The 235,187-nt window shown below is 39.9% G+C and overlaps 1 protein-coding gene and 1 pseudogene across 16 annotated transcripts; both read left to right on the top strand.

Moving 5' to 3' along the window:
• The first annotated feature begins 16,692 nt into the window (after positions 1-16,692).
• OSBPL6 (oxysterol binding protein like 6) lies at positions 16,693-230,948 on the top strand. 16 transcript variants are annotated; one of them, XM_060621939.3, is made up of 28 exons: positions 16,694-16,875; positions 112,441-112,633; positions 118,621-118,751; positions 137,743-137,961; positions 158,654-158,746; positions 166,281-166,403; positions 168,978-169,031; positions 170,329-170,442; positions 170,559-170,729; positions 173,783-173,915; positions 181,016-181,119; positions 181,695-181,787; positions 186,741-186,815; positions 192,352-192,517; positions 196,039-196,172; positions 197,021-197,044; positions 205,656-205,763; positions 207,723-207,860; positions 216,976-217,063; positions 217,558-217,811; positions 218,559-218,696; positions 219,061-219,124; positions 221,158-221,236; positions 223,076-223,220; positions 225,943-226,087; positions 227,492-227,618; positions 228,807-228,929; positions 230,009-230,948. In XM_060621939.3, the coding sequence occupies exons 4-28, from the start codon at positions 137,860-137,862 to the stop codon at positions 230,115-230,117; spliced, it is 2,904 nt and encodes a 967-aa protein (XP_060477922.2). In that variant the 5' UTR covers positions 16,694-16,875; positions 112,441-112,633; positions 118,621-118,751; positions 137,743-137,859; the 3' UTR covers positions 230,118-230,948. The 16 variants fall into 16 exon arrangements, with proteins under 16 accessions (XP_078307260.2, XP_060477925.2, XP_060477922.2 ...); XM_078451134.2 differs by lacking the exon at positions 118,621-118,751 and having other exon boundaries at positions 16,693-16,875; positions 158,654-158,701; XM_060621942.3 differs by lacking the exon at positions 118,621-118,751 and having other exon boundaries at positions 16,693-16,875; positions 207,762-207,860.
• LOC132673920 (small nucleolar RNA U3) lies at positions 130,250-130,354 on the top strand (annotated as a pseudogene).
• Positions 230,949-235,187: the final 4,239 nt, after the last annotated feature.

Raw genomic sequence — 235,187 nt, 5'->3', positions numbered from 1 at the left:
AATAAATAATAAACGTTAAAAAAATAAAAATAATTTTTGCATATATGCACTAGTTTTACTATTTTTAAATTTCCAAAATTATTGATTTTTGACTTCTCTATCAGCCTTTCTCTTTCCTTAACATTAATTTGTGGTTAATTTGCTAACTTATTAATTGATATATTTTTATTCTTTCTTCTTTGTTAATGGATGTATTTTACAACTATTAAGTTACCTTTTTGTACTGCTTTACCTGTGTCTCATTGGTTCTGATTTAGCTTTTCATTGTTGTTTTTCCTACATAGGATCCAAATTGAGTTTGAATTTCATTAGCACCCAAGAGCCAAGAGCACTCCTTCTTTTCAAGTTTCTACATAGTAGTAGTGGTAGAAGTTTGTGGAATCTGGGTTTGCTATTAATTTTTATTCTTACTGCATTGCTATCAATCAACGGTGTCCAACTTTTTCCTTTCTGTAATTTATTGAGATTTTCATTATGGATTAATACAGTCAATTTTTATAAACTTCCTACGGACACTTGAGGATATGTTTTCTGTTTAACCATAAGGACTATCTCATGATATTATTTGTGTGCAATAATTTTACTTATTTTTTTGTCTTCTTCATCTGTTGTGGACTGAAGTGATTAATTTCCCACCACTAATGTGTTTTCATTTCTTATCGTATCACCTTCTTTTTTTGCGTTTTAAATGCTAATGCTATTTTACTTGATAATAGATATAAATTATTCATTTTTTTCCTATGAACTGTACCCTGGAATGTTCTAAAAGGCTGTACTTTTTTCATCTGATAGTTTTTGGCCTGAATCCAGCCTTTTCTGGTATAAGATCACCATCTCTGTTTCTTTTTGTTTGCATTTGCCTAATTTACTTTGCCTCATCCTTTTATTTTTACCCTTACTAAATCACTTTGTTTTATGTATCTCTCTAGATTCAGCACTGAATTTGATTTGTGATACAGTCAAAATGTACTTTTCTTTTAATAGGTGAGTTTAGCCCATTTATATTCATTGATTTAACAAATATGTTTGGGCTCACTTTTTTGTTTTTATTTTTAAGTAATCTCTACACCCAAAGTGGGCCATGAACTTAAAACCCTGAGATCAAGAATCACATGCTTTACTGAATAAGCCAGCCAGGCGCCCCTAGTCTCAATTTTTTAATGTTATTTTTGTAATTGCTTTTTCATATTTAAAAAAATAAGTCACTAGCAGTCACTTTTCTATGATTTTTTTCCTTATGTATTTCTTCTGCTAAATAGGAAGACTTGTATCATTCTAGTTTTTACTTTTACAATTACAACTCTATATAATGTCCCAATCCTTTGTTTATTGGTATCTCTACTATTTTCCTACCATAAGCATGGATTAAATGAATATTTTCTCTTCCACCCCCTACTTCTTCTCTACTACACAATTTTATATTGTATTTATCCATTGACTTTGAGCGATTAAAGATAAGGAAATCAGCATATTTACATGCACTTTACTTTTTCTTTTCCCCTTGTGACTTTTGTTAGTTTTTCATTTTTGCATTGTCAAGCACGTAAGATTTGTATTTCGTTCTGTTGCCCTAATCCCCATACTGTTTTACTCTTAGATAAATATATTCATTGCTCCCTGCCAGTCCTCTGTAGTAAGTAGTCTCTTAGATCATCTTTTGTTTCACCCGTGTTTGTCACATGATAGAATCATTAGGTAGCACTCAAGGGAATAATATGCATGGTCAAAACTTTGTTTTATACTTTCAAACTTGAGCAACAGTCAGATAACATCTTTGGATGCTGATTTTTGGAACTTTTTCCTTTGATGGTTTTCTAACATTGAATATTGTGATGTAGAAGTCTGAACCTAGCTTTATATTTTCCTTTTCCTTGAAATTTAGTAACTTTAATATGCTCTATCTGTTCTGGGGGAGTTTCTCCTAGGATATATCGAGTCTTTCAAGATGTAAGTTCAAGTATTCTTTTATTTTAGGAAAAAGTTCTATAGTTACATCTATAAGTATGATTTTATTATCTTTGTTTTCCTACACTTCAATTATGCAATTGGTTCACCTTTGCTTGCCTTTTATATCTAAAATTGCTTTCTAATCCTTTAAAAATGCTTTAAATTTCCATTTCACTTTGCTTACTATTTCATTTCCACTCAGTTATGTCCTTTCCTGTCTTTTCAGCAGGCCCTATTTGCCCATGTATTCCTTCCCATTTTCTCTCATTTGTTTTCTTTTTTTTTTTTTTTTTTAATTTTTTAATGGTTATTTATTTTTGAGAGAAGGGAGTGGGGCAGAGAAAGAGGGAGACACAGAATCCAAAGCAGGCTCCGGGCTCTGAGCTGTCAGCGCAGAGCCCGATGTGGGGCCCAAATCCACAAACCATGAGATCATGACCTGAGCCAAAGTCAGATGCTTAACTAACTGAGCCACCCAGGTGCTCCTGCTCTCATTTTTCTGATGGTTACATTTTTTTTTCCTCTACTCTTCCTTGAGCTCTATCAGCTCACATCTCATTTCTTTCTGTTGTGTTAACATCTGCTCCATGAGCTCTTGTATCTCTTCTTTATGCCTTTTCCTCATAAAGGAGATTCATTCATTCTGTTCTAAAGATTCATGGTAAAATATTTGATCATAATTTTCAGCTGTTTTATGGAAACATTTTTCTGACAAGTGTACTTTATTGACCCTTTGTTTTCTCTTTTCTTTGTGTAGCATCTTGTATAGATACTGTGCATATTCCATTTTGATTACTTATCTCTGAAGCAGCTGAGTTTTTCTATGCTACCACTATACCTGCAAGAAAGACCAGCACCAGTCATAGGCTAGCTGAAATGTTTTTATAACCTTGATTGTGTGTACTTTTGTTTAGCTTTACTTCTCTTTAGCCAATGGTGACAGGCAATGAATTTTCACAATGCATTTTTCTTTCTCCTGCTCTGCCAAAGAGAAATACTGCTTGCTGCAAATATAGCCTGTCTCTATATTTCCTCATTTAGATCTTCTTCTCCTGCTTCTCAGAACCAAACCAGGGCTAGGGTACTCTCATGGCCAGCATGTGGACCTTGTCTCTAGTGTTATAAACAAGGGATTTCAGTTTTGGAAATAAAGGTGTACCTGTCACCTTTAAGAAACATTCTTTTTTGTCTCTAAGATTCACATCCATAGACCCTCTCACCACTTTTGCCAAGTGTACACTCCTGGCATGATCTCTCCTGCTTTGGAGGAACCATTCTACTTGTTCTATAGTTTGGGATTTTGGCTGTTTCCTTCGTATAATGGGATATATAGCTTGTTTGTTTGTTTGTTTGTTTCTTTCTTTCTTTCTTTCTTTCTTTCTTCCTTCCTGCTTTTGTATGGTTACCAATGAGAGAAAAGAGAAATGACAACATCACATGGTATTTTTTAATTTTTTTTTAAAGTTTATTTATTTATTGAAGAGAGAGAGTGTGTGTGGACAAGCAGGAGAGGAGCAGAGAGAGGGAGAGAGAGAGAATCCCAAGCAGACTCCACACTCTGCACTGAGCCCAACGCAGGGCTTGATCTCAGGATTGTGAGATCATGACCTTAGCTGAAATCAAGAGTGTCGGACGCTTAACTGACTGAGCCATCCAGGCGCCCTACACTGACATTTTAGATACATTTTGAAGGTAAAAACAACAGGACTTCATGATTGATTAGATAGGAGGAATGAGATTTCTGACTTGGGCAACTAAGTGGAATGTGGTGTCATTTGCTGGGATAGGAAACCCTAGAGCTTTGGTAGTACAAAAATCATTGAGTTAAGTTTGAAATACCAGGAAACATTAAATGGAGATGTGAAGTCAGAAGTTGGAAAACAATGTCTATAGCTCAGAGAAGTTTGGACTGGAGGGATTACCTAAGAGAAGAGAAGCACCTGTGGCCCTGGATGAAAGCATAGAGAACACCATCATTTGGAAGTCAGTAAAAAAAGGAGCCATGAAGAAATTGAGAGAAGTGGGTCAAAAGGATAGAAGGGAAATCTCTCAGAAATCAAGAAAGAAGACTGAATGCTTCAAGAAAGAAGAAGTGAACTTGTCAAATGCAGCTAAAAGGCCAAATAAGATGTAGATAGAAATGTGCGCATTGGATTTGGCTACATTGAGGTCACTAAAAACAACCTATAGTACTTAATAAGAGCAGTCTTTGTGGACTATAGGGCAGAATCCAGATAGAAGCCTGTGGAGAAAATAGGAAATTTAGCTATGAAAGGAAACAGAAAAGCATACAGTATCTGGAGAGGTGATCAAATCAAGAGATGCTTTTCAGAATGGACAACACTAGAGCATGTTTATATATTATTGAAAATGATCCCAGAGAGAGGGAGTGGTTGATAACCCAAGGAGCAAAGTCCTTGAGGTGGCTAGGGCACCTGGGATTCAAAGCACAGGTGGCATTGGCCTCTGATAGGAGGGGGAATCCTGGATTGTAGATGGGTAAAGTTGGAAAACAAGAAGTTCCTGTTTGATGGCTTCTATTTTCCTCAACAAAGAATGAAGCAAGATTATCAATTGAGAGTTTTGACATGGTATGAGGTAGCACATTTAACGATGGAGAAGAAAGCATGAAATAGTATTTTTGAGAGCCAAAAACAAAACCAAAAACTCCAGGGATAGTGGTATGGTATGATGGCTGTGTTGTATGAAGGACACTTTTGAGGACTAAGATTCCCAAGGTAAAGTTGAAGCCGATGTATAATTTTCTCCATCAACATTTAGCTGCTCAGGTACAGAACTAGAGAAGGTCGGGTAATTGAGTTCTTCCCGGGCTGGAATTTACCCAATCAGGGAAAGCAGCACAGGAATTGGAGATATTTTATTGCAGAATTATCAAGGTGAACCCTGGAACATAAACTGGACAAAAAGGAGATGAAGAACCAGAGGGCACTGAAGGATAGTGAGAAAGTGAGTGCTGGATGGGCAGAATTGGTAGCTTGTTATTGTTTTGGCTTTGTTGGAGAGGCATCTTCCATGTTTGGAGAGGCAGTTAGGAGCACATTTCTTTCTTTCTTGTCTTAATCAAATTCTGCTTATCTCCCTGTGGCACCTAGACCGATGTGAACTGAACTTTGCATCTTTGCTTCACCACAGGCCTAAAGTAGTTTTGCTAAAGTCTACCTATAGTTGAGTGTAGAGGACTGGAAGATACATGAACATCCAAAATATGTTATGAAGCATGGTATGTCACGAGGTGAGGCGGGGAGACTTCAAAACTGATCGTGTGTATGTGTTTGTGTGTGTTTCTTGATTTCATTATTCAAGAAAAGAAAAAAAAAACACCACCCTGCTTCTTACAATGAATCAAGTTCTGGGTCCTTCATCATGACCAGTCTACTTCTGGAACAGATTTGTGTCTGGCTTATTCTGCAATAGGTTTAAAAAAAAAATGCCCAGGAGATCAAATGGTTCACGGCAGCCAAAAGTGCAGCTAGTGATAGTCAATCCTCAAAAGAATCAATTGCCCACACAGAAACCTTTGCAAGGATGAATGAGTTGACCAAATCTGACATATCTGAACTACATGACATAGGGAATATATCGTTAAAGGTAACATAAACTAAGTAAAATAATTAAAGCTAGGTAACATTAAATGTAGGCCTATCTGCTTTATAAGATTTCTTTATATTTTTTGTCTGCTTTCTTCTTAGCTTCAATGTTCATAAAGACCTCTCAGCTGATCTCTTTGCCGTCCTAGAACACGCTCTGATATTGCATATCGTTTTTCTCTATACACAATTTTGCTATGTAATTAAGCACAGTTCTAGGTAATCAAAAATAAAAAACATGTACTGGGGTTTCAGATATTAATTTATAATTCTCACTGAAAAACTTGCTAGATCTCTTAGCCAGATATGGCTACTAAGACAATCCTATCTGTTTTGGTCTAGTCTAATCTCTTTTTCCTGATTCTGCCAGTTTTCTCCCTGTTTCACCTAAATCAGCCTGTGTTGAGCCTCCACTTTGTAACATCAGGCTATTTATTTTTACTCTCCATTTATGCACCTTAAAATTCACTTTAAGCATAAATTTTCTTTCCTATCCATTGATTGTTAAATAGGTAGTTCTTCCTTCCAAAAATGCTCAAAATGTCCCAAAACTTGTTATGTAGTAAATGAAAGAAGCTTCCATTTTTGTTATTGAGCCCTGCAGTTTTTATCTTATTCCTGAGTGCTTCATTTTCTGCCCAGAATTGTGGTAACAGGAAAAATGTTTTAAATTTTATTCCTTTTTAGTGGCAAGAATATCTTCTGGATCAGTGCCATCCTATAGAATTTGCCATGGTGAGGGAAATGTTCTCTTCTGTGCTGCTGGCCAATAGAGCTACGAGCCACGTGTGGCTACTGAGCATTGAAAAGTGACTAGTGCAATTGTGGAACTCAATTTTAAATTTTATTTAATTTTAACTAATATTAATTACAATTTAAATAGGTACGTGTGACTAGTGGCTACTCTGTTGATCAGTGCAGTTCTAAATTATATTCCACTTTAAAAGTAGATTCTAACTGGTCAGAAAAGAGAGGGCTATTATCCTTTTTTTGTAATAATGTTAAATGTCCTCCCTGGGCTGCTGCAGTAATTCTGAGTATTTCTCTTTCAACTATTTTAAGCCAAAGGCTCATGCGGGCTACACTAATGTTATGCTGATGCCTGCACATTGTTCTGTGGTCAATATACCCTCCTGGGTGGCTGATAATGGATGAGTTCATTGCCCATTGCCGTGTATTTGGGGAAAGGAGAAAGGTCTCTTCTGAGTTCTTCAGCTATAGAGTTGATCACTGAAGTTTATCTATCAAACAAAGATATCCTGACAATGAATTTCACAAGAGATTTTTCTTTCCAACTGAAAACAGAGCCTGTGTGACAGGTTCCAAAGAAATCCATGACCATGCACCTGGGTATTTGATGCACATCCCCGGGACAGGACTAAATGGATGATGACATTATTCCTGGGGAGTTTAGGAAGACGAGGTGATAGGCAGACGCCCCCAACAAAGACAGGCAGGGAGCCCTTAGGGAAACAGACCGTGAGAGCTACCTGGGAAATTGTAACCTGCGGGTGTTAAAATGCAGTTAAGTAACTGAGGACCAGAAACCTTATTCTGGAAGCAAGGCCATATTTAAGTTTTTTGTATTTTTCTACAACTATTTCCATTCCCCTTGCCCTTACTCTTTAGTGAAGATATTTTGGAAATGTCAGCATGTGCCAGCTCTGCTAAGTGGAACCAAATGAGAGAACTTTGCGTTTGGACCGAAATTCCTTGGAGTCAAGTGTGGATAGGTCAAGGGAATTGGAATGAGAAAACCCAGGGAAGGTGAGTCTTGGAGAGACATATCCAGGACCCTTCCCTATATTGACACTTATTTCTGGACCTCTTCTTTAAGAAAAGCCTGGAGGGTAGGATACATGGTTTTGCTCACCTACATATATTTAGTCTTCAGATGTCAAAGGTACACCTCCCTAAAGGGAAATTGGCCTTCATTTGTTTAGTTTGTGAGTTAGATTTTGGGGGTTGGGGGGTGGTTTGGAATCAGTATTTTATGAATTACTTGTGGCAATTTCCTCTCGGTATCTTATATTGAAGAATTTGACTATCACTGTTTATCAATATCTCCAAATCAATATAAAGCAATAGTTTCTTTGTTTTGCAAGTTGAGATATATAGAGTACCTTGAATATTTTTACGGTTCTGTAATGATGGAGTGGAGTTTAATAATAAAGTGGGAGGACTGTGAGATTCTACAGCTATGAGGCATCAGGTTTAAGAATTTTTCTTCCCAGGAAATACTGAAATTAAAATGGAATTCTAAGTACAGACCAGATCTGTCCTTGTGAAAGCTGACCAAGACATTGCTCTGGGCCCCGTGATTTAGAGGTCCGTTCTGGTCCTCCTCTGAGCCAGGTGTCTCCCCTTCAGTCATGAGACGCACAGGACCCAGGTGGCATGCCCACCGGAGCCCTTGCCCCTCTTCTCTACCGCACTCAGGACAATCAGGACCCTGTGCCAAAGGGCAACTGTTTGAGGGAAGTATAAACAGACCTTAGGTGTAGGGGCTGGATCGTCCTCCTGTGTGAGCACAAAGATCCTTCCAGGATGCATTAGATAGAGCTGGGGGTGGGGAGAGAAAAGGTGCAAGACACAGGCAGGAGCCAGGGGCGTACTTTCCTGAACCGCTAAGTCATCTGGTTAGAACTACAGGGAGTTTAAAAATTCTGAATACCTTCCAGGTCATTACAAAGGTATCATTGGTAAGGTAGGAGAATAGAATGTATTTTATTAAACTGTTTGATTTATAACTTTTGAATATTTAGGTATACTGGGATGTGGGTCTCCATTTGTATACGCGCTTAGGTCTCCGAGGCAGCATAACTTGTCAGGGAGTGGGAAAATGTTTGAGGCCAACAACAGAGTTCTAGAACTCCCATTAATGAGTGTGACCATGGAGTGTCACATTCCAGTGTCTGTTTCCTCTTATGTCAAATGGATATCTTACCTGCATGTTTCACAAAGTGAGCACATAATGAAATGAGAAAATGAACTTGAAATGCTATATCTAAATAATGCCACATGTAATCTGTGGAGCAATGCATATTGCTGCTGCTTTTGGTATTACCCACACACCTAACACGACTACATAACCTCTTTTTTCTATGCTGCATATCAGGCAAGAAATACTTACAACTCATGAACTCGTCTGATATTATGGTACAGTCTTAAGAGATGTATCAACCTAAACATATCTTGATAACCAGCTTTGAGAGTGTAAACCAAGGGCCATATAATGCTTTTATGTGCCATTTACTCTAGTGATTCCCAACCACTTTCAGTGCCAATATTCAATATTAAAAGCAAACGAACAAAAAAATCTGTGGACTCGTTCATGAGAGTATCAGCTGAGGAAAAACATCATAGGCAAAACCTACTATGAACTTAGTCATACTTTTAACTAAATTGTTTTTTTATTAATCTCAACACCATAGGTCATATTGTGTGTAAGACAATGATTCTGTTTAGGGACAGTACCTTATGTGTGTAAAGATTCTCAGGCTGTGCACTGATGAATCAAAGGCCTGCCAGTGCTTGTCAGCAGACAGGTGATTTAAAGTACACGTGTTGGGCATAAGTTTATCACTGAATACGTGATTAACTGAATTAAGTTAGTGGAATGTATATTAATCATCCATGATATACAAGGCTTTGGACAAAAAGCTGCCCTCATGAAGCTTATAATCAAGTAGAGGTAACAAAGTCTAAAGCCGAGAAGAACAACAGAACATAGGGAGAATACAGGAAGCAGTTCTGTGGAGATGAATGGTCACATTCAAACCTGGCCGGGATTAGGAAAAGTCTTATGAAGATCATGACACTTGTGTTTCATCTCCAAGGCAGGATGGGCTTTCAGGAAGCAGAGATAACCCAAATATTTGTGCAGAACTTTCTATACAGGATGTACTTTACATATTACTGTGACAGCTCTCACCACAGAGTTACTAGGTTTGGAAATTTTTTTCATCTCTTTTATAAAGGAAGAACGTGGGGCTGAAACAGAGCTTCAGAAACGTGTTCAAAGTCAAACAGCAAGGAAAGGTTGAGACTGGGTTTAGAAGCTCAGCCTTTCTGACTTTGCTCTTTTGAGCCCCACATCTGGCTCTCTGCTATCCAGGCACAGCCCGCTTCAGATCCTCTGTCCCCCTCTCTCTCTGCCCCATCCTTGCACACTTTCTCTCTCTCTCTCAAAAATAAATAAACATTAAAAAAGAGTTTTTAAAACAAACTTTATATCACAACTGTATCACAAGCCGCAAACATAAAATAACTCTAAAAATAAATACAGTGAAGACCAACAAATAAAACATCATTAAGTTCCAGAACCATGCTACTAGAATCAAAGGCCCCAAGCCTTGGGATCTGCTTCCTTTTTGTTAAAATAAGAGATTTGCAAGGATTAAACAGAGCTATTAAAAACATATAAGCACCAAATTAAGCCTTGCTTCTTGAGATCAACCTGCCCCCCTCAACAAAAAAGAAAGAAAAAAGAGAAAGCAAGAAAGCAAGAGAGCAAAAAAAGGAAAGGAAAGGGAAGGAAGGGAAGAGAAGGGAAAGCAAGAGAAAGCGAAGGAAGGAAGGAAGGAAGGAAGGAAGGAAGGAAGGAAGGAAAAAGAAAGAAGGAAAGAAGAAAGGAAGGAAAGGAGAGAGAAAAAGTTATTTTCTTGCTCTGTGATTCAGTGTCTTTACATGTGTGTCTGAGAATCAGCGAAATCATCTCACCACACCTTTGGTATCTGCCTCCTTCTTTGTAGTAGTAGGAGTTCTAGAGGTAAACATACAGCAATAACCCTTTTAGGGAATTGGAAGAAAGATATCAAGTGCCTCAGATTAGCAGCACCCATCACTATGTTAATTATCCTTAGAGAACTTTCAGCTCCCTTAGCATCCTTGCCCATTAGGAAGGTTGGGTTCTTGCTCTCTTAGCCCTCCTGGAAAGCAGGTAGGCCTGTGCAAATAATAATAAGGGTATTTTAAGGATCTAGTTCCCCCAAAAGGCCTGAGGGCTGAGAAATTATGTTCTGGGTCTGAGTTTGCTTACATGAAAGTCTTGTTTTCCAATTAAGCCCTGGGACATGAAGCAGTGGGATAAGAAACACAAAGTGTGTTCCATTTTGCTAATTTCATCCTACAATTTTGGGGGGAAACTTCATTTTCAATTTTATGCTCCTAAGGGGTTTGTTGTGTGTATGTCCAAACAGTCCACTTTTCCATGTAGATGAATCTCACCTTTGCATGTATGGGTTTGTGTGTGTTTTATGCAAACCCAAATCATGGAGCACTGTTGTGTTGCTGATACCATTATCTAATGGTATTAGCGCTTGTAATGGTCCCTCTCAGGCATTAGGATCTTTGCCCGTGATTAGCACTCCCCAATATTTAAAGGCCGCAGGGCCCTATGTTTGCTCCCCACAACCTCACCAAGTGAATAGTATAATAAAATAAGCCTCATTCATAACTCATGCAAAAATCCTGTTGGCTCTACCTTTTTATTTTATTTATTTATTTATTTATTTATTTATTTATTTATTTGAGAGAGAGACATACAGAGCATGAGCAGGGGAGGGACAAAGAGAGGGAGACACAGAACCCGAAGCAGCTCTAGGCTCTGAGCTGTCAGCACAGAACCTGATGTGGGGCTCAAACTCGCAGATCAGAAGATCATGACCTGAGCTGAAGTCAGACGCTTAACCCACTGAGCCACCCAGGTGCCCCAGTTGGCTCTACCTTTAAAACGCATGATGAATTTGACCACTTCTTACCACTCCCCTCTACCACTTGGCCTTGAGCTACTGTTGTCCCCCACCAGAGGGACAGCTTCCACCTTTGCCCCTCTAAGAGCCTATCCACAGCACAGCAGCCAGAGCTCTTTTAAAACATTAGCCACATCATTTGACTCCACTGCACAGGTCTGTGATCAATGCCCATCTCCCTTAGAAGAAAATTCAAAGTCCTCACTATGGCCTGCAGGTTCCAAGTGATTGGGCCCCGTTACCTCTCTCTTTTCACACTGTCTCCGGCTCTCATTCTATTCCAGGCACTCTGGCCTCCTTGCCCTTCCTGGAACACATCAGGCATGCTTACTCCATTGGCTTTGCAGTGGCTGATCACTGACTGGAGTGGGAACTTCCCATTCCCATACATCTGCCTGACTGACTTCCTCACCTCCTTCAAGTCTTTGGTCAAGTGCACCTTCTCAGTGAAGAGCACTTTATATAATATTGCAACATGGCAGGCCACCTCCATTCCTCTTAAAATTTTTAAAATTTTTACATTTTTTTATTTTTGAGAAACAGAGTGACACAAAGTGTGAGCAGGGTAGGGGCAGAGAGAGAAGGAGACACAGAATCCGAAGCAGGCTCCAGGCTCTGAGCAAGTGGTCAGCACAGAGCCTGATGTGGGGCTCGAATCCACGAACTATGCGATCATGACCTGAGCCGAAGTCAGAGGCTCAACCGACTGAGCCACCCAGGCGCCCCTCCATTCCTCTTAATGTGCTCGACTTTTATGCTTCTCTGCATTACTTAGGCTTTCTAACATGCTGTATAATTCACTTATCTTTAGGTCTATTGTTTATTGTCTGTCTCTCTCTGCTGGAACGTAAGCTCTATGAAAGTAGGCTCTGTTTTGCTTACTCATATCTCAAGCACCCAGAATTATGCCTAACACATAGTAGATACTTCATAAGCATGTATTGAATTAAATGAATAAAATAGGTATCAAAAACCCCAAGCCCCCTACAACCAATTAGCCTAACAAAATCCCAATTCTTTCCATCTTTTAGACACCCTGATATGCGCTCTGAATGAAAGGTTCACTCTGAAGTGGATGCGACAACATTCTCTGGGCTATATCAACAAGTCATCTGGGCCGATCCTGACAGTGTGGGAATGAAGGATATAGGACCAAATGGGGTTCGGGACGTGGAGGTTTGGCTTCTGACCTTGACAGATATTTACCCAGAGGTTCTTGATGACAATATTCTTGGTAAGAAAAGTTCCAACAGCATCGGTGATGAAGAAATTGGGGGGAAAAGTGTATGCACACGTTCAAAGGCAATGCCAAGAGTGACAAAACAGGCTGAAGGTAAGGGTATGTGAAGGCCCCTCACACTTAAAACTAACATTGTACCCTTCCTGCAAGAACTCATTGCTACAAAGAGTTTCCCTTTTGATTTTCTTACTGTGTTCCTTTGATCTTATAAAATGGTAAATTTATTTTTTTTAAAAAATTGACTTTACAAAGAGTGAGTTACAAAAAGCAATGCTCATCTTTATGTTCACAAAGTGAGAAACTCAGGTAGGATGCTTCCATAGCTGGGGGAAGATACTGGTCAGAATTTTCCAGCTGAGATTTGGTTTATTGTTTTCCACTCAAGGAGCCAAAATGATGTCTCAAACAAAGGTTAAAAAAAAAAAAAGCCACCGTTCATTCCAGTTTATGAGAATGATTCACCAAAGTAGGTGAATTTAGTAACACTTAAAATATTTTCAAGGCTGAACACTGTCAATGAACAAATACAAAGCAAAATTATGAATAGTTTTGCTGTTCGTATAGGATGCCGCTGGAGTACTTCCTCAGATCTTTGCCTCACATTTCCAGGTTTCTCAGCTACTTGGCCTGCCTCAATTGCCCACAGGTGACTGACCCAGTGCAAACCTCCTGGGGCAGATGAGCCACACGCTTAAGCCTCTGGCAGACAGGGTTCAATCAGGGAAGCAGAAGCACGATAAGTATGTTGAATAGGGGCTTTCCTGTAGCAATTAGACCTCCACATTTGTGAGAGGAGCTGGGGAAGGAAGAGTCTGGAAAAGGGTTGCCAAAAGATCAGGGACTAGCCCTCACAGAGGTGAAGCAGTCTGAATTTTCAGGGGAATGTGGAAGCACATCCACCTGCTTCAGTGAGGCCACCAGGAGGGTTGGTGTAGAAGTCCACAGAAGGTTGTGGCCTTTGTGGACACTACCTCTGGAAGAGTCTATAAAGAGCCTGTTAGCCCAGCTGTGGTCATACTTATTCTGCAGAGGAGAACACAGAGCCTGGAAGAGTGAGAAGGAAGGAGAACCCTCTTGCATGTGGATATTTGTCTCATATCTAACCAATGACAACTTTCAGAGTGTAATTGGGCTGCTTCACTTTGGCCTCCCAAGTCTCCGGCAACTTCAGCTTTTATCCATCTGGACACACGTAGACCTGGAACATACAGAAAAGAGGATTCTGGGAAACACAACTTCCAGCATAACCAAATTGTCTGTGGAACAATTCAGCACAGATCCCGTAGCATGGTTCCAGAGCGTGGATTTGTTTTTCAAGTAGCTGCCAGAGGAAAGAGATGATTCAACCTGAAAGCTGGGTAGTTAACAACCAGTGGGATAAATTTTGACCAATGGGAAATAGGAGATGAGAGGGAGCTTACAGGCCAATTTCTTCTTTGGTTCTCACTTTGATAGGCTGTTCCTATTCACAGTGGCCCACTTCACGTGGCCCAGCAACTGTGCTTTTTCAGGTTCATGAAGAATGGCCCAGGTTTGGAACATATCATGTATTTGCTTCCCATTCTTCCCTGGTGCATATCCTCTTTTCCTTGCTCTTGATGCCCAGGGGTTGCATCTTTCAAAGAAGCATTAGCACTTCACCCTTCTTAAGAAACCCCAGCTAAGGGGTGCCTGGGTGGCTCAGTCAGTTGAGCATGGACTTCGGCTCAGGTCGTGATCTTGCGGTCCGTGAGTTCGAGCCCCACGTCAGGCTCTGTGCTGACAGCTCAGAGCCCGGAGCCTGTTTCAGATTCTGTGTGTCCCCTCTCTCTCTGACCCTCCCCCGTTCAAGCTCTGTCTCTCTCTGTCTCAAAAATAAATAAACGTTAAAAAAAAATGTTAAAAAAAAAACCCCAGCTAAAATAGTGCCCATAGAAAAACTGTAATGACGGGTGCCCGGGTGGCTCAGTCAGTTAAGTGTCTGACTCTTGGTTTTCAGCTCAGGTCATGATCTCACGGTTCGAGAGTTTGAGCTCTGTGTTGGGCTCCATGTGACAATGGGGAGCCTGCTTGGGATTCCCTCTCTCTCTCTCTCAAAATAAATAAATAAACTTAAAAACATTAAAAACTGTAATGAAAATGAAGTGCTGAGAGCTGTATGTATTGATGGTGGGGACTATGATTCATATGAAGCTCAGTTCATTTGTATGTGATGAAATTATAGCATTAATATTATTAGTATTTTAAGAAGATCATTAACTTCCTTCACTGAAAACGCCCATGCACGAATAAAAGGAATGAATCAGGGAGCAGAGATCCTTTTAGTCAACATAAGACTCATGACCTGAACTCTTAGCAAGAATATACACTTCATGAAAACATTGCTCTCTGGCAACTGCTGAGGTAGCTCTAAAAGTGGTGAAAAGCCTGTTATTCATATTCCTATATCTATGCCAGTCTGAGTTTTCAAACTATTGTGATGCAGAGTGGAGAAGCTGCCTCCAGAGCAATGGCGGCTCTCTTTAACCTGCCCGTTGCCAAGGGTGTAGTGCCATCACATCTTATTTGATCATTAACGAGACAGGTAGGAGACCTTTTCCTGATACTTCCACCTATTTTTAAAATAGCAAAACACACAGAGATGCTATGGACTAGAGTGAAAAGTGTGCAAGCATTCTTAAGATAAAAGGAGTTTCCGTTGTGGTAGCTCCTCTCCCCCACCCCAGCAGTTCATGGTTCTCTGCTACTAGGAGTGAAAACCGTGGAGAAGCACTTCTTTAGGTTAAGGACACTGCGTGGGTTCTCTCTCACCTCCTCCCACACTTGTGCATTTTCTTGTATGGGGTTTGACTTTTCCCTTCTTTGTAGCCGGAGTGGTTTCCGTAGTTCTGTCAGTGGAACCCCCGTGGAAGGAGTAAGGAGGTGGTGGTGATTCCGAGAGGGTCAGGGATCCAGTCGCTCGTTCCCTGGAGGAGAGTGTCTTCACAGGGGAGGAGTTAAAGCGAAACTGCCATGTGTCACAGAGTCCAGCGCCTAGTATTTTATAACAGGACAGTATGAGAACAGTGAAACGCCGTCACTGAGTTGCCTCTGTGGGCAGCAATGTCTTCAATTTTTGAAGCCTGCCCCCTCCCGGTCCCCCTTCCAATCTGGACGCCTAGATAGCCCATAGAGCACTCCAGTGCTGTTTCTGTCATAATTCCTATTAGGCTCAATCAGTGTTGTCTGGATTCATACCCACCCCCTCACCCCCGCCCCCCAAGATGGTGATGACAGAAATGTCTTGGAATACTTTTGTCATTTCCTCGGTCATCCATTTACAGAAGAAACGTCTGTGCAAATATTTAAATTACCCTGTCCTTGGAGCAAATTCGCCTCCCGATTAATGTACCCTAGGGCACAGACTAGGAAGGGTCTAAAGGTGGAAGAGCTCAAGAGAGTGGGTAAGCGTCGTCGTACGGTGGGGCTTTAGGCAACGGATATATACGTTTTCACCGAACCCAAGTGTTTCTCTGGGCCTGGGAAGTTTGGCTCCGCAGTGTCAGGGACCCGGCGGTGGGGAAGTCGGGGCGGGCAGGCACACACAGTCCTGTGTGTTTATTGACCAGCCTGAACATCCGCCGGAGACCCCGGCTGGACAGCGCCTCCGGGGAGGCCGCCGGGCTGCTGTCTCCTTCTGATCGGCTCTCCCCAGGAGCTCGGAGCGGCTGCGCTCCAGGCCCCCAGCGCCGGGGCCCTTCGGGGTCAGCCCTAGAGAACCGCGGCCGGCCCGCCTCCGCTGGCCTGGGCAGGCGGGGACGCTTCTGTGGCCACAGAAGCGCCTCTCAGGCCCGGAGATTCCCGGCCAGGGTCTCCGCGGCGGTTATCTCTGGACCCCAGGGGTCCCCAGGGGGCCGGGCCGGGGGGGGGGGGGGTGGGGGGAGGCCAGACAGTGGGATCCCGCGCGTCGGAAGCTCGGCGAGCCCGGCCGGGAGCTCAGCGGGCGGCGCGGAGAAGGGGGCCGGCGGGGCGGGCGCGCGGCGGGAGAGCCCGCCGCCCGCGGGGCCGCTCCGGCCTGGGCGGCTAGCGGGAGCCGGGGGCGGGGAGCCGGGAGCGCCGCCCCGCCAGCGCGCCCCGCCCGTGGGAGAGGAGGGGCTGCGGCGCGGCGGACCACTGGAGGCGCAGCACCGCCGCCACCGCCGCTGTCGGTGCTGGAGTCCGCGGCTCCGCGCAGGCGGCGCCCGCGCCTCCGCTCCCCGGCCAGCCCGCGCGCTCGTCCGCCCGCCCGCCCGCCCGCCTGCCGGAGCCGCCTCCCGCCGCCGCCGCCGCTGCCGCCGCAGACTCGGCGGCGCCGCTGCTTGCCCTCCAGGTACGTGTCCTGGCGCAGGGGGACCCCGGGAGCCGCCACAGCGGTGCCCGCACCGCGGCCCGGGGGCATTGTGCGCGTCCGGAGGGCCGAGGACTCGGAGGGACGCGCGGCTGGGCACCCGGGCTTTGGGCCCTCGAGGCGTCGTCGCCCCCTGGGGGTTTCCCCGGCCGGCCGGTGGGCCCGGGCGGCGGGGGCGGCGATGCCTGTCCGGCCCTACGGCCAAGGTGGGAGGGGGTGTCTGGGTCAAGGTCCCCGTTCGCCGCCCTCCCTTCCCCCTCGTGGTTGGGGAATTCCGGCCGCCGGGCTCTCACGCCCGCATTCCTCCGCGCTGCCCGGCGCCCCCGCTCCCCCTCGGCTGCCGGGGATTGAAGCTGGGGCCGGGAGAAGGACTGATGTAATTGTCAGCGGAGAACCGAACCCGCGCGGTGAGAGCGCCGGCGCCCGCGCCTGCTCCAGCTAACGCCTACGCCGCACCTCCCAGCGAATCCGGGCAGCCGAGAGGAGCGGCTGGGGAAGTTGTGCATTGGGTTTTATTGTGCGCGTGCACTGCGGACTGCCCTCGCGGGGCACCCCTGTCCACCCGCTGCTGGCTCCCCTGCAGCCTTCCCTGCAGCCTTGGTCCACACCTCCAGCCAGGGCCGAGACTGCCTTCCCTGGTTCAGACCGGGACAACGTTTGCATTGCAGTTAAGACGTGCTTCCCCTGCATCGAGCCGGGAGCTGCCCGCAGATCGTGTCGCCGGGGATGCTGGGGGAGGAGGGGTAGGGAGACCTGGGGAGGAAGCCGGGAAGAAGTAATGACACCAGCAGATTTTTCAAAAAGCCTCTACTGTTGTAGACACATTTGCGTGACACCTTTGAAGATGGTTTTGAAAGTTATGACCAGATCCTGATTTTGTGGCAATTCTGTGATATACCTGAACGGTAGCTTAAACATACAGACCTAAAGCTGGGGAAAGCATTACATAATGGACATGAAGCAAATGACACGAAACTAAGTGAACCCACTGGGTTGCCAGATTATTTCTTTCTCCAAGACGCAAAGTCCTATAGGTTGTTTCCTCCATATGAATTTTCTTTTTTTAAATCGCTGGACTAGTTTTGGCAAATTGTTATATTCACTTTTGTTTTGTCTTGTTTTGTTTTTCCTAAACAACAAAATCATTTTTCTTGGACATCTTTTCTTAATTAAAAAATAAATTGCCTGCCAGCGGCTAGTTGTAGATCACAGAGCTGATTAGTAAATGCAGTCTTTCTTCAAAGGTGAAATTTAAAAACATCCCGTCTTCATATCATTAACTTTGTTTTTCTCTTGGTTGTGATTTTTCCTCCCTCCTCCCCTCCCATTTGTTTTTTGGAAGCATTTCTACAGTTTTGGGTACTGCAGGCTCACAGTGTTGATAGTCCTCACCAAAGCTACAGCATTGCAGATACAAAGACTAATAATAAATGAAACGGGAGACCTCGCAGTAACTCAGAGTGAGCAGAGTTCCCAAGGTCGGAGGGAAGCTGCAGTGTAGCTCCCCTCTAATCACCTATGGAGACTCTGCATAGTCCTCCTTGAGTTAGAAGGAAGGCCCTGATTGGTGGAATAGTATTCCAGTTATTCTTTTACCCCGGGATTTCCTGTGTTTCCCCCTAAGAAGTAATTTTTTTTTCCCCTCAGAGTGGAAACAAAATATTTTCTAATGAAAATCTTTGCTTTTAGAAAACCTAAAAATCCAGTTTTTGCCCATATTTTCAGCTTTGATGTTGATTGGCTCAGTTGTGCATTCAGTGGCTGGATTCCTCTTGGGATGTCTCAGTTTCAAATCATGGTGGTTCATCAGATGTCTCTTGGTATAGTGTCCTGTGATTCTGCCGAACTTTTGCAGGATCTCATAAGTTTTCTTGTCCCTGGATTGCTTTAACCTTATGTTACCTTACTCCAAGAAGAAAGGTGAAGTCCTTCTAAGATGAAATATGTGTGGTTGGAGATCTGTAGTACCATTGCAGAAATAGAATTAGGTTAATGCATAAGTAGGTAAAAGTTTTATGTGACTTTATTCATGAATCTACTGGATGAGGGAGAAGATTTAAATTTCATTAAAATGCCTTGTTTAGGTAGCATTCAGTAATCATTCAATGGATAATAACTTATTGAGCATCTACCTGTTCAAGACATTGGTGTAGGCACTGTGGGAAATACACATGAGAAGTAAAGATGACTCTGCCTTCAAGAATTTGTAGACTAGTTTGGGCAGATAAGTCATGAATTCTCAAAAGAGAGATTTTTTTTAACTGCAAAGGTTAAGTAATAATTATAATACTTTTTTTTTTATTTTGTTTTTAATCTTCCAAAAAAGGTCTCATACTACCCATTGACTTCTGGGAATTTTTTTCCATTGAACATATTGTCACCAAGATTCATCCATGTTGTATACAGCTGTAGTTCATTCACTTTCATTGCTGCACATTATTCCATTATGTGTCTATAGTAATGTTTCCCTGTTCTGCCAATGGCCTTTTTTTGTTTCTACTTAAAAAAAAAATTGCTAGGTGTGCTGCTCTGATCATTCATGTTTCCTGGGGCACAGTGCAAGTGTTTCTTTTGGGTAAATACCACCGTACAGAATTGCTGATTTGTAGGACGTGTGAGTTCAACTTACTAGACATTGCCAAATTATTTCCCAAAATTGTTATACTAATTTACACAAGCCAGGGAAATAAGCAAACACAAATCATCAAATAAAAACAAGCATTTATATATGTGTATGTGTTGAAATGCATGTTAGTTACTTAGTTTGTTTGTTTTAAAGCAAGAGCATGATAAACTTAAAACCTAGGATAGCAGTTGTCTTCTGGGAGGACCAGGCAGATGTCATGAGGAGGAACACACAGATGGATATAAGTTATTGGTAATGATCTAGTAGTTAGAGTTGGTGGTAAGTTCTTAAGTGATCATTATATTTAAAAAAAAAAGGGGGGGTCATGCATAGATCAGTAATAGCTTAAAATTCTAAGGAAAAAGAAAATAAGGACAATATAGAGTTAACACAAGGCAGAACAGGCTACTGTACTAAAAGACCCACAAGATGTCAGCTGAGGGACAAGGAAGCAGTCCCTGTGCATAGGCATGTATTGCATAGAGTTCACAGCAGAGGCTTACAGGGAAGATGAGCAGGAAGTGGCCTTGCTGAGAAGAGGAACTTCAGCCATCTTGGACAGAGGAAATGAACACAAGTGGAAACAGCCATGGGAAATTTTCCAACAGTGAACCACTCAAAGAGTTTATTAAAAAGTCTGGAAAACTGATAGATTGGGAGGTGGGGGTGGGAGGGGGAGAGATTCAGGCAGGATACTGGCTAGGAATACCTGGCTGATTGAGATGAGAGTTCTCCACTTGGCGAGAACTAAAAGGAAAGAATGGATTTTAAAAGACACTGGGAGGAGAATCCAAGACTTAAGATCCTAAATAAGAAGAGGAGGAAGGAGTCAAAGATGTTTCACTATAATTAAAAGAAATAGAGAAGTTGTGGTAGGAGATTTTAATAGGATTTAGACGTGTCAAGTGTGGGGTAATAGATATTCAAGCTCATGTTTGAAAATTTGGGCATGGAGCTGGTGGGCAGTTAGGACACTCACAGCGAAGAATGGGATTTTCTAATGATGTATCTGTTGCACGTGGAAGATTATCTGAGAGGGAAGAGTACATAAAATTCATCTGTGTAATTTTTTATTTACTTGTGTAAAGGAGGTTATGGATTAATGGTTTAAGGTGTGAAGAAGATGTTTTGGCATTGGCAGTGAGTAGGGTTCATGGAATTGAGAGTGTACTGGCATCACAACCACAAGGGTTGAAATCAAATCTTTCTGGACAGTTTACTAGTTGTATGTAATTTGGGGGGAAAAACCCCTCTGATCTTCAGTTATGGCACATCTAAAATGAAGATACTAATGGCCACTTCCCATGGGTGCAGGGAACAAGATGTGATTGAGGGACTAGAGTCTTTAGGGCTAATGTTTGCTTTCATGCTGTTTGCCATCTAATGTTGGAAAGTAATGGCGCATGCGTTTATATTCTCTGATATATACTCCATTGAAAAAGATAAAGGGTTTCAATCTTTTAGGTTCTCTTCATTATAATAAAGAGTTGCTTGTGCCCTCCTGTGGGGACAGGATAAGGCTTTTTATTTCTAGGGCTATTCTGGGATAATATATAGTGTCACTTTGATTGAATACCATTTTAGCTGGCATTTTAATTTGTCAATATTATGATAGGTATTCAGCATTTTCTCATCATATTTTAAAATTCCTTTTCTGATTTTACATATATTTCTTGATGTCTTCTCATCCTCTCTAATGTTATTTTCTCACTGATTTCGCACCAGCTGATACAATGATTAGTGGCTGTATAGTTTTCTCCAAGGCAATCTAGTCCTCAATTGCCTTTCCTTGGCATAGTGATTTGGAGAACATCTTGACATCTTGGTTGTGGTTCCAACAGCAGTTGAATGGAAATGTGGCAGTATCTTAAAGAAAAAAAGAAAAAGGAAAAGATAGACCTTCCAAAGGAAAAAGGTTGTTGCTTACCATTATAGTCAGAAATTATCTAAAAGCTCCTACGAGAGTAAAGGACTCTCTCTCTACTCTCTCATGTGAATGATTAGTCACATTCCTTGCTTCAGCTACACCTTCCCCACATCGCCTCAATAGATATAAATATTTAATGATTTGAAAACCAGGGTGGACTTAGTAGCTTTGGTCAAAACAATGAGCTAAAATTAATTGTAGGGATAACTGACATGATACACATCTCAGTTAGTGAAATTGGCATGGTTTCTGGCATGGTTCTGAGTTTCCAAGAACTTTGGAGGCAGTTTTGCATCCATCCATTCAGTTACCAAACCCTGAGCTGATCACTTTCACAGAGAAGTGACCAGAGTCTGTGGGTCTTATGTGAAGGTGACATGGGCCATCAAGTGCCTTTCTTCTTCATTCACGTAGCCTTTACTGAGCACCTACTATGTACCAGACACCATATTAAGTGTTGGGTCGTAAACCTTTCTGCCCTCAGGGACCTACCCAAAACAGAATCTACCAAAAACAAGTCACTATTGAATATGTATGCATGTGTGTGGGGTGGATCTGGCTTTGGTTTTAGAATTTGCATGAAGTATCTATTTTTTCTTTTGTTCCTTAAACTTTTTCCAGATTTATGTTTAGACCTCCTTGAATTGAGAGTGCTATGGGGAAAAAAAATGCAGCGCCTGCAAAGAACAGTTACTTTAAATGTACTTCTGTTTTATCGGCTTTTTAAAGCAGAAGGTTTTAAACTCATTGTAAGTCCTTTTGTCATGGACACTTAAATGTTGTCAAACAGGACAAAGGGATCAGGAAAGGGAGAGCTGGGTGAGTGAAGTCAGATTTGTAACGAATGGAGTGTGTCCTAGTGCTGAATTGGTTTTTAAAGGGAAAAATAGAAAATAGACAAATATGAATGTCTATTAAAAGATCCAACATAGTATTATAGGGAATTGAATATACTGAATCATGGTGGTCTCAAGATGATGTTCCTGTTGAGTTATATGAACTCTTTCTCTTTGAGTTTATGTTCGCTTACTTGGTACAGTAGTGTAGTTTTTTTTTTTTTTTTTAATTTTTTTTTTAACGTTTATTTATTTTTGAGATGGAGAGAGACAGAGCATGAACAGGGGAGGGGCAGAGAGAGAGGGAGACACAGGATCTGAAACAGGCTCCAGGCTCTGAGCTGTCAGCACAGAACCCGATGCGGGATTCGAACTCACGGTCCGTGAGATCATGACCTGAGCCGAAGTCGGACACCAACCGACCGAGCCACCCAGGCGCCCCAGTAGTGTAGTTTTTAAAATCAGTCCTTTTTTTTTTTTTTTGAAAGTTTATCTCTGTTTCTTAGTAATCTCTAACCCCAACCTGGGGCTTGAACTCATGACCCTGAGATCAAGAGTCACATGCTCTTTTGACTGAGCCAGCCAGGTGCCCCTTAGTATAGTTTTTATACTAGAATAAATTATAATGTAAATGTTAAATATCTGTAAACTGTAAGGATTACATTAACGAAAGGAAGCAGAACAATCCGATGACTCTTTCTGCTACTGCTTTGGCAGTTTATGAAAGTAAAACCTACCCTTTGTGATGGTATTCCATCTAACAAGGCCAGTGTCTCCAAATCTGCAGTAAGCTGTCAAACAGCAGAGCTAGAGAGGAGGCCAAGCCAAGTAGCTGAATATCCAGGACTATCTAAGGGAAAATTGGGTTAGAGAGAGTGTTAAGTAGGTGACTAAGTTCTTAAACTTCAAATAAGTTTAAATAAGTAAATATGTAAACAAGTTTACGTAAAAGTAAGTTTAAATAAGTACCTTAAAAATTTTTTTTAATGTTTATATTTATTTTTGACAGAGAGAGAGAGAGAGAGAGAGAGACAGAGCATGAGCAGGAGAGGGGCAGAGAGAGAGAGGGAGACGCAGAATCCGAAGCAGGCTCCAGGCTCTGAGCTGTCAGCACAAAGCCCGACACAGGGCTCAAACCCACAGACCACGTGATCATGACCCAAGCCAAAGTCGGACGCTCAACTGACTGAGCCACCCAGGCGCCCCTAAATAAGTACCTTTAAATGAGATACTGGCAGATTGTACTTTGAATGTGTTTCACCAGTGTTGACGCTAGGTGCAAAAAATTCATGATTAATACACCAAGAATTATCTTCTGCTTTAGAGACGATGGATTATATTTTTCTCTACTCAAGAAAACCTATATATGAATTTATACAATATATGAAGAAAATACTCAGGCACTAGAAATACTTATCTTTGCTTGATGTGTTGCTGCTTGAATGACCTTCATATTGATTCATAAGATGTTAGAGCTGAAAGAGGTTTAAGAGATCTTCTACTCTGGGGGCACCTGGGTGGCTCAGGTGGTTGAGTGTTCAACTTTGGCTCACGTCATGATCTCACAGTTTGTGAGTTCAAGCCCTGCAATGGGCTCACTGCTGTCAGCACAGAGCCTGCTTCAGGTCTTCTGTCCCCCTCTCTTCCCCTTCCCTGTTTGTGCTCTCTCTCAAAAATAAATAAATCTTAAAACAAACAAAAAACATCTTCTTTTCCAGCCTCTCCTGTTTTCCAGGTGGATAACCTGAGGCTTAGAGATTTGCCCAGTGAGGTGCAAGCCCCGTGTGCAAATATAGCTAGAAAATAATGTGCCAAAGAATTTGCTTCTGTTGGGGATAACAGGAAATAATGCTCTTCCCTAAATTATGGGTAAATGAATGAGAAAATGAACCGATAGCAACCTCTCCAGTGGAATTTTAATCCTCTTTTGCATCATTCTCCTTCTTGAATGTCTGGTATAGAAAGTGAAATCATACATATATCCATTTTTAATTTTGGGGGGGGTGGGTTTAGAAAAAAGACTTTGTTCTGAGGGTATGATGAGAAGAATGAACACTACAAATATCATTATTCAAAAATTTTGGCTGTTTGCTATTTTGATACTCATAGCTTTGTCTTTTAACTCCATGGACAGGAAAGGATAGAGAAAAATTAAATTATCCAGTGCTGTGTACTTTTCTATCTCTTTTCCTTTGTCATTCTCTTTCCATATGCTAATATAAGAGACAATCAACGTGTGGAGGGAATGGAGTCAGGAATAGAACATTAACTTCTACTTTTTGATCTTGCATCATATCGAGGCAGTTCTCACCAAAGATCTTGAGACAGACCTACCCACCTTTTGAAAAGAGTGTGGAAGTAGAAGGGAGAACAACAGCAGTGTATTTTTAGAACCTTTTTTTTTTTTCAAAAGTCAAACCTAAAATAAACCTGGCCTCAATTTTTAGCCATAGGTTTATTTTACATCTCCTATACGGTACCTAAGTTTTATCCTAATTTGAACAAGTTACTTTGATTTTTTGTATATTATACAATGTTGCTATAAGTAACAAACTATTATCAATGACTAAAGTTTCAAGAATAAAGTATCTAAAGGAACGCTAAAAATTAAAAAAAATTGTTTCATGTCATTTCTGGAGATGAAGTCTGATTTTTTTTATTTTAAATTAAGATAACATTTTTGCTTTCTGTTTATCTGTAGCAGCTAGACAATCTTTTGCATATTCGCACCCCATCAGGCAACAATCTGAGCAGTTTTTGTTGTATAATTTTCCTAGAATAGAAAAAGCAGCACAGTTTGAATGGCATGTTGATTATGAAAAGACATTAATGAAATTCTTTTTGATCTCTGTAAACTTCAAATGGAAGCAAGAACTATAAAAAGAGTGTGAGCTCCAAGGTAGGCCAAGCAAATGTAGGGTTCACGTGAAACTCGGTGAAGAAAGTGAGAGAGCAGCAAGCAAGGTCTGAAAGAGCTCAGAGTGATGGAGGAGGAAGGTCAGGGAGAGAAGGACATGGGTATTCTATCCCAGCTTGTCTTATAGTCTCATTTCAGTCCCAGCTGATGGAAATCAGATACAAGGGAAGATATCTGCCTCTACACTTAACAAAAAAATCAACTTCGAACTATCTTGAAGAATGCAGAATAAGTAAGATAAATGGTGATAAATTAAATTCCATTTAAGGAAAAATATTATCTGTACAGAGAGAAGATAAACATGACCACATGAGAAAGAAACTGTATCATGTCACAGACAAGGCTTAATTCCTCAATATCCAAAGAGCTCCTATAGATCAACAAGAAAAATAACTGTTAATCTAACAGGAAAGGGGGCAAAGGAACAAACAAATAGTTCACAGAAAAGGAATTACGAATGGTGCTTAAAAAGATGAAATTAACTCATGATAAGAGAAATGCAATTTTAAACTATTTAACCTATTAAGTTGGCAAAGATCTTTGATGTTTATTAATCCCTTATGGTGGCAAGGCTTTAGGGAAGCTGAAAGGCTCATATGCTGTTGATAGGGGTACAAAATGGTACAGCATCTGTGGATACCAAAATTAAAAACTCACCTACCTTCTCATCCTGGAAAATCTAAGAAATTTTTTTTTGTTCTTTTTTTATTTTATATTTTTAATTTATTTTTATTTTTTAAGCATTTATTTTTTTATTTTATTTTTTAAATTTACATCCAAGTTAGTTAGCATATAGTGCAACAATGATTTCAGGAGTAGATTCCTTAATGCCCCTACCCATTTAGCCCATCCCCCCTCCCACAACCCCTCCAGTAACCCTGTTTGTTCTCCATATTTAAGAGTCTTTTATGTTTTGTCCTCCTCCCTGTTTTTATATTATTTTTGCTTCCCTTCCCTTGTGTTCATCTGTTCTGTGTCTTAAAGTCCTCATAGGAGTGAAGTCATATGATATTTGTCTTTCTCTGACTGACTAATAAGAAATTTTTCTATAGTTCTACTTGTACATCCGAAACAAATTTGCACAAAGATGTCCATTGCAACATTGTCTGTAATGGCAAAAGACTTAGAGAAAGCTAAATATCTATTCATATGGGATTGGTTAAAAAATTATGAGCAGAAACAAAACTAAGTAGCTGTTAAAAAGAGTGAGATTATTTTATATTTGCTGATATGGAATGATCTCTAAGATATAATAAGGGAACAAATCAAGGTACAGAGTGGTATATGGCCATTGGTATTAAATATGAGTTTATAAATATGTGTTTATGTGTAAAGACTATGTCTAGGGCACCGGGGTGACTCAGTTGATTAAGCGTCTGACTTTGGCTCAGGTCCTGATCTCACAGCTTGTGAGTTCAAGCCCCACGTCGGTCTCTGTGCTGACAGCTCAGAGCCTGGAGCCTGCTTCGGATTCTGTGTCTCCCTCTCCCTGCCCCTTCCCTGCTTGCACTCTGTCTCTCAAAAGTGAATAAATGTTAAATTTTTTTTTTTTTTGAAAAAGACTGTCTCTGGAAGATGACACAAGGAATTGCTGACAGTGATTGACTCTGGGGAAGAAAATTGGACGGTTGGGTGGGGATGGAAGGACACTTACTTAGGACACTTATTTAGTATATCCCTTACTTTTGAATTTTTAAGCATATGAACATATTATCTATTCAAACCAAGTTAATTTTAATATTTCTTTAAGAGGTGCAAACTTCAGTTATAAGATATTTCAGTCATGGGGATGCAATGTACAGCATAGGGAATATAGTTACTAATATTGTAACAGCTTTGTATGGTGACAGAAGGTAACTAGACTAATAAGTGGGATCATTTCATAATGTATAAAAATGTCAGATCATATGATGTACACTTAAAATGAATAGTATATTGTCTGTCCGTTATATTTCAATAAAAAAAGTCTTGAGGATCAGTTGTACTGATCAAGAATGTTGAGTAGTTATAACCAATAGCATTGCTTTGGAAATGTGGGGCCCATTCTGGACTGAATGAAAATGGTAGTTGCCGTGAAGACTCACCCTTACTACTACTCTGACAGGCTACAGTCCAAAGAGGAGGGAAATCACAAGTTGCCCTTTGGGACAGAGTTGTCATGCATCGGTTTGCTTGGTGTCCCTGGTCTTGCCACTGGGCTCCCAGCTAACTGTTCTCACTGGGAGGGAGACCCAAGGAACACTGATTAGGAACAGGGTGCAGATGAGAGTTCAGAGAGAGGAGACATTGAAGAAGATGGTGGCAGAAACCTGAGGCGGCAAGAATGCAGACATGGTGATGGTATTAATTGGTACTCTGACTCCCTCAGAGGTGGTTTACAGTGGTAGTACAGAGAAAAATGTTACGTTATGGGTTGCAGCCATTTTTCCTGAGGTGTGATGCGGTGTCTAGGAATATGCGTTTTTATTTTTTTAAGTTTATTTATTTGAGAGAAAGGGAAAAAGGGGGGAGGGGCAGACAGAGGGAGAGAGAGAATCTCACGCAGACTCTGCACTGTCAGTGTGGAGTCTGATGCAAGACTTGAACCCACGAACTGTGAGATCATGACCTGAGCCGAAACCAAGAGTCGGACGCTCACCCGATCGAGCCACCCAGGCGCCCCAGAATATGCATTTTTTTAAAGTGCCCTTGGTTTTGGGAGCTCGTTCTAAGAATCGCTGGTCTCTTCCACCCTCCTTGTTGTATAGATAAGACTCTCCCCTTCATACCTTGAAATACCCATTCCTCGGAATATTTTTATAACTTCTAAAACCTTTTCTGGTGCTCTACTGTTAAACACATGCTTTCTTCAGTGGGATTGTTTCATCATGCCTTTGCCATCTTAGAGCCCACAAAGCGATGCTGAATATTGAGGTAGAGATTAGTAAGATGGAGAAAGCCAAGGTAGCAACTGAATAGTTAGTGGGTCATAGCTTTGGGAGGAACAATAATATGCCGATATGAATTTAATAAGCAATGATATGAATAGTTATGAGTTATACTAAAGGAAAGGAAAACTTTGGTGATGATCGTAGGAATCATGTTGCAAAATACTTTTTCTAAAAATTGTTACAATCCTTTTTAATTATCATTATTATGGTTCGTTGAAAATTAGTTTGTTAAGTAAGTAGAAAATCCTGATTTCTAATCAACGTGGGGTAAAGCAGCCCTCAGTCCCCTAGGTCAGCCCATTTCTGGCAGTTGCAAGGATGCTGCCCTTCCCTCTCCCCACCCAGTGGCATTTTGTCTCTTCTCAGCTTCCGTCACCGGCTCTTGCCCTTGCCACAGGCAGGTCTCTCTCTCCCATCACTTCCTTCTTGCCCCTTCTTACCTTCTCATTCCTGAAACCCCACAGCAGTCACTGTCCCCTACAACTCAGAGGCTCCTTCTCGTTCCTGTTCCACCATGGGTCTTCCCTTTGGCCGCCCCTTGCGGATTTTGTCCTCCCAAGTAAAACAGGAGCTTCTTTTTTAGGGCCAGTTTATACTTGCTGAGAGTGTGGGAGGTGAATGATCATTTGGCGTTCTTTAATCCTGTCATCTTTCTCAAGGTCATCAATTTATTTAACAGAATATTTCTTGATCACCTACTGTGTGCCAGGCTCTGCTTTGAAGTCAGAAAAGGCCTCTTCGCTCATGAGGCTGATGTTCTAATGAAGGAAGGCAGTCAGTAAAAGTAACTGAAAAATAAAAGACAGTCATTTGCCGTTTTAGATACCATTGAGAACTGTAAGGACAAGGAAAGTGATTGATGGGTCAGAGAGCAGTTAATAATGGTGGTGGGTATATTAGTTTCCTAGCCCTGCCGTAATAAAGCACCAGGAACTGGGTGGCTTAAAACAATAGAAATGTACTTTCTCAGTGCTAGATGCTAGAAGTCCAAAATCAAGATGTGTCTCTCCTTGTCTCCTCTACCTTCTGGTGACCCCAGGCGTTCCTTGACTTGCTGTGGCATAACTCAGTCTCTGCTTACCTTCTTCCCATGGCCTTCTCTGTGTTTGTGTGTCTCCTCTTTGAATAAGGACACTGGTCATGATGGATTAAGAGCTAATCCTACTCCAGTATGACCTCATCTTAACTACTTACATTGCAACAATTTTATTTCTGAATGAGGTCACATTCTGAGGTATGGGGGGGGGGTTAGGAATTTGGCGTATCTTTTGGGGGGATACAATTCAATCCATAACAATGACTTATTTGGGTGAACTGTCCAGGCAGAAGGCCTTGCTAGGTGGAGACATTTGAGCTGGACTTGAAGGATGGGAAAGAGCAGGTTGTGAACAAATCTGGGTCCAGATCCTTTCCTGCCAGAGGGAACAGCAAGTGTGAGGACCCGGGGAATGAGCTTGTCGGAGTCTAGGCTGCATACTTTAGGTGTTACACTCTTTAAAAGGGTAAAAAGAGTGTCTGGTTTTGGCAGGCTACTTTTTTTAAAGTTTTGTTTGTTTGTTTGTTTTTGAGAGAAAGAGAGCACCCTGGGGATAGGCAGAGACAGAGGGAGAGAGAATCCCCAGCAGGTTCCGTGCTGTCAGTGGATGCAGAGCTGAACCCACAAACCATGAAATCATGACCTGAGCCGAAATCAAGAGTCAGGCGTTTAACCAACAGCCACCCAGGTGCCCCTTGGCAGGTTACTTTTATGATTAGTCAATAGGATTTTACTTTTGAACACTCTTGGATGTTTTTTACTTTTGGTGAGGCAAAGACTGAAACAATTTTTCTTTAAAAATTAACTGCTGAGAAATCAGACCTACAAGCAGTGGCTTATGTTATTTTAAGAATTTTGTTCATTAAAAGTTTGTTTTGCATTTTAATAATAGAATTCTCTACTATTTTTGGATTTATTAACCTAAAAGCTTTAAGTATAACATCTGGGAATTAAGCAGACTTTGTAGTAATGGAGATTATTTTCTAGAGGTAAATTAATTAGGGCTAAGTATAGCCTTTAAAAATCTAACATCATATATTAAATTGTCATTTTCAACAAGATTATAGCATTATTATAGTTGTCCTCTGTGACACTAATGCTAAGAACCATTAGTGTGATTTATGTTACATATTCATGAAAATTCTTAGTTTTCTTGAATTTAAAAATGGATTCAGAATACAGAAAAATCTATATGAAAATATAAATTTCCCAGGATACTCAAGAATATTCCGTGTTAGATTGGTAACATTCAGAAGTTAAGATGAGGTAACTTAAAATATTGCACTATTTAATGTAAAATTGGTACTATGATACTTGCATTAGTGTATTATATATGCATACTTTAGCCAGAACTTTGATGTGGTTAATACAGATATATTTGTTTATATTATAGAAAAAAATATGTTACTTATGAATAGCAAGCTTCTGTAAAAGTTCTAGATGGGTTCAAAAATGCTTATGTAAAATTAGATTGTTCTAGAGAGTGGCTGTTTAGGTAAGGCTTAGTGTTATAAGCACAGACTGGGGCCAAGGCTGCCTGGGTTCAAATCCTGGCTTGGCTTTGTCCAGTTGTGTGACTTTGAATAAAGTCGATTGGCTCTTCTTTGCTTTAGTTTCCTAAAATGGAAAATATAAAAATAGTGCCTAACACAGAGGATTGTTAGGAGGATAGAATGCGTGAATGCATATACATTTCTAAGAACAGGGTACATAGTAAGTGCTACGTAACACCATGTTAATGGAAAATTAACTACATTATTCATTAGTTAGATACTTACTATGTAAAATGTAAATATAGTCATAATGTCTTTTATGCCTTGTTACAGATCAAAAGCTAATTTGAGAGAGATAAGAAAATTGCCAACAGTATTTCTAAGGCTCTGTTTTAATGTTATTAATCTGTTAAAAGTGTTTTATATGCTTACCCACGTAGTTACTGATAAAAACGACTATGTTCAAGAGGTTTTGTTAGGTCTAAAGGGAGAAATAAAGATGATTTAGCTGTCAATCCTGCTTTGAAGAACCTGCCCTTCCAATATGGGAGATAAGATATAACTTAGTATAATATCAAATGTAATGAGGTTAAGTGTCACACCGAGAATGTGATTTAGTGCTGTGTGGTATCCCAGGAGGTTTTGTGGTTAAGAGGGGCATGGATAAAAGTTTAGGAACAGATGACATTTTTAGAGAGTGGGAAGACCAGAAGGAGAAGTCTGGGGTAGAGGAGGAACAGATAGATGGATAGGCGAAAGACTGAGAGTCATGTCCCTGAGTCAAGACAGGGAAGAACTTTTAGGAAGAGAAATGGGCTATCACAAATATAACAGAAGACTCACAGAGAAGGAGGTTTAAAGAAAGGGCATGAAAAGCATTCCCTCCTCATCCTTCCTGGGGTCAGAGAGATTTGGTTGGGGATTTATTGACTTTTCTTGACAAAATAGCATATAATAGAATTTCTGGGACATGACATTAAACCAAAAGAAGCACCAAGTCAGATTAGATACATTTATTTATATTGATGTGATTCATATATAGTAAAATTTCTAGTTTGTTTGTTTGTTTGTTTGTTTCTTTCTTTCTTTCTTATTCTCTAATTCTCTAAAGGGCACTTTTAAGACTAGCTACCATTTGTTTAGCATTTTTTGTCTGGCAAGCATTCTCCTAAACATTTGAGATGATTATCCTCTTGTTTAAAGCCTTGCAGATGCTCTTGCAGTAGCTATTGTTACTTCCATCTTATGGATGAGGAAGCTGTGGTCCAGACAGGAGGTAACCAACTCACAGTCCACCTGCAGAAAGTGACCAAGGTAGAGTCAGACCTCTCTGGCTCTGAAGCTTGGGCTCTTAACCAATTTTAAATAATAATTGTTCAGTAGCTTCAAGGTGTTTTAGATGCAGAACTGTGAAGACCCAACTTTTACTGATGACCACAGTGACCTTGTTGCTGTTCTTTTAATAAACCTGGATTAGTCCCACTCCGTGGCCTTGGCACTTGTTCTTTTTCTTCCTTTAGAGCACCTTTCCCCCCTGGACTCCTCCTCACCTCTCCCATGTCAGCTCGAATATCAGAGAGGCCCTCCCCAGCACTCCGCTGATGTCTGTTTATCACGCCCCCGTGCATCCCAGTCTGAGAACATCTTCCTTATATGTTTATTTGGTGTTTTTTTTTTTTTTTTGTCTCCTAACTTTCATTGTCTAGCTTAGTTATTGCTGTATTCCCAGAACCTAGTTCATGATGGGTGTTTAATATTTGTGGGATGAATGAGTACATGATAGCTCAAAGATACAGGATTTTATGTCATTCGTGAGATTCTGCAGGTTTGTGGAGATGTTAGAAATGTCAGTTTATGTCAGTGATTGTTCCTTTTCTATTTAACATGTCTTTTTTCAATAACTTTGAATTAAAAACTAGGTGACATTTTAAAGGAAAGTACTAAAACTTTCTGCCATATTTAAAGTGATGCAAGCTCATTGTAGAAAATTTTGCAAATACAGAAAAACATATTTAAAAATCACCTTTAAGACTGTTTCTAATGGCACCCGGGTAGCTCAGTTGGTTGAGCATCTGACTTTGGCTCAGGTCATGATCTCACAGTTCATGAGTTTGAGCCCCGTGTTAGACTCTGTGCTGCCAGCTCAGAGCCTGGAGCCTGCTTTGGATTCTGTGTCTCCTTCTCTCTCTGCGCCTCCGCTGCTCACACTCTGTCTCTTTCCCTCTCTCTCAAAAATAAATAAACATTAAAATTTTTTTAAAAATACCGTTTCTGGGGGCACCTGGGTGGCTCAGTCGGTTAAGCGTCTGACTTCGGTTCAGGTCATGATCTCACAGTTAGTGAGTTCAAGCCCCGCACCAGGCTCTGTGCTGACAACTTAGAGCCTGGAGCAGGCTTCGGATTCTGTGTGTGTCTCTCTCTCTGCCCCTCCCCCGCTCTCTCTCTCCTTCAAAAATAAGTAAAAACATTAAAAATTTTTTTTTTTAAATATCATTTCTGGAAACAAAATTTTAATGTTTGGATATATGTTTTTACTTCTTTACAGATTGCTTTCTTTAACTCAGCAATGAATCATGATTATTTATCATCTCCATTCTTCTAAACTTAATTTTAAAAATAGACTTTACTTTTCTATAACAGAACAGTTTTGGGTTTAGAAACTTTTCTAAATAGAACAGTTTTGGGTTGACAGCAAAGCTGAGCACAAAGCATAGAGATTTCCCATATACCCCCTACCCCAAATAAGCCAAGCCTCCACTATCAACACCCTGTACCAGAGTGGTACATTTGTTAAAATGGATGAATCTACACTGACACATCATCGTCACCCAAAGTCCAGTTTTCAGTAAGGTTCATTCTTCGTGCTGTATATTCTGTGGATTTGGACAAATGTATAGTGACATGTATTCACCATTATAGTTTCATACAGAGTAGTTTTACTGCCCCCAAGTCCTCTGTTCCACCTATTCATCCTTCCTCCTAACAACCCATAGCAACTTCTAATCCTTTCACTGTTTCGATAACTAAACTTAAAAATTTTTTTGTTTATTTATTCACTTTGAAAGAAGGGGAGAAGGGACAGAGAAGGAGAGAGAGAATCCCAAGCAGGCTCTGCGCTGTCAGCACAGAGCCTGATGTGGGGCTGGAACCCACAAACAGTGAGATCATGACCTGAGCCAAAATCAAGAGTTGGATACTCTAGCTGAATGCCAGGAGCCCCTGGCTAAACTTAATTTTTAACACGTGCAGAATATTCCGTTTTATGCACGTGCCATGTTTTACTTATTCTAGTTGGGACAGCCAGGTGGTTTTTCTGCATTATAAATAACCTGATGAATGGCCTTGTACATAGATTTTTGTTTACAACTCTATTCCCTAAAATGGCCATATTGAGGATAAAAGGATGTGAACACTTTAAGGCCTTTGTTACATGTCCTCTAATAGCCCAGTCCTTCAGACACTTTTTAAAATCATTTTTCACTCCGGCTAAGAATGTATGAAAGGGCTTAGTAGGAAGAATTGTCCTATTAGCTGTGAAAACATAGACACAATAATAATAGCTGATGTTATGCAGTTCACTAGGTGCTAGCCTTTGTTTTAAGTGCTTTTCTTGAATTAACTATTAAATCCTCACAACAATGCTACTGGTTAGTATTATTATTAGCTCCATTTTAAAGATGAGAAAACTAATGCACAAAGGGGTTAAGTAACTTGCCGAAATGTTTTTCTTCACTGTAATGTAGGCCCTAAATCTCAGGTTATTGTGTCCAGTGTTCTGTGCTTTTCTGGCCCATAGTACACACTCTCCAAATGTCACCGAAGTATTCAGGATGGGAGTAGTAGCATCACAGACATATGAGAGCTGAAATGATCATAGTGAATTTAATTGGCTCTTGTTTTTCAGTTAATGGATAGTTACTCAACTAGAAATTTCCTTCAGATTTCGAACTTGTCTAACTCACTCAGCATTTAGTACAACATTGATGTTAAGTAACTATTATTTAATGACAGTTTATAATTTTTTAAAACTTTCTGAAAAGAGACTGGATGTAGCATATGTCCCTTGGTTGCTTTGCAGTCTTAACTCTGGCTTTGCTATTTTCAGTATATAAGTAAATGCTATCTGGCAAATAGTAAAATATGACTAGAATTACTATTTTTTGACCAAAATTATTAATCCCAATTGGTAATTAAAAGAAGGATAGGCAAAACCCTCACTTAAAAAAATTTTTTTTAAATGTTTATTTATTTTTGAGAGAGAGACAGAGTGTGAGCAGGGGAGGCGCAGAGAGAGAGGAGACACAGAATCCAAAGCAGGCTCCAGGCTCTGAGCTGTCAGCACAGAGCCTGACACAGGGCTCGAGCTCACGGACCGCGAGATCGTGACCTGAGCTGAAGTTGGACGCTCAACTGACTGAACCACCCAGGCGCCCCCAAACCCTCACTTTTCTTAAAGCACATGAGAGTTGCCATGTGACAGCATGTAAAGGCAGCATTTTAATTTTTAAAATCACGGTGGAAATGCTGCGTGAAATAAAAGAAAGATTCTTTTCCCTCCTTTCCACTGTTCTTCCTTGACCATTACCCCTTCCACACATTTCATATTTCTGTTGATTTGGTCCTGAGGATGCTTGATATTTGCTATATTTGCTGCTGAGTGCTTTTCAGGGTCTTTTTAGAAGAAGGCAGACTGGTTTATTGCCTAGGTTTGGGGCTGTATCCTATGGTTTCCTGGCTCACTGAGATATTGAGTCTTCAACCTTTCACTGCCTTTCAGTGAGTGCTGAGATGTCATGGGGAGCCTCAGTGGGACTGATAACCATTAAGGGTTTTTTTTAATTTTCACTTGGTAAATCCCCAAAACTAATGCTATTAAAGAGCTTTTCATAGAAACAGAAAGCTCCGTCTATTCATCTTTTTAGCTCCCATGTCACATAGCTTTGTACATAGTGGGCATTCAGTAAGTGTTGTTGAATATATAATTTTTGTTAATTGGTTCATATAAAATTATACTGTACATTGTTTGCTATTAGAAACACTAATTATGGGTTTATTCAATTTGTATTTATACTCTGATCTTTGAGAGCATTGAAGAAAAAGCTTCTAGAGTTTTTCCTTTAAACTTTAAAGGAAAACACGTATTTGGATAAAAAAGTGCCATACTTCTATTCTCAAATGTCCATTTATAGGGTAGCCAGCTGACAATTATTTGCTTCTCTGTGTAAGAAATATATAAGAAAATACTTTGAGAAAAATTCCTAATTGTTCTTTGTAAGCAGGCCACATATGTGAAGTGACAGGTTTAGGGATAATAGTTTTCAAAGCCAACAATAAAGTAAACAAAGGTTAGCATGCATTTCTTTCAGTTGAAGATGCTAGAGCTTTTTAATTGCTTCCTTTTGGTTTAAAACAGTCCATTTCACATTTCTTTGCAAAGCAGTAATGTATGAGTTAAATGAAAGTAAAGTTCTGTTTCTTGAGACACTTTAAAAAGCTATCCACAAATCTTTTTCCTTTCTCCTCTTCTGGCATAGATATGATGACTGTGTTTACAACAGGAAATTAGCAATCTCTTTTTGAGGGTGGTGATAGAACATTGACTTTGACAAGTTAGTTCACATCTGCCTCCAAGTTTTAGTTTAAAAATGCAACTTGGATGATAATATTGCATGTAAAAGTACTTTGTACCAGGATGTGTTGTGGGGAGAGGGAGTTACTTGGTAATTTTGTGTGGTTTTCCATGATTCCTTTGACTTTTCTTTCTAAAATGGATGGATTTTCTTTAGGAATTCCAGAAAACTTTTAGAAGAATGTTCCTAAAATTGTATGCCTCACATACATTATTATTTTTTGAGGATTAAAGTTAAATTCATCTCTCTGATTTGAAGATACTTAAGAGTCACGGTTAGTACTCTGTCTAAAGAAAATATTGATAGCAGTGTTGGGAGTTGGCAGGTGGTGGACAGCTGATTTTCATAAAATCAGAATGACAACTTGAGAGGGAAAGAATGACCATGCTTCAGAATAATGTTTTTGGGGGACTACTTTGAGACTCTTTTGTGACAGATGCCCAAAGTATCTATCATTATATTTTCTTGTTGTCTAAATACCTAATATTTAACTAGGACATTAGCCTATCCAGCATTATCCAAATCGTAGAAAGGACCTTAGAAACTTCTGGTCTACCTCTCTCATTTTGTAGATGAGGAAACTGAGGTTCTGAGAGGTTCAGTGAAGTGTCCAAGCCAGTGTCAGTCTTACACTTATCATCAGACATCTGGCTATTTTATCCAGACCTGGTGCAGGGCAGACATTAGGGATGGTTTGCAAATATGTATACATGTGGAGAAAGTGCTGATGGGACGAGTGGTATTCTTTTTCATCCTGAGAAGTCTGTCCGCTGATTAGGATTCATGGTTCTTCATCATCAGATATGAAGCTTTAAAATCAAGTCACATGGTAGGCATGCGTAGATCAATGGGTTTCCTATAGTTCTGGGGGCTGGAAGTCTGAGGCCAGGGTTCCAGCATATTCAGTTCTGGTGAGGTTTTTTTTCTGGGTTGTAGACATCTCATATCCTTACATGGCAGAAAGAGTTGTGGTTTTCCTCATGTTTCTTGTGCTTGGGGTGCATTGAGCTTCTTGGATCTGTGGGGTTTTAGCTTTCAAGAAGGTTTGACAAATTTACCCCATTATTTCTTCAAAGCTTTTTTTCTAGCTTTTCTTTACTCTCCTTTCCTGTGGGAGTCTGTATTTACCTGCATATTGGACTGCTTCAAGTTGTCTTACAGCTCACTGATGCTCTGTTCATTTTAAAAATTCTCTTTTCTCTCTGTTTCACTTTGGATAGTTACTATTGCTCTGTCTTCAAGTTTAGTAATCTTTTCTTTGGTGATGTCTAAAATATTGATCCCATTGAGTGTATTTTTCATCTCAGACCTTGTAGTTTTCATCTCTAGAATTGATAGTTGGGTCTTTTGAAATATCTTCCATATCTCTATTTAACTTTTTGAACATACAGAATACAATTATAGCTGTTTAATGTCCTTGTCTGTTAATTCTAATATTTGTATCAACTCTGGGTTGAGATTGATTGATTTATGTCCTTATTATGAGTCATATTTTCCTGCTTCTTTGTGTCCCTGATGATTTTTCATTGGATGTCGTATATTGTGAATTTTGTCTTGTTAGTGCTGAATCTTTTTGAATTCCTATGAATATTCTTCAACTTTGTTCTGTGATGCAGTTAATTTACTTGGAAATGGCTTGATTTTTTTAGGTCTTATTTTAAGATTTGTTAGGTAGGTCTAGAACAGTGCTTAATTTAGGGCTAATTATTCCCCAGAACTGGGTAAGATCCTTCTGTGTACTTTGTCTAGTGTCCCCTGAATTATAAGATTTTCTAGTGTGGCATGTGGGAGCAGGCATTGTTCTTGATTTGGTGTGAGTGCAAGCATAGCACTATAACCTCTAATCCTTTTTGATGTTTTTTTTTCCTTCAAACCTCCTTAATTTCTTTACACCCATGAGCAAGACTCAGCTGAATTCTCGAGGAGAATTCTCTGCATATCTCCATAGGTCTCTCTGTGAAGCTTTCTCCTTTTCTTTGAACCATAGCTGCTTGGTCTTCTGGACTTTCAACTCAGCAAGTCTGCTTGTACAATCTTAGGACTCACCTCACTTTCCCATCTTCCAGAGATCACTGTTCTTGTTGCTCGATGGTGTCTTGAAAACCATTTCTTCATATGTTTTGCCCACTTTTTGATTGTTTCAAATAGAAAGGCAAATTTGGTCCTTGTTATTTCATCTTGGCCAGCAGTGGAAGTTCCCCTGGGTCTTTGGAAAGTCAGGAGGCAGAGAGAGGGATGAAATAGAGACCTTGAGAGGTTGTAGTAAAGGTTCACATAGACGCTGTGGTGAATGGGAAAGCATAGCTGAGGTGGTAAGAGTTTGTTCAGCAATGTTCAGAAGCTCTGTTGATTGGCTACTGGCTTGATTGACTGATTGATTGATTATTCTTCTTTAGTCACTGTTTATGTGTTTGTTTGTTTAGTGCCTGCTTTGTGCCAAGGCCCTGATATACATTATTTCTCATTTATGCAATAGGCCTGAAAGGTGTTCTTATTGATAATCCTTCACCCCACTCTGCCTTCTTCCCACCCTCAGTCCCAGCTCTTCTCAATATCAGAGATGAGGAAATAGAAAGCTGAAGTGACTGCCAAAGTCCCACAGCTCATAAATTGTATAATCAACTTTCAAACCCTGTTCCTTGTAGCTTCCAAACTAATTGGTCCATACTACTTTCTCCTTGCCAACAGTGAGATTTGTGTTAAGGGAGTGTTTGGAGAACTGAGCATGCTGAAAAGGAAGAGGTTGCAGGAATAGCTCCTGACTAACTAGATCAGGAAAGGAGAGTGTCAAAGATGAAGGCTGATGGTTGGGAAGAAGAACAGTTTCAGAGTCCGTAAGGTCTCTGTGGTATTGACAATGGCTGCGATGACCTAAAGGAATAAGGGAGCATGTGGTTAGCCCTGGATGATGGCCATGAAAGTGATATGGAAGGAAGAAGTCCCCAGAATTGTACCTGATCTTCTATAGTTCCAGATCTCCAACAACAGTTCCAGATAGATTGTAGATCTGAAAAAGGTAAAACAACCATGCTCCTAGAAAAGAAATAAGAAAAGTTTTTTTAAAAGACATAAAAGTACTCATCATAAGGGAAAGCATTGTTAAATTTGACCGTAGTACAGTTATTTTATAAAAAATGCTGGCAGAGAGCAAAAGAGCAAGCAACAGGGTAGAAGATATTTCCATTATGTATTTTCAAATCATTTTTAAGTCAGTCACTTGGACAAATGGGAAGACAAAGGTGGTCATTTATTGAAACACTCAAATGTTTTATTCTATCAGAAATTCATTCACAAACACAATGGCTTTGTATATTTCCAGAATTGTTTGTCTAATCCTCTTAAGAGCATTATGCCACTAAGCACAACTAAGTGTTTGATCAGTTTTAATTAGAATGATCATTTGTCACACTTTAGAAGCCTTTGGCTCTTGGCTATAGAAGTATCAGAGAATGGGCAAAGAAATATTAATTCTGCGATCATTTAAAGTTATATTTAAAACTGTTAAAACTAGTTACAATTGAATCAATATGGAACCTTCAACTATTCTAGTTTGTTCAGTGTGCTGATTAATCAGATTATGCATCTAATTTTCCACAGTAATTTGTTGTTAATATGTGAAGGCCATGTGGCTAAGATTTATCTTATTGGCTATTTTGAGGAAGTTACCATCTAATTTTTGTCTTGTATGAAGGCCTAGAGTGTTTTCCAATAGGTATGATGTAATAAAAAAAAAAAAGTCCTTTTTGGGTTCTTGAATGGGTGAAAAGCTATTGTATATTATGTCAACAGAGAAAAATCAAGAACTCCCAGATTAAGTGAGAACTCAGGGACTATAAGACTGAGACTGAGTCCACAAGCCGCATGTGAAGACAGTGTCACTACTTGATAGTTTCCTTCCATAGACAGCAGACCAGTGGGACAAAATATCAGAGCATAAAACCATGAGGCCAAAGGTAGTTCGCCCTGTATACCAAGTGATATTACTATTTCTTAAGGTTTTTAAGGTGAAGAGGGAGAAAATTTGATCCATGTTGAATCACTTAAAAAGGATTTAATTCAGTTACCAAAGGCTTTTTTAACATCTTCACCAACTTTCCTTTATAGGAGTTGGGTTGTTTCTTTTTTTTGATGAAAAAAAAATGGTATAACTAGTGGGTCCCTGCATATAAAGGTGTGGGCCCCTGTGTGTGCTGGCATAGCGTGGTGGTAGCTTAGTTTCCTATGGCTGCTATAAAAAATTACCACCAACTTGGTGGCTTAAAACAATACATATTTGTTCTCTCGTAGTTCTGTAGTCCAGAAGTCCAAAATCAGTTTCGCTGGGCTAAAATCATGGGGTTGGTAAGGCCACTCTCCCTGCAGAGGGACGAGGAGAGAATCCCTTCCTTGCCTCTTCCAGCTTCCGCACTACCAGCATTCTTTGGTGTTTCTTAGCTTGTGGCCACATCTTCCTAAATCTCTGTCTCATCTTTACATCACCCTTTCCTCTGTCTCTGTCTTCTCCTTTTATGTCTTTCAAAACTCCCTCTGCCTCTCTCTTCTAAGTATACCTGTAATTGCATTTAGAGCCCACCCAGGTAATCCAGGATAAGCACTTCTTCTCCGTATCCTTAACTTAACCATATATTTTTTTCCCATATGAGATAATATTCTCTTTGGCCCTATAAGGTAACATTTATAAGTTCTGGGGATTAGAAAGTGAACATATCTTTGGGAAGCCATTTTATAGCCTGCCACAGTTGGTTTTTCCAGCTGTGAGTGCACCTGCCACCAGGAGATGCCTGCAGAGGTACATTAGCAAACATCTGGATACCGTGAGAATGCAAGGGAAGTCACCTGTGAGAACCCCAGGTGTGCTGGGCTGGAGTCATTGCTCCTGGGTGTGTTTGAGGAGAGGAAGAGATGGAGACGGAGTGAATATTTATTTGGAAAGAATCTTCAGGGGAAGATATCAAATGTTCAGGGAACTTTCTAAAGCTATGTAGTAACTTCTTTAAGACAGTCTAATTTAAGAGGTAATGACTTTCAGCTGATATTGAGAGTACTTTTTCTTTCTCAACTGTTTGATGATTAACAAATATCAACCAAGATATGGAGACTGGGTTTAGAGAACTTGTATTGATGAGTAGCTAGGTTTTATCAGAAACAAAGCGTTATCCAATAGAGTACTTTCACCGTTATTGCTCAGTTTGGTCTTAAACCTTTTTTAAAAATTATTGACATGCACTTAAAAAAATGTGCAGGCTTAGGGGCGCCTGGTTGGCTCAGTCAGTTAAGAGTCTGGCTTTGGTTCAGGTCATGATCTCGCAGTTCCTGAGTTTGAACCCTGAGTCGGGCTCTGTGCTGACAGCTCAGAGCCTGGAGCCTGCTTCAGATTGTGTCTCCCTCTCTCTCTGCCTCTCCCCCTGCTCCCACTCTGTCTATGTCTCTGTCTCTGTCTCTCTCAGAAATGAATAAACTTTAAAAACGTTTTTTTTTTAATGTGCAGGCTTTGTTCTAGGCACTTTTTTACATTTATTAATTTACATGTATCATATTTTATTTATTTTTATTTTCATTTTTAAAATTCATAATAACCCTAGGAAATCAATAACTATTATCCCTGTTTTACAGACTGATGTGTAAAGAAACTGAGGCTCTGAAAAGTTAAGTAACTTGTTCATGGTCACATAGTGAGTAATGGATTACTAGTATTTGAATTCGGAATCTATAATCTTAACTACGTGCCAGAGGTTGGCGAGATTTTTTAAAAAGGGCCAGATGGTAATTATTTTAGGCTTTGCTAGCCATAAAATCTCTGTTGCAGCTATTCAGCTCTGCTGTTGTAGTAGTAAAGCAGCCATAGATAATATGTAAATGAATGGATATAGCTGTGTTCCAATAAAACTTTATTCACAAAACTAGTCAGTGGGCCAGTTGTGACCTGTGCTCCATAGTTTCAGCCTGTGCACTGTGCTGTACAAAGATGTTTTTTGTTTAGTGTTTTAATTTTGTATTTTCAAATAACTCTAGACTTACAGAAAAGTTACAAATGTACAGCAAGCTTTCCTGGTCGACCAGGAAAGTTCCTCCTAAAGTCAGCATCTTACATCACTATAGCACATAGATGAAAATAACATTGCTACAGTGCTACTAACCAAACTATTGGAATTTCACCATTTAAAAAATGTGCTCCTATCCCAAAGGCAACTCCGTTCCCCAAGGATGGGTCCTTCCCCCACTCCCCAGGAACGACATCTGGGCAACAGCCATTAAGCTGCATTAGTAAAGATGCTCCAGGAGTGTGGTCCGGCCAAGGCTCTTTCCAGCTCTAAATACTAGTGATGCCACGATCTTCTCGTGCTGTAGACTAAACCACAACCTCTAAACTCCACGTGGTATTGCTCTACCCAGAAGTTACGTTTTCCTTGAGTGCTCTGTCCTGGCCAGAGATAACCTCTTGAATCAGGAGATTAATATGGTTCTTCAGGAAAGGACCTAGGTGAACTGGGGTTATTACCACAGAAAGTGACCTTGGTTCACCGAGTTTGCCTCTGTTTTGAAGGGGCTTGGTTCAGAGTGACTTGTTAATTTACTCTTTAACTTCCTTGTGTGGTGATGGGTAAGTACACTCCATACATTTGACACAAATGTGCACGGGGTAGACTTAGCCCTTCCTCCAGTACTGAGTGTGAAGGCAAGCCTTGATGTAAATTACTCTTTACCCTCCTTACCCAAGAAACCCTCTAACTTCTAGGAGGAAAGGTCAGAAATGCTTTATCTTTGGTTTTATGAATCCCACTTTTGGTGCAGCTTGAGAGGCTGCAGACTGGGCTGCCAGAAAAGCTCATAGCCTAGTCTGGTAGTCATGTGGAGAATTTGGAAAACCTGTATCCATATTGGATTGTGTTTTAATGGATAGTGTTAGAAGGATCCTAACAAAAACACCTGTTATTTAAGTTCCTGAAGATCTAGTTGTTCAGAATCCCCAGTGATTCTGAAATGATTAAGAAATTTATCTTAACCTCCTCAGGTCACATTGTAGGGGCCGGTATAGCTGTGGAATTTTCTTAAGAACTCAAACTTTTAAAAACACCCATGTAGGTAAAGTTGGGAGGAAAGCAGATAAAAATAATAAAATTTATTTTTTTATATTCATTAATAAATGCTATTGTGCCTGGGAATGATCAATCATAACATGTCAGGGTTTTTGTTTTGTTTTGTTTTGCTCTTTGTCATTTATTGTGTTATTTATATTTCCAAAAAGCTAAATAAATATCATTTTTATTTAAATAAATAAATAAATAAATAAATAAATAAATAAAGTGATCATTTTTCTGTTCAGAGATCCAACCTGGGATCCTCTCACATGGCATTTGTTATTATGCCTCCTCCAGTCTGTGACAGCTTCTTTGTCTTTCCCTATCTCTGATTACCTTGACACTTTTGAAGAGTACTGCTCAGATATTTTGTAGGATACCCTCCAATTAAGGATGGTCTGAATTTTTCTGAAGATTATAATGAGGTTATGAATATTTGGCAAGAATACTATAGAGGTGATATTATGCCTTTCTCCGAGCGTGATATCAGGAGATGCTTGATGTCAGTATGTCTTATTATAGGTAATGTTGACCTTGATCACTGGATTAAAGTTGTATCTGCTGGGTTTCTCTGCTACAAAGTTGCTATTTTTCCCTTTGTGATTCATAAGTAGCTTGGGAGAGATAGTTTGAGAGTAGGCACATATCCTGTTTCTCTTTAACCTTTTTCACACTAATTTTAGTATCCATCAGTGGGTCTTGACTATAATAGTTATTACTGAGGTGTTCCCCTAATGTTGAGAAATGTCTCCCTTCTGTGAAAAAGAGTTGTCCCTTCTCCCTCATTTAAGTATTTATGTCAGTATAGACTCTTGGATATTTACTTGATTGTACAGGTTATAAATTTTTTTTTTAACATTTTATTTATTTTTGAGACAGGGAGAGACAGAGCATGAACAGGGGAGGGTCAGAGAGAGGGAGGCACAGAATCTGAAACAGGCTCCAGACTCTGAGCCATCAGCACAGAGCCCGATGAGGGGCTCGAACTCACAGACCGCGAGATCATGACCTGAGCCGAAGTTGGCCGCCTAACCGACTGAGCCACCCAGGGGCCCCGTTGATTGTACAGGTTATAATTCAGTTCTAACATTATTTACTTTGTTTCTCAAATTGTTGAAACTTTGGCCACTGGGAGCTCTTCTCCTTTTTGAGCACTGCCTTATAGTTTAACCGAAAATAACAATAGTTTTCTTTTCTCCTCCATCCTGTTGCCTCCTCCTCGGAAACAATCACCGCCACCCCGTTTAGTTAATTATTTTGATATTACTCCCCATATCTCTAAGTCAAATATATTACTAATTTATTATTTTCTCATTGTAGGAATTACATATTAATTTCTTACTATGGAACATTTGTATTAACTTTTTCCTAACACCTTTTGCCCACAACCAATTTCCTATGGTCCACCGTTTCAGTAGAGTTATATTTTAGTTAGATCAGTATTCAGTATTTATGTTACTATGACTATGAAAACACACTTCACTGCTGAGCCATGGAGTAGACCATGATTACTTTTCTCCTACAAAATTTTTGTTTTGCTTTAGTTGATAATTATGGTTTTTGTGCTTTGCTTAGTCTTCTATGTATCTATTATGAATTTAACCCCAGGTTGTCATCAGTTGTCAAGGCTTTGCTTCTCAAATTGTCATTCTTGACCCACAGGCTTGGCATCACCTGGGAGCAGATTAGAAATGCAGAAACTCAGGCTGAACCTGACCATCTGTATTAGAATCCCCATTTTAACGAGATCCCTTCCCACATTAAACCGTAAGAAATCTGTTATACATTTCCTCTAAAGATATTTATTTAAATCGCCACAGCTTTCTGGTTTTTACTTGCCTAGCTGGGCTGCCTTCTATACTCAGCAGGACGCATCTGTCGTCCCATTTTTCTCTTTAGTGTTTTCCAGGGACTCCCCTGAACCTCTCTCTTTCTCTCCCTCTCTCTCTCCCTCCCTCCCTTCCCCTCTGCCCTCCCTCCCTCCATCTTTTTTGACCTCCTCCAAAGATTTAATACATACAATATGAAGAACTGTTTCTAACAATGTGAAGATACTCAAGTCTAGTGCTAAAAGGATACATATTTCTTACGTATATTGTGCAGGTAAATTCTTAGTATATTTGTCTGCTTGTTTTTCATCTCTAACAGAATTATGTTAAAGCCTCCCACTGTAATTATGTATTTGTCAATTTCTCCTTCTAGTTCTATCAGTTTTGCTTTATAAATTTTATTTATTTATTTTTAATTTATTTTTAATGTTTATTTATTTTTGATAGAGAGAGACAGAGCATGAGTGGGAGAGGGGCAGAGAGAGAGAGAGCGATACACAGAATCCGGAGCAGGCTCCAGACTCCGAGCTGTCAGCACAGAGCCTGACACGGGGCTCAAACTCACAGACTACAAGATCATAACCTGAGCCAAAGTTGGACACTCAACCGACTGAGCCACCCAGGTGCCCCATTGCTTTATAAATTTAAAGCACTATTATTGGGTACATACAGTTTATGATTGTGCTGTTTTTATGATGGATTGACCCCTTTATCAGCAAGAGATACCTTAAAAAAACCATTAATGACTTTGCCTGTAGGTCTATTTTGTGTGATACTATTCTAGCTAAACCATTTTTTTTAATCCAGACTTTTGTGTTCAACTTTTCTGTGTTTAAATTGTATTTTTTGTAAGCAGCATAAAGTTAGGTTTCTTTTCCATTCTGAAAATCTTTGTCTATTAGTTTGAATGTTTAATCCATTTACATTTTAAGTGATTACTGATATATTTGGAATTATGTCTATTTTTATGTCTTTTTTTCCTCTCTAGCCTCCTTTGCATTAATCCAGTATTTTTTTACTGTTCCATTCCCCACTCCCCTCCATTTCTTTTTGATGTAGCATACCCTTCATTAGCTTCCTGAGGCAAAGTTTTGATACTTTAAATGTCTGTAAATATTTTTACACTATTCTCATTCTTTATTGCTGGTTTGACTGGACATAGAATTCTAGGTTGGAAATAATTTCTTTTCAGAATATTCCGAACCTTGGGAGATTATCCTAAGTCCCTTAGGTTCAAATGTTTCTGTTAAGAAGACAAAAGCTATTCTAAAACCTTATTTCTAAAAATCTAATCCCACTTTACTTTCTGTCTGGCAGTTAGTAGTATTTTCTTTTTATGAATCCATTTTTTTCTGAGTATTTGGTGGGCTAGTTCATTCTGGAAAGCTCAGGTCCTTACATCTGAAACATCCTTAGTTCTGTTGATGATTTTCTTCCCTCATTTTTCTCTATTCTCTCTCTCTCTCTCTTTTTGGAATTCTTTTTATTTGAGTATTGAGCTTATAGAAATCACTGGTTCTCTAATTTTCTTATCTTTTCTCATATTTCTTCATTTTTAATCTTTGTGCCCTAGCTTCTGGAGGATTCCCAAAGCCTTATTTTTTAGCCCTTCTGTTGAATTTTTTATATCTTGATTTCTTTTTTTCCTTAACCATACCTTTCTTGTTTTGTGAATATAATATCTTCTCTTACCCCCTAAGGATGTTTCCTTTTCCTTGTACAACCTCTAATTCCTTCATATTGCTTCCCTTATGCTTGCTTGTTGGTATGCCTTTCATGTTAGAGCTTTCCCTTAAATATCTGGTGATGCTTGATTATTTACTCTTATTTAATAACGAGTCCCCAGGGAGCTGATTTGGAAGCTCCCAGAACTCAAGTGTGGCTTCTAAAGTGAGGGCTTCAGACAGAACCAGTTCAATTTCTTGAGGAAGCATGCCCCGTAACATAGCAATATCTTTAGGTTTTTCCTGTTGGTCAGAACAGATGTTATAGAGAACAATCTCCCAAGGTTCTACTTGAAAGCCTTGGCCTGGCTGCCGTTTCTTCTTTTGTACTAAATAACTTAAGTGGCTTTTTATTTTTATTTATTTATTTATTTATTTAATGTTTTTAAAAAAATTTATTTATTTTCGACAGAGAGAGAGAGAGAGAGAGAGAGAGAGAGAAAGAGCATGAGCGGGGGAGGGGCAGAGAGAGAGGGAGACACAGAATCCGAAGCAGGCTCCAGGCTCCAAGCTGTGAGCACAGAGCCTGACATGGGGCTCAGACTCACAGACTACGAGATCATGACCTGAGCTGAAGTCGGACGCTCAACCAATTGAGCCACCCATGTGCCCCTTAAATGGCTTTTTAAGACATAATACCTCCAGCCTCTTTTGTCCCTTTCCATATTATTGCTCTATATAAATATAACACTGTATTAACAAGTAAAAACTATAATAAATTTAAAAATAAAAAGAGTAGAGACACCTGGGTACTTACTCGGTTAAGCATCCAACTTCAGCTCAGGTCATGATCTCATGGTTCATGGGTTTGAGCCCTGTGTTAGGCTCTGTGCTGACAGCTCACCACCTGAAGCCTGCTTCAGATTCTGTGTCTTCCTCTCTCTCTGCCTCTTCCCTCCTCATGCTGTCTCTCTGTCTCTCAAAAAATAAATAAACATTAAAAAAATTATTTTTAAATAAAAATAAAAAAAGTCAACAAAGCCTTTCAAAACCTTCTCCTAAAATTAGGACAGACTAGTATTTTACCGTTAGATGATTCAACCTAAGGATATTATTTGATGGCCATCTTTTGAATATTATGGCTTGATAGATTTTCAAATTTGGATATCAATTTAGAAGACCGATGTAGGGTTTAGAAGTCTAATGTAGGGGCATCTGGGTGGTGCAGTTGGGTAAGCATCCAACTCTTGATTTCGGCTCAGGTCATGATCTCATGGTTCATGAGATCGAGCCCCACGTTGGACTCCACACTGACAGCAGGGAGTCTGTGTGGGATTCTCTCTCTCCCTCTTTCTCTGTCCCTCTTCCTCTCTCTCTCTCTCTCTCTCTCTCTCTCTCTCAAATAAACAAACATTGAAAAAAAAAAGACTAAGGGCACCTGGGTGGCTCAGTTGGTTAAGCATCCGACTCTTTTATTTTTTTAATTTTTTTAACGTTTTATTTATTTTTGAGACAAGGAGAGACAGAGCATGAACAGGGGAGGGTCAGAGAGAGGGTGACACAGAATCTGAAACAGGCTCCAGGCTCTGAGCTGTCAGTACAGAGCCCGATGCGGGGCTCAAACTCACGGACCATAAAATCATGACCTGAGCCGAAGTCGGCCACTTAACTGACTGAGCCACCCAGGCGCCCCAGCATCCGACTCTTGATTTTGGCTCAGGTCATGATCTTACAGGGTTCGTGGGATTGAGCCCCATGTCAGGCTCTGTACTGACAGCATGGAGCCTGCTTGGGATTCTCTCTCTCCCTGTCTCTCTCTGCTTCTCCCCCACTCACACACACACTCTCTCTCAAAATAAATAAATAAACATTAAAAAAATTTTTTAAGTTGAAACAAGACTAATGTATATACAATATGCCTTATGTACACTGGACATAGAAATGACCACTCTCCGGGGATAGAGCAGAGGCTAGGATAGGGAGTGGAGTGAAGACCGTTATCTGGAGCCAAGCTGCCAAGTCTAAATGGGGTGTGACTATATGGATAGACCAAGATACAAAGTCCAGGAAGTTCTGAACCTAGTAAATCCTAGGAAGGTTGGACAGAGGAACTGCCTATGTACAAATTGGGGAGTAGCTGCATAGCTTTTTATATGGCTTCAGAGACTTTGGCTAGCAGTATGTCCTGAAAGCCCAAGGGTCTGCAGTCTTTGATTAATATCTGACCTTACTTAGGACCCACCTTTAGGTTGTCCCTGACTCCAAAACTACCTTTCCCCTCAGGGCTCCTGCCAGAACATGGTTGCTTCCAGCACCTGCTACTTAACCTCCCGTCCACAGCCTGATGTCATTTTGGTAGGGAATCCCTAACCCTCCTCTATCCCTACAGCCCTGCCAGGGCTTGAGTCTTTGCCTTAGCCTACTCTCAACTACCTCCCACATCCTTATCTTTGGATTCAGTGTGTTACATGCAGCGACTGGCCCTGACTCCCAGCTGCTGCTCTGCATTACCATTCTGCCCAGCTTCCCAGTTTGGAACCAGATGGATTCTTTTCCTGTGGCTCTTGGTCCATTCTGGGACTGCTGCAGAGGAAATATCCATTCTTGAATACTAAATTGTGCTCAATGTATTTTCTTCACAAAAGCGTTGTTATAAATGGTGGGTAGGAACTCTAGTTATACACTGTTATGGTTAGCACATGGCCTGGGCTCTACCATTTATAACACATTTTTTAAGGAAAAATATGTTTCAAGTTTTAGGTAATAGACTTGAAAAACCAACTTTTTGGCACAAGTCCTATTGATAAATTGGGGACTGCCTTATAACAACGTGCAAAGGAGGAAAAATGTTGTTATCAAATATTCATTAAGTTCCCGCTTGTGCATCATGCTGTTGTGACTGCCGGATCTATGGGCCTCTGCTGGGCCTGTTTTTATAAGCTATAATAAGGCCGCCTTACAAATTGCCCTCTGAACCTCAGCACATTGTAGAGCTTTCTCTGACACATCTTGTGTCGTACTAATGGGAAGGATTAAGGCAAGAAGCGTTCCTAGTCTGAATATGTGCAGTTTTAATTTAAATGCGGTCTTTCCTAGAGCCTAAGTTCTTTTAGTCACTGAGCCTGCACTAATTTGTGTTATTCTTTTGGGCGCTGGGGCACTCTTAGAACTTTTTTAAATTAGTACTTCCTATCGGCTCAGTGTTTTCTTTCAAGTGAGACACTCTTAGAATAATGTGACACAAAGCGATTTTCAAAAGATTAAAGCCGTGTGTTCTAATGTGAGCCTTACAACTAATTGCCTGAACTAATTATACATAAAGGGCCAAGCCATTAGTGTTAATAAGAAGTGACTTTGGAAAGTACAGTTTGACCCAAGGACTGAATAACTATTGCAAACAGTAATCAGTGAGGTGGTATCCAATGAATAAAACACCTTTAGCTGGAAATTATTCATGTCCATTCCAATTGGGTTTTTCTTAAGTTGTAACTCTTACACTTCGTTATTTCCTTGTCAGTGCAAGTGGGTACTCTTCTGAGCATGGAGGCTGAACTAAAATAGCTCACAGAGAAGTCTTCGTATAAATAAATGTGTACTCTGTGAATATAGATCTTCTTGATATCTCCTCTTCAGGCTCTTTTTCCCCACCCACTTGAAATGTCTGTGCTCCCAGGGCTCTATCCTGGGTCTTCTTCCCACCCTATGCTCCTTCCCTGTTTGACCTCATCGTGTTCTGACTCTGTGCTAGCAAATTCCCCATATAAATATGGGGAATCTAGACCAGGTATCTTATGGATTCCAGATGCAGATTTTCATGGGAGTATCTTGTAGGAATTGCAAAACTGCAAGCCCAAAATAGAACCGCGATCTCCTCTCCCAAATCCGCCCTCTCCCCCCATCCTGCCCCCTCAACTTAGGAAGTGATCCAACACAACTCCATGTTTTGTTGATTCTCTTTCAACCATTTTTGTCTTTCCCCATCACCCTGCCCTTGTCCATGCCCCCATTTTCTCCTTCCTGCACTGTGGCAAAAGCCTTGTAACTGGTCTCCTCAAATGCAGTTTGCCTCCTTCCAAAGTATACACAGCTGCTAGCAAAGTATTAAGGCCCAAATCTGATCATGTTGTTATCTGCTTGAAAGTGTGAAGTGATTACCCATTGCTGAAGGTCAACGTGTTTCACTAGTGTGGTCGTTTGATCTTGTACGCTCTTCACCCCGAATTCACAGCAGCTCAGAGTTGCTGGCCATCTTTCAGGTGCTTGAATTCATTCAGAACCTTCCCTGTGCAAGGCCTTTGTATTCATGGCTCCCTCGGCCTCAGACGCTCTTCCTCTTGTGCTCTGCCTGGTTACTGCCTACTTGCCCTTCTAGTCTTAGCCTCAGTATAATTCCTCAGTGACGATGTTCCCCAAAGCCCTCCCCAGTTGGTTAGATTCCCCTGTTTAAATATGCCAACAGCATCCTGTATTTGCTAGCACTCATCATAATTAAATGAGTATTTGTATAATTACTATTTTGATGCCTGATTATCCTACTAGCCTGTAAACTCCCTGAGAGCAGGGACCATGCCTGTCTGGCTCACCATTCTCTCCCCAGTGCCTTTCATAACAAATATTTGCCAAATGAATGTATAATGAATGCAGTTGGACAGAAGCCGTGGCATATGTTATATGTATTTGTACTTATGTTTGAATATGGGGTATCTGATGTTCTAGGACTCAAACACTTCCCACTCCATAATGAGCAATACTGTGAAAGCCTTATTTAGATCTTGTTAACCGTTCAGCTGTTGCATGCTCTTTCCCCTTTTATTCTGGGAGTAGACCGTATCGGTCAGGGTTCTGCCAGAAAAATAGAACCGGTAGGAGAGAAAGGATTTATTGCAGGAATAGGCTAATGTGATTGAGGGGGCTTTGAGGCAAGTATGGAATCCGTAGGGCAGGAGGTCAGGAAAGGCAGGCTGGAACTCATGGACATGGAGGGCAAGGCTGCTGTTCTAGGTGGGAGTTCTTCTTCAGGGAACCCTCAGTTCCACTTTTCAGGACTTTTAATGGATTGAAGCAGGCCCACCCAGATTATCTAGGCTCATCTCCCATACTTAAAGTCAACTGATTATGTTCTTCAATTACATCTACAAAATGCCTTCATAGCAACAACCTAGATTAGTGTTTGTTTCAAAACTGGAGACTATAGCCTGTATCTCAGCTGACACACAAAGTTGACCATCAAATGTTCTGAGGCAAAACACCAGTTTAAAAACAAAATGAACCTTCTGAAAACAACTTGGCATTCCTGGAATTGCGAATGGTAATTAAATACTTATTCGGTGGGCTTATCAAGTATGGAAATAATGGCTGTTTTAAGGAGATTTTTGCCTATTCTGCTGAAGTATGCCCAGTAACCTAATTACTCTGCTGTTCAAAATAGATGTGTGACTACTTCAAACGTGAATCAGTAATAAAATCCTAGGAAAATGGGCTTTTATGTGTAGTGCTTTTAATAAGTGGACAACAATGTCTTCCATGGGTGCCTTTTCATTTATTAACAGAGCAAACGTTTGCTGAACACAGAGTTGGGCAGCAGAGATACAAGACAAGGCAGAATACCACCCTCTACTTTGAGGCCTTGCAATGGACAAATAAGTCAACAAGTAGACAGATAGTTAAATCATTGCAGGCCTGGAGTGTAGTGTGGTTGTAGTATAGAATGTGAGGGGGGTATGGTCTGGTGGCAGAGCATGAAGTACCCCGAGCACCAAGCTTGGGGATCCAGCTATTCTTCAATGAGAGAAGAGGTTCTCTCTGTTGGGGAGTGCCATGTTTATATCACCTAGGACGAGGAATCTGAGGTGGAAGGTGAAGTGAGGGGGGAGAGAGAGTGCTAACAGCGGGGGTACTAGAGGCTGGATTCTAGCACTAGCAGAGTTTATCCGTTGAGGAAGAGGGAAAATTTGAAGATGAAACTTGGAGGCTTATCGCTTCTAAGATGGGGACCGTCCAAGACCGGTAATGGAGGTGGTGGTGTCGGAGGAGGAATGGATGTTTAGTTCTGAGGCAGGTAGAAGGACAAAACTAACACGATTTACCGAGCATCTATGCTGGGTCTGGTGCATTGACACACATCATCTCATGTCAGTGGAGATACTGGTGTGACTTTTAGCCATATGAGATCACTTACGAAGTATCCTGAACCAAGGGAGAAGTTTGAGGAAGACGCTTAGTATTGAAGATTGTGTTTTAGGTGTTCAGTCTTTTTATAAAGGATGATATAGGTGCTTCATTTTGAAAATTACCCAACATTTGATTCTAAAAGGATATAATTAGAAATGAATGTCAGCTGGTAGCTATTGAGAAAGAAAAAAAAGGCTAACATCTGTGAGTGATTTCTGTGTGTTGTCTTACAATTCCCAAAGCAAATTGAAAAAGCAGAGTTTTTTGGCTTGAACATGCATCTTGGTACATGAAATTGTATTCACTAGATCTGCTTTCCAAAGAGACAAGTGCAAGGGGCTATCAGTGATCTAATCTGGGAAAATGGCAGCATCCAAATAAATAATGATAGTGTGTTATAAACCATTAGATGAAATAAGATTCAGTGCATCTATATTGATTAATAAATAAATGGGAGGAGGGGAGAGAAACCTCTTCCTTACAGGAGAATGCCAACAAATACATGTAGAAAGAGGGAAAAAAATAGAAAAATCACCATTTGGGAAACATTACAGTGATGGTTGACGACGACAGGAGTTGTCCATGGGTGGGTGGATGTTTGATGAAGAACAGGGTGTTGGCATGGGCTTATGGTATTTTTCCACCAAACACTCCTAATTACAAAGAAGGCAATGGTGACTCTATGGGGAAGACTGGCAGATACAAACTTGCCCAGGTGATCAAGGTTAGCACCATCAGTGATGGGACAATCTGGCTTCCTGGGCCTCCTGGTGTGATGTGCTAAGAAGAGCCTCGCATCATTTTGGGGGTTGTCTTGCTACGAGTACATGGCCTGAATGTGGTCATGAGGAAACATCAGATGGACCCAAATTAGGGTGATCCAGGTCACCTGAGGGAGGAAAAGGTTTTGGCTCTTTAAAATTGTCAAGGATGAGAGAGGCAGGTGAAGACTGAGGAACCATTCCAGACTGAAAGAGACCTATGATCGTTCCGTAAAGTGTCCTTGTTTGGAGCAACACATACTGGGGTATATGGGAGTGAAGGGACTCCACGGTCACTCTGGTTCAGTGAAGTAACCACGGTTACTCTGGTTCAGAAAAATACTGAACAATTGGGTGTCTAGGTCAAGGGGAACCAGGAGTTCTTCGTGTTGTTCCTGCAGCTTTTTTGTGTGCTTGAAATTATTTTAAAGTAGATTATTTTTGATGGGTATTGAGGAGGGCACCTTTTGGGATGAGCACTGGGAGTTGTATGGAAACCAATTTGACAATAAATTTCATATATTGAAAAAAAATAAAATAAAATATATTATTTTTAAGAGTTATGAAACTCAAGGGAGGACCAAGGGGCTGTTTTAGACTGAAGGAGACTGAGAGACATGGTAAATACAATGAGTGATCTAGATTGGATCCTTTTGCTGCAAAGGAAATCATCGGGGTAGTTGGCAAAAATTTCAGGAGGGTTTTTAGGTGAAAGGTTGTGCATTCTCTGTACTGTTCTGGCAGTTTATCTGTAAGTTTCAAATTGTTTTGAAATAAAGTCTTTTAAAAGTGCAAGAAGGGCTTTTCTGAAACTCAAACTAACTTTGATTTCCTTTTTCTTTGATCAGAATAGGATAGGATTTATTCCTGCCTGTCAGAGGCCAGACTGTGCTTTTAATGACAAGATTAAAGAATGTTAAAGATGTTAAGAGTAGGAGAGTGAAGGATCTGTAGACAAGTCAGCCTCTTGATTCTTTGTCCTCAAATGTAAATCCAGGATAACAGTACCTGCATGGCCTGTCATGCAGGGTGGGTCCTCCTGAGGGCAAAATGAGACAAACATATAAACATTAAAAAGAGAGAATACTAATGAAATATAATCTCTTGGTGACCAAATGGTGTGTAGAGAGATGTGTGTTTTTTTTTTTCTGATACTTTAATACTACTAATAGAAGTATTCTGGTTTGGTAATAGGGATGCCTTTCCCTGCATTTCTCTTTTTCCTCATTTGGTTCTCATATATCCCCACACTTACCTGGTGTCTCCTTATTCATGCTTCTCTTTCAGCTTCCTCTTTTACTGGCTTTTCTTTCCTCTCCTACAAATTCGTTGGCTTGTGTTTTTTTATTCTTTTTGCCTCTCATTCTCCTCTCCCTCTTTTGTAGTCTCATTTCCCTGCCCACTCCCTTGACTTGCTTCTCTTTTTGTTGTGGCCTCATGAATTCTAGATACAATGTTTCCATTTGCCTTTATTCAAGAGGAAGGCCCATCTGAATTAGATTCCTAGCAACAGAGATTGGTAACAGGTGAAGTTTTGTTAGTAGCTACTATTTACTGAATGTATACTATGGGCTGAGAATTGTTGGTTACATTATCTTATAGTCACAATCCTCACAACACCATTTTAGAGTAGGTGTTTTTATTATGCCCATTTTACGGAATAGGAAACTGAAGCACAGATGTTGAGCAACTTACCCAAAATAAAAAATAGTAAGTGGCAAAGCTAAGCTTAAAAACACAAGTGAATTTCAAAACTCATGGTGCTTCACACCCACAGTATAGCCCAAGGATATTAGTTCCATACCTTTTGGGTTCTACAGGTAGTGCCTTTGGGGTCAAGGATGACATTTAGATGAGTATCAAAATGGAGCCAGGGATAACCATCTTGTATTGTTTACAGTAGTGGTGAGGAGAGGCGAAGCTCAGTTGTAGGTCAGCATCTGAATGGCTGGTTCTTGGCAAGTCATTGTTTATAATCAGTGCAGGTTGCTGCTGAAAGCAATCCCCTTGGACCCCTTTCCAGAACGGTTCTCCTTTTGGAATGTAACGGGAACTAATTACGTGCTATTAAATCCAGGACCCATTTCATATTCGGAGGTTCCAGTGGTAAGCCTCACATGTCAGAAGCAATTAGTGACATTGTGACATGTCATCTTCACTAGACTGGACTTGGATCGTTTTCAATAACCGTCACCACGGTGCCATCTGAGGAATGCTGCTTCAAGACAACACATTTTGGGCATTCGCCTAACTGGTGTTCTGGAGACTTGAGAAATGTGAGAATACCGTTCATTCTGACAGTTTTCAGATTTTGAGTGCCCAGGAAAGGGGCTAGAGGTACTGGGCAGGGGGCAGGGCCATGCTGCACGGTCTGCGAGCTGGTCTTGGGGGCCCTGCTCTCACGCGGTTCTGGTGGAATGACTGCTGTGCACCGACAGCACCTGGGCACCCACATAACCAAACGCCAGGATGTGAAAACAGGCTTGGCTGAGGCATGAGAAGCTGAGTGCTGGTGTGCTAATTCACGACCTTGGATTAATGGGAAGTATATCGTCCACCATTTTTTTAAGCTAAAAAATGAACAGACTTCTAACTGGAATTTGAAATTCTTGCTTATAAAATATATCTTGTAGGTATCAGGTCCCAATTCTACTTTATAGAGAAGAATGCGAAAGACAAATGTATTTTTCCTTTGGAAATACGTAGCAAAAGTGTCATCGGTGGAGCTGTGTATACAGCTTGCTTTGTAGTTCTGCCTACGTTGCTGACATTAGGATTATCTCCTGAGTGGGATCTTCCTGTTGATTTTGGATTTTTACCATGTTGCTGAGACACTGCATGGGAAAATGCAGTGACTGGATTTTTTTGCTAGAGTGTAGTGGGGCTGTGAAAGCATCTGGAAAAAAATTGCCCTCTTGGGATAACTGGACTGTGTCCATTAAGTCAGGTTCTGCCCCAGAATGCCCAGAATGTTATAGGCTTAGCTCACAGGTGATTGACTCTTCAGCGCACTGAGGCTGCCCGAAGACTCTCTGTGGTAAAGAACCTCTTTGTTTCCCCCTCCATTCTGGGGCTTGGCTATTTCAACTAGATTATTCATATCGACTGTAAATTTTAACCATGGCAAAAAGGTCTCTGGAAACCCAACTGGGCAAACTTAGAGGTGGCCCCTTAGCATATGCCTTAAAAAAAAAAAAAAAAAAAAAGTACAGAGGAAGAAAAGAAAGAAGAAATATAAAGCTGAATAAAAATAACTTGAGGGGCATTGACTAAATTTGGGTGGGCATGATGTTGTCTATTATTTGAGTGTAGGGTGGAAACATCACTAGGAAACCTGATAAACACACGATACTGCATAAAGGGATGTATTGTAAAGTAAGCATACTTTAAGAAATAAAGCCCTATAATAAATGAATGTGTCATTATTGAGTGAAATGGAAATAAAACACCCTGCAAGGGAAGATGAAGCTATGAATGTGATTTTTGGGAAATATACGTTAAGTTCTAAAATTATTTGGTCCTAAATCTATTTAAGGTGTGTGTGTGTGTGTGTGTGTGTGTGTGTGTGTGTGTGTGTTATGCGTGATAAATTTTTCACTTGTGTTCCCAAGTAGTAAACTTCTACTAAATATCCTCGCCATGATATTAACTGACCTTCAGTTTTGAATAAAAATAACAAGCGGACTGGACTGTCCATCAGTCAAGTACCGTCTGTTCTTAACAGAGATGTGGATTGAGTTTACTAAGGTGTGGCTTTGAATAGTAACTGATACTCAGAGGATAATTGGGTCAGTCAAACAGCCAAGTTTTGGGGGGCTTGGGGGCTGGTTTCACAGTTGAATATACATGAAGTAGCATGCTGTAGATCCTTTTATTTGGCTGACCAGGTATAAATGAATGGATTTTACTTTCCTGAGTTGACATTGTCAAGTGACCCCTCACAGACACAGTATTTAAATCATCCCCACTGGAGTAAACCACCACAGAGCTCTATATTTGAAGAAGTGCACATTCTTATATACCATATTCTTGTACTGTTGGCTTTTCTCTTTCTTTGTGTGCATTGGGAATAGAGTGGAAAGAGGGAAGGAAGGCCTCTGCTAAAGAAATCACCCTTATGGAGTCTATGGCCAGAGATGGCTTGCAGCAGGTTTCTGTCCAGCCTTGGGAAGTTCTGATTCTGTGATTGTGTCAGAAGCAGCCCTAGGCCACAGCTTTCCTGGGTAACCAGCTTGGCTTCCAGGAATTGATGCTGGTGATGCCATTTTAATCTCTTGTGCATCTATCTCCCTAAAATCCATAGTTGTTTAAGGACCTTCTATATTCTAATTTGTAGAGACTCAGTTATTGCAGAGATGTTTAATAATCTTGGCCTAACACAAAAGTTTGTTGACAAAATAAAACTTTTGGTATGCATGGAAATTAATTACAATTCCTTTTAACATTTCAAAACTAAATGTTGCTTTGGGAAGTAGTATTTGTTCATGGCAGAAAAAAATTAAAGTAGAGCCTCCCCTAAGAAATAAAAATCACCCATAGCCCATTATCCAAAAATAAATAGCACTTGGTGTCAAATACCCAGATTTTCTTCCCTAGGACTTATATTCCTATAAATAACATATATATAAATGTATATTAAATATTATATTAATATTATAATATTAATATAGTAATATTATATTAATTATATATTATATATAATAATATATACTATAATATTAATATATAATATATTTTAAATATATATTAAATATTATATATAAATATATATTAAATGTATACATATTCCTATAAATAACATATGTTCTATATGTTCTATATATATATATATATATATATATATTTTTTTTTTTTTTACCAAAATGGAAACATGCTACTTTATAAATCTCTCCCTTTCCTTACCTTTCCCCCAACCAAAAAAAAAATTTTTTTTTGAGCCATTTTTGGCTACTATATATTTACGTCATCATTTAGAATGGCTGTAGAGATTTGCTAGACATGTAGGTTGTATCCTGATTTTTTGCGAGGCAAAAAATAATAAGCAATACTTTGATGAGCATCTTTGTACACATGATTGGGCACTTGCTTGATTATGTATTAAGGTAAGTGTTTAAATGTAGTAGAATGTATTAGATCAAAGCAGAACATATGTTGAAAGCTTGTGAGACTTGTTGCTATGTTACTTTCCCCAAAGTTTATTCTGATTCCTTATCAGTTCGTTATGTTAAAAGTGGTTTCTCATTGTTTTGAATTGTAGCTTTTCAGGCTGAGCATTTCTCTGTCATGTGCTGGCCACTTAAATTTCCTGGTAAATTGGCTAGTTTGCATTCTTTTCCCATTTTTCTGTAGAGGTGTTTCTGTTTTGGCTTATTGTTTTGTGAGAGCATTTTATGGCTTAAGGACATGGATTTCTTCTCTGCTTTGTATGCTTTTGCCCAGTAGATTGGAATTTTTATTCAGATTTAATCAAAGGTAAATTAATGAATTTAGTGGGTATGAGCATATTTCTCAATATTGAGTCTTGCTATTTGAGAATAATATCTCACACACTTCTCATGTAAGGACATTATAAGGACTAAACATATGGAGTGACATTTTCCCAGGCCTTTCAGTTTGTTGCCTTGCTTCAGAGTAGAATGCTTTTAAATTATTTGAGAAACTGAGTAGCTTAAGTGTTTTTACCAGCTAAGTGATTGGATTCCATCTGGTTGGTTTTTGAAGTATTCTTTTTAATGATTTTAGCACACTCACCTATTGTTATTCCTTTTCAAAGCTAGTATCTTTGGCTCTTTGAAATAGATTGTTCACATGGGTCTTTATGGCTTTGGGAGTCTGACAATTTTATGATTATGCAAATGTTATTGAGCTCATCTTGATGGATGTTCCCTGAGCCCTTGGCTGATTGCACAGAGACTGCGCCTTTAACTGTCACAGGGTTGGCTAGTGTGACCTTCACATCAGGCTGCGTAAAACATGCTTGCCAGGCATCCTAGGACAATTTGGAGTGGTTGCCTGGGCAACCTCACTTGCTTCTAATCAAATGCCCAAAGGATAACCCAAGTCCCAGTGGGAATGCCTCATCTGAAGAGAGGAACTCTGTCCTTAGCAGTGGAAGTGCATTTGTCAATTTTAGGGCACTTTGCTAATGTTGCGGAGAGACGAGGTTATGCCATGATCTGACAATGAACTTGGGGGAGGGAGAGGATGAAGGAAAAGTGCACCAACAGAACAGGGATAGAGGAGAAGTTCACATGGAAGTAAGTGGTAGAAATCAAAATAATAAATGCCAACATAAAAACAACAACAACAACAACACTATAGCATAGGCACTGAGAATGAATACCAAAAAGTTATGTTTAGTGAAAAAAAAAAATTCCATGGCCAGTAAGTGAGTATCTGGAGAGGGAATAAAGAATAGTGAAGATTTCTGAAAAGCATACAATGACAATATGGTTTTGTTTTTTTTTTTTCCACTGAAAACCATCTAATGTGTTTGGTCAACCCTGGTCTAAGGAACTAACATTGTTTTCACCTTGTACTCTTCATTGTAGCCTGAGTAAATCACGAGTGATTTTTCTGGAATCAGAATGACGCCACTCAGAATCATAGGACACTTTTACTTGTTAATTCCATGAATCAGCACTGTTACAGATTTGAAACTGGTGTAGTTAAAGTCAATTTGGTTTTTCTTTGAAACAAAACAAATCTACAGTCTACCAAGCTGGTTATCATGACAGGTGTGTTTTAGCTGCTTGGATATGCAGAATGCAGATTTGAGCAGAAAGGCATTGCGTAGCCCTGGGTTGGAAGCCTTTCTGGGGAACATCAGTGAGCCGACCATTCCCTATTCTCAAAACGGTTAGGTGCTTAATTCATCCCATTACATAAAAAACAAACAAGCAAAAAAAGTCTGTGGCTCACTCCTAAAATACCCACAACTGCTCTTAAGACTCCCTTTTTTGAAGATCTCAACCAGGTCCAAGAGAGATGCAAACTTTAGTCAAAACTGGCATACTCAGTACGCGATAAAAGGTGCTGTCCAAGGTAGTTATCCAGCAAGTGTTGGACAGGGATGACATTGTCCAGATGTCAGACTCTTTGAAAACGTTAAGTTTTGCTCAGATATTTTCTACAGATTGGATTTCGTGGTTGCGGAAAACTGTGGTTTCAGTTAGAGTCCTGGAAAGTAAGGGATGGCATATCCTAAAGGTTTACCTGGAGAGTATTTAATGAAGGAGTTATTTAAAGAGTTGAGGGCAGGGCTCAGGGAACCCCCCAGGTGATGGCAAAGCACTCCACAGGTGGCAGAGGTGGGATCCAACACTGTCTCTAGGCCAGAAGAAATGAGGGAGGAAGCAGTGTGCCTGGGACCCAGTGAGAGCCATGCCCCTGGAGCTGTAAATGTAGATACAGCTACAGGCTGGACAGGGGCGGGCAGGGAGATGGGGGTGAATGCAAATATGTTGACTCCTCTTCCCTCTCTTCTCCTCTCCAGTCTCCTGCTGGTGTCTTTTGTTACCCAGATCCATCTGGGAGCTAGAGTAAGGGATCCTGGGTGATGCAGTTTATAGAGGTCAGTTTCCTAGAGCCAGAAGGGCAGAGAAGGCTGGATTATGGATCTGGGGCGGGGAAGGGCAAATGGAGACTAACTAACACAGTATATAAATCTTCTATTCTCTGAGGATCTCCTTGCCCTTTGGAAGCATAAACATTTGGAAGAGAAGTTATTTATAAAAGAATGTCTTTTACAGGAGATGTGTAGCAGATCAGAGACACCAGTGAGTCTTATGACTTTCCCAGCTGATGACTTCCTTTTTTGTGCTCCACTGAGTCTAGTGCATACTGTACAATTACTGTTATTTCTTTATATGTGCATGTCTCCCTCTCTAGACCTCAGGTCCTTATTATTACAAACTTCCTTTTATATGTCTTAGTTTCCCTGCATCTAGCCTAGTGCCTAGCATTTAGTAGAAACTTGTGTGTGTGTGTTTTGAGAGAGTGCATGTGAATGAGAAATCATGGGGGAGGGGCAGAGGGAAAGGGAGAGAGAGAACCTTAAGCCGGCCCCACACCCAGCTCCGAGCTCAGCCCACTGCAGAGCTGAATTCAGGGCTCCATCTCAAACCGTGAGGTCATGACCTGAGCTGAAATCAAGAGTTGAATGCCTTCTGGATATCCCAGAAGGATCAAAATTTTAAATGTCAGGAAGAAAGCTTTAAGACTTAGGAGTAGGAAAGGATTTCCTAAATGTTTTCATACTTTTAGTCTTTAGAGAAGATTTCTTTTTTAATTTTTTTTTTCAACGTTTTTAATTTTATTTTTGGGACAGAGAGAGACAGAGCATGAACGGGGGAGGGGCAGAGAGAGAGGGAGACACAGAATCGGAAACAGGCTCCAGACTCCGAGCCATCAGCCCAGAGCCTGACGCGGGGCTCGAACTCACGGACCGCGAGATCGTGACCTGGCTGAAGCCGGACGCTTAACCGACTGCGCCACCCAGGCGCCCCTAGAGAAGATTTCTTAACATACAAAGAAACATTTAATATAAAAGAAAGATTGACAAATTGGACTCTATTAAAATTAAGAATTTTCTTCATTTAAAGAAGACTTACTGAAATTACATGATGCCTGAGATTTGCTTCAGTATAATTTGTGGGAGGGGAAATAGAGGTATAGATGAAACAAGATTGGCCATGAACTGATCATTTTTGAAACTGGGGGGTGAGTACATGGGGTTCATTACACTAAGCACACAGAAGATGAAAGGATTAATAGAATATACAGAAAAGTCCTGCTGATCAAAAAGAAAAGCATGGTGGCTCAGTTGGTTAAGCGTCCGACTTCGGCTCAGGTCATGATCTCACGGTTCGTGAGTTCGAGCCCCACGTCAGGCTCTGTGCTGACAGCTCAGATTCGGATTCTGTGTCTCCCCCCTCTCTGCTCCTCCCCCACTCATGCTCTGTCTCTCTCAAATAAATAAATAAATAAATAAATAAATAAAAAGTGCTAGGGCAGATGGAGACCTAGAGGATCTCACACCTGCTGGTAGATTGGTGCAAGTACCTTAGAAAATAGTATTGGCATTATCTCATAAAGTTGACCACATTTCCAACATTTTACTCCTAAGTATATTTGTAAAAGAAATTGTTGCACATATGCACCAGGGAATATGTGTGGAAGTATTTATGGCAGCACTGTATATGACACGAAAAGCCTGGGAACACCCAAAATGTCTGTGGGCAAGAGAGTAGTTGAATGAACTGCAGTATATTCACCCCATGGGACACAATTCACAAGTAAAGCATAATGGAAGAGTTACAACATAGATGAGTCTTACCAATATAAAATGAAAAAATATCACGTATAGTTCCTTTTCTGTAAATTTAAAAAGAACTAAAATCATAACTATAGGTTTTAGGAATACATATAGATGAGATGAAAATATATAGAAAGGAAAGCAGTAGAATATTGAGGACAGGATTCAGGATGGTTGTTACCTCAGGTAGTGGGAACCAGGAAGATGAGACCAGGAGGGCCACTTGGACAGATAAGTTACTGTCGAAGTCTGAGTTTTATGTCAGGTGAAGGGTTCATGGTTGCCTATCACAGCATTAGAAATGAAGAATGAGTGAATGGAGGCAGCGTGCATGGCCCAGAGATGTGAATGTGTCTCATCTCAAGATGGTGATTAACTCAGTTCTGTGCAGTTGAGGTTGAATAAAACAAGAAAGGAGGGTTAGGATGAGTGGAAAGGGAACAGCAGCATAGTACATTTACCACTAGGAATTTGGAAATTATACATTTTGCATAGGAGGATAATCAGGGGTTAGGCTAAACAGTTGTTACAAAGAGACACAAATAAGATGAACTGCCCAAACAAGATGGGTGATCTCTTTCCCATTTCCTCTCCCTCATTCACATAATAGTTTAGATCATCACCGTTCAGTAAATATGTGTGAGTCACATATGTCACAATATGAGATTTCTTAGTAGCCACGTTAAAAAGGGAAAAAGAAACAAGTTTACATTAGTTTTAATAACATATTCTTTTTAACTCAATATAGTCAAAATGTTATTTCAACATATAATCAGTAGGAAAAAACACTAATGAGATATGTTACATTCTTTTTATCTTACTAAGTCTTCAAAGTCTGAGATATTTTACACTTATAGTGCAGCTCAGCTTTGACACTAACTTTTCATCAGAAATACTTGATCTGTATTTAGATTTCATGATTTGAAGTTCTACATTTTTTATTTTTATAATTTTAGATTTGAAAGTTTACAGTTGAAAAAAGTAGTGTCACATATTCAAGATGTTCTAAATATACTTAAGGTTGTCATTAACTAAGTCAAGTATTGGAATTTAAGTTGATTAAAATTAAATAGCATTAAAAATTCATCTCTTCATCTCACTAGCCACTTTTCAAGTGCTCAGTAACCACATGTGGCTAGTGTCCACCTTAATGAAAGAGTGCACCTGGTGCTCCCCAGCCTCTTGCACCAGATCAGCAGTGTTAACATCACTTGGGAACTTGCTAGAAATGCAAATTGTGAATCAGAAACTGTGGAGGTAGACCCAGCCAGGTAATTCTGATACACACTAAAGTTTGAGAACCATGGGTATAGAGGTCTTCAGAGACCTGGGCTCTAAAATGTTCCTGTACCATCATAGTCTTGCCCTCATCTGTAGGGTAGAAGCTGGCTGGCTAGGACCCCTTTTGAATCCTACCTGTAGGAAGGTAGGGGACTAGGGAGGAGGAATGCAGTGGGCAAGCACTTTCCTTTTTTTAAAGTCTGAGAGCCAAAAATGCATACCTCCTCACATCCCTTTGAGTATAACTAAGCAGCCATTACCTAGCTGCAAGGGAGGCTGGGAATTGTAGACTAGCTGGCTGTGTGCCAACTAAAACTCGTGGAGGTAGTTCTGTTTCTGAAAGGAAAAGGTGGAGAATGGACCCTAAAGCAATCTGCAATCTCACCATAATCGTTGGGTACAGTTTGATTTATTTTGCCACCTAGAGCGTAGCCTTGGTTTTATTATTTCACACTATGTGATCCTCATTGGTATATTGGTTTCTTGGAAAAGTAAAATAGACAAAATAGGGATACATATAATGCCTGAGGAAGTCTTAAAGGTGCTATGAATTATGTGTAAACTCGAAATGTGCCGGAGAGAAGTTGAGTCATTAAGATCAGCCCCTGACCATCCTCCTTTGAGGCAGAGGCTAGGCACAAAGTGGTACATTGTGTGCACAGCAGAATTTACCCCTAGGTGAGATATTCAAGGGCAAGTATATGATTGGTTCTACTCTACTCCATAGTGATAATAATCATTGACTAAGTTGCCTACTTTCTTGCTCTCAGGGTTTAAATAACATGTTACATTTTGTTCTTGTTTCTGTTGTCTTGAAATCACCTGGGTGGGGCTCCTTATTCCCAGAACACTGAGTTTCCACTCAGCCCACCACTTTATTCTGGACTAACAGCTCCCAATCCGTCTTCCAAAAGTAGCCCCAGCAATACCCCTCCTCACTTCCTTTCCATGCTGTGTGGTGGAGGTGGGGCCCGTCCTGAGCCTCAGGTATTCTTGTTTAACTGCTCTCACTAAGAAACAGTGCACCGTGACTCAGCATGTGTGATTTTTAAAAACTACCACATAATGCGTTATTGTGACCGACATCGGGTAACAAATAATTACATAAAGAGATTTCCTAATGGCTTGAATAGAAACAGCCTATGGTATACTGCCTGGAATGTGTTCATTTTCATAATATTGAAAACTGTAAACTCTTTTATACTCTTTACAGTTCTTCAAGCACTTTGAAAACAGCTGATTCAAGACACGTGTTTAATATTAAGAGTGTAGAAATAAGAAGTGTTGTTCCTTCATTCTTTGGGTAGATGTGAAATCAGGACCTCTCCTGTTTAAAAAAAAAAAAAAGGCGAGAAAATACAGGGAATCCTTGAATTGCCTTCAGCAATGAAATACACGGTAAAAGTGAAATTAGACAACAACTAGTTGTATTGATGAATTTCTTATTCCTATAAAATGGCCTTGCTCTCTTGAAACTTTGGCCATTTCCATTGGCTTTGCTTGGCCTTATTTTATCATGGCTACTTCCTCAGAATTGGCTAAGGCTTCTCAATGGGATATGAGCGGGACTCCTTCATTTCTGGCAGTTCTGTTTTCAATGTAAATTCATCCACAAGAATTGGAATTATGGTGAATATTATTACTTGCTTTAGTTGGTCGTTAAAATGTGTAGTGTCAGATTAAAAACCTCATCAAGAACCCTGGACCCTTAATTTCTCTCACATTCTCAGAGCGGTCCTGGGGGACCCTTGCCCTCTGGGAGGAAAGGTGGTGATGACATGTGGGAGCAGAGATGGGAATTGAATGTTCAGTAGTTGGCGGCAGGAGTTTTGGCCTCGTAAGAGATCTGACCGTGGACAAGCTAATTAAGCTCCCTATTTTCCCATCTTTCATAACAGTACCTACTTCATGGGTTGTTGTGTTAAGATGATCCACTTATGATAAGCTTAGCATAGTATCTGACACATATAAGTACAGTACCTTATGAGTACCAGCAATTAATTAGTATTATTATTCACAGTAGGTGCCGTTCTAAAGACCCTGAAAGTACTCTTGCTGGTACACTTTATTGAGACAATAATAATTCTCTAGGACTAGTTTTTCTCCTTTTCTCTATAACTTACTTTACTCAGCTTTCTATAGTCTTATTTTTAATTTTTTTAATGTTTATTTATTTTTGAGAAGGAGAGGGAGAGGGAGAGAGAGAGAGAGAGGGAGAGAGAGAGAGAGAGAGAGAGAGAGAGATTATGGGTGGGGGAGGGGCAGAGAGAGAGGGAGACACAATCTGAAGCAGGCTCCAGCAGGTCTGAGCTGTCAGCACAGTTTGACATGGGGCTCGGGCTCACAGACCACGAGATCATGAACTGAGCCAAAGTCGTCGGATGCTTAACCGACTGAGCCACCCAGGCACCGCACCCCCCCCACCCCCCAACTTTCTACAGTCAAAAAATAATGTTCACTCAGTATTAGATTAATAAGAGAAAATGCATATTTTCCTAACAGTTCTTAATGTGAATTATAATATATATTTGAAGTCATATCATTTACTCAGTTTCTATGGTACATGTTGTAACACTGCTTTGGAGAGTAAAACAATAATGACGACAATAACAACGATTGCAGCTTTTGCACTTACATCTGAATTCTTATGGAACGGGAGGAGAACACGTGTCCAATGCAGGTTAACATCGCTGAAGATTTCACAAGTTGTGAATTGTCGACTTTCCTGGATGTCAGTCCTGTTAAATAAATGGTATTTCAGGCTATAGTATAACCCACTGGCATGTTACCAAAGTGCTGTATAGCTATAGATAGATAGTTACTTTTTTTTTTAAACTTTTTTATTTGAGATAATTAGAAATCACAGAAAGTTACCAAAAAATGTACAGGAGGTCTCATGTACCTTTCACTCAGTTTTCCCTTAAGGTAACATCTTCCCTAACTATAGTACAGAGCAAAACCAGGAAATTAACATTGGTACAATCCATAGAGTTTTTCAGATATGCAGGTATTTTCTTTTAGTATGTAACTTGTCTTTTCATTCTATTCATGGGATATTTTTTTTTTTACTCGTTTTCCACTTTTTTTTTTTTTTTAATGTTTATTTATTTTTGAGACAGAGACAGAGCATGAACAGGGGAGGGTCAGAGAGAGGGAGACACAGAATCCGAAACAGGCTCCAGGCTCTGAGCTGTCAGCACAGAGCCCGATGCAGGGCTGGAACTCACGGACCGCGAGATCATGACCTGAGCCGAAGTCGGCCGCCTAACCGACTGAGCCACCCAGGCGCCCCATCATGGGATATTTTTGTAGAGCAAAAGTTTTTAATTTTGATAAGGTCCCATTTATCAATTTTTTTTTCTTTTTATGGTCTAGGGTTGTATTTCTCAAAAGCATGTCCAAACAGTACCTGCTTTGGCATCATCTCAAATGCTTGCTATAAAGCCCATGTGCTTGGGCCTCTCCCCATACATTCTGAATCACACTCTTAGGGATGGGGTCTGATAGTCTGTCAATTTTAGAAACTCCCTAAGATCTGAGAACTGCTGATTCAGAGAGTTTGGCCTTGAGTCTTTTTTCTTCTTTCTCTACTTTGTCTGTGACTCCCCCCATTCATTTTTACCACTTGCATTATCAAATACATGTGGATAACGTCCACACCAACCCTCTGACGAACTCTGGATTAGGTGCCCTGCTGGATACTCTCTGCTGCTGTACAGAGAAAGTCTTTAATAAATGATTAAAAGATTATTGGTTAGATGTTACTTTCCTGGACCCCTGTTAATAGGATGCAGTAGAATAAGGGCCATCCTAATTATTATTTATACATTGTCTGTCAAAAAGGCAAGACATTGGTCCTGATGCTTGAAATTACTTAGTTATATCATATTTGGGGGGAGGCAGGAGAGGGGAGGGATGTAGTTACATAAATAATCTTGGGATTATTTGTTTCTTTTGCTATTTGGTCTTATTTTTTACCTCCTCTTCCTTTCATTAGAGCAGATAATTTGATATAACCTCTATTTGGAGAAAAATTCACAACACTTGATGAACACCAAGATTTCTATGTTTTAACAACCTAATATTTAGATATTTTGTTGCTTTTTAAACATTTTTAAAGTATTTTTTTCACTAGCATAAAGAACTATTTGTGGGATGTCTCTAATGGCCCTCTGAAAAATGGCAGTTTCATGTCTGGATATTTATTTGATTTTGGAATGTAATTAGAACCTTATTAAAATATCAGTTTTAGAATGTTTCAATTTTATATCATTTGTTTGAAGTAGTTAGGCAAGTCTTCTTTATTTAATATTTAATAAATTAAACTCTCCTTTTGTGTGTTCTTCTGAGTCATTTGCTCTGTTCAATCCATGTTTCTGTTTGCTACAGTCCCTTAAAAATTGAATTGTCCTGGGGCACCTGGGTAGCTCAGTTAGTTAAGCGTCCAACTCTTGATTTTGGCTGAGATCATCATCTCATGGTTTCATGGGATTGAGCCCCGTGCTGATCTCTGCACTGACAGCACGGAAACTTCTGGGGATTCTCTCTCTCCTTCTCTCTCTGCCCCTACCCCGTTACTTGTGTGCATACTCCCTCTCTCTCTCTCTCTCTCTCTCTCTCTCTCTCTCAAAAAATTAAATTGCCCCTTTAAAATTATAGGGCATGCTGTAACAGGCCTTGTGTTAAAACATAGCAGCTGAAATGAGGGCAAAATATAAATTTGTTTCTTGTATCTTGATCTTGGAAGAAAATGCTAAGTTTAGGAAATAGCCCTTACCGGTGTTTGTGTCTTCGGACAGTACGATCAATTAGAGTTTAGAGGCAAGAATGAAAGCTAATTTTGTCTTGGTTGTAAAGTTGGATTCACTTGTTACCACAGTAAAGAATAGTGATAGCTGTAGGCCATGATGTCCATCCTGTAATAAGGACTATTATGTGCTACCATATCATGATAGAATCTTTTTCAATGTGCAACTCTTAGAAGAGTTTGATGTCAAAGAGATTCGATTTCTACCAGCCAGCCCCGGTGACACAGTCTTTACTAACTTCATATGGTCACGTCACTGACATGTGCTGTGGGATGTACAAGGGGACCTAGTGACAGTGTGATTGGTGCACCTAAACAGAGACCTGTTGTTAAGTGGTCACCAAAAACTGACGCTGGTAGGAATATATTAAGGATGGTGCGATATAGGAAGCCCGGGTCCTCCCTGCCACCCTTAGATGTCAAAAATAGTCTACAGCCATTTACAGGCATGCCTTTGTCTTGGACCTCATCATGATTTGAAACAATTTATCATCCAAGATCTGAGACCTCAGAATTACCATCTTGACCTTGGCTTCCTATCACTCCTTTTCTGTTCAGTCTTCTTCCTACCCAACCTGTGCCCAGCCTCCTTTCTGTCTTCTCAGTTCATCTGGTTTAGATTTCATTGCCTTGGTGTGGACCTCAAGTAAGCCAGTTCAGCAGAGCTGTCTAGTCTAGGTTAGCTTTTGTCCTCTTCTTGAGTTATCTGGTCAGTCCTGACCTTGAGAAAACCCTGATGTTACTCTCTTATCTTTTGCTCTAAGGATAAATGACTTTTTTTTTTTTTTTCTGTAAATATTCAGGAAACTGAGTTGGTTTTTTTTTTTTTTTTTCTCCTACCAATTCCTCATAGGTACTTGGTAAGCCTTTTGTGTTCCTCTAACTGCTTCACCCACATAGGGGCTGTTCCAAGTGTTTTTTCCTCTCAGGACCCTACTTCCACCCCCATATTATGCAGTTCCTGCTGCTGATTTTTCTAAGGAGATAGATCAAGGCCATCCAATATGAGTTCCCTTAACTTTCATCTTTCATCTTTTTGGTCTCCAATCCTCTGTATTTACTGTTGTCTCTGCTTCCATTCCCTGTTTCAAACAACTTGGGAAGGTCTTCTCTTTTCCAGTGCTCATCTACCTGCTTCTGCCCTTAATCAAATACCTTCCACTCTTTTGAGACCCTGATTTGTCATTACATCCTTCCGTTTTTTGTAACTTAAATTTCATAGCTTCTTACGATGTGAAAACGCTCAGATCTTTCTGATCTTTTAGAGTAGGATTTCTCAGTGATTGGCCGTTGATATTTTGGGCAACATCAGCATTTCGTGCTGGATGATTCTTTGTGGTAGGGGTCAGTCCTGTGTATTGTAAGATGTTTAGCAGCAACTTTGGCCGTTACTCACCAGATAGCCAGTAGCACTCTGGAGTGTCCCCAGACATTGCCAATATCTCTCAAGGGGCAAAATTGCCCCTGGTTGAGAACCAACACCTAAGAAATTCTTGCAACCAGGCCAATCCATCCATTGTTCTTCTGCTCTTCTTTTCATTTCCATCATCACCAAGTTTCCCTGTGGACCACTCAATTCTTATCTCCACCCCCTCACCACCCAGTCAGATCTGAATCAGACTTCTGACACTACCCCTTACTGACAATGCTCTCAGAGGAATGAAGTGACCTCCTGGCAGCCAAACCCAGTGAGTGGCCTTTTCTCGGTTCCTCAGTTTTCTGAAACTTTTGACACTGTGTCCTCATTTTTGGTTTCCATTTTATGTATTCTTTTTGGCTTTCTTCTTAGCTCCCTGTCTCCTTTAGATCTCCTTTCTCCTAGACTTTCTAAATATAGGGACTGCTCTCTGTGTAGGCCTCTGCTGTATTCTTTTTCATGGTTCTCATCTCTTCTCATGTCTCTTCTGGTCACTGCTATGCAGATGACTTCTAAATATAGATTCCGTCTCTCAGCCTCACTCTAGGCTTACATGTCCTTTTGCCTTGTGGGTGTGTCCATCTGATCTTCTACCTGACACACTAACTCAATATATTTCAACATGTTCAAAAACAAGCTCCTTGCCTTCCCTCCTTTCATTGATTCCCATTAATGGGACCACAGTCCTTTGTATTAGTGGCTCCCCAAATGCTTTTGGTTGTACACCACATCACTAAAAAGTTTTTGTGCATGTCATATCCAGAGTATGATATTTATTAATAAATTTTATGCACACACATAGTATTAAGTTTTAGAACATGAAGTAGAAATTTTACAAAGGTTAGGAAAGATGAACTTAATACTTAAAATTTTACAATAAACCATTGTTTTGTTTTTTTTTTTAAGCTTATTTATTTTGAGACAGAAAGCTCAAGTCAGGGAGGGGCAGAGAGAGAGAGACAGAGGGAGGGAGGGAGGGAGGGAGGGAGAGAGAGTGAGAGAGAGAGAGAGAGAGAGAGAGAGAGAGAGAGAGAGAATCCCAAGCAGGCTCCACGCTGTCAGCATAGAACCTGATGTGGGTCTCGAACCCACAGACTACGAGATCATGATCTGAGCTGAAGTCAGATGCTTAACCGACCAAGCCACCCAGACACCCCAAAACTGTTTTGTTCTTTAAAACATTAATAACTTAATATACTTCATTTTTAAAATCGAGATTTAATATTTGTTATACTGAAGTCTAAGTACAGTTTATTTAGATTCTTGATTTTAATGTTGTCTTAGTTGAAAAAGATACCCTGCAAACGTGTGGATTCAAATAGAAGAAGTATATTATTGGCTATACTTATGAAATCATAATTCTTTTTTTTTTAAGTTTATTTATTTTGAGAAAGAGAGACAGCATGAGTTGGGGAGGGACAGAAAAAGAGGGAGAGAGAGTAGCCAAGTAGGCTTTGCACTGTCAGTACGCAGAGCCTGTGGAGGGGCTCGATCCCACAAACCATGAGATCATGACCTGAGCCAAAATCAAGAGTCAGACACTTAACTGACTAAGCCACCCAGGTGCCCCTGAAATCATAATTCTTAGGTAGTGTGGTGGTTGTTAGGGATTCAGGAGAGAAGGGAATGGTGGGGGGGATATTGTTTAATGGGTACAGAATTTGAGTTTTTCAACATGAAAAGAGGAGGTGGATGGTGGTGATGATTGCCCAAAATGTAAATGTGCTTAACACCATTGCACCATATAATTAAAAATAATTTAGATGGCAAATTTTATGTTATGTCTTTAACCACAATTAAAACTAATAATTTAAAAAGTGTTTGGCGGAGAACTAGTCACATAGTAATTACTTAATAAAAGTCACTGTTAATATTGCTATTATTTTTGTTATTTTTCATATTTTTTAATGTTTACTCTTGGGAGAGAGAGAGAGAGACAGACAGACAGAGCATGAGTGGGGGAGAGGCAGCGTGAGAAAGGGACACAGAATCTGAAGCAGGCTTCAGGCCCTGAGCTATCAGCACAGACCCTGACGTGGGGCTCGAACTCATGAGCCGTGAGATCATGACCTGAGCTGAAGTCAGATGCTTAACTGACTGAGCCATTCAGGTGCCCCAATAATTGCTATTATTATTTCTATACCACTGTCATTCGTAATTTTCCCCATTGGCCCATTCATATTTGTCAGGCAGTGTCCTCATTTGGGTTCAGTAACTGATTACCTTACTGTAATCAGCTTCTTGAGAAGCTGTGTTTTTAAGTGGGTTCGATGTGGGAAATGTGCACTCAGAGAAGGAAAAGGGAACACTTGGTCTCAGTCTTTCACAGCTAAGACTGTGCCTTTTGCTTGCCTGCTTAACCAACACTATTTGACTCTTCTGATCTCATTTCACAAAATAGCTGCCTTTCCTTTCTTTCTTCATTGGCTACCAGTAACCTTTTTGAGCAGTTGTCCAGCTCAGAATCCTACTTTCCAGTAAAATGTAATCACAATTCCCGTATCGCTCCTGGCTTCACTGTCTGCTCCTCCTAATACCCCCCTTTCCGCGTGAATCAGCAGATGTGGATGACGTCATCTTTTTATTTGGCCGTCTTGCCTGTGTTAAATGTCGCCCTGCCAGAAGTCGAGCGTGGTGAGCCTGCTTCTGCAGTTTTTCCTCTTAGGAAATTGGTGGAAACTTTGAATGAACAGAGAATTTTGAATCACAGCAATCTGGTTGAAAAACAGAGGTCAACGCAGGGATCAGATACGGGCTAGGAGTCCCTTACAACCTGAAACCATGAATCAGTGCTTGATACAATAAGTGATTCCATACCATCTTGCAGTGCTTTTCAAAATACGACAAGTTGGCCAAAATGTGAGGATATTGATGCCCTAAGTTTTTATCAAAGAAATAGTAGATGAACTCATTTAATCTAAGTCTTGTCTTAAATGTTAAAAAATAATTTTAAGATTTTATTATGATAGCTGTGAAACAATATGCATAATATATGAACCACAGAAAGTCTTCAGAAATGCATGTGTATTCTCTTATATAAAATTTGTTTATATAAGAATATTGTTGAAATTATTTTCATATGTATTTTGTGTAATTTATTAATATATTCATGTAAGTATATACTTTATAAGATATATGAAACTGATTGCATATATAAAAGTTTACAAAGTCTGTAACACTTTATGCTGGGTTTTTTACAAAGACTTCTCTGCTTTCTTAGAATGTAAATTGCTATAATTGAGAATGAGCACTGTTCACAGTTCTTAGGAAAGATCTGTTTTCCCCTCTCATTGGCCCGCTCCTTGGCATGGTAATGGACTGTATCCAGAGGCAAGTAAGAAGGTGGGAATGACTCGTTCCAAGAAGGCTGGACAAGTTGAGCTACTAATCTAGATTGTCAAGAGTGAAATGGCACACGCCTTACATTTCTGTTTCATTTAATCCCACCACTTACTTGACTTTCCCGTCTGGAGGTCTCATTTAACTTCTTAACGTTTTGGGCAAAACCAGTCTTTTTTTTTTTTTTAAATTTTTTTTTTTCAACGTTTTTTATTTATTTTTGGGATAGAGAGAGACAGAGCATGAACGGGGGAGGGGCAGAGAGAGAGGGAGACACAGAATCGGAAACAGGCTCCAGGCTCCGAGCCATCAGCCCAGAGCCTGACTCGAACTCACGGGGCTCGAACTCACGGACCGCGAGATCGTGACCTGGCTGAAGTTGGACGCTTAACCGACTGCGCCACCCAGGCGCCCCAAAACCAGTCTTTTGATCCCTTACTTAGCAGCTAAGCCTCTGCCTCCCACTGTGTCCCTGTCTTTGTATGAGACCTGTATTCAGTCACTTGCTCCAGCCAGAGACAGGATCACCTTTGACGTCCTATTCCCTCCCGCTCTCCCTGCCCGTATTGAACAGTCCTATCCACCCATCTCTAGAATGCATCCCAAACTTATCCTCTTCTTAGAAAACAAAACAAAACCCAAAGATTTCATTTGATTCCAAATTATCTGGCTCTTGCCTACAACTACCACCTCATTTAGTGTCTTCCTCTCCCTCGTACACTCCATCCAAATGCCACTGGTCTTTTTCTCGTCCTTGGTATGTCCAACTCTTTCTTGCCTGAGACCCTTTGCACCTGCTGTTCCCCCTGTCTGGAGTATCCTCTTCCTCTTCCTCTTTTTTTTTTTTTTAATGTTTATTTATTTTTGAGACAGAGAGAGACAGAGCATGAACAGGGGAGGGGCAGAGAGAGAGGGAGACACAGAATCCGAAACAGGCTCTAGGCTCTGAGCTGTCAGCACAGAGCCCGACGCGGGGCTTGAACTCATGGACCATGAGATCATGACCTGAGCTGAAGTCAGACGCTTAACTGACCAAGCCACCCAGGTGCCCCTCCTCTCCCTCTTTGACTTCAGTGTTAGCATAAATGCTAGTTCCTCTGAGAAGCCTTCTCCTCCTTTCAAGTTAAGTTAGGTCCCTCTCATTTTTTTTTTTTATAGTAGTATAACTTTTTTCTTTCTAGCATTTAAAATTTATAATCATATGCTTAGCTACTTATTTATTTATTTATCCATTCATTCATTTATTTTGGTCTCTCTCATTAGACCATAGATCCATGAGAGCAAGGACAAGTCTGTTTTAACACCACATTCCCAGCTCCTAGCACTTTGTCTGACACATAATAGGGGCTCAGTGCATTGCATGAATGAATAAATGAGTGTCTTTTTATAATAAGAGAATAATAATAATATCACAGTCCTAACATTTTCCCTTTGGGTGTAAAAAGGAAGTAGGTAGCTTTCTTGAATTGAAGGTGTTCAATAGATGGTGCTACTACTATATGCTTTTTTTTTTAAATGTTTTTATTTATTTTTGAGACAGAGAGAGACAGAGTATGAGCAGGGGAGGGGCAGAGAGAGAGGAAGACACAGAATCTGAAGCAGGCTCCAGGCTCTGAGCTGTCAGCACAGAGCCTGATGCGGGGCTCGAACCCATGGACTGTGAGATCATGACCTGAGCTGAAGTCGGACACCCAACCGACTGAGCCACCCAGGCGCCCCTACTATATGCTTTTATACTTTCACGTGATTCTGAATATCCGGGTGTCTGCTATTCGGAGGGAGACTACTGCTTATGCTTATTTCATGGTTCCTGACACTTGGTTAGCAATTTAATTTTAAATCACTACTGAGACTTGCCTCAAATGGAAAAAAAGACTTTATCTAGGTTGTTTAAAATGTATGAACTTTACTGTACTATGTAGTTCAGCAAAAATAATTTGCTTCTTTGGTAGTGAAAAAAAAAATGTATTTTCTCTACATGTGTAATCCTCCCCCCACCCCAACCAAAGTGCTAAGTTACAGGTGTAATATTATCTCTGTAATAAAAAGATCTTGATTGAATGGTAGGTAAGGCTGTATCAGCCATATTAAAATGTACTTTTCCAGAGTATGCTCCGTTTCAGAGGTAACGGGGATGCAAATGAGACATGACATGATGGATTTGACTGCCGCAGCTTCTTACTCGATGATGCCACAGAATTCAAGCTTGTCTCCCACTGCTCGCGGGTTTCTGTAGAACCATGTGAGAGCCATGTGGGCAGACCCTGCCTCCTGGCTCGGCTCGGATGTGGTGGTTGATTTTCTCTAGGTGCCTTTTCTAGATGCAATGGCTACATGCGCTTGGAACATGATATCTTACTGTTTTCTTCTTAATTAAAAAAAAAAATCAGTGTAACATACGGCAACCTTTTCATAATTGTACTTGTGCTCATTTGGAAATGCTGTTACAAAGTGTATGTAGTTGAACTCCGTTTCAGTGTGCTAGGAGTCTTCACTAAAAACTCAGGCTGGGAACCTACCCCAGGTTTAGAGATGATGGTTTCATGTGCTGTGGTGTGGGACATAGAAAGCAGTTCAGCCATATGCCCTTCATGAAGACAAGGTTGGTTCTTAGTTCAAGTGTGTGATAAACACCTGTACAAAATACTGTGTCAGACCCTGTGTGGGATGCACACAGAATAAGTAAATATTACCTCTAGCAAGAAACAAGTATATGTGGAATAATTAGATCCATTAATTTATGCCACAGGGCTGGTCTGCCTTCAGGGTACATCCACACAAATAGCGTGTTTTGGAGACCTCACACTGACACTATGAAGTAGGTCGGGGTGTGTGTGACTGGTATTGTCACACCTAATTTACTGATGGGTAAACTGAGCTTCGGATAAGTTAGGATGTGTTTGTTCCCAGGGGAACAAGTGGGGAGTGTCAGAACTGGCGCACCCAGCTGTGTCTTAGACTCTAAGCCCCCAGCCTCGAATTCCACAGTACACCCTAGAGGGATTCAAAGAAGGAAAAGCCATTCACGTTGCCACTGGGATGCTGGCCTAAGTGAGGTCTCCACACGGCGTCTGCACTCCTTGCTGTCACAGTTTTGGAAGGGACCCTGAAAGCTACCTTTGCAGCATCCATTCTGACCGTGGCTCCTTCCTCTCTCCTCGCGCTATCACCTATCTCCTCTTTTTGGTATTTGTGCAGTTTTGACCTTACCACTGGCCGTTCTGTTTTTCTTCCCTTCACCGTGAGTGCATTTCCTGATCCTCCTTTATGAATGCCATTCACTCCTCAACCTGAAACGGTTTCTCAGTAGGATCACCAGTGGTGTCTGAGGTTCCTGTTTTTGAGCCCTCACTCTCTGTGGTGTCTGTACAGTCTGCCTCTGGGGACCAGCTGCCATTTCCAGAATGTCTCCTCTGGTGGCTTCTGGGCACCTTCTCTTTTGGCCACGTTCCTGCTGCTATTTTTGTCTTCTGGTACTCTTCCTCCACTTCTGCCCCTTAAAATTTGAAACTTCCAGAGTTGTTGCATGGTCCTTGTAGACACGAGCACTCAATTACTCATGGTCCATTTCTAAATGTCCAGCAGCCACCCCGTCACCAGAGAGATGACCACCCCCAGGATCTCCAGTTCCTGCCCCCTCCTACAGTCCCACCGAGTCTCTAGATCATATCTCGCAGTGCCCAGCATGGAGCAGATATTCTTTCCACCTACTATGGAGCCATTCTCTAGCTTCCCAAAATAGAAGCTTTGGTGTCTTCTTTGTATGGGATCATCAGGAAACCTTGATGCTTTTATCTCAGAATTATTTATTACGGCCCGCTAATTAGCCTCCCTTTCAGTCTCGCCACACTCTATAACCTCCTCCATTCCGCTTCTAGAGTTACCTCCTGTACAGTTTAGTCTGATTATATCACTCTCCTTACTAAAGGTCCCCGACTCCGCATTTGTCCTCCCTGCAGGGCGAGAGCCATTGCCATTGACAGCCACCAGCAACTGTGTCCTCCATGCTTAGACGCTCAGAAGTGTGTGCGGAATGAATGAATCCAGTTCAGTCTCGCTGATCAACTTTATCTCCCTGTGACCTGCCCCTGTGCTGTTGTGTACCCAGCTCCTCGCCATTTATCACGCATGTCCATTTCTTTTACTTTGCTGTTTTTAGATTTTTCTTCCATGTTCCTTATTGAATTTCAACTCACATCTATTTTCTCTTGGGCACCTTAGAACTTCTCAGTTCTGACGAAAAAGTTCTTCTGTCTCTTTCTTTGCTTTCTTTCTTGAATTCAGTCGACTCTCCTCACATTTCTTCCTTTTCTGTCCTCGTCCATTTCTGTTGTTAATTTTTGTATGTCTGATTCTAGGTGTGTTTTCAGTTCTCCAAATGCTTGTGTGATGAGGATATTTAATTCAGTTTGGAGTGTTGCTAGAGTTTCCTTCTGCTTCGTGGTTTTCGGTGGGGAGAATTTTCAGCAGCTACGTGGTTTGGTTCTGACATTGTTCTATTCCTAAGCATTTCAGCGGTGCTTTTCTTGGTTCAGGAGCTCTCATTTCTGTCAGAGGTGCTGTTTCTTCAGTGTGTGACAGTGGTGGTGGATGGTGTGTTGCAGGATTCTTACTCTCTCTCTGTTCCTTCTCTGCCATAGCAGAGGCACAGAGAGCCTCTAGTTCCTTCTCTCCCAGAAGCAACACTTCTCTGAAGCCTGTGGTCTCTCTCACCTAGTGCTTTCCTCACATGGAGCTGGTGCTGAGAACTCCCAGGTCTCAGGCCTGTGTGGGATACGTGGAACTTGGTACAGGACTTTCCCTCTTGGGGGGGTGATGTTGTCTGGGCTTCTTCCAAGTCCTCTCTGTGCCCCTGTTTTCCTTTTCACAGTTGCCTCTCCTCACGCTCACTGGTTTGCAGCAGCAGCAGAAGCTCTTTTTGGAAATTGGTATTCCCTTTGATACGGGTAATTTGAAGTATGTGGTATTTTGTGTCCCTAATCGTAACAAATGGCTTGGGTCTTGTGAGGAGGTTTGTCATCTTGTTGATTTTGTAGTCTTTTGGGAAGAAGGTGTAGAGAGATTGGGATCCATGCAGCCACCATGGTCCTCTAAACTGGAAAGCTTCTCAGGGAAAGTTACATTCCCCCCAGTTTCTTATTTTATTTTATTTTATTTTATTTATTTTTTTAAATGTTTATTTATTTTTATTTTTGACAGAAAGAGAGTCAGCTGGGGAGGTGCAGAAAGAGAGGGGGACACAGGATCTGAAGCGGGCTCCACAACGACAGTAGGGAGTCCCAACGACAGTAGGGAGTTCATGCGGGGCTTGAACTCACAAACCTGAACAGAGAGATCCTGACCTGAGGGGAAGTCAAAAGCTCAACCCACTGAGCCATCCCAGCACCCCTCCCCCTACTCTTAGATGAGAAAACTGAGACTCAGAAAATCTAAGTAACTCGGTCAAGATTGCACAGATACCAAGAACTAGGATTTAAGGAGAATTTCTTCTTTTGCTTACATCAGAGGAAGTTTAATCTGCTATTATGAAGCTTATTTATGGTTTAGCAGAGAGGTGATGTAAGTTTTCTTGATAAATTTTTAAAGTCCTGTGGGGAAGTAAAGGCCCTCTGAAAATATTTAATGTTTCTTTCAAAGAAATTTCAGGTTTGGTCGTGACTGTGATGGTATGTAAATATGTACAGACTGAAAGTTTGTGTGGCTTTATCTTCTTATAATGAAAGGAAATTTTTCCTGTGATCGTCTCTTGGTGCATACTGTTGAAGATTCAACAAAGAATGTTATCTATTTTGTAACTGTGATGTTGGTTGTTTTAGGCTTAGAAAAGCATAGCCACTGGTCGGGAATGTTTCATTATGGAAGGATCAGTAAATATCGCTCTCCATGTATACAACAGTGTCACGTTCCTTTTACTGTGAGGATGGTGATGGAGACATTTGTATCAAGACTTCAGTCTTAGAGTTTTTCGTGAGCATTTCCTTTGGAGATTTGAGGACTAAAAGTGTCAGGTATTTTGGAGGGAGAAATCAGAGTTCTCTGCTTTGTTTCATTTTCTGTCTACATAATTAACATTTACTCATGCTGATATTTTGAAAAAAAAGTACAAAAAAAGAAAATCATCTGAAATCTCATTATCTAGAATCAACTGTTATCGATTTTCTGGTATTGTTTGCTCTGCTGATTTTTTTTTCTATTGTATATTATGCATACAAGTTTGTAACCTACTTTTTTGGCATGCCAGTAAAATGTGGACGCTTTTCCAATACATTATCTATGGGATGATGTTTATTGCTATACATTTTTCTTTACATAGATGTGCCATACTTTACCTAAATCAGTCTGCTATTATTGATTTAGGTTGCTTGAGGTCATTTTTGCTATTATAGCATTACAATGAATGAATATCCTTGCAAACATATCCTTGTATATACTTCAGTCTGTAAGGAGTTACTCTCTTTTTTAAGATTACCATTTTTCTGCTTGGAGAAATAGAATAAAATGTACAGATGCTTTTTATGTCTATTTACTTTCCTTCAACTTTTCATCTTTGTTTTGTGTTTAAGTAACTCCCTACAGGCTCATTCCTTGACCCCTCTGTTTTCCTCCCTAAGAGTTCACTTCTGCATCAAATTACTCTTATCTTCTGTAACTCTGGGTACCATGTATATGCTGATGATACCAGATACTGACCTTTTAGTCAATTTATAAGTAAATCTCCAGCTGCTATTATAAAATCTGTAATAAGGTGTTTGATTCATAATCTCATAGCAGCACTGAACATTTATCATCCCTCCCACTCTCCCAGCAGGAGAGAGTTCTGAGCTGCAGAGCTGAGCTATCTAACTGCCTACTGGACATCTTGCCCAAGGTCACTGGTAAGACATTTCAAACTTCCAGTGCCAAAAAAAAAAAAAAAAAAAAAAAAAAAAAAAAAAAAAGCCCTAGCTGCTAATGTTTTTGTTTGTTTGTTTGTTTTTACATTACTGTGTGCCAGGAATCATGCCAAATGTTTTAAATGCATTTGCCCTTTTTATCATCACAACAGCCACATGGGTTTGCCCTAATTCCCATTATACAGGTGATGGAAACAGAACATAGAAGCTAGTAGAAGCTAGTAAATAGAAGCTAGTAAATCTTACCGTGCTCCTTACAGGTAAGCTGTGTGGTTTATGAAATGGAATTCTTGATGCTTCACCCTACAGTGTCTTCCCGAAGCATTTCTTATCTTGGTAAATGGTGCGTATCTACCCAGGAGCCCATGCCAGAAAGTTGGGAGGCATCCTTAGTACCTGTTTCTCCTTCATTTGTCAGTATCTCCTGTTGATCCTGTTTTCCAAATATAGCTTGAGTCATGCCACTGTTCTGCACACTACTGTGCACCCACCCCACCCCCCTGCCAAACCAGGCCACTGGCACCTCCTTCCTCAGCCATGCCTAACCCTGCTTCTGTTCCTGCTCCTCTGGACTAGTCTTCACCCACAGGGTGGTCTTTTATTATTTATTTTATTTTATTTTTTATGTTTATTTATTTTGTGAGAGAGAGAGCGAGAGCACATGAGAGAGTAAGCAGGGAAGGGGCCGAGAGAGAGAGAGAGAGAGAGAGAGAGAGAGAGAATCCCAAGCAGACTCTACGCTGTCAATGCAGAGCCCCACGTAGGGCTCAGACTCGTGAACTGTGAGATCATGACCTGAGCCGAAACCAAGAGTCGGATCCTTAATAGACTGAGCCACCCAGGCACCCCAAGGGTGGTCTTTTAAATATGCAGATCTAATCCTTCACTGCCCTGTTTGCAGCCTCCCATTGTACTTAAAATGAACAAAACCCCCTACTTTGACTTAGAAGGCCACCTCTTCTCTTCCCAGCCTCACTCTCACCTCCCTTGACTAGGCCACACTCTTCCTTGGGGTGCCTGCACCTGCCCTTCCTTCTGCCCAAACTGCTCCTCAGCTCCATTCTTCACCTGAAGATCTCCTACCCCTGGTTTCATTTTAAATGTCACTTCTGTAGAACAGCAGCTTCCCCAGATCGTGAATGAGGATCCCCCTTTATATTCTCAGACTCCTGCTATTCATACCCTCATGGCACTGAACACAAGGTATAGACTCATAATCCTAGACTTAGACACATTTATAATATAAGCTGACACTCTGTGGGATTATTTATCTGATAACTGCTCCCCCCCCCCCCCCCACCATCCCCTCACCTGTCAATGCTCTGAGAAGGTTGCATCTGTGTCTATTTTTTCACCCTTGAACCTCAACCGGAAGGACTATCCTTGGCACATGGTAGGCATTCTTCAAATATCAGAATTTAAAAAGGCATAAACATATTGAGCTCTGGCTGCACCTGAAAGTGAAATGAGCTGGGATGTCTCTCTTCTGTCCAGGGGTGTGGGCTTGTGGTTGATTTTCTGTGTTTTCCAGCAGGAGCCTAAGAACCTCAGGCAGGGACCCACCTTTACGTAAACAAGGGAGTGGTGGGCTCAGGGAGTGGACGATGGTACACAATGGAGGAGTAAGATTCAAAGGATGGAAGAAAGAACCACAGTTCTGCTTCTGTACCAGTGGGAGCCCATTGTGATCCCTAAGAGGGGTTGAAGGATTGAATTAGTCCCAGTTCTTAAAGTTTTTATTTGGTAAACCATCTACTCTGTCAATATTGTGAAGTCAAACTTAGAACCAGTTACTGTGAGTTTTTTTCCTTCCTGCTCCTCTCAACTAGAGGAATGTCTGTGTTTAATTTTCTATGGCATAAAATTTCATTAACTGTGAGTGTGCCATTTCTGCTTACAAGGGCTTTCCGTGGAGCAGAAAGGAGATTACAAGGGGCCCTTCATGCCTGATTACTGCAGAGGAGGTGGTATTCAGCAAGGGCCTCTCAGAGACCATAATATGTTATTCTGGCAGTCTGTCCTCCAAGGCATCTATGGACGGCTCTTTTATGGCTCAGAGTAGTTTCGGTTTTGAAGGCAGTTGTTCTTTTCTTTCTGATCACGCGCCCTTCCTGCCTAAAGCAGCGAAGTCACAGGAGAACTGTGTTGATTTAAATTCTAAATTGCTACAACAGCGACAGTACCTTCATAGACACTGGCACCAAATGGAGACAATTTCTGTATTCCTGCCCCACTGCATTTTCCTCATCACACCACAAATAATGGTGGCGGCAACCATACTGTGCACATGCTTGTCATGGTGTAGTTTCATGTTGTGAAATGCTCGGAGCAGAAAGTCATGTGCTTTCTCATATGGCCATGCTTGTGTGTTTCTCCTTTGGATCTTCAAGAATGTGTGAGGCCGAAGAGCGGTGTCCTATTGGAACTACTCGTGGCCATAGGAGCTCCTACACCAAAAATGCTCCCTGGACACTTGGAGACTGCAAGGGATTAGCAGAGATTAGCAAACTCTGTAAAGGGCCAGATAGTAAATATTTGGGGGGTTCATGAGCCATATGGTCTGTCACTAACTACTCAACTCTGCTGTTGTCGTGTGAAAGCAGCCATAGACAGTACATAAATAAATGGGCATGGCTGTAGCCCAGTAAAACTTCTGTTACAAAATAAGCAGAGAGCAAGATTTGGCCCTTGGGCCACAGTTTGCCAATGTAATTAGCGTAATTGCCCAAACCAAAACATTTAAAGCAGGGAGGATGATTTGGGCGAAACAAAACATGGGAGACATTTGTTCTTATATGGTCAGTGGTTTTTGTTAAACACATAGGACTGAGTTAAATGCAATCTGTAATCACAGGTAACAACATTGGTTACTTGAGGCTCTTTGAATAGAACCAAATTTGGATATACAGAAGGACATAAATCTTATCCCATTTCTTATAATTAATGTTAATACTTCTAGGTTGTCTTTGGTCAGCCTGAATTAGAGGTCTGCTGTTCCTTCCTTCCTGACTTGATAAGATCATGACACAGCTCCATCTTAGAATAGATTTGGATATTCTGCTAAAATAATATGACCTTTTGGTAAACAGTACAGTAGGGAGCACCACATGTGATAATGGCCCCTGGTGTGATCACTATGAGGGACCACTAGTTTCTGCAACCTTGAACATTTCTGCAAGAGTAGACTGTGGACAGAATCAATAGAAGGTGGCAAATATCGGTGAACATTCAGGCCACTGTACAGAGAAATTATTATTATTGCTGAGTTTCGAGAATATAGGTTTCAGGAAATGCTTTTGTTCTTTCTTTTTTTTAATGTTTATTTTTGAGACAGAGAGAGAGAAAGAGAGTGAGAGTGAGTGGGGGGGAGGGACTGTCAGCACAGAGCCTGACGCAGGGCTCAAACTCATGAACTGCGAAATCATGACCTGAGCCAAAGTCAGATGCTTAACCAACTGAGCCACCCAGGCGCCCCTCAGGAAATGCTTTTGAAAGAGAAATAGAAATGGATGACAAATTGAGTCAACTGGGGTTTCTGGGGGTTTTTTTTGTGTTTTTTTTTTTTTTGTCTTTTGGTGAGGAAACTTCCTCCAGGAGACATGAGAATTTCAGATATTGATGATTAACTTTGATATAGGTGAAGGCTTGTTAATAATTCAGTGGTTTGATGGAATTTTAGATCTAGTTCAACCCTTTCCATTTCCCAGTTGCAGAAAGGGAGGTTATCCCTATAATGTCATCCTGCTTATTCTCACAGTTTGTTCTGTTAGCTACATGGTGTATATTCTAAAGGGATAAATTCAGAGCCAGCAAATCAAAAGAGGCTATAACAGTTAGTGTGTTCTTTATGTGCATGTCGATTTTGCTCATCATCATAGTGGAGGTGGGGCTGCGAGTTGCCATATTTAGTAAATAAAAATATAGGACACCAACTTAAATTTGGATTTCAGATAAATAAGGAATGGGTTTTTTAGTATAAAAGTTTAGTACAAAATGCAGTATTTTTTGAGACATGTTTATACTAAAAGATTCCATGTTGATTTGACATTCAGATTTAACTGGATGGTCCTGTATTTTATTTGAACTATCCAAGGGCAATATAAACTGGGAGAAATATAAACTCAGAGCCTAAGTTTAATGGTGAAGGCTTTTACAAGCAGGGTGCTAGCTGGAATGAGAGTTTTAGCTTGAAGCCTTGATTTTTCTTCAGATGACCAGTACTTTTGCTACCGTGTTATATAATGTGTTCTACCATAACAAAAGAATAAGAAGTAAGCACTTTCAGTCATATTTTTGTTTAGTAATTTCATAAACAGCAGCTCAGATGGTGTTCCTTGGGCCATTCTGAAACCCAGCAGTTGGCAGGGTAGGCCAGCACTTTTTAGAGAAGTCATGTGGAAAAAAACAGACATGGCGTTTGAGGCTGCCTGAGGAGGAGTGCACCAGGTCACTTCATGCAGAGTGGAAAGGCCAGGCTGGAGAACTGACATGTAGGGAGCATGTTCACCTAAACCGGGACTGGGAAGACGTTCGAACACTGAAAGTAGGCACTTGGTACGTATATCTATTATTTGTAGATAAGATTAATGCAAAAGTTGGGGCGCCTGGGTGGCTCTGTCGGTTAAGCATCCAACTTCGGCTCACGTCATGATCTCATAGTTTGTGAGTTCAAGACCCACGTTGGGCTCTGTGCTGACCGCTCAGAGCCTGGAGCCTGCTTTGGACTCTGTGTCCTCTCTCTCTGCCTGCCCCTCCCCTGCTCATGCTCTGTCTCTCCTGAAAATAAACATTAAAATTAAAAAAAAAAGATTCATGCAAAAGAATGTATCTAAGTGACTTTCTTGTAAAGTATATTTTTTGAATTGGAATGTTCTTGTTAAAACATCACTCTGGCATGCTTATTTACTTTGAAACTTGAACCAACAACAGCACACCAGGCCAACCCCTTAGTGTTTTCAGGGTACACACTGACTAGACTAGACTGGGACATTAGGATAGAATTACACCACCTCTCTCTATCTCTGTGTCTCTGTCTCTCTGTCTCCATTTCTCTCTGTCTTTTTCCCAGTACAGGTTGTATTTTGTGATAATTGTAACTGACTAAGGGTAGCATAACAGACAAGTTAATAAAATAAAGGAATGGTCCATATGTCTACCGGGCTTCCTTGGGTTGAATAGTTATGTGCCTTAACATTGGAGAGCCATATGTTTAGCCATATGTTTAGAAGTCCAGCTTTCTAAGTATCATTAGATTCACATTAAGAATGTACTGTTTCTTGTCCCTAATGTTATGATTTTATATGAGCTCATGAACATTATTTTGGATGGTCAAGCTTCAGTGGGTTATGTAACAGTTGAACCTCGATTTTAAACATGTGAATAGATAATTCGTTTGAGTTCCTAAACCACCTTCCTTCTGGAGTGTGCTTTTAAGGTATCTTCTCTCAGCCATCAGGTTGATGTTGGTATAAGACACTCAAACTTTTTCTAAAGGCATAAATTTTTGCATTATTAGGGAGTTATGCAAAATATATTTTCTCGTAAATATAAATGACACTTATGTTATCTATCCTTTTGATTTATCAGCTCTATTACTATTTTTTCAAGCAGGAATTATTATTTTTTTTTAAAGTTTGACTTATTTAAGTGACCCCTGCACCCAGTGTGGGGTTTGAACTCACAACCCTGAGATCAAGAGTTTCATGCTCCACCAACTGAGCCAGCCAGGTGCCCCAAGCAAGAATTATTGAGAAATGAATAGCTATATCTCATGTTTCTGTTGAAAGAAAAATATTAATGATCTCCTCAAACATTCTAGAATGGATTGTAATCTATTAGTAATTATAAATCTTCATTATTATTTTGTTATATTTATGTATTACTTCACAGCTTAGGGAATTACTTTTATTTCCATTGCCTCACATGATACTTGGCAACAACCCAGAGTTATTTTGAGTGAGGTGTACAGGGATCATCATCCTCAGTTCATAGATAAATAAAATGAGATTCAAAAGGTTGAGATTTGCCAAGCACCCAATAGCTATTAAGTAGTGGAGAGGGGATTAAAGCTCTAGTCTTTTTTAAAGAACATTAGCATGGAAATTTTTAAACATATACAAAGTAAACAGAATAGTATGGTGAACTCCCATGTACCTATCCTCCAATCTCAACAATTATCAGTATTCTGTCATCTTAAAACATCTATACTTTCACTAGCTCTTACCCCCACAAGATGGTGATGATAGTTTTTATAGTTTTTTAAAGTTTATGTACATTGGAAAGCACTAACCTTAGCTGCATAGTTTTAACAAATGGGTCTACCTACGTAACCTACACCTCATAAAGACAATTCCATCTTCCTAGAAAGTTCTCTCATCCCCCTTCGTAGTCAGCTCCTCACCCTCCCTACATAACCACTGTTCTGGTTGTTTTGTTCTTGTTTTTTGTTTTTTCCCACCAGCGATTAGTTTTGTTTGTTCTTGAGCTTGCTAGGAGTACAATCACTCAGTACATACTCCTTTGCATCTGGCTTCTTTCCTTCAGCATCATGGCTGTGAAGCTCTAGGCTTTTGACCCAGAGTTAGGTACTTTGTTCAGACTGGAGCTATATTCCTATCTCATCGCTACAGAAAGATGATTCCCTGAATGATACCCTAAGAAAACCCAGGTCCTGGCCTCATTTCATCACTGCTTAAGCTCACATAGAGAGTTGAACAGTTTTTCTTTACATTCGAAGGATCTATCATTCCCTCCAGCAAGAGCAGATTCTGTTTGGAAGGTTGGTGGTGGAGGAGGTGCTGCACCCTGAAAAAATTTGCCTGTAGCTTGCCAAGTCATTTGCTTATATGGAATGTTTCCCCACCTCTTAAGTCCCCTCCCCACCAATTTCCGCTGATGTATCTGCCTACATGTTTTTGGAGTCCTCTTGATGAAATTCCATTTGAGCTTGTGCTGATTTTTTAAGGTCAAGTACTGACAGTTGTAAGATTCAGAAAGCCATTTACCTGTCTTGTCATTTTTAATGGGATTATTTAATGGTTTAGTTTTGCTAATTAAGTAGAAGAGGAATGATCAAAATAGTGGTTAAATTACTGTACCCAGAACTTGAATTTCATTTCATTTCATTTAAAAGAAATCAGTGAGGACTCAACAGTAGAATTAGATCCAAATGTGTTTTTCTTCTGTAGGGAATTTTCTTTGAATTCTTTAACTCGATTATCTCTATTTTCGGTTACAGAAGGACAACAACAGACCCAAAAAAATAAAAGCAGAATTACCCTTACTTGTCACTTTTAGGGGATATATGTGTAAGAATTTGTCAAGGAAAGGCTCATAAGTAGAGTGGTGAACCCAAGGATGAACTCATTTATAGGTGCCTCTGGCTCCTTTGGCAAACAGTTTCTTTCCCAAAGAAAGTTTATACACTGATGTTGTTGAATTATTCATAGTTTCTTTAACTGATTGGGAAGAAGACAGTCTGAAAGGTAAACTTAACTTTGACTTTATTCTATTTGCTGTTTGTATTAAGTTGTATTAAGTCAATAGTGGATGATTCATTTCCCCTCAAAACCTTTGAAGGATGTGGCTGGCTTCTGGTGATCATAGCACTGAGGACTGTTGCCGAGATCCCATGCACTCATTAGGAGGTGCCACAGGGTGATCTTCTAACTCTAACATTCTTCTTTATTTATTAGCTGGAGTGCTTCCATAAAGAGAAACTCTTCTGTATCAAGTTCTCACTCATCCTGAGGAGCAAGCTTGTAATAGAAAAGCAAGATAAATGGTGATTCTTTCCCTTTACTTTACCAGTTTCAAAACGAGTTGGTTAACTGGCTTCCTCTAAAAGTGACCAATAATTTTTTTTAATGAATTTACAGATTTAAACACATTTGATGTGTTTCAGTCCATTAGCAATCATTATTCTGTTTGATGATCAAGTTGCCCAATTTTTGGCTAGGGAGGCTTCTTCTAAGTGGCTTCTGAGCTGTGTGTATAGTATGTATGTATTTGTGTACATAGTATGTATGTATGTATGTATGTATGTACGTATACGTGTATTAACCATCCACTTATCTTTTTTTAAATTTTTTTTTAACATTTATTCATTTTTGAAAGGCAGAGACAGAGTGCAAATGGGGGAGGCGCAGAGAGAGAGGGAGACACAGAATCGTAAGCAGGCTCCAGGCTCCGAGCTGTCAGCACAGAGTCCGACGCAGGGCTCAAACTCACGGACCGCGAGATCATGACCTGAGCCGAAGTCGGATGCTCAACTGACTGAGCCACCCAGGCGCCCTTATCTATCTTTTTTTTAATTTATTTAAAATGTTTTTGAGGGACTCCTGGGTGGCTCAGTTGGTTGAGTGTCTAACTCTTGATTTTGGCTCAGGTCATGATCTCACGGTTTTTGGGATCGAGTGCCATGTCGGGCTCTGTGTTGACTGTGGAGCCTGCTTAGGGTTCTGTCTCTCCTGTCTCTCTGTCCCTCCCCACTTGTGCTCTCTCTCTCTCTCTCTCAAGTAAATAAATAAACATTAAAAAAAACCCAAAATAAAATAAAATGTCTTTGCTAGACAAGATGTTCCAGGCTCATTGTACTTTTTGTTCTCAGACCTCAATTCAGCCATTTCTCCAAGGAGATCCGGCTCCTTTTGATGGAAATAGTATTTCAAGACACAGAATGAACACTAGGGGTGGTGATTGCTGCTGGCTTGTCATTATTTTTAGGTCCTTTCAGAGGACAAAGTTAGGAAATTAAATTGCTTCATGAGTTCAGACTGATACTTCTAATTCAAATTGAAGATTACTAAAAAATGATGATTGTTTGGAAGAGTATGGAGCAAGTAACCAAGGACTGTAGAATCATGGAGAAGGAGCTATGGAAATAATTATAAAATTACAGAAGGTAGAACTGCAAAGGAGATCTTGAAATCTATGATCTGTTTTTCTGCCTACTTCTTTGCCCTTTTCATAAAAGCTACATTTGAACGTGTCTGAGTAGAGAAGAGGTTCAAGAAGGTGAAGCTCAAATATTAGTCACTGGTGTCAGCCATACAGGAAATGGCTGGACGCCTTGATGTGAAGTGATTTATGTGAAGTGAGGAGATCAGAAAACAGATTATGGCAGTTCAAATGGAAAACTTTCTACTGAGCAAATTTCAGCTTCAGTTGACCCTCCTTCAACTGTTTTCTCACTTTGAACTTCTTGGAAAAGGGCTTTTATCTCTAGAAATGAGATAGTTGGTGTGTGAAAACAAGGCAAAATTCACTGCCGGCAAGCCCCTCGTACCCATGGTGGTTTTGCTTTTCCTTTATAGTCAAGAGAGCCCTATGCATCATTTTTGTCAGATTTCTCCTACTGATCTTAACTTCGATGTTGTTGTTATTTGTGAGGCAGTGTGTGAGACATAGTATTTTGTATTACACAGGGTGTAGGCAAGAGGACCAGGCTTCAGTGTCTCCTGGCAGGTCTGGAAGGTATATGGGTTCATGTACCCATTCAAGGTCTAAAGCAAAATAGTACACGTATGCAGGTTATTATCATAATGAGAGATGCAAACAGGAATTATTTTACTTACTCCAGAGGGAGATTCAGAATTAAATACAGAGATAAAATTTTGTTCTTTGCAAGAAAAACTCTGCTTATAAAGGTTTAAAATGCCAGTCTCTGTTTTCAAATTGAATATCTACAATAAATGAAGTAAATGTGTTAAATGTACCCAGTTGTTTTAGTATTCATTTTCTTAAATGCTTGTTGCAAAAGGGAGTTGTTTTTGATGGGGGAAAATACAAATTTACCAGCTTTTAAGGTTAGTGTCAACATGTCAGCAAACCTCTATTTCATTATTATATTCAGAATCTGTCTCCAAGGGAAGCATTTCATGAATCAAGATACATAAATGAAGTGTCATTTATGTTTATTTTAAACCTAATATTCATTTTTAAAGAGCAAATGTTAATATTTTGAAATAGACATCAGTGAAATGCAATGTTGTAAGGACAAGTTTCCTTTTGATATTTCAACAGAAAATAGCTTAATAGTCTCCCTCTCTAGGACTGTAGGTTCCAATGAATTAAAGGTGGAAGAGGCTGGCCTTCATTGAAATTAAAAACACCACAGAAGGACGCCTGACTAGTTCAGTTGGTTAAGTGTCTACTCTTGATCTCTGCTCAGGTCATGATATCATGGTTTGCGAGTTCAAGCCCCGTGTTGGGCTCTGCACTGACAGTGCAAAGCCTGCTTGGAAGTCTGTCTCTCTGTCCCTCCCCTGCTTGCTCTCTCTCTCTCTCTCTCTCTCTCAAAATAAATAAATAAACTTAATTAATTTATTTTTTTTATTATTTAAAAAAATTTTTTTAATGTTTATTTATTTTTGAGAGAGACAAAGACAGAATGTGAGTGGGTTGGGGCAGAGAGAGAGGGAGGCACAGAATTTGAAGCAGGCTTCAGGCTCTGAGCTGTCAGCACAGAGCCTGATGTGGGGCTCAAACTCACAAGCTGTGAGATCATGACCTGAGCCAAAGTTGGACGCTCAACCGACTGAGCCACACATGCGCCCCAATAGACTTAATTTAGAAAAATAAAAACTTCTACTCTGTGAAAGACAATGCAAGAAAATGAGAAAGCAATACACAGATTAGGAGAAAAGATTTATAAAAGACATAAAGGGTTGTTATCCAAAATGTACAAATAATTCTTAAAACTCAACTATAAAAAAAATCTGAACAACCTGATTAAAAAATGGACCAAAGACCTTAACAGACACCTCACTAAAAAAGTGGTATAGATGGCAAATAAGCATATGAAAAGATGCTCCACACCATATGTTATCAGGGGAATGCAAATTGAAACAACCATGGGATACCACTGCACTCCTATTAGAATGGAAAAAATCCATGGGGCGCCTGGGTGGCTCAGTCAGTTGAGCGACCGACTTCAGCTCAGGTCACGATCTCACGGTTCGTGAGTTCGAGCCCCGCGTCAGGCTCTGGGCTGATGGCTCATTCTGTGTCTCCCTCTCTCTCTGCCCCTCCCCCATTCATGCTCTGTCTCTCTCTGTCTCAAAAATAAATAAACATTAAAAAAAAAAAAAAAAGAATGGAAAAAATCCAGAACACTGATAATACCAGTTGGTGAGGATGTGGAGAAACAGGAACTCTCATTTGTTGCTGGTGGGAATGCAAAATGGTATCGGCTATTTTGGAAGAAAGATTGACAGTTTTTTTACAAAGCTAAACATACTCTTACTATATGATCTGCAATCACACTCCTTGGTACTTACCCAAAGGAGTTGAAAACTTATGTTCACCCAAAAGCCTGTACAGGGATGTTTGTAGAAGCTTTATTCATAATTACTAAAATTTGGAAGCAACCAAAATGTCCTTCAGTGAGTGTTTCAATGGAATATTAGTCAGCACTAAAAAGAAATGAGCTGTCAGGTTATGAAAAGATATGGAGGAAGCTTCAGAGTATATCACTGAGTGAAAGAAGCCAATGTGAAAAGGCTACATACTGTATAATTCCAACTATATGACATTCTGGAAAAAGGCAAAACTATGGAGACAGTGAAAAGATTAGTAGTTGCTCATGGGTTGGAGTGGCTGAGCAGGGAAGGGATGAACAGATGGACACAGAGGATTTTTAGGGCAGTGAAAATACTCTGTAAGTCACTATGATGGTAGATGTCATTGTACATTTGTCCAAAGCCATAGGATGTATAACAAAAAGAATGAGCCATAACTTAAGCTATGGATTTTGGGTGATTATGATGTGTCCCTATGGGTCCATCATTTGTAGCAAATATACAAGTCTGGTGAAGAATGTTGATTACGGGGAAGCTGTACCTGTGTGGCTGCAGGGGGCATATAGGAAATCTCTGTGCTTCCTCTTCAATTTTGCTGTGAACCTAAAACTGCTCTAAGAAAGAAAATCTTAATTTTAAAAAGTTCGGGGGGGCAGAATGTGGTAGGAAAAAATGGAATTATTGGGTTTCTATATCTCTCAGTGTTTCTAAGAATTCATAAATTGGGAAATATGGGAATAGAGGTGAAGAATCAGAATTGAAATTCAGAGTTGGAGAAAGTATGTCCAAATCCCATCTATGTCTCAATATACACAGCACCTGATACTTTAGTAGCTCTTGTCTTATCAGAAGCTCGAGACTCAGTCTTTTGTAGATGTAGTTGCAAGTTTATAATGGAAATGGAACGTGTGTTAGTATGATCCTGGACAAAAGTACATGTAGAATAGACTGTCAGAGCTGGAAGGATCTTTGTGATCATTTGGTAGTCTAACATCCTCAGTTTGTTTATTTATTTATTTATTTTTAACGTTTATTTATTTTTGAGACAGAAAGAGACAGAGCATGAATGGGGGAGGGTCAGAGAGAGGGAGACACAGAATCTGAAACAGGCTCCAGGCTCTGAGCGGTCAGCACAGAGCCCGACGCGGGGCTCGAACTCTTGGACTGTGAGATCATGACCTGATCTGAAGTCGGACACTTAACTGACTAAGCCACCCAGGCGCCCCTAACATCCTCAGTTTATAAATAAAGAGACCAAGCCCCAGTGATGCTGCCCAGTGACTTGCACAATGACACATTGCAAATCAGCAGGGCTGTAACTAGAAGCCCAGACATCCAGCTCCTGGTCAGTGTATTTTTCAGCTGTCTTGGGATGCTTGGTGATTGTGCCTTTCTCTCTCTGACCACACGTCTTTCACACCTTAGTTAGGAAGCCTAAGTGCTTGCAGAGATGCTCAGGTTATAGGTATATGCGTGTTTTACTCGTGAGGCACAGAAAATTCTTAGTACCTTCCAAAATGATAATGAGTAATTTAAAGTTGGCCTCAGGATATCCTTGAAGCCTCTGACATTGTAGCCTTTTGCCAAGAGCTTTTTCCTCTTGCTGGCCAGAGTCACACTAAGCCCATATTTAGAACAGAGGACAGGACTGTGGCCTGGTGACAGGAGGCTCAGGGAGCTGTCCAGGGTGGAGCTTCCTTTCATTATGACCCACACAGTTGGGCTATACACGGAACACTATTCTAACACTGTTCTAAGTCATGAATGCTAGTTGCTTTGTTCCTTAAGGTCTTCCATTTATTTTTGAATTGTGGACGTTAACCAGAGAAGAGTAAAATCCACATATATGATGGGGCGCCTAGGTGGCTCACCCGGTTAAGTGTCCGACTTCAGCTCAGGTCATGATCTCATGGTTTGTGAGTTTGAGCCTCACGTGAGGCTCTGCGTTCACAGTGCAGAGCCTGCTTGGGATTCTCTGCCTCTCCTTCTCTTCCTCCCCCTCTCCTGCTTGCTGATGCTCTCACATGCTCTCTCTCTCTCTCTCTTTCTCTCTCTCTTTCTCGCTCTGTCTCAAAAATAAATAAACAAACACTTAAAAAATTTTGGCTCAAAGTAATAAAGGCCTATTTCACATGTGGACCTTTTCCATCAGTGCCACGGGAAATAGGACCAATTTAAGTAACTACTAAGCTGCGTGACTTTGAACTATATAAAGTATGAGGACAAACATAAACTTTCATGGTTTTCAACATGGCAATAATTGGGCTTTCATGCGTTCAATCTGCAGGTAGTACTTGGTTCTGTGGGTGCATGTGAGCCCCTCACAACAATTACATCATCTCCAACGGGTCCCTAGGCCTTTAGGTAAGGAGTCACTGGTGCAGGTCTCAAGGGGGTGTGAAACATCAAGAGTATTACCAATGGACCATAGTGGTTTTTTAATATTTTACTTTTTTATAGCTTGGTACTGATTGTTTCTGTTTCAAAAGTGTGTGAATGTGTGCGTATATGTATAAAATGACTAAATATGGTCCCTGAAGTTTGCACAGAACAATTTAGTTTAGTTCATGCTGTTTCAAGCTCTAGGACTGAATAATTTTCCCCCAGCTGTGTTAGAGGTCATTGAATCTTTCCTAGTGGCTTTGACTGGAAAGATTTAGGCCAGCTCTTGGAAGTGTGGCAACCTTTCGGTGGTGAGTGTGACCAGGTCAGCATGCTTCCCCTACCACTGGCTTCCATCTGACGAGACTGATGCACATATGCAATAGACCGAATTCCTCCCCAAATTCAAATTCCTAACCTCCTCCCCACCGCCCCTGCCCCCCCCCCCCCCACTGCAAAATGGTGGTATTAGGAGGTGGGGCCTTTGGGAGGTAATTAGATCCTGAGGGTGGAGCCCTGATGAATGGGATTAGTGCCCTTATAAAAGAGACCTCACAGAGCTCCCTTAGCCCTTCCACCTTGGTTAAGCCACCAGTGTGTGGTATTTCAGTATGGCAGCCCAAAGAATGGACAAAGTCAGTGACTGTGTCCTTACATCTTTCTCTTTAACTTTGCCTCTTGCTCCCCTTTCCTCCTCTACCCTTTTCATCACCTCTCTCCCTTCCTTTTTACTTCTTTCCCCACTTTGTTCTGCAGATACTTGAGTACCATGTAGCTGTGGGAAGCTTCCAGACCGGTGGTTAAAACGTGTGCCTACAGAGATCACAGAAATCTCTCTTTGCAAACTGTGACATCTGCCGCAAGGATGCGGGGTGCTAGGAGAGCATGATAGAGGGAGGCCCACCTGCGGGGTCAGAGAATGTGGGGGACTGACAGGTGCGCCAAAGTGAGGTTCACTAGATGATGAAGAAAGGGAAAGAAGTGTTATGCAGGCAGAGGAAACAAAATGCACTTCAAGAATTAAAAGGAAGGATGTCGTGGGGTGGGGTGGGGCAAGGACAAATCATGGGAAGTTTGTGGGACTGCCTGCTTGGAATTCTTGTCTCAGTCCTAAGAGTTGGCTTTTTTCTGTGAGATGCTTCTTTGTGCCCAGGTGATTGAAGGACTGCACTGGACTACGTATATGTGTTCAATGATTTTTACGATTGTATTAGTCAGCTAGAGCTACTGTAACAGAAACCAGCCACACGCTGGGTGACTTCAGCAACAGATATTTATTTTCTCACAAGTTCAAGACCAAGGTGCCATTGGGGTTAGTTTCTCTTTCTGGCTCATGGACGACCACCTTCTCACTGTGTCCTCACATAGCTTCTCTGTGAGCTAGAGTGGGTGTAGGAAGGAGAGAGATTGATCTCTGCCGTCTCTTCCTCTTCTTATATAATGTCAGTCCTATCTGATTAGGGTTCACCCTTTAACCTTAATCACTTCCCTAAAAGTCCTATCTCCAAATGTTAAGCATTGGAGCTTCAACATATGAATTATGTGGGGACATAATTTTTAGCATACACTGACCTGTCCCGACCTGGAGCATGACTTCTGATGATTGTTCCCAGGACAATACCTCATGAATTACAGTGGGCTGTTATCTCTGAGGAGGATAGAAAGAAAAGCCCTGCAGCATTTGGGCTTCTCCCTTTGAATACTAGTGAAAGAACCACACAGAAACTGATTCTGTTAAATCAGCATGCTCTATCACGGAAGCCACAGGCTTGTGGTTGATCAACTTGCTCAGTCTCTGAAGTGGGCAGAGCTCTTGGGAGGGGGCGGCTGGTGCTCAGTTGCTGCGATGCCTCAGGTCAGCAGGAAACTCAACATGAAGTCTTGACATGTGGAGAGAGTCTGAGACTTCCAGATGCAACCCTCAGTCTTGTGACTTCAGGCTATAACAGGTCGTTTCAAGAATCACATGAGGCCTGCTGTATGTAACAAGACCACAGAGAAGGAAATTATGAAACTCAAGTTGTTCATGGTTCTAAGATCAGTGGTAACTATTGATCAATGATAAGGCTTATCTTTTTCTGGTACTTTTATACTAGTGACCCTTTGAAAAGTCATATTTAAAAAAATATATATTGGGGCTGGGGTGCCTGGGTGGCTCAGTCAGTTAAGCCTCCGACTTCTGATTTTGGCTCAGGTCATGATCTCACCACAGTTGTGAGATCGAGCCTGGTGGTCGGGCTCTGGGTGGAGAATGGAGCTTGCTTGGAATTCTCTCTTTCCCTCTCCCCCAACTCATATGTGCATGTGCTCTTTCTCTCAAAATAAATAAATAAATAAATAAATAAATAAATAATATATATATATATATATGTATATATATATATACACACACACACACATATGTGTGTGTGTGTGTGTGTGTGTGTGTGTATACATATATATATATATATATATATATGTATATATATATTTTACATATGCTGGGGACATGAATAAGCATAGCATCCTACACGTCATTCTCCAGGGTGTTTTCTGGGCGTGTGGATACATATGGCATCAGCAGGACCATGAGCACTGTGGGAAGACTCAGCCAGAGAGGTGTGGCTATTTTTGTTTTTGCTAGTGTATCAAAAGTCATCAAAGTAAGATTTATCATTTTCTCCTCGATGACATGAGTCTATTGATTACATCTGTACTTTCCCCACTTTACCTCTTCCATATTCTTATTATAGGATTCTATAATAGGATGAAATTATATAGGATGAATTTCTTTCTATTATCAGATGAAAAGGTTAATGCAAGAAAGAAAACTTAGTATAGCATAAACGACGTCCTATACTCTACTAGTAGATAGAATTTATGTAAATATAAACTGTGTATTTCCTGAAGTGTTTGGTAGATTTTCAGGCTTTATAGGTGGCAGAAAAAAGTGAAAACCTGGAGAAAAGAGCATTGGCTAGGAAACCTGAGGCCGAGAGAAGCACTATGGTGTGATAGATTGATCAACAAGAAATTATTTAAAATGTGCTGTGTGTGAGACTGTGCTTGGCATTTAAGGGCATAGAAAGATTTAAAACAACTGAGGAATTTATATTTTAAGTTAAACCAGACATAAATATAAGCAAAATATAAAATTATCAAGTAATTGAAAAAAAGTACAAATGAGATGTCAGAAGGTGGTATATCATTTATTGCCAAATAAATAGTGGTGCCAGTAAAGTGATTTTCTCTACCAGCATCCAAACTCCATAACATTGAGGACCATGTACATTACGCTTGTGATGTTTAGTATAGTGGTAGGGTTTCATTAATCAGTCAAGATGAGGGAACACTTAACTTTCTAAATTAAGGATGTTTTTTGCTTGTTTGTTAATAAGGTAAAACTTATGCACAGTAAAGTATGCAAATGTTAAGTGTAGGCTCAGTTAATTTTCTATATCTTTATCTATGCACAAAACCACCTCCGGATAAAGATCTAAAACATTTCTAGCAAACTGGAAGGCTCTGTCACGCCTCTTACAGTCTGTACCAACCAGCAGTAACCATTCTGACTGCTGTCACTGCACTTTAATTCAGCCAGTCTTTGAACTTCATATAAATGGAATTATACAATGGTCCTCTTTGTGTTGAGATTCGTCCGTGTTGTTGCTCGCTATTGCAAGCATCAGTAGCTCATTCCTGTTCATTTCTGTACACGGTTCTCAATGGATATTTGCGTTATTTCAAGTTTGGTGCTTGAGCAGGTTCACATTTGTCTTTTGATGGACATAAGCACTCACCTGTCTTGAGCATATTATCCAGGATTGAAATTGGTGGGTCACAGAGTATTATTGCTACCTTTAGCAGATATTGTGAAACATGTTTCCAAAGTGGTCATACCAACTTACATTCCCCCCAGCAATGTAAGAGAATTTAAATACGGATTCTAAGTTGTTTCAGTAAAGTTCATTCAAAATGTATAAAGACCCTGGTCATTACAACCCAGAGAAGTGAGGGAATGAGTTTTTCCCATTGTTAGGATTGCTCATATTTCCAGATTCTAAGCTCTCAGGGCCAGAGCACAATGTAGGCATTCAGACAGTATTTAAATGGATTCTAAGGTGGGTTCAGAGTTTAGGAAGAAACATGAATATGAGAGCAGAGCATAGTGACAACCAATTATTGAGTTCTGACCTTTACAGATATCAAGCCTCCCAGCTGTATCCCTTGCCAGTTTCATGATGTCACTCATTCTGCAATCCTAATTGAGAGTCTGCTCTGTGCCAAGAACTCTTGTCCTACCGTTGCTGCTGAATAACATTGAGGATGTCAGGCAAGGCCCATAATAACACAGTGGCTGGTCCAGAATGGGTTGGTGACTGAAGCTTTCCTCCCTTCCCAGAGTAGGACATGTTTGTGGACTACACCATGGTAAGGTGAGCCTGTGATAGGGTCCTGCAGCAGGGCTGGGGGTAGGCTCAGGTCAGGTCTGTACCAAGTAGGACAGGAATCAGGCAATGAATGCTTTCTAAGAAATTCTTCTGTGTGGCTGTCTTATCAAGGAAGTTCTCTTGTTTTCTTTTTTGTGGCGAAAGATATGAATAAGAGGAACCACCAAGCATGACCAGGAATAATTTGAGTCTGGAAATATGTGCAGTGTGACTTTTGGCCAAAGCTGTTTTATTTTATTATTTTTTTAAAATCTTAAAAAAAATTAAATGTTTATTTTTGAGAGAGAGGGAGAGAGAGAGAGAGAGAGAGAGAGCGAGCATGAGTGGGGGAGGGGAAGAGAGAGAGGGAGACACAGAATTCAAGCAGGCTCTGTTAGTACAGAGCATGATGCGAGGCTTAAACCCATGAACTGTGAGATCATGACCTAAGCTGAAGTTGGACGCTCAACTGAGCCACCTAGGTGCCCCTGGGCAAAGCTGTTTTAAAAGCTCACACTGAGTGCCTCCTACATACCAGACATTCTTCTTTACTCATCGTTATAGCCCTATGCAATGAGTACTCTTACAGCCCCATTTCAGATAAGAAAACCAAGAAACAGAAAGAAGACAAGCTAGAGAGTGCCAGAGTAGGAATTTGAATCTAGATGCTTCCAGAGACTGGGCCATTAGCCACTCACTGCACAACAACTGCTTATTAGTTAGGGTATTTTAAACTTTTAAATATGTAATCTTTATTTCTGTGAGCCTCATAAAAGTTGGGTGTTTGACAAGAACATTTCGATGATTTTTTTACATGTAAATTTTGCATGTAATTTCTTCCTGGAATGGCAAACTTGTAGCCTGAAGACAGTTTGGCATATAGAGGTGTTAGAATAATCCAGGGATCTCAGTTTTTGAAAAGACTAATTCTAACCTAATATTAGTTGATCTGTATCTGAAAATTTGTGAATTAGCAGCCAATCATACTATTCAATAATGTCTCTGTGTTTTTGCATAAACAGTGTATGCCATGAGAACTAAAGAATAATTCTGGGGGTGCCTGGGTGGCTCGGTTGATGAAGCGTCCAACTTCCACTCAGGTCATGATCTCACAGGTTGTGGGTTCGAGTCCTGCGTCCCGAGTCCCCCTCTATGCTGACAGCTCGGAGCCTGGAGCCTGCTTTGGATTCTGTGTCTCCCTCTCTGCCCCTCCCCTGCTCACACTCTGTCTGTTTCTCTCTCTCTCTCTCAAAAATAAATAAACCATTAAAAAAAGAATAATTATGAAATCCAAAAATTTGAGAGTTAAAAAACCCTTATATTCAGTTACCACTTGAGCACATGTCATGTGGTATGTGCATCTCTAGGTCCTGAATATGCATGTCTGTAATCTCCAAAGCAGCTTGAACTAGGTTTTATTAGATTCCAAACCCCCACTTTTCAGATGAGGATACTGAGGGACAGATAAGCTGAATAAAATAAGCTGCCCCGTTTTATAGCTAGAAAATGTCACCTCAGGGATTTGAACTAAGCCTGTTTGACTCCAAGACCCCATGCTCTTTCCATGATACCGTAGGCTGCCACGTGTGCCCAAAGGAAGCACTCAATTTCAAGGAAGTTGCCGCTCTGTGATAACATGGTCCACCCTGCTTCCCCATCCTTTTTTGTTTGTTTTTAATCAGTCTATGGCATCAAATTAAATTGCCAGAAGAACAGTTTTGAATTGTAACGGATGGCATTGTTCACTGTCTTAGCATTTTAAAATTTGTTCTGATTTTACTGACAATACTATATCTATCTAAATACAGGAAACTTTAGCCATAAGAATGCTAATAGGCCTGATTTAGTTGTCTATTTTTTTGTGGTCTCATGAGCAAACAAGTAAGTTACTGTGGAAACCAAATAGAAACCTAGATGAATTGATACGGTAAGAGGCCTAAGAAATGGGGCAGCTTGAAATAATTCCATCAAAGTGGCATAGGGGATAAAAGAGAATGCCTTGAAGATAAATTAGGCCAGGGTTATTCAGTTAAGCCATATATATGGAGTATACAAACCTTATATTTGTTTAGGGTCTATTTTATCATTTAAGCCATTGTGTAATTTATGATGGTACCACTGACGATATTTACTTAATTTGTTAAAGTAAGTTTTTAACTTTATTTTGACCTCAGTTTGCATGTGGTAGTTATATTTGTACTTTAAAAGAACATATGCAATAGTAAAGGCAAGTAAGATAAAACAGAGTCTCCTGCTATCTGCCCCAAGGATTCAGTTGCCATTCCAGTAATCCAAGAGACACTGGCAATGTGATATTGGAGACTCAGTGTTCCAAATGTCATTGATATGAAAGCCATATCAGGTAGAGCACTCAACAGAAATTTCCCGTTAGCACAACGCTGAGTCAGGCCATCCCTGTAAGCCTGTTCTTTCATGTGGGTTTAGGGCTTGGGTCACATATTCTTTCAGGATTTGGGGCTTAGGAAAATTACTTATGTCTAGGAGTGCGTGTTAGAACTCATTTATGTAACAGTTTGTAAACTGAGTAGGCAGAGAAATGTCATCTGTGAAAGAAGGACTGCAGACAGTAGGCAGCTGTCCAGAGGTCTGGCAAGAACGCACGGATCAGCACAGCCCTGCAGCATCAGCCCAGAGTGAAGTCAGCCTCTCCTTTGTGATCCAATAAGCATTTGACTTAATGCCATCCAAGTGGCCTGTTAGGACTAGTGAACCTGTGCCCAAGCAGTATCAGACTGCCAGGGGTTTGTTCAGGGGCTCCTTCATTAATTTTTCCCTCTCTTGGCATTTTTTGGGTTCTGTTATATATCAGATTCTCTGATTTTTGCATTTTGGTCCTTGAATATTTCCCATTGAAGGCATATGAGATAAGACAATTGAAATTATCATTATATACACAGGTCTTGAGAGCTCTTTAACCAAAGCCCATAGGTGACCAGTGTTTTGAGTCTATAGTAGAAGAAACACAGGACTGACTACCTTGTGATTTCTCTAACTTGAAAGAAAGTGCGTTATCAGTTACATGAGTAGAAGGGAAGCTTTTAATGTACTGCTGTTAGTAATTGTAGGCAAGTCACTGGATGGTAAGTGTACATGGTGGTTTCTTTGCCCTAGGAGTAGCATTAAAATTCTCATCTCTCAACTTCATGAGAAAACAAGGCTTGCTGCATATCTTTTAAACTGAAGACTTTCCTTAAAGCTTGTCTGAGTATGTCAAAGTATGTTCCCGTCCATTTGGTGTCAATGATCAATCACAAGAAGCTTTAGCAAAAGGTCTGAGTTCCTGCCATGTGCAGATGTGCCATGGTGCAGTTGGGCTTATGAAGATGAGGGAGGTGTGGATATTGCCCTCAAAGAACATCCAGTTTGGGGAAGAAAAGACACGTGTCTCAAGAACTCTGATCAAGATGGACTGAGGAAAGTCTAAGAGGTGCTGAGCAAGGACTATGAGAGTTAAGAACCTGGAGAATTACTTCTAGCTGAGCCACAGGAAATGATTCCATGTCACCCACACAGGGTTTAAAGGAAGGATGGGATTGAGGTAAGGGGAAGACTGTTTCAGTTAGAGGAAACACACAGAGTGGGTGTACCTGGGAGGTGGGGGGAATTGCTAGGAGTTCTTTTTGGTTGAAGATTTCAAGAAGCCTGTCATGGAAGATAAAGCCAGAAAGTTCGTTGGAATTGGGTCATGGAGGACCTTTAATGCTAGAATAAGGAATTTGGACTTTATTCCTTAGTTTCAAATACTTACACAAGTGTGTTACTTTAAGGCCCAACTCTTAAGTATGATTATTAATAAAGAGTAAAGTTATCCTTTTGGCAGTTTGTGGGAAAATGCAAAAAGTGCTGTTATACAATTGCATATTTGTGGTATGGGTCTAAATAACTTTTTTTGGCTGAAAAATTTCCACAGAGACAGTGCTAAATATATCACATAATTCTATAGCTAAGGTGGAAGCCAGCTACATCACTACAGCATGCCCTTATTTTGATTCCTCCTTAGGTTCAATGATGTTAGGATCTACATTTCACAGCCTTTTTTTTTTTTGGCCAGGTGCGTGGTGCTAAAATGCCTAATACCCCATTTCTCTGGCAAACAGGCTGATTTGTTTGAATTATGAGTCATTAAGCTCCTTTATCTTTTCTCCCAATTTCCTACTTCATGCTTTCCCTTCATATTGGGCACTTTGTAAGCAGTGAGGTGTTTCATTGATTTGCTGCCCATAAAAGAGTAGCTCTGGTCTTTTTTTCTATTCAGAGGAATGATTTTAACCTACCTGTGATGTGCCTTGGAAATAGTCTGAGCTGGTACTTTTAGCTATTAGAGGCTAACAGGAAAAAATATCTGAGTTTTATCAGATAGTTTTGAAACACTTTTCAATTGATAAAAACATTAGTGAAAAGGGCTATCTTTGTTAGTATTCTCTGGCTAATTAACTCTGTTGACTAAAGCTTGAGGCTTATATGGCAAGGTCAATTAGTTTTACTCTGTGATGATCTTTTGGAACCTCTGGTCCTGGCCATTGCCATTGATTTCAATAAATAATTCTAATAACAGCAGGCACTTATACAGCTTTAACTGCTATACGTATAAATTTATTTAATTTTCAGAATAATCCTAAACAGTAGGTACTGTTACTGTCTCCATCTATAATGGATCATGAAATTGAGAAGCTATGTGACTGACCCAGGGTCCCCTTACTGGTAACTGAGCTGTGATTCAAACCTAGGCACTTGGACTCCAGGGTCTTTATTCTTGATTTCATTACAATCCAAGGACACCCAGCAAGCATGTCCGTAGACTTAAGTAAACACAATATGTGTCTAAACATTTAAGGCTATTTATTTTGTATAGTATGAAGCTTTGAATTTAAGAAATTTCAAACCAGTGTTATGATATACAGACGCCACAAATCTATTTAGTGTCTCTTTTGTCATCTGCGCAACATAGTTGGACCCTTGGACGAGTCTTCATGGAAATGACATTTGAGACCTGAGCCAAGACTTCATGGATGTTCAGGTGTTCAACAGGCAGAAAAGAGCACCACAGGTAGAGGGAACAGCATATGCAAAAGTTCAGAGGTGAGATGGCATTCAATGTGCATGTTTGGAGGATGTGCATCCAAAATACGATGTCCAGTGTATCTAGAACAGGGTGGAAGATGAGCAGAGTGACTAAGATAGTAGAAGGCTGCAGATTGTACCCCGCTGAGGAGTTGAAATTGTTCTCTCAGACGATGACCTTTGTTTTGATCAAGGACTCACAAATTTTTATATCATTTCAGAGGGTTCCCAGATGCTCTGATGCTTACCAGTAGGTCCATAGACCCCTTTCCCCCAAGCCATAGAGATTATTTGAGAATCAGGAAGTGTCTGTGAAGGGAGAGTGGTAGGAAGCAGAGAAATGAAGAGGCAGATGCAAATAGTCAAGGCCAGAGATCGCTGAGATGGCTAAAGAAAGTGAAAGAAGGTAGGAAATAGAAGTGAGCAGGCTTGGGGTGAGCTACACGGGAAGGTTGCAGATGGAGTGGGTAAAAGAAACTGCAGTTTCTAGCTTGGTTTAAGAATAGATAGTGATGTCATGAACAAAAGCTGGAGACAAGAAGAGAAAAGGTGCAGGAGTAGGAAGGTAAGGGGCGCAATTTTTAGACCCATGGAGTTTCAGGCGCCCGTGCTACGTTCCAGTGGAAATGTCCAACAGACAGTTGGAAATGCAGTCTGGAAAAGTCAGCCTTGGAGAGAGGTTTAACCGTCTCCATAGCAAATGGTAGGTTGAAGCCCTTGGAGTTAGGGCCACCCAGTGAGAGCCTAGGAGAAGGCAAGGGCTCCTGAAGAGCAGCAGTAAGGCTGGCTGCCGAGAAGAGACTCAGGGGAGCCACAGAAGCATCACAGCACGTGAGCGCTTCCCGTGCGCTGAGTTTGTTCTGAACCCTTCACATGCCTTAGCTTGCTTCATCCTCCGCCACCTCTGTGACAGAGCCACATTTCATACATGCAGAACCCAAGACACAGAGAGGTAAAGTAACTTGCACAAGGTCTCACAGAGTTAGTGAGTCACCTTCAATGCTGAATTAGTGGTTAGCATCATTAAACTGATGTAACTGAGTTAAGATAGTTTTTTTCATAACTTTTCTATAGATTTAAATATAGCCTGGTAAGCTTCAACGACAGTATTTCCTTACTTTTCCCCTGGATCTAGGAAGTAAATATAGTATGATCATCAGAATTCACAGAGGAAGCATGATCTGAGACTTCCATAAATTTCCAAATTCCCTGGCTTTCTCTCACATGAATATTCTGTTAAGAGTCATGCATTTCTTAAATATTTTCTTATTTAATAGGTAAAGCTTTCACTGAAGTTTTTTCTCCCAGGGAATGAGCATTTTGGGCATTGGTTGGAGCATTTCCTGAAATGGTTTCATGAGTCACATTTTCATATTTCCTCTTAGAATATACATTGGTCTCTCTTAGGGTGATCTGGGATTATCACCAAACTCCCCATTCCTATTCTAACATACCCAAAATGTCTCTTGTTTACTTAATTCCATCACTGCTTAGAACCTCTCCATTTTGTTTTCTTTTTAATCACTACACTAGTAGTAGAGATTTTCTTTGGAGCCCATTTTCTCAGAGTAATTTTTTTTTTTTTAATCACTTCATCAGACTTATGTACATTGAGGAACAAAAAACAATGAAATCACACCAAATTGCTACAGCTGGGCTATCTGCTAGGCAGGGGTCAGCAAACTACAGTCTAAGGACTGAATGGAATCCACCACTTTTTTGTAAGGAAAGTTTTATTGGAATATAGCCCTGCTCTTTCATTTACATATTGCCTCTGGCTGCTTTCCTGCTGCAATCACAGAGTTGATTAGTTGCAACTGTGTGACCCACAAAACCTAAAAATCTAAAATGTTTACTGATTTGGACTTTCACAGAGAAAGTACTGACTCCTGCTATATAGCATACTGCTTTTGGAAAATCAGAATATGTCCAAAGCACATTTATAGTGCTGTAGAGTTTCTAAATAAAATTTTAGCCAACTGAATAATAGAACCATTGAGTGGTTTCTGTGATATTTGTTTTTCAGATATAAAACAGAACTTGGGCAAGGGAATAATAAAATTGAAGACTCCTTTAAGTAATACATCATTAGAATTCTTACCTGTATAATCAGTCATCTGAATTTTTGTCAGTATTGACAAAGCTGTTAATTTGGGAAAAAAAATTTTTTTTTTAATGCTTAATGGATATCAGGTCCTTAATTGTGCGTGTCCTTTGGGGTTTGGAAAAATAATCCTTTCCCTATCCTCAGAGAAATACATGTCAATTTAAACCAAGTTAGATATAAACAAACAAACAAAAATCTGGAAAAATTGGCCTAGATCATAGAACTATAACACATTGAGAAAATGTGTCAAGTGGGGCACCTGGGTGGCTCAGTCCGTTAAGCGTCCAACTTCGGCTCAGGTCATGATCTCACCATTCATGAGTTCAAGACCCACATCAGGCTCTGTGCTGACAGCTCAGAGCCTGGAGCCTGCTTCCGATTCTGTGTCTCCCTCTCTCTGCCTCCCCCACTTATACTCTTGTCTCTCTCTCTCTCTCTCTCTCAAAAATAAACATTAAAAAAATTCTTAAGAAAATGTGTCAAATTATTTCAGTTAATGTTGACCATATATTTCTTCAATCATATCTCTGAAAAAAATGGATGCATTTTATTCCCCCTTGTTTTACTAAGACAAGAAATACATGAGGCCAGATAGGATCACATTCCGCTCTGTCAAATACAAGTTCCTCACTTGACCCTCCTGAAGGCCCATTTTCCCAGGTAGCTCCACCCTCCTTTTGGGGCTGCTGATGTCTTCTGAGGTCCTCTCTTGCCTTTGGGTTCTCTCCTCGAATGTGTTCTCCTGGATTAGCCCCATTGGTGCATAATCACATGACTCCCCAGCTCTGAACTCCACTTCTGTTCTCTACAGCTCACCTGATGAAATCTGGTCGTAATTTTACTAGTACTGAAAACCTTCCACAGAGGCCTTTGTGGAAAGTCATAAAGGTTCCACACCCCCTCCTTTTTTGTGTACCTTAACTCTGAGAACTGGAACTGCAGTCTACCCTTTCCCATCTGTTGCTTTTCATACACTTTTCCTCACTGTTTGAAATGTCCTTTATCCATGTCTGCTTTTGTCTATTTCTTGCCTGAATCCATTCGTCTTTCAGATGCCTTCTCTTTTGAGCAGTTTCCTCTGGTCTGCTTTCTCCCTACCTCATAAATTCCAAGCTAGAATTAATATTTTCATGCCATGAATATCCACAATACATTTTCTGCTTTTGTAACTTAAAAAGGATTATTCACATACCTTCTCCTGTTAATGGCTAAACTCTAAATTTCTTAAGGGAAGGAGCTTTGTTTTTGTTGATTGTTTATTACACTTGTACATTTTCTTTAGTGTCTAGTTTGACTGTTTGTATATAATAACTACACAATCGACATTGTTGAGTGGAGGAATCAATCAATGCTTAGTGGCAGATATGCAAACTGTGTTATATCAAATGGTGAATTTTACTTGTTTGATATATGGTAGCCCTAATGAGATGAGATAAATTTTCCAATTTAAAAATCAGCTTTTCAGTTATTGACAGGAAAACCACAGTAGTTGCTAGATGAAAGTGCCTAAAGATTATGTTTTTCATCTTCAGGAAGTTATCTCAGCACAGCCTGTTTTCATAAACTCTATTGGGTTGTGGCACTAAAACTATTCTCCAGGGGTTTAGACACAGTGTAAAAATCCTCAGTGTACTTGGGATTATCACAGGTAAGAAGAGGAAAATCAATTTCTTGTCTAAACCTTGCTGCTGGTGAAAATAGCAAATGGCAAGATCTTTTTACCAACTATTTAGTGCAGACAGTAGACAAAGTAAACAAGATAATGAGAAAAGGTCTTAATACCACATTTGAGGCTAGTTTTCCGGGAAAACAATTTAGGATGTTTAACCCTAAATTAAGACCAATTCTTCTTTGTGAAAATGGTACAGGCATTGATCAGAACAATGGGCCACCTAATGTACAGAAAATGGTCAATAATGTCTCATCACTTATTTTTGTTGTGAAATGGACTTTACTCTGTAGACTGCTTTGTTCAAATACTCTTCCGGTGGTCTTTCTGTCTTTACTATTTTAAGATTAATTAATTAATTTTTTAGTATTTTATGGAATGGTGGAGCTCGCTTTATCTTGTCTCCATTTTGCATTCTATGCGTTAACTTAGTAGCTACACAAGACAGTCTGGTCTTCTGTAGAATACGTCATATGCTCTGAGGGGCTTGAAGAAGAAATGAGTGGAATGTGTGGGGAGTGTGCTGGACGAGAACATGGTGTATGGTGGGCAAAATTCAGGCTGTGGGAGGATTAGTCATAACCTACAGGAAAAATTCTGTTGCAAAGATAATGGATCATTTGCTTCCTGAATGAGCCATTCAGAAGGAACCTTTGCCAAATTCAGTAAACTCCCTGATGAGATTCTTCAGAGACTCTCCTACCCAAGTATTGGTTGGTATAGAAGGCTTTGTTTGAATCAGCTTTCCCAACCTTTACAACTTTTAATTTACTAATTGCTTAGGTGGAGGGTGTCAGGAGCCTTTTTGGTCTGCAGAATGTATCATTAAATTAGAACATGATTCTTTTTGTGTGGTTTGATAAAACCCAGATATAATGTTTTTTGTTTTTTTTTTAAATCATCCATTTTGGTTATAGTTTAAAAAGAAATGACCTCTTCCCTTCTCTGAGTATATTTTTAGCAAGAGTTTTAAGAATTAATCTTCAGTATGTGTTGTCACAAGGAGTAATCAGACTTGAACTTTATAAGCTTAGTGCCTTTGAACTTCTGCCCCGCACACAGTGTATATATAAGGGAAAATAACCCTGTGTAGTTTCTTAATTAAAATAAAGTTTAGTTGCCACTTGGTTAACTTCTTGGTTTCTTAATAAAACAATATATTTTGTGAGTCACCTGTAATTTGTAACTTGAATGTGATGATATAAATCTTTCTGTCCTAATCAAGTTTTTGAAGCTGAATTAAAACAATTCCTAATATATCTGGCTTCAGTAAGTATCAGGGATGATTGATTATATCTGAACCACGTATTGATAGAGTGCTAATTTTTTTTAATGTTTATTTATTTTTGTGAGAGAGAGAGAGAGAGAGAGAGAGAGAGAGAGACGAGTGGGGAGGGGCAAAGAGAGAGGAAGACACAATCCAGAAGCAGGCTCCAGGCTCTGATCTGTCATCACAGAGCCCAACACAGGGCTCAAACCCACGAACCACGAGACCATGACCCAAGCAGAAGTCGGACACTTAACCAACTGAGCCACCCAGGTGCCCCAATAAAGCCAATTTTTTTTTAGTGTTTTTATTTATTTTTTAGAGAGAGAGAGACAGAGTGAGTGGGAGAGGGGCAGAGAGAGAGAGAGAGAGAGACAGAATCTGAAGCAGAGCAATAGAGCTAGTTTTTAATCAGACTGGTTAGCTCCCACAAAGGATGTCTTTCGCAATTTGCACAGAATGCCCATATGAACATTCATTATAGTCTCAGAACAATTCAAAAGCTGGGGCACCTGGGTGGCTCAGTCGGTTAAGTGTCCGACTTCGGCTCAGGCCATGATCTCACCGTCTGTGAGTTCGAGCCCCATGTCAGACTCCGTGCTGACAGCTCAGAGCCTGGAGCCTGCTTTGGATTCTGGGTCTCCCTCTCTCTATCTGCACCTCCCCTCCTTATGCTCTCTCTCTCAAAAATAAAATAAAAACATTTTTATTTTTTTTTAATTTTTTTTTTTTCAGGGAAGAATTTTTTATTTTATTTTTTATTTTTTTTTATTTTTTAATATATGAAATTTACTGTCAAATTGGTTTCCATACAACACCCAGTGCTCATCCCAAAAGGTGCCCTCCTCAATACCCATCACCCACCCTGCCCTCCCTCCCACCCTGCCCTCCCTCCCACCCCCCATCAACCCTCAGTTTGTTCTCAGTTTTTAACAGTCTCTTATGCTTTGGCTCTCTCCCACTCTAACCTCTTTTTTTTTTTTTTAAACATTTTTAAAAAGTTAAAAAAAAAAAGAACAAGCCAAGACATTTATTCCATGACCTTGCATACACACTGTATGCAAATAGACACTTTTGCACAAAAGGAACAATAATAGATTCATTTCTTACAACATACATATAAATAGAAGCATTGTAAGTTTCACTTTTTAAGTCACACTTACTTTGTGCAGGGAACTAAGGTCCAGTCCTTGCTCCTCAGAGTCAGTACAGTCTGATGGGGGTGGGGGGGGGGGGAGGGTAAGAGGTGTAAGCACCAGGTAAGATCAAGACAGCTGTATACCAATAAAATTGACCAAAGTACCAGGTGTGATGAGAAGTTGCTTCTTTCTAGTAGAGAAGATCAGCAAAGGCGTTGATTGGGAGTTGTGGCTTTGAGCTAGGTTTTGAAGGATGCGTAGGCAAAGAGATGGAGAAAGAGACGAATGAAGTGCAAAAATGCTCCTTGGGCCAAGGTCTGAGTTACATAAGCTGGCGACAAGACACACACACTGTTTGGGAATTCGTTGAGTATGGTTAGTAAGATTCACCTATCTTCTCCCTGGCCTCTGCAGCTGGACTGGAGGAAGCAGATGGAGAGGAAACCTTGATTTTACCCCATGGTCATCTGTTCTTCTTTACCTTCCTACTTGCCCTTACAGGATGGTAAGAGGTGGAGAAGAAGACTAGGGAAGAGGACTGGGGGAGGGGGGTGTGGATGAAAAGAACTGCAGTGTAGCACAGGGGGCTCTTTGCCATACTTTTCTTCTTTCTTTTCGTTTTTCAGTGTTCCCTCCTTTTCCAAAGCTTGGCGGAGTCCATCATAGAAAAGAGCAAAGAAAAGGTGGGCAGGGGATTTTCTGTAGCTGACCATATTCAGTCTATCTATAATTATATGGGATTAAAGAGCATAGGGACTCCTGGGTGGCTCAGTCGGTTAAGTGTCTGACTTCGGCTCGGGTCATGATCTTGCCACTCCTGGCTTCAAGCCCTGCATTGGGCTCTGTGCTGACAGCTCAAAGCCTGGAGCCTGCTTCAGATTCTGTATCCCTCTCTCCCTCTGCCTCTCCTCCGCTCATGCTCTGCCTGTCTCTCTCTCTCAAGAATAAACATTAAATTAAAAAAAAAAGTGTAGATTGAGTAGTGTTTGCAGAAAATAAATATGTCATGCTGAGCATACAAAAATAATCTTGATGGACCCTGGCTTTCGTTCTCTTATGTCCTCATTACAGACATCAAGTAAATTTTATTTAGGACCTACAAGATGCATGGAATTGTCTTACAACATAGTAGAGATTTAAAAATCATTTTTTGTAGAGATGTAGGGGGATTTAGGAACCCTCCCCTTCCCTGCCCCACACACTTTTTTTTCCTAGAAAAATAATACTTGCAGGAGCTATCACAGCGTAGGATCCTGAGTAGACATCAATCTTTTGCACTTCCGTGAAGACGTTGTCTTTCAGAATGTGTGTGTGCATTTATTTTTTCCTTTTCCATAGGTGAAAAGAGAAAACTAAACCTGAGTGACAGAACAGGCTTGAAAGATAATCAAACCTGGGGAGTAATTTTTAAAGCTAACTTGTGAAGAAATGAGCTTGCTAGAGAGGTTGCTCAAAGGAAACTGCTGTCACATTTCAGGATCAGAGTGACTAATTTAGCTTCTACTTTAGAATAGGTCTGTGTGTCTGTCTTTCTATCTTCCTTCCTTCCCTCCTTTTCTCCTTCTCCTTCTTCCTCTTTCTCTTTTTCCTCCTCTGCTTCCTCTTCTGAATCTCCTCCTCCTCCTCCTCCTCCTGCTTTTTCTTCTTCCTCTGCCTTAAAGTGAACATATTTTATATTCTTGTAAAATATTCTCTGCCTTCTGAGAAATAATGTCAAGTTGAAAATTGTATTCTTCGGTAGTATAGTCAGCTCTTTCACTAGAGGATTGTTGTAGGAGTTTGGCAATTGTACTCTGTAAGGCAAATTGCAGACTATTAATGAGTCCTTATCAGGGAACAGTGATAGTGCATTTATATACTTATATGGTGAAACCACTTCATACTTACTGGTTTTTAAAAACTAAGGCTTACATTTAAATGGAGGGTTAAACATGTTTCTGGAAAATATGCTTTGTCCCCTTTTAGAAAATATTTGCTGTATAAATTAAGAGTTTTCATGCTCCAGACTCTGGGTGAGGTGGGAGTTATGAATGTTACTGATGGCTGAGTTCAGTGACTACATCTTTGAGGTTACGTAAGACTGAGCAAAGGAGGTAAAAATCTGAGACACCATCCTTAATGAACTTTCACCTCAAAAGATAAATTGGAAGGAATTTCCTGATCGGTCATTGGCAGCCCCCTGAAAAACTCATGTGGATTATGTGGAGTTGTACTATGTGAGCGTAATCTCTCTTTTTCAGTTCTGCCCGTTGCTGCAAAACAGCAAGAGAAAGAAATCAAGGAGCCACTCCTGTCATTGACCAGATAACCCCACTGGGGTCAATAGACAGACGGAGTTCCCAGGGGGAAAAGCTGCCGACATCAGAGGATAAAACACTTTGGACAGCTTTTACCTTAACGCTGACCTGGAAGACTTTGACACCTGGTTACAAGGTGAGTTAGGAGAACACAAGCTTAAGATCAAAAATGGGGTTAGATTAGGCAGTAATCACATTAAAAGATTAGTGAGACATTACCAAATGACAGGAAATTATTTCTTTATATCTTCTTTTGTGTATATCTGATCTAAAAGCAATACACAGTAATCCTGGTTATGTGTAGGCATCTTGATAAAAAGTTCTACTGAAAATTTTTTTAAGGATAGGAAGTAGAAAAACATGCTAAAGTATTTGTTAACTTTTTTCTATCTGCAGTCTGGCATCATGTGGAAATAAGACACTCCCCTTCCCTTCTGAAATAATAAAGCTGCAGATTTCAAGCTAAACAATGAAATGACAACCCTGCTTGCATTATATATGTATATGCAAATACATTCATGCATACACACGTTCTTAAAATGCATCCATTTTTTATAATCTTTCATAGTAAACAAGTGGGTTTTTTCCCCCCAAGAGACTGAACTAATATGATACCAGCAATGCTTACTATGGGCTCCTTGTCATCTTTGATATTTGCAGTTATTATTTTCAGAGCCACTTCACACATGCTATTTGATATGTTAGGCTCAGTGACTTTGGCCTTCACAATTTGGACACATTCCTCCCAGTTATGCAAAGCTTTCTACTTTCTTGAGGTCAGTGACCCCCAGAGTGGGAGAGTGTACCATGAAAGTTGTTGGGAGGCTCTCACAAGCTGTGTGTCCTCTTCTCAAACTCTTATTTGCCCTGGGGCACAGGGGTGGTGGTGGTGATAATGTAGACATCTGTAATTTGGGAAACACCACGGTTATTTTGATACCCTCTGACCCTTTCTTTGTATGGACTGGTTCTTCTTGGTAGAGCAGAAACCAAGGCTCAGTAATTTAGTGTCGTCATTGTTCTGTGACAAGCTTTCTGCTTATTACTGCATTATTTAAAATTACATTTTAGGGGCCCCTGGGTGGCTCAGTGGGTTGAGCATCCAACTCTTGATTTTGGCTCAGGTCATGATCTCAGGGTCATAAAATCAAGCTCCAAATCAGGCTCTGCACTGAGCATTGAGTCTGCTTGGGATTCTCTCTCTCCCTCTGCCCCTCTCCCCTGCTATGCTCTCTCTCTCTCTCTCTCTCTCTCTCTCAAAATAAATAAATAAATAAATAAATAAATAAATGTATGTTAAAATAAAATTAAAATAAAATAAAGTAAAATAAAATAAAATAAAATAAAATAAAATAAAATAAAATTACATTTTAGTGCAGAGCTTGCAAACTGCCGGCCCATAGGTCAAATTTTAGACTATAATCTCTTAACCTGTAAACATTTTCTTTTTTAAAATTGAATGAATTGCCAACATTGATCAGTCTGGAAACTTCATAGAAAAAATCAGATACCTGGCTTCTCTTGAAAGATTAAAAATCTGGTTTTGTTACTATTCCAAAGACCGAAGTTTGCTAATCTTTACCATCCCTTACATATTTAACCCAAACAGCCTTACAGATTTATGTTACCTGCCTGGTATCTGTAGGCTTTTGCTGTCAAGATTCCTGTTTTAGGCATTAGTTCTCTCCTTTCATGAAGTCACTGTCATGTACTTTACACATAACACACTGTTAGTCTTTATTCTTGTTTGGCATTTTATTACTTTATATAAAATGTGTGTGTTTTGCGGGGTGCCTGGCTTAGTTGGTTTTGGTTTCAGTTTAGGTCATGATCCCAGATTCATGGGGATCAAGTCCTGTGTCTGGTTATGCATTGAGCATGGAGCCTGATTAAGATTCTCTCCCTCTTTCTTTCTCCCTCTCCCCCTTAGCCCCTTTCCTCCACTTGTGCTCTCTCTCTCTTTCTCTCAATAAAATAAAATAGAAATACAATACAATACAATAGAATAGAATACAATACAATGTGTGTGTTTTAAAAATAGTGGTTTTCTGAGGTGAAGCTGATATCTCCCAAACTTGCCAGTGAAGAAGGAAGACTTTTCCAAAATCGGAATGGTGCGTTGTTCTTAATTTGGAAATCTCATTTGCATAGTGATGGGGTTTGAATCATTCTTTCTGTACCTTAAGGGTGTCATTTCAGAGTCTGATATTTCATGACCCAAGGGTTCTATCACCTAATCTTTCTGTTTTGGTCCCTGGGAGGCAAAACTGATTCATTGATTTGGCCTCTTTTTGAATGACGCCCATAGGAATTAGAGTCCATTGACCAGCTCCCTACTCAGTCTGGACACCAGAGTGATTCAGTGAGCAAAATGCTGTGCCATCTTCTTGTGTAGGACTTTTGACATTGAGAAATCTCACCATCAGAATCAGATGTACCCTCAAGCACATTGGTTGTAGTTCATCACAAAGTGTCTCTTTCCCCATCTTCGATCACTGTATATTGTTAGGAGCTAAACTATTTACAGGGGTATTCCTGTTAATTTGATACTGAATCAAACTTTCGTACGGTAATAAAGAACTTTAGCCATGAAGATATTTCAAATCATTGGGTCCTTTTCTGTCTGCATTAGCTAAACTCAAACATGAATTATTTGATCAGAGTTTACAGATGGAGGAAACTGATTTTGATCCTAAAATAGCAGTTCTTGTCCCAACAACTCAATTACCTTCAGACAGGTAGTGCTGTTACTTAAGCAGATTTTAGGCCTCAGATTACCGATTTTTAATGTTGAAGCAAACAGGAAAGAAGGCCAGCTGGTTTGGATGTTTATTTTGAGTGGTTTAGTGGCCTGGCTGCATTGCTTTGCTCTGTCTTATGGAATCTCTTAGGTCAGTATTGCTTAGGATCTCTTGATACTTGACCACAAGCAAAGATGAAATGTACATGAGTCCCTTTGACTGTCAGGTTTAAGTTCCTGCAAATAAAGTAAGTGGAAATCTGTTCCCACACATATTTGCCAAGTTGTGCGTTGACTGTATAAGACGGAAATTAAACTTTTTTTTAAAAAGGGAAATGCGGGGCGCCTGGGTGGCGCAGTCGGTTAAGCATCCGACTTCAGCCAGGTCACGATCTCGCGGTCCGTGAGTTCGAGCCCCGCGTCAGGCTCTGGGCTGATGGCTCAGAGCCTGGAGCCTGTTTCCGATTCTGTGTCTCCCTCTCTCTCTGCCCCTCCCCCGTTCATGCTCTGTCTCTCTCTGTCCCAAAAATAAATAAAAAACGTTGAAAAAAAATTTAAAAAAAAAATAAAAAATAAAAAAAAATAAAATAAAAAGGGAAATGCAAGTGATCAGCATCTCATTTCCTTAACGAAATGTGTTTATCTGATATTGTTCTTTTGTCACAGGAATTAGTTTGTACGCATGTATATTCAGGAAAGCTTTCAGAAAGCGCCTTTGCCTCTTTTTCTTGGAGTTCCTGGTATCACCTCTCTATTCCCTTTCACTTAATTCCCTGAGGAAAGGACAACCAGCACTGAAAAAAAAAAATGGAGTAGGGGGTGTTTAGAACTCATTATTGACATAAAAACAGGTTGAAATGTTGTGAAAAAGGTAAACTCAATAAATCAACTAACCAGTCAGCAAAGAGAACATGGATAGAGGATAAAGTATTCCACTTTTTGCTGATGTTTGTTCCCTTTTATCTGTTTTGAGGGTCTTGAGACTCCTCCCTCAGGTAGTGGCAATGGAGAGACTATCCAATGAGAACTGGTAAGGCGGATGTCATTTTATCTGTCCCTTTCTTCCTCTCCTGGGCTTTCCCTCCTCTTCTGTCTCTCTGAAGGATGTCTCTCCTGTTCAATAGGCATCTCATTCTAAAATGCTGAAGGGGCCAAGGCGAAGGGAGCAGGCCAGTAGCCAACTGGAAGAGGAGTGAGAAGAACCTCAATGAGATGACAAGAATAGAAACAAAGGATCAGGAAAGAACCTTTGTCCAGGGATAAAGGCCATGCCCTAGACCAGTCCTCCACCTGTATGTTGTCTTTCTCATTCTGCTTGGTGAAGTTTTAGAAAAATGGTCACCCCCTTAAATCTGAAAAATTTAGACCAACTTTGAAAAATAAGTTGTATGTTAAATACATATCCAGTAAAATTGGGAATGAAGAAAAGTATACTGTTAATATCAGAGGTTTCATAAATGAAATGGTAGGGAAGAAGGAAATTTTGATTTGTTAAGAATCTTTTCATCTTTTGCTGTTTTTTTTCTCTACTTAAAAAAATACCTTTCATTGAGAAAAATTTCAAATTACACAAAAGACAGTGAATAGTAAACTCCCATACACACACCCAGATTTGTCTATCCATCTCCCTTTTATTCTGAAGCTATTAGAAGTAGACATCATGTATTTGGATCAACTAGTATTTTCCCCTGAAATACAGTCATACAGGAAAAAGCAGAGTAAGTGCTTAATACTTCCTTTTTAATAGACAGTTTTAGAGTTGGTACTTTAGTTTTTTCAAAAGGTATTAAAGAGTTTCCTTTTTTTTTTGAGTATCATTGTATATTCATGGATTTAAAAAATATTATGTTTTAATTAGTTGCGGTGATTTTTTTTTTTCTGGATGCTCAAGTACAACCTTGGTTCACTGGGATCCCCTTCAAGTTGGCTCCTGTGTATACGTAAAGAAAAGAGAGCCTCTCATAAGAGAATCACAGTGAATTTTCACAGACTGGCCAGTTCCATATCATCAGCAACCAGATCAAGATAACAGAACATCCCAGAAGCACTCTTGTCCTGTTAATTTCTTTGACCCTGCTTTTTGGTACAACAGGATGCCCCACGCTTCTCTTGTACATTTCATATCCCAGTCTAAGTATCAGCCATTCTAAGAAGCTCTGGTTCTTTTCAGTAGGTAATGGAATTTAGAAACTAGAGTGTAGGGGCACCTGGGTGGCTCAGTTGGTTAAGTATCCGTCTCTTGATTTCAGTTCAGGTCATGATATCACAGTTCATGAGATCGAATCCCATGTCAGGCTCCCAGGCGAATGGTGTGGAGCCTCTCTCTCTTTCCCCCTCCTCTGCTCACACACTTGTATGCTCTCTGTCTCTCTCTCTCAAAATAAATAAACAAACATTAAAACAAAATAAAATAAATAGAAACTGCAGTCTAGGTCTTAGGAGGGCTTATTCCTGTGGGTTCTCAGTGATTCTAGGCTTTTTGGGGGGCAGGGTAGAAACTATATACATTTAAAAATAATACATATGAGTTCATACTGGTTTTTTCAAGCTAACTTTATGGAATTTTAATATTGTTTGATTTTATGTTTGTATCTCTTTTCTCTTACACTGAAGATCTTGGTTCCAAAATAAGATTACAAACTTATTTGCTCTATTCTTTAAGTACACAGAATACTTTCAAATGAATAAGCTCAGTCAGCATTACTACTACTAATTATTATTCTGTTTTTATGCAGAGAAAATATGTAGAGTTTTATTTATCCTTTTTTTTTTTTGGTCATTATTTTTGGTCTCTTAAAATTCATGCATGAGGTTAGAAGATGAATCTTTCCTTCAACTCCATTTTTAGTATTAATGTTGATACGTTTCTTGGCAGTGAAATTCAGTCTATTAAATCTTTAGTTTACCAGATAATTTGAGTTATTTGCAACTCATTACATCATAAGCAGGAGATGTTCCAGAGGCGACAGTGGGATTATTGTTCTCTCTGGGTGGTAGATCGATTTGTGCTGCATTGGATGCATTTATTAGTGTCTACCCTTCCTCATAGTGCAGGTCCAGAGATAGAAGAAAGATAAACACTCTAAATGAAGCAGAGAGCCTGAAAGTGCCCCAGGATTTTTGTCTTCTTGCTTCTTTTTATTTGATAGATGGTTATTTGATGGGTGCATATTTTGGAATGCCTTTTCGCCCCCTTGGTTGGTCAAGTGATCAAGTGCTTTGACTTTTGGACACATTTTGTAATATTTGACCCTGGGATAAATGTAAGCATTCATAGAGAATATGGGTGTAGGTAGTCTCTCCCACCTTCCTCCTGTCCATCCTTCCTTTCTGCCAACCATCTATCCTTCCTTTTTTTTTTTTTTTTTTTTTTGCACACCCAGGTAATTCCTGGACCCCGAGCCGAGGGCTGCACAAGGGAGGAATAAGGAGAGCTACATCACTCCCTATTTTGTCTTTTAAAACTTTTAACCTGTCTTCTCAAAACCTCTTATTCTCAAACCACCTCCGTAAGGTATTTGAGTTCTTTCCAATATATTTTTACATACAGAAGAATGATTAATACTGTAATTAGTCTGTGAGGTTGATTTAAAATTATTTGTTTATTGGCTTTTTACATCAGATGAGTAATGCTAGGAAGTACTGTGTGTATGAACCCACAAGACACATCGTTTTGAAAGGTTTGGCTTTCGGAGAACAAGGATGTATTGGAGTAACAATTCTAAACTTTGCCCCAGTAAGAAATGATTACAAAGATGATGGACTAACACATCGACTCCCCAAAACTTCACTGTGTATGGCTGGTGGTAGACTTTTAAAGGTTTGAGATTTCAGAAACAATGGTGTGTCTTTTCTCCTGTGCCTTATAGCAACCCTGCTGTATCTGAAGTGTTCACTCATTTGTGTAGGCATTTGGTCATTCATTCATCCGTCCATGTAGCAAAGTCTCTGGAGTATCTATCTATCAATATGCACCAGTCATTATTTTGGACCCAGGAATGGTAACAAAGAGAGCAGGAATCATAACTGGTGAAGTCTCTGGGAACAGATAATAAGCCAATAAACAAATAAGGTAACTATTGAGTGAGGTAAGAGCTGTGAAGGGAATGAAAAGAACATTGTGCTAGAAAGCGACAGAGATGGTGCCTATTTCAAGGCAACAGGAGCTGAGAACTGAAAGATGATTTGCTGACTGCATGTTCATGTTTGGAGTACTGAATTTAGAAGCACTGTTTAATTTAAACAATACCTAACAAATTCAGCATGTGAATTTATTTCCAAATGTCTTGTTTTTTTTTTTTTTTTTGTTTTTTTGTTTTTTTTGGTCGGTACTTTAAGGTTAAAATCTCTTGTTTTGTCAGTTTGTAAAAACTGGAGGAAGTCCTTGGGGGAAGAGTACATATGGGAACTTGCTGTGGTGTATTTGTAATTCTCTGCAAATCTTAAATTGTTCCAAAATAAAACACTTAAAAGAAAAAACTGGTGAGGAAATACCAAAATTTGTAGCAAATCAAACACAGTGTTGCTTCGATTTGCAGAGATGAGGTAGCTAGGTTTAAACAGGAAGGTCCTGTGGGGAGAGTGGCACGTGTTGAGAATTTATTACTTAAATGCTCTCGTACTTGTCCCATCATGGACTGGACCAATTTCCCCCCGGTTTTTGATCCTTAATTTTATCTTCTTAAATTTCAGAAATGTAACAAAACTTACCAATAAAGTTAATTTACATTTTTCCTTTTTTAAAATAATTCATGCATTTTCTTGAAATCGTCTTGGACTATGTAGGGTGTTATGTTTCAGTTGGATATTAGCAAATCTTTTTCACATGGGGCTTTTAATAAAAAGTTTACCCTGATCAAAGCAATCCCCTCTACCCTTTATCCTATTAATATTTTTCAGTTTGTGTATTTCTAAACATAAAGTATCTTCTTTTTTACATGTTAGGGGAGATAGAGAAATCTGAAGTTGGCAAGAAGCATTAAATTCAGAATCTCCTCTGTGAATGCTTGCCAGCTGCAGTGTGGATTAACAGCCCTGCCATGGGAAGCTGTTGGGGAATCTACAATCTTTAAAAGTACTTTGCAGTATTTGGTCCCAAGAATGCTTACTCATCTTCAATAACCTAGTTCAAGGATCAGCAAATTATAGCCCACAGGGCAAACCTGGCTTGCAAGCCTGGCTTTATAAATTAAGTTTTAGTAGAACATAGCCATGCTTATTCATGTGCTCATTTTCTATGGCTGCTTTTCCACTACAATGGCAGTGTTGAGTAGCTGCAGTGAGACCGTATGGCTCATAAAGCCTAAAATATTTTGTTTGGGCCTTTACATAAAAAGTTTGCTGACCTCCGATGGAGTCAGATGGTGACTGGATTATCTCTGCCCATTTCAGAATCTGGGATCCAAAAAATGTTGCAGTTGCAGGGATTAGTAGACAATAGAGTCCTGTTGGGTTATGATAGAGCTTTTTGCTTTATTTTATTTCATTTTTAAAAATGTTTTTATTTAGTTTTGAGAGAGAGCGGGTGCGAGTGGCAGAGGGGCAGAGAGAGAGGGGGCAAGGGATCTGAAGCGGGCTCTGTGCTGACAGCAGAGAGCCCAATGTGGGACTTGAACCCACAGACTGTGAGATCATGACCTGAACCAAAGTCAGACGTTTAACTGACTGAGCCACCCAGGTGCCCTGCTGTATTTTCTTTTTTATTCATAGGTGGAGATACTGTGTTTGTAGTAAAAATACTTTTTCATAAGCTTTCTAATGTTTTTAGTAACAGTTTTGTAGTATGAAGCCCATTTCTATAAATGTTAAATGCTAAATTAACCTTAGTTATCAGTTGAAATTCTTATTATATATATATTTTTGAATTGCTGAGGAACAATTTTAACAATTCCTTATTTTTGAGGCTTTACATCTATTACTTGGGAGTGACTGTGTCTAATACTATATTATTATTCCCTAGTGTTAGTGTTAGGTCATCGAAGAACAGGGCCCAGCTGGCGATCCTTTACACCTGTGTCCAGAGTCAGGCTTGTTGAAACAGAGTGCTGGACAGAGTGCTCACAGGTTTTGACCCACTAGTATGGACAGGCGCAAGAATTTGCATTTGAAATGAGTTCCCAGGTGGCATGTTGGTCCCGGATCACCTTTCAAAACCTCTGTAGTAGACAGCACTGGTATTTCCTAAGCTTGGGATTTGGGGAAAAGTAGCTTTTTTCATCTCAATTCAATATCAGGTGACACATTAAAACTTCCTTTGAATTTCTTAAACTTCCACTCATCATCTTTGTGGCAGGACTCACTAATGAACCAGGTATCATTTTAATACTTTTTTCTGTTTTCCAGTCCCAAACTTCTGTTGCCATTGCCTCCTGGCCTCACTGCTCTTGGGTTTTACTTTTTAAAAAAAGAAAATCTCTTTACTGATGTTTTCAGTGGAATTTTGGGATGAAACAGATTCTGTCTATATTCAGTCTGCCAGATTTACCCCAGTGTGGTGTGTGTGTGTGTGTGTGTGTGTGTGTGTGTGTGTGCGCGCGCGCGCGCGCATTTTAAAGTACTTCTTTCTTTTCTTGATTCTTGTAAAATCCTGTGAAGTGAGTTGGGAACTCAAGTATTTTCTCTGCATAAAAGAAACCAAGGTCCTGAGACACAAGATCTTGTGATCTGCTGGAAAAGGAAGGCTCCAGCTCAAGCTTTTTGACTGACATCCATTTCTTTGTTAGTTGTACCATGAGTTTGACACTATCTGGACCTCAAATGTAGTTTGTCAAACTATTAGGACCCCTATTATTTCACTTCATATCAGTGTCTCAATTATTTTTGATAATAAAATAATCTTAAGTGTGTTATTTGATTGTTCTTTTATATTTAAGTGTGGGCTTATTTTTAATAAGGATATGCCCCAAATCCATTTAAATACATGAACTGGTACATCAGTTTCTATTTTGTGGATTTTTGTTAAATTATGCCCCCTCCCCAAATACTCTTGATCCTTTTGATGGAAAATTAGCAACCTTTTTCATAGGGGCTTTTAATAAAATAGTGTCATGGATCAAACCAGTCTCAAAATTAGTACTCTGGAGACAGGTGTCCTGAACCTGCTCATGGAGGAAGTTGATGTTCTCGTGGGTACAGTGTGTCCTCAAATCTGCTCCCTGACAGTCATTTGGAGGAGGGGCTCAGAAGAGGATGCATAATAACAGTAACCATTTTACACAAATAATGGCATCTGCTTCTCACAACTTCATGAAATAGATATTTTTATCCCTGTTTTTAAGTTTATTTATTAAAAAACTTTTTTTTAACATTTATTTATTTTTGAGAGAGAGAGAGAGAGACAGAGTGTGAACAGGAGAGGGGCAGAGAGAGAGAGGTAGACACAGAATCTGAAGCCAGCTCCAGGCTCTGAGCTGATGTGGGGCTGATTGTGGGGGTCAAGATCATAAGATCATGACCTGAGCCAAAGTTGGACACTCAACCGACTGAGCCACTCGGGCACCCCAATTTATTTTTAGAGAGAGGAGAGAGAGCGGGAAAGGGGCAGAAAGTGAGGGAGAGCGAGAATTCCAAACAGGCTCCTTGCTGTCAGTGCAGAGCCTGATGCAGGGCTCAGTCTCATGTACCATGAGATCATGACCTGAGATGAAATCAAGATTCAGACGCTTAATCAACTGAGCCAACCAGGTGTGCCTATCCCTATTTTATAGATGAGGAAATTGAGGCATGGAGAAATAAAGTAAATTGCCTGATGTTTGATAGCTAGGAAATAACAGAGTTGGGATTGGTTTCAGACCTAGGCAATCCATGAATTTTTTTTTTAAGTGTAAAAATAGAAAGAAAAAACAGCACAGGATATATGCAGTGGAGTACTGACAAACATTTAAAAATCAGCTCTCTAAAAAGGGGGAGGATGCTGATTTGCATGGCTTACTTCTATCATGGCCAATTTCAAGTTCCCAAGAGGATGTCTCTGGAGGCTGGTCTGGCAGGCAAGGGGCTCCTGAGCCTGTGTAAGCTCACTCCAGCCCATCACCAGGTGTGTGCGAAGATTACCACACCCCAATTAAATGAGTACATGATGCTGAACTGCCTGGGGCCTGGCAGCAAATCCTCAGTTATTGTCAGCTGTTCCTTCTCTCCTGTGGCAATGAATGAGCAATAATTGAAACTAACACTCATGCTGAATACCCGATGCAAATAGAAGTATGGGCACCCTGATATGTAGGTAAAGGTCTACATAAACATTGCTATTCTGGAGGGATGACAGTTTTTTAAAATTCTGCTTAAGGCTCTTAATCATGAAATATTTGCGATTAGGTAGATAATGGCTAGTCAATTAGGTAGGTGGCAGGTGCGGTAACTCTGTGCAGCCAGGCTAATTCATCATCCGTATTGAAAGAATTACACTACTGCCTCTCTTCCTATTCCTAATGTATGACTCGGCACCAGGGAGAACAGAGCAGATAATGCCCCAGGCCCCTAGAGTACCATTAGCAGGTTGGTGGGTCTTTTTTTAGGAAAACCCAGAGGTTTCCCCTTGGGAATGTTGAACTCTGTACAGTCTTTCTCTCTATTGAACAGAAAGGGAACTCCACTCTGCAAATCATTTGGATTATTTTTGGGTTCTCTTTGGGCAAATATAATAAAATCCAAGACCTGGCATGAGGGGGTTATCTCAGGCAGCCTGTGAGCACAGTCAACTGTATTTAATGTATATAATGAGGGCTTAGGTCTTAAATGATAAGCCCAGCAAACAATCGGAGTGGTTTTTGTGGTCCCTGATATCCGACTGCAACGATGAAAGTGACATAGTCCCCACCCACGAAGATTATACAGAATCGGTACAAATAAACAGTGCGGTGGTATTCAATAATATATGCATGCATAAATATAGACATAATACAGATTGCAGTGACAATTCTAATTGATTAAGAAAGATTTTGTAAAGAAAATGAAACCTGAGCACAAAATAACACAAAAGTGATATTTGCATATTATAAAAGTTATTACAGGTGATAATACAGGAACTTTTTTATTTTTGTAAAATACACATAAAATTTACCATTCTAACAGTTTTTAAATTCTAAAGACATTCACATTGTACTATAACCATCACTATGGTTTGAATGTTTGTGTTGCAACAAAATTCATATGTTGAAATCCTTATTCCTGAGGTGATAGTATTTGGGGAGGTGATTAGGTCATGGGTGGGTCCTTGTGAGTGGAATTAAAAGAGACTCCAGAGAGATCCCTTCGCCCCTTCTGCTATGTGAGGACAAAACAAGCAGATGACCATTTATTAACTAGGAAAGTGGGTTTTTACCAGGTACCAGATCTTCTGGTGTCATGATCCTGGACTTCCCCAGCCTCCAAAACTGTGAGAAATAGATGCTTGTTGTTCAATTTTTTCTTTAACATTTATTTATTTTTGAGAGAGAGAGAGAGAGACAGAGAGAGACAGAGCGTGAGCAGGGGAGGAGCAGAGAGAGAGGGAGACACAGAATCTGAAGCAGGCTCCAGGCTCTGAGCTCTCAGTGTAGAGTCAGATGCGGGGCTTGAACTCAAGGATCATGAGTCATGACCTGAGCTGAAGTCAGATGCTAAATCAACTGAGGCCACCCAGGCAGCTAAATCCTTGTTGTTTTTAAGCCACTTAGTGTATGGTATTTTGTTAATAACAGCACAAATGGATTCGGACAACCACTTTTTAATTGAAGTATAATTGACACAGAATATTAATTAGTTTCAGATGTGCAACATAGTGATTAGCAACTCTTTGTGTTATGCTGTGCTCACCACAAGTGTAGCCAGCACCTGTCAGCCAGTGACCCCATGCTGTACCTTTCATCCCTGTGACCTATTCATTCCATAGCTGGAAGCCTGTACTACTCGCTCCCCTTTATCCATTTTGCCCAGCCCCCAGCCCAGAGAACTACTTTCTTTCTCGAGAACTTTTTCATCTTCCAAACTGAAATTCTGTACTTATTGAACCCAAACTCCGTTTCCCCCTCCTCATGGACACTGGCAAACACCCTTCTATAAATCTGACTCTGTAGGTACCTAATATAATTTGACTACTGTAGGTACCTAGTATAAGTAGAATCATACAATATTGGTCCTTAGGTTACTCAGCATAATGTCTTCGAGGTTCATCCACATTGTAGCATGTATCAGAATTTCTGTTCTTTTTAAGGCTGAATTCTATTCCATTGTACAGATGTACCACATTTTGTTTATATGTCCATCTGCTGATGGACACTTGGGTTGCTTTCACCTTTTGCCCATTATGAATAATGCTGCTATGAATATCAGTGTACAAATATCTGTTCAAGTCCCTGCCTTCCATTCTTTTGGGCGTATACCCAGAATTGGAATTGCTGAATCATATAGTAATTTTATTGTTAATTTTTTGAGGAGTCACCATACCATTTTCAATAGCAGTGTGCCATTTTACATTTCTGGTAGCAATGTATCAGAATCACTTCTGGAACATTTTTAACCTAAGCCATTTTGTCGGCTTTAAGCCAACTCTTCAGCATAGCTCAGTACAGGAAATTCCTCTAGAGAACAGGACATTTGCCGCTACTCAAGTCATTTGGTGTCTCAGTAAAAGTTTATACACACTCAACATGGATTAATGAATTATTATTTAAGATCACAAGGCAGAGGCAAAATCTTTGATGTTTCCTGTCGTTGCCAAAAAGTCCCCACTGTGCTGACAATCAGTACCTATTAGCAGTCATGGGAACCATAATTCCCAATATTATCTTTCCTGTTAAAATATGAATTATGACATTACCAAGCTTCCTTTCAAAACATGTTAGCAAGAGTCAGAAACCAAATAATGAATGAAAAAGTGGCTGACAAATCTTAGAAAATTAGCATTGGCAAAGTTATTGAGGTGATGGTACCAAAATGGCCTTGTCAAAACTGGCTGTGGCACATGCTCCCATCAAAATCAAATGTCCTGTGATCGCGTTATGTTAAATATGTTGTACAGCTTTTGTGCCCATGGATTGTCTTTTAACCTGTACTGGTAAGAATCCTTTTAGTAATATGAACTCCCAAGGATGTACTTTTTTTAGCCTTTTGATAATCCGATGAAAGCTATTGAATATCTCCCTAGGAAAATATGATGCTTGTATGCCCCATACATTTCATATCATTTAAGAACCTCTATAAATTTGTATTATACATCAGTAATGTACCATCCTGTAAAAAAAAAAAAAACCAAAAAACTAGAGTTCTCATTTATTCATTGATTTATTAGTAAAATAAGGGTAAATAGCAGTGAAAGAATTTGTTTCATGGGCTTTGAGGTCAAATAGATTTGGAAACCAAACTAAGGACCCTGTTTAACAAACCTCCTAAATCCTACTTTTGTCATCTATACACTATGAATAACAAAAGAGTTCCTGGATGGGAAGTAGGACATCTGGCCTGCTGGGTTTTTGTTTTTGTTTTTTTTTTAATTTCTCTTTTTATTATTATTGTGTTTTTTGGTTTTTGGTTTTGAGAGAGAGAGAATGGGGGAGGGGGAGAGGAAGAGGGAGAGAGAGAATCCCAAGCAGGCTCCATGCTGTCAGGGCAGAGCCTGACTCAGGACTTGATCTCATGAACCATGAGATCATGTGCTGAGCCAAAATTAAGAGTCAGTTGCTTAACCAACTGAGTCACCTAGGCACCCCACAACCTTCTCATTTGATTCTCTACTTGAAATAGACATAAAATAGAACATTTTAACATGTTTTATTTCTATGTATCCAGAGTTTATATGTCTTTATTATTTGTTTTTAGGTTTATTTATTCATTTTGATAGAGAGAGAGAGACAGCACAAACAGGGAGGGACAGAGAGAGTGAGAGAGAATCCCAAGCAGGCTCATCACTGTCAGCATGGAGCCTGACACAGGGCTCGAACTCACGAACTGTGAGATTATGACCTGAGCTGAAGTCAACATTTAACCAACTGAGCCACCCAGGCACCTGCTAAAACTTTATTTTAAAAGCAATTTTAAGTTTACAGCAAAATTGCAAAAAGTAAAATTGCAGAAAGTACAGAGGATTTCCACATCCTTCCTGCTCCCCACACATAGCCTCTTCCATTGTCAACATCCCACACCAGAGTGGTACCTCCATTACAATCAATGATGAGCCTACACTGACAGGTCATTATCACCTAAAGTCCATAGTTTACATTAGGGTTTACTCTTGGTGTCGTACGTTCTGTGGTCTGGACAAATATATGACACATATCCACCAATACAGCATACGTAGAATAGTTTCACTGTCCTAAACATCCTTTGTGCTTCACCTATTTTATCCTTCCTCCACTCTCCCACTCCCAACCCTGGCAACCACTCATCTTTTTTTTCTGTCCCCATATTTTTGCCTTTTCCAAAGTGTCATATAGTTGGGATTATATAGTATGTACCATTTTCAGACTTGCTATTTTCACTTAAAAAATGAAGATGGATGGATGGATGGATGGATGAATAGATAGATATGCAACCAGCTACATTACTGAAAGCTTACTTTCTTTTCACCCCTTCTGGTTGACTTTCATTTGATTCTCATGTGCATTTAATTTTTAAAATCTTTTTTATTTTTTACATTTTATTTTTGATGGGGTTGGGGGGAACGAGTGGGGGAGGGGCAGAGAAAGAAGGGGACAGAGGATCCAAAGCAGGCTCTGCACTGACAGCAGAGAGCCTGATGCTGGGCTTAGACTCACAAACCATGAGATCATGACCTGAGCCAAAGTCAAATGCTTAACTGACAGCCGTCCAGATCCCCTCATGTGCATTTCAGATGAACAATTATATTGTTCCCTGGTTAGCATTCTCAGAGCACAGTGTTAACAAGGTAATAAGCAGTATGATTATTTTGTTGTTGACATTGATGAAAATGGTACTGATGTTTCACCATTGAGCCTGATGCTAGATTGATTTATGTGCCTGTGTGTGTATGCTTATGTGTTTATATATAAACAATAGCACATAGAAAGGCAACTATTCCCAGGTGCCTGGGTAGCTCAGTCAGTTAAGTGTCCAACTGTTGATCATGGCTCAGGTCATGATCTTGTGGTTCATGAGTTTGAGCCCCACATCAGGCTTTGCATTGCCTGCTTGGGATTCTGTCTCTCTCTCAGTTTCTCTGTCTGTCTGTCTGTCTGTCTCTCTCTCTCAAAATAAATAAATATAACAACAACAAAAAAGAGGTGTGTGGGTGGCTGAGTTGGTTAAGCATCTGACTTCGGCTCAGGTCATGATCTCAGGGTTCATGAGTTTGAAATCCACATTTGGCTCTCTTCTGACAGCACAGAGTCCACTTCAGATCCTCTGTCCCCATCTCTCTATGCTTCCCCCACCTCAATATAAATAAACATTAAAAAAAAATTTTTAAATAAAAATAAAGGCAACTATTCCAATATTTGTTCAGAGTTCTTAAATGTTTGGCAATGGATATTAAATGGTGTACTTTTTAAATCAAGATGATTGTAGAATATTTAGCCTTTGGATTATTATTAGTTTTAGTTATTTATTATAGATTGCAACAATTATCTAATAACTTAGTGTCTTCTATTCCTTGGTTATATACTTTTTATAACCTTCTTTCTGTACTTATGGTTCCTGTTTTTCTACATATTTAGAAATGAAAGTATACGTAAATAATGTAAATTAGTTGATAAGTCTAAGACATTTATTTGTTTATATTTTTCTTATATTTGGCTTTTCTAATTTCATAAATTATAAAATTAATGCATTTTTGTTTGTTCATTTATTTATTTATTTATTGAGTAGGCTGCCCACCCAGCACGGGAGCTCAACGTGGGGCTTGAACTCATGACCCTGAGATCAAGACCTGAGCTGAGATCAAGAGTTGGATGCTTAACCAGCTGAGCCACCCTTGCGACCGGTTTTTATTCTTTTGTGTTTAATAATGGAAATGATTAAGACCATGAATTTTCCTTTCATTATAGCTGTAGCTATGTTCAACATTTCTAGCATATTCTTTGATTGCTTTTACCCTAGTCTTTCACCTGTGAGTTAACTGGACAATGCACTCCATCATTCAGAAAGAAAGGGGAGGGAGGTGAGGGACAGGACTGAATGCTTTTGGTTTCTGCTCTGTTTTCAAATGTTCTACAATATCAATGTGCTTTATTTTTTCTTCAACCTAAGATGTACTTAGGAGAGTATATTTTTGAACTTTTTCTAGGATTAACCCTGCTTGCTTCCAATGTTTCATTAATATTTAACTTACTGAATTGCTTCAGAGAGTGATCGAAATTCAGCAGTATCATTAAGATCTTATTTTGATTTGCTTTTTACTAATTTTGCCTGATAAAGATTCTTTTTATTTTCTAGATGAAGATACTTATTTATATTGTTAAAGATTTTATTTTCCAAATTGAAGTCTTCCTTATGTTAAGGAATATTTTTGAATACTATTCCTTTTCTTTTTTGGTTTTTGTCTTCAGGGCGATCCATATCTGTAGATTCAGGTTCTATTATCTGTTAACTTTGCCTGCCCTTTTTTCCATTTGCAAGATGATTTCCTAAACTTTATCTTTTAAACCTACCTCTTGACTAGATTTTTCTGCAAAAGTGTTCAGTGTTTCATTAATATCATTTTAATTATTTTAAAATGATGGTGTCATCATTTGTTGCCTTTATTTCTTCCTTACCTTTACTAGTTCCCTCTGCTTCTGAACCTGTCTTATTTCTTATTCAGAGAATTTTCTTTTTTTTTTAATTTGTGAAAGTGTGAAACAGTGGTGCTCTAAAGCTGCCCTCTCTTCTACTAGGATTAGCATTCCAGATCAGCCCTCTAGTTACCTCTTGCACATAGTAATTTGCTCTCTTATTGGGGGAATATATTTTATAGTGTTTTATACACACACACTTTTTTTTTTAAACTTTATTTTTCTTTAAATGAGATCTGTTCCTTGTCAAAAGAATATTTATGCCAGTTATCCTTTGCTTCTTTAGTGTTTAGTTAATTAGCATTCAAAGACTATACTTTCAGGGATCATTTCTATAGTTCTTTACTTAATTAGCATTCACATCCTCTGTAAACTCACCCTGGAGGTCTAAGTGATGTTGTAGAATGTAGGTCTGTCCTGTTCATTTCCTTGGTAAAGGATCTTAGGAGAGTAGAGAGTGACCAGAGTTTTCATCAGTCACAATAAGAGAAGTCTGTTTGTATGCTCTTTTCCTCGTTAGTTTTTTAAATAACTGCGCCAGAAGCCATCTTGGCAGGGAAAGCTGTATTTTGGGGGTGCTTTGGAATATGTCCATGATGCTCTTTGGAAGCCAGGACCAAGGAAAGCAGCAAAAGATAAGGCAGGGCCATGTTCTTGAGTGCCAGGAGAGCTGTGCCTCCAGGCCTAGCAACGCTGTTAATCTGTGGTGAGGCTTTTCCCTGGGCTTCTTGCTCCTTGCCTCTCTTATCTAGAGAAAATAGGTGGAGTTTGCCCGCTTTTCTTCTTTTAACACCACTTTACTGTCTTAAGAAGGGAGATATATTTGGTTTCATACATCATGGTTTGGTTGTGAGTAAAGTGATCCTTACATTTTATGGCATTTATTCTTTTTTTTTTTTAAGTTTGTTTCTTGAGAGAGAGAGTATGCACAAGTAGGGGAAGGGCAGAGAGAGAGGAAGAGAGAGAGAATACCAAGCAGGCTCTGCATTGTCAGCCTGGAGACCAATGTGCGTCTCGAACTCACAGTGAGATCATACCCAGAGCTGAAGTTGGACGCTTATCCGACTGAACCACCCAGGCGCCTCATGGCATTTATTCTTTAGTGAAAGTACTTGATTTTTTTATTTTTTTAAAATCCTTTTAGCCTCTGCCTTTTAGTCATTTTCTAGGAAAATGTTTATCAAATATCTTATACCACCATCTTTTTTTTCTTTTAGAAGTGATTGGCTTATCTTCATGAAAGCATTCCTTGATTTTCTTTTTCTTTTTGTGCGTTAATGACCTTAGAAATAAAAAGATTCCCTACCCTCTCTCTATAAGGGGGAAAAAAAAAACTAATGTAAGTGACATTGTAATGACTGTAATATATAATGATAATAGGCATTCGTTGCTCTGGTGATGATCTTGATCGGAAAACTAGTTTATTCCATCCAGCAGTACAATGACATTTGCACTGATAAGATCAGTTGATGATAGGATTGCCCTGTCCCTGTGGCTTGTGCCACATCTACTGTGGCTCCTCTTGATTCTCTGTAAATAGTCATGCAGATGTTGAAAGAGACAAACCATCAACAACCCAGATACTAATTTAAAACACAACCTAATATCAAAACCATGAAGGACTAGACCCTAATTTTATGAACGCTGCATCCCAAATTCAGGAAAATAGTGACTGAGCCAGGTCTTGATTGTGGCAGACCTCAGCTGCTGTTGCAGAAAAGGAGGCTGTTTGAGAAAGAGCAGAAAAATTATTACTTAATTCTTCCAGGCTGTCCTCACACTTGGAGATTCTGGTTGGCCCTGGTCAGAAGTGGTATCAGCTCCTCCATGTTGTGTTAGAATACTAAGTGTAATTCTCTAAAACTTCAAATTAAATCACCAAGATTGGGAAAAGGACTAGGAAAAGAAAGTTTTGAGGTGGGGTGGTGTGGGGGAGGTTTTATATTGCAGGGGCGACTAGAAGGGTACCATTTTACTCTTGACTGTCACATACAGACTGTAGGTTCCAGCAGGATTTAGAGAAACTTGAAGGGAAACAGAACGTTACAAGGGAAATTTTATCTTTCACAGTAATGGCAAATATAAAACTCAGTTAAAACCATCTTAAAATCAGTATTATAAGGAAAAGCAGATTATAAAGGAAAAGCCATCAGGCATTGAAAGAAACAAAGAAGAACCATAAAATAGAAAGTGTAGCATGATTTGGCAGGCATAAGGCCAACTATTAGTTATAGTATTAAATGGAAATGGGAAAAATATCGCTAATATTAGATTTTTTGAACAACTCAACATGATCTTTACTACAGGAATACATAATACAAAGTGATACAGAAACTTTAAATGTAAAAGGATGGACGAATTTCACTAATCACTTGCAACCAGAAAGAGAGCAGATGATACCAAATAAAGCAAAAAAGTATTGAAATGAATGAAGAGGGTCATTTTATATAATAATCAAACGCAAACGGAATTATTACGAACTCTCCCGTGATAAATTTCATTGTTTCAAAATATACAGAATATAAACGTACCATGGTATATCCATGTGGTGGCCTCATGCGTAGTGATTAAGAGCCATGATACTAAAGCTCCTTTGTTCACAAAGAAGGCTGTTACCAATATATTGTTGGTTGAAAAAAGCATATTGCAGATAGTTTGGACATTATTTTCCTACTTTGGTTAAGATAGAATCAAATGTTAACTAGGGTTATTTTTAGGTTGATGAAACTAGTCAATTAAAATATTTATATCTGAGCTTTTAATCTTTTTCTATGGTGAATATACTAGATTATTGACCCAAGTATTTTTTGTTGCCTTATATTGGATGCTTTATACTTTCATGCATCATCAACCTCAGTTTAGCCATGTGACCTGTTTTGGCCAATAAGATGTGAGTGAAAGTGACATGTTCCACCTGCACCTAAGAACTGTCTTATGGTTCTACCTTCATCACTTGGGGGTTGATACAGGGTAGAGCTGCAGCTGAACTCTACAGGACATGTAAATAAAACATGTAAATAAACCTTTCTTGTAAGCCCTTGAGATTTTGTGGTTGTATATTACCACGTCACAACTCAGCCCTGCTGACATCGTCAAGTTCCAGATGTTTTTCTGAACACATACAATTTATAATGCTTGTGAACAGCAGCTTGTAGAAGTCTTCCTTGACACCTCATGCTTTAGTCAGGTCTCTAGGTCGTAAATCTGAATTTTATGTCACTCAGTGTAAATGCAAATGTTATAGCACTTACAAACAATTGTAGTGATCCCACTGATATGAATGGGGAAGAAGACAGGAAAATCAGATGTTCAGCTCTTGTATTGCTGTTATTTGCAGCAACAATATTTTTCTCATTGAGTATAGAAATTATGTTGGTATTGATTTTAAAATCTATGGTCTTTCAAAAAACTAAATAAAATAAAATCTATGGTCTTTCTTTACCTTGGGATTTTGTTTAGGCAATTTCTGAAAATGTGCTTTGATAGAGATGAAGTAATTTTTTTTAATGTCACACTAATTCTTATACTTTACGAGTAAAGAGTAAATAGGTATAACCTACTAATAGAATTTAGACTTACTTTTGTAATACACTTTGAAATAGAGCAGGTGATTAAACACTTGATTGATAATCAGATTGGAATGAACTTTAAAGGTCATCTCACTCAACTTTAGGTACTCAAAATCCTCTTTGTTAAACAAAATCAGAAATTAATAAAACAACAGTAATGTCAAAAATGATTCTTAGGGCGCCTGGGTGGCTCCATCCGTTAAGCGTCTGACGTCAGGTCATGATCTTGTGGTCTGGGTTCAAAACCCGTGTTGGGCTCTGGGCTTACAGCTCAGAGTCTGGAGTCTGCTTCTGATTCTGTGTCTCCCTCTCTCTCTGCCCCTCCCCTGCTTGCTCTCTGTCTCTCTCAGAAATAAACTTTTCTTGTAAGCTCTTGAGATTTTGTGGTTGTATATTACCACGTCACAACTCAGCCCCGCTGACATAGTCAAGTTCCAGAGTGAATTAAATTCTCTAAATCGCCTTTTCTTATTCTTGGTATTCTTCAAGATATTCATAATTGTAATTCAACCAAAAGATTGCGTTTTCATCATCGACAACTTACCCTGAAAATGTCATTTTAAATTAAAAACCAAGGTATTAGCATTTGGTATGTATTAATGGGGAAAGTGCAGTTGGGAGTTGGGCGCAGTTAAGAAAAAAAAGTTCAAGGGGCGCCTGGGTGGCTCAGTCAGTTAAGTGTCCGACTTTGGCCTAGGTCATGATCTTACGATTCGTGGGTTCGGGCCCCAGCTTGGAGCCTGGAGCCTGCTTTGGATTCTGTGTCTCCCTCTCTCTCTGCCCCTCCCCTGCTCATGCTCTGTCTCTCTCTGCCTCAAAAATAAATTAAAAACATTAAAACATTTTTTTTAAAAATCAAAAGAAAAAAGTTCAAAAGAGGAAATGTTGGCTCTTGATGTAGCTTGGATTGAATTTACTTCCAAATGGATAACAGTCTAATTGGTTTGGTTGTTTCAACCTCATCCCTTGGGGACACGTGAATACCTCACAGAACCTCCATACTTTTAGCTCAAGTATCAGCGGCTTGTAAGACATCTTGCACCAGAAAGTACTTCATGTCAGAGACCTGAGCAGTGTTCTTGCTTTCTGTTTGCTGGCATCACAGCTTGGCTTGAGAAATTTCAGTCACGCTTTAATTAGACTATCTTCACAAAACAAAAGGATTGGATGATCATCTATCGCATGTCGGCATATCACTGCCTTTTGACAATACTCAATGCAAGCTGATCTCTAGCCAAGGAAAGAGCACTGCAGCTCTTTACATTTCTGTTAGTCCAAAGACTAATTTTGTTTCCAGAGAAAGTTTTCCAATTTGGGGGATAAGTGGTGGTGACAATGAAGTTGAAATCTGAAGAAAGGATTTTAAGTTTTATTCGCTAGAGAGTCCAGGTCTCCCAATTTAAAATAATTTGCTTTTTAATTATTGGGATTGTTCTTTTGAATCTTCTATGTAACCAGGTAGCCATTAAAATCCTGATTAACACATTCAGGGCCACATAATCCATTAACGTACTGTTGCAGATTTAGAAAATAATAACTATTTGTAGGCCTGTATAAAATGTACCTGCACTTGCAGAGTTTACATGATCTGTACATAAATCATACAATACATTTATATCAGAAACATAATCTTTAAACATTTGTCTATAGCCTAAATTTCTCTGAGCTAGGGACTACATTTCCAAGTGTTTATCTCCATTTGAATGCCTCAGTTATACCTGAAACTCATTGGGTTGAAACCATGCTCGTGCCTTTCTGCCAATCCTGATTTCCTTTGGCCAGACCTCACTCAGAATACCAGAAACCTAGGAGTCTTCCTCAACCCTGTCTTCTCCTCTTCCCCACTGCCCCCCTTCATACCCTGTTACAGCTGACGAGACTGGATGCTGAATTTCTTGCCAGCTCTCTAATCCATTATCTCTTGCTTCCTGATTGGGTCTCCCTCACCTTCTGTATTTCCCCAATTTGGTTCTCCTCGTGGCTATCAAAGTATCCTTTTATTTATTTATTTTTAAATGTTTATTTATTTATTTTAACAGGGGTGGGGGCAGAGAGAGAAAGAGAGAGAATCCCAAACAGACTGCACACTGCCAACACAGAGCCCAATGCAGAGCTCAAACAAACTCACGAACCACAAGATCATGACCCGAGCAGAAACCAAGAGTTAGACACTTAACCGACTGAGCCACCCAGGTGCCCTTCAAAGTATCCTTTTAAACACACAGATCTCGTTATAGCACACTCCTTTATGGCTTCTTATGCCTTAATGATAAAAATAGAAAAGTTGAACATGGCTGACAAGGCCTTGCCCTTGCCTCTCTCTGACCCATCATGCCACTCTCTGATCATGATGGGCAGCACTAATTTCTTGATCATACCAAGCCAAATATCCAGGCACCTGCTTAACTCATGCTTCTCCTTCAGACCTCAGCTCAAACACACTGGATCAGGGATACCTCAGACCTCCAGACCCATCGAGTTCCTCTCACCATGTATCCTCAGACATCTTTATTCTTTTTTGATTTCTTGATTGACTGTCTCTTCCTCTGGACTCAAGTTCAGGTCCCATTTTTCTTTAGCCTTAAGATTGCTTTCTGATCATTGCCAGGAGCTTTCTTTTCCAACCTGCACTATAGAACTTACCAAAGTCTTCTGTGCTTCCTTCAAGGAGTACTATCATTAAAATAGGGGCTAGAATTTGGTTTTCTGTTTTCTTGGATGAAGAAAACTTTGGGTAAGCTTTTCATCTTACACCGTTATGCTTACCTTAAAATTTTTTCTTTTAATTTTAGTTTATTATTTTTTTTAATTTTTTTTTTTCAACGTTTTTTATTTATTTTTGGGACAGAGAGAGACAGAGCATGAACAGGGGAGGGGCAGAGAGAGAGGGAGACACAGAATCGGAAACAGGCTCCAGGCTCCGAGCCATCAGCCCAGAGTCTGACGCGGGGCTCGAACTCACGGACCGCGAGATCGTGACCTGGCTGAAGTCGGACGCTTAACCGACTGCGCCACCCAGGCGCCCCAGTTTATTATTTTTTTAAATGTTTATTTTTGAGAGAAAGACAGAGCATGAGTGAGGGAGGGGTAGAGAGAGAGGGAGACACAGAATTCGAAGCAAGCTCCAGGCTCTGAACTGTCAGCACAGAGCCTGATGTGGGGCTGGAACCCACAAACCACTAGACCATGACCTGAGCCAAAGTCAGTCACTTAACTGACAGAACCACCAAGGCGCCCCCCCCTTTTTTTTTTTTAATTTTAGAGAGAGAGTGTGTGAACAGGGGAAAGGGACAGAGGGAGAGAGAGAATCTTACGCAGGCTCCATGCTCAGTGCAGAGCTTGATGCAGGGCTTGATCCCACGACCCTGGGACCATGCCCTAGGCAGAGATCAATATTCAGACACTCAACCAACCTAGCCACCCAGGATCCCCTAAAAAATTAGTTTTTAACAACCTGTGTTGCCAATTGAACGATGCTTTTTTCAGGCATAAGTTTTTGGTCCTAGTACTTACAATGCAGGCTTTCTTTATTTGAATCCAAGTGAAAAATGAAGTGGCTCTTGGTTGAGGATAAATGGAAGGAAATCTGAGCATTATCCGGTTTCAGAACATGCCTGTCAATCTGTAGGTACTTGAAAGCCTGTTGTTTTCTGAGCTGAGAATCATATGTAGATGTGCTGTGATCTTGAGGTGCAAATAACTGAGTATGTGTATTCTTGATCCTTCCTAAATGCTGGATCACACAATGCATAAAATGTGTGAACCCTTTTGCCTTTTGTATCTGTTTTGTGTTGGATTTAACATCACATACATGACTTGGCTGAACTCAACTGAAGACAGACATGGGCTGAGCTCTTATGATCCATTGGGCAGGGAAATTTACCTTTCAGGGGAAGAAACTGATGTACTTTGGGTACTTTGGCCTGAGGGACCATGTAATCTGCTTTAAAACAAAGAGAATGGTAGGGAAGAATATGACCTTGGCATGTGGTTTCTTTCCATTTTCCTTGTTGACAGCCTTCTTTTTCATATTAACACCATTAGCCTCCACGTAAAATCTAGAGGAAGAAGAAGTATTTCCTAATGTGTCAGAGTTCTTCCTCTCACTACGTGTTGGTATTTTTCCTAAATATAATGACTTTGTATTTGTATTTTAATTACATGAGGTTTTCTTGCTTCTTTTGCTTGTAGGTATTTTGGACGCCTTCACTATTTGCCTTCTGTTTTCTAGTCAAACCTGATTCATGAAATGGAACTGAAGCTGAAAATTCATCTACTTCTTTGTCTGTGAATTGGAGACACGACTGGGATGGTCTTAAGCGCATACAACTAGACTCCAACTGCAGCTATGAGTTCAGACGAGAAGGGCATATCCCCTGCTCATAAAACATCCACTCCAACCCACAGAAGTGCCTCTTCTTCAACACCCTCCCATAGGGACAGTCGGCAGGTAAGAGAATATGGTCCAAAGTGCACTTTGTTATCTTATTCAAATACGGTACCATTAGGATATGGTGGGCTTGCTGATTAATCCTGAAATTTTGTTGTGAAGATTTTTATTCCACAGGAAGGCTCACTGTTTTCTGTAGATCTACGTGATGATGCCATGAAGATCCTGTTCTTGTTTCTCTGTTATTTAGGATCCTTTTTGAGAGTGTAGACCGCAGGCAGGGTGGCTAGGAGAAGCCCTGCTTTCCTCCTCTCTGGGCACCTGAAGAGGGGGAACTGCTTCAGAACTTAAATGCTCTGCTGTCTATTCGTGGAGGTGGAAAGGGATGTGAGCCTGCCAAAGGCCTTCTTCCTACCAGTCTGTCACTGGCCTGTCCCGCACAAACTTCTGTTTGGGTTTCGTGGAATCTGGTTAACAGTCAGATTCAGGAATTAGGATACAAATGAAATTGTAGCATTGGGGAATTAAGAGCAGTGAGAGCTCAGGTAATGCTTAGAGCCAACAGAGAAAATGAATTCTTATTTAATTATCCCATTGAGCCAATTCTGTACATTGTTTTTGTTTACGGAGGTACTTTGTTGCTACGTCAGTGGCTGTTCTATGTGCCAAGGTTGTGGGGGAATCGGCCATATGGATTTTCTTCATTTCCCAAACAGGCAGCTGTTTTGCCCAGCACATGTCTCAGTATTGCTCTTTGCCGTTATGACATTATCTTGTGATAGGATTTTTTGTTGTGTAACTGGAAATTCACAGTAAACAGGTTTAGTTAACTGTTTATAAAAATTTCCCTTGTGAAGGATATTCATTGAGTAAATTATTCTTGCAGGAGTTTTCCTCCCTATTCTGTGTGTTCAAGGTATATTGTCTAGTTTGTAGCACTATGAACATGAGTTCATTCATGGTCCATAGCATAGACTTGGGTCTTGAGACAGCCAATCCAGGTGTGAATTCATTCTTCTAGATGGTGGGGAAGCACTGTGGAGGGAGTGGGGTCCCTTAGGGAACTTTCAGTCTGTCTACCTTCCCAGCACCCCCTCCTCCCATTTCTAGCAAGAGATTCATGGGGAATCTGTAAGAATCAGAGATTCCTTACATGTGTATCTTTCATAGATTCTAAGGCAGATATTTCTGCTGCAGGTATTTTTGACACTGGCGCCCCGCGTTATAGAGTTCAAACAGGACATCTACATTCTGTTCATGAGAAGCAGTTATAGCATTAACTAAATCTGTGATTACACCCAATTATAACATTTACTGCACTGTGTTCGAATAGTAAAAGAAAGCAAAAGTACCATGAATGAAAGTACATTTATATTAAATAGCAACTACATGTTGAGATGCTTTCTAAGTTTGCAATTCCAGTTTATCCTTTACCTGCCTCTCTGTCCTTTCTTGTTATGGCTTCTCCATTTTTTCTTTGCCCTGGGCATTTCAACCAAGAGACATTTTAAGCAGTGTGGCCTTCCTGGCTGCTGCGGGAAGGATGGGATCGACCCAGGTCACCCTGGAGAATTGTGGCAAATGGAAAAGACTGATGAGGGCTGCGGAAACATCTGTCATGCATTGTTGATCTGCCTGTTGCACCTGAGCTCCAGGGCCGCCGTGCAAAACAACAGGGAAAAACTGAGACCCGAGGCTGCAGAGGGAGTCTGAAGGAAGAATATGGGACTCCTGGCTGGCTTGTGAATGACAAGTTTTATGATGGGAATAAAGTAGCGTGACTGTAAATTGATAATGAATTTTAGAAAAGTAAGAGACAATGTTCAAATGGTTGTTGTCTTTAAGGAGAGTTTAGTTTAGTTTTTGTTCATCTCAGTGCAAATTCTCCCCAAAATACTTTCTTCTCTGCTTCCTTCCTGTCTCCTGTTTTGTGTCTTGTTCATCTCTCTCAGGGGAGAGAATAAAGAACAATTGTAGTTCTGTTTTTTCTTCCTTATCTCAATCACTTACTAACATCCAGGTTTTTATGGAAATCGGAAATTCGAGTGATCCTGTGATGTAATATGAGGCACTGGTTTTTATATGCACCTATTTTTGTGTGTGGCTGTTTTCATAGTGAAGGGACATAGAGGAGGTGTGATAAATTAGCCTTCATTAGATGTTACCATTCTCCTGGTTTAACTGACATCTATGCAAATGAAGGCCATCATTCATGCAAATGGATCGTATAGGACATGATCTAGCACATAGCTGAGAATTCAGCGATGCCTTAATGCACATGGCCTGTCATTCCCAAATTCTGGTTCTAGGTCACTAATTAATTGATTGGACATTTCTACTTTTATTTACCACTGCATCTTAAATTAATACATATAAGCCCGTTTGCTGTCAGGATAATCATTCTCTTGTGGGCCCAGGGTCAAAGCCATTCCTTTCTCCTTTGATTCTCTCACATTCAGTAGGTGAACAAATTTTATTGATTATTTCATCCTTTATAATGTGATCATTTCTTTCTGTTTGCACTGTCCACTCGCTAGCCCAGACCCTCATCGCCTCCACCCAACATCCTGGAGAGTACTCTGGCCTTGCTGTCTCCCTTATGGCCTGAGGTTGAATTTCCTGAACATGGCAGATTTATGCTCACAACCCTTCAAAGACTCTTGTTTACCAACATAGTTAAGGTCGGATTTCCTTACTTGGTATCCCATGACCGCCAAGATCTGATCCAGCCTCAGCGTCCCATTGTCCTCCTACTCTGTATAATCTTGTGTGTGCACCGTTCCTAAAACTGCCTTATCTCTGTCTCTGCTCTTGTCTTTCCTGCACAGAATATTCCCACTACACTTATCTTGACCTGATACCTCCCTGTGCTTCAAGGACTGGCCCACGTGAACTTCCACTGACCACGCGACCTCATGTTGCCCTCTCCCTTCTCTGAACTTTTATAGAACTTTTTGACAATATTTGACATTTTCATATTGTTTATCTTTTTGTGTACAGATCTCCTAAACTGTGTTGCAAACTCTTTTAAGCAGAAGACACACTCTAATTCTTCAGAGACAAGCCTTGCACCTCAAATATTTTAATATATCCTACAAGATATTTTTAAAGGCTGCAATGGTATTAGTCTTGTCTTCGTACTACAGATTTGCCATTCCAGATTTATTTGTTCTCTCCCTTCTTCCTTCCTCAGAGATAAGTAAAACAAAGAACATCTGCCAAGTGCATAGTAGTAATTGGCTATCCTTCCTGTGGCAAAATTATGTAGCACAACAGGTGAAGGAGGGAGAGGAGCTAGGAAATGAAGTGATTCAGTTGCCCCTGTGATTTCACTGAGTGTTTCTTCATCAACACAAGAGGGTCAAGACTCCACTTAGTATTTAACAAGTTGGAAGACTTTAGTAAATGCTCCATTTACATTTCATTCCAGACTGATATTTGATGTTAGAACATCTAACAAAATTAACTGTATGTGTGTGTGCAAGAGAGACAGAGAGGGAGAGACAAAAACAGAGAAAGAGATCAATGATTCATAAGCTGCAAGAAATATATGCCCTAAAATTTTCAAAAAGGATATAAAGGAGTTGATTAGGACATCTAGGTTTTATACAGAAACCAGCATTTCCCAGTGTATGCCAAAGAATGCTTTCCCCTTGATGTTGCATGAAAAAGAGAATTTTATTGTCAAAGAAGTTAGAGAAATGCTAAACATGGTCTCTTTTTGCAATATGGGTTAATAAATTAATGTATATTAATATACATCAGGCAACTAATGTAACGAGTGAGTTACAACTTTAACTGAACACTTCTAGAATATAGTAGGTTGTGGAACTTTTTTTTATTTTCCGAAGATTTAGTTGTTATTCCAGATTCTTCTTTCTGTTAAGAAATTGGAAAATCTAGGAATACTGAGCCCAGATTGCAAATGGCAACACTAAACTGGGCTCAGGAGTAGCTTCCCCTGTAGATGGGGCATATACCCTCTGATCAGCCACAGTCCCCTACCTCTCCTTATTGTATTTCAATATGTATGTTTCCTGCCTGGCCCCAGAAGGCATTTGAATTGCCAACCCTGATCCTGGATATCAAGTCAACCACAGTGATATTGAAGTTACCAAGGGTGATCTCCACTTGGACGTTAAGAAGGCATCTCGGGGTGCCTGGGTGGCTCAGTTGGTTAAGCATCCGACTTCGGCTCAGGTCATGATCTCAACAGTTCGTGGGTTCGTGCCCCACGTTGGGCTCTGGGCTTATGGCTCAGAGCCTGGGGCCAGCTTTGGATTCTGTGTCTCCCTCTCTCTCTGCCCTTCCTCCGCCCATTCTCTCTCTCTCTCTCTCTCTCTCAAAAATAAACATAAAAAAAAATTTTAAAAAAAGAAGACATCTCACACTTAACATGTCCAAAACTGAATTCCTAATTTCCCTCTCCAATCTGCCCCTTCCCAGTCTTCCTTATCTCAGTAAGCAGCAACTCTGTCCTTCCTTTTGGTACAGCCAGAAACCTCACCAGGAGTCATCCTTCTTGTTTTTTTCTCACACCTGCTTCCAAACCCTCAGTGAATCCTATCGGTTCTACCTTCAGATGTACCTGGGTTCTGACCACTGCTTACCACCTCCTCCCTCTCCACTCTGGTCTGAGCTACCATCATTTCTCACCTGGATGATGGCCATAGTCTTCCAACTGGTTTCCCTGCTTCTACTGTTGCCTGACATACAGGCCATATTTTTACAGAGTAGTCAGAGTGATCCTTTCAAAACCTAAGTCAGAGCAAGCCACTCCACTGCTCCAAACCCTTCATTGGTCCCCATCTGTTTCTAAATAATACTTAAATTGCTGACCATTGCCTACAGGGTCATTCATTATCTGGTTCTGCCCACTTCTCTGATCCCGTTTCCCGCCTTGTTCTCCTTCACTTAGATCTCTCTAGCATTTTTCCTCAGTTGTGCTCCCACCTCAAGGCCTTTATGTTTTGGACCCTCTTAGCCTCACTTGCTTTTCATTCCAGGCATTCCCAGGTTTGCTCATACATTTGACTCATTTCCAAATGTAGCCTTTTTGCATAGCCTTCTCTGACCTACCCTGCATGTCTTCATCACTCATTGTCTATGTACCTCATTTTATTTGCCTCTAAAGCATTAACCACGACCTGACAGGTTACATATTTATCTGTTCATATCTGTATCCCGTTCCTCTTTTGATTGTCACTGACCTGTAAGCTCCCTGAAAACTGGTATTTTATTTCATTCAATAATGTACCCCTAGCACCTCCCACAATACCTCACATATGGCATGGCTCAGAATATATTTGAATGAATAAATGAATGAGGGATTGGCATGGAGAGGCAGATTGGGAACCAGGCTCCAGAGGTCTTGAGAACTATGAAGGAATAGTCATGAGGTTGGGAGGTGACAAAGAAAGAAAGTAGTATAGTGGGGAGCTCCGTGTCTCCCAAGAAGAGTAGATCTTGAGAGTGGAAGAGGGATGTCCAAAGGTGGCAGGAGGGAGCTAAGAACACAGACTTTTCTGCTTGCTGCTGATGGTGATTATATGGTGGAATAAATGACTTGAGGCTTACGAAGGAAATGGCATCAGACAAAAGCAAAGCATTGGGAGTGTCCTGCACACATATTAAAAGTATTGTTGGGGGTGGGAGGTAACATTTTATTTTATTTTCAACGGTTTTTATTTATTTTTGGGACAGAGAGAGACAGAGCATGAACGGGGGAGGGGCAGAGAGAGAGGGAGACACAGAATCGGAAACAGGCTCCAGGCTCCGAGCCATCAGCCCAGAGCCCGACGCGGGGCTCAAACTCACAGACCGCGAGATCGTGACCTGGCTGAAGTCGGACGCTTAACCGACTGCGCCACCCAGGCGCCCCAACATTTTATTTTATTTTATTTATTTTTTATTTGAGTATAGTTGACACACAATGTTAAATTAGTTTCAGGTGTACAACACAATGATTCGACAACTTCGTAAATTATGCTACGTTCACCAGAAATGTAGCTACCATCTGTCCCCATACATTGCTATTAAAATCATTGACTGTATTCCCTATGCTAGGCCTTTTGTCCCTGTGACTTACTTATTCCACAACTGGAAGCCCGTGCCTCCCACTGGCCTTTGCCCATTTTACCCAATGTCCCACCCCACTCTCCTCTGGCAGCCATCAGTTTGTTCTCTGTACTTATAATCTGATTCTGATTTTTGTTTGTTAATTCAGTTGGGGTCTTGAGTTTTTTTTGTTTGTTTCTTATAGGTTTTTTTTTTTTCAGATTCCACTTATGAATGAAATCATATGGCATTGGTCTTTCTCTGTCTGATTTATTTCACTTAGCACAATACCTTCTAGATTCATCCATGTTGTCTCAAATGGCACAGCCTCATGCTTTTTACGGCTGAGTAATATTCCATTGTGTATGTATGTAGGTATGTGTGTCTGTGTATGTATACCACATCTTCCATATCCATTTGTCTATAGATGGACACGGGTTGTTTCCATGCCTTGGCTATGTAAATAATGCTGCATTAAACATAGAGGTGCATATATCTTTTCAAATTATTGTTTTCAATAACTTTTTAAATTTTGTTTTTAAGTTTATTTATTTATTCTAAGCGGGGGGATGGGGGGGAGGGGCAGAAAGAGGGAGAAAGAGAATCCCAAGCAGGCTCCGTGCTACCAGGGAAGAGCACAACCTGGGGCTCCATCTCACAAACCATGAGATCATGACCTGAGCCAAAACCAGGAGTTGGACACTTAACCAACTGAGCCACCCAGACACCTCCAATAACTTTTTTTTTTTAAAACAGGAGTTACTATTGCCCAGTCATATTACTTATTTTAAGGTAACATTATATAATAGGCTAAGTTTATGACCAGCTGACTGGATTTTATTTGTTTGTTTGTTTTGATAATTACTCTTACATTTACATATTTTAGAGAATTTTTTTTTACAATATATGAGACTGAGACCACCCTGTTGAGACAGTTTCTGTAGTTCTGGTATTAGGCCCAAGGATCTGCATTTTTAAAAGTAAGGCCTCTAGGGGCACCTTAGTGGCTCGGTTGGTTGAGCATCCAACTCTTGATTTCAGCTTGGGTCATGACCCAGGGTTGTGGGATCAAGCCCTACATCAGGCTCTGTGCTGGCAGCATGGAGCCCGCTTGGGATTCTCTCTCCCTCTCCCTCTGCCCCTCCCCTGCTCTCTCTCTCTCTTTCTCTCAAAACATAAAAATAAATAAAAGTGAGGCCTCTGTTTGAAGCCATTGATTATTTTTTATTTGTATCATTAACAGGTCATTTCAGAAAATCAGACACTATTGCTCTAAGAATTTAGGATTTGGAATGCATAATTACCAGATGATAGTGTCTGTTATCAGTGAATTGTTTTAGCTCTACCAGGTTAGACATTGCAAATGCTTAAATGAGTCAGGCTTTTTAATTTAATGGAAAATCAAAGAAAAAAAAGTATTAGCCATTCCTTATAATGATTTAAAGTTTGCCAAAGCTCAGAGATCATAAAATAAATAATTTTTAAGGAAAAAATTATATTATGAATAGGTCATAAGAGGCTGGGAGTTAATCTTCTTGCCAGTTTTTATGAAATATATATTTAGTATTGTAGTCGGTCTTAATGAATAGAGTGTGTCAATTACATGGGTGTCTAATGATGTTTCCTACACATCATTAACAACAGTACACCATGGCCCCTTCTGTTAATGTCCATGGATGACGAGTGAAAGGTATCCCCAGCAGAGGTTCTGTGGGACTCACGTCACCATGGACTGGCGACATAATCTCCCAGTTCTGGTAGCAGCAGCATATGCTACATGTGCAGCTTTCATTGTAAGTGAAGAAGGTGCCTAAAAAACTAGAAAGTGAGTGTTCTTCATCAACGTTTATACTTTATGTATGGGGTTTTCATAACAACATTTCTCCTTAGACAAACAGGCTGATAAAAACATCCCCTAGCATCTACGTGAACTGAATTGGAATGTGTCTCTCCCAACTGAACCTCTGACACATCTTCTTCAAATAGCTTTATTAAATGAAATAACCAAATCACTGCTTTGAAATATAGTGTGTCTACCTGAATATGAAATATTTCCATCTTTGAGTTGAAAAAAATAAAATATTACCTCAAACAAAAATATTCTAGTTCTTAGAGGGAAAAAAAAATATCAAGGCTTCCTGATTTAATACCAAACCTCCAATTTAGCCTTTTTGGGATTCCATTCATCCCCTGGAACTTAACTTCAAAGACTTAGGACCGAGGTCAATGGGAAAAAAAATAATTTCTTACAAAAACACACTGTGAGAAACTTCTGTGATTTAGATGCATTTTGTAAACTGGGTGTTCTGAAAAGTCTAAATATTAGGCAAAGTTCATGAATAAACAAATAGAACAACACCAGCAACAGCTAGTATTTCGTGCGTTCTCACTGTGGAAGGTTGGGACGGTCATCACCTTTTTTTTTTTTTAATTTTTTTTTTAACGTTTATTTATTTTTGAGACAGAGAGAGACAGAGCATGAACGGGGGAGGAGCAGAGAGAGAGGGAGACACAGAATCCGAAGCAGGCTCCAGGCTCTGAGCCGTCAGCACAGAGCCTGATGTGGGGCTCGAACTCACGGACCATGAGATCGTGACCTGAGCTGAAGTCGGACGCTTAACCGACTGAGCCACCCAGGTGCCCCGGTCATCACCTTTTTTAGAGACCTAAACTATGGCATAAAGTGGTGAAATGTCTTCCCCACAGCTAATGAGCAGCCTAAGACAGGGTCTGCTCCCTGGAAGCCTGATTCTGGAGCTCCTAAAGTTCTTGACCACACCACTGTTAGCTCTGTTGCAAGGTTTGACAAGCTGAATGTCCAGGAGAAGGGCCTTCTGTTCACTTCTAAGCAAACTCTGTAAGCAGCATTTGTCAATTATTTTGAGTTATGTTCGCCTCCTCATTTTTTCTCTCTGTAGCAACAGTGATTTTTTACATCTTCATTGGCCAAGGAAGCAAGACCAAATGATACATAGACCACTGTATTAATAGTTTTTATCGTGACCTACTGTTCTCAAAGGTGAATCATTCACTTTGTGCTTTCCTGAATTTTCTGTATTTTCACTACACCTATTGCCTTTGGAACGAGAAGTTTTGAGCATTTGTTCATTGAAAACTGTGATTAGCCTTTTCCGTGAAATGAAATGAGCATCCCCATAGTTTTCTTGCTGTGCCCACCCTTTGGAGACCACTGTCACCACTGCTTGATGTTTACAGTGTGTGCCCAGTCCATGTCACAGGTGCTGAAATTGAGATCATTGGAAAGAAATTTGCCACCTGTCATTCAGATGCTCATTATCCACGAGTAATTCAGAACTCGGCATTATTTGAGAATCTGGCTACTGCTTTCCCTGGTGTGTCTGTAGAATCCTTTGATTTTTCTATGACTGTTTTATCAGTGTCTCACTGAAGAAGTGATCTCTTATTACTTGAGCTGGCTGGTTTGGGATAGCATTTTCATAGCAACAAATTTGTCACCAGACTCAAGATTAACACTGCATGTTTAGTTCTTAGACATAACACCAAATGGAAAGAGCCACAGTATAATCAGTTAGTGAACCCCAGAGGATCTCATTCGTAGGTCACTGAGGGGGCTTGGGAATCTGTCATGTATAGAAGCTTCCCTAGGAGACTGTTATTTACCCAGATTTGGAAAGCATTGCTCTTACAGAATACATTTATAGGTATTTCTGAAGGACTATAAAAACATTGTCTCAAAGGATCATAAATTCTACAAAAACTGCTTTATTTGATTTTCAGTTTTGACAAATAGAAAATTTTACCATCCCTTTGCCCAGTAGCCACTAAAAGTGGCTAGGCTCTAAGTAAAATACTGTCACAAAGGTAAAAGAAAGCCCCATGCATGTTGTGTACTTTAAAGTTCCAGACTTCTTGACTTCAAATCCTAATTAAGAGGTGATTTTGTGATAGTGATAATAGCCAGTGTTCATGAAGTTTGAGGGAAATGGACATTCTTGTGCACTACTGCTTAGCATGTTAACGGATTCTACTTTTCTGGAGGGAAATTTTGTAATGCATATCTAAAGACTTTTCAGAGGTTATCCCATAGGACACGGTAACTCAGCTTCTAAGAAATGTATTCCAAGGAAACACCAAAGATACATGTAAAGATTTTTGTGCAAAGACCTTTATCAAAGTATTTTTATACTATTAAAATATTAGCAACTGCCTGATGTTAAACAAGAAGTTATTTAAATAACTATTTTGGGGCGCCTGGGTGGCTCAATTGGTTGAGTGTCTGACTCTTGGTTTCGGCTCGGGTCACAATGTCACTGTTCATAGACGCGAGCCCCACAGTAGACTGCACTGGCAGTGTGGAGTCTGCTTGGGATTCTGTCTCTCCCTCTCTCTTCCCTTCCCCCACTTGTGCTGCCTCTTTCTCTCTCAAAATAAATAAATAAATTAAAAAAAAAAAAAAAAAAAAACCTATCTCAGGACGCCAAGATTAAGCAGTGGCTCAGTCAGTTAAGCATCTGACTTCAGCTCAGGTCATGATCTCACGGTTTGTGAGTTTGAGCCCCACGTTGGGCTCTGTGCACAGCTCAGAGCCTGGAGACTGCTTCGCTTTCTGTGTCTGCCTCTCCTCTTTCCCTGCTCACACTCTCTCTCTCTCTCTCTTTCTCTCCCTCTGTCTCAAAAAAAAATAAAATAAAATAAACATTAAAAAAAATAACCTATCTCACAGTCATGCAGTGGAATATTGCACAGCTGCTGAAAATGTTTCTGAAGAATTTTTCATGCTGTAAGAAAAATGTTACATTGTTAATTGAAGAAAACTGGCTATTAAGAATTGGGTGGATATATGAATTGAAAAAAAGCTGAAAGCAAATATACCAAGATATTGAAAGAGGTTATTGCTGGTGTGGTAGTTTTAATTTCTTTTTTCTTTTCTGTTCCCCCCACCACATTTCTGCAATGAATGTATATTGCTTCTATAGTAAAAAATATATGTCATATTTTGTGAGTCATTTATTTTGTGAGTTACTGTGCATATGTATGTAGGTTTAAATAGTATTTTGAGTGAAGTAAATATAAGTGTCAGCCATTTTAATAATAAAATTGTAAGCCTTAACTCCATAAGATTTACAAATAAATGAATATGTAGGATGTGCTACAGGGGAGACTTGGAACAAATTTTTAAAACCATCTTTGAGGTACTGAGGCGGAAGCTGGGCCACCTTTTCTCCTCTTAACGACCTGTATTTATCTCGTGCCAACTTAATTTGTTCTTTCATTCAGCAAAGACTTATGGGTACATATAGGCAAATTATAGATGTATCTGCTCTGAGTTCACACGGGTAATCACAGCAAATCAATCAACTCTGTCTTAAGTATACATATGTAAGTGTTGAATAGATACATATAGGATTTTTTTTTTTTTTTTTTACTTTTATTGCTAACAAAATCACGTGAGTGATTGTCCTACTAAAATCCCTTGTCTGTTCTGGGCCATTTAAATAGCCTTTTAGAAAATTACAAATTACCTTGACTTTAGTGTTCTTTTCCAGTCACACATAAGTGCTCTCCTGCCTTTTATATTAACTCTTCATGTTCCGGAGCCTTTGCTCTTGAAGTGACCTAGTACTTGTCTCCATTATTCACCATTTATTTACAATTGCCGCAGTGAAGAATGGTCATAGTTGCTGGGGTTTTCGGTGATCTTATTAATGTGTTTGTGAGTATTAGAGTACAGGGGAGTAGCAAACCCGCTCCTAGAAGCAGTAAGTTCTGCTTCTAGTGCTACTTGAAGGCAATCATGGGAATTAAAAAGCTGTTTATTCACATGCCTTTTGCCACTTCATAGTCAAGATTGCTGAAATGCTCTCGGCTATAAATGGGCCACTTGATGGGTCCTGATGGCATTTCTTACAATGCAGTGTTTCCAACAATAGGCCACTTCAATGTGGGGCCAAAGCTGTTGGTTCTTAGGAAGTTTTCATGTTTGTACACACACAGAGTCAAGACTGTGGTGACTGCTACTGCTCCCTTTAGGGTTTTCCAGGTGTGCTGTGTGGAATTTTTCCAGCCACTGTTTCTAAAATTTTCTTTCATTCATTTCAGTGGCGCTTATGTAGAGATTTATTATTAATGCAATTCTTCCATCTTTCAGTGAGAGTAAGACAATTGCTACTATAAAGAAAGTAGTGGGATTACTACATATTCAGTCATGACCTTATGGCTTTCATGATTTTAATATTTTATGCTATTCCAATAATAATATTTCCTTGAAGGGAGTTATTAAGAAGACAGTGACAAGTCCATATGCCTCTTCTGCTGCGCCATTCAGGGGGGTGCAGGGTGGGCATTGCCATTCAGGGGGTGCAAGGTGGGCATCACCATTCAGGAGGATGCAGGGTCGGCATCACCATCCAGGAGGGTGCAGGGTCGGCATCTCCATTCAGGGGGTGCGGGGTCGCATAGCCATTCACAAGGTTCAGGGTCAGCATCACCGTTCGGGGTGGTGTGGGGTCAGCATCCATCTGCTGCTCTTTGTCCTGCTAGCAGGTGTTTAGGGCATCTGTCTCCACTCACTCTGTCAGCTTCCTCAGTAAGTTCTGATGCTCTGTTTGCAAAGTAGTGCCGACTTTGGTTACTAGGTTGACCAGGTAACATGATGATCATGTCAAGTATGGATTCTTCATTTTCACTTAAAAATATATGTTTATTTTGAGAGACAAAGATAGAGAGTGAGCAGAGGAGAGGCAGAGAGAGGGGAGAGAGAGAATCCCAAACAGGCTCTGCACTGTCAGCACAGAGCCCGACCAGGGCTCGATCTCACAAAAGATGAGATCATGACCTGAATCAAAACCAAGGGTTGGATGCTTAACCAACTGAGCCACCCAGGTGTCCCTGGATTCTTTATTTTCAGATGTCACACCCCAGCGGGGTGTTTGGACACATCCTTCTATGGCAATAAAATCGCACAGAATTCCTAAACATTTATTCTTACAGCATTACCACCGAGATGTTAGCTACCATTTATTAAATGCCCATGGTGTGCAAGGCTCTGGGCAGCACTGTGCATACACTGGGTGCCAGCTCTGTGATTTGCAGTGTCTTCTAAGGTAGACGTTACTATCCCCATTTTATAGATAGAGGACACTGAGGCTGAGAGAGGTTCATGATTTGCCCAAGTCACGTGGTAAATAGCAGCATGAGGGTTGGTATGCTCATCTGTGTGACTTCAAAAATTACATTCTTTTCTCTGCATTGGACACTGGATCTCTGAAGGAAAAGCTAGCTGGCTTGCTCTTAGTTCTTGACTTGGAAACACCATGAGGCTGTACCATATTTAAGAGTGCTGCAATCCTGTTCTGTTTTACTCATTTCTGCCTCTCTGCTTCCACAAAAGCCTGTGGTAGAGGATGGCTTTTGATGTGTTCAGTTAGTCTTGAGGGAATACACTGCTTGAAATTACTATCGTTTCTGCCGTTTACCGTCAGCTTTAATTTCAGCAGAAGGCAGTACTTAAAAGCTCGGACGCAGAGTAAAGTCTCCACTCACATTCCAACTCCAACACTTACTGACTCTGTGTCATTAATTTAACCCCTCTGTGCCTCTCCCTGTTCAATCGGCCATAAAATAAATGTCATAGTCATTACTCAAAGGCTTTGTGTGGAAATGGAATGAAATAATCCATGTAAAACCTGGAGACAGGGATATAGAGAACACCAAATATTAACTGTCTCCACCATCGTTGTCATCAGCACTATCACATGAAGATTACGAGCATCACTGAAATAGTGTTGCTGTGTTAGAATTCAGTGTCACTAGAAGAGACACATGCCTAGCAACCAAAAGCTTGAAGGAGAAAATCCTTTAGAGGTTTAGAAATTATTTTCGGTATTTTTCTTTGAAAATATTTTATATAGTTGATGATTATAAAAATAGCTTAGAGAGGATCATCGGACAATTTCAGCAGAGTTAACATTTAGAGAGAGGTGGGCCAGTTCTCCTTTTTACTCTGCTAAACTTGTATGAAAAGTGAATCTATACAGAAATTTGTAGCCATGGCCTGAAATAGTTATAGCAGTTCCTATATGTCTTTGAAATGAAATGAATAAACGGACAGACCCAACAAACCAGGAGAGCTGTTCAGATCTTGTGCATTCTCATGTTAGAGTCACATTCCCCTCTGCAGGAGTTGCACTGGATGAACTTTTACCAAATTAAAGAGCTGTAGTGGCATGTTTGTCCTGGACTCTTGGCTTTAAGTGAAATATACATCAGTTCTCTTTGAGCAGGAGGAATAACGGTTAGCCAAGTAGTACTTCCCACCTTCTCTGCGTGTGCTAATAAGTTCCCTAGAAAACTGACCTGTAACCAAGCTAGGTTCATCACTATCACAAATGTACCACTCTGGTGGGGAATGCTGACTCTAGGGGAGACCATGCCTATGTAGTATATGGGCCAGCGGTATATGGGAAATCTCTGTACCTTTCTCTCAGTTTTGCTGTGAACTTTTATAAAACTACTCTAAAAAAAAGTCTTCAAAAAAAAACCCCACTGACCTGAAAATTAAGTTGTAATTTTAGGATTTGAAAGGAAACTTGACTTTAAAAGACTAATTAAGGGGCGCCTGGGTGGCTCAGTCGGTTGGGCAGCCGACTTCGGCTCAGGTCATGATCTCGCGGTCCGTGAGTTCGAGCCCCGCGTCGGGCTCTGGGCTGATGGCTCAGAGCCTGGAGCCTGCTTCTGATTCTGTGTCTCCCTCTCTCTCTGACCCTCCCCCGTTATGCTCTGTCTCTCTCTGTCTCAAAAATAAATGAAAACGTTTAAAAAATAAATAAATAAAAGACTAATTAACAGGGTGCCTGGGTGGCTCAGTCAGTTGAGTGTCCGACTTCAGCTCAGGTCGTGATTTCACGGTTCGTGAGTTCGAGCCCCGCATCAGGCTCTGGGCTGATGGCTCGGAGCCTGGAGCCTACTTCAGATTCTATATCTCCCCCTCTCTCTGCCCCTCCACTGCTCACACTCTGACTCTGTCTCTCAAAAATAAATAAGCATTTAAAAAAATTTTTTTAATAAATAAAATAAATAAATAAAACATACATACATACATACATACATAAAAGGGTTATGTAACCCTTTATTTAAGCTCCTTATCTAATATGTGTAACACCTTGACAATATTTCCACATTACCGTGAAAGAATGTGAAAATAGCCAGCTTGTGAAGAAAAGTACACAAAAGTATATAGCACAGATTAAGATCATAAGGGAAACCTTATGAAACAGATTCATTTTTGTTACTGAAGATGTTGCTACATTAAATTTTACCAACCATAGCTTTAAATCGAATAAACAAGAGCCCTGAGGTTAATCCACTGGATGTCTCGATTTTAAAAGTTAAGTTCTTTAAATGTTTTCAAAAGTTCTAGCCTATTGGAGCTGTGATTTTTATAATTCCAAGATGAAGCTAGAAGGCAGTTTTATGCCTAATCATGTGTCAATAATTACTGAGGGACTGTTCTCTACAAATTAATCAGAGAGCACTTAAAAATTCCAGAAATTTCTGACCGGCTACAATTTGCAAGGACTTGTGCCAAGGGTGGGCTGGCAGTAGAGGAGGCAGGATACCAAGATGAATATGAGCTTGTTCCCCCCAATCTAACTAGAGTCCAACACCGAGTATGGTTAAATTTGAAAACTATCTTCTTTTTATCCGCCAATGTTGAAAATGCAGCATTCAAGTATTTAGATAGTTCACTACAAATGATGAAGCGTTGTGTGTGATTATATAACCTCAGGATATGCTTTTGACTTCAAACACCATGAAGGCAATTCTTAAGGTAGTGGATTAATTTTTTATCATGGGACAATAATAAATAATTGGATAGATAGGTGTCTATAGAGACAAAACTCATTTTTATCATACTTTAAATATCCTAAATTGATCTTCTATAGGTCTGTGGCTTGGTTTGGAAATTAGAGGATTTAGTTTCCTTCCCCTGGCTAAATTCCTGAGTTAATCCTTTATTTCCTGCCTGCATAGTTACTAAGGTCAAGTTTTGCTTTCCTTACCATGTTTATTTGACAGGGATGGGGTCGGGGAGGCAATGTATATGTGTTCTATTGCTCAGCAACCTGCAAGGATGAGGGCTGAGTAGGGCTCTTAAAGAGAAGCTCAAGCCAAGGATATTTCCCTGGACAATATGAAATAAGTAAAAGCAGTAGCCACACGGAACAGGGTTAAGGCGCAGGTTTATAAAAATTTGTTCAGCCTTTTTTGGTCTTTGGTATAAGACCTCTCTCTAGAATATAATCATTAGGAGCAATTCTCTTGTCTATTTTGTTCTCCACCACCCTGTCATCTGCTCCTAGCACAGTACAGGGCCCAATAACCAATAGGTTATTTGGTGATTAATTGAACCAATGGATGGATGAATGAATTACAGGTACATTTCACCGGCAGACAGAGTTCATTGACACCTATATATCTTTTATGCTCATGGTTGTTTTTTTTAGAAAAACCAACTCATGCATTTAAAAAATACTTTCACGGTTTTTTTTTTTAATCTTTATAGAATTTACAATTAGGGAAGGTTTTCTCAGATATATTTGAAGAATACATGAAACATGATTTGGTTTCCTCTTACCGGTTTATGTGATGTGTCTGGACAGTTTGGGATTGTTAATGAGTAGATTTATATAATTTAGTTTGAGGTAGATTAAGTAGTTGTAAGTAAATTTTGAAATATTAGTTTTTTTTAAAAATGCTTTTCCTGAAAATAAGCTTTATGAGAAAAAGAATAACTTAGGTGCAAGTCAGAATTCTCCATTTTAATAACCACAAAAGTTTTATAGTATTTTTTCTAGAATAGCAGTTCTCAGGAACCCTTTACCCTCTTTAAAACTAATGAAGACCTCAAAGAGAGTTGTGTATATGTGGATTATGTCTGTCTGTATTTACTGTATTAGAAATTAAAGTGTATAAAAAATTTAATATTTCTTAATATATTTATTTATTTATTTAAAAAAATTTTTTTAAACGTTTATTTATTTTTGAGACAAAGAGAGACAGAGCATGAACGGGGGAGGGTCAGAGAGAGGGAGGCACAGAATCTGAAACAGGCTCCAGGCTCTGAGCCGTCAGCACAGAGCCCGACGCGGGGCTCAAACTCACGGACCGCGAGATCATGACCTGAGCCGAAGTCGGCCGCTTAACCGACTGAGCCACCCAGGCGCCCCTTAATATATATATATATATATATATATTTTTTTTTTTTTTTTTTAACGTTTTATTTGTTTTTGAGACAGAGAGAGACAGAGCATGAACGGGGGAGGGGCAGAGAGAAAGGGAGACACAGAATCGGAAGCAGGCTCCAGGCTCTGAGCCATCAGCCCAGAGCCCGATGCGGGGCTCGAACTCACGGACGGCGAGATCATGACCTGAGCTGAAGTCGTACGCCCAACCGACTGAGCCACCCAGGCGCCCCGTTAATATATTTAAAAATAAAATAGACTCACCACATGCTAGCCTAAATAACATTTTTTATTTTAAAAAAGTATTACCGGAGCACCTGGGTGGCCCAGTCAGTTAAGCATCTGACTTCAGCTCAGGTCATGATCTTATAGCTCGTGGATTCAAGCCCCATGTCGGACTCTGTGCTGACAGCTCAGAGCCTGGAGCCTGCTTCGGATTCTGTGTCTTCCTCTCTCTCTGCCCCTCCCCCCACTCATGCTCTGTTTCTCTCTCTCAAAAATAAATAAACATCCAAAAAAAATTTTTTAACAATATTACCAAAATTAATTTTAGTGAGAATTATAATGTTTTACATTTTTGTAAAAAAAATTTCTGATGTTTGTAGAAAACAACTAGATTCTCAGTCGGCTTCTGTTTAATATGTTATAATACCACATGTTATGTATCCTCAAAAACCTCCACTGTACATTAATGAGGGAATGAGAATTAAAAAGGCAAGTAACTTCTTGGCTTTACTATAAAAGGAGTTTTCACCTCTCAGACCCCCTTGAAAGAGCCTTAGGGACTCCCAGGTTCATGGACTACCTTTTGATAAATCACTGCTCCAGAAGCTAAGGGGTAAAGTGATGAGTAGCAAAGGAATGGGAGGTTTGACCTTTTCTGTATTTCTCTGTTGTGTTTGAATCTTTTGTAATGAGCGTATATTAGTTTTGTCATTTTAAAACATAAAAATAAAATGAAAGTTGGGAGGGGGACATTACCTCCCAGAAGAAGGTAATAACATTCTTGGGGTTGTTTTGTTTTGTTTCGTTTTGGCGGGGAGCGGGGGGGCGGGTGGGGGGGAGGACAGGGAGAGAGAGGATCCCAAGCAGACTCCATGATCAGTGCTGAGCACAATGTGGGGCTCAATCCCATGACCCTGAGATCATGACCTGAGCTGAAATCAAGAGTCAGATGCTCAACCAGCTGAGTCACCCAAGCGCCCCATAACATTCTTGTTTCAACAGCAACAAAATTCTCATTTTAGTTTCTAATTATATGCTCTCAGAATACATCTAAAATTTAAATTTAGCTGATATGTTTTGAATAGGATCCTATCCAAAATATCAATATGCAAGTCCTGAGTCTTTTGCTCCCTTTTTGTCTAAGATCTGAACACACACCACCAGCTTTTCACTCCATAAGATGCCTTTGCTTTTGATTATCTCACAAAAGGCACTGACACAAATATGGATACTGAGCTACATTCATCATTTTTCTCTGCTCATTCAGATAAATCCAAAAATGGAAAGAACAGAGTCCCAGCTAATGGTTAGATTGTCCTTGGACACTATAGGTGTCAGATAAGGAATTCTTGCTGCCCAACTTTATATTTGGCCCCAAAATATCTGTTCTTTTCTTATTTCTTATATTTCCTCAAATTGGAGAAATGGGGAACAGTTCATAAACTTTTCACTGTAATTATTCTTTGTTTTTTTTTTTTTAATTTTTAAATATTTATTTATTTTTGAGAGACAGAGCATGTGTGGGGGAGGGGCAGAGAGGGAAGGAGACAGAGAATCTGAAGCAGGCTCCATACTCTGAGCTGTCAGCACAGAACCCCAGGTGGGGCTCGAACCCATGAACCATGAGATCATGATGCTTAACAGACTGAGCCACCCAGGTGCCCCAATTATTCTCTAATAAATGATTTTAAAAATGCATTTGGGGAGGATTTCAAAATCTGTAATCAGACACTTTATTCTCAAGGTAATAGAAATAACCAAAAGCTTGGAAACTTACCAAGAAATTAGAATAATTTGGCTCAGGTTGGAGTGTAATTTTTTCTTGAAAAAGCAAATATTAACCTAATAATTTTCAAGTGAGATATCAAAAAACAGAGGCCTCAATAAGTAAATAAAATACTGACCTCATTTATTGAAACAGTGAAATGTTCCCACTAGAGTAAAAAAGTTACTTTTCATTTTCAGCCTACACCTAAATATTAATTCCATTGAGTTATTTCTTTGATGTCTTTCAGGTTAATTCCCCCATAGAAAATACTTTTTCCCAAATACACAAGTTATACCTACTTATTGCATTAAAAAATAAGAAAAAATTAAAAATACCTATAATTCTATCCCCTTTATGCAGCTGCTGTGAACATTAGGGAACATGTTTTGATTATATATATAGTATCATATTCTACATATTCTTGGTAGCCTGATTTTTCAGTTGACAGAACATCAGGGGTATTTTTTCCATATCAGTAGATATAGATCCACATTGTCATTTTCGATCACTGTATGGAGTTGCCTTATAAGTCTCATATGTGTTAGATGTTTTTTACTATAGTAAAATAATAGTAAACTGTCTGTCCTTATATCTTTGTATAGCAAATCTGATTCCTTCAGGGTAAAGATTTAGCTATGGGATTGCTAGGTCAATGAGGCATGTTCTTCTTTTTCCAAAGAGTTTTTTTTTGTTTTTTTTTGTTTTTAATAAAATGGCTCCTCTTTAGAAAGATCACACCCGATTTATACTCCCTTTCTCCCATCTGATCTATTCTTGAATCTAATGGTTTTTAAAAAAAAATCATTATTTGGTTTTCATTTCTTTGAATACTTCTGAGGTTGAGGTTGAACATCTTTTCAAATGTCCTGCATGAGTTGCCTGTTAATGTTCTTTGCTATTTTTCTGTTGGAAAGTCACTGATCTGTGAGTGCTTTTTGTAGTCTATAACACACATCTACTGTTTTGTACTTGATGAATCATTTTCTTCTCTGCTCATTTAAGAATTTTTGTAAGATACTACGATTACAATGATTTCATAAGGATTATGAAACTCTAGAGACTAAGTGGTATTAAGGCTCTGGGATTTTTGATGTAGACCTTCCCTTTTGTCTGTTGCCCTCAGAGAGAGGTAAGCAGATATTTTTATGTAAGGCTAATTGTCTAAGTGGTGGATATACATTCTCGTAAAGTAATAAATATGTTGAGGCATGCTCTGTGGTTTTTTAAATGTGTGCAATCTCTGACTTTTTCTCGAAGACAAACCAGCTGTTGTAGAGCATATCTGGAAGAGGGGAAAACAAAATCCCGTGCTGGCATTTTTCTGACTGTTGCTGCTGCCTTTGGTCTCCTCAGGAACTTGCCATCGTTACCATGGCTCACTGTGTTTACTGTAGTTCACTGTGTGACCTCGCCCCCGTGTCCATCCATGTGAAAAATGGGCTGTCTCACCCTGGGATGTATTTCCATTTATTTTCAGAGTATCCACGTCTTGGAGAGGACTGCTTCCTCCAGCACCGAACCCTCTGTAAGTCGGCAGTTGCTAGAACCGGAGCCTGTCCCCCTCTCCAAGGTCAGTGGTGGAATGTGGTGCTTTCTCAGACGGCTTGATGCCTGCTGTGGGCCAGCTGGATCGTAAACAGCTCTTACACCTGACTCCCCTGAGGTAGCTGTGATACCTGTTGTAGCACTGTGCTACCACGTCTTTCTGCCTCCAGTATGTAAGATTTCTCTGCCCTGTGTAAGGGAGGAATAGATGAAAGTATATTTTGCTGGAATTTGCAAGGTTACAAAGATCCAAAATACTCTTGCATTTAAAGGAAGAGAAAGTATTATCGTTCCCCTGTTGGAGACATGAGCAGATATTTCTATGCCAAGCAATAGGGAGAAAAAAATCACTGGGTCCAACAGAAAAAAATAAAAAATAAAAAATAACACCACCACCACCAGCAACAACACCTGTTACCATCATGGCCCCTGCACTGTGCACCAGGCATTGTGCCAGGTGCTTAAATATATTATCCCATTTAATATAACCCTTGCAAACAGCTCCATGCAGTGGAGGTATTTATTACATTTACAAACATGGAAACCAAGAATTAGTAACTTGCTCAACGTCTGAAAAAGCTAGCAGAAAGTAGAAAACGTAGCAGAGCGGGGATTCAGACTTAGACCGTTTCAGTGCTAGGCCACCTGCAGATAAAATAGTACCTACCTGAGGGGCTGTTGGATGTGAGGGTTCCAGCCTTCTCCTTATATCTGGCCTGCCTTGCAGTGAGCTCTTTGAAGAACACTGCAGATTATTAAGAGCTCTTCCATTTAATGGAAGCCAGCATTCCCTCCCTTCAGCCTTGTCTTTCATGGACTAGGGAAACATCTAAATTTATTTATGTCTAAAATGCAAAATCCTAAAGAAAAGCTGGGGAGATGCCATCCTGCTCACCCCTACCTCTTGCTCGACTCCTGTGATCTTCAGTGGGCTGCCTGTCTTGTGGAGAAACTCAGCAAATAGACTGCATGGGGATTTTGAGTTCAGATATAAAAATAGCACTTTATTTCCCCCAAACGACTTTGAAATATGTTGAACTGATTCTTCTTTGCTTTCCCTGTGTTAAACAGAATCCTTTAAGGAAAGAACACTTTCCTACCCTAGTGGTATGGAAAATATGTGCTTGTACTCTTCATATTTAGAAGATATTACAAGCTATGAAGTTTGTGTTATTGGACAGGAGTAGACTGCTAATCTAAGGAAAGGGGGTTACTAAACTTAAAAAATAATTTAGAGAGAAATAGAAAGTAATCTGATTTCTATTTGAATGGCAAACAGAGAATGGTGACTTGGTAAATACAACTGGTAATCTCTTTGAAAATATCAGCTCTCTCTTACAGGCAGCTAACAGAGAGAGAGAATAAATAAATCCTGGGGCCATGGGAACAGCAGCTAACATTTATTGGGCATCTACTTTGTCTCAGACATTGGATCAGTACATATAGTCTCTCACATAATCAGCCTACTGGATGAGGTGACTATTGACGTTCTTCTCATTTTACTGATGAGGAAACTGAGACTTGGCGCCTAAGTAAGCTAGTTGTCCGGAGTCAGATAGGTGGTGTGTGACAGAGACCAGGGTGGTGAGACATACACAGTGAAAAGAGAATGACACACAGAAACGACAAGGAGAATTGCTGGGCTGAAAACCACAAATAAGGAGGAACTTCCTGGTCGGTGAACACGGGGAGGCACTGGAGGATTGGCACCCCTGCGGAGAGCATGGAACTTCCTCACCCTTTCCCCATACCTTGTCCTCTGCATCCCTTCCACCTGGCTGTTCCTGAGTTGTATCCTTTTACAATAAACTGGCGATCTAGTAAGTATAATAATAATAATAAGCAAACGCACACAAGGCTTGCTTGGGTCCTTCGTCCCCCACCAACTGCATCTCGAACCTCCATGGCATCTCACTTTACACTCCAGCTACATCCACCTGCACACAGTTCCCTACACTGGCCATGCTCTTTCTCTCCTCCACTGCTGCATGTCTGCTCCTTCTGGAGTGCCCCTAGCTGAAACCCCTACTCTTCTAAGACCCACAGGAATCCTTCTTCAGATGCTGTTTATCACCCCCCTACCCCAATGCACCCGAGGCCCCAGCCTGTCCCTGCACTTACCACATCTGTTACTTTATTTTACATCCTTTCTTACATCGGGTCCTCTAGAAGGAAGACCTGAGACTGGGCTTAGGGTGTTTGTGGCTCATTATGGGAGAGCCCTCAGGAGAAAGGGTAAGAGAAGAGGTTAGGACAGTGCGGTGCTGGCAAGAAGTGGTTTTGGCCGGAGTCCACCTTCAGCCCGACTCCACGGTGAGCCCTGGGCATGCATTGTATCACAGTGTTGCTGTCACTCTGAGGCAGGGATTTTTGTTCCGTCAGCTGTTGGTACTCTTGTGTCCTTCAGCAGTTGAGAGTCTTGAGGGAAGGAGATGCTGAGGTGTAGATGCCCCAGCCATGGAGGAGGGAGATTCATGCCCAGGCTCTATGGCCCCAGCTTCAGTAAAAGGCAGTTCACGGTAGAAGGAGGGAGCCTCTACCGCTGGGGCGTGGATCCACTGGGCTCTTACAGGCATCTAGGTAGGGCACCAACTGTATCCACTTCCCATTACTCTTCCACGCTGTTACCCACTTGGATCTTGCTGTAGGACTACACTATTGTTGTGTTTTGTATTAATACCATATTGCTCAGGGCCTCATGAAATCAGAGGGTCCCATCCATTCCAGATACCAGAGCATCTCACCATCCCTTTGAGAAGAGATGGACTTCCTGGGCCCTGGTTGATGGTAGAAGAACATTGTTTGAAGTACACATTGTCCTGTCTCAGGATTTGTCGAAATTCTTAGTTTGGTTGATGTAGCACCCCACCCCCATCCCCGACACTCATGCCTCTGGAGTATACCCTTGAGAAAGGAAGGGTCTCAAATGAACAGACGAGGGCTATTACTAGGTTACTTTCTGATTTTAGTTGTTGTTATTAGATTAAAAGTATATTTTAAATTTCTGTAATAGCAACAATGTTTGTGTATCTGACTCAAGTCCCGATATGATCACATAAGGGCTTTTGACTGTTTCCATTACAAGTGTACCTACAAAAATTGGAGACTTTTAAACAGAAAATTAATATCCATTGAAATTACAAAAAATCCTTCAATTTTCAGAAAGTAATTTTAAGTTCCTTAAGATAGACCTAGTCTACTAAGCATAGAGGTGGGTCCTATTAAGTGCTGAGATGGGCTGTTTTCATTTCTTACACACCTTATTTGTAACATTGTCATCTGCAGTTATAATTGAAATAGGGAGGATGTTGTTTGCTCTGGATTTACCTTTTTGCCTCTTTGTCAGTTGGACAGCTTATTTAACTGTAAGAACTGTATTGGGATTCTTTTCAATTTCTTTGGGTTTAGTAATATTGAATCAGAGCAAATAGAGTTATTTGTTTGGAGCTACTGCATTTATGTTTAAGAAATACATTTTAACCTTTTGCCTTTTCTGTCTTATCCCTTTATTTCCCTCCTCTGTAGTTAAACCAAGAAAAACACTATGATAGAAGTCAGTAGCCATTGTGCCACAGGAACAAGCTGGTATTATGGTCTGAGTTTAATTAGAAAAAAAAAAATCCAAAAAGCATTGTACTTATTATTAAATGTTTCCATTTTTACAAGTTATCCAGAGTATTCTTCATCACATATATATGTATTTACTTATGTATACATGTATACATATATACATATACATATGTATATATATACACACACGTACACCATACAGATCATATATGTATATATACACACAGGCCACACATACATATATAATGTGTATATATATATATATATATATACATACACCCACATACCACACATCATATATATGAATGTGTACACACACACACACACACACACACACACACAGAATAGATGAAAGATGAACACTAGCCTTCAAATGAGAACTAGTTGAAAATAAAAATGTTATTCTAGAGATGCTATACATGGATAGGGCTACTAAAAATAGAAATGTCATTAAATACAGCTGATATCTAAGAACAGAGAAAGCTCTAATGAATATATTTGTACATATACAGAGAGTTATTCTTTAATTATGTGATTATATCAAACTTTTAAAAAGAAATCAGTAAAAATCCATCATTTTTATGAAATTTTTAATCTACTTTCTTTGGTGAGAGTAGAACCTAGTATCTTCTCTGATGATTGCAACATTATTCCTAAGCAATGCTCACTTGTTGAGGTGCAGTTCAGTATTTTATTTTATTTAATTATTATTTTAATGTTTATTTTTGAGAGACAGAGAGACAGAACACGAACGGGGGGTGGGGGGGGGGGGCAGAGAGAGAGGGAGACAGAGAATCCGAAACAGGCTCCAGGCTCTGAGCTCTGAGGCCCAAGGTGGGGCTCGAACCCACAAACTGCAAGATCAGGACCTGAGCCGAAGTCAGACGCCTAACGGTTGAGCCACCCAGGTGCCCTCCAGTTCAGTATTTTAAAATGGGAATACCAGAGCACCCCACTTTGTGCTCCAGATGATAATGCCACCTGTACTGTATTGTCCAAAAAACATGGTATACAGCCTGAAACTGTCTCATCAGAAACATTTTTTAAAAAAATTACTGCATTTGGGTGTTGTGTATAAGTGATAAATCACAAAATTCTACTGAAACTAATGTTACACTATATATATTAACTAATTGGAATTTAAGTAAAAACTTTAAATATATATATCAAAAAATATTACTGTATCTAATTAACAGTTTTGACCAGCTGAACCACATGTCTTAACAGTATTATCTTTATATCACCTCACGCCAGTCAGAGTGGCCAAAATGAACAAATCAGGAGACTATAGATGCTGGAGAGGATGTGGAGAAACGGGAACCCTCTTGCACTGTTGGTGGGAATGCAAACTGGTGCAGCCGCTCTGGAAGACAGTGTGGAGGTTCCTCAGAAAATTAAAAATAGACCTACCCTATGACCCAGCAGTAGCACTGCTAGGAATTTACACAAGGGATACAGGAGTACTGATGCATAGGGGCACTTGTACCCCAATGTTTATAGCAGCACTCTCAACAATAGCCAAATTATGGAAAGAGCCTAAATGTCCATCAACTGATGAATGGATAAAGAAATTGTGGTTTATATACACAATGGAATACTACGTGGCAATGAGAAAGAATGAAATATGGCCCTTTGTAGCAACGTGGATGGAACTGGAGAGTGTTATGCTAAGTGAAATAAGCCATACTGAGAAAGACAGATACCATATGTTTTCACTCTTATGTGGATCCTGAGAAACTTAACAGAAGACCATGGCCGGGGTGGGGGGGGGGGGGGAGTTACAGAAAGTGAAGGAGGCAAACCATAAGAAACTCTGAAATACTGAGAACAAACTGAGGGTGGATGGGGGGTGGGGGAGAGAGGAAAGTGGGTGATGGGCATTGAGAAGGGTACCTATTGGGATGAGCACTGGGTGTTATATGGAAACCAATTTGACAATAAATTTCATATATTTAAAAAATAAATAAATAAAAAGTATTATCTTTAAATAGAATATTATTTCTTGGGGGCATCTGGGTGGCTCAGGCGGTTAAGTGTCCAACTCTTTTTTTAATCTTTATTTTTGAGAGAGACAGAGTGCAAGCAGGGGAGGAACAGAGAGAGAGGGAGACACAGAATCTGAAACAGGATTTTTTTTTTAAATTTAATGGGACACTAGCAGTTACTGTAAAGGGTTCTTAATGTTGCTAAATGAATATTAGTAGGTATGTTTTTGTAAGGTAAATAGTTCATTCAGTGGGGACCCCTCAGGGATGACCAAGTAGATAAAGAAATGACACTGGTCTCAGATTGGTTTTCCTTGTGGAGTAGGGGACATTTACAGTTGCATTTGGGAGGACAGAGGCATGATGTTGGCTTAGAGGGCTTTTCATAAGCCAGGAGTGTCTCCTAGGCTTAGCGATGCTAGAATGAAGCAATGTTCAGCCGCATCTCCTAGAAATATAGCTTACTGTGAAAAAACACACCCCATTTATACATGCTTGGACTTAAACATAGATTTGACTTGGCCATAGGGCAAGCAGCTTCTGGGATGGAAGGAGGGAAAAAGGAAAAGAGGAATGGATGATAAAATGCTAGCCTCTCCCTTCTCGTCCCCAGGGCCAATGTCCGTAACCAATCGTGGCACCTTTGCCTCTGGGCCTTGTCAGAGCCTCACAGTCCTTCAGCAGGGGCGGCCACCACCTAGACATTTGTGCCAGCAAGTCCAAGATGGAACTCATCAGTTCCTGTTGGAGCCTTGTTGTGTGATTGAAGGATGATTCCTGATAGAATATATGTCTTCAGAAGACAGTTTCCTGAGTCCGTTTGGGATGGGGCATTCTGCAGAGATGCCTGCCCTGATCTGTGGGCTCGTCCCGCTTTCTGAAGCTGAGGCAGTGGAGCAGGTTACACCGAGAGATTGTGCTTCCCTGCGCCGGGAGCAGGATCATAGCAGTTGTGAATGGGACGTGATGTTTGCTCCTGCCTCTACTGCTTGCTTTGTGACCATGCCTGAGATCTTGAATGGGAGTGTTTGCCAGGTCAGCGGTTACTTCAGGGCGGCGTAGGCCCGTAGGAACCACCCGGTCCAGGGATTTGAAAACCCAGGATGTCGCTAAGGGTTGGGTATCTAACACGGAAGCAGGCCTGAGGGGGGCCGTGACGAACTGAACATGTCTGGACACCCATCCCTCAGGGCAGACCCAGTGCTGCCAGATCTGATAGACTTTAGCAAAACACTCAAAATTCAGATTTTTTATACCTGAAATCGTCTGACTTTTAAATGTTGACAGCTCATTAAAAAATTTAGACATCATAGACAAGACAAAACGTGTCTTATGAAAGAGGAAACCATGATTTGGCCTGTTTTTAACAGAGGAGGGTGATAGCATAGCCTCCAAAATCCCAGATTTTTGGCTTTCAAGTCTGGTGCTCTTCACATGGGCGCCCAAGGGTGAGTGTTTCTCAGGATGTGTGTCTCTGAAAGCATGGACTTCTGAGTGTCCTGTGGCAGGCAGGGCATTTCACGAGCCCTCTGAAATACGTGCAGCCCGTAGCACTGCTTTTAGCTGGGCAGGTGATGGGCCACTCAGACCACTGCAGCCTTTCCATTTTATACAGGAGCCCAGGTCTCCGCACTAATTGAACATTTGTCATCAAAACAGCCTTACTTTAAAACGTTAAAGTGCCTTTGTGCCCAGAGATGAACTGTCTGGAAAAATGCATTTTAAATCTTCTGAGTACATGCAATCAAAACTCCATTCTGCTCCAGCCCCCAGCCCCCAACCCGTCTCTGATGGACCTGCATGCATCCAGGTCTACTGGAAACTCATTTTAACCTCACTTATAAGTGCATCGCTGTGTCTGATGTTAGAATTTGCTTCAGAATGTGGTTCAGACTTCCGGTGTGTCCAGTGTTGTTGCAAAAGCAGCTTCTACTTAAGAGTCTGCTTTGACTGTGTCATCAAACACCAAGAAATACGTGATTTGTTTTTCTTCTTTTCTCTCAGGAAGCTGACAGCTGGGAAATTATAGAAGGGCTGAAAATAGGCCAAACCAATGTCCAGAGACCAGACAAACATGAAGGCTTTATGCTGAAGAAAAGAAAATGGCCTTTAAAAGGCTGGCACAAGGTACCATTTTCATCATATTCATCTCCAGACCTTCGTCGTCAATAGAGAAGATCTTATTTGGTGTCATTAGGTGGGAAACGAAGAGAATGGTTGTATGTGTAAAACTAATTTTCAAAGCCTTTTTTGTTTAACCGTGTGGGCTACAACCCGTTATACCCATTTAAGTCTGAGATACATAATATCTGTATGCAGGGAAAAAATATTTTACATTATATTTGAAATCCAGTTTGTACATGTTGTCTATTCTACTTTTTCATTTAAAAATAATATGAATATAGAAAAATAATAACATGAATGTATGCTTATTAAATATTCTCTGAAATAAGATGTTTTTAAATGCATGCATATGTTCTGTTCCATTGGATGGATTTATGCTATATATCGCACCGTTATTGAACCAGTTCCCTATTGCTGCACATGTAGGATATATCTAACTTATTTACTATAATGCTGTTGTGATGAACATCCTTATACACAAATTTCCATTTAAGTCCTTGGAATAAAGTCCTGGAATTACTGTTACCAGTGCAAACTAAAGATGGAAAATCACAGAAGTCTGTTTACTGCTCTTAAAAGTATGTGATTTATTCCTCTCTCCCCTACCTCTGCATCCTTTCTCCATCTTCCAGTTTTAATTATGGAGAAAATATTTTGTACTACACCAATGCAGTTATCTAAGTAACAAGAATTCTGTGAGGCTAAGAAGGAGAAAATTATCCTCCATTTTCAATATAAGGCCTTCAACAGACCACCAGTACCTTCTCTGAAATCACTGGAAGAACAGGTTCATGTACTTGCTGCACCTGCTGATGGATTTCATCTCAGAGCAGATGGATCTATTGGCCCAAATGACTGGCTGGTGACTCTCCAGTGGCCCAAAACAAGGATGTTATGGATTATAGCATCTTTTGCAAACACATATTTTGCGATTTAAGAGGAAGACTTAAAAATTAACCGACGGCAAATGCCCTACTTCCCAGTCTCTGTGCGTGAAATAAAAATAGCTCGAAGAGGCTTCTGACTAATGTTCCTTTCAGAAGCCTTCTCAGTCTCCCCTGAACCCATAATATTCTCCCAATACCAAAATTTCTGTCCACCCTTGTTCTTCCTTGGATTTTGGCCAGCTGGCCATACTGCTTCCTAGAATCACCTTTTGCTTTTCATTCTGGCTTCACCACTTTGCAATTCCTCGAATCACTGGCTTTGCTAATCTCTTCCCCCATGATCACACAGTAGGTTATCCCTGCTAACATTCTTTGATAGGTAGAAATGGAAAAGTAGAGAAAAGAAGTCAAAGAGACCAATGTTACATGAATCACTAACTTTAATTTAGCATTCTCAGGTCCACATCTCAGTGGTTCAACAGCCATTCTTTCTAGGCCATACCTTTGAGCATTTTTCTATATCAGTAGTAGGAGGTTCTTAACTTGGATTGCCTTTTCTCCTGATCTCTAGCGCCATCAGATATTTAGTCAAGCATCAGCATATGTGATTGCCCATGTCTTGGGTGATTGAGTAATCAAGTGTTTTTCAACTGTGGGGATACTTTCTTCTGGTGCTTTCTTATTGCCCCCCCAGTACCTGTGTCAAAAGGGTTTTCATGGCTTTCTGTGAGTTCTGTGCAGAGTATCCCTGGGCTTGACCACCTGCTACCTCAGCAGCTAAGTGGTCCCAAATCACATAAAACCTTCCCAGCAGACTAATTTTCCAGCCATAGAAAGACTCCTTGCACTTTTAGAGACCATAGGAGGGCACTGGACCCGTTGTTTGAGTGGGTCCTGAGAATTGTGTGTTCCCTTGTGAATTGCCCATGGAAAGGAAACCAGCAGAGTCTTCCTGAGTGTTTGTGGAGCAATAATGGCTAGATTCGTTTGGAGTGGACCAGGAGCTTCTTGAAGGAGACAAAAATTGCCAAAAATCTCTCTCTCTCTCTCTCTCTTTTTTAACCCTGAATGTAATTTAGAAGTATTTTTAATCTCTTTTAGTGAAATGCAAGCATTTTGCTAAGTGGAGATAACAAATATATTGCTAAAGCTCCTTCGTAAATGTTCCAGATAATTTATTACTCCTCCTAGATCTAGTTCACTGGCTTCTGTAACAGGCTTGAGCATTTTCAGGAATTTTCCATGGTATCCAGGGAAATGCAGGAGTTTACATCCAGAGTGAACAATTCCCTGTAGAGAAGCTCCTTACAGAATCACTGTGATCTAAACTGAGTTATTCTCATTTCTCACTTTCAAAGACACCCTGATGTGGTTCATTCAAAAGTCTTGGCTGTGGGTCCCGAGACTCCATCCCCCAAGCCCACTCCCTTCAAGGAAAAGCATGGCGAGAGATTCGCTCTCCATCAGATTGTGTGTAAAAGAACCCTAGTAAGCTAATAGTATGGAATTCAAGCTCAGATTTCCTTACCATTTAATGTGACTGACTATGGCCAGGTACACTGAATTCATATAAGTTAAAATGATCAAACATACTGATTACTAAATGCCAAGCAACGTTAGACCCATGCTTGCGAATGTTTTATAGAATTCAAAATGTAGACAGTAACTGGGCGTTGTTTGGTTCTTGCAGCGGTTTTTTGTCCTGGATAATGGCATGTTAAAGTATTCCAAGGCACCACTCGATGTAAGTAGCACACAGGACATGTTTCAAAGATTGTTTTAAAGTGAGTAAACACCACAGTTGTGTAAGCCTTGTGACATAGCTACCAGCTTTGTGCTCTTCTGTGCCTGTAAGATTTAATAAGTTACCGTGCTCACTTCAGCAGCACATATATTAATAAGTTACCAAACTTCCATGTCCCATGGAAGATGTGTTTCATGCTTATGCTCAAGCTAGCATAAAAATCTCAGACGGGAGCATGAAGATTTAATTTAACAATTGTGATGTGTGTTTTTCAAAACAGAAGGTTACACCTAAAAGTGATACACTAATAAAAATCACCCCTTCTGTCTTGGAGAGAAAACCCAAATAGACTTTTTTTTTTTCTTATGCATCTCTCAATGAACTATGCTTTATGTGCTTTTTTTGAGATTTAAAGCAACCTTTGTTCTTGTCTATATCCTTTTAAAACCTATCTTATGAACTTCATTTGTGTTTCATGCATCCTTTTATCTTGGGAATCCCAACTCAGTAAAATTATTACAAATTATTTTTCTTTAATATAAGAAGTAGTTGTTTGCATGTAAAACGGGAAAATGCCATCCTTCTTATCATTGTGGTGTAGGGGAAATAACAGAGGGCTCAGATTTCAGTTTTGTCCCCGTCTCTTTCACTGAATCAGCTGTGTGTCCTTGATCAGACAGAGGCAGCCAAGAGGGAGCCCTGGCTGCTCTGTGCTCTCAGTCTCAGCTGCCTGGTTCTGCCTCAGCAGCTGTCTTCTAGTTGATTACTTGGGGATGTTCTGAGTTGTGGGTCAAAGATTGACCATGGTTATTTTAGGAACCACTAAGCCTATCTTTTTTGGGATATAAGCTTTGCAATCTAGAATTATGAAGATTAGCATTATACGTTGTGCTAGAGACAGGACTAAGAAATGAATAGTCTTAGGTGCCTGGCTGGCTCAATTCGAAGGGCATGCAACTCTTGATCTCAGGTCATGAGTTCAAACCCTCGCTGGGTGTAGAGATTACTAAAAACAAATAAACTAAAAAAAAAAAAAAAAAAAAAAGAAAGAGAAAAGAAAAGAAAAATAAATGAATAGTCTTGTTTATTGAAATTGGTGTGAAGAAGTCACAGAAACTTCACCTGTCCTCAGATTAAGGACCTTAACCTCAGAACCTTAACCATTTTTCTTTGTGTAAATAAGGTGTGGTATTCCCTTTCCCAAAGATAAATTAAAGATTACATTAAGCTCATTTCAGTACAGAAACACATCAAATCATATATCCTTCTAGCCTATTTACTAGTCTTCTGACTTCAGATTCAAAAGGGGAAGGTCCATGGAAGCATTGATGTTGGACTCTCGGTCATGTCAATTAAAAAGAAAGCTCGGAGAATAGACCTTGACACAGAAGAGCATATCTACCATTTGAAGGTAAAGTCACTTCTCAATAGTTTTTCTGCCTTTATCAGGGGAATTCACTTGCCTGTGCCAGTGGTAAACAGGAGATTGGTTTCACCATTACCATCTCCTCTTGTTCATTGTTTTAGGTGAAATCCCAGGACTGGTTTGATGCATGGGTCTCCAAATTGCGCCATCATCGATTGTATCGGCAGAATGAAATTGTCAGATCACCAAGAGATGCTAGTTTTCACATATTTCCTTCAACCTCCACAGCTGAATCTTCACCAGCTGCTAATGTTTCTGTTGTGGATGGAAAGGTACGACTCTGTTATATAAAAATCAGCCCAGAAATTGCTTGGAAAATTATGTAGGCACATAACTGAGTGTCATTTGACAAACCAGGAAGAGAAGATTTATTTTGTAAACTAACCCTCAAGACAACAGTGACATTTGGCATCAGAGTTAATCACAAGTATAGGTTAGGTAGAATGTGGATCACCAAGAGAATTAGTAGTTACTTTTCCTTTCTATGAATGGACCACATCCTAATTTTATATGGCTTTGTAGGGATATTAGGAAGTAGAGTGAACATTTGGCTAATCAGCCCCTAGAAATTGATATTTTCCTGGCTGGTAATAAGAAGACCACAAAGTTCTGAAAATGAAATTTGCTTCTCTACCTTGAATATATTACATGTGTAATATATTGCATACATGACTCAGAGAGATACCATTGAATTTGCCTGTGAAGTTAAGGTAAGTTGGCTAAAGAATGTGACCATAATATATATAGTAGACTATTTGAGTGATTAACCATTGTGTTAAGCATTTGACACTCATCTCTAGTTTTTAATATAGACTAAACTCAGAGACAGTAAAAAATTTTTTCAAAGAAATGACATAACCATTAAACAGCTGAGCCAGAATCCAAATCCTCATCTCTGTGTTTCCAAAGTCAGTGCCCTTTCCACTGTACTAAGTACCAGATTAAGGCAGGCTGAAGTTGTTCTTTGGCCTGTATTAAGAGTTCATATTTTTCATGTGGCTGAAAAGCTAGAGGTGTTGCCTGTTAAAAACTGAAGTGAGGACAAGAGACAGGGAGATGGTTGTTTCTGCCTTTGATTCAGTAATTAAGTTTTCTGAACCATAGCCACATTGCAGTGCCCAGGGGTGTTCCAGCTTCCCACTTGGCACCTGATATTGAGAACACAGACATCTGTGAATGAATAACTGGCTGCCATAAAGATTTGGGTTTAAGAACCTTTCAGTGAAGATTCTGCTTTTCTCTGCTTTCTTATTTAGGGATGTATGTAATATATATCCAAGTGTCCTTAGCAAAACGTTGAAAAACCTCATGGAATCTGCGAGATTACTCAAATCAGATTACATGAAATACTGCTGTATTCACTATTTACTATTTTTTTAAATGTTTTTTATTTATTTTTGAGAGAAAAAGGCAGCGCTCACATGCGTGCCCATGAGTATGAGAGGGGGAGGGGCAGAGAGAGGTGGGGAAAGAGGTATCTGAAGTGGGCTCTGTGCTCACAGCAGAGAGCCCAATGCGGGGCTCAGACTCACAAACCATGAGATCATGACCTGAGCTGAAGTTGGATGCTCAACAGACCAACTAAGCCACCTAGGCACCCTCATTATTTACTATTTCAATGGGAGTCACTTAAGTGATTTTTGTTAAATCCCATTAATTATGTTTCACAAGGCTCTTAAACCTTATTTCATTCTGGTGGTAGCCTTGCCAAGAATTGTTTAACCAACATCTTCCTCCGAGGACCAAGGTATTGGGTTAACCCTCATACTATCCAGTTCTGAAGTGAAAAAGAAGGAGGTCAGAGGGCAGGAAGTAGACCACTTACTGGATGACCCAACACACAATGACTAAGACTAATGACTCAGGTTTTCCAGGCCCCCTGAGTTCTCACCACAGAATAGAATGAATCCCAGAGTTAGTCCAAACTAAACAAGAATTATATCCCAGATGGATATTTAAAAAATTTTTTAACGTTTATTTATTTCTGAGACAGAGACAGAGCATGAGTAGGGGGAGGGGCAGAGAGAGAGAGAGGGAGACACAGAATCCGAAGCAGGCTCCAGGCTCTGAGCTGTCAGCACAGAGCCCGACGCGGGGCTCGAACTCACAAACCATGAGATCATGACCTGAGCTGAAGTCGGTCGCTCAATCGACTGAGCCACCCAGGCGCCCCCAGATGGATATTTTAAAAATATGAACATTTAATCCTTTAAGATGCTTCTGCCTGCATCTTTGGCATAGACTATTGATAAAAGATGTAGTATTTTCATCCCTGTGTTAGTTATTAAATAACTTGGGTGATACCCGAGAATGGAGAACTGAAGCCAGTTCTTCTCCACTGTTTGCCTTGGTATAAGAAGCTCTTTAGCTCTGGTTTTCATAGAAGATCTATTGCTGTAGTTACGAATGACACACCTCTAAGATTGAACTTGGTGAAAGATCTCCGTGACACTTAGCAGAACGCAATAAAGAGTGAAGAGAGTTTTTTGTCACTTGGCTTGCATTCTAAGTATCAAATTATGAGAGTCCTGAACGTTAATTGGTATGTGGCCCCATGTGGGTAATAAATAAGTCTGGGTTTGCTAAATACGTGCATCTTTTGCTTCATGATGATTTAGGACAGACACAATCAATTGTAATTGAATATGAAAGTCAGATATGGAGTTTTGACATTGTTTCAGCTTTTTCAAAAGGAAGTTCCTGCTTTTTCAACTAAGCGCTCACTGAACTCACTGCGTTATCTCCTTACTATACTTCCTGCAACTTCATTTCACATAAAATCCCTTTACGGGAAAGTCTATCAGCTGTAGATAATGATAATTTGCCAATGCTGACTTTCTGTATATTACAGTTTTTAATATGCATTCAAAGCAGTGCGCAGCTGCTGGATGGTGGATAATGCATTTAGGAATCACATGTGGCTGATGAGGCCTTGAGCTGATCATAAGGAAGTAAGAGCTTCTGGAAAGGAAAGGCCTTCACTGATGCATTAGAAGTCCTGTAATAAGGACCCCACGCCCAATACAACTTGCTGAGCAAATTAAATTGTTTGGGAATTTGAGCTGGCAGACCCTTAAGATATGAGATATACATCAGTGTTTTCCCCTCCTCGTATGGTGGAGATAGTGGCTTAATGAGTGTTATCACTTATGAATTTTGGCTTCACTGAGCATGTACACATTTAGCCCTGAAGCTTCCTCCCTATTTCGAGGGTGCCCTTTCTTCTCTTTTTTGATGTCACTTTGAGGATATCTCAAAAATATTGTTTAAATCACTTAAATATACTGTTTCTGCTTAACCATCCATTTCCTCTTGTTCATTGTAGGTGCAAGCAAACAGCTTTCCATGGCAGTCCCCTTTACCATGCAGCAACAGCCTCCCCGCTACCTGCACGACCGGCCAGAGCAAGGTGGCAGCCTGGTTACAGGACTCGGAAGAAATGGACAGGTGTGCAGAAGGTTAGTTCTTGCCCAGGGCAGGCTCTCAGGATAAGCCACGAGAACAGAAACGAAAGAGGTGAACTTGAACTGTGGATGCTGCTCCCTTCCCCCTCCAGCCTCCTTGTTTGCCTCCACCTTTCTAGTTCTTATTTTTCTGCACCAGATCCTTCCCCTTCCCGTGACTCCATCTTCCTACCACCCGTTCATTCTCCTGCACCCTCACAACTACTGAATCTGGTCTCCCCGTTCCCCTGCCTTTCACCCCTTTCCGCTTTGGCCTTGTCACCTCCTTCCTCACCACCAGTCCCCGTCTTTCTTCATTAGCCTCCTACCTGCCCCACCCCACACCCTGGGGGCAATCTCACAGCCCAGTACAGCCCCCAGGGTACCTCCACCCTTGCTCTCGACTGCTGCCAGGTCACTTATACAGCTTCCTTTGCTACTTCAACTTGTCCTAGAGCAGGTGTATGTCTCCTGACAACCCGCAATAAGTAGCAAAATTATATGGCATTTCCTAGCCACACTTAACCTGTTTTGGTGTTCCACTGTGGGACAGTTATTAACCATTCTGAACATATACACAATTCCCTCACTCTGCCATTGTGGAGCCTCTTAATCTCCAGAAACTTTTCTATTCCCTCGTAATAAGCCTGACTGAGCATTTTGGCCCAAACTGCCACAGACCATTTCCATTCTATGAGAGAGTTTTCATTTGACCTAAACTGAGAAAACAAGGATAACATGGCAAGGATTTTATAAAGCTAAATTGATTTAATTTTTAAAAATTATTTTGTGATGATATTGGGCCGAACTTATTTATATTAAATTATTTTCTCTTACGGAATTATGGTGAAAGTAGATGTTGGATTATTTTCTTATGTCCTCATTTAGAAAAACTGAAGTTTGGCAATTCATGTTGATCCCAACCCCCAAAAGTATATATATATTTTTTTGTTCTATGTGTGTGTGAACTCGAAGTCTACAGCATTTTGATTAGCCCTGGACACATCCCATACTCAATCTTTATGTGAAAATATGATTTTACACAGGATGTTATATTCATAAAGTATGTCCAACTGACATTCCATTCAAAGGCTTGTACTTAAATGTATTCACAAAACACACAGATATTCATCTGAGTATATGGTCTTCAGGTTGGGGAAAGAAGCCAAACCTCACTGTCTTAAAACACTGTAGTCTCGCCTCAGCAGTGGTTCTAGATGTTTCCACCTGTCTACTAACTTCGCAGTTTTGTAAACATGCGTGGTATTTAACCTGGCTGCCTCCTTTGCCGACAAGATTGACGCCATCCACTGGGGCAAAATCCATTCATCTGACCAAAGTGAAGAGACATTGGCTTTGATGCCAGGAAAGCCCCTGGCTGGTGGGGCAAGAGGGATGCGTTTGTCTCTCTCTGTGCTCTAGAATACTCATGGCCCTTCCCTGTGCCTCCTCTCCTGTCTTGGGGTGCTCCTGCTTCTTCCCACCCTGACTACTCTACCTGTGTCTTCTATCCTGCCTCTCTGTTTCCTTCAGGATTTAGTGCAATAATTACCCTTTCTCTGGGAGACAGCCTTATCTTCCATTCACTTCTACTCTCTGTCCATAGACTCCAGCTTCTCTCCGTAATTTGACGTTTGCCCCTTTTGCTCAATGAAAAAGGCATTCTTAGTAGCAAGAGGTCATCTGATCTCCACTCTGTTCTCAGACCTCATCTCTGACCTGCCCTGTAGGACCTCCTCTGTGAGAACTTCTCCCTGAGACCCCATGAAGTTTTCCTTTTTCTCCAACTGCTCCTTCTCCGTTTCCCTGGATTCTTGTCTGGTCAGCATCAGTTGTGGGGATCGATCAAGGTTCAGTCTTCTGCCTTCAGCATCTGTAATAGTAACTGGTTGACTGGGAGCTCGTTAATGGGCCAGACACTGAACTGGGCACTTTACATACATGGTTTATGTGAATCTTCACAGTAGTACCAGGCAGGAGTTATGAACCATGTGTTTATAGATAGGGAAACCGATGCTTCGAGAGGTCAAATACCTAGCCCGTGTTACACAGCAAATACTTGGGGAGAGCTGGAGGGCTAGGGCAGGCCAACTGGATTCTAACGACTACGCTCTGCACTTCGGAGGTGACAGGCACGTGCATAGTTTCAGCTGGAATCTCTATTTTGATGAGATAGTGGTGATGGTGATGGGAGTGGTGGCAGTGATGGTGATGATGAGGGGGGTTGGTGGCAGTGATAATAGCAGCAGCTAACAGGTATCAGGCTCTTCCTGTGTGACAGGCACTGTCCTAGCTGTTTTGTATGCATCAACTCATTTGATCCTCTCAGAGCCGTTTTACAGATGAGAAAACCTAGATTCAGGGGAATCAACTCACTCCGACCAAGTTCACACAGCTAGCGACGGTGGAATTGGGGTTCAAGCGTGGGTGGTCTGACTCCAGAGCACATGCACCATAACCCTCTCAAAAAGACTGAAAACTGTATAAATCTCAGCTCCTCATCCAGCCTGTTTCATTCCTGCCGCCTCTCCCCGCCATTGGCTCCGTCTATGTGTACTCTCTGTCACGCCCCTCCTCGGCCTGTCTGAAACCAGCCTCTGTCTTCTCCTGGCCCCAGCTGCTGGGCTCCCCAGTTTTTGTCAGTGCTGCTGTCATAACCACCTCTGAGACCCGAGAGGTTTTTTGACCCTCCCACTCTGTTCATCTAGCCCAAACTCAGTTCTGTTATTTCTTTGAAAACACCCACCCTTCCCCCTGCCCTCATCTGCCCTTCCTCTCAAATTGCTTCCCTCCTCAGACCCACCGTTCACCTAGTCCCTGGCCGGTCAGCAGCCTTCTGGCTGACGTTGTCGTCCTCAGTCTCCAGCTCTGCTGTTCACCTCTCATAGGCTTTTGGGAAATTGCTGTTATTGAACGTGTTAGCAACTCTGGACCGGCATTTCCATGTTTTTTAATGTTTATTATTTATTTTTGAGAGTGAGAGAGAGAGACAGAGTGAAAGCGTGGGAGGGGCAGAGAGAGAGGGATACAGAATCCAAAGCAGGCTCCAGACTCTGAGCTGTCAGCACAGAGCCCGACAAGGGGCTCGAACCCACAAACCGTGAGATCATGACCTGAGCCGAAGTCAGATGCTTAACCTACTGAGCCGCCCAGGCCCCAGGCTGGCATTGAGCAAACCATTGCACTCAGCCATGAGACATAAATATTACTAATCCCCACTTTGCAGAAGAGGAAAGTGAAATGTGTACAAGTTAAGGAATTTGCTCAAGATCACACAGCTGCCCTAGTGAAGATGTTTGACTAACCCTGAAGCCAGTTCTTTGCCCATGACATACTTCTCCCTTCAAGACTGACATATCTTTAAACAGCTTTTATGCAAAAAAAATCCCTTCAAGTGTTTCTCCATGGGCTCTGCAGCCCAAACTACTTAGCCCAGCATTTAACATCTACCCTTCAGGAGTGCCTGGGTGACTCAGACAGTTGAACATCTGACTCTTGATCTCAGCTCAGGTCTTGAGTTCAAGCCCCATCTTGGGCTCTGCACTGGGCATGAAGCCTACTTATAATAATAATAATAATAATAATAATAATAATAACAACAACAACAACAACAACAACAACAACATCCACCTTTCAGCTTTCAGTCCCTACCTACCCTTTCTACTTTGCTTTCCTTTGGCCCAACTGAACGCATTTGCTATTTCCTGAACGCACTTGCATGTTCCCTCCTCCGTGCTTTGGTGCGCATTGTTCTTTCCCACCTGCAGGGCCTTTTCTGCCCTTCTCCACCTTTCTCTTTTGCTGAATCCTTTCCATCAATCCTCCAGACCCAGAAAAGATTCCAGTCTCTCTTTTAAGTGTGCTCTGACGATATCAAACCATGATAACTCTCTATTTTCTAAATTCCCACAACACTTTTATTTTTAGTCTCTCCTAATCACTTCATAGAGTCCCCAGTATTGAGGTTTATATTTCAAAAATTCATCATGTAACATCTTGAACCCATAATATATCTGATTTATAGTGCTAATACTCAAAGTGGTGAACCGTTCATAGATCTGAACTTACATCAGTCCAGATCTCAATTACGTAAGGGAATTGTTTGGCTCTTGGAAAGCATTTTTCCCCCATGGAAACGAAATGTTAAATTAGTATTCTGTATGCCAGTGTTGAAGATGGATACTTAATAGTTTAACATACAAATTGTTTGCAATTTTTTTTTTTTTTACCAGAATGTAAATTCCATGAATCTTACTTGATTGCTATATTCCCTATACTTAGAACTGTACTGGGTACCCAGTGTCTTCCATCAGTGGTATCTAAATGAAATAATAGGTTGATAACTTTGGACATACCGTAATTTATTTAAGCATTCCACAGTTGGACGACTTGTTTCTTTTTGGAGCAAGGTAGAACATGATGGGAAAATAAGTACATTGCTAGATATTTAAGTTTTTAACTGTTCACTATCATGAACTATCTCAGCAGTTATTTTCTCAGCATAATTTTCCTTTTCCCCGTTGCTAAAATTAGATTTAATCTTAGTTAAAGAAATTTTAGAGATTTCTTTTTTTAAAGATACCTCTGTTGCCTTTGGCAAATCTTTATAATCCTTATGTACATCCAGACTTAGGCAAGCAGTGAAATCCTGCCAAGGAGTTCATCTCTCCCATATTTCGAGCGATAGAAGTGGTGAGGACAGGTGCAGCTTGCTCCAAGTTAAGGCCATGTGGCATGATTAAACACAGTGTGATCAGTACTTTTCTGGGTTTCATAGCGTTTTCCCATCTACCACCTCAGTGGCTACTCTAAAGCAGGAAGGGAAGAGGCAGGTATATTACTGCCACCACTTGGCAGGTGAAGAGACTGCAACCCGGAGATGTCGCCTGAAGCTTCGTTTTAGGTTTCTTGCCTTGAATCACTTTCATTCACAAAGATCTCTTTCCATTCTGTTAGAAAAAGAGTGGATATTATTTTGATGGTTTGAAGCCCCGTTTCCAGATTCCTATGCTACCTCCATATACCGTTTGTGTATAATAATCACACTTAGTAAGAAGCATGGATGTCATATTCACTAGATGGAAGGCTCAATGCATGGATAATGTGAAAAAATGTCCCTGCTAGCATGGTGCTTATGGTACAGTTTTGTTCTTTAAAATGCAAATTAGGGGTGCCTGGGTGGTTCAGTCAGTTAAGCGTCTGACTCTTGATTTCGATTCAGATCACGATCTCACAATTCGTGGGCTTGAGCCCCATGTCAGGCTCTGCACTGATGGTGCAGAGCCTGCTTCGGATTCTCTTTCTCCCTTTCTCTGCCCCTCCCTTGCTTGTGCTGTCTCTCTCCCAAAATAAATAAATGAACATTAAAAAACATATAAATAAAATGCAAATTAAAATGTAGACCCTTTCTAGCCCATCTCCCTTCTCCTCTTCCCTCTAACCCTCCTTCCTTATTTGCACTACTTTCTTCCCTCTTTCTTTTCCTTTCATGCTCTGTATTTCCTACCCTCCTGAGCCAGTGGACCCTTGTTTTCTTCATAGGGAAGAGGATGGGAGCACAAGGGCACGGCCTCCCCTGAAAGTGGTGGCAGGTGCTGTCTTCATCAGTACTCTCCTCCACACACCTCCTCTCTGAAGGAGTTTAAAGGCATTGATGGCCAACGGTTCTCTGAAGAACAACCATTGCCCTTGAGCAGCCCATCTGGGCTCCATGCTCAGGCAGATGCTGTGAAGAAGAGGATGTGGCCTGGCCCTATAATTGCTGCTACCCTGCTCTCCATAGAGTGTGCAGTGATTGGGAGTCCTAGAAAGACCCTTGTAGTAGTAGCTCCTCTGGTTTTTTGTGTTTTTAACGTTCATTTATTTTTGAGACAGAGAGAGACAGAGAATGAACAGGGGAGGGTCAGAGAGAGGGAGACACAGAATCTGAAACAGGCTCCGGGCTCTGAGCTGTCAGCACAGAGCCTGACGTGGGGCTCGAACTCACGGACCGCGAGATCACGACCTGAGCCCAAGTCGGCCGCTTAACCGACTGAGCCACCCAGGTGCCCCTAGCTCCTCTGTTTTTATATCCAACAAAAAAGTCAAAAATCCCCCAAACACAACTCCCTGTGTTATTTGGCCCAGCTCATCTTGAGCCATATTTAACAGCAATATTTTGCTGCCTGTACTATATCTGTAAAAATGCAGATCCTTGAGACTTAATGAGAAACAAAGAAAATATAAATGAAATTTCCCACCAAAATTTGACTGACTACATACTCTAACCACTTTATAATATAACAGATTTATAGATGTGTCCTGTTGTGGTCTCTTTATAAACAGTATACGTCCAAAAGTAATCACATAACTACCAGCATGTTCTAAATATTGATAATTGTGTAAGTAATACTAATAACTCAATACTCTTGTACCAAAATTCAATTTTTAAGAGTGATATTTTATTATGCAAATCTTTAAAATTCTCTCTTGTTCAAATATAGCCAAAAATTAAAAATAAAATTAAAAGCCATTTCTTCATTAAACATTCAATAAGCTTCATGCCCAGGTGATTCTCATGCTGCTGGGCCAGGGAACACACTTCGAGAATCTTTGGTTGTGTTTAGTATAACATCCCTCAGAGGTTTTAAAGAAATCATCATTGCAACATTGTTAGTGATCTAAACCACAGAAAAATATGTCTATCTGACTTTGTATTCCATCTTATTTTCCTGAACTTGACTTTGACTCCATCTAAATTCCAGGTAGCCATCTTGTAAACTATGTTAGGAGCAAGTAGACAGGTTCCTAAGACTAAAACCATACATACAACTGCTGAAGTTCCCTTGAGTGTGCTTCCTATGTAACAAAGGCCACCTGAACAGGAAAGTGAACACACGCAATTTCACTGAGATTGTCGTGGCTAGCTGTTAACTCGTAAGTAGGCATTGACTTCATTTAACCCTCAATGCTTTTAAGGTTCTAATCTGGAGAAGGGTCTGTTTTGTTTCATTTGCCAGTATCATCATTATATGAACATGGTTCTACCTAATCATACTTGCCATAATTTGGATTGACTGTCTTTTATTGCCATCCCTGCCCAGTTCTAACATATTTTTATTTCTGATTTTTCTTAGACCTTGCACACTGCCAGTCAAACCTTGTGGAACTTAGCAAACTCCTGCAAAATTTGGAAATACTTCAGAGAACCCAGTCAGCACCTAACTTTACTGACATGCAGGTAAACATTACCAAAAGGACTTTAAGTCATTAACACAGAATTTTTACTGGATTGTTCTATGAATATATAAGGTAACATTTAAAAGGAAATGACTAATACAGTACAAATTAATCTATATTCTGCAGTTATTCTAATATTTTTGAATTCATGGTGTCATTGTGTTAAGATATCTATTTTGACATCTTAATGTATATTTTATATTTAAGTACAAACTCATAGAAGAAATAAATATGTGAATTATTCTTCCATGTTTATGTCACATTAGAAATGATAGCTTTGAAGATACAACTTAGTCTCAGAATTACTGCCATTTTTTTTATGTAGGAAAAAAATGCTAAAGATCTGTAATCCCGTTTTCCTTTTGTATAGCAGACAGATATATTTTATGATCAAGTTCTTATCTCTGCTTTTTATGCCCACTGTGCGTCAGATATGACTTTCTCTCCTGGCTGGTTTGCTTTAGGGTGGCTAACAAGGATTCTTTACTAACATGCTATGCTCTCTTTGTCTATATTTGTATCATCTGTGTGAACTTAATAATACTTTGTTGCTCTTTAACTATTTGTGTAATGTAGGCTAACTGTGTAGATATTTCAAAGAAAGACAAGCGGGTCACAAGACGATGGAGAACAAAAAGTGTCAGCAAAGATACAAAAATACAACTGCAGGTACAGACTTTTCCTTCATTCATATTTTTATATGATTTTAAGATGTTAGTCTTTATATATCAATTCATGGAAGTTAAGAAGTTTAAAGCAGCTGAAATGCTTTAAAGCCAGGGCTTTACAGATTGAGTTATACTATCTAAAATAGTGAGAAATCTATTCATCTTACTCTGGAATGAGTAAAAATAATTTAAAAGAAAGGTTAAAATGATTTAATAGGACTACAAAATGCCATTTTCCTCCTCACTTATGGCCTTTGAATCATTAAAATGCAATTTAACAAAAAATTACCTTAAAAATCTACGCTAAAAATCCAGTGTGTTGTAATGAGCACTCATTTATATACACTTGATCTTAAAAGAGCCTTTTATGTATTAGCTTTATCCAAAATTTTATGTATCAATAAAAAAGGATGAGGTCTGCAAAAGATTGGAAGTCAACAAACTCAGGCTCTAGTGTAATCACTGTGATTTTCTGGCAGTATAATCTCGTGCATTTCTATTAAATTTTCTAGGTTTCCATTTGCTCCCGGGTAAAGTGATGGAGTTAACTTAATTATCTCTGAATTCCTTTTCAACTCTAAAATTCTATGATTTGTCAAACAGAGGTATTATTTGACGATCAACAATCACTTTTAAAATCTGAATCATGAAAGTCTTAATGACTCATGATAAATTTACTTGAAATTTATTGTAAATAAGTTATTTATTTGAATGAGTAGTTTAAAATTTTTCAAGTAAGAACATCTTATGTTATTGCATTGAAGTGATATGAAATATGGTAAATGCCTAAAACCTCTTGTGTCATAATCATATTATTTTCAGATCTTTAAACCAGAATGTTTACTATTCTGATCCTAGCTATATATTATCTAAAAAACTCTTGCCCAACAATCAAAATCAGACTTAGGATTTTGCTTTTCTTTTTATTACACCATAAATCAATTTTTGGTGTATTCTAAATATTCTAATATAAGGTAAAAGGAACTGCTTTCCAGAAATCTTCAGTGTCTTCTGAGTGAATAATAATTCTTTAATTCTGACCATATTGATATTCTTTGTGTTGTGTGTAAGTAACAAACTCTTTGGTGCTTTGCTTGCTAATGTGATATATTTGAAAATAAATTTTCACAAGCACTAAAGATTCATGGTTTTTTTAGTTAGACTGTCCACATTCTATGAACACAATTTATTGTGTTCCTTTATTCAGTATGTTTTTGTGTGTTTTCTATTCAGAATGTTAATACTGTAGAAGACATATGTGCCAGATGACTTCACCAAAACTTTACCTCAAATTGCTTTTGGCAGTTTCATTTGCTTTGAGTACGTGATTGTCTAGTTTTGTGGGGCTTTTTAAAACATGTTATCTATGGTTCTCATAGCCAAGAAAGAAAGAACCATTATAAAAATAATTGAAGAAGGCCGCATCATATGAACGTATACATTTGTAGACAGATATTGTTTCGATCTCGTTTTTATGAGGTATGCCATTGAACACATTGCTGTTCACAGCCGTTGCCTTGAAGAGGCTGGCTGGTCCTCAGAGAGTCTGAGCGGGATGCCCGTGGCTGCCCTGCCGTGGCCGTGAGGCTCACCGTGGTCCCTATATCTCTCGGTTTTTCCTGGAGGAAACAGAATGCAACTCTGAATAGCACTTCTAGTCACAGGCTGTGCTTTTCTGTATGAGGAGAGTTTATGAAGATTTTTTTGAGTCATCGGAAGTAATTGGTCAAAAAGCAGGAAAATATTCTTCATTCGTACTTCTGCCGCATATTGGGGTAGTTTGCTTTTAAATGTTTATTTATGCTTTGTTTTTGTTCTGCCAAAGAGTAACAAAATGGCCCTTGTGATTCCAGTTCAATTATTTTTGAGGGAAACTGAAACCACTTCATCCCCACACTCAAAGAAAACGTTAAACTTTCAAAAGTAGAAGATTCCGTTCTGACTCCAAGTGGAAATCACTAGGCCTGGAGGTGGCAGTGAGCTATTTATTACTCCCAGAGAAACCCTGCGCTCAGTTAGATTGCTAAAACAAAAGGTATTGTAGAGTGAATGCTGCAGAATTTGGGACTGTCCCTGCACCTATGCTGCTTACCCAAACCAGCAGGCCTTCTAGCAGCCCTTAGGATGCTCATTATTTTTTTTAATTTTTTTTCACATTTATTTATTTTTGAGAGACAGAGAGAGGCAGAGCATGAGCAGGGGAGGGGGAGAGAGAGAGAGAGAGAGGAGAGAGAGAGAGAGAGAGAGATACAGAATCCGAAGCAGGCTCCAGGCTCTGAGCTGTTTGTTACCACAGAGCCTGACGCGGGGCTCAAACCCACAAACTGCGAGACTGTGACCTGAGCCAAAGTCGGATGCTCAACCAACTGAGCCACCCAGGCGCCCCTGGGTGCTCATTCTTTATTAACAGGAAGTTAGTTGAAAGTTTCTCCAACATACACACTTGGCTAGGAAACCATAAAATTAGCCAGGGATGCCTATGACCAATGTAAATGTCTTTACTCGTCATTGTTTTACTTACAGAAAGACATAGCATTTATCTTTATTTAGTGGATGAAACATACCTACCACCTTCTCCCACCCTAGTATACAGGTTGTTCCCTCCTTGATCACAGGAGCCGAGGGCAAGTGTTTATTTTGAGCCCACTGTCATCTCCCTTCTTGAACCACTTTCTCTGTGTCATGGTGGCAGCCAATGTGAGAGGCTTTGTAGGGAGTGGCTCGTTTTTCAACCCCTCTGTTGTTTGTAACTTGTGGTGCACCAGCCCTTTGTGGAGGAACCTCGACGGCCTGGTGGTGGTAATGGTGCTTGTTGTCACTGCTGCTGTTGTTATTGGTACTGTCGCACTGACCTTTGTATTCAGCATTCTGCAGTAGTTGTTGTTTTGAAATGATTATAAGATAGGTCATTTAGAAAACTGACCTCGGGAAAGTAACAGTGAAGAACATGTTATACTGTATGTTCGGGATCTTATTCTTCACATAGGTTAGGTTGTGCTATTGATTTGAATATGAAGGTTAAATGTTGGATCTGTATGGCCGTATTTCTACTAGAAGCTGTTGAGAAGCTAGCCTCAGAAATCCTTCATGTGATTCATCGAAGGCATTTTTTCTGGAAGGCTCTGTGGAGATTACCTTTTAGAAAAAGGACTTCTCCCAAACTTCAGGTTTCGGGTTCTAATAAAAATCTCATTATAACCATCACACTGTAACAGTTTGGCTGTTTTCAATGAGGTAGAGGAGGGCGAGAAGGGACTGGTTTGTGAAGGGTTGCCACAAACCCGAGAGCTGCTGGGTTTCCTGCATGACTAATCGCACAAATTAATACCAGATCCCTAGTTGTTGGAGAGAATGAGGACTAGCAGGAAGCATGGAGAGTAGCAGATAAAGGATCTGTTGTCATTCATGTGTAGCTGTCCTAGATCTCACAGGTGCTCAAATTATACTGAAGGGTAAAAATGAGTTCTTCCTCCTTTTACTTACTACATGAAAGATGAAGGGGTTCTGTATAGAAACCTTTTTGTGGAAAGCACATTATACAGGCATATGTGTATCCAATAAACATACATGTAATACATGCAGAAGATTTATGAACGTGGAAGAGAAATGGGAATGTCACGTGGAAACTTCGAAGAGGATTAGAGAGATAAAAATTTTAAATATTTTTCTGTTGTTCCAAAAAGGCTTAAGCAGTCATACTGCTTTTCCTTAATCTGCACTGTTAGGTGGTATTAAGTCCCTCTCGGGTCACTGGAATTGAAATTACCGCTCACAATCACGAAGAGTGACGGTCTGTCAGATGGATGCAGACTTGAGTGGTTAGAAGGAAATATCATTCTCCCATAATCCTGGCCACCAAAAAGAGACAGAAAAGAAAGCTCCCGTATTCTTCTACTAGTTCATGCATAGATGCACATCACTAAATGAAACCCACGCTTTCAGGTTTCCATAGTTGATTTTTGTAAGCACTGTGCCAACACACTGAGGACGTTGAGTGTTGTTGTGTTATGTTGTGTTGTTTGTTTGTTTTTTCTCTATGCTGTGGGGACTGGCTTCCTCCTTGAAAAATTCTCCAACCTGAAAATCCCAACACCATTACTAATGTTGAATCCCAGTGAGCTTTCTAGTAGGGGAATAAATGGGAAGCTGAAGATTCCTGGTACCCTTGCTTGTGTACTTTTCCTCCCAGCAAGGAACAAAAAAAAAATCCTGCCTGGCTGACGGGAGACTCCCATTACAACTTGTTGGTTTTGGCCTTTGCACATTATTTATTTAATCATTTTTCCTGAACTTAGGTTCATCTTTGCTTCCATTGATTGGAAATGCCGTTGGTTTCATACAACGTGACGTTGCATGGGTAAAACAATATGCGCATTTATTTTACCTTAAAATCACAAGCTGTTCATCACTTCATAATTTCCCATATCCCTTTGGGGTGGGGTTATATTCAGCAACTAGACTTAAACGTTTAGGGGTTCTGCAATGAAAACAACGAACTTTGGGGAGCCTGGGTGGCTCAGTCGGTTGAGCGTCCAACTTCGGCTCAGGTCATGATCTCGCGGTTTGTGAGTTCGAGCCCCACGTCAGGCTCTAGCTTGGTGCCTGGAGCCTGCTTCAGATTCTGTCTCCCTCTCTCTCTCTGCCCCTCCTCCACTTGCGCTCTGTCTCTCTCTGTCTCTCAAAAATGAATAAATGTAAAAAAAAGCCAAAAAACTTTTCTCACAGCATTATGAATGCCCCTTCGAGCACTTGTCAGGGCTACGATTTAGGACAAGCCAACTCCACTTAAAAACTCTCCCTTTCCCTTGTCCGATTATCTCTCACCCTCCTGTATCCTGTCCTCTCCTCCCCCACCACCGTCCGCCACTGTGTCTTCCCCTCCCCACTCCCCGTGTCCTCCCCCCCCCCCCCCCCCGCGGCCTCTCCTCCCTCCTCTTCTCTCATTCACTGTCAGGAAGGGCCATCTGCGAAGGGCCAGTTCAGCACCACTCGGCGCCGGCAGAGGCTAGCGGCAGCAGTGGCTACAACAGTGAGTGGATTTCAATCTCAAGTGGACATTTAATAAGAATGAGAAACTGTCCAAGCGTCACCTTCCCTGTCCCAGTGGTGCCCCTTCTGTGTAGCGGCATCAACTGTAACCCACTCCCGTGCTGGCCTAGCTTTTGCATGCTCTCTGGCTGTCTCTGCATGGCAGGTGTCGCACATGGGTATTCGTGTTTGCGATGGAAAACTACTCCCTGATCCAGTTCTTCAACTGTCCCTGTAAGAAACCATGTAAATTCAAGGTTGCAAAACTGAGTAACCTGTTACTGATACGGAATTTCCTAAAATGATATTGTTATCTATCTATGTATTTATTTATATTTTTTATTTATTTTTTATTTCTTGGTCATACTGATATCAGAACCCCTGCTAACTGATTTCTGTTTTTCTAAGAAAAGTCATGTTACTACAGACATAAATTGTGCTTTTTTTTGTAGCATTGTGACTATTTGAAAAGGATGTGAGAATAAAGAAAAGAGAGGGTAAGAAAAGGTGAATTTTGATGTCATTTCTAAATGGCTACCCAAATTACACCTAGCGAGGGAAAATTGTTTTCTGGAAAGATTATTGAGCTGAAAATCAGAAAATACAGTGTGGAAAGGAGAAAACTACAAAGTTAAATAGTGCTTAATATACATATATAGAGACAGGTTGGTTTGTTTTGGTTTTAAGAGAAAATACGATGGGTATTAGGAGGATAGAGTAAGTATTGAAACAGATAAGGCAAATAACCAAAATTTTAAACTGAGTAGAAGCTGTTTAGAATAGTGAATGGTGCATTCTGAATAGAAAATAGACTATGTAAATACAAGAACCCTTTGCTGGATAAAAGCATATCATAATATTTGCTTACTCCTGACATCCTGTCAACTTTTTAAAATACAGAATACTGAGTTCATAGCAATCATGGATGTTAGGTTTTTCTGGCTATTAGGTAATATTTTCTGAATTAACAATAGTCTTGCCCTTGCTGATGGTGGAATATACTTGAAGGCTAGAATTGCTGAAAAACATGAAAAGGTTTTGGTTGCATTGTAAGAGACTGGATAGTCATGCAAGGATTGTTGGTTTTCTATTTTTGATTAATAACTGACTCCTGCCTTATATCTGGGTGCTTAGCTGGATCTTTTGAGAGATAGAATTGCTTTTGATTATGAAATGAACCAGTGGCGGGGCGCCTGGGTGGCTCAGTCGGTTAAGCGTCCGACTTCAGCTCAGGTCACGATCTCGCAGTCCGTGAGTTCGAGCCCCGCGTCGGGCTCTGTGCTGACGGCTCAGAGCCTGGAGCCTGCTTCCGATTCTGTGTCTCCCTCTCTCTCTGCCCCTCCCCCGTTCATGCTCTGTCTCTCTCTGTCTCAAAAATAAATAAACGTTAAAAAAAATTAAAAAAAAAAAAAAAAAAAGAAATGAACCAGTGGCTTGGAGTTTATCAGGGAATTGATTCTTAAACTCAGTTTTGTGAACATTTAAACAAATCAGTGAAACTGATATATGATTAATCTATATCTTATGCATGTATGCATAATATGTGACACCATAACAGATTACTACAATAGAAAAATGTAAAATTAGGTAAATAGTTCTTAATCTTTCATTTATAAAATTCAGAAATCCAGATGATTATCAGAGAGAGAACAGTACCTCAGTATGGAAAGGAAAGGTCAGTCCTCTTGTGAAAATACCTGTGGTTCCTTAAATAATGTCCTTCAAGAAAGCATGCAGGGAAGTGATTGTGTTTCTATTGTGTTCATCTTTTTAACTGCAGATATATATATATATATATATATATATATATATATATATATATATATATATATATATATATATAGTGAGTATAAGAAAACTGGGATTAGAACCTATTTGAATAGAATGGGAAACAGAAAAGAAAAAGCTTTTAAAAGCGGAGAGTATTAACGCCCACCTCTCAGGGTAGCAGTGACCACAGAAGTTAAGAATAACTTCCAATAATTCCAAGCATCAAATGACAAAAGCTGGCGACATTTAGTAATTATTCAGAAATAAAGGGAGGAAATAGTTACTCTAAACCTTGTAGGATTTATAGTTTTGACTCCATAGCAAAGTATAACACCATCTAGCGGAACCTTCAGCTTGCTCCCTTGGCCCCCTCATTTATATCTCAAGTGATCTGATGCTGGTGACTCTTAGTCAATGTTCCTCTGAATTCCCTGTCTTCCCTCTTCCCAGCACTAACTCATCCTATACATTTTGAGCGTGTCCTATTTTACCTAGAATTCTTCCAAATGACCCCTAGCTACTTACTCTCCCTCAGAGAGAAGGAGACCCATTCAAGTGTGTGGGGCCGCTGAGATTGCTCCCAAAGAAAAGTATACCCAAAGGAGATGTTTCAGAGATGTATTCTTGTTGGTTCCTAACACTGGAACTTGAAATGGTTCACTTATTACATCAGCCAGACCCAACAGAACAGGAGTTTGGGAAAAGAGACACACTGGCCCCTCCCCTCAGAAGAACACCGAGGGCCCCCAATGCGATCAGTTCTCCACCCGAGGCTCCCTGTACGCATGAGGCAGAGGAAGGACAGCAGGACACTTTCCACATTTGCTTCATCAGTTGTATATGCTTAGGATCTTAGACTGTGTCTTCCTTTCCTCAGTCATGTTTACCATTGCTGTCGTTCTGCTATCGGTCATTTCTCTTTTAACTTCTTTACAGACAGGTGTTCAAAGTACCTCCTAACACCCCCATTCCAAACTGCAGTTAGCTGGTACCAGAATGTTCCAGGATTTGGCTTCTTCCCCAGCACAGGATCTCAGGGAAGGCTTGGACTTCTTTCCTGAGCAGGGTGTAAAGTCTGCAGCCAGCACTGAGGATTCTGGGGCACAAACCATGAGACCTGTCGACAGCTCCCATCCCAGCCATCACTGACAGAAGACCTAGCTACCACTTCAGTTTCTGAATCCCATAATACTCAAATTGATGAACACAAAACTGAAGGGGCTGAAGAGGCATTCAGTTAGAGTTAGATTAATGCATCTCCATTTGTATTCTCAATTTCACGTCATGAATGCTTCAGTTAAAATGTCCATTCCGTATACTTCTTTTAACAAAAAGAGTACCAATATAAACATTTTCAGCCAGAAGTATATAAAAATTAGGTTCAGTTTCCCAGGGAACTGTCTGATTGCAGTTGGAATGGAGCATTCTGAGTGCTTTTCCCTGGGGGCTATATACAAGATCATTTTTACTGTTTGCTTTTTAGGTGTTTTTGTTTGTTTCATTTTGACGGCTTAAATTACCAATTTAAACTTCCATTATGTTCAAGAAAATAAATGTGTAATGTGTTTTTCTTCTCAGCATCTTATTCCAACTTTTAATAGACAGGACATTATCTCAGGGACAAGTCTGAGCCCTCACTAGAATGTCTGGGCCTTTATTGCATTGTGGCCTCCACTGGCCTCCCTGCCTCCCCTCCTATTTCATGCCAGTCCTTGGAGTGTTGAGGGCACCTGGATGCAAACAGAACCCTTTTCCATGATCCTCAATGCGTTTCATTCCCCATCACCAAACACCACCATTTCTTTTTCTTAAGTGCTCTTCTAGATCTTTGTGTCCGGAAACCATCTCCTTAAATCTGAACACTCCCCGGTCTACCCATTTGCTCAAGTCACAGTTTCTCCCCATGACTTCCTGATCTCCACCAGCCTTCCCATGGATTCTCTGTGTCCCTCCCAGAGGGCTATGGGCTTACTGCTCTTTCTGGATTTAGCATCCTCACAGTTAAGGTCAGAAATGCCCTTCATCTATCTTTGAATATTCTTCTACATCCTGTAGAGACATCCCCAAAAGACCTCAGTCATTATCACAGAGTTGCCTGCACAGGTTTCTAGCACATTATGGAACCCAAGGATTCTATTTTCTCAAATGGCTTCTCTGCCACTTTTATGTCTCTTCTCTGGAATAACCAGGAATTCTGATCCTGCCGAGATAAACCAGTTGTAGATGTGTCCCAACCCAGTGTAGCCAAGGTCCCCATGAAGGACAAAGTAGAGCTACTTGGTAATTCCAGGTACCAGATGCTTTGGATATCATATATGAATGTGCTTAGCTTAGCTGAGTTTAGGGAGAAAGCTTCATGCCCACTTCCTTCCCCAGTAAGTTTTGGATATCCTTTGAGATAACAACTCCTTGCCACTGCCATGGCAAAGCTACATGCAAAGGACCCCCTCCAGTCCCAGCTGCCCTCACACAGGGCCACAGACTGCCGTTCAGCCTAGGTTTTTTGGTTTGCTCCTTGTCTTCCATCTATCCTCTGTATCCTCAGTACACATGCACATGCTCCTTTTCCCGTCCTCTCTTCTCCTTTTTTCTGTCTCACGCTCTCCATCTCTCCCTCCCTCCCTCCCTCCCTCTCCCCCACTGTCTCTCATTTTCTGTCAAGAACTTTAAAGCTAAATCAAAATGTGAAAAAAAGGAAGTGGCTCTGATATACATCAGACAAGCATATTTCCTGTTAGCTAGAAGGTGTGAACTACCCCTTAATTTGTTTGAAATTCAGCTCTTGGAGGAGTCTAAAGAATGATTCTTGAAGACATCTGAATGAACATCTGTGCAGTAAGAATTAGGGGAGATTACTGGTGATCTGATTTACGGTAGGAATTGGTATTCTCATTTTCTAAGAATGTTTGGCCTATAGCATTTGTAATAGTCAGGTATAACCTTCCAGAAGGAGAGGGAAAGGTGCTTTGCCCCCACGCATCAGAAGGCTAGCCCAGATCCAGCATGAGCAAGAAAGTACCTCTAGCCATTTGGGAAAATCTATAGTAATATGACTTTTTTTACTTAATGTTTTTCAATATTGGCCAGTTCGTAAGCCACATTCATATGTGTAACAGTGTTGTATGTGACAAAGGGAAACTACAGTAATTTATTGCACTTACAAATATATTTGTAATAAATCAATTTCACTTACAAATATATTTTATATATAATATATATTTCACTTACAAATATATTTTAATAAATCAATTTCAAATTTATTTGCGTCCCTTTAAGCCATTATTGTATTTACTATTAAACTTATTTATGTTTTGTCTGATGGCCACGGAGCAAGTAAATCTTTCTGTCTAGGTGCCTCTTGAATTTTTACCTGTTCCGTAAGCTCCTGTTCTGGGCCCAGAAACAAGTGAGCATAAAAAGCCCTGTGACACGAGTACCCAGACTTTGTAAGAGAGTTCAGGCTACTGTTTCCTGCCAGCAATTTTTTAGACACAACTGTATGGATGCCTGTCCTTCCTGTCATTCTGTAGCCCTCTCTCCCTGTAACGGGGAGAGGCCAGTGAGTCCACGGGCAGTACCACCTCAACCATGGGGAGTGAGGCTCTTTCCCACCACAGCCACCTGCAAATTAAATGAGTCCTGAGTGTCTCTGTGTGTATCGTTGGAGAGGCATCTAGTATTTTGAAGAAGGGAGGAGATCTTTCCTGTGTAAGAGAATGTGGAACATGTACGGTTGCTCTTTTCTAACTGGTGTCTTGCCCTCTCAGGTCCCTTTCAGTGCTACCATGTCGCCAGTTCGCTTGCATTCCTCCAACCCCAACCTGTGTGCAGATATCGAGTTTCAGACTCCCCCTAGTCACCTCACAGACCCTCTGGAAAGGTCAACGGATTATACAAAGCTTCAAGAAGAATTTTGTCTAATTGCACAGAAAGGTAACAACAAACATAATGTGCCCTTTATAGAAGCTCTCTTCTTTGGTGAGAGATCACCATTTACTCTCTCATCCTTGCCTAGGTGGTCATGGTAGAAAGATTAAATAGTGCATATACTGATTGGAGTTCTATATAAAGAATGCAGTGGGGCATCATGCCTGCCTCTTGGGAGTACATGCATCATAGGTTTACAGTTTTGACTGAACAAAGAAAAGTGTCATGAGTGGGGAGAAAAAGGAGGAAAGACAGAAAGTTTTTCTAGGTAGGCCACCAGGACACTACTACTCAGCATCTTTTTTTCGGTGTCTTTTAGTTATCATTTCATACCTACTTGTGGGTTATCCTCACTTAGCGAGGAGCTCTGTTGGAATCTTTCTTTTCCTTTATTAAATAACACTCATGGATTGTACCTTACGGTCTATAGTTCAGGCAGGGCTCGGGTAGGCAGTTCTTTTTGTGCTATATGGCATTGCCTGGGCTCAGTGGTATTTGGCTGGAGTCTGGATTGGGCTGAAAAGATCCCAGGTGGCTTCCCCTGTGTTCCTGGCATGTTGGAGGGGTGGTTGCAAGGTTGCACATAACTGTGTCCCTCTTTCTCTCCATGGCGGCTCAGGACTCCAAGGGGATAGAATAGATGGGGATAGAAGCTACCAGTCCTGTTCAAGGCCAACTCTGGGATTGGGACAGTCACTTCCACTGCACTCTACTGCTCAGAGCCTCACAGGCCAGTTCAGATTGGAGGGGAGGGGAAGCTGACCCCACCTTAGAGTCACTTTTTTTTAATATTAAATTTTCAATAAGGTGCGTTGCATAGGTTCAGTTATTGCCATCAGCCATAGAGAGCAGGGTGTAATAAATAAGAGTCAGGGCAGTAGCTTGTAGGTGGATTGAGCAGTCCTATCTGTGTTTACCAAGAGCCTGGGTTCCAAATTACCACCCTCGCTTTTGCTACAGTATTTAAGTTTCAGTCACTGAAATTCATTTTTTGATCTAAGATAGTGCCTTCCCAGGCATTGTCTTTTAAAATGCATAATCTCAGGGTGCCTGGGTGGCTCAATCGGTTAAGCATCTGACTCCGGGTTGCAACTCAGGTCAGATCTCACAGTTCATGGGTTCGAGCCCCATGTCAGGCTCTGCACTGATGGTCTAGAGCCTTCTTGGGATTCATTCTCTACACCCCCCCCTCTCGCTCTCTCTCTCTCTCTCTCTCTGCCTCTCCTGCCTATGCTCTCTCTCTCTCAAAATAAATAAATAAAACTTAAAAAAAATAAAATGCATAATCTCTTAGAGAAAGATATACATTTTGTTGTTTTCAGTCACTAACATCTTACTGTAAATTAATGACATTTATTTACCCTGGGGCTATTGGTAATAGGTGCTAAAATATTTTGAAAATGTGTGCTAAATAGAACATCTCAAGGGCCCAATAATGCCCAAGAGCCTGGTAGCTCAGGAAAAGAAGGGGCATGCACTGAGGGCATCTCTAGGAATGTTGAAGTCCACAAAATTTTATACTGTGAAACTATCAGCAAAGATGTACTATGAGATATTTCTTCAGTTCTGTAATGCGGAAACAGTTAAGCTAAATCATCTCTCCGCTTTTTTTCTGTAGATTTCCCAGTTGCACTTCTGTAAGGCCAACTCTCTTTCACCTGCTATTTTACTCCTGCTATTTTTTTTTAAGTTTATTTATTTTGAGAGAGACAGTTGAGTAGGGGAGGGGCAGAGAAAGAGGGAGAGAAAGAGAGAATCCCAAGCAGGCTCCACACTGTAAACGTGGACCCCAAGGCAGGGCTTGAACTCATGAGCCTCAAGATTATGACCTGAGCCAAAACTGAGTTGGATGCTTAACCAACTGAGCCACATAGGTGCCCTATTTGCTAGTACGTTTTTATTACACTTCTGAGCCAGATGCTAATTACGTCAATGTTATTTTCTGTATGTAACAGCATAGGATTATGGCCAGTAAAGCCAGTACCTTTTACTTCTAACAGCAGGGGCAGGAGGTGGTTGTAGGAGCAGGTAGAATGAGATAACAAATGTGTGAATTAAGTGTGTATAGCACAGCCTCTAAAAGGAGATGAATAAATTTGAAGATAGCCCCAGGAAAGTTTTGTGTATTCAGTTGCAGTCCTGAGGTTTTCAGGAAATCCAAGTTTCAACAGGATTTTAAAGCCCCTGTTGAAACAACTTATTTTTTTCTAACTATGCTAGAAAAAAGGGCTTTTCTATGACTACTGGTTGAACTCTTTAGAAAGAATTATGGATTTTGAAGTGTATGAGAGTCTGCTTATAGAACTGCCAGTGGGGTTAATGTATGCCAGCTATTAAGTTAGTAACTTTAAATTGATGATGACTACAATATGGCACATAAATCAATAGATTCTGAGTCCCTTGTGATCCCACTGTTTTTCCCTCTTAATTCAGGCCAGTGTTTTTTGCTAAGAATTTCGACTTCTTTTAAAAACAACCATTCTTAAACAAGGAAATTCCTATTTTAGAAGACTGCATATTATAGAAACTGTTATTCTAAAGATAGGAGTTGGAAATTCAGCCTTCTTGTATTTCAGAATTAACGACAGCCTCAGATTTTACAAATGTAGGTTATTAGATGTACAGAAATGGGGGAGGAGGAGTTGTTTTTATTATTACATTTATTTTGGGTGTTTTTTTGGTAGCTGTACTGATATGTTTGACATATAATATTTCATAAGTTTAAGGTATACCTATTGATTTGAAACACTTGTATATTACAAAATGATTACCACTGTAGCATCAGCTAACACCTCCATCATGTCACATAATTACCATTTCTTTTTAGTGGGAAAACATTTAAGATCTACTCTCTTAACTTCGAGGTATGAATACAATATTATCAAATATCACCAAACTGGTATATTTCCAGAACTTATTTGTTTTAAAACTGGAAGTTTTACTCTTTGAAAGCACTTCTCATCAAGGTATTCCTGGCTGAGAGAGTAATTTAAGTATTATTTTCAAGTCCAAATCATTTCCTGCCTCGAAGAGAACTAGTCAGGACTTCTAAATCAGCCTGTTTTATTTTGGCAGGATTTATAAAATGTTCTTTTTGAGTACCTGCTTTCAGAAATAATTACTGGATAGTTCTAAATTATTTGCATGAGAATTCATTGTACACAGAACTGTTAATATTCTTATCAGCCAGTGCAGAGTAAAACTTATTCCTTTTTCTTCATAGGAATTATAGAATAATTTTTTAAATATCGATATTTAAGAATTAATATCAATTTATTTTGTATCCTGTTTCTAAGTCTTTTCTGGTAGGAAATGCTAGAATTTCCACCCTGATTAATTACCATTACTGTATTTGTTTTGTGTATCGATATTTTGAAAGATTCCATTGTAAGGCTAACTTGTATTAGACTGTAATGTCATCTTTCCAGACAATGTCTATACATGAGTTAAAGTGCTAAGAAATGTATCATTTTGTATATTCTTTCTGGATGCATTTGACCTTTGTTTCTCACTTTTTTCCCCACCAGTGCATTCTCTTTTGAAGTCTGCATTTAATAGCATAGCTATAGAGAAGGAGAAGCTTAAGCAAATAGTTTCGGAACAGGATCATAATAAAGGCCACAGCACGCAAGTGGCACGGCTCCGGCAGTCACTGTCTCAGGTAAACGAGGGTGTTTGTTTCACTGTCTTGACACATTCCCCACCCTGTAAGGCAAGGATAAGGGTGGAGGTGGTCCATCATGGATGGCATGTTCAATCAAAAATGCCCTAAGACGTTGCAGTTGCCTGATTAAATTTTTAAATTAAAGCTTAAATTAAACTTTTCTTGCAAAAAAAGTCAAGGTAAGAGCAAAAAATCAACCAAACTTGCTTGTAAACATATAATTGCTATTTCAGCTGATTGAATACTTTTTGATGCTTCTCAGTGGTCATTGATAAGGCAGTCCCTGGTTTTAAAAGAAGAATCATGCATTTATACGTGGCTTACTCTTTTTAAAGTATGTTCTAGAATATATTCCATCCAGTGTTCAATAGAACAGAATCTACTAAATCTTCCACACTTATTATTTTTTCTCACTTACACTGCATCTTAATCTGTTGAAAATTACTGATTATTGTTACCTTTTGTTTTCTTTTCTGATTTATACTTTTAGGATTTTCTTCCTATCTAACTTACACTCCCTGAAGCTAGACTCATATATTTCAAGACATATTGTGCATTATAAAATATATTATTTAATATATTCATTATATATTATTCAATATATTATATTGACTAATACTAATCAAATCCTTATATATATCGAAGTTGATATTTCTGATAAAAATCCTTTAAAACTATATGTAATGCTTTTTTACACTGAACAATTCCTCTGAAATAATTTCTTCATTCAGTCTATAACTGCACTTTTAAAACATCCTTTGAGATCTCAATGTTGTTATGTGATTTTTGTGTGAGAACTCAGTGTTTATATAAAATATTGTTCACTTCCTGGTGCCTTGGATCAGAGTGAAGGAGCAAGCAAATCCTGGGTAAGTGGTTTTCCATGTGGATCAGCTCCTGCTTGAATAGTTTCCCTCCGTCCCTGAAAGTAGACTTGAACTGTCTCACCATGTTTTATGTACCTGAACCGTCAGCTAACTTTCAGTGTTAAGTTTCATGCTACTGTGTATTGTTACCTGGGCCACACTTTTGTTACCCGTAAAACACTGTCAGTTGAGGTGCATATTCTGCTTCCCGTGCAAAACTGGGGGACTCAGGAGCATGAGCATTCAAGCATTCAAAGCAGCAACTGTTGTGCCAGTCTGCGAAGGGGTTTCTTCATAAGCATATTTTAATGGTTTGCCTTGGGCTCCTTATGTCATGTATGTGTTGAATCCTCGGTTCTGTGTTAATTGATCTTCTGAATCATTATTTTAAAGTATTACGTATCAGAAAGATCAAGCTAATGGTTAGGTAAATGTACAAATGTCATCCTGTAAACATGTAAAATATACTTTTATCCCCCTAAATGTTGCAATGTTTCCTTTAGATGTATTAAACAATAGAGGCTTAGTGGTACAAGCTTATGCTAAGAAAAACAAGAAAACATTTTTTTTTTTTCTTTGCACATTTTTTTAAAATTTTTAATTGTAATTACCTGGTGCTCACCACAAGTGCACTGCTTAATCCCCATCACCTATTTCACACTTCCACCCCCCTGCCCTATTCATCACCCCTCTGGTAACCAACAGTTTGTTCTCTATAGTTAAGAGTCTGTTCCTTAGTTTGTCTCTCTCTCTCTCTTAGTTTCTTCCTTGTTTGTTTAGTTTCTTAAATCCCACATATGAGTGAAATTGTATGGTATTTGTCTTTCTCTGACTGACTTATTTCCTGTAACATTATACTCTGTAGTTCCATTCATGTTGTTGTAAATGCCAAGATTTCATTCTTTTTATGGCTGAATAATATTCCATTTGTGTGTGTGTGTGTGTGTGTGTGTGTGTGTGTGTGTATGCCACATCTTTTTGTCCATCAGTTGATGGACACTTGCGTTGCTTCCATATCTTGGCTGTTGTAAATAATGCTGCTATAAACACAGGTGTGCATGTATTCCTTTGAGTTAGTGTTCTTGTATTCTTTGGGTAAATACCCAGTATATGACTGCTGGGTCGTAAGGTAGTTCTATGTTTAACTTTTTGAGGAACCTCCATACTCTTTTCCACAGTGGCTGCACCAGTTTGCATTCCCACCAACAGTGTAAGAGGCATCCTGTTTCACCACATCCTCACCAACACCTGTTTGTTGTTCCTTGTGTTTTTATTTTAGCCACTCTGATGGGTGTAAGATGATATCTCATTGTAGTTTTTATTTGCATTTCCTTGATAATAAGTGATGATAAAGCATCTTTTCATGTGTCTGTTGGCTGTCTGTATGTCTTCTTTGGAGAAATGTCTATTCATGTCTTCTGCCCATTTTTAATTGGATTGTTTGTTTTTTGGGTGCTGAGTTAGGTGTATCAGTTCTTTATGTGTTTTGGATACTAACCCTTTATCAGATATGTCATTTACAATTATCTTCTCCCATTCCATAGGTTGTCTTTGCCTTTTAGTTTTGTTGATTGTTTCAAAATATATTTGTTTCTTGCTTGCTTGCTTTTTTTGTTGGCAAACCAGAGAATGAGAAATAGAGATACGTTTTGGGGCATCAGATGAAGTTAGAAATGATGATAAAGAGAAATTTCTAAAGTGATTCATTTGTTCATTCATTTATTTGTTATATTTCATTTAATTGATTGTATATTAGGTATAGTGCAAGGTATGGAACACCAAGATGAAAGTAGCCCTGGCTATGTTCCCAGGAAGCTTATGATCTGGTTAGTGAGATAAGCAGTATTTACTAAGGAAACAGTTAAATGGACCATGTGACAGTCCTTTCAGAGCAGCATATGGGTGGTGCAGATTTCCAGAGCTCTGGTTGTTCAGAAGAATGGGAGATCCCTGACTTCTAAGCAGAGCCACAGATCAGAAGGAACTGAGCCTTGAATGGGACCTAAATAGACAGCAACAGTTCACAAGGAAAGACCTGATGCTAACATGATAAAAGCAAAGTAAAGCAGAGTTACATCAATTTTATATTTCCTTCTCTTATCAAAACATAATTTACTTGCCTCTAAACTTAAAGTTAAAAGATTTTTGTTGGGTTGTTGTGGGGTTTTTGTTGTGGGTTTTTTTTTGGGGGGTGGGGGCTGTTATATATTTATTTATTTATTTAATATATATTTTATGTATACATTTTTTTAACCAGAACACTCAATTTTATCCTCACAAAATGTAAAAATAATCTGGTACTATAAAGATAGTTTGTTATACCCTATTCTCTAGAGAATTCAGTGTTTCCAGTTGTGTGCCATCATAGCATTTTGACTGCGTTCACATTCTTGTGTCTGTCCATACTCTCCCATCGGGCCAGCTGTACCCTCACTGGCCATCTATACTCATCTCCCCTAAGGCTGGATGGATTGTCTTTTGGAACCAACCACAGCTTTTGCTTAGGCATTTTAGCTTACTGACAGTTCACTCCTTTCTAGGGAATCACTATCCATGGCTAGACCAGTGGAGAGGTATCCGCAGAATGGGAGTTAATTCATAGTGCCTGAAGCATGGGTTGCACAAGGACAAATTAATCTAGAAATAGCTAAGTAAGTGGGTGGGAACCAGCTCATCGAGGACCACACAGAGGAGTTTAGATTTATCTCATCACTGCTAGGGAGGCCTTAAAGAATTTTAACTAGTGAGTGATAATGCCAGAAATTGAAAATAATAGTGTGTATATCTGTATATTAGAAAGATTACTCTGGTACAGTATGGAGGATGGATGGAATTAGGGCAAAGCCAGTTGGACAGTCTTAAGGTATTTGAAGTACCAGGTTGGTAGAAGGAGGGGATGAGTTTCAAAGCCTGGGGGGGAGGGGGAGGGGGAAGGGGGTAGAATCAGCATGGCTGGTTATCAGCTGCATATTAGAGAGAGACAAGGAGACAGAATCAAGATTTCTTGTGTAACAGAGTAGTGACGGTTCTTTTCCCTGAGATTGAGAATACAAGAGAAACTGATTTTTCAGGCATAAATAGTGAGTTTTGTGGAGACTGAGGTGTCTGTGGGCCATCCATCAGACAATCAGATATATAGATGTAGAGCTCAGGAGAAAGATCTGGTCTAGAAAGAAGGGTGTGGATACCCTGGTACATCGGTGAAGTTGCAGATACTGATAAATCAGAACAAAAGAGGGTCAGTGGTGCTGCCATATAGAACATTAATAGTTAAAGGACATTAAAAAAAAAAAAGAGGATCCTCTGATGGAGACTCAGGGGAAGCAACCAAAGAATTTAGATGGTGTCGACCATTGAGATCAGAGGTAAAGGCCTTTAAGAATCTGATTTAGCAGTAAACAATATATGGACTGAAAGTCATCCTTGAACTTTGGTAGTTGTGGCAGCTTGTTCATGTCATGAAGGGAAGGAAGCAGAGGATGAAGATGGGGGGGAACAGTGAACTGATGGGGCCATCCTGGTTGACCAACTCTGTTTTTACTGCCCCTCTTTTAACATGGCACTCAGAATTGAACAAGATACTAAGTAGCATACATTGAGACAAGTGTTCTGAGTATGTCCTTATGTTAGCATAACTTCACATTATAGTGTGATTTTAGATGACCTGAAGACAGCTTTGATCCATATTCAAGTGTCATCAGTTAAACCCCTAGATATTTTTTTATGACCAGTTAAGTCTCTCCATAGGGAGGGAAGGAGAGAGAGACTGTTTACATAACTTCTTAAATAGTCTAACATTTTTAAAGTGTATTTTTTATTTGTCATAAGTCCTGTGTGATATATGTAAAAATTTCAAAATGCTGCTTTTCAATAAAGTTTTTAAGTATATCAACCTGGCAAATTCCATCATCTTTTTAGAAGGCACATAGCATATAAAATACATGAAATTAAGTTCTTTACTACCTGCTCAGCATAAATTGTTACCTGCCTTAGGCATGTAATAATTTTCAAGGCTGAACAGTATAATGAATTCCTCTTCCAAAGTGGTATTTCTTCCCTGATCTATGAGTACACAAAGGCATACATAATTCTGTTATTTTACCTCCATGAAACTTTAAAAGTAACTTTTACACCTGAGAAGCAGCACAGATGTTGGATTTGAACCTGTAGGACAGGGCATTGTATATGGTCTCTCTCCCTTTATAAATGACTTTATTTCACACAGCTATAATTTCACTATCGTTCTATTTAATGTAGTATCCTGAACAACAAAATCAAATAGTATATAAGACTAAAGTAACTTCAGTACCCCAGGTTTACTATAATAATAAAATATTTGACTTCACTTGAGTCTATCCTTAATACATTACACTTTGACACTGTTACTAGTTTGATCTCTGGCCCCAGAATCTATGCACAGCTTATGTCAAACGTAGTGGGTGTTGGGTCCATTCAAATGTGAGTGGCAGAATATGACCCTTGTATTCCAGCTAGAATCACCATATTTCATTAAGTCAATATACCACAGATTGTTAGATGCACTATCATTATGTGCATTACTAAAAAAGAAAAACAAAAACTTCGGTCAATTAAATTGACAGTGCTTCCGAGTTGTTAAATGTAGGGGGAAATGTGCATCTTAGAATCAATGAAACATGGTACGTATGGACAGGTAAGCAAAAAATTGGCTTAAGGCACATAGTACATGATTAAAATCCCAATTGTAGCATTTACCATCCTTCCTGTCTACAACATTTCACATACACAAAATAAATATTCTGGGGTATTTATTGAGATAAAACTTCCAAGAGTATTCCTGAATTCGAGTTCCCTGAGACTTGGCAAAATTTGTACATGAAGATACTCTTCATAGAATTGTTTATATCTCTTTTTAGCTATCCAGTAAATGTAAATTGATGTAATTTTGGACATAATTTGGTAATATTTCTTAAAGCCTTAAAAAGATTTTATCTTTGACCCTTTGGCCTGTGGCTGAGGAAGTAATGCTGAATGTAGAAAACCATTATGCATATAAACATTCAGGGCAGCATTACTTATTCTAGTAAAAATCAGTAATACCATAAGTATCTAATAATAGAAAATGATCACAACCATTAAAGTCATATTTGTGAAGAGTTTGCAACATAAAATAAATGTTTATATGCAAAGAATGAGTGGCAGGCACAGACGTAAAGTATGCAACCATTAAATAATGTGGAAAATGTATAGGAAAAAGCTGGAAAGAAATATACCGAGCTACCAACAGTTGGTTGATTGGGTAATAAGGTATGAATTTAAATATATATATATTTTACTTTTTGCATTTTCCAAATATACTGTAATAGCATGTACTAAAATTAAAAACACAAGGTAATTTTAAAGAGATTCCCAGGATTTGGTTCTTGATAGCTCTAGCTTTGACAGTTCCTGTACCGATTTTCTCACTCCTTTTGAACTAGTTCTGCTTTTATCCAAAGGATTTAAGTCCCTGATGATTCCATCTTGCCATATGTTTCATATCCTTCTCCAGCCATCAGGCTTCCATGTTTCCTTCCCAGAACTCACAGTTCTGTTCATTAAAATGTATATGCCAGAGTCTCACCCAGTCGAAGGTAATTCTTACCCACTGTCTGCCAGGGTGGATAATGGTAGTTAATAGTCAACTCAGTAGGGATTTGGACACTCCGTCAGTTCTGGCTCAGGACTTCAAGATGGTCACTTCCTTTATAGATTAGGATGGAATGGTGTGTTTTTTGGATATATTCAGCTTGAATGTATGAAGGACATGAGGTCTGGGGAAATGAGAATACTTTATAGAGAGTTTTTGTGTAGTCCAAGCTCAGTAACCAAAACAAATGGTGAGAATAAGCATACAACCTGCCTGGTGAAGAATCCAAGGACAGTTCCTATGCCTTGGGGTGCTTCCTCCCTGGTGGGCCTTTGGTCCCACGTGCCCCTGATAGAGCAATGTTATCACTAACTAGTCTCCTTAGCTTTTCTTGCTCATTGGCTGGTATGAGTAGCTGATGATCCACCTCCTTTTTCCTTGCTTCTGCCCTGTTCATGATCCTTGGGTACATTCTGAACGTTGTTTCTGCCATCGTCTGGGCTCTTCTATGGTAGTTATCACTAATAGTGTCATTTCACTGAAAATACCTATATTCCTCAGTGTTCCCAAGATTTCCATGATACCATTACGGAGAAAATAGTTGAGTTTCAGGGTGGCCCTAAGCACTGCCAGAGAGCACTGCACCCCAAAGCTCATGGCACTCAGCTGTAGCAAACTTCAGAAACAGTCTGTGTGATCAAGGCAAAAGGAGGAGCTGCCCAGGGAAGATGTGCAGAAATGGACTGTTTCACGCTTAGCTAGCTGTCTGCCTGCTTCCACCTTCTGCCGCTGGGGCTGCCAGAGCTGGAAGAGTATTTATGTTCATGCTTTCGGGGCTATATGACAACAACCTGCTTCTACCACTGCATATGTATTATTAATAAAAACTTTCCTTTTGAACTTTTAGGTCACCCCCTATGGATATTGTGGCTACAAGTTACCTTGCGTGCCTTCACACACACCTGTAGGCAGAATTACATTTAATGAACATTGGATGAGATAAGAGCTTAAGTGAGAATTTAACAAAATATCCAGAGCAAACAATAGTGCAAGTTGTATTATAAATGGCAAGCCTGTATTGAAAACTCCTCCTCTGAGGAAAACCGTTATTTTCCCCTGCCATTGAATTTTGTGCTGTTGTGTTGTCCAGCAACAACAAAAGGTACCGTCACTTGGGAGAAACCCTCTGCAGAGATTTGTCTGAAACCATCAGGTCAAGACTATGATTCTGCAGTTAAAACCATCAAAGAGCCCATCACAAGCCTTCCTACTTACAAGACAGTAAAATATATCTGATTCCAAATATTTCAGTAAACAAGACAACTTTCGATATACTTGTGGGCAAAGATATAATGAAAGAACAAATAAGCATAGGTGAAGTGGTCACAAAGGATAGAAGTAATGAGGTTTGTTTTTTTATTTTGTTTTCAAATACCAAGTGTCAGAGACCTTGCTCTAGGAAAAATGATCCTGAGCACTTTTGCAGAATGTAAAGATGTTAGGACTCTTCCTTTAAAGTACATAGTTTATTTACTATAAAAGTGATCACATTTTATCTAACTAACACATCCCTGTTTTAGGAACGAGACACATATTTCCTTCCATCTGTAAACGTAACAATTGTAAGATCTGTACCCACCTTTAATCCATCAATACTTGGCAGCCCACCAGGCCAGGTGTGTTATATTTTACACATATTTTACAAGCTGGTTATAAAGACTTTAAACAAAAGCCAAAAGCTGTAAGTGAACAATTTTCTCCTCAAAAAGCCAAAGTCAGGTTGAAGGGAGAGAGGAAAGGCTGTTCTATGCTCCATGGGCAGAGACTGTGTACCACTCAATGCAAGTCAAGTTTAGCCACTTTGTAATTTATCCTGGTTGTTTTAATGGATACAGAGTTAGAATTATATTATGTTTGTATATGTGTTGGTTTGCTACATCCATACACTCCATATGAAGAAAGCAGTAGTCTGTTCCCTGGGGAAGATGCCTTCACAAGTCTGACATTTATCTTCCAGCTCGTAAGGCATCCACCTCCATCTTCTAATTGCTGATTTTAATGCGAAGCAAAGGAACTGGCCAGCATTTCGCTGGGCTTTGTTCTCCCATGCCCTGATCCTTGATGTAATTCCAGTTAGCTACATCTGTCTTATGTATATAGAACATGTTCCCATGCATTGATGTGATGACAGTACCTTTGTCCACAGGGCACCTGTAGGGAGACCATGCTTATGTAAAGCTATTCTCTTCCTGCCACACGTACTAAATTGTTGTGCCAGGTAGTGTTTTACTGATGCAGACTCTGGGTATGTTGAAAGTCGTGTGATGCTGATAACTTGGAGTTTGTTTCCTTCCGGTGATGTCTTCTTTATTATGCTTGTCAAGGTCTACACTGCTCAATGAAGGCACCTTTGGGTCTGTACATGAGTTAGTTCTTCCATACTGTCATATGCATGTGCTCCTAGGAAATGAAAATACAAGTATTTTTTTCACTGGAATAAAATATAATTCTATAAATTAAAGTCAGGTCATTGTTCCTTCCATTTCCAAATAATTTTTAGGATAACTATCTGGCTCTGAGACAAGTTCTAAACTTTAGAAACTAGAACAACAACAACAAAAAAAAAAAAAATGGAAAGAATCCATAGTTTTTATCCCAGGCTGTAAAATATAATATATATGTGGTGGTAGATTGGGTTTGGATGTAATGGGCCTGACTCCAAAGGGGAGATAATTCCATGAATCATTTTTTTTTGTTATGAAATCTGTGAACTCTTTAACCCACTAACCTACTAAGCAGCAGTATTATTTTACCAAAAAAAAAATGAATACCTTAATTCTGAGCCATTCATTTCCTTCTTAACAGTAGGATCTGGCCTATGATGACTCCACAAATTATAGCTAAGAACATCCTAGACTTTGTTGTCTAATGTGTATTTGTGTGCTTGTTCTGCTTTATGCTTGCTTATTAACTTGAAATTACATGTGCAATTTTTGTTATTTTAAGGCACTCAACCAGAATGCTGAACTAAGAAGTCGGTTGAACAGAATACATTCAGAATCTATTATTTGTGATCAGGTTGTCAGTGTAAATATTATTCCTAGCCCTGATGAGGTAAGACTCATTTTTAATAGATGTCGAGTACTTATTTTATGGCATCTAATTCTACTGTATATTTGGGGGTGGGGGGTTCTTTTTTACAGTTCTTACAATGTTAAGAAGATTCTCTGCATAAGTATTTGTGTTGTTGACAGTCCAGTGTTCTTTAGAGTGAGGGATGTCCATAAGCTCAATATAATTTCTTCTTGGTGATCAGTGTCTATTTTTTATTTATATCTATGTTCATCTGATGCTACTGAATATTTAGTTTGTATATCTACTCCAGCTTGTGAATTTCCTGTGTCTGTCGCAGTCTTCATTTGAAATGTTCATTATCATCAAATGACCCATGAAATGTTGGGGAAAAAACATTTTTAGCTGAGAGGGTGCTAAATGCAAGTTTTCTTAAGGTTTATTTTGAAAGCCCTATCTTAGGAAAGAAATCACCTAACCTTGCTAAAATAATACTAATGATGCTATTGCAGTTACTAAAAGTGATGATGATAATTAATAATTAGTTGCTAACAGAGGTCAAGTGAATGAATGCTAACTGTGCGGTAGGCATTGTGCTAACAACTTAACGTGTGTTATTTCATTTGACCCTCCCAATGACCTCTGAGGTGGGTGCTATTATTATTCCATTTTTCAGTAGAATTTTTGAGGTATTAGTAAAAGGATAGAAAAACATTCAGTATTTGGGCTAGACTTAGTATATAATTCTGCTTATAACCCTTTATAAAATTATGATTTTATAACCATGAGACTTTATACTTTTCAACAGTAATATTAGAGCCTTAGATACAGTAATATATGTAACAAGGTAAGGGTTGTAACTAATGTGAAGGTCATATTTACAGAAGCACATTTTACTAAACATCTATAGGTGACAGGATTCTATCATCTAATTGCTTGGGATATGCCATCCCAAGACAGCTTCTCTTTTTTTAATGTTTATTTTTGTATTTTGAGAGGGAGAGAGAAAGAGTGAGAGTTAGTGGGGGGAGGAGCAGAGACACATACAGAGAGAATCCCAAGCCAGCTCCATGCTGTCAGCACAGAGCCCAACATGGGACTCGATCTCATGAACTGAGAGATCGTGACCTGAACTGAAACCAAGAGTTGGATGCTTACCCAACTGAGACACCCAGACACCCCAAGACAACTTCTTTTTGACTTAAATTTCCCACCCTATGTCCACTCACCTTCATGCTGATATCACATGATATCTGGTGATACTCAGGCTCACTCACCTGCTCAGAATCCAAAATTATTTCCAAAACTTGATCATTCAAAAATTGTTAAATCTTAGTTTGAATCTTAGTCTTAGTTTGAATCTTTCCAACCTGAAATGTGTACTATTTTACACGCACGCGTGCACACACACACACACACACACACACACACATACACACACAGTTTGACTTACTGAATAAAAATATAATTTGACATAGGTTTAATACTCTAGTCCTCTTATCTCATTGGTCAAAATCCATGATCAAATTGGAAAATTACTTCTGTATTCTGTATCAAAAATTAGTTTTATAGATTGTTTTCTTAGCATATCTAGAGGCTTCTACAAATATGTCTTGAGATTTAGTATACTGGTTAGAATATGGCTAGTAACAACAGATCTAAGTATATGAGAATGAACCTGTCTGCACAATCAAATCGGGGTATTGTTAGGGGTTCAAGCTGTTAAACTCCACTTAATATCCATTGAGCATAGATCTGAAATCGAGTCACAGTACCAACACCTTTCAACTATGCCTTTCAGATTCTTTAGACATATTAGAAGAAAACTTATGCAATGGTCATTACTGAGTTGCAAGCGAAAATTACTTGTGGTCACCACTCTTTTAACATATGGTGTGAATTTCTCTAGAAATCTGGCCTGGCACATAATGGTCTAATTTCAACAAATAGGTTTTCTTTCAAGGGAAAAACAATGACAGCAAGTGCTTCTCTCCTCTGTAGGCTGGTGAACAAATCCATGTCAGTCTCCCCCTGTCACAGCAGGTAGCCAACGAAAGCCGCCTGTCCATGTCAGAGTCTGTCTCCGAGTTCTTTGATGCCCAGGAGGTGCTGCTCTCTGCAAGTTCGTCAGAGAATGAGGTAAGGTTTTTTGATGTGTCAACTCCAACTGCTTCTGATAATGAGTTTGGGTTAAAGAAAGTAAGACTATGGGACTTTTTTTTTTTTTACATCATAATAAGATTCTCAAATTGTAGGAAAGCCAAAACATGTAAACTACATTGGTTCCCATTTACTTAATACTTTGGGGTGCTAACTTATTACTTACTAAATTGGATGAATAAAAGGAAAGAATCTAGCATTTATTCAGACGCTCCTGTACAATTTGTATTTCGGGGTAAGCAAATAGTTGATGGCAATTGTTTTTGTAGAAGGAAACTAGTTAAATGTAGAAAGAATGAGAGAATTTGAATATCACCATTTATACACCTGTGTGTGTGCATGCATGTGTGTGCACACACATACACACACACATACATCTTTGCCAGAGACATGAATTTGAGCTTCTTTATTATTATTATTTTAATGTTTAGTTATTATTGAGAGACAGAGAGAGAGACAGAGCATGAGCAGGGGAGGGGCAGAGAAAGAGGGAGACACAGAATCCAAAGCAGGCTCCAGGCTCTGAGCTGTCAGCACAGAGCCTGACACGGGGCTCAAACTCACAAACTGCAAGATCATGACCTGAGCTGAAGTCGGACGCTTAACTGACTGAGCCACCCAGACATCCCAGATTTGAGCTTCAAATGTCTAACATGAAAAGATGCTCAATATCGCTCATCATCAGGGCAATACAAATCAAAACCACATTGAGATACCACCTCACGCCTGTCAGAGTGACTAAAATTAACAACTCAGACAACAACAGATGTTGGCGAGGATGTGGAGAAATGGGAACCCTCTTGCACTGTTGGTGGGAATGCAAACTGGTGCAGCCACTCTGGAAAACAGTGTGGAGGTTCCTCAAAAAATTAAAAATAGAATTACCTTATGACCCAGCAATTGCACTACTAGGAATTTATCCAAAGGATACAAGAGTGCTGATTCATAGGGGCACATGTACCCCAATGTTTATGGCAGCACTACAACAATAGCCTAGTTATGGAAAGAGTCCACATGTCCATCAACTGATGAATGGATAAAGATGTGGTTTATATATACAATGGAATACTACTTGGCAATGAAAAAGAATAAAATCTTGCCATTTGCAACAACATGGATGGAACTGGAGGGTATTATGCTAAGTTAAATAAGTCAGAGCAAGACAGATATCATATATTTTTATTCATATGTGGAATTTGAGAAACTTAACAGAAGACCATGGGAGAAGGGAAAGGGAAAAAAATAGTTTCAAACAGAGAGGGAGGCAAACCATAAGAGACTCTTAAATACAGAGAACAAACAGGGTTAATGGGGGGTGAGCAGGAGGGAGGGAAAAATGGGTGGGCTTTGAGGAGGGCACTTGGTTGGGAGGAACACTGAGTGTTGCATGTAAGTGATGAATCATGGGAGTCTACCCTTGAAGCCAAGAGCACACTGTATACACTATTTGTTAGCTAACTTGATAATAAGTTATATTTTAAAAAGAAGGATGGGGCACTTGGGTGGCTCAGTCAGTTAAGCGTCCGACTTCAGCTCAGGTCATGATCTCACTGTCCGTGAATTCAAGCCCCACGTCGGGCTCTGTGCTGACAGCTCAGAGCCTGGAGCCTGTTTCAGATTCTGTGACTCCCTCTCTCTCTGCCCCTCCCCCACTCATGCTCTGTCTGTCTCTGTCTCGCAAAAATGAATAAATGTTAAAAAAAATAAAAAAAAAAAAAAAGAAGAAGAAGAAGGTTAATGTCTAGAATATATAGTTGGGTAATTATGGGTTTTGGAGGTTACCACTGGCTAACATAAAAACTTTTTTGTTGTTTTGTTTTTTACTGAGGTATAATTTACATACAGCCTTATTTAGTTTCAGGTGTACAACATAAGAATCGATTTTTGTATGTATTGCAAAATGCTCACCCCAGTCCGTCTAGTTAACATCTGTCACCATGCATAGTTACAGAATTTTTTTTTCTTGTGATGAGAACTTGTAAAATCCACTCTCTTAGCAACAATCAGATATGCAGCACAGTGTTATTAACTATAGTTGACATGCTGTACGTTACATCCCCAGGACTTACTTATTTTATAATTGGAGGTTTGTACCCATAAAGGTTTTTTGGATTGTTCTTCATGCTCCTAAGTCTTGGAAACAGAGTTTTCCTTAATCATGTTGCAGAAATTGATCCTTTAACTGAAATTTAGAAATTTAGTTAAGCATACTTTGAATTTTCTTTTTTTCTCTCTTTTTGTCTCTCTTTCTTTTGTCTTTCTTTTCCTTCCTTCTTTCCTTCCTTCCTTCCTTTGAATCTTTCTTTCGGCATGGGAGAAGCAGCCAAAGCTCTTTCCCACACAGTTGATTAAAACTTTTGTCATTTGAGGTTGCAGATTTGGTACTGCATTTTTACAAAAAGGAAGTGAAATAGTTGCTAAATAACAAATAGTTGATAAATGTTATTTCCATATGCATAGAAAATAGATTGGAAGGAAACATCCTGACAATTAGTTGTAGTTGTTTTTGGATGTTTGAAATTATGAGCAATTTTAGAAACAAAAATAAGTGGAGAAGAGAAAGAAATAATGAACACATCTCACTTTTATAGTGGGGGAGAGGTAAAATAGAATTCTTGTATCGGGTACTGAATTTGTTACCACACCAAGCCATGCACCTGCCTCTCAGATTGCTAGTCATATGTTAACAGATTCACAGGGACTCCCATGTACAAGCCGGAGTACTAGTTTAATTATTCATAATGATAATTGATCAGATGCTATCAGATGGGCAGAATAATCATGCTTGCTGATTTATATCTCTTTCCCTAAGGCCAACCCACATGGGAAGCCTAACTCTAGTCAGCACATTGCTTGGTGAGCAAGGAACCGGAGCAGGAAAAGTGATTTGAAGGAACCAAAGGCTGGGAGGGCTGCAATGTAATAGCCTCCCGCACAGCTTTGTCTCGGTTATCGGGCTACTCTGCCACATGGACGGGGTATTTGCGCATCTCCACACCCCCCAGGGACCACCATGCTGGAGGCATGCTACTAGCATTTTCTTTTCTGAGTCTCTCTTTTCTGACCTCCCGTTGCTGACCACCCTTCATCCGTCATCAGTCAGGTTACAGTCAAACTTGGCTCCATGTTATCTGAGCTCTGACCCATCATCCGATGACTTTGTAGCTTATTCCTCTGTAAGCAACCTAATTTCCCTATTTTCAAGTTCTTGGAGGCACACTGACTGGGTGCCCAAGTGCCACTTGTCACAGACACTGACAATACAGAAATGAAGAGGATGTGAAGCAGGTTATTTATGTCACAAGCCAAAGCAGCATGGTGGTACCGGCTCTGGGGGAAGAGTGAACCTAGTGGCAGAGGGAAGGATGGGGGCACACGGAGATGATGCATTTACTTTGAGGCATTATGTATTTATCAGACCTCTCAGTGGAGTTATCTGGCCAGCATTTGGGTATTCAAATCTAAAGCTCAAAGAGAGGGGTGCCTGTGTGAGTCAGTTAAGCATCCAACTTTTGATTTTGGCTCAGGTCATGATCTCACGGTTCATGAGTTTGAGCCCTGCATTGGGCTCCGTGCTAAGCATGGAGCCTGCTTGGGATTCTCTGTCCCTTTCTCTCTGCCCCTCTCCTGCTCTCATATGCATTTGTTCTCTCTCTCTCTCTCTCTCTCTCTTTCTCGCTCTCTCTGTCTCAAAAACATTTAAAAAACAAAAATAAATAAATAAATAAAGCTCAGAGAGAGAACAGGTCTGAAGAGAGAGCAAGAGTCAACTCAGGATCCACATAACCAGCTGCCTGTGAGACATTGTCACCTGCGTGTGCCACACAACCTCTCAGCATGTCCAAAAATGGAGTAATCAACAAACCCCTTACACACACACATATCCCAAGTGGGGAGAATCCTGCCCATACTTCTCATATTGCTTATCTAAGTGCTCTTCTACCCAAGTGTTCACATCAAATACCTGGGTATTGGCCTTCACCCCATCTGCCCTACTAGGACTCACCACATTGATTTCCTCCTTGGCTCTGTAACATCTGTCACCTAAATACTACCAAATCCATACATTTTCCTACAGCTTCACTGCCACTACTCCGATTGAACCCTCCATCATCTCCCCACTGGATTACCTGATCAATCCCCATTACTGCTTTTCCTGCCTTCTTTCTTGCCCCTCTAATCCATTTTCCACTGGACAGCCTGATTAATCTTTCTGAAATGGAAATCTGATCATGTCCCTATTCTCCAGGGTCCTTAACATAACTATCTAAACTCCTTAGTTATCACACAAAGACTTTATAATCTGCTCTCTCTTCTCAGCTGCAGCCTTTTGTAATTTCTATTCTTCTGGGGACTTTCAGGGGCCAAATATTTGCTAACTGAATGAAGGAATGCTTATAGCACTTTAACACATGGTTAATTTGAGAAACATCTGGGCATTAGCTGTCTTACATTAACATTTTCCATGAGTGGGAAAAAAATCTGTTTTGTGTGATATCTACCAATGCGCTTCATTTAACGAATGTTCAGCTCCTTAAAAAAAATGCTCTTCTTGCTCCCAGAATGATCTACGTCCTTTCCTCTACTATTAACTTGTTTCCACAATACTATATGCCTGGTCACGTATAGAAAAATATATATATATATTTCCTGAATTCTTTTGAATCCCTAAGCTCTTAAAGAGAAATATTTGTCCCCAGGACTTCTTGACCATTGGGAAGAAAATGAATGTATATTGATTGTTTTATTATAATACTGCAGAGCCTTAACTTTATATACAAGATAATGTACATGGACCACAGCCAGACTGCCCAGCCTTAGCTATTCCTCACACATATGAGAATGTAGGTCTTACTCAGGGCCCACTGTCATTGTAGAATTGTTTTACATTCTACATGGACCATTCATTCTAGAAGGAAATGGGTATTGGACCATTTTTATCATGGATTAGCTTGGGAGGGATTAGAAATTCAAGAGAAATGGGCTGTTTATAGCTTTTTGTAGGATAAACATGAATGTTATCTTAACAAATGTTCAAACAGTACATAAGCATGCAACACGAATTTGGCTTAAGAAGGCATTTGTCTCCTCTAACATAATTAGGTGTGATTAGCTTTTTAAAGAGAAATCATGTGGAAGACTTTGATTTACTCTTTTTTTTTTTTTTTTCTATCAAGCTTAGGAAGGTGGCTTTCATGTGCCATGATGATTTAACCATCAGCTCTTTTACAGTCAATAAGAACTGGAAACCAGTTGCAGTGGGAAAATGTGAATCAGGAAAAGACTTTACTTTTAATTTTCCATCTTTATAGACTTGCTCAGTGTGCAAAGCAAAACCATCATTCTTCATTTATATATACAGTAGTTCTATCATTGTTATCCATAAATATATTAATCCTCCTCAACTTTAATTTTTAAAACATCAGCAAGAAAGCCTGAAACCTTAAAGGCAAAGACTGATTGATTTTATTATCTACAAATTTAAAACTTTTACATGGAAAAAAAAGAGCTAAAACCACATTAAAAAATAAATTTCAAACTTGCCAAATGCACTCTATATGACAAACTAAAAAATGTGTGAAAGAAAACAAGTTTACAGATTAAAAATAGAACTACCCTATGACCCAGCAATTGCACTACTAGGTATTTATCCAAGGGATACAGGTGTGCTGTTTTAAAGGGACACATGCACCCCAATGTTTATAGCAGCACTATCAACAATAGCCAAAGTATGGAAAGAGCCCAAATGTCCATTGATGGATGAATGGATAAAGAGGATGTGGTGTGTATATATATATATATACAATGGAGTATTACTCGGCAATCAAAAAGAATGAAATCTTGCCATTTGCAACTACGTGGATGGAACTGGAGGTTATTAGGCTAAGTGAAATTAGTCAGAGAAAGACAAATATATGACTTCACTCATATGAGGACTTTAAGAGACAAAACAGATGAATATAAGGGAAGGGAAGCAAAAATAATACAAAAACAGGGAGGGGAGAAAGCATAAGAGACTCATAAATATGAAGAACAAACAGAAGGTTACTGGAGGGGGTGTGGGGGGGGGGTGGGCTAAATGGGTAAGGGGCATTAAGGAATCTACTCCTGAAATCATTGTTGCACTATACACTAATTTGGATATAAATTAAAAAGTTAAAGTCAAAAAAAAGATGTGTGTGTGTGTATATATATATATATATATATATATATATATATATACACACACACACATATATACACACACACACATACTCAATGGGGTATTACTGAACAATCAAAAAGAATGAAATCTTGCCATTTGCAATAACATGGTTGGAACTAAAGTGTATTATGCTAAGCAAAATTAGTCAGAGAAAGACAAATATCATGACTTCACTCATATGTGGAATTCAAGGTACAAAACAGATGAACATAAGGGAAGGGAAGCAAAAATAATATAAAAATAGGGAGGGGGACAAAATATAAGAGACTGTTAAATACAGAGAAAAAACTGAGGGTTGCTGGAGGGGTTGTGGGTGGGGGGGATGGGCTAAATGGGCAAGGGTTAAGGAGGACACTTGCTGGGATAAGCACTGGGTGTTATATATAGGGGATGAATCACTGGATTCTATCTCTGAAATCGTTATTGCACTATATGCTAACTAACTTGGATGTAAATTTTTAAAATTAAAAGAAAAATTTTAAGGAAAAAAACCGCAAATTTAAAAAAAGATAAAATGCAGAATTTAAAAAGAAATTTTTCTACATAAGGTAAATAGATACTAAAAAGGGATAGTGTTTAAGTGGGTGTAAGGAGATGGATGTTTTCGTCTGCTGCTAGTGAGAACAAATTACTACCATCTTTCCAGAGAGCAACTTGGCAACATGTGTCTAAAGCCTAAATGTGACCCATTTGATCCAGCAGTTTCACAGCTAGGAATAAATGTTAATGAAATTGCCAGACAGAATCACAGAAATAGACTTACAACGATGTGCATCCAAGTGTTGTCAGTAATAATAAAAAGTTGGAAGCCATTTTTTTTAAAGTATATTTATTTTCAGAGAGTCAGAGACAGCGGGATTGTGGGAGGGGCAGAGAGACAGGGAGAGAGAAAATCCCAAGCAGGCTTCACGCTGTCAGTGCAGAGCCTGACAGGGGGCTCAAACCCACAAAACCGTGAGATCATGACCTGAGTGGAAACCAAGAGTCAGACCCAATGGACTGGGCCACCCAGCTGCACCAAAATTTGGAAACCATTTAAAGGTTGGCTAAGTTCCTTGTGTTATACCTGTATAATGAATTATGTTGACTTTCCAAATAAAGATGAGAGGTATATTTATTAAAATGGAAATATATTCAGAACACCATAACACAGTATATAAACTGACCCCCTTGTTCAGTATCTAAAGATAAATATATCAACATGTTTTTATAGGCATTTCAAAATTGGGGGTAATATCCAGATGTTAGAAGTGGTTTCCACTAGGTGATGGAATTATGGTTCATTTTTATATAATCTGTTTACCCTCACATAATTTCTAATTTTTACAATAAGAATGTTTTGTTATATATGCAGAAATAAATGTAGCGTTATTTCCATTTTCAAGACAGTAAGTATGTGTATCAACAGCTTTCTTTTTTTTTTTTTAATTTTTTTTTTAACGTTTATTTATTTTTGAGACAGAGAGAGACAGAGCTTGAACGGGGGAGGGTCAGAGAGAGAGGGAGACACAGAATCGGAAGCAGGCTCCAGGCTCTGAGCCATCAGCACAGAGCCCGACACGGGGCTCAAACTCACGGACCACGAGATCATGACCTGAGCCGAAGTCGGACGCTTAACCAACTGAGCCACCCAGGCGCCCCAACAGCTTTCTTGCCTACAGTAGACCTGTTGGTTATTCCCATTTCTGAGTGGCTCTATTGTCCTGCTCTGTTTTCTTACCTGATCCATTTCTAGCTCCCCGTATTAGTACATATGTTGCCCCTTAACTTTATCCCCATGCAAATTTTGGTTTCATTTTATGACATGTTTTTCTCTTATACAGAGGGGCGTAATTCTTGATTTCCCCCATCCCTGGATCTTCCTCTCTCACTCCTAAATAATCTGCCAAATTTTGTCCATTGTCATCAAATGTGGCTCTCAAGCAGCTTTACTTCCAGATCTTCACTGTGGCCGTCTGAACCTAAGCTGTCAGTTATCTCCTACACAGATCTATGTAGTATCCTCTTAGCTGAGCTCCCAAAGGCAAAGCAGCCAGGTGTCTTCCTGAAAACTAACAGTGACTCAGTCATCCCCTTGCATGTAATAACTCTGTGGGATTTTATGGATCCCTTTATGTTGTCATGAAACGCCCTTCACAGTGGGACCCTCCTCCTGTTCATCCCACCCTCTGTCACAGCCCCTCAACTCCTGAGCATTCCTAGAATGGAATGTTTCCCTCGTGTTCCTTACCTGTGTACACTCTCCCTTCCTCCTGTGCTTCTTTCCTTTCTAAATACCTCTCCAACACCAAGTGCCAATTTTATTTCCTCTGAGCAGCCTCTCCTGACCCCTCTAGGGAGGAGTAGAAGCCCTCCTTTTTTTTGCATGTTCTTATTGTATTATGCTGAAATACACCTGATTATGTACTGGCCTCCCGCAGCCTCTCACCCCAACTAAGGCAGGGAGCTACTTAAAGACAAAGGCTGCTTTGGGGGCACCTGGGTAGCTCAGTTGGTTAAGTGACTCTTGGTTTCTACTCAGCTCATGTCTTGTGGGTTCAAGTGCCACATCAGGCTCCACACTGACAGTGTGGAAGCCTGCTTGGAATTCTCTATCTGCCCCTCCCCTGCTCTTTCTCTCTCTCTGTCTCTCTCTCTCTCTCAAAATAAATAAATAAACATTAAAAAACATTTTTTTAATAAAAAACAAAGGCTGCTTTCGAGCAGTGCTATATTCCGGCTGATGGCACACACTCTCGCTCAAGTGTTCATTGCATGTGGGCCAAGCCCATTTCTCCCTGTGACCCAGGCTATTTATTTGGACAACAGTTTGTTCTTAATCATTTGATTTTTTGACCTTTTGAGATGAAACAAGAATTCTGATCCTTTCTGTGTGCTTTCCCTTTTTAGGCTTCAGATGATGAGTCTTACATCAGTGATGTGAGTGATAATATATCTGAAGACAACACCAGTGTTGCAGACAACATTTCTCGGCAAAGTAGGCATCCTTTGAGCTTCCAGGTTGTTCTGTCTTCTTGAGAACCCTGGTGATTCAGTGAATAATCATTTTCTCTCCTTACTAATTGTTTCTTCAATACATTTTATGTTTGTACAATCTGCTGAGGTAAATGGTTGAAAAATCTGTTAGGTAGATGCTTAAATGAAAAAATTTTACTTCTTGCTTAAACCAAAAGCCCGAGTCTTTCTTATTAACTCTATGTACTTTTTTTAAAATTTGACTTATCTTCTCTGGACTATTATTTGAGTTTATTTAATACCTTGTTTAAAAAAAAATTATACATTGACATTTTGTGCATTTATTAGCATCCCTGTGTTGAAATAATTCCATTCACTCTTGAGAGAGTATAGTGAAGGCGTAAGAAATGTATCACAATCATAATTATTTGAAAGAGTTATTTCCTTCCTAGATGTGATGAAATCAAAAAAGCGAAGTATCTTTTATTATGATTCTTGTCTTTCCCTCTCTTCCAGTCTTGAATGGGGAGCTTACAGGAGGGGCCTTCCGAAATGGACGTCGAACATGCCTGCCAGCTCCCTGTCCTGACACCAGTAACATTAACCTGTGGAATATCTTGAGGAACAACATTGGTAAAGACTTGTCTAAAGTCTCCATGCCTGTGGAGCTGAATGAGCCACTCAACACGCTGCAGCATCTCTGTGAGGAGATCGAATACAGTGAGCTTCTGGACAAGGCTTCAGAAACTGATGACCCCTATGAGCGCATGGTAATAAATAATAGAACAGCGCTTTTTAAGGATTCATCAACCCTAGATGTGGACTAAGGCAGTATTCATTAGGATGGCATCTTTGGGTTTTGCGTAACACTCTCACCAAGCAGTTCGCGTAAATTGGGCAGGGCCGTAAAGTTCCAGATACCTCTATAGAAGACATATGCTTTGTGACTTATCTTTGTCATGAGTGTTTCTGAAGTTAGGAGGTAAAGGTATCACACTCCTTATAGGTCTGAAGCGTTACATGGCCTTGCTTTATTAGCTTTTCCTGAAAGCCAAGAGAGCCCATTTGTTCAAGAACTTGGGTCAGAAAAAATAGCCTCCTATTTGTGCTCTGCCCTGGCCTCTACTCCATATGACTGTGGAAAACCTGACTGCCCTCTGGAAAGAAAGCACCAGCAGCCACGAGCCTCCTGCACATGGCACTAAGCTATGCAAATGGCATAACCTATAAACTAGGTGTCAGAACCATTGAACTCTGTGACACTCCAAAAACTGGGTGACAGGTGAATGAAGAATACTTGGCCTCAGTTGCCTGCTGTTTCCCATCCAAGTTGAGCCTCATTTCACTCCTTTTTTTACCCATGAGTTTATGAAGAGCCTGTGCAAATAATAGAGAATGCAAATGCTGCCAAATCAGCCCCCATTGACAGGGGGGTGTAAAATCTAGAGGAATGAGGGACGAACAGACCTGGAAGTAGTCTCTCCTATATTATTTTCCTTTCTTAAATGTTTTAACAGGTTCTTATTGCTGCATTTGCAGTTTCAGGATATTGCTCCACCTATTTCAGAGCAGGAAGTAAGCCATTCAACCCTGTCCTCGGGGAGACTTACGAATGCATTAGAGAGGACAAGGGATTCCGATTTTTCTCAGAACAGGTAAGCCCAACTGGACTCAGTGAGGTTTCTGTGCAGAAACTATAGGAAGACAGTTTGACGATGAAAACGGCTTTTTTGATAAACCACTGCTTTCAGTGGGGTATGTTACCAGCTTCCAGAAAACTCACTTTGCTTATCTTTTAATGTATGTAACTTCTCTAGAGAGTGTTTATATAAGCATGAAGTCTTAAAGTGACCGATTCAGTAATTTACTTACACATTTTGAGAATAATTCAGTAACAGAGATGGATGAGTTGACTACTTTTTTATTTGGGGGTAGCCTGTATATGTTGCAAAAAACTTAATCATTTATAGAAGTTTTAACACTGATGACATTGCCTTCTTTTTTGTTTTTAATTACCAGGTTAGCCACCATCCACCCATTTCTGCCTGTCACTGTGAATCCAAGAATTTTGTGTTTTGGCAAGGTTTGTATTTCAATTATAACTTCAAAATCCAATGAAACAGTTTCTGCTTTCTAAATGTACATTATGCTCAGGTTAGATTTCTGCCTTTGGAACTCGGAGAATGTTAGTAATTGGTGTGGAGTTGAGTTTGAGAAATTAGATTTCCTGGCTTTAAACATGAAACCATTTGGGAGATGAAATTGTATACGTAGGCAACAAAGCCCTAGAGACAGCAGAGCTCCATGCCCACTATGCCAGCTCAGGGCCATCACTCTACCTCATTATGCCTCATTATCTGCCCTCTATAATATGGAGGTTCTAACTGCTGCCTTCTTGTTTTTTGAGTGTGTTCAAGATCTTAATTGTGAAAGAAGTTTCTGTGGCACATCATCTATGGCCACAGTCTATTTACATATGTAAACATTGTGCTGATTTGTGGTCTTTAACTCACTGAGGCTCAGGGATTTGAATTGAAGTCTCTACTTAACCAGAATGTTTAATCACAATGTTACAAACTTACCTGAAATTACAAGTTTCAAAACCCCTTTTGATTTTTAAAGTTTATTTATTTTTATTTATTTTGAGAGAGAGAGAGAGAGTGCATGCGCATGAGCAGAGAGAGCGAGAGAGGGAGAATCCCAAGCAGGTTCTGCACTATGAGCTCAGAGCCCAATGCAGGGCTCAAACTCACAAACCACTAGATCATGACCTGAGCCGAAATCAAGAGTCGGACACTTAACCGACTGAGCCCCCCAGGTATCCTTCAAAACCCCTTTAGAAAGAAAACTATATACAGTTGACCCTTGAAAACACTGGGGTTAGGGTGCTGACCCCCACAGTCTAAATTTCGTGTTACTTCTGACTCCTCCAAAAACTTAACTACTAAAAGGCTACCATTGACCAGAAGCCTTAACAATAGCATAAGCAGTCAATGAACACATATTTTGTATGTTGTATGTATTATGTACTATGTTCTTATAGTAAAATAAGTTAGAGAAAAGAAATTGTTATTAAGAAAATCATAAGGAAGAGATAATATATTTATAGTACTGTACCCTATTGATCAAAGAAAATCTGCCTATGAGTGGACCCATGCATTTCAAACCCATGTTGCTCAAGGGTCAACTGCATATGTACGTTTAACCATTAAGTATAAATTGTTCCTTCATGTTTGGAAGGGAGCGTCATTGCTCACAGAATGCCTCTTCTCGTATGCACTTTCTCAACCTGGAAACACACAAAATGATAGAGTACTATGACTGTATTTGATTGCAAAATGAGAAAATAAGTCATTTCTTGGTCATAACAAAGAGTCAGAAATTTTGTGGAAACCACACTAAGCTCCCTTACTTACAGTCCATCAAAATGGGGCCAAGTGGTTATTACAAATGCATAGGCAAACCTGAGTGTCCCCCAGTAACACATAAAGCCATCATGTGAGATAAACATCATATGAGCCCTGGACCATATCTTAACAACCAGCATAGGAACATCTTCCTTAGGTTAATTTCATTTTCTCATAAAACTTACTTTCTGTATTAGAGATTTTATTTTTTTACTATTTTCCCAAATCATATAACTTTTCAAATCAATATGTAAATAAATCCATGGTATTGCCTTACTGCAATTATTTTTATTATACATCTTATTTTTAACATGTATGTTAACTCTTTCCACCATTTAGTTAAGACTTACAACAACATTTATCTAGACATTAAAGCACAGTAGAGTCTATGTGTATATGTGTACGTGAATATTCATACACACATGTATATACACATACTGTTCTGAGTTTTTCCCAGTTGTATTAGTTGAAACAGATAAGGAACATGTGTCATGGAGAAACATAGACAGTAGATTTTTTTGGTTCACAGTTAATCTTTTCACCGTGGGCCATCCCCAGTTACTTGATATGTTAAATCAACAATATAGAATCAATTGTGATTGCAAAAGTTCTTTGTGGAATGTGGAGTGTGATACACATGTTAGGTTTTTATAGAATAAATGATTAGATATGGAATATATATTTCTTCTCTTCTCCCTATGTTGTTTAGATATCAGATGGAAAAACAAGTTCTGGGGGAAGTCGATGGAAATCCTGCCTGTTGGAACACTGAATGTCATGCTTCCCAGGTAGGTTGCTCTCATCTTCCTTTTGGTCTCTTACCTGCTTTTCTAAATCAGAAATGGGCCTTTGAAACTCTAGAAGGTGCCAACAGTCCATTTCTATGTATGCCCAAAGCTTCTGTTAACATCTCCTAAGTTTTGAGAATGGATCCCTCCACCAAAAGCAAATGAGGACTTTAGCATCTATATCAAAGCTCCCTACTTCTCTCTGCTCATCCTCCGTTCATCAAGTCAATACCAGCCACCTACCTGTCCCAGTCACCATGTTAGTTTGCATTTTACATCAGAGGTTCTTTTTAGCCACTTTTTTCTATATAATATATGTTTTCACTTTTGAATTCACCTTAGATCCAGGGACTATTTCTAATGTCTAAGTTATTGAGGAAGAGTGATAAAATTCTTTTATGGTATTTTTCTAGAGGATATAGCCTATAAATTTTTTAAATTAATTGAAGTTTTCATTGAGGCCAAAGGCTTGATTGTTGTTTTGTTTCTTTCTTCATTTGGTTGGTGGTGTTTTGTTCTGTTTTGTTTTTTGCTTATTTAATGACAGAATTTGCTGGTGGATTGGATATGAAAGAAGGTGGGGAACGGGAAGAATTCCCAGAACCACAAAATAGACTTTATTTGCAAACTCATGAGAAGAGTTTTCCCTCTGTATACACCATGGTGTATATAGACTCTACATGATACCAACTCATAAATCTTCTTAGAAACTTAGAAGTGTTTTATTTTATTTTGAAAAATAGATAAATTTTATTAGCCTGGGTGGCTCAGTTGGTTGAGCATCCGACTTCGGCTCAGGTCATGATCTCGCGGTTCGTGGGTTTGAGCCCTACGTCGGGCTCTGTGCTGACAGCTCGGAGCCTGGAACCTGCTTTGAATTCTGTGTCCCCTTCTCTGCCCCTCCCCTGCTCGCTCTCTGTCTCTCTCTCTCTCTCAAAATAATAAATAAACGTTAAAAAAATTAAAGAAGAAGATATAGATAATGTGTAAACTTAAAGGCAATCTGAAGCTATGTCATCTCATTCCTTGGCAGAAACTCTGTCCCAGAATTTGCATTAGGTACGTGCTGTGATCATTAGTCTTTTCTCAAAGAATTATTCACATCTTTGGTCTTAACTCAGAGTATGAAACAATGTGCTGAGGATAATCTTACTTAAAGTCCCATCCTACCATGCCTATCTCCTCCTTCAGATCCTTCCACAGCGGCGCATTACCTGCACTGTGAATCCAGCCAGACTCATTGGGACATCATTGAAGGCTTTCCCTGCTCCACCCCATCCACCTTGCCAGTCTTGCCACCCACCATTCCCGCTCATGTGTGGCACACCACTGGCAGGCCCCCAGATACACCATGCTATTCTGACCTCTGTGGCTTTGTCAGTGCCTTTTACAGTCTGCAGCACCCTCCTTTCCACCCTCCAAGCTTAGACTGAACCCAGCCTTCTCTAACAAATCTTCCTTGATACTTACCGCACGTTCCAGGCAGATATAAGGACTCCCCTTTCTCTGTTCTCATGCTACTTCCTCATCATATTTTATTGTAAGTATTTGTTTCCATGTCCATCTACCCCTACCATACTGTTGGCTCCAAGAGAGCAAGACACAGGTCCTATTCAACTTGGTAGCTTTAGCACCTGGCCTACAGGAAGCACTGAAATGTTCCTTAAATGAATAAGTCATATCATAAATATCCTTGACTACATAGAAATGTTCAACAAAGAAATGAGAGGGAAAAGGAGGGAAGAGAGACCTTTGGCCAAATAATATTCCCAGTAGTAGAAACAGTCATAAATATTTGTAACCTTTATTGTTTTTAACCAATGTTGTATTCTTCCCTAGGTATGGAGATTGCTATGTATGGAATAAAGTCACCACATGTATACATAATATTCTCAGTGGGAGGAGGTGGATAGAGCATTATGGAGAAGTAACCATTAGAAATACCAAAAGCAGTGTTTGCATTTGCAAACTCACATTTGTTAAGGTAAATAATATCACACAACAGTCAAGGAAAAAAAACAATATAAAGTGCTTTGTAAAGGAGAAATAAAACAGTTACCTTAAACAGCAGCAAGTGAATCTATCCTGTACCATTGATCCTTACGGGCATTTTAGATAAGAAAGCAGAACCTACTGGTAGAGTTACACAAGGCATCTAGACTTCTGAATGTGTGGAGGTCAAAAAAGGCACCATCTCAAGACAGAAGAAATACCCTTTCCAAAGAATTTTCTTTTTAAGCAGCCAGTCAGCACCCATTAGGTAAAATTCCAGAAAACACTTCTTGCCTATAGTGAGCCCTCTGGTTTCTATTTCTATTCCTGCTTGATTGCAACACAGTCAAGTGATCTTATTTTAGGGAGCTAATTATAATGCATTTGTCATTTTCTGAGGATGCGTGTGGATGATAGCTTCCAGTCACCACAAGCTTATCCAACTCTGCCACTATTATAATCCAAATACATTCAAGAAAAAACATCACCTTTATTAACAGGAAAAGATTCCTGGGATAGAAATGCTTACACAATATCATTTTCCCTTCGTGTCTGTGGTCCTAAGAGGAACACACAGTACTGCCCTCTTGTTTAGGCATGCTACAGAACTCATCATGGTACAGAGATCCCACCAGCCCCTTTATCTTTTCTACTCCTGATCTCATTCTGTCGTGGCAAAAGCAGGTAACATATTGAAGTCTTAACACTCAAAAATGTTCTCTTAGTAAAATCCTTTGAAACCATTTGGAAGGTCATGTTATTAATTGAAGGTCTTTATTTTTACTCAAGATGTTTTTTGTGTTTTCCTTTTTTCCTTGGAAAAAAAAGCTACTCATTAGGTGGCTCAGAACTGAAAAGCCAGGATCATTAGTTGGCTCTGGTTGGGTGGTGACAGTAAATGTGTGCATTTAGTTTTGTGGGCCACGAGAAGCTTCGATTTAGGCCTGCCCCTAATATTTCCAGAGCTCAAAGCAAGAGTACAAATGGGGGCCCCAATTCCATATGTGTAAATATTTAAAATTTGTAGATCAAACCTACAGTCTGTCAAATAGCTTACATTCTGTTCTTTGACCTTGACAAATATGCCTTTTATAACAAAACCCCCAAGGCCAGATTGGACCCTTTAGAACTGTGAGCTGGAAACCTGGCAGCACAGGAGAACCAGACCCGATGGATGGCCTTCCCACTTTCCCCCCTCCTGCAGCTGGCTCTGTCCTGCCCCACAGGGGCCTTGGCCACACATGTGAAGGCAGTCCAGCTGCATGTCTGAGCTCTGTCCACACTCACCTCAAACACCACTGGCCACCCCTCAGGCCTAAATTCATACACTGGTGGTGGATGGTCTGCCCTTTGGATGAATGAATCCAAAGGAAAGGCCAGTGTGGACTGTGGAATAAGCTTAGAGTTGTTGGGAGGGGGAATTCTAGCACCTGATCTAGAAGGGGGCCATGGGATCCAGATGGGTAAATTCCCACAGACTTCTAGTCTCCCGGGGAGAAGCATGGCTGGAAGAAGGCCAGACCAGGCTTTTCCTGATGAAATTTAGCTATTTGTGCACACTATAAAAATTATTTCACAAATGACTTCTGCAGCATCGCCCATTGAAACTCATTAAAACCCATGAGCAAAGGAAAAATTTGAGATAGGAGGATCTAAGGAAGAAATTACTAACCTGTAAATTAATTTTAGGTTATTAGGATAGAAACAGAGTCTTTTCTGCCCTAGCATAGAGATTATCCCTTTCTTTAAAGAATGAAATCCTGCCTTTTGCAACAACGTGGGTGGAACTGGAGAGGATTATGCTAGGTGAAATAAGTCAGTCAGAGAAAGACAGATACCATATGTTTTCACTCATATGTGGAACTTGAGAAACATAACAGAAGATCATGGGGAAAGGAAAGGGGAAAAAATAGTTTCAAACGGAGAGGGAGGGAAGCAAATCATAAGAGACTCTTAAATAGAACAAACTGAGGGTTTATAGGGGGCGGTGAGGGACAGGGGAAAAATGGGTGATGGGCATTGAGGAGGGCACTTGTTGGGATGAGCCCTGGGTGTTGTAAGGGATGAATCATGGGAATCTACCCCCAAAACCAAGAGCACACCGTATACACTGATGTTAGCTAACTTGACAATAAACTGTATATGTATTAAAAAAAAAAAAAAAAAGATGGGTAGGGGGTGGATGGAAGAAACAGGTGATGGGTATTAAAGAGGGCACTTGTGATGAGGGCTAGGTGTTGTATATGTTGAATCACTAAATTGTACACCTGAAACGAATATTACATATAGGTTAGCTAACTGGAATTTAATTAAAAACATAATTAAAAATTAGAAAATAATAAACTCATATTCCCACATCACACCACATACAACTAATTTGAGATCGATTATAATCTCAATGGTGAGTGGCAAGTCCATAAAGTTCATAAAAAGAAAAAAAAAGACTATCCCCATAGCTTGGAAGTAATCAAGATAATGTACTAGCCATACAGGTAAAAACTGATTACTCAAATTTCATTTAAAAAATTTAAAAAAATAAAGTTAAGCCAACTAACACTTAGAAAGCCAAACTTTCATATAAAACATTTTGAGGTAGATTTCTGGAAGTGATTTGAATGAGTAACTTCAAAGTTAAGAAAATTTTCCTTATGGAAATTATAGGGATTGGTGTTATTAAAGAGATCAGATGTTTTAATTGAGTTTGGTTTTTCCAGGTGAATTATTGGAATTCTAATGTGAATGAAGTCCAGGGGGTTGTAATGGATCAGGAGGGGAAGGTGGTGCACCGGCTATTTGGGAAGTGGCATGAAGGGCTCTTCTGTGGCGTGGCCCCTTCTGCCAAGTGCATCTGGAGACCAGGTGAGAGGGGTATGGGTGTCTTGCTTTAGGAGGGCACCTTGGGAATGTCATGTCTCATGAAGTTCCCCTCATGTTTGTTTTCTTTAATAGTGAGATTAAAAACGTAGATGCTTGGTGGGCCTGGGTGGCTCAGTCAGTTAAGCGTCTGACTCTTGGATTCGGCTCAGGTCATGATCTCACCATATGTGGGATCGAGCCCTGTGTCAGGCTCTGCACTGACAGCTCAGAGCCTGCCTGGGATTCTCTTTTTCCCTCTCTCTGTCTCTGCCCCTCCCCCATGCTCGATCGCTCTCTAAACACATAAACAAACAAACCGTAAAGAAAACCGTAGATGCTTAAGACAAGTATAGTTACATATTTTTACCTAACATATAAATTAGGTAAATCCCAACATTTGATAATAAGGAATTATAAAATTTAAGCCAAATCAGATGTGTGGTCAGAGATTAGGCTTCATGTAAAGTCATTTTAAATGTAATGCCCACATTCAAAAGCTAGGTGTATTTATTAAAGAATTCAGATAATTGAACTGTACAAACTAAAGTCCTTATTTATTCTCTGTTCTAATAAAACAAGGGAAAGCCTGCAAACATCTATAATCCACAAATTCAATAACTTAACCAGAGTAAGTGATCTTACTTGAGCGGCAAAAAGCTGCATTATGTTGACATTTAACAAAAAGACATCAAGAGAGTTCTGGTAATACACTAGCAATACTTGAATATCAAGTGTAAATGGAATAAGTGTCCACCTGACATTTATTTTCACTGGAATTTTGTCAGTTACTCCTAACTTTAAAATTAGTTGTTGGTTTTCTAAGAAGCCCCAATGAGTATTTAAATTTCCTGTTAGTAGAGTGGTCAGTTCATTCAATCAGCTGCTATTTATTGAGTAGTGACTATGCATCAAACTTTAAGAGTTTGGAATACATCAACGAGCAAAGCAGACAAAGATCCTGACTTTGAGTTTAGTTAAAAAGTGCCAATAAATACTAACGTAGACCTGTGCCTTTTTCTTTTTCCAAAAGGAAGTAAATTGTCAAGTGTTTCTCGTGAAGTCTTAATGTTCATAGTTAATCACCCTGGCATTTAGTTACCCAATTGAATATTTGAGGGAGAATCATGGTATAGTTTAGCTAGTGAAGACTATTATATGTACATAGTTTTATGTTAAAGACTGTATTTTATTAAATATATAAATCTACCAGTTCTGATAATTAACAAAATGTTTCCTATCTAGCAAAATACAGCCAAGTTAATGCACTTAAGAAAAATCTTAATCTGATATTTATGACTATAAATTTAGTATTAGTGTGGGTATTAATTAAGCACGTGGGTTAAGAAGTCAGCTTCTGCAAGCTTCTTCCTCTTTGCCACTCACAGTGGTTTATTGGCATCGTTCCAGGTTCCATGCCAACCAACTATGAACTCTACTATGGTTTCACAAGGTTTGCTATTGAGCTCAATGAGTTAGATCCTGTGCTGAAAGATCTCCTTCCACCAACAGACGCCCGATTCCGGCCAGATCAGAGGTGAGCATGGCATTGATATTTGAAATGGACGCTAGATCATGGCACGGCGGCACTATAGATGTCATCAAGGCTTATTTTCACCACTATCTTTTATTAATTGAATCATTCACTCATTCCCTCATTCGCCCTGCAAGAGTTGAGTCTTCTACCCTAGCCAGCATGATATTCATGGGTGATCATAACAGATACTTAGCACAACAAAAAGGTTCCCAAAGAAGATAACAGTTTTTAACAAAAGGTTTCCACCCCCAGCCCCCAAGACACCAAAAGTATGCAAATTCACGAACTCTGTCTCCACTAAAACCTCCTCCAGTGTTTTTACCTCTTTGTTTCTGCTACTCTTTAACATGGAGTATGTTTTAACCTGAGGAATAAGAAGATAAGCTACAGAAATGCTTTGAGTCAAAGTCTCGTGTTTACCCAGCATGGTTTTGACCCCACAGGGTATGAGATATACTCAAAATACAGTACCCAGTATTGAATGTCCTACTATTCAATTCTCTTGTATTCCACCCCCCTCTCTAGAACATGAAGTCTCACTGTTTGACATTCACACTCATCAACACTCTTTCTGTGTGCATCATATTGAAGTTTGCTTCATTTTGAAATTTAAAGACAGGTTTTGTAAGTTGCCATTGGGTCTGCTTTTTCTTTTCGATTCTATTCCAATATTCCCTCACTTATGACTCCTTTCCTTTCTGTGGCCTTTTGTGATTTCCTCTACTATTATCTTTTCTTTTTTCATCAGTTTTACTCTCATCAATAAGACAGGGACACTCCTTCCCTCTCATTCTGCTCTAAAAGTAAATGGAGAGCAGCCAGCTACCATCCTTCCTGTGGGCGTTAGCACGTGTTTTTTGGATAATATGGAGAAAGAGTACATCTGGTACTTCATGTTGTCCTAAGCCGGAGAGAGCACAGAAAAGTCTTCAAGGCCAAACTACTCACCTTTCATTCCTAGCTTTACATTGCTGTATGCGATACTTCAGTTGGCATCCACAGCAAGTAATGTTAATTGGTGGGCGGTCAGACAGAGGTAGTGTGGCCTGGGGCAGGAGCCAGGGGACATGACTGTTCACCATGTTATATCCTCAGCAGCCAGAAGGTAATCTTATACAAAATGACACTTTTTTTTTTTTTCTCAGAAAAGAGGATACAATATTAAAGAGATAACTGTGTTCTGCTTAGGTTTTTGGAAGAAGGAAATTTAGAAGCTGCAGCAGCAGAGAAGCAAAGAGTAGAGGAGCTGCAGAGATCACGCAGGCGCTACATGGAAGAAAACAACCTTGAACATATACCAAAATTTTTTAAGTAAGTCGGTTCATTCCCCAACAGGTGCACACTTTGCAAATGATTGCCACAAGCAGTGAGAAACTCCAGGTGAAAAAAAGAAAGTGAGAGATAGTTTAATGTCCAGGGAACTTCAGATCAAACTGATTTTGGTCACTTTGGTTTCGGTAGTGAAAATATTGAGCCAGATTTTGCACTTGTGAACAGTTTGGAACCATAAAAATAAACTCTCCTCAACAGCTCTTTTCTTTTCGTGGGCAGCAAAAAGGCTGAGAGTCTTGTACAAAAATGCTGTTTGTCCTTCAACTACACCATTTGGAATGGTGGAACCTTGCTTCCACCCCCTCACTTGGGTCCACGATGGGACCCCCACTGCCCTCAAGGGCATCCTGGCTTCATTAGTATTTCATTTTATTTCTATCATACGGGGCTTATGTCATTCAGATTTGGCCTTTCTATGGTGTGTTCACGGGTGATTATTACAGGATTATTTGCAGGATCATGTAGACATCACACAGAGTAAGCTGTATTTTCCAAATCCGTCTGTGGCCCTCCAGAGCCAGGCCGTTATCAGCCCAGAATAAGCTCATATGCTTTCAAGGTGCCATCTTGTGACTGTTCTGGGGAGGAATGCAGCCATGCCCTGCATGGCTGTTCTGGGGAGGAGTGCACCCAGAGTGTCGAAGGTGCACTCTGGGCGTGAGCCTTGCCGAGGCTCATGGAGCTACTGTGGTTGTATACTTTTCCCCACAAGTGAAGCACAGACTGTTCTTGTGTGGGACCTGAAGCTCTTAGTACAGTACCTGCACGTGCTTTTTTAGGCACTGTTCACTTTCTAGCCTTGCCTGGAAGTGATTTATTCATGCCCTTAACCCCTCTCCCCAGGACCCCATCCACTTCCATTTCAACCAAACAAGAGGAACAAATATAAATGAGTTTCTTTTTGGTCAAAAATAGTCAAGCCATCAATAAGCAGATAGGAAACTAACTGGCTCACGAAGTACCGCTTATACATACACATCTCATCTACGGGAGAGGGTCCAATTACCAGGTCATCTTGATGTGAGTGGAGTCTAATGTCGGTTTTTATATTTCCACAGAAAAGTTATTGATGCCAATCAAAGAGAAGCCTGGGTTTCTAATGATACCTACTGGGAGCTGCGAAAGGACCCTGGGTTTAGCAAAGTAGACAGTCCTGTTCTTTGGTAAACTGGGAATGTAGAGCTAGCCAACATATCACGCTCTGAATGAATAAATAACTATGCACAATTATGTTTCCTAGAGCTCCGCGTGGTTTCTGGGTCGACTGAAAACCGACCATTTGCTTTTCTATTCATCTTTATAATGGACTTTCAGAAGTGCATTAGACAAGGCCCCTAACCACTTTTGGATCCTTTCTGTTTTGCTGCAACCATATCCCTTAAAAAACATCCACGCCCTCCTTGAAAAGCAGAAAAAAAGGAGCAGAATATAAAATCCAAAGTCTGAAGTGTCTGTGAAGAAAACAAACTGTAACTGGTGCTTAAAGCTGATCCAGAGAGTTAAAAGCAACATGACGTCTAAACCACGCGTTTGGTCCTTTGTCTGGAAGCACCATCCCGTCCTCAGAGAAGCTCCCGGGCCATGGCAGCTGGTCAGCTCAGACTTCGAGTGTGTCTATTTGATGTGGTGTACTTGTGCTGACCTTGTCAAAAAAGATGTGATACTTCTCAGAACCTGTTCCATCTGTACGCCATTGTTCATGCCTTAAGAAATGCAAAGATGTACAATAAATCATTTTTTAAATGTGTGCTCCTAGGTTTATGTGAAGGACAGCTCTTTTGAATCATGGCATGATTCACTTTCTGGGATCAGAACAATTAGGAGACTAACACATGGATTTTTGCAAAGTAAACGACACATGCTTTACTTTGATCTGTCGGCTACTGTATCATATATCCGAAGGGCAAGAAGGAAAAGGTGTGCTCAGTAGATCTCTGTATTCACATTGCTCGTCAAGTTCCTGTCCTGCCACCCGATAATAAACCCTCTTCGACCTAACCTCACAGTGTGCCCTGTTATTTGGCAATATCTGTATTTGATTTGAACACTTGGCATCAGTGTTAAAACCCTAGAAGGAAATAACAAAAAGCATGTGGCATTTTGTGTGGGCTTAGGAGTTACTGTAAACATAAACTGTTTCTGAGTGGAGCACAATGTAACCCCCATGTCGAGCTTGTGCCCAGCCCATTGGCACCGAGTGGAAACCTGCTGGGAACAGAAGCAAGAATACTAGGGGCTTAGTTGCATTGTTTCAATGAGTTCTATGCAAAATCATACTTTATATTTTCATCCAGTGATTCTGTGTAATACATAATGACATATTAGGCATCTATCTTGCCTTTGGCAGAGATAGAAAACAAGCTCAAGAGTTTATCCTTCCCAACAAGAGGGCGGGGGAGGGAGGAGGGAGGGGCAGAAATTCGCTTTGCATACTTCAGGATTTGGGTTTTTTTCCAGTATTCAGAGGCTTTTGTAAGAAACTTGCATCAGTGTTCCTGAGTTTCTGCACGTAGATGACTATATAAATGCCTGTATGTTTAAAAAAAAAAAATCTCTTTAGAGATTTTCCTAGAGAATTATAAAATTACATATATTTTATTCTTAGAGTCTTACCATCGGATTTTAAGTATTACTTTAAACTCTGACAACAAGGTTATTGACATTTTACATTTTGTTATGAGGTATTGATTGTAGTGTTCTTTCTCCTCAGCAGAGCATTCTCCATAATCCACTCTCAAACCAGAACTGCCACGGAGAACAGAAGGAAACACTCTGGAGTCTCCACTAGGTGGAGCCGTGTTTTAGTTCTGAAATCCCTCCTTCCATCTGAGTGCCTGTATCCTGTGTACCCTATGGTTTTAAGTGAAATTTCCTTCTCAAGGGCGCCTGGGTGGCTCAGCTGGTTATGAGCCAGGTCATACTTCGGCTCAGGTCATGATCTCGCGGTCCATGAGTTCGAACCCCGTGTAGGGCTCTATGCTGACAGCTCAGAACCTGGAGCCTGCTTCAGTTTGTTTCCCTTTCTCTGCCCCTCCCCAACTTGTGCGCATGCGCTCTCTCTCTCAAAAAATAAATAAACATAAAAAGTGTAATTTCCTTCTCAAGTAAACTCCCTAATCCATCACCAGATGTATGCATCCCACTGAAGCAACACCCTCCCTAGGATTCTCAATGCCTTTCATTCCCATTTTAAATCTATAGGTGGCTTGCCTCGAGATAGTAAAATTCTTCCCTTGTTATTGATTCTTTTGCTATGCATTCATCTTGACGTCTTTTTATCAACATCCCGAGCTACATGCCTTTCATTTTAATTAAAACGTAATTAGAATTCGGTTGTCTTCCCCATAGGAGTCTGTTCACCCACAGTTGGTAAAGCTTTAAATACCATTTAAAGTGGTTCTGGTCTGTACTTACTAGCACTTTCCTGAATAGTCTCAAAATATTTAGCCTAAAAATAAGGAGAGAATTCTGCAAAGCAAATACACTGCAAATAGAGAAGTAGGAAAACGAGGTGTGACTGTGGATGTATCCGTTCACGCAGCTGCAAGAGGACTCAGGACCCACCAGGGAAGTGACTGCTGTAACCTAGCATTCAGGCTGTAACTGAGAAGAAGAATAACCACCAGAGAGGACCTTCACTAGATAATAAGTTCAGGCTACAAATCAGATAGGTAAATGTTCATCAGAGCTAACCTGAAAAGCACTACAATGTATAATAACACCTTGCATTGAGAATCTCTTTGGAGATTCAGATATCCTTAAACTCCCAATTCAAGTGATCAATTCAATTTCAGTTAATATTCCTGTAATGCCTCATTCACAAATCTCCCTATTAAATGTTCATGCTGATGTAATGGCCTCACTCCCCCCGCCCCCACTTTTTTTTTTTTTTACTTTTTACTAATACCATGGTTTTAGAATTGTGAGATACATTCAGTCTGGAATTTTCATCTGCATAATTTGGGGCTTTTGAGACTAGTTTAAAATGCAAAAGGAGAGAATAAATATTAGATCATTCCTGATGTAACCTGACTTATTTCTTAGAATTTTATATAAACCTTTTGTGTTTCAAGGGTACTTTTCTTATTTGTTTTTCCCTAAAACAATCTAAAATAGAGGAAGACTTAATATATCTTTATACCTCCCCTGCGATTTATTCATAAGCTGCTTCATCTTTTTGAGCTGGTCATTAAGGAAAGCAGTAATAAGTGATGATGGTCCTGTGGATGCGGCTAGACTGAACAGATCAATGGCACACGCCAGCACTCAGAGGCCGACTAGAAACTAATTATTTTGCTCCCATATGCTGCCACCCAGGGTGCAAATTTACTCTCAGATTTTGCTGTTACTGTTTTTTTTTTTTTTTTTAATTAAGTCATTGTTTTTCATGGGTTACTTAAAAATACCGCATGATTTCCAGGCAGTTGTAAAAATAAAACTCATTTAAGATACCTTTTAATATTACTTATCAATTTATATGTGACATAAAAACTACCAAATCTATTTTCTGAGTAAGAGGTACCAAGGGGTCGTCAATACACAGGATGCCTGGTTGTTGATTTTCCAAACCTTTTGTTCCTCTTTATTATTCTGGTCCCCGTGCCTTTCAGCAGTCCCACTAATCAATCATTAGCTCCTGCCCCAAAGAGCACTTGGAGGGCAGGGGTTAAAGAAGAAACTGATCAACGGTTTGCTTAGTTCTGGTTACAGCTGTGGCTGGAGATGACTTTATAATACTAATGTAAAAATTTGTTATTACAGAAATTAATTATCCATCTTGTCTAATCTTGTTCCCTATCATCCTAGATAATGAAGTGTTTGTGGGAGTAGAGCTCCTCACACACCAGAGGGTGTAATAAATGTTTGCACTTGGCTCAAGTTGTTATATAATGAATGTGGCACAGTAAATAGAGTTTGTGTACAAAATACTAGTTTATTTCTATGGGAGCCATTCTGTCCAGGATATATATAATGTATCTAATTAAACAATTATGAATCTATTTTGTGCTCTAGAAATGTTCTTTTGGGGGGAAGATGGAAAAAATGTAATTGGAGCTAAGATTAAGCTAAATTTTGTTGGGGGTTGTTTGTTTTCAAGACTTCCCAGTCATGTAGAAATACTGCTTATCAAAACAGGATTAAATCCTATAAGTTTTCACTGAATTTATTTTGTAAAGTTGATACATTTAAATTGTACATTGCATGAATCATTCTGTTAAACCTGACTTTGTTTAGCTTTAATACATAACTGAGAACATACCTTGCATACTCATGTGAGAACATACCTATGTGACTGAATCATAAGACCTTTCTTGCAGCCTTCGCTATTAAATGGTAAATTGTTTAAGGGGTTAGTTTTAATTCCTTCCAAATGAGATCTAAAAAGGAGTTCTTTAAAAATCATTGGGATGAAATAGGACGCCCAACATTTGAAGCAAACAAAGCCCCATGATTAAGGCAACTTACAGATGATAGTTACCTGTCTGTTACATGCATCTTTCTGTTTCCTAAAACCACTCTCATTTTTTTTCTTCCTTCTCATCCTGACATAGTGAGGGACAGGGATACACATGTCTATTCTTTTGCACTGTGTCAACCGAGTATGGGGAAAATATGCAATATGTATGCACAATTGCAGGGTAATATATCAATCCTGAAACCCCTGTATTTAGCCTCTGTGGAACACTATTGAATGTTTGTGGATTAAAAATTGCCCCGTAATTCCATAGTATTAGTTTCCTTGGCATCTTCAGATTGATAGGGGAAAAAACCATAAAACAAGAATGTCTTTATTTTCTGCAATTTTTTTCTATTATACTTTCTTTCTAAATATAAACTAAGGCTATTGTGATGAGAGGAATGTTGAGTTTTCAGAAAATGAGGCATAATTCTATTTGAGTTCACCTGTTTCTTCTTCCTTTAAGTTCAATAAGATAAGCAACAACTTAATACTGTTAGAGAAGAATGCTAAAACCATTATTATTTTTAACGTGTTTTTTTGTTTGTTGTTTTTTTTTTTTTTTGAGACAGAGAGAGACAGAGCATGAACGGGGGAGGGTCAGAGAGAGGGAGACACAGAATCTGAAACAGGCTCCGGGCTCTGAGCTGTCAGCACAGAGCCCGACACGGGGCTCGAACTCACGGACCGAAGTCGGCCGCTTAACCGACTGAGCCACCCAGGCGCCCCTAAAACCATTTTATTTTAGGCACCAACTTCCCCACACCCTCTAGTTATCC

Source organism: Panthera onca, chromosome C1 (assembly GCF_046562875.1).
Source record: "Panthera onca isolate mPanOnc1 chromosome C1, mPanOnc1 haplotype 2, whole genome shotgun sequence".
NCBI lineage: Eukaryota > Metazoa > Chordata > Mammalia > Carnivora > Felidae > Panthera > Panthera onca.
The sequence above is the reverse complement of the archived record's forward strand: the minus strand, read 5'-3'. Positions and strand labels throughout refer to the sequence as shown.

Excerpts from the sequence above, each read along its gene's own strand:
- OSBPL6 (XM_060621940.3), top strand. The coding sequence starts at position 137,860 with ATGAGTTCAGACGAGAAGGGCATATCCCCTGCTCATAAAACATCCACT. Across the intron at positions 166,404-168,977 it reads CTTTAAAAGGCTGGCACAAG|CGGTTTTTTGTCCTGGATAA; the intron begins GTACCATTTTCA and ends TGGTTCTTGCAG. Across the intron at positions 217,812-218,558 it reads ATGACCCCTATGAGCGCATG|GTTCTTATTGCTGCATTTGC; the intron begins GTAATAAATAAT and ends ATGTTTTAACAG.